The following is a 243,793-nucleotide window of genomic DNA, read 5'->3' on the forward strand; positions in this document are numbered from 1 at the left end:
GAGTGTTAGTAGTTGTACCTTCTGTGACTAAAGGCTATCTGCGTGCAGATTTTATTCAAATGTCTGCCACTTAGTATTACGTAAAGGTTGAATTGTTTAGGGGGGAAATGATTGCGCAATACTGTTGACTGCTGAAACCAGAGCCTGCTGCAAATACCCAGAGGTTACTATGCGTCTGATTTTCATATCATCTGTTTTTTAGAGAAGAGATTTGCACCCCCCCCCCTAAAAACAAAAACAACAAAAAAAAAAACAGCAATAATAAGTGTTGCCCCAATAAATTGGCTTCATATTATTGCAATATTCTTAAGAAACAAATTAAAGCTGGTTCGAGTGAACCAGTTTGAAGTCCTAATATTGTATTACCAGCGTGCTTTTACCAGAACTGGAAATAATATTCAGACCCAGTACTTAACTGAAAGTAACAGTGCAACAATGTAACAAAATAGTCCTGCACGAAAAAGTATACATAAGTGAAAGTATTAGCAGCAAAATTTATTCAAAGTAATAAAGTAAAAGTTGTAGTTTTGTCACTTTGACTGACATAGTGTACACTTTATAGTTGATGCAGAGTCTTTAAAGAAATTGCTAGCCAGATATTTGTAACTGATACACATTTGCTTTAGAAATGAAATTCTTTGTGTCAAAATTGAAAATACTACAAACTGCAACACTTAACTTTCACATATTTTGAAATCAATTTATGTGGGAATAGACTAAAGAAACGGATGGAGTAAAATATTTTCTGAGGAATCTTTCAGTGTTGTGGTTGTTTGATGATGCTTTCCAATTGGATGATTGTGACCACTAATTATTGTCATCCTTTCCTTTTTTTAGAGACTATGTGATTATGTGTGTGATTTGCTGCTGGAAGAATCAAACGTTCAGCCAGTTGCTACTCCAGTTACTGTATGTGGAGATATTCATGGTCAGGTAAGTCTGACTGAATTCATACTGTAATGCCACCAAACATGATAAATAGACCTCAGTGTTTATCAAATGTTAGAGTGTCCTGTTAAAAATAAATAAAGCTTATTGTTGCTTAAATTAATTGGTTAATTATTTGGTTCAAACAATGTCTGTATGTCATTGCATTTATAAATAACTTGAACAACAGTCATTAATTTAATACTGCAAAGCTAAATATTAGGAATTGAGCACACAAGCTCATCTACAAGTCTGCTGAAATAATAAAGACTGTAAAACTAGTCTTGTCTACACCATGGCAAGTTGTAATGTTGGAATGGCTCAGCCATACATGGGGGAACTGGAAACTGATTCTGAAGAAATCTAATGATGCAGAAAGCCCCACCCTGCAAGTTAACAGAATTGTTTTGTTATGTATGAAAACCTTGAAGTCTGAATCTGTGTTCTTGAGACAGTCAAAGGTGAGCCATATTGCTGACTACTTATTTCTCTCCAGCATATAAAAAACACAGTTTGAACGGGCTAGCAAGTTTAAAAAACAACTACTTGATTTTGACTTTAGTGGGTGTTCTTAAAATCACGATATATTTATTATTTATAAAGTTATAAGTGTTCTTTGTCCTACTGTTACTCTGGCTTGGCTTAATTTCTTATTAGTAATTTCAGGCTACATTCTCACAGATAACAATTTATAAATGTATAGTGTTTCTCTCTGTGCAATATAACTGTGCAATACTGATGCTATTTTTGCACTGTGCAATAAATGTGTGCGGATGTGTATGCATGCAAGTGTGTGTATACATAGTCTTACATGTATATATTGAAAATATTTTTTTGCACACTTTTGTTTTTTTTGTTTTTTTACCGGTCTGATAGCAGGTTTTTGCAACGAAATTTCGTTCAAATGTGCACCAGACAGCTAGTATATATTCTATATTCTGCTTGACAATAAAAGTGGCTATTCTATTCTATTCTATTCTATTCTATTCTATTCTATTCTATTCTATTCTATTCATCACATTGCTAACACTGAGCTACCTTTGACCCATTATTGTTTATGTTCTTAAAATAAGTAATAATCAAGAATAATGAGCCATTTTCAATGTTCCTGTCTAGTTTTATGATCTGTGTGAGCTCTTCAGAACTGGAGGCCAGGTTCCAGACACTAATTACATTTTCATGGTAAGCGAAAGCTTTTCTTCTTTATGTACCTCGCAGTTGAGTTAAATGTACAGGAATAGTGCAAAGGCTGCTGCTAACATTGCCAAAACACCCACCAACCAAGTGTTTATGGATTAAGGTCCACTGATTTGTTCATTGCAAATAAATATCAATCTAGTCAGTCCTCTTACGTTGATATTCCACAGCTGATTGTTTATCAGACAAACATTGCTTCTTACACTTGAAAGAAACTGAAGTATTTGTACCCAGGTTGTTCATGTATGAAGATGGACTGTTTTCAGAAGACTGTCTAATCTTTAAGTCTTTCGATATGTCATCTTTTCTTTCCTGTAGGGAGATTTTGTAGACAGAGGATATTATAGTTTGGAGACATTTACACACCTGCTAGCTTTAAAAGCAAAGTGGCCAGATCGCATCACACTTCTACGAGGAAATCACGAAAGCAGACAGATAACACAAGTGTACGGCTTTTATGGTATGTACTTTACCATCACTATTAATGTCTGTAAATGTTTTTTCTCTTTAGCAAGCTCATACCACATCGCCATGTATGTTTTGCTTATTTTCAGATGAGTGTCAGACTAAGTATGGAAACGCAAATGCCTGGCGGTATTGCACAAAAGTGTTTGACATGCTGACTGTGGCAGCTGTAAGTTCATTCATGATTCTTTTACAATGGTTTCATAACATTTTGCCTATTGTGCCTGTCAAAAAGTGACCCTTTGATTGTAGGTATGGGTTCGAATGGATGCATTTTATTTCTTCACAGGCAACTGTTTAGAAATTGTAGAGGTCCAGAGCAGTGTACAGCCATATGCGAAGTCAGCCCAGGAAATGTTACTTCCTTACAGTTTTGACTACTGGAAATCATTCATGCCCATGATAATTATTCGGCAAACACTAATATCTGACTTCTGAATGGATGACAGGTTAAGCTGCACACGAGCACTTTAGCACACTGTTTTAAGTAAACTCAGATTTGCACCATCATTGGATATTGGTCAGTAAACCAGCAGTAACTAGCAAAGACATAGTTCTGCAAAGTAGTGACACTTTTGTTGGATCACAAATATGATGATGACAGTTAGACTTCTTTATTATATATGATTTTATTAATTCCACGAACAGTTGTTTCATCCATTTTACTGTGTACACTTTGAAGGAGATAGTGCCGGGAAAAGGCAAAACTCTTGTTGTCAACTAAAGTACCATTCCTCTGTTACTGACTCAGTATGAGAACCCTTTGATGAATGTTTCACTTGAACAATTAATTTACAACAATGTAAGCCATAAAATAAATTAATAAAATATGCCTGCCTGCTTTCGGAAATGATTGGTTCCAGTAGAAAGAATAGTAGTAGGAAATATTAGTTCTTCAGCTTAAATATTCAAAATCATAGGTATGATCCTTAAACTGTGTCCTGAAGACAGATCCTATGACACTTAAATGGGAACTTTGTTTTTTTTCAACCTGGGGTCTGTTTTCATATGTCATTTCATACATGTGAGTGATGGAGAAATGAATTTTTGACATAGCTCCAGTATTTAGCCAGGCAGGCAGCTTAGCAGCTCAGCTAGCGAAAAGTATGGGGCAACTTGCCCCCCCCCCCCCCCGTCAAAGTCTGCCCCAACGTGCTTTTTTTCCCCACACTGACCGGCTCGGATAGTCTCAACGAGTGTCCCACAACATACTAGAGATGAGAAGTGAACGAAAACCTCCACATTACTTGGCGATCGCTATTTGTTGTGGTCTGTATCCAAATCTCGTTCTGAAATCGCGCGAGGTATCGCGGGGAGGCAAGTTGCCCCATACTTTTCGCTAGCTGAGCTGCGAAGCTGCCTGCCTGACTAAATACTGGAGCTATGTTGAAAATTCATTTCTCCATTACTCACATGCATGAAATGACATATGAAAACAGACCCCAGGTTGAAAAAAAACGAAGTTCCCCTTTAAGTGGAGATATTTGATGAAGTAGTTACAGTAATTTGATAATCTGCAACTGGAGAAACTTTAAGATAGTGCTGTGGAGTTAAGCTTGTACTATCTCACGTACACTAGTTGTTGTGTTGTATCACTTCGTATGGTAGCAGTATTGTAGATTTTCTCTGTGTGTGACAAAGAACAAAGCATACACACGCGGACAAAATTGTTGGTACCCCTCACTTAAAGAAGGAAAAACCCACAATTCTCACTGAAATCACTTGAAACTCACAAAAATAACAATAAATAAAAATTTATTGAAAATTAAATAATCAAAATCAGCCATCACTTTTGAATTGTTGATTAACATAATTATTTAAAAAAACAAACTAATGAAATAGGGCTGGACAAAAATGATGGTACCCATAACTTAATATTTTGTTGCACAACCTTTTGAGGCAATCACTGCAATTAAACGATTTCTGTATTTGTCAATGAGCGTTCTGCAGCTGTCAACAGGTATTTTGGCCCACTCCTCATGAGCAAACAGCTCCAGTTGTCTCAGGTTTGATGGGTGTCTTCTCCAAATGGCATGTTTCAGCTCCTTCCACATATGTTCAATGGGATTCAGATCTGGGCTCATAGAAGGCCACTTTAGAATAGTCCAACGCTTTTCTCTCAGCCATTCTTGGGTGTTTTTGGCTGTGTGTTTTGGATCGTTGTCCTGTTGGAAGACCCATGACCTGCGACTGAGACCAAGCTTTCTGACACTTGGCAGCACATTTCTCTCCAGAATGCCTTGATAGTCTTCAGATTTCATCGTACCTTGCACACTTTCAAGACACCCTGTGCCAGATGCAGCAAAGCAGCCCCAAAACATTACTGAGCCTCCTCCATGTTTCACCGTAGGGACAGTGTTCTTTTCTTCGTATGCTTGGTTTTTGAGTCTATGAACATAGAGTTGATGTGCCTTACCAAAAAGCTCCAGTTTGGTCTCATCTGTCCAAAGGACATTCTCCCAGAAGCTTTGTGGCTTGTCAACATGCATTTTTGCAAATTCCAGTCTCGCTTTTTTATGAGTTTTTTTCAGCAGTGGTGTCCTCCTTGGTCGTCTCCCATGAAGTCCACTTTGGCTCAAACGACGACGAATGGTGCGATCTGACACTGATGTACCTTGGCCTTGGAGTTCACCTTTAATTTCTTTGGAGGTTGCTCTGGGCTCTTTGGATACAATTCCAACGATCCGTCTCTTCAATTTGTCATCAATTTTCCTCTTGCGGCCACGTCCAGGGAGGTTGGCTACTGTCCCGTGGGTCTTGAACTTCTGAATAATATGAGCCACTGTTGTCACAGGAACTTCAAGCTGTTTAGAGATGGTCTTATAGCCTTTACCTTTAAGATGTTTGTCTATAATTTTTTTTCGGATGTCCTGGGACAATTCTCTCCTTCGCTTTCTGTTGTCCATGTTCAGTGTGGTACACACCTTTTCACCAAACAGCAGGGTGACTACTTGTCTCCCTTTAAATAGGCAGACTGACTGATTATGAGTTTGGAAACACCTGTGATGTCAATTAAATGACACACCTGAGTTAATCATGTCACTCTGGTCAAATAGTTTTCAATCTTTTATAGAGGTACCATCATTTTTGTCCAGGCCTGTTTCATTAGTTTGTTTTTTTAAATAATTATGTTAATCAACAATTCAAAAGTAATGGCTGTTTTTGATTATTTAATTTTCAATAAATTTTTATTTATTGTTACTTTTGTGAGTTTCAAGTGATTTCAGTGAGAATTGTGGGTTTTTCCTTCTTTAACTGAGGGGTACCAACAATTTTGTCCACGTGTGTATAAACAAAGCACATCTTGTCAGTGTAGCAGCATTAGTAGCAGAACTGTTTACAATTTCAAGTGATTAAGCCTTGCTTGTCTATAGCATGGCTATATTCCCACAGTAATTCAGTTGCTGGTAATTTGAGAATTTGTTATTTACAAGGGCAGTCTCTGCTATGCTGCAGTTCCTACGGTAATGTACAGTATGCAGTTATACAGTCTGGACCTTTATGTGAGTGGAGATCTGAGCAGAGCAGTTTAAAAATTTTGTAATCTGATGTACTGTAGTAGTTGAATCATTTATATGATAATTGAGACCACATGACATTGAGATAATTTGTCAGATCAAGTAATCATAGAGTCCCCTTTAAACGATTGTCTTTGGTTGTCAGTTCATATGATGGGACAGTAAAAGAGTGAGCCAGGCAGATGTGAAAACAGCTCCACTGTAAAAATATTTTCGGCAAAATGATCAAAACCTGTAGAAACAAGAATGGCATCAACAGAAGTGCCTCTAATACGATTCATGTTCATTCATAAAATTAAAAATACTGTGAATGATGAAAAAATCATGTAAAGCGTTATATGCAGTTTTTTTCTTCAAACAAAAAAATCCTGTGACACTATGTTGAAGGTCAATTTCCTCATCTGCTCCCCAGTGGCCTAAATCAATAAATGCTGCTTTAGGTAGGCAGTAGCATTAAGAACAGTTATACACAATTGTACACTGACAGTCATTAAAAACTTTGAGACCGTATTTTTCAAAATAATTTTTATTTTGAAGCCCGAAACTGGATTTTCTTCATATGAATCATTTGTTTAGCATATTGGCATACACAAACAAAAATCTAAAGTTTCAAGAATGATTTCAAAATAAAGAATTTCACAAAAGAAAACTGCACTTGCCAAACACAAAGTCACAACAGTCAATACCGAGTATGGCCTCCATTTGCTTCAATGCAGGCAGCAATCCGTCGGCACATGCTTTGGACCAGGCTTCTGATTGTGGGTTGGGAACAGCCCATACGCCTGGCTACATCACTGTAGCTCAAACCGGCCTCCACCATACCCAGTGCCCGGAGACGTTGTTCATGTGATAGACGCGGCATGATGCTGTTCACTGGACTAACACTGGTGGCCTTTTTGGGCCTTTATATAGGCCTTCAAAACCCATTCTCAAATTGTGCAGATACTCACTGAGTATTGCTTGGTGTGTATTTGGTTCACTTTTGCAAAGTGACCAACCCATGTGCAATGAATCATGACAAAATGACAACTCATCATTATCTCAACTACCAGGGCACTAGATCATCAGTAAATCTACAATGAATAATTACAACCCCCCTACAAGTAGAATTCTGCGTACATTTCTACCTCAAAGTTTCTATTGACTGTCAGTATACATGTTCCAGGGTTTAGATAGGTGGCATGTATGCAGATAGATGACAGCAACAGATTGGCCAGTCCATTATTGCTACCTCATCTTATGAGCAAATTGAAACAAAATTTAGTAGACTTTTTCATTTTTTTTAAAAGGTTGTTTTAACAGTCACGTTTTTTGTGGTTATGAAATCAACAGACTGCAGTCTGTTCATTGTTTGACTGCAACTATGTTGTTCCTCTTCAAAGTCAGCTGGTATAGTGAAACAGTTGACAGGAGGTGTACAAGCTTCCACTTGAAGTGGTATCAGTGTAACATGACTTGTCCAGTTCAGTTTTCTGAATTAGATGTTTTTCTAATGATGTCTCTCAAACTGTATTCCCAGTTGATAGATGAGCAGGTGCTATGTGTCCATGGTGGTCTTTCACCTGATATCAAGACTTTGGACCAGATCCGAACCATTGAACGCAACCAGGAGATTCCCCACAAGGGGGCCTTCTGTGACCTTGTGTGGTCAGACCCAGAGGATGTGGACACCTGGGCTATCAGTCCACGTGGTGCCGGCTGGCTGTTTGGCTCCAAGGTCACCAATGAGGTACACTGAGTCACTAACATTTGCAATCTAATTAGTAGAAAATGGGGGGAGAACCTAAACATTACTTGCAGATATGAAAGTATATGTCATATTTCTTGTTTTAGTTTGTTCACATCAACAACTTGAAGCTCATCTGCCGTGCACACCAGCTGGTTCACGAAGGCTACAAGTTCATGTTTGACGAGAAGCTGGTAACTGTGTGGTCAGCACCCAACTATTGCTACCGCTGTGGGAACATCGCCTCAATCATGGTCTTCAAGGATGTCAACAGAAGGGAGCCTAAGCTGTTCCGCGCTGTCCCCGACTCGGAGCGTGTGATACCTCCCCGAACAACCACACCATACTTCCTCTAATGACAGGAGACAGTTTTCTCTCTGCTCCAACTTTTGGAGATCTCGACTTTCAAAACTTATTTATATGCAACATATTTTAAGAAATTTACTGTAGTAAGAGCTCTTTCAGGTTCTGAAGCAAGGCTGCAGTTTGTTTTCACCACTCTCACTTCGTTCTGTCATGAAGGAGAAAAACTTCTTTTCTCCAATAAGAAAATCATACTTTTAATCTTCTTTACATTTTAAATGGGATGATGCCTGATTTTGATGTTATGTATCCCAGTGAAGCAAATAAACATTTAAAATGAATAGTAAATACTAATCATGCATATTAAGTTGTATCTATGTACTGTCAAGTCAAATCACTTTTAGTTATATTTAGACAAAACTGCATGTTTTCCAGGTAAGAATGGGACTAAGAAAAACAAGGGAATACAAACATGATAACCAAGGTAAAACTGAGATAATGATTAACAAAAGGAATAATACTTGCCAATGTTTTAATAGAAGCTACATGAAGTAAAAAGGTGAAAATGTAATTTGAGACAGCAGATAAAAATAAAAGATAAGAGGACTGTAAAATGTAAAGACGACTTAGCAAAGATTAAGGATCAAACGGAATGAACTAAAAGCACAAGCAAAGAGGTGGGTCTTAGAAGTGATTTAAAATTGTCAGTGATGAGGCAGGACTTTGTGGGATGGAAAACTTTCAGAATCTGGGGGCAGCAACAGAAAAGGCCCAGTGTCCTATGGAGTGGGTTGAGTGTCCTGTGGGCTGAATCTGGAATTCACACATCAGCGAGGGACTGTGTTACCAATCTACCAAGAGCTTTAAAAACATACGGTAGTAAAATTTTTATATCCATTGTATATTCCCCTGGTAACCAATGTGAGTTGGAACAGGAGAGATGTGATATATGAGCTTGTCATTGCCTTTTCAGAGACTACATGTTGGCCTCTTACCATGAATATTTCTTAAATTAAAAAGTAATAATAAGCTCAGATCCACTGTATACACAGCCATTGAGCCCATTCTGCCTTAAGTGGCTGGTTTCACTTTTCAGCCTCATTTTTAGATTTTCTTTTCTATTTTTTTCATTTTAAAATAACTTGTGACACTGCACACACTATTGTAATTGTTATTTTTAAGTTAAACATCCACAACTGTCTGTCTTAAACTGGCTTTTAATTCAGCATATTCTCATCACTGAAGTGTCAAGTTTTACTGCAGTAGTGACATTTATTAGAAATATCATTTGTTTATAAAATGAACTTTGCTAGTGCAGGTGCATTTTCGATAGAAACACAGTGCCATAGTTGTATTTGTAGCAGAGAGCAGTTCTATTCGTTTCCTGTTTTGTAATTGAATAAAACATGATTCATTAAGTCATGTGAATAGTAGTCACTTGAACTGCAAACAGATTATGTTAGTAAATGAATGTAGTCATAACCACAGACCATACAGTGAGATTGCTCCAACATAGCTACAATGGGTGTGCAGTGTGTTAGGATGATTGTGGGGGCCATAGTAATTCTTCTTTTCCAACCTGTGCACCTGATGGTTTTACCTGGATCTGGTGAAGATGAGCTGATGGAGATGCATGACATATTGGAAAAAAAACATCTAACGTGAAACACACGCTACACTTATTAAATACAAATACTCCCATAGCTAAAAATTATACTGATTCTTTGAATATTTGAGAATGAGGTAAAATTGCTCAATCCTTGATTACAAATTCAAGTAAAACAGAAGTATAATTTAAAATTAATCTACTGACCCCTTGAAGACTTCACTGAACTAAACAGGGTAGGTGTCTAATAGTCTTAGACCTGAAGATACTTCTGTTTTGAATATGATACCAAACAAAAAAAGAGCAGTTGAACAACTTAAAAAATGTCCATTAAGTTCAGAAAATTTATGTTTACTTACTCCCCTTTCCTTCAGTGTCAGCAGCGGTTGAGCTGCATGGACTCCAGCTGATAAAGCATTCTATTCAAGCACGATGCAACAATGTTCTTTTCATGTCAGGAGTGTTTGTCTTTCTCTGTAAGCATCCTGTAAATGCTCTGTGGGGTTGAGGTCTGGTGACTGTGGAGTAAAGTCCATGGCACGTAGCACTGCTTGGTCTCCTGATCTTCTGTTTTTTCAGCCAAGAAAAGATAAGTTGTAGCAGCTGCTCTACCTCACTGATGTCTGAGTGGGGGGAATCTGCCTTGCGTAGTTGCATCCGCGGGGAAGGCGTGGCTTGAACCAAGTCAGACTGTACATTAAGACAGTTTGCTGTTTCAGATATATTCTCTCAAGGCTTGGCACAACCCTGTCTGATTTATTGTGGGTGGGCCTCTGGGTGGTTGGGTTCTGCCAGATAGTGATTTGTTCTGCCTTGCCCGGTGCCCTGTTGTTTATGGCTGGCCTGCAGTGGATCTTTTGTGGGGTGTAGAACTGGACACACTCTGTTGACTATTGTTCATCTTCAGAAAACGTCCAGACATGGAGCTGGTCCAGGTAGATATGGTCATACAGGTGTTCATATATCAGAGTGGGGTGTTGGAGATGATCATCCTGTTTATATTGTAGATCTAGTCCATTGGAAGTGTGGCAGCCCTTGGAAACTCCCTGTGTGCTGTCTGAGGCCCTTGGATGGGAACCTCTGCCACATTCTCTGCCTTTGTGGTGCAACATATTTGTGTCGTCGTGGATGATAATGATGTCAGGATCACCCAGGTGGGCATGACAGAGAAGCTGTTAGCATGATGACCAGTGAGACTCTCCTTTTAATGGTATCGTTCTGTGGCTTCTATCCTCAGCAACTTCCCCTTTAGATTGATAAGCAGTTTGTCTCTCAGCTCTGTCTCTTTCTTCATTTAGCATTCATTCTGAGAGTTTCACTTGTTCTATAAATTTTTTTCTTTCAACTGTCCAACAGCAGTATTGTTTGTGTGTGTGTGTGTGTGTGTGTGTGTGTGTGTTTTTTTTTACATGGTTAGAGTTTATCCTTTAGTGGTTGGATTGTGTCCGACTCCAAATGTTGTTATTGCAGGATTAGTAATGCTTTAATCTAAAACATGGACAAACAGATCCATTGTTTCCATATAAAAACTGTTGTAAAAATGCATCTATGATGAAACAACTGTAGAGAAATGGTTCTGTAAAGACATTTTGCCAGAATAGTCTCAGTTACTTTATTTGTGTAGCACCTTTAAAAATTGTACAAAGTGCTTTGCAGTGAAACAAATGTCGTATTAGAAAGCAAATTCAGCAAATGAATAAGATTGCAAACATGCAACTAAACCAAGATACAATAGGTAAGTCAATTCAAGACACCATTTTTTATAGCATATCCAAGACAAAATCTGCTGTTCGAGTGTCTTTCAGTAAAAGGGATTTTGAATGGCATTACAAAAGTAACCAAGCAGGACTAAACATTACAGTTAAGTCATTTCATGTGTGATACCAGAAGACTTTACATATTAGACTAAATCCTACAAAAATTACAGAAAATATGACTGTGACTAATAATAATGATGATAATTGTTGCTGTCATTATTATTACTATTATTACAACAACAAAAATAATAACAGTATCAGGTAATAACTATATGTTATTTCACAATTATTAAAAAATACTTCAATAATTCAATAATACAATAATAACGATTATTTATCATATTACATATGGTATAATACTCATTATGATAACATGCTATGACATGTAAACATAGGATAATTACTATTATCATAATACCTTTAGTTATATATTCAAGCAATATAATTTGTATACATGATTGTATATTTATGGTAAATTATCATTAGTATAAATAATAATAATGGCAGTCTTTATTTATTCTCTTGTGCTGTTTATGTCATTCAGTGTATGTTATAGAAAAATGTATACAGATATGTAAATAAATAAAAATAAATCAATAAATAATAATACCTGTCTTTGTTTTATAGTATTGTACTGATTATGTTATTTACAATGTTAAAAAAACAAGCTTTGGTGGCTTTTATTCTGAAAAGGTTGACCCGGCAGCAGCTAGCCTGTAGTAGTGGAGCCACTGATAGACCAGTGAGTGGATCAAAGCCAGCGGCTGTGTGTTCTCTCAGAGACGGTCGTCCCCACACTGTTCTCTCCTGGCTCCCAAAAGCTCCCTGCTGTCTGCTCTCGGTCTGTCACTGGACAACAGCCTTCCACTCGGAGCATCCATCCAGGTTCTGACAGACGACAGTCCCGTCCACGCAGGTTTCGTTAGACGGCGGTCCGGCGGCACTTCCACATACTGAGATGCCAAAAAAGTCGCACTTGACCGACAGAGCTCGTCGTGGCTTTTGCACTCATTTTTGAGAAGCATCTCTGTGGTCCTGTTCATCACCGTTAGCCGGCTGCCGAGGTAAGAACGAGCGAGACGCAATGAAAGTCGCTGCAGCCTCGGTGAGCCTCCACTAGCTGATACACTGGATGCCGGTGGTTATCTTTGTTATCCACATATTAGCATTCACCAGTTTGTTTTGTTCACGGGCTGCTGTCTTCACTTTAATGGGGACGATAGAAGGCTGAGGGTGATACACTGAAATTAGCATTGTTGCAGCTTACGGCCGATTTAAGCTTGGTTACATAAATTCATATTAGTTTACATTACAGTTGACTTAGCTAACCACCGATATTAATAATAGCTCATAACTGAGAAACACCAGCGACTTTTCACTATGTCGTCGCATTTTTATGTGTATTTGTATTGACATGCTTCTCATAAAGCCTCCTTCATTCAGCGGTCTTGGATTTTTTCTGTCTTGTCACTCACGATAGGTGTTTTCCTCCTATCATTGCGTCCACAAGTGTATGGTCATGTTAAAAGAAATCTTTGTCTACAACGGAATGACAGATACTCCATTCTATAGAAATCAGGTCTGCATATTTTGTTAGTTTAGACACTGACATGAACACACGCCGGAGTCTTTGTTGATAATTACCTGGTAGGTGAGCTAGAGTCTGACAGGCTGTGCATGGACTACAGCAGACTGGCAACACGAAATCGTCTCTCTGTCCTACAGAACTGTGTAAATGTTTTAAGCATTAAAAATAAAACGAGGAAGTTGTGTCACAAATATCGATCCATCCATTATCTATACGCCGCTTAATCCTCATTAGGGTCGTGGGGGTCTGGATTCTATCCCAGCTGACTTAGGGTGAAGGCAGGGGACACCCTGGAGAGGTCACCAGTCTATCACAGGGCCACACAGAGACAATCACACTCACATTCACACTTTCGGACAACACACAACCACCAATTAACCTCAGCGTGTTTTTGGCCTGTGGGAAGAACCCAGAATACCTGGCGAAAACCTACGCATGGAGTTTGCATGACAAGCCTGTCAAGACAGGGATTCGAACCAAGGATCTTCTAGCTGTAAGGTGAAAATGTAAACCACCAAGTCATTGTACTACCCCTGTGTCACAAATACCTTTTCCTAAACTTCATGCAAAAAGCATAGCATATAATATATGGTACCAGTTCTCACTGGTACAGTTGGAACAGTTTTTAATGGACTTACTAGGTAGGTTGTCCAAGGCTTCCTGGAGAACTTGCCACAGTTCTTCTGAGGATTTAGACTGTCTCAGTGTCCTATCCCTCTTCATTTATTCCCAGATAAGCTCCTTGATGTTGAGATCAGGCTCTATGGGGGACACACCATCTGTTGCAGGACTCCTTGGCCTTCTTGTGACTGCAGAGAAGGGCTGCAACTAATCAGTTCATCTTCCAGTTGTTTTCTCAGTCATTTGTTAGATATCTCACACAAAAACGTTAAACACAGTTCTCTACAGTCCAAATTGGAACTTTCAAAAGTCCTATTTTCTCCAACAGTGCAAAACCTTAAGATATCCAGCTAAGAGTACTACAAAAATAAAAAATAGCAAATTCACACAGGAGGTTGGAACCATGGAAAGTTTAGGTATTTCTGCTTTTAGAAATGTATTTATCAAAATAGATGCAGATTAATCAATGAACTGACTAATAATGACAGCTCTACTGATAATTCCTCCTGATGACTTGCCTCTCTGATGGGTTTATTTGATGCATAAGAATCAAAATGTCTAAAACATCTTAAACCGTTGCACACTTCCTGTATATAGGTGCACACACTTTCACCCTGTCTCATAGGGCTAGTAGCTACGGCGCTTTAGTCAGACATTTCCATAGCAGAAGACATTTATTATTGAATGTAAATGATTTTAACAAGCCACAGCATTAGCTGAACACTGTGACCTGACTGTGTGCTGCCTTGACCTGATTGCACATCCGTCTTAGCAAACTGGAAGTTGCAGCCACAGTGAGAATGAAATCTGGGACAGCCCAGGTCAACCTAAAAAAGGTGACCATGTGACGCACTTCCTCCATAGTCTATTATTTCTGTTCATAATGAAGTAGGGCACCTGTGAGACACTTGGATATCTTCAACCAGCAATCTGTATAGTAAAAAGAATATGAATGTGAACATATTGAATATTAGATGATTGCAACTGCATGTCTCTTGTTAGACATATTAGCACATCACAGGTTTACATTGGTACAAGTGGCACTTTGGTTTGATTGCCACAGTTTCCAGTATTTAGTTGCAGAGCTTTCCTGTATTTTTAATACAGTACATCTCAACAGTCTTTTACTTTTTATTTCTAATCAGGTGTGAAAAGTCAGTGTCATGACTGGAGCTGAGACCGAAGATGATATTCCATTAGGCGAAAGGAAGACTGTCACTGATTTCTGCTATCTCCTGGATAAATCCAAACAACTCTTCAATGGGCTACGGTAAATTTTAACTCACTCTGTTGTCTTCCATCTGGTACACACGTGGACAAAATTGTTGGTACCCCTCAGTTAAAGAAGGAAAAACCCACAATTCTCACTGAAATCACTTGAAACTCACAAAAGTAACAATAAATAAAAATTTATTGAAAATTAAATAATCAAAATCAGCCATCACTTTTGAATTGTTGATTAACATAATTATTTAAAAAAACAAACTAATGAAATAGGGCTGGACAAAAATGATGGTACCCATAACTTAATATTTTGTTGCACAACCTTTTGAGGCAATCACTGCAATTAAACGATTTCTGTATTTGTCAATGAGCGTTCTGCAGCTGTCAACAGGTATTTTGGCCCACTCCTCATGAGCAAACAGCTCCAGTTGTCTCAGGTTTGATGGGTGTCTTCTCCAAATGGCATGTTTCAGCTCCTTCCACATATGTTCAATGGGATTCAGATCTGGGCTCATAGAAGGTCACTTTAGAATAGTCCAACGCTTTTCTCTCAGCCATTCTTGGGTGTTTTTGGCTGTGTGTTTTGGATCGTTGTCCTGTTGGAAGACCCATGACCTGCGACTGAGACCAAGCTTTCTGACACTTGGCAGCACATTTCTCTCCAGAATGCCTTGATAGTCTTCAGATTTCATCGTACCTTGCACACTTTCAAGACACCCTGTGCCAGATGCAGCAAAGCAGCCCCAAAACATTACTGAGCCTCCTCCATGTTTCACCGTAGGGACAGTGTTCTTTTCTTCGTATGCTTGGTTTTTGAGTCTATGAACATAGAGTTGATGTGCCTTACCAAAAAGCTCCAGTTTGGTCTCATCTGTCCAAAGGACATTCTCCCAGAAGCTTTGTGGCTTGTCAACATGCATTTTTGCAAATTCCAGTCTCGCTTTTTTATGAGTTTTTTTCAGCAGTGGTGTCCTCCTTGGTCGTCTCCCATGAAGTCCACTTTGGCTCAAACAACGACGAATGGTGCGATCTGACACTGATGTACCTTGGCCTTGGAGTTCACCTTTAATTTCTTTGGAGGTTGCTCTGGGCTCTTTGGATACAATTCCAACGATCCGTCTCTTCAATTTGTCATCAATTTTCCTCTTGCGGCCACTTCCAGGGAGGTTGGCTACTGTCCCGTGGGTCTTGAACTTCTGAATAATATGAGCCACTGTTGTCTCAAGCTGTTTAGAGATGGTCTTATAGCCTTTACCTTTAAGATGTTTGTCTATAATTTTTTTTCGGATGTCCTGGGACAATTCTCTCCTTCGCTTTCTGTTGTCCATGTTCAGTGTGGTACACACCTTTTCACCAAACAGCAGGGTGACTACTTGTCTCCCTTTAAATAGGCAGACTGACTGATTATGAGTTTGGAAACACCTGTGATGTCAATTAAATGACACACCTGAGTTAATCATGTCACTCTGGTCAAATAGTTTTCAATCTTTTATAGAGGTACCATCATTTTTGTCCAGGCCTGTTTCATTAGTTTGTTTTTTTAAATAATTATGTTAATCAACAATTCAAAAGTAATGGCTGTTTTTGATTATTTAATTTTCAATAAATTTTTATTTATTGTTACTTTTGTGAGTTTCAAGTGATTTCAGTGAGAATTGTGGGTTTTTCCTTCTTTAACTGAGGGGTACCAACAATTTTGTCCACGTGTGTACATTTTGTGACGCATTTGGTTTATTGGTTGTGTGTGGGGAAACATACTATGAAAAGGAGTGGAACAAGCCTGAGGTGTGTTTGCATTGGACATTTCTGCAACATTCAGTACCAGTGCAGGAACAGTGGAGTTCAGGGTGGTAGGTGGGTATGTAGTGCATCTTGACATGCATTACTGGAGATCGTGTCCTGTACTGGAGTCTGACCAAATGACCAATAATCTGCTTTTAGCAAAAAAAAAAAAAAAATACAGTTAAGTTTTTTGATGGCATCCCTTACATGTTTTTAGTAAAAAAAAAAAAAAACTTTGTTAAAAATGAATATTTGAGACAAACTACTAGTACAATATTGTCAGTGAACAACGTGGGTTTCCAGTGCTCCAGCTGTAACTGACTAGCAAGTAGCACAAATAGCTTTATGTCTAACTAATTAATCTTCAGATACAGACAAAGGAGAAATTAGTATAGCTTTTGTTTATTTACTGGCTATAACTCCCTTAGGGACTGCTTCACAAACACAGTCAAGCTTGTCAGCATGCTGTAGCCAAGACTATTCAACTTGCTGTTAAGTGCATGTGTGAACTAGCCTAGCCATGCTACACCCATGTTTCTGACGGCACAAGGGTCTAGGGAAGCTCGACAGGGAGGGAGGCGGGCTAAAAGGTTGTCTATCAAATCCCTCTGCAGCAATTGGGTAGGTATATAACCAATCAACGCAACGAATAGGCTGACGTATTCCGAGAGCACCGGCGGATTGTGGCTAAGTCCCATTAGCTTCCCAACCAGCGGAGCCAACTGGTATATTAAGGATTTGCCATATCCCGTCGGCATAAGTCCAAATACGTCTTTCTTCTCAATGAAACACTTAAGTGCCGTCCTTTGTTTATCTTTCAAGTTGAATTTTAGCTTCAAATCTTTAAGGGCTGTGGCCAAAGCCGAGTTGAAAGATAACCGTTTATTGTACGCCGGTTGTTTCTGTCAGAATCGTCACGCCTCTGTCGTCACTTCGTTACGCCCGCCTTCTGACTCTACACTTCACGGTGATTGGTCCGGCCAGTTTTAGGAGAATCCAGCCTCGAGCCTTATGGAGGCTAACTAGACCCTCCCTGGCAGAGAATTAAATTCGTTGCCGTGGGTTGTCTAGCGCGGCTAGGCTATGTGTGAACTGCTTTCATACAGTTATGTTATTCAAGTTATACAAACTTAGAAATGAGGTGACATGGTTCATTATCATTAATGCATTACATGTGAAAATGAGACAGATCCACAAACCTTAACTGTGACCTCAACCCTGGCAAAAATATGAGGATGTTCATTCAGTTGTTTAATTATGTAGAAAAAGCAAATCACAGACATGCCATAAAACTATTTTTGATCAAAAAGTCAACACTTTGGCCTTAACAAACATTGAAAAAATGAAAGAAAGAAAATTGTTGTAGTCAGTCACAATTTTTTTTAAGCTCACACAGAGGAAAAAATATGGATTCACTCAATTCCAAGGAAAATATTATGGGATCACGCTGTAATTTGCAGTTCTAAAACAAACACCTGCAACAGATTAAATCTGCTAATCCGTCCGTAATTAAAAAAGAAAGCTCACACCTTGGGGAGCTGTTGCACCAAGCGGATTGACATAAACCATGGCTCCAACACCAGAGATGCCCGTTGAAACAAAGGGGAAGATTATAAAACTTGTTCAAGAAGGTAAATCATCATGGAATGTTGCAAAAGGTATTGATTGTTCATAGTCAGCTGTGTCTAAAAACTGGACTAATTACAAACACCAGTATGCTACTGGTAGACCAAGGAACACATCAAAGTGTCAAGATAGAAAACTTTAAGCCTTATGTCTTGAAAGCAGAAAATGAACAACAAAACAAATGAGGAACAAATGGACGGAAACTGGCGTCAATGTCTGTGACTGAACTGTAAGAAATTGCTTTAAGGAAAAGGGATTTACATACAGAAAAGCCAAACAAAAGCCATCGTTAACACCTAAACAGAACAAACAAAATTACAGTGGGCTAAAGAAAAGCTGTCATGGACTGTGGATGACTTTATGAAATGATATTCAACGATGAATCGTAAATCTGCATTGGGCAAGGTGATGATACTGGAACTTTTGTTTGGTGCCATTCCAGTGAAATTTCTAAAGACAACTGCCTGCAGAAAGCGTCCAAATTTCCACAGTCATTGATGATATTGGGGCTTCATGTCGGGTAAAGGCACGGGGCAGATGGCAGTCATTATGTCTTCAATAAATGCACAAGTTTACATTGACATTTTGGACATTTCTCCTATTCTATATCAGTTGAAAGATGTTTGGTGATGATGACACAATTTTTGAAGATGATAATGCTTCTTGTAATTGGGCAAAAGACATGAAAATTTTCCTTCAAAATATGTGGGATTTCAATTCAGCTGAAAATCTATGGTGGAAATTGAAGAAAATGGTCCATAACAAGGCTCCAACTTGCAAAGCTGATCTGGTAACAGCAATAAGAGAAAGTTGGAGCTGATGAAGAATTCTTTTTTTAAATAGCTAAGTCCATGCCTCAGAGAATTCAAGCTGTTATGGTGATGTAACAAAGCACTAATAGTGTTGTGTTTTGATCATGATTCCATAATATTTTCTTCAGAATTGAGTGAGTCCATATTTTTTTCTTCTGCTTGATCTAACAAAAGCAATTGTGACTGACTACAACAATTTTCTTTCTTTTTCAAATGTTACTTAAAGCCAAAATGTTGGACTTGTGTTGAACTTAAAAAGCACTCAGAGAACGCAGTCCTCCACCAACGCTGTTCATTCCCCATATGACATTGTCAGAAATGGAGCATTTTATTTATTTATTTTTTTAGAAATCCAGCATTTGTGATTAGTTATTGATGATCAAAATTCACAGCAACATAGAATGTGGCCATTTATTGGCTATGTGTGAGAAAACATGTTATGAAAAGGAGTGGAATGAGTCTGAAGTGTGTTTGCGTTGGACAGTTCTTCAACATTCAGTACCAGTGCAGGAACAATGGAGTTCAGGGTGGTAGGTGGGTATGTAGTGCATCTTGACATGCATTACTGGAGGTTGTGTCCTGTCCTGGTCTGTGCTGTACTGAAATCTGACCAAATGGCTAACAAAATGCTTTTAGCCAAAAAATTACAGTTAAGATTTTTCCATCTATTTATCCATTTTTGAGTAATATTGCTAACAGACAAACAGACAGACAAACCAGCGCCAATCATCACTAAACTCCATCGCGTTTTTTGGTGGAGTAATAACAGTAGTTTTGTGGCATGTCTGTTATTTGCTTTTTTCTACGAAATCAAACAACTGAATGAACATCCTCACAGAGTAGCAATTCCATAACTGTTGCCAGGGGTTGTACTCTGCAGTGGTCAGAGCTGTATTGCTTTCTGTGTTTGCATCTTGTTAGCAGTTGAGATGCTTTGTTCTCTGGTGGACATGCTACAAAGTAGCAATCCTGGTAGTAACCTTTATTTTATTTTAATTTCTTTGTTTGCCATAGATAGAATTTTTTTGCAATTACTTTCAACTGGTGAATAAAAACAACACGTTGATGGTCAGTCTGTCTGATAGGCCTGATCAGTCGGTCACTGACGATACTGAGTAGATTCAGTATTCACTATGGAGTGACACACAATTTTCGAATTACTATAGTTTCTTTATCATAGTCATAGTAAAATTAATTAATTCATTCATGGTGTGCTTTTCGTACTTGGTGAGGTTTACAGATTTTAAATTTCTGGGAAAAAAATAGCCCTGGGATTGCATATATATATGTTACAGGTGAAATTAGAATGCAGGCAGATTTTAAATCCACCTATGCAGAATTAGAATTTTGATTTCACCTAGGCTAGATTGAAATTTGAAGGGTTTTGAATATGATATGCTCTGTTAATGTAATTATTTGTTTTCCCTAAAATTATGTACCTTGAAATTTGGTTTTAGATACAAGGTAAATAATTACTTTAGAAGTAATGTCAACTTTTGTCCTCAACACTTGGCAAAACAAACAAGGAAAAAATGATGTTGTCAAAGTAGTTTCTGTTTTTTTTTTTTCATATACTGTATACCAAAATCCTGTTAGGGTTAGGGTTATTCTTTCTAATATGCAGGCAATTAATATATCAAGATGGAAATCTGTACAACAACCATGGTAGGATTTTGATTTCACCTAGGCAAAATCAAAATTCTAATTCTGCCTAGGCGGATTCTAAATCTGCCTGGAGATATATATATATATATATATATATATATATATATATATATATACACACACACGTGGACAAAATTGTTGGTACCCCTCAGTTAAAGAAGGAAAAACCCACAATTCTCACTGAAATCACTTGAAACTCACAAAAGTAACAATAAATAAAAATTTATTGAAAATTAAATAATCAAAAACAGCCATTACTTTTGAATTGTTGATTAACATAATTATTTAAAAAAACAAACTAATGAAACAGGCCTGGACAAAAATGATGGTACCTCTATAAAAGATTGAAAACTATTTGACCAGAGTGACATGATTAACTCAGGTGTGTCATTTAATTGACATCACAGGTGTTTCCAAACTCATAATCAGTCAGTCTGCCTATTTAAAGGGAGACAAGTAGTCACCCTGCTGTTTGGTGAAAAGGTGTGTACCACACTGAACATGGACAACAGAAAGCGAAGGAGAGAATTGTCCCAGGACATCCGAAAAAAAATTATAGACAAACATCTTAAAGGTAAAGGCTATAAGACCATCTCTAAACAGCTTGAAGTTCCTGTGACAACAGTGGCTCATATTATTCAGAAGTTCAAGACCCACGTGACAGTAGCCAACCTCCCTGGACGTGGCCGCAAGAGGAAAATTGATGACAAATTGAAGAGACGGATCGTTGGAATTGTATCCAAAGAGCCCAGAGCAACCTCCAAAGAAATTAAAGGTGAACTCCAAGGCCAAGGTACATCAGTGTCAGATCGCACCATTCGTCATTGTTTGAGCCAAAGTGGACTTCATGGGAGACGACCAAGGAGGACACCACTGCTGAAAAAAACTCATAAAAAAGCGAGACTGGAATTTGCAAAAATGCATGTTGACAAGCCACAAAGCTTCTGGGAGAATGTCCTTTGGACAGATGAGACCAAACTGGAGCTTTTTGGTAAGGCACATCAACTCTATGTTCATAGACTCAAAAACCAAGCATACGAAGAAAAGAACACTGTCCCTACGGTGAAACATGGAGGAGGCTCAGTAATGTTTTGGGGCTGCTTTGCTGCATCTGGCACAGGGTGTCTTGAAAGTGTGCAAGGTACGATGAAATCTGAAGACTATCAAGGCATTCTGGAGAGAAATGTGCTGCCAAGTGTCAGAAAGCTTGGTCTCAGTCGCAGGTCATGGGTCTTCCAACAGGACAACGATCCAAAACACACAGCCAAAAACACCCAAGAATGGCTGAGAGAAAAGCGTTGGACTATTCTAAAGTGGCCTTCTATGAGCCCAGATCTGAATCCCATTGAACATATGTGGAAGGAGCTGAAACATACCATTTGGAGAAGACACCCATCAAACCTGAGACAACTGGAGCTGTTTGCTCATGAGGAGTGGGCCAAAATACCTGTTGACAGCTGCAGAACGCTCATTGACAAATACAGAAATCGTTTAATTGCAGTGATTGCCTCAAAAGGTTGTGCAACAAAATATTAAGTTATGGGTACCATCATTTTTGTCCAGCCCTATTTCATTAGTTTGTTTTTTTAAATAATTATGTTAATCAACAATTCAAAAGTGATGGCTGATTTTGATTATTTAATTTTCAATAAATTTTTATTTATTGTTACTTTTGTGAGTTTCAAGTGATTTCAGTGAGAATTGTGGGTTTTTCCTTCTTTAACTGAGGGGTACCAACAATTTTGTCCACATGTGTATATGTGTGTGTGTGTGTGTGTGTGTGTGTGTGTGTATGGACACACACATATACGTTCACATATCTGTTTATTTGCCTCAGCAGCCAGGCTAGAGCATGACAATCTGATTGATGGATCTGGCAGCTGCGGTATAAAAGGTTGACTGCAGGCCCAACTCAGGGTTTGAGAACATCTGAAAACTTTTCAACATGTTTTCTTCCACACATTTTTAAAAATGTATGTTTGTATGTAAACACTCACAAAGATGCTAGAAAAGACAATTGACCAAACAGAGGGCAGGAAAGGACAATTTTAGTAAAGATTAAAAAAAGTCTTAGGTCTCCATGAAGAAACACTAAATGTAGAAAAGATGATTTTTAAGTGGTGTCACTGTAACTTTTATTGAATTATCAATAATTTAAGAAACCTAGTAATAGATTTTAAAAAAACATATTTACCCCAACTCATTTTATTTAAAAACAATTCCTGAAGACAAATATCAACAAAACCATCTTCAGTGGATTTAGTGGACATTCAACAACATTCTTGGTTACAATAGCAGCAGTTATGTAAGATGGGCAACTTGTCTGCATCAATGACATGAAATTGACTCATATGGCTATTTTTTCTGCTTTCTTGATTTGGAAATTGAAACCTTTTTTCATGCGATTATATAATAGAAGCAATTATCAGCTGAGCATCACTGACCTATTTACACTATATATAGGCTAATTGTGATTAGCTGTATTCTGATTGGTGCTCCAGTAGCACAGTTATGCACTGCCATCTCAAACTTTATTGGCATGACATTTTGAACATTGAATAATAACAGTCTGTCTGTTGGTGGATTCATTCTTTGCTGCATTTCTTGGTTTCCCATTGTGTCCATTATTTTCCTCTTTATTTTAGTATTTTCTATTCTGTCCCCTATTTATATATATTTTCTAAATTATTGATTGCTCTTTCAGGGCTCCAGAGGCAACCATTTCGTTCTCACATACAACCAATAATCTGTCCATTGTAACTACAGGTAAAAGCCAGAAAATTAGAATATTTTCATAAACTTGATTTATTTCCGTAATTGCGAACAAAAGGTATAACTTTTACATTATATGTAATCATTGCACGCAGACTGATGCACTTCAAATGTTTATTTATTTAATTTTGATGATCATAGGTGGCAACAAATGAAAATCCGACATTCCGTGGGTCAGAAAATTAGAATATTACCTGAGGCCAATACAAAAACAGGATTTGTAGAAATGTTGGCCAACTGAAAAGTATGAACGTGAAAAATATGAGCATGTACAGTACTCAATACTTGGTTGGAGCTCCTTTTGCCTCAATGACTGCATTAATGCGGCGTGGCATGGAGTCGATCAGTTTCTGGCACTGCTCAGGTGTTATGAGAGCCCAGGTTGCTTTGATAGTGGCCTTCAGCTCTTCTGCATTTTTGGGTCTGGCATTCTGCATCTTCCTCTTAACAATACCCCACAGATTTTCGATGGGGCTAAGGTCGGGCGAGTTGGCTGGCCAATTGAGTACAGAAATATCATGGTCCTTAAACCAGGCACTGGTAGATTTGGCACTGTGTGCAGGCGCCAAGTCCTGTTGGAACATAAAATCCCCACCTCCATAAAGCAGGTCAGCAGCAGGAAGCATGAAGTGCTCTAAAACTTGCTGGTAGACGGCTGCGTTGACCTTGGATCTCAGGAAACAGAGTGGACCGACACCAGCAGATGACATGGCACCCCAAACCATCACTGATGGTGGAAACTTCACACTAGACTTCAGGCAACGTGGATCCTGTGCCTCTCCTGTCCTCCTCCAGACTCTGGGACCTCGATTTCCAAAGGCAATGCAAAATTTGCTTTCATCAGAAAACATAACTTTGGACCACTCAGCTGCAGTCCAGCTCTTTTTTTCCTTAGCCCAGGTGAGACGCTTTGCGCGCTGTTTCTTGTTCAAAAGAGGCTTGACACGAGGTATGCGGCAGTTGAAACCCATGTCTTTCATGCGTCTCTTGGTGGTGGATTTTGAAGCACTGACTCCTGCAGCAGTCCAGTCCTTGTGAATCTCCCCCACATTTTTGAATGGGTTTTTTTTCACAATCTTCACCAGGGCGTGGTGATCCCTGTCGCTTGTACACTTTTTCCTACCACAGTTTTTCCTACCCTTTGCCTCTCCATTAATGTGTTTGGACACAGAGCTTTGAGAACAGCCAACCTTTTCAGCAATAACCTTTTGAGTCTTGCCCTCCTTGTGCAATGTGTCAATGGTTGCCTTTTGGACAGCTGTCAAATCTGAAGTCTTCCCCATGTTTGTGTAAGCTTCAGAACTGGACTGAGAGACCATTTAAAGCCCTTTGCAGGTGTTTTGAGTTAATCAGCTGGTTAGTGGGTGGCACCAGGTGTCTTCAAACTTGACCCATTTCACAATATTCTAATTTTCTGACCCACGGAATGTCGGATTTTCATTTGTTGCCACCTATGATCATCAAAATTAAATAAATAAACATTTGAAGTGCATCAGTCTGCGTGCAATGATTACATATAATGTAAAAGTTATACCTTTTGTTCGCAATTACGGAAATAAATCAAGTTTATGAAAATATTCTAATTTTCTGGCTTTTACCTGTATACATTTTCATGAGTCACATTCGCCTCCCTGAAAGTTAGCAGGTCAGTCTGCATGTGGAAGTTCCTGGTAGGCAGGTGAATTAAATCTGATCTTTTTAAACAAATTTTTGGTCAAACCATTCTCAGAGTGTGCAGTAAGTGAGTAGAGACCAGAGGTTTCTCTATGCACAGCTACCTAGTAGTAGTGTTGACACATGTGAGATGTTCAGGGAGCTTTGGTAAATTTTAGCATCTTTGAAAGCATATGAAGCGTTTAGGGAACATTGGCAAATTGTAGCGGGTCCTGAGAGTCTGTATGTAATGCATCAAGAGGGCATTTGTAAATTTCAGCTTCATAAAACAACCTGGCTTATGAACATTGGCTACGTTGTGCCCTTCAGACTTTGAAAGCACATCTGACTTCCTTTTACCACCTGTTGTCAAGATCTTTGGTCATTTTGAGCTGATCTCAAGGTATTGTTCAAAACTAGCATTATCATCTCTTTTAGTATCTTACCCGCTATACTCACTTGAACACACCAAGGCAGTTATCTAGACAGAGATGTGTAAAGAGCACAAACCTAGAAAGTGCTTTTTTTTGTTCATGGTATTTACAACCAAACCAATACTGATGTTAAACAACCCTTTGGCATTGATATTTGGAAGTTTCTAAATAATCCAACAATTATGTATCACCTTAACATAACATGCCAGATAAACAAACAATCCCGACACCAATCATACAGATATGTTTTTGTTTTATAGAATATTCAAGTAATTACACTGCTCAAAAAAAATAAAGGAACACTTTGAAAACACATCATATTTCAATGTGGGGAAAAAACAAACTGGATATTTTCATTGATATGGACTGGATAGTGTGTTTGGAATGAAAAGATGCCACATTGTTTGATGGGAATGAAAATTATCAAACCCCCAGGAGGGCTAAATTCAAGACACCCCAAAATCAAAGTGAAAAACTGATGTGGCAGGCTAGGCCATCTTTCTGAAATTCCTTGGCAGCAACTCAAAATGGTATTCAGTAGTTTGTATGGCCTCCATGTGCTTGTATGCATGACTGACGATGTCGGGACAAGCTCTGAATGAGACGACGGATGGTGTCCTGGGGTATCTCCTGCCAGAGCTGGACCAGGGCATCACTGAGCTCCTGTACAGTCTGAGGAGCAACCTGATGGTGTCAGATGGAACAAACCATAATGTTCCAAAGGTGTTCTATTGGATTCAGGTCAGGCGAGCGTGGGGGCCAGCTAATGGTATCAGTTCCTTCCTCCTCCAGAAACTGCATGAGTTCTCTTACCACATAAGGCCGGGCATTGTCGAATCCAGGACCACTGCACCAATGTCGGGTCTGACAATGGGTCAAAGGATTTCATCCCGATACCTAATGGCAATCAGAGTGCCATTGTCCAGCCTGTAGAGGTCACATGGATATGCCTCCCCACACCATCACTGACCCACCACCAAACCCGTCATGCTGAACAGTGTTACAGGCAGCGTAACATTCTCCACGGCTTCTCCAGACCCTTTCATGCCTGTCACATGCGCTCAGGGTGAACCTGCTCTCATCTGTGAAAAGCACAGGGCACCAGTGGTGGACTTTCAAATTCCTGTGTTCTATGGCAAATGCCAGCCGAGCTCCATGGTGCCAGTCAGCGAGCACAGCGGGCACTAGAGGACGCTGGGCCCTCAGACCACTCTCATTACATCTCTTTCTGATTGTTTGGTCATAGACATTCACACCAGCGGTCTGCTGGAGGTCATTTTGTTGAGATATTGCAGTGCTCATCCTGTTCCTCCTTCCACAAAGGAGCAGATACCTGTCCTGCTGATGGGTTGAGGACCTTCTATGGTCCTGTCCAGCTCTCTTAGACTAACTGCCTGTCTCCTGGAATCTCCTCCATGCTGTTGAGACTGTGCTGGGAGACACAGCAAACCTTCTGGCAATGGCACACACTGATGTGCCATCCTGGAGGAGTTGGACTGCCTGTGGAACCTCTGTAGGGTCCAAGTATCGCCTCATGCTACCAGTAGTGACTCTGACCCTACCCAAATGCAAAGCTATTGGAAAAACAGTCTGAAAACATTAGGAAGGAAAAAAATGTCAGTGGCCTTCACCTGTAAACTCATTCCTGTTTTGGGGGTTGTCTCATTGTTACCCCTCTTGTGCACCTTTTGTTAATTTCATGAACACCAAAGCAGCTGAAACTGACTAAAAACCTCCTCTGTTACTTACTTGACCAGATCAGTATCCCACATGTTTGACTAACGTGATGCAATACTTAGATTAAAAAGTGTTCCTTTAATTTTTTTGAGCAGTGTATAACGTATTCTGGCATACAATACAGGTTTGACAGCTACTCATTCAGGGGGTTTGTTTAGTTTTACTATTTGCTACGTTACAGAATAAAACTGAAAACATCAAAACACTGAAATATCAACATATACAGAATTCTGTAGTAAAAATGTTAAATGAAAATTTGATTTCTCTGGGTCTCTCTTAGCTACACAGTGGCATAGTCGTTAGCACTTTCACTTTGCAGCAAAAAGATTCCCGGTTCAAATCCCAGCCTGGGATCTTTCTGCATGGAGTTTGCATGTTCTCCCTGTGCATGTGTGGGTTTTTTCCGGGCACTCCGGCTTCCTCCCACAGTCCAAAAATATGCTGAGGTTAATTGATTATTCTAAATTGCCCGTAGGTGTGCATGTGAGTGTGATTATCTGTCTGTATATGTAGCCCTGTGACAGACTGGCGACCTGTCCAGGGTGTCACTTGCCTTCGCCCGAGTCAGCTGAGATAGGCTCCAGCACCCCCCGCGACCCTAATGAGGATAAAGCGGTGTATAGAGAATGGATGGATGGATGGATGGGTCTCTCTTAGTGGTGGTTTCTTTACAGCACTTCCGCCATTAAAGTCTGATTCACAGTTTCCTCCCAACAACTGATATTGGGATGTGTCTTCTACTTGAACTCTGCATTGACATGGCCTATAACCTGAGCTGCTCTTAATTAGTGATTTCTTAGACTGCTAACTCTAATGAAGTTCTGCTCTGCAGCAGAGGGAACTCCTGCTCTTTCTTTCCCTGAGCAGTCCTCATGAGAGCCAGTTTCATCACAGAGTTTGATGGTTTTGACACTTGAAGAAACTTTCAGAAAATGTTTTAACCTAACTGAACTTCATGTCTTAAAGTATTAATGGGATGTTTCTTCTCTATACTTAGCTGAGCTATTCTTACCATAACATGAGTCACTACTGTGATTGAATACGTATTTTACATATAACAAAACAGATGGTCTCAGATTAAGCAGGCAAGAAATTCCAACAGTTAACTATTGATCAGGCTGACTTGTTAATTCCAGATCATTCCAGGCATGGATCTGATTAAGAAACTGACAACATTGTGCAGATGTGTCATCAAGGCAGCAAAGTGGCTACTAGGAGGAATTTATAATAGATTTCCATGTCTGCAATTTTGTTATACAGTTAAAAAAAAATAAAAATTAAAGAAAAACTCTTAAGTGAGAAAGTGTGTCCACATTTTTGTCTGGCATGTTTTTAAGCTTGGCTGTTGTGGAATGGTTGGTGTATGGACTAAAGCACTGTGCACTGAAAAAAAAAAAAGATTTGTGACTATATCATGACATAAATGCTTCATGATAGTTTGTTTGAGCTTTGACTGAAGCTCTTTTAGTGATGCCATCTCGTTGTGGCTTCATCTTGAGGTGGACAGTTGCCACCAACTGTTTATCTTGCTGAACAAACTTTTCATGGTTGTGGAACCTTAGTGTATACAAACACACTTTTTTGTGCTTTCTGTACTGTAATGTTTTGGAAATTCAGTTAAATATGCTACTTACATTGGTAGCCGGTCAGTTTCTAAAAAGCTCGTCAGACAATTTTACCAGATGATCCGCGACCCTACTGAGGATAAAGGGGTGTATAGAGAATGGAATGGATCTGCAATAATTTAACATCAGCTGACATATTGGCCTAGCCAGTTTATCAGAGAGCCGCAGCTGAACGCTGACTTCAACAAACTGGGTATCTCACTGACACATCTATGAAAACACTTCTTTGAATAGTGCTGCCAGTTATAAACATATTTTTTGGCTGTAAATCTCTTTAGGTTTGGTGACCCCCTTTAATATTAGCAAGTAATGAATAATGAAAGTTCTAATCTGGGTTGTGTTTACTTCACACCTGTAAATTTCACTTATTTGTGAAATTTTATAGTAGTTTTATTTTTCTGTGTTCAAAAGTAAAGCGAAAGTTTTTTAGTTTGAATAAAGAAATTTCCATGACTTTATTCTGCCTAGTAAAGAATTCATTACAACATGTAGCACATTTTGATCCATTAAAAATGCACAGAATTTAAGCATAATTTAGATACATATAAGTACAAAGTAAAATAATACACACACCTGTTTTTGCCTCTGTTTCGGGCAGTGGTTCTCAATTTCTCCCTCCACGTCTAAAATGAACATTTATTTTATAGTGTCTGCTTTGTTAGAGGTATATTCAGTATAAAATTTGATAACTGAAATGCCAGTTAATCAACCATGTTTTTGCACATTACTGTGATCTACTGGAATTTCAGGTGGAGCCATCTGACGTGCCAAGGTAGCAGCAGGCAGTCAAGGTGGGACTAGAGCACGGAAGAGAGACTTTCCCTCGTATCGTATAACAGCTCTGTGTTCTTTTGTAGAAATAGGGAAAAATAATATCCTTATTTGTTTTTTAAATTACTCATTACTCACTTTCCAGCTTAGGAAATGATTGTAGCCTGGGATTTTTTGAATGCACCTTTAAAAATTGGCCTCTGGAGCACATTTGGATTTAGATTTTGGAAGGCTGTTGTTTTTTTGTTGTTGTTTTTTTTTTACTTTTAAGCCTGAGTCAACTCCTCAGATTGATTCTTGATTACCATTTTAAATGATTCAGCATTTTGGATGTTTTTCTTTTGATATTGTTACAGCGGATACCACAATAAGCTCAGAAAGACTGTAGGATGCAAACAGACAGACTGGCCATCTGGCGTAACAGGAGTTTCCTGCTGAGTTGGTGAACCTGTCATCTGCTAGCGTGCCAAGCCGAATAGTACTGACAGAAAAACACAGGGCTTTGAGCTAGACTGATAGATGGATGCACAAAATGTTTCACAGATTCGATTAGATTGATTAGATTAGACTGGCGATATGTGAATAATGGTGGTCAAAATATCTGCAGAAAAATGAGACAGTTAATTGATTGTTATCATTTTAATAAAAACATTTTTCCAGTACTTGCAGTACCATTGCGGGATTTGCTAGTTCTGATAGTGTAAGTTTTGCTGGTTGAACACACTTATAATTTCGGCAGCATTTGATCATGACAAAGTCTGATACCAACAGGACCACAGTAATCTGCAAATTCTTTAGAATAGTTGGTTCAAACCAAACATGTTACACCTGGTAAGGCTAAAGTAGCAGTAGAGAAGTCATCATCTCTTCATGTTTAAATGTTCCCACCATAATTCCAAACCACAGGACAAAAAGCAACTAATCCTCACAGCCTCACTTTCCAGTGTCACCCAGGAGGACAAGACAGAGCACCTGTGAAAATTACAGAAGCATTACCATTTGTCACAAAAGACATGGCATCCATTCACACAGTGGGAAAGCTTACCTTTTCCAGGATACTAAAAATAATCAACTCCAAACATGAGTAATCCTCCTGCAAATGATTTACACAACAGGCATTTTCCTGTTTTACGTATTGGGTGTTTAGCTGCTTCTCGTGTTTTTCTTCACAATGTCTGCAGTACATAAAAGGCTATTCTTGTGAATGTAGATTTTTGTCATTGCTGTTGTTGTTGGTCGTGCACATATACACTGAGTTACTAGAAAAAAATGTGTATATTTTGAGTTTTTCAAATGATAGTTGTGAATCATGTTATGTCTGAGGGGTTTTAAAGAGGAAATATCTATTGAATCTGTAGATCTTCCATTAGTATAAAAAAACCTAAGGTTAAATTTTTGGGGGGGCTTTATTGCCGAGCTTCATGCACAACACTTGTATGCGGTATCCGCCACAACAAACAGATAATTGTCAGTTATCATTGGCCATGGAATGTCATATCAATGCATCTCTTGATGAGATAGATCCACCCACTCATCCACTGCCCTCATGTTATGTACACCGTCACCTTGATTTGGGTACATTCTGCTTGTAGTGATCTGAGCTGAAAGTGACACACTGAGTATGTGGTGCATTAGTCAGAACTGACGCTGCATTCTCGTCATATTTGCATCACTTGCAGAATGACTTGGTCATAGGCTCAAAGCATCTCTTTTAAAGGACACAAATCAGACTAATGTAAAACTGGGAAACAACACTTGTTGCCTTTTTGTTTGATTCACAATGAGTTCTAGTAATCACAGCTTTTACACCTTTTGCTGAGCATGCATTTGAACTCAGATATTGCTGCAAACTGAACATTGCAATAATAGCCTTAAATGAAGAGTCTTCTCCTGACCATAAAATGTGACTCATACATACATCAAAAGATTTTTTCCATTGGTAGTGTCTACAGATACTGACCCGTACCCGTAGCCTGTGGGCTACGGATACGGCACTTCCCATTTGCCAGACAGATACGGACCCGTACGCGAGTCTCGCGAGTCAAGAAGCTGCTAACCACTGCAAACTGTTGAAAGGTAAGCAAAGGTTAAGGTTAGGGTTAGTGTTAGGGTCAGGTTTAGGGTCCGAACCTGTAGTACCGATGCTACGGTCCATACCGCTAGCGTCTACCGGGAGTCACGTGACCAGATCTCGCATATCTGATTGGCAAATGGCAAGTGCCGTATCCGTAGTCCACAGGCTAATACGTCTGATCACAGACGTATTAAAAATGACTCTCGAGACACAAACATGTTTTGCACACACTGTTGCTCAGTGAAATCTGGCTGGTACAACCGTGTCCGACCAGTAGCGCGAACGCGGAAATGCCCGGCAGCAGCCGACCACGAGAGTTTCGTGTTGCGGTGATGGACTGGCTTGGCTCCGTGCCAGTGGAAACACAAACTGGTTTTTAGCTCCTGGAGCCAGCGGGTGGAAACACAGTATATGGGTGCGATCAATTCTTCATTTTTAATAATCTCAAACATTGAAAAAGTAAATCAAATTTTCAAAATCATCTGGCGGGCCAGATATTATTCCTGACGGGCAAGTTTTGGCCCGCGGGCCGCCAATTGCCAACCACTGGTAGCGCTTTCAGCCACAGCCGTATGTGCTCCTCATCTTTGGGCGGACGATGTAGATTATATGGTGCTAGGCTTGTCACGATACTAGAATTTCAACTTCGATACCGATACCCAGTTCAGTATCGATACTCGATACCATTTCGATACCACACGGAACAAATTAAAGCACAGGCTTTGTACTTTGCTGTAAAAACATTTTTTTTTATTGGGAAAAACTTCTGTATCATTAATACAATATTTTTTAAAGATGTATGAGGTAGTGCAAAACAAAATAGTACGTCAGCATTTAACCTCAATGACACTGACAACCCTGAGTGATCTGTTTGCAGCCCTACACAACCCAAACACCAGCTCTGTAAGTCCCAGGACTCGGTTATAAACTGTAAGGTTACTGCCATGTATGAAGTTGCTGCTCTGCTGGTTCAAAGGTCTGTTGTGCATGAAAAGTGTGGTTTTTCTGAAAGCTGATCCATGATGAGTTGTTTTGTTGCATCGTATAATGTAGGCATTTCAGTGCTCATGAAATGATTACGTGAGGGAAGGTCATACCTAGGATTTAGCTGTTTAAGAAGTTGTTTGAACCCAGATTTCTCTACTGTGTAAATGGGGACCATATCCATGCACAAATACTCTGTCACAGCCCTGTTTATTTTTCTTTGCTTTTCGTGACTTTGGATCATAATGTCTTTGCTGGTCAAACACTGCTGTTAGCGAAGACTGTTGGTGTTTTACTGTCGCTGCAGCCGGTCGACTCTCTCCACTCTCAGCGCCACTCTGGAGCTATAAGAGAAACATCACACTTAGCAGACGCAAATACGTTTGTATCTCGTTAAATTAAAGCAGTCAATTAGGATTACTCGGGCTGCGGGCATGCCTGCTAACATTGGCAAAAAGCCCCATGTAACGTTATGTTTTGGACTAGCGCTAGCTAGCTAGCTTAGTCGGCTAATGCCCTAGCAACGTTACGTTGCCGTTTAGGATGTAAATACAACTCAGTTCAATCATGATCAAACGGGAGCTTACCTCACGAAATTCCTTAAATAGACTGGGATGTCGGTCTTTAAGGTGCTTGGACAAGTTTGACGTGCTGCTACTCTTGGTCGGCACAACTCGGTAGCAGTGTTTGCAGGTTTGTCTACATCCTTTGCCTTTCTGCGTTCATCTGCTTCGTAGGCAAAATACCTCCAAACAGCACTTCTACTCTTTTCCCTGTCGACCAGGACTGGCTGCGGAGGCTCTGCTGCGACACTTGCCATGGTTATATTTCTTCATTCCATCGTGTTTTGCCGGTAGTAGCCAGACATTAACAAGCCTGGACATGCGGTGAGTTCGGAGGGGGGAGGAGGGCGCGTGGACTGTAGCGAGAGGAGCAGACCATAGGAGCAGAGTATCGATAGTATCGATACTACGGCAAGCTAGTATCGTATCTGTTTACAGTGTTTAGGATTGAGTAAGTACTGAAGTATCGATATTTTTGACAAACCTGATGTTCAAAACAGGTTTGTTTCAAAAACTCTCTCCTCTTGGCCCAGTTATTATGGCAGCCTCGACATCTTGATGAAATAAAATCGCTATCTGGTTAGCTTACACCGCTCATTCCTTTTGTTGACAACTGCACTTCCGGTCTGAAGCGGAAATCACAGGACAAAATGCTGTAATATGGCGCCACCCTGGCGAAGCTGCAAAATAAGGTCAATTGCGACAATAAAAAAGAATGAAATTTGAAGGAGCTACGGCTAGGATTTAGGTATGGTGGCCCGCCGCTGCTGAATGAATGTAGAGCAAACACTGGGATCCGAAGATCAACAGGACTCCAAATGAATACACGCAGGCCGGTGAGTGTCGGAGATAGACGGCTGGGACGCATATTTTGACAGACAAAAATTAAGATGTTTTATTTTGATGTTACAAGATCACCATAATCTTCAAATTTAGAATTAAATTTTAAAAACTAAAACTAAAATAAAAGAAATTTTAATTAAATAGCCTTCTGAATATTTATTTTTCAAAGCTACAGGGAGCCACAAGAGAGGGATGAGAGGGATGAGAGGGATGAAAGTGCCGCATGCGGCTCCGGAGCCGCAGGTTGCCGACCCCTGGTCTAGACTGTAAATGTGCTTAATGTACAAAAATGTTGATGCTTTTCCTTGTACATCCCAAATGACCACTGTGAAAAGCCTCCAGACCCAGAGGAACTAAACTGCCATCAACTGTATATCTCCAAATATTTGGCTGTTCTTTAATTTGCGAGGCAGTTTTTAAAAATGTTTTGCTCTTGTCACACTGTGGAAACAACATACTTCAGAATTCAAAAAATTGCCCTGGATCTCGGGCTGCGGCGGGGGCGCCGGCCCATGCCGGGTGGCCGTCTGGGGTGGCTGGTTCCCCTGGCGATGTTGACCCTCTGCCTGGGGGGGCCTCCGGCCCCTGGCGGGGTCGGCGGCCACCGGTCTTGGTCGCCTGGGGCCCGGCCCCGCTGGACGCTGGGGGTCCTGGCCGGGTTCTCCCTCTGCCCCCTTCCGGGCCGATCCGTGGTCGTCCTTGTGGTTTGGTGGCTCGGATCTCAACTCTGGGATTGCTGCTGGCTCGCCTGGGTCTTGTGGGCTCTTGGGCCGCTTCTGGCCTTCACAGAGGTCAGAGGTCATAGTTGCATGATCACAGTCACAATTGCACCGTACTCTGCATGTGGACATAGCAACCGTGTTGTCTTGTGGGGTGTTAAGTTTGTCCTGGTGCCAAAATATCAAAAGACATGTTTCCTCAGTTTGTTTGTTTCACATAGATGATCTGAATAATTACTAGCTGTGTTTCCTAACAAAACCCCTAGGATGCGTTCGGTGTGTCTTTGTTAAGGTGTACTAGCTTGTTGTCTGTTGTGTTGGTTTCAGTTGAAAGATAATTGTATTCTTGCACTCTTCCTTTTCTCTTCACTATCCCCCCTTGTTGTTCCCCCCCCCCCCCCCCCTCTTCTCGTTTCTCTCTTCCTGCCTTTCCCCTGTCAGGTCCAGCAAACTTATGTATATTTAACTAATCAACAAGTATTCAAACTAAATAAATTACTGTACAGTATCAAGGGGAGTCTTATACTTATAAACTCCCCTTGGAAAAGCAAACTTGTATGGCACAATGCAGCAGCCAGATCCCCATTCTGCCTGCTCTGTTGCCAGACAGGACAAAAAAAAAAAAAAGAAAAAAAAGAAAGAGTTCACCTGGACCTGGGACTTCGAAAACGCCAGTAAGTCTGTTTCTCTTTGTACGTATTAGTATATAATATTTTTCCACACAGAACCTTGTGACGTTAAAATGACTTTAGGCTTCATATTATGCTAATTTATCAAACGTGCTAACGTTCTCTAAGCTAGCTAATGCATAATCAAGGATTTAGCCCGCAAAATCAAGGTTTTTTACTCGCAGAATCAAGGATTTTTGCCTGCGTTTTTTCTGGAGGGGCTAAGTTGTGGCGAAATAATATTTAAGTTATTTAATAAATATATTGAATAATAATATTAATATTTAAGTTGATGAAGAATCTCTCCTGTAAGTGGAAATGTGTCTGTAGAAACGAGTCAAAGCCCTTTTACATTAGCTAGCTTAGAGAATGTTAGCACGTTTGCTAAATTAGCATAATATGAAGCCTAAAGTGGTTTTAACGCCACAAGGTTCTGTGTAGAAAAATATTATATACTAATACGTACAAAGAGAAACAGAGTTACTGGCGTTTTCGAAGTCCCAGGGCCGGTGTTCAAGATTAACTGGTGTTCCGATCAACTGGTGATAGCAGGGTTTCTGAGACAGATGCTTCGTAGGCGTGGCTTTTCAGGACCCCTTACCTACTGACCAGGAAATAAACAATGGGACAACTTCGTCTATAAAATGAGATTTCTGCTGTTCTATGCATTTCGGTCTTGACAAAATAACTGGAAATAAGAGGCGTTCTCATTTTAAAAGTCATGCGCTGTCAGGCTACATGAAAGAAAAACTACGTCACCGCGGTTGGAACATAGACTGTGGAACCAGTGGAGCTGCGATCTCTGTTTACTGTTAAAACAGCAGACAGGAGACCAGCACACGGTGTACACATTATTTAACAAGAAGTTCACCAAGCCGTGTGATAACAGAATGCCAAAGTATTGCAGTATAACATTAATATATTGATACAGTATTGGCAGGTTTAGATCACATTGTAGCTACACTGTCTTATTTAAATAACACAAACGTAAAAATGAACCAAAACAGCTCAGCAGTATTTAAGGTATTGGATTTGAAATGCAGCAATTTAGCAACATTCACAGGACATTCATGTTCAAACCAGCAGCAGAACTTTGTCATACTACTCTAAACTGACGTCATTGAGAAAAGACACCAATTTCTTTCAGTATATCACATACAGTGCCTTGTGAAAGTATTCGGCCCCCTTGAACTTTTCAACCTTTCGCCACATTTCAGGCTTCAAACATAAAGATATCAAATTTTAATTTTTTGTCAAGAATCAACAACAAGTGGGACACAATCGTGAAGTGGAACGAAATTTATTGGATATTTTAAACTTTTTTAACAAATTAAAAACCTGAAAAGTGGGGCGTGCAATATTATTCGGCCCCCTTGCATTCATACTTTGTAGCGCCACCTTTTGCTGCATTTACAGCTGCAAGTCGCTTGGGGTATGTCTCTATCAGTTTTGCACATTGAGAGACTGAAATTCTTGCCCATTCTTCCTTGGAAAACAGCTCGAGCTCAGTGAGGTTGGATGGAGAGCGTTTGTGAACGGCAGTCTTCAGCTCTGCCCACAGATTCTCCATTGGATTCAGGTCTGGACTTTGACTTGGCCATTCTAACACCTGGATACATTTATTTGTGAACCATTCCATTGTAGATTTGGCTTTATGTTTTGGATCATTGTCCTGTTGGAAGATAAATCTCCGTCCCAGTCTCAGGTCTTTTGCAGACTCCAACAGGTTTTCTTCCAGAATGCTCCTGTATTTGGCTCCATTCATCTTCCCATCAGTTTTAAACATCTTCCCTGTCCCTGCTGAAGAAAAGCAGGCCCAAACCATGAGGCTGCCACCACCATGTTTGACAGTGGGGATGGTGTGTTCAGGGTGATGAGCTGTGTTGCTTTTACGCCAAACATATCGTTTTGCATTGTGGCCAAAAAGTTTGATTTTGGTTTCATCTGACCAGAGCACCTTCTTCCACATGTTTGGTGTGTCTCCCAGGTGGCCTGTGGCAAACTTCAAACGAGACTTTTTATGGATATCTTTGAGAAATGGCTTTCTTCTTGCCACTCTTCCATAAAGGCCAGATTTGTACAGTGTACGACTGATTGTTGTCCTATGGACAGACTCTCCCACCTCAGCTGTAGATCTCTGCAGTTCATCCAGAGTGATCATGGGCCTCTTGGCTGCATCTCTGATCAGTCTTCTCCTTGTTGGAGGTGAAAGTTTAGAGGGACGGCCGGGTCTTGGTAGATTTGCAGTGGTCTGATACTCCTTCCATTTCAATATGATTGCTTGCACAGTGCTCCTTGAGATGTTTAAAGCTTGGGAAATCTTTTTGTATCCAAATCTGGCTTTAAACTTCTCCACAACAGTATCTCGGACCTGCCTGGTGTGTTCCTTGGTCTTCAGGATGCTCTCTGCACTTTAAACAGAACCCTGAGACTATCACAGAGCAGGTGCATTTATACGGAGACTTGATTACACACAGGTGGATTCTGTTTATCATCATCAGTCATTTAGGACAACATTGGATCATTCAGAGATCCTCACTGAACTTCTGCAGTGAGTTTGCTGCACTGAAAGTAAAGGGGCCGAATAATATTGCACGCCCCACTTTTCAGTTTTTTATTTGTTAAAAAAGTATAAAATATCCAATAAATTTCATTCCACTTCACGATTGTGTCCCAATTGTTGTTGATTCTTGACAAAAAATTTAAATTTGATATCTTTATGTTTGAAGCCTGAAATGTGGCGAAGGGTTGAAAAGTTCAAGGGGGCCGAATACTTTCACAAGGCACTGTATACTGGGGCATTAGCTCAGGTGACTGAAGAGGAGCTCTATAAACAGGAAGATAAACCCGACACAGTGGCCCAGGTTCAACTCCAGCTCACGGCTTTTTGCTGTAGGTTTTCTCCCTACATTTCCGTCCGTCTCTCTACTTACCTGTCAAATAAAGCTAATAAAAAGGGGAAAAAAACATCTATTCACAGCTATTGGTAGTCATAAGTATATATAAGTGTAAAGGTGTTCAGTGAAGAGGCAGTTTTTAGTCTGAGAGGGAATCTGCAGATGGAACTTATGGTAGAACAATTCAGCAAGATGATCTTATTTGGTCTGTTTTTATTCATTCTTATTTTATTGTTTCACGTCTTGAGTTGTGAGATCTTGTTTGTACAGCAGCTAGCTATATAGTTCAAGGGTGGGCTCGTTAAGGTTTTGTAGAATAAATATCCTCGTCTCCATTATTGTTCCAGGTCTTTAGAAATAAAAAAAATACCTTTAATTTTGTGTTCTATAAAGTCAATGCATTTAATTTACAATGCATTGATTCTATGGAATACAATGTTGATTAACTTGCAATGCCCCAGTAAAATAAATAAATCCTGAATAACGGGGAAAAATAGATGAAGCATATCGACGTTCTGAAGGCTGGAATGTGAAATCTCAGGTTAGAATGTGGTCAGATGGTTTATATGATGTCATTGTTTTACTTACAATCTGTTTAAAAGTAGAACAACTCAGGTCAAACTGGTTTATCACAGTAAGCTTTGAAAACGGTATTAGAACTTCTCTTGCTGTTTCTGTCTGACTGAGGCCACAGACTGTCACCAGTTAATCTGATGTAGATCGTCACACTCTGCAGCAGCGAAGCGACATTTCCGCTCCGTGTCATTATTGCTCTGTTTTGACTCCGCCGTGAGTCAAAACAGAGCAATAACGACAACGTTAAAGCTGACAACAAGAACATTTTGGAACAGTTTTTTGACGTCTGTGTGTTTTGAACAGGCATCGGTACAATCACCTATGCTATGTGTTGCCGTTGTAACAGCTGCCTCGCTCACTGAATATCACCAGTTGATCGGAACACCAGTTAATCTTGAACACCGGGTTGGGAGTCAAATTCGGCCGGGACTTTTTGGACCAGACCAGCCCACCTGTGCAATCGCCCCCCCCCGACCATAAAAAAATCATTTTTCAAACATTTTACCTGTGAAACACACATTAGGATCATCGGGGAAAAAAATATAATATGCAGATGGAAGAATATAAATCATATTTGAATATTTTGGCAGCTTAACAAATAAAAAATAATAAAATTATTATTTTTTTTTGCCTTTTTTTGTGATAGTCGCAGTGAAGAGTGACAGGAGATGGGGCGAAAAGTTGGGGGATGACATGCAGCAAAGGGCCGCAGGTCGGAATCGAACCTGGGCCGCTGCGTCGGATTCCAGCCCCTATACAAGATCACCTGCTTAACCCGATGCGATACGGGCGTCGGGTGCCCAATAATCAAAATTATTTAATAAATACCAGCGTACCGGCCCACATGCGGACCGGCCCTTAGGTCAAACGACCGAATGCATGGGTGGGGGATTGCCGTAATTTTACGGAATTTCCATAAAACCAAATGTCCTTTTTGTTTTTTTTTTTTGTTTTTTTTTTACACTCCACTTCAAAACGTAGTATATGATGTGCGACTCTGTTGAGGGGCGTAGAATAACCAGGACTCTCGCAGGTGCTCTTTAGTCTCTTCTCTGGACATATTTATTTTTGGAGAGCAAAGTAACTCCGTGGCAGGACTGTGAACAACAACATTGGCTCTACGCGCCAGGAACAAGTTTTTGTCAGTGAACCTACATCATTTCCTGTATAGTGTGACTTCAAAATAAAAGCCTCTCTGAATACAATGAGTAAGAGCGTCATAAAACAAATACTTTAACACCCCCACTCGCTGTTAGCTCACTGGGTAACACATTACATAATAGCAATCTCGTTGCATAAACATTTTCTAATTGCCAAACAATTTTTCTCTGAAATCTCTCAACTTTTGTCTAGTAGCTGGCTTTGTCAACACATCAGCAATCATTTTATCAGTTGGACAATATTCCAAAATGACCCGTCCAGTAGTCACAACACCTCTGATGAAATGGTACTTCACATCAATGTGTTTACATCTCTGTCTGTTAACAGGATTCTTTGTTAGTGCGATTGTACCTTGATTGTCTTCGTACACTTTGGTTTTTGTATATTCGTAGCTGTCAAGTCCTTGAAGTAGCTGCTCTAAATAAAGACACTCCTGCATAGCTGAAGCTAAAGCAATATATTCTGCTTCACAGGTAGAAAGCGCTACTGTCTGTTGTTTCCTTGTTTTCCATGAAATAAGTGAACTTTCATTACTTAGACTGGCACAATATCCTGATGTACTTCGTCTGTCCATCTCATTTGATGCCCAACTTGCATCACAGTAAATTTTTAGACCAAGTTTTTCTGCTGTGTTCTTTTTGAAATACAGTCCTTGTTCAGCTGTACCTTTAAGATATCGAAATACATGCTTTACTGTATTCCAATGTTCCATAGTAGGTTCACTGAAGTTTTGAGATAGTTTACTGACAATAAAATTAATGTCAGGTCTAGTGCATGTGGACAAGTAAATTAAACTTCCCACCGCTTCTCTGTACTGTCTTGGTTGTTTCAACTTTTCTGCACTTTCTGTGTAATCAAGTTTTGGTTCACAAGGAGTTCCTCTCGGTTTGCAGTTTTGCATTTCAAACCTTTCTAATATCTTTTTAACATATCTCTCTTGTGACATTTTGACCTGTCCATTTGTTTGTTCAAAATCGATTCCTAAGAAATGTTTAAGTATTTCTAAGTCTTTCATTTTGAATCGCATTCTCTTTACATTAAACATTGCTTTTTCATTATTAGCAGCTAGAATAAGGTCATCTACCCATACAATGAGGATTACCTTTTCACCATGTTGTTCCTTAGTATACACACAATGATCTGCACTATTTTGCACAAAACCATTTTCACATAAGTATGAGTGTAATACTGCATTCCAGTTTCTCCCTGACTGCTTGAGTCCATACAAAGACTTCTTCAATCTACATACCAGTTTTTCACCTGTTTTTGACCTTTTCTCATAACCTTGAGGTTGCTCTATGTAGATCTCACAGTCAATGGGTGCGTGAAGATACGCTGTCTTGACGTCCATCTGATGCAGGATCAGATCCTCCTGCACTGCTTTCTGCATGACAACTCTGACACTTGTCATGTCAGCTGTGGGTGAGAATGTCTCATCATAGTCTGTTCCGGACTTCTGGTTGTATCCTTTGGCTACAAATCTTGCCTTGTACTTGTTCGAACCATCTATGTCCACTTTAACTGCATAGACCCATCGTCCTCCCAGTACTTGTTTACTTGGTGGTAATTGGGTTAGCTGAAAAGTCTCATTCTCCTCCAGTGAATGCATCTCCTCGTCCATGGCGCTTTTCCACTGTCTTGACTTGGATGATGTCACTGCTTCATCATAAGTCTTTGGTATGTCACACACTGCTCGGTAACAAAAATCCACACAAGTTTGTAATTTGTCTATTGAGTCCTCTGTCTCAAAATCTTGTAAATATACTGGTTTTTGTTTTGTTCTGGGTGGATTTCTCCTCTTTACAGTTTCAGCATTAGCTTCTACTGACTCAGCTCCTACTTGTTCATTTAAAGTCTGAGAACTGTTTTCTGCAAAGTTTTCGGCTTGAGCTCTCTCATCTTTGTCTTTTGTATCACGAAACTCACTGTCTCTGATTGTATTGTCAAATCCTTCAAATGACTCTGCCGTTTGTGTCTCTTTTTCTTTACTTGCTTTAGCTGTGAATTTCACCAACCTATGCTTTTGGACCTTCTCTATTTTAGGATAGTAAACCAGAAAGGCTGGGCTGTTTTTATCGTAGCCTACAAAAATGCCTTGTTCGCATCTAGAGTCTAGTTTACCTTTTTCATGTTTGTAGCTAAAACATGTTGATCCAAACTTTTGCATTTGGGATACATTTGGTAGTTTTCCTGTCAGTGACTCATATGCTGTTTTCTTTGTTCGCCTGTTGTAACATCTGTTCCTAATATGTGCAGCTGTTTGAATAGCATAGTTCCACACTGAGTCTGGTAACTTGCTCTCTAACAGTAAACATCTTGCCATATCATAAAGTGTTCGCCAACCTCGCTCTGCGGTGCCATTTTGGTGTGGCGAATAAGGTGCAGATGTTTCATGTCTGATTTTATTCTTTGTTAACAACATCTGAAAATCTTTACTTGTGAACTCAGTGCCGTTGTCTGAACGTACACATTTTACTTCCCCATAGGGTGCTACATCAGCTAAAAACTTTTCTGTAGCGAGAACTGCATCGCTTTTTGACTTAAGAAAATATACTAGTATAGCCCCTGAGTAATCATCAGTAAATGACTGGGCATACTTGTATCCTTCTATACTTGTAGTTTTCATTGGGCCTGCTAGATCAGTATGAATAAGCTCTAATGGTTTCTTTGCTTTTACGTCTGGTTCCCTATTCCTCGTTTGAGTAAACTTTCCTTGTGTACAAATTTCACACATTTCATCTGGCTTCACTGCATTTCCCTTAAAGTTCATACCTTTTACCACACTTTGTAGTTTGATCACTTCATCAAAATTACAATGCCCAAGAATCTCATGCCAGGTTTGTACATCATGGTACACTTTACACTGGTCAGCATAATCAACAGTAGGTAGGTAATACAGCTTTTCATATTCATGAATGTCGAATCTTTTACCATCTTTGGTGACTATGTGACTGTCTCCTCGCTTGAAGGTTACTGTTGCTCCTCCACCAGTAGCTCTTGACACTGAAAAGATGTCGTGGGGATAAGATGGCATGTACAAAGCCTCCCTCAGTTGTGCTCTCTGTTCACGTCCGTCGCTGTCCAGTAGGCGTATCATCACTGTTCCTCTGCCTTGTGCCATTCCACTGCAACGCGTCCCATCAGCAAGCTCCACTGAATGAGTCTCTGGTTGGAAAGTGTCATCAAAGCTCGTAAACATCTTTGTCATTTACGATGTGGGATGTCGCTCCAGCATCAACCATAATGCCCTTCATTTTCACTTTGGGGGTTGGACCATTTCCTTTTGTTTGTGCGGCTTTGAAAAGGAAGTCATTTGCATCTTCATCTGTGACTTTCCTTGCATTGTCCTGTTTATCTTTCTTCTTGCACAGGGATTCATGATGTGTGTTGCTCTTACAGTTGTTGCACCACACTTTTCGGAGACATTTTCTTGCTCTATGTCCTTTTAATCCGCATTTAAAACATGTAATGTTAGTATCATCATTTTTTCCAGGGTTGCTGGTGTACTTTCTGTGAACACCTCTCTCCTGCTTTGCATCAGTTTTCATCACATTATCAGTGGTCTCACGTGTGCTCATTTTCTCAGATTCTTCATAAATTCTCAATCTTCTTTTAAAGTCAGCAAATGTAACATTATCCTCATTTTGTGTTACATGTACTGCTAGTGGTTTGTAGGCATCTGGTAGACCACCAAGAAGCATGGCTATGATCAAACCATCACTGAGCGTTTCACCGGCATCACGAAGAGCTATAATCACGTTTTCTGCTCTTATGATGTAGTCCGTAGTTGACTCGTTGTTTGCTTTTCTAAGCTTTGTCAGAGACGTGTACAGGTTTATGATACGAGGTTTACTTTTCCCTGAGTAATGCTCTCTCAATATTTTCAATGCCTTTCTGCCGTCGTATTGAGCCTCATGTCTGATCAATGACAAGCTCTTATCATCGATTAGCCTTATTAACTCAGCATAGCAATCTGGGTTCTTTTTCCTGTCTGCTACTATTTGTTCTTCACCAGCTGGTGCATTCAAAATAGTCTCTTTCAGGTTTAATATGTGTAAATGTCCCAAAAACCTTGTTTCCCAAAGGTCATACTTCTCCTCTGATCCATCAAAGAACAGTTGCGGGGACAGAGTTCCTGCAGCACGAGCCGCCATTTTTATTTTCTCTGGCGCCCAAACTTCATTTTAGCTTTGCTTGATTAGCTTAGTAGCCTGCGTAATACATCGCGCTTCTTTCTTCAAATATGCTGTCACATAACTTGCTCAAAGTCCATGCCAAGCTCCGTGTAATGCTTCACGTTTGCTTTACCTCTGCGTCTGGTTATTTTATTCGGCTCAAATCCGCCCTTGCACACCTTCTGCAGCAGCCTCGGTCCGTCGGTTCAACTTTGCCTGTCTGACTCGGTGCCGTGGTGTCTGGATACCTTGCCGAGTGTGGGTACCTTGCTGGGTGCCTGGGCCCATAACCTGTTGAGGGGCGTAGAATAACCAGGACTCTCGCAGGTGCTCTTTAGTCTCTTCTCTGGACATATTTATTTTTGGAGAGCAAAGTAACTCCGTGGCAGGACTGTGAACAACAACATTGGCTCTACGCGCCAGGAACAAGTTTTTGTCAGTGAACCTACATCATTTCCTGTATAGTGTGACTTCAAAATAAAAGCCTCTCTGAATACAGTGAGTAAGAGCGTCATAAAACAAATACTTTAACAGACTCGATAACTTTCGTTTTGCGACATACGTAAATCATACCTGCCAACTACTCCAGTTTTGCCATAATGATTACGGTTTTCATGATCCCACTCCGGGTTACGGTTTTATTAATCAAAATACGGATTTTTTCGCAGTGGACCATTGACACTGTTCGAATTAAACCAAACACACACTAAATTCTTCAGATCAATCATTCTGCGCTTCATGCACACACCCTCATCATGGAAAACACGTAAAAAATGCGTATGATGCAGCTGTTGCAGGCCGAGCCTGCTGTCCTTTAACCGAGGCAGGTTACGGTGTGTGTGGGTGAGAGAGAGAGAGTATGTGTGTGTGTGACGTGAGGAGGAGCGCTGCAGCTGTGTGTGTGTGTTGCAGACACGAGCGTGAAAACGGAGGCAGAGCGAAATGCACCACGATGATAACAATACAATAAAAAACTTAAAGATAAGTTTTAGCGCTAGCGCGCTAGCGCTACCCGAGGCTGCCCAACCACAGTTCGGCGGCCAGCAGAATCGGGTCGGTAACACAGATTTTAAGTTAAAGGAAATTAATTAATTGAGCAGCTTCAGGTAACAAGTGCCACAGTGTGTCCCATTCAAAAGAACAACTGAAGAAAGCCAAGAGAGAGTTGAGACTGGACTCATCTGATAAGAAGAGACAACTACAACAAGAGAAATGCCATCAAAATATTGAAAAATGTGATCTGGATGCCTGTGATATTTTGAGTTTAGTACCTGTCAAATTAAAGGAACATTCTGAAAGGCTATATATTATGAAGTTTGTCCTTGATCTTTTCCATCAGCATTTATGAATTGACAGTTTAAGTAACATGGAAACATGATTCTTAGCCACATTCTAAGTTGATTTAATGCTAAAAATCATTTGGTGTCGGGGGGCTTCGCCCCCCTGAACCACCCACCAGGACTTTGTCCTGGACTTACCGGGGCCTGCGGCCCCTGGACCCCGGCTGGCTACTAGGCTTTTCAGGTTTCAAAAGTTGGCAGGTATGCATAAATGCATGTACCGCTTTCCAGCATTTTACAGCACTTCCGGTCAGTCTACAATTGCGATGAGCCGCCATCTTTTGCTTTGCACACGTGTGTATACGATACAAACATGTTTCTTCAGCTTACTGAGACAACTAGAGCTTGTGAAATCGATGCGGAGTTGAAGAAGAATAAGTGGAGAAATGAATGACTTGATGAGACAGACAAGAAGGATCGCCCGTTCCATATGTGGCTTCGAAAATGTGTAGAACCGAGTGCAGCATGGTGTAATCTGTGTTCAAAGAAGATTGCCTGCAGGAACAATGGGAAGAAGTCGATTGCGAGCCACAGTATTGAAACTGTCCATGTGGAGAGGCTCGACGCCCTGAAACACACATCAACCCTTCCAGCTGCATCTCCAGTGCATTGTCCTCTGTCAAAAGTGGACTCCTTGGTTGATGCCAAGATCCAGACTTGTGCATTTTTGGCCGAACATTGCCCAAAGAGGTGTGGGAGCCAAACCATTTTGTAGTTTGCCTTCCTGAACAGGAAGCACACAAGGAGCAAAGTGAAACAGACAGACACCAGCAGCTGAAAAGAAAGGCTGGCCAGCAAAGCATCTTTCAGTTCTTCAGCAAGAGGCAAAGACACTGAAGAGAGTTCAGTGAATGTTGTACATTTTTTTATACTCATTCTAACAACTCACCACTGGAAACAACTTTAGTAACTGTAAGTATATCCCAGAAAATACAAGGAAAAGGCATTTCATAGCTTTAGTATATGATTTTTTCGTCAGCGGCCCCTGGACCCCGGCCGCAAACTTCAGTAAAAACCAAATTTTTCACTCCCACCCATGCGAATGACATAACGTTCAATCCGCCCCTGATCCGCCTCTGATCCATGCTTAGTCAAACGAAAATGGCGTTAGCCAGCACAGGACAATCTCCTCCTGTCCCCTTTCCTCAAAACCAAGAAGCTCGTTCTCGTGCCATAAGCCCCCGCCCCTCACGCGAAAACACTGTCAGTAAGATTGAAACTTCAATGTTTGTATTTTTGCTTTCAATTCAACATTTTTCAATGTCAAAATTTACTGTCAGCATTATGGCTCCATAGTGGACAAACAAAATGGGCATGAACATATATTTTCCACTTGGGCCTTTTCAGGTTTTTTGGTTTACAGAGAGAATGAGTGCTCCATTCCGTATTGTCCACGAGTCCACTCCGCTTTGACAGTCTCTTCGTCTCCTGCATGTACTTTCAAGAATTCCAACCCATTTTGTTATAGCCTCTGTAGAAGACTTTTAGTCCACAAATTAATTATTTCCTTTAAAACTATATACAATAAAAGAGAATTCCTGAACACATAAAACAGGGGGGCTTGTCATTATAAATCACAACATAACCAAGGTAAGAAGGAGCATTCGTGAGTTTGTGAGTCATACAAAATCTTCATGGAGAGGCTTTATAAACTTAATCCGCTTGTTCCAAACAATGTAAAATATTACCCTTTGTGTCCTCAAGGAGTATGTTAACTTCTCCATTCTGAAAATTTCTAATATTAATCCATACCATTCATCTAATACAGGAGGCTCTGGTTTTAACCATTTCTTCGTAACAGACTTCTTACTTGCTGCTAATAGAGCCTGCAACAGTTTTGTATCACTCCTCCTTGTTAAGCCAGTAATGTGACCCAGATACAGATTTTCAAAACTTAAAGGAATGGATTTTAAATATCTCAAGTAATGTTTTATGAATGCCTTTCCAGTACAAGCCTAGTTTAGGACAATCCCAAAAAACATGAAATGATTTGCTGTTCTTGAGCCACACTGTCTCCAACATGACTGGTTGTTATCCCTGTATTGTTCTTGATATGATGTTTTAAAGTATCTCATAATGTTTTTCCAACAGTGCTCCCTCCAGTCCACTGAACTTGTTGAGGACCACTGAAATGAGCAAACTTCTTCCCGTGTCTCCTTTGTCAATCTCATTCCTGCTTCTTTTTCCCACTTTGCTTTAATATTAAGTGTGTCCTCATCTTTTGCATTTAGAAGGGCATTGCAGAGCTTAGAAATTGATGGGGTTTTTTTAGGTGGTGCTTTGTAAGCTGAGATCATTGTCCTTTAATAGATCATTAAATGTACACTCTTGATTAAAGTAATGGCGCAATTGAAGATATCTAAAAAAATCATTCTGCTCCAGTCCATGTTTTTCCTGAAGAAAATTAAAACTCCGCAATGCCCCCCACTAGTGAATGAAAGATATGTTGTTAATCCTTTATCCATGACTCAAATCTCTTATCATCTTTGTTGGGCATGAAATCTGTATCGTAGGCGCACCATCTGAAAAGTTTTAACATTTCCTGAATTCCACACAAGTTGACTACCTTCTGCATATTTTAAAAGTCTGATTTATCCATAGGTTTCCTACCTCTACAGTTATAACTACCAGTCCTTTATCCGCTATCATGGCTTGTAAGGGATAGTTAATTGCAAAACTACGTTCAAGTTCTTTCCATCTTGCCTTGTACTCCGTATTAAACCAATGAATCAATGGAATTAACTGAGAAGCATAATAATAGTACTTTAAACATGGAAGAGATATCCCTCCCTTTTCTTTCCTTAACTGCAAAACACTAAATTTTATCCTGGGTCTCTTTCCTTGCCAGATAAAGCGAGAGATCCACTTGTCCCACTCCTTAAATTGATCCTCTTTTACCTCTACTGGTAGAGTGCGAAATAAGTACAGTAACCTGGGGAGAGAATTCATTTTAATGGCACTTATTCTTGAACTCAGGCCCAGGTAAGGGATAAGGCTCCACCTTTGAATATCCGACTTGATCTTTAAAGATATAGGCCCATAATTAGCTTTTAATAAATTTGAAATATCTCTCTAACGTGATTCCTAAATATTTCAATTCATTGACTCCCCATTTAAGGCTATATTTGTCCTGCAGATTTTTTTGAAACAGAGCCATTTAACATCATAACCTGTGTTTTTAATACATTAAGAACACTGACAGGACGGTAGTTACCACACTCTAGTTTATCTTTGTCCTCTTTGGGAATAGTTGAGATAATCGCCTCCCTCCAAGAAGGTGGTATTTCTCCGCTTTGTAAGACCCAGTTAAAAGTATTCAGTAATAATGGAGACAATTGTGCCTTAAATATTTGTACCACTCAGTGGTAAAGCCATCTGAGCCTGGGGACTTTCTGGCCTTTAATTTAGTAATAGCTATGTTTAACTCTTGAGCTGATATTGGTCGTATTAAGTGTTCATTCTGCATGTGGGTAAGTGCTGGTAGTTTCAAAGTTTTTAAGAAAGTGTCTATTGCGGATTCATCAGAAGCTAGAGGTTGTGAGTACAACTCTCTGTAATAGGTTTCAAAACTTTCTTGTATTCTGTTGATTTCACATTCAATCACTTTTGTTTTGGGATTCTTTATTTTATAGATTGTACTTGCCACTTGCTGTTTACGCAACTTATGTCTTTTGCCTAAGGAAAATTAATCTTTGCTGTGTTTCTTGTGTGTAAATGTCGTTAATTTCACCTTGTACTTTTTTGATCTTCTGTCTTAATTCAGGGTCTATTTTTTTTTTTTACTCTCAGCAAACTAGAACTGTTTTAAATGCCCCTGTAAATCCGCTAATTTCTGCCTTTTTAATTTCTTTAGATGAGTAATTAGGGAAATTATCTTTCCTCTTAATACTGCCTTGAAAGTATCCCACAGCATTATTGGCGATATTTCCCCTGTATCGTTAAAGTCAAAGTATTCATTAATTTCTCCGTTTAGTTTCTCCACTATTTTGGGGTCATTTAAAATATTTGAATTAAGTTTCCAATTTGATCTTTTACTTTTCCTGTTTAAAAACGGGTTCAGGGATATTAGACTGTGATCAGACAAGTCAATTGCAGTTATATTGCTATCCTTAATTTTAAACTTGTCTGTATTAAAAATAAAAAAATAGTCTAGCCTGGAGTAAACTGACTGTGGAAACGAAAAGTGAGTATAATCCTTACTATCTGGGTGTCGGTCCCTCCAAACATCCATGATACCCAATTCCTTCATCATTGCATTCACTTTTCTAATTAAGGGTTTATCTTGAACAACTGTTCTTGATGAATCCAGTGCGGGGTTTAACCTAATATTAAAGTCTCCCCCACATATGACGACCCCCTTGGAGTTAACCATTAAGTCAAATATACGTCTATAAAACAACCAATCACTTCCTGGTGGTACGTAAACATTCAACAAAGTTACTTCGGCGCCTGCCTTCTATTCACCCGGTAATATTAACAAATCTTCTGTTATTATCCTTTGTCTCTGATATATGTTCATAGTTCAGTGTGTTTAGTATAAGGGTAGCCACCCCTCTCCTATGGCCTGATTTATGTGAGGAAAAAAAACACGTTTAAAACCCATTCTTTTCAGTTTTACATGCTCAGCGTCACTCATGTGAGCCACATGTGCCTTCTCTTTTTTCAGTTTCGACAGGATCTTGCTTCTTTTAATTGGGTTCAAGACTCCATTCACATTAAGTGATATAATCTTCACTGGCTCACCTTGCACATTATTCCCTCTCATCTGATGTAAAGCACCTTTAAGCTTCCTCTCTTGGTCCACAATATTTGCTCCCCCATAAACCAACAATATATAAACAGTTTAACCCAACACTCTTAACCTTCTGAACATAAGAAGAATAAACAACTTCAAAGGCTTCAAACCGTAATGCCCGATCACTTACTCCCCTAAACACTAAGGAATAGCCTCCGTTAACCCGTTGGGCAGGAGGGCCCTCTGCTGTGATGACAGTCATATGGAACGGAAAAAAGACATTCTCTGTCTCGGCTCTCACATTATTACTCGTTATGTCGTCAAATTCAAGATAACATTTTTCAAACCAAAAGTTGTTTACCTAGCCCATAGCATTTTAATGTCATTTATCCCGTGTTTTCAATCTGTTCCCGTCGGAATACTTGCAGCTTTTCTTTGTAGCCCGGTCCACCGCCACTCTCCCTGGGTGTACGCTGCGTCCTCGTCGGCTGCCACATCCACCGCTGCACTCTTTCTCGGAGCGAACCCGGTTGAGTGACCACCTTTACCGGTATGCCTCATTTTGCCAGGTCCGCTATAGCCTCCTCTGCTGTTTCATATACTCTGGTTCCCTCTGCGTGAAAGACTCTCATCCGAGCTGGATACCAAGTCTGGAATGTGATGTTATTTTCCTTTAGGACTTTCCGTGTTTCCGCGTAGGCCCGCCGTCTCACCATAATATCAGGCGCGTAGTCATCATCGAGGTAGATTAGAGTTATTCCAGGTGAAGCCCTTTCTCTGCCACCCCAATTTAATCACCTCTTCCTTCCTCTTAAGCAGAGAAACTTGACGAGGATCGATCTAGGTTGTGCTCCTACCGGTGGCCGTGGTGCCAACGCGTGGTGGGCCCTCTCAATCTGTAGCTCCATCGTAGCCGGGATATCGAAGTTTTCTGTAAGTAGTTTCTCCACTAAAGGAGTAATCTCTCTGGCTTCACCCTCTGTGCCCTCAGGCACCCCGTATATCCGTACATTCTCCCTCCTCAAGCGCCCTTCCTTATCTGTTAGCTTAGCGTGTAGCTGTTCTTGTAGCTTTATCATTTCTGCCATCACCTCCTCTGCGTTTTGTAGCCTTTCTTCGGTCTCTAAAATTCTCGTTTTAGTAATCTCAGTCTTATATCTTCCATTGGCTGCTTGTTCTCTTGCCTGAAATCACGTGTTTCTCTGAGGATAAGAGTCAGATTCACGGGTCCTTCCCTTCTGTCCATTTCAGCATCATTCAGGCTAGCGCAGTGGCGGCTGGTGAAGAAAAATCTTGATGGGGCTGGTGTGCCAACAGATTTCCCTGCCTAATCTAGCATAAGCATTCAAATGAACAGTCGGAAAATGACTACAGGTCCACAATAATAATTTAATTTCAGTTTCCAGTTTCACAGAAGAAGTAACAATTTACAGACATATTAGACGTTATGCTATCAATGTGGGTTGAGTTATTTTTGAAGAGAGAATGAAAGAGAACATTTCCTATAAAAATGTAACAAAGAACTGAGAACCAACCAACCAACCCACAACTATATTATTATTACATACTGCCCATTAAATGTAAAATAAACTTAAAAGACACTCTGTCTCTGCTCCCGTGTGTCTGCTCCTGTGTGTCTCTGTTCCTCTGTGAGTCTCTGTTCCTGTGTGTCTATTTTTCTGTGTGCATGTGTTTGTCTTTCTCTAGGTTTTATTTATACAAGAATCTTCTCCCTCCTCTTTTCCTCCCGATGTAGGACGGAGTCTGGGAGTCGCACTACGGAAAAAAACTATCGCTGGCTCCTCAAGTAGCTCTAGTGATCATAAACATTCACGCTTTTTACGTAGCAGTTGGGGCGACATTTCCAGCGCCCCATCGGCGTTAAATTTGGTGACGCCGATAGGCCAATTATCAGTAATTTTCCCCTAGCAACCATAACCTGATTGGCTATTTAGCTGCAGGTCAGGGGCACTTTGCCGAGCGCCCCGTGGGAGAATGACATACTGTAGTTCGGCGGAAATTCGGTTGTCGGTTGGTGTTAATGTTGTTTAAATGATTTAAAATACATGTAGGCACACACATACTATTAAGTAAAACTGAAGCTGATTAATAATAATAATAATAATAATAATTAAAAAAAAATCCCCTCCACAGCTGGTGGGGCGGAGCCCCAGCGTCCCCTATGGGCCAGCCGCCACTGGGCGAGCGGCAGATATGTTAACTTTGGCACCCTCGTGTTGCTGCATTTCGTTGTTGTTCTCTGTATTTTGGCCCAGTTTTCTGCTTTTCTGCTTAGAAGACATCTCCGCCCCCTGTTTATTCTCTTATTGTCCTGTATTATTTCTTCATATATTCTTATGGGGCAAAATAACACTCTGATGCCGAGAGACCTCGCTCTATGCTGCCATCTCCCTCTCGACCCGGAAGTGACCTCGTGATGCAACATTCCCATGCAGTGAGATGAGGACTGTGATTAGAAAGGATAATTCACTACAAAAACAAGCAGAACAGCCTGACTGCAGTTTCATTTTCAGTGTGGTATTCTGCTGCCCGAAGGTTGCTGTTATTTTTTCTCTACATCCGGTGAGTCGGACTAAGGTTTGGTTAATTTTCTGAACAGATCTGCATGTCTCACATGATTAAGTTAAAGGACCGTGTGGGAAAGTTGAAAGCCCAATGATTATGTTTTTACATTTTTTTAAAATGGTCATGCTTTTCAAACCTACCAGAAGGTTTTGGGGTCAATTGTAGTTGATATTTGGAATACTGAAAGCACTCAATTGAGTTTTTTGTGTGTTGTCTTTCTTTATTTCTCATGTCTTTATTAATGCTGCAGAGACCTTCCTCAGTATGGACACAAGCAGTGGCAGTCCTACTTTGGGAGGACCTTCGATGTCTACACGAAGCTGTGGAAATTCCAGCAACAGCACAGGTTATTTCCATCCCTTCCTGTTAATTCACAGTGTTTACTAAGTGTCAATCGATAAATCAAGAGTGCTATGTTTAAAGTATGGTGGTTCAATAAAATGTAGGTTTGCAATTTGTTTCAGCAGTTTGGTGATTCAATAATGAATTTTATGGGATTCCTGTCTGTTGTAGTTCAGACTACAGCTCTGTTTCTTTGTAAACAAAAATATTGCTACATTCGCATGAAATATGAGGCATGTGAATCTAAATCAAGCCAAATTATATTATAGTGTATGTTTCGTAGTTTATTCACGCAAAGATAGGTTGACATTGAAACAGTAATGACTTTTACAGTGTAGTTTGTCAGATGCTGTTGTCACTCACAGTGGTTTGATTTGATTATTGTCTAGTGCTCAGTATTGCATTTCAATATTTATTGACAGGCAGGTTCTGGACAGTCGGTATGGCTTGAAGAGATGGCAGATTGGTGAAGTTGCATCCAAAATTGGGCAGCTTTACTACCACTACTAGTAAGTCACACTTTGTCTGAACCACACTCCAGCTGATATCACTGTCTCACCACTGTCAAATAGTCAGTGGGAGCGAGAAGGATGATAGATATGGCACATGCTAACCAGCTTAATGTGATAATGAGCTAATTATCAACAACATTTCTCCATAATCCTTTAATTTCATTAATGTTATTTAATAAAGGTAATGTTAATGTGGTTACTGTTTTTCCTGTTTTGTCTCCTTGTTTTTTGTAAGTATCTGTCTATAGTTGTGCTCATAAGTTTACCCTGGCAGAATTTATGATTTCTTGGCCATTTTTCAGAGAATATGAATGATCACACAAAAACCTTTCTTTCACTCATGGTTAGTGTTGTGCTATAGTTATTTATTATCCAACAACTGTGTTTATTCTTTTAAATTATAATCATAACACAAAGTGCCCAAATGGCCCTGATCAAAAGTTTACATACCCTGGAGGTTTGGCCTGATAACAGGCACACAAGTTGACACAAACTGGTTTGAATGGCTACTAAAGGTAACCATCCTCACCTGTGATCTATTTTCTTGTAATCAGTGTGTGTGTATCAAAGGTCAGTGAGTTTCTGGGCTCTTGACAGACCCTTCATCTTTCGTCCAGTGCTGCACTGACATTTCTGGCTTCTAAATCATGGGGAAAGCAAAAGAATTGTCAAAGGATCTGTGGGAAAAGGTAATTGAATTTTATAAAACAGGAAAGTGTTATGTCTTGCCTTTACTTGTGCTAATGAAATAAACTCCAGTCAGCCGAACTCATGCTTTATTTCTGCACCAACATCCTAGTACAGCTTCACGAGGCTATTCGGCCACAACAACCAACTCGTGTGTGCACCCGTAATGCCCCTCGTCTCTTCTTCTACGGTAGCTGACACAGTTCAATACACAATAGAAAGGGATATAAAAAGATATCCAAGGATCTGAAAATGCCTATCAGCAGTGTTCAGGCATTAATTAAGAAGTGGAAACTGAGGGGTTCTGTTGAAACCAAACCACTGTCAGGTAGACCAACAAAAATTTCAGCCACAGCTGCCAGAAAAATTGCTCAGGATGCAAAGAAAAACCCACAAATAACTTCAGCTGAAATACAGGAGTCTCTGAAAAAAACTGAGGTGGCTGTTTCAAGATGCACAATAAGGAGGCACTTGAACAAAAATGGGCTCCATGGTCAAGTCGCCAGAAGAAAGCCATTACTACGCAAATGCCACAAAGCATCCCGCTTACAATATGCCAAACAGCACAGAGACAAGCCTCAAAACTTCTGGAACAAAGTCATTTGGAGTGACGAGACCAAAATTGAACTTTTTGGCCACAATCATAAACACTACATTTGGAGAGGAGTAAACAAGGCCTATAATGAGAAGTACACAATCCCTACTGTGAATCACAGAGGTGGATCGCTGATGTTTTGGGGATGTGTGAGCTACAGAGGCACAGGGAACTTGGTAAAAATTGATGGCAAGATGAATGCTGCATGTTATCAGAAAATACTGGAGGAAAACTTGCACTCATCAGCCCGGAAGCTGCGCATGAGACATACTTGGACGTTCCAACATGACAACGATCCAAAGCACAAGGCCAAGTCTACCTGTCAGTGGCTACAACAGAATAAAGTAAAAGTTCTGGAGTGGCCATCTCAGTCTCCTGACCTCAATATCATTGAGCCACTCTGGCGAGATCTCAAACATGTAGTTCATGCTAGACAGCCCAAGAATTTACAGGAGCTGGAGACTTTTTGCCAAGAAGAATAGGCAGCTTTGCCACCTGACAAAATAAAGACCCTCATCTACAACTACCACAAAAGACTTCAAGCTGTCATCGATGTTAAAGGGGGGAATACACGGTATTAAGAACTGGGGTATGTAAACTTTTGATCAGGGTCATTTGAGTAGTTTCTGTTGTCAATATGATTTAAAAAAGAGTAAATACAGTTGTTTGATAACAAATGGCTTCACCCAACCACTTACCATGCGTGAAAGAAAAGTTTTTGTGTTATCATTCATATTCTCTAAAAAATGACCAAGAAATCATAAATTCTGCCAGAGTATGTAAATTATGAGCACAACTGTATCTAATAAATCTATCCATGACAGCCTTCGTACCTCAGAAACAAGTTACCTGAATGAGGCCTTTTCGTTCTACTCAGCCATCCGCCAGCGGTCCTACTACTTTCAGGTCAACAAAGAGGACAGGTAAATTTGAAAACAGACCATGGTGTCAAAATGTAGATGAGTACAAGCTCTTACATCAAACTTTGTTTCTGTTTTACATATATTTATATATGTTTTTTAAAGAAAACTTGTAAAGATATATTCTTCACTGTTTACAGGCTATTTGTCATAACATGTAACCAGTGGTATAACTACGACCAGGCTGATAATCAGTCAATCCCTATGTAGTATTTAATAAAAAAGTTTGGACACTTAGTTATTTAAGGATTTCTTGAGTTCTAAAAATGAGGTAAATGCCATTTCCCTCAGTCGACAGAGTACACATGTATTCATCTAATGTACGTAAAAATGACAAGCATGCTAATTGGGATCTTCAGATGAAAAAATGAACCATCACATGTTACCAGCTGACTTACTGAATCATGGTTTAATTGTGACGATGCTTTGTGAGAATTTCTTTGACTTTCATGCTGTCTTTTTTCTTTTATCAGGCCTGAATTAGTAGTGAAGAAGCTTCGATATTATGCTCGCTACATAGTTGTCTGTTTACTGCTGAACAAGATGGACCTAGTCAAAGTTTTGGTGAAGGTATGGAAGCAACCTTTTTGATTTATCATACTGCAGCATTGGTAGTATTGATTTCAGTGAGGATGTGGATGCATCTGTACACCAGTCAAAGTAATCTGACAGACTTTGCCCAACTCGCACTGTACTTAATGCAAAAAAGATATGTCATTTAGTTCATCTTTCCTCAAGCCATCTTTACTTAAACCTTTTTAAGACATTGAGTATGTAACATAGCTATGGCATTCTGATATTCAGATATTCAGTCAGTTTTTCCATTCATGTTCCTTGTGACAGAATTGGACAGTGAGGATGGCTGCTATATTACAAATGATTTACCTGCAGCTGATAAACTGTCTGTCTGTGTGTGACAGCTCACTTGTCTGAAGTGACAAAAAGCACACAGTGTAACTTTTAGGATCCTGATAGACCCCGTCTTAATGCCATGGATTATTTATTACTTTAAGTAGTTAATGAAGTTAAAAATTGTTGCTCCATGTGCGAAAATGATTCTAACACTCTTTGGAGATGGCCTGCTGTTTGATGCTGCAGGTATTTAATAAACTCAAAGCAAAGACTTATGCAAACACCTGGAAGCAGCAAACTGAACTTGAGCTTCGGTTAATACCACAATTATACTTGTTAATTAAAGCTGCAAGCAGCGTTGGACGGGTCCTCTCGTACGAGCGGCTCGGCTGGCCCGACTGGCCAACGCGGTTCCACCAGGTGCTGCTAAAACTGAGAGTGTAAAATTTCAGCAAGATTGGACCACATACAGGTTAATTAGACAGCAGTTCCTGTTTCATGGTGAGAAATCCAAAATGGCCACCAGGTGTCACATGGATGTGATTAGGGCCGGACTCTGATAACACTTGTAAAATTTGATGCAGCTTGGACCACATACAGGCTAGTAGACAGCACTTCCTGTTTCGTGGCGAGGCATTCAAAATGGCCGCCAGGTGGCACTATTACTGTCAGTGTATATCGGCCTATGTATGTGACTGTGAACGGACTCTGATGACACTTGTAAAATTTGAGACAGATTGGAGCATGTACAGGCTAGTTAGACAGCACTTCCTGTTTCGTGGTGAGGCATTCAAAATGGCCGCCAGGTGGCGCTATGACTCGGAGTGTGTATCGATCTATGGATATGATTGGGGCTGGACTCTGATCACACATGTAAAGTTTCAAGCAGTTTGGAGAATGTACAGGCTAGTTAGACAGCACTTCCTGTTTCGTGGCGAGACATTCAAAATGGCCGCATTCCATGGTTCGCAGTTTCCACGCCCTCAGGTTTTTGTGGAGCGTTTTGATAACGTTTGATCACCCATGACTGAAGTACATCCAGGCCAAATTTCAGCTCTCTCTCTTTAACGGTGCGAAGACCCTATTGAAACCCTAGGGTTTTTTATTTTTTATTTTATCGTCCGGGAAATCTGCCTTTTTGACGCCCTTATCATACATGAAAATGCATCAAAATCACCACACACATCAGGACCTGCGAAAATTTATTTGTGGGGAATGGCACACGTGCATGCCAAAATGGCTCAACAGCGCCCCCTAGAAAATTAAGAAAATTCAGCCCCCAGACAGCCTTTCACTTAGAGCCACGAAATTCGGTATGCATATCTAACTCATCAAGACACACAAAAAAGCCTCCTGGACCATTACCCATAATCCCACAGGCAGTCGGCCATTTTGAATTATGAATCATATTTTGGACAATTTTGTGCAATTTTTGGACACTTTTCAAAATCTATAAACTCAAACAGCGTAACCCCGAGAGAGCTGAAATTTGGCCTGGATGTACTCCAGTCATGGGTGATCAAAAGTTATCAAAACGTTCCACAAAAGTCTGAGGGCGTAGAAATGGCGACCCACGGAATGCGGCCATTTTGAAATATGATTCATATTTTGTCATTCTTGGACATCTTCAAAAATTATTAACTCAAACAGTGTAACCCCTACAGAGCTGAAATTTGGTCCGGCTGTACACCAGTCATGAGTGATCAAAAGTTATCAAAACTCTTCGCAAAAGTCTGAGGGCGTGGCTATGGCATCCCACGGAATATGGCCATTTTGACAGATGATGCATACTTCGGACATTTTTGTCATTTTTGGACATTTTCAAAAGCTATAAACTCAAATCCACCAACACCGAGAGAGCTCGAATTTGGCCAGGATGTACTCTAGTCATGGGTGATCGAAAGTTATCAAAACGCTCCGCAAAAACCTGAGGGCGTGGAAATGGCGACCCATGGAATGTGGGCATTTTGAATGTCTCGCCACGAAACAGGAAGTGCTGTCTAACTAGCCTGTACATTCTCCAATCTGTCTCAAATTTTACAAGTGTCATCAGAGTCCGTTCACAGTCACATACATAGGCCGATATACACTGACAGTAATAGTGCCACCTGGCGGCCATTTTGAATGCCTCGCCACGAAACAGGAAGTGCTGTCTAACTAGCCTGTATGTGGTCCAAGCTGCATCAAATTTTACAAGTGTTAGAGTCCGGCCCTAATCACATCCATGTGACACCTGGTGGCCATTTTGGATTTCTCACCATGAAACAGGAACTGCTGTCTAATTAACTTGTATGTGGTCCAATCTTGCTGAAAAGTTACACTCTCAGTTTTAGCAGCACCTGGTGGAACCGCGTTGGCCAGTCAGGCCAGTCGGGCCAGTCGAGGACCCGACCAACGCTGCTTGCAGCTTTAATTTAATATTTAGTGCATGTGTGTGACCATCACCAGCCCTCCCTGAGAGCTAAGCTGATATTCTTTATTAGAATTCCCTAATAAAAGCCAGGGAGCGCAGTGCTACACCTCAATGATGTGAAGGGGAAACAAAGGGTGGACAGGGTGAAACAGGACAAACAGGGATAGGAGCTAGTCAAATATCCTTGATCCTTGTTAGTGATGCTCCATTTTAGTGTGCTAACTTTTTATTTGCACCGTGTATTAACAAGTATAAAGTAAATAAAATATCAAAGGTCAATCCTTTTGAAAGTCTGGTTATCAAGAGCTCATGCTGCTCTCTCTCTGGAATATGAGTTCTCATTTTATGATTCGGAAACTTCTCCAAGGCTAAGGGAAAAACAGAAGTTGTGTAGCATTTGCTTATATTTTGGTGTTTTCTTTTTGTATAGAACTGGGCTTAAACTGCTGTCTTACCCCTTTCAGCAATCTAAGGAGAAATCTGCCATGGCATCTTAGTCTGACCTAATGTTCTGCTCAGATTATTTTGGAATCAAATAGTTTACAGATCCAGTCTGAAACCTGTGGAATTACTCACAGACTCATTAGAACCACCCTTTTATGAGTAAATGTGAATATTTACGAGTATCTCGAAAGTGCTAAGAGCAGTGGTTGCTGTTGCCCAGCAATGCTAAATATTCCAGAACTTGCAGTGAAAGTGAGCTGATAGTTTCTCTCTCGTTCAGTTTTTGCTGATAGAGAAACGTCTTGCTGACCTCATCTTCTCAACTATTTTCTTAGTCAGACTTGTTTAGCGTTTTGTTTTTATTTATTTACAACGATAATCTTATTAACCTTACAGCAAGTTGTTGCAGTACAGTCTTCATTTTTTATACATCTACGTCCCCATGACAACATTTATAGTGGTGCACTGCTCCATGATTACTTCCTATGGCACCATAATTTTGAAAATATCTCATCCTGTGATGAGCCATTATTTTATATCTTGTGATGTGCCTGAGATTAAAGAGAATGACATCTGAGAAGTTTTCCTTATGTGTGTGTTACAACCCAATTTCAAAATCTGCTAAGATTTTCAAAGTCTTGTACTATGAGCCTGGACAAATGGAACTATTAGCCTTAAACTAATGCACCAGCATAACAAACATCAAAACTTAAGCCCAGCTTCTAGTTTCTCTGTTAAGAACAAGAGCCCTAATTAGCCTCCTTTATGCAATTTTGACGACCTAATTCGAACAAAATCTTTTCATTTCTCTGACATAAGTGTTTGTGTTTTTAAATGTCTCATACTAGTGCTTCCTTCCTGTCTGTCGCTGTAGGAGTTATCTGAGGAAATCGAAGACTACACACAGCGATTCAACACAGAGGATCAATTGGAATGGAACCTGGTTCTACAAGAAGTGGCAGCTTTCATTGAGGTAACCAACTCTCCAAATGTAATACTGCTAAGTGCTTTTGGCTACTTTATTATTCAGAATGCAAATTATAAATTGTCATCTTTTTGGACATACAGCAAGCTGAATGCAGAAGTCTCCTTCTTTAGAGTTGTGAGCTGGCAGACACTCTGGGCTAGCCCTGGCTCACAGCTCCTCCTGTCCATTTGTTTGTGTGAAACAGGCAGATCCAGTGGTCGTTCTGAACGACAACAATTCTGTTGTTGTCACCAGCAATCGGCTGCAGGAGGGAACTGTGCCTCCGCTGGAACAAGGCATGGTGGTTGGGCAGCTCGTCCTTGCTGACGCACTAATCATCGGCAACTGTAACAACCAGGTTCTAACCCACTAATTCTAATTCACTGTTCCCTGCATACAAATCATCAGCATAGTTGTTGACCAGTTTTATTGGAGAAAACTTGAGTTACTGCATCTCAAATTTCTGTCTTAGAGCAATACCTGCAACTCAGTTATCCATAATGTATTGTCTCAAATTGTACTTGAACATAATAGCTTGAATATTGATAATAATTACCTTGATTTGCACCTCAGTAAGTATACCAGATGTGTCACCTGGGTGAACCAGTTTTGATAATTATACATGGGTCATTCCGTGTGGTTTCACCAGATGGTGGTTGCCACACCATTTTCAAATTAGTCCTAAATTTTCATGTCACTAGATGGTTACAAAAGTACTTTCTACACAAAGTTGTAGGCCTGTAGCTCAAATAGTTTGAGTTGTGGGGGTCTGAAATTTTCAGAATTTGGGCTATAAAAAGCCTCACCAGGGTTTTTTTTGCATCTTTAAGTGGTTAATTTTCAGTCTCTAGACATACCAGAGAGCTGTGAGTTTGTAAACAAGGCCTCTGCATGTAGATAGTGCCCCACAAACATCCTCAGGTGTTTCCCTACACTCTGCAGCTCATGGGGGCTTGCTAGAAATGCTAAAAATTAAGAAAAACCTACTCGCGAGTGGGGTTTGGGACCTTAAAAGTACTAGAAATACTGCACAGAAGTGTTCCAACACCCCTGGGTTCCATTCTACACAAGCATGTGTGATAACTTAGCAAACTGGAGCTTTCTAGGTACCTCAGTTTGGAAAATATGAGCTCCCAAAGTTGGACGAGATTTTTAATTGACTATTTTTGGTGGCAAAAACCCATTGGCACCCATTTGCAATGCATACATGTAATTCTAACATACACATACAAATTACATGTACTAACTTGAATTCAGGGAGCTCTGTAGTAGTTCATGGTTGATTAATTTAAAAATACAACAATAATGCTGAATTTTACAGTATCAGTGCAGCGGGATTAAACATGTTAAATTTAACTGTACAATGTCATGTTACAAGCAAAAGAACCTATACCTAAGTTATAACTTAGGTATACCTAAGTTATACCATTACACTTTTTGAAGGTAGTCACCTTTAACAACTAACATTTCAAAAAGAACAAAACATACGTAATACTACCATTGGAATGACTACTAATACTTGTATTCCAATTTAAAGTACTGAAAAGCAAAAAACGATTTTGACATTACCCATGCCATTTTGAGTAAGAATATCTCAGTAACTACAAATATAACCCTGCTGCTTTTTTGTACAGTGATAGAAAACAGATGGAACTGTCTTGTAGAAAAATTTGGGGTCTCTGGTGCCTGTCCCACACTGAGATTTTTGCCACCAAAAATAGTCAATTAAAAATCTCGTCCAACCTCATGAAGACCATGGAGAGGCTCCTCCTCCACTACCTCCGCTCAGTGGTGAGCTCCGACCTGGACCCGCTGCAGTTGGCCTACAGGCCCAACATGGGGGTAGAAGACGCTGTCATCTACCTGCTGCAGCGAGCGCTCACTCACCTGGAGAGCGCCGGCAGCGCTGTGAGAGTCATGTTCTTTGACTTCTCCAGCACCTTCAACACCATCAGGCCGGCGCTGCTGCGGGGGAAGCTGGTGGACGCGGGAGTGGATGGACATCTCGCTGCCTGGACCACTGACTACCTCACTGACCGTCCACAGTACGTGCGGCTGCGCGGCTGTGAGTCAGAGGTGGTAGTCTGCAGCACGGGGGCGCCCCAGGGCACCGTCCTCTCGCCCTTCCTCTTCACCATCTACACCTCGGACTTCACCTACAACACGGACAGCTGCCATCTCCAGAAGTTCTCTGATGACGCCGCCATTGTGGGCCGTGTGTCCGAGGGGAACGAGCTGGAGTATCGGTCGGTCATCATGGACTTTGTGGACTGGTGTGAGCGCAACCATCTGTGCCTCAACACCAGTAAGACGAAGGAGATGGTGGTCGACTTCAGGAGAAGGACACTCCCACATCCACCAGTGAACATCCAGGGGCAGGACATTGAAACAGTGGACAGTTTCAAGTACCTGGGTGTTCACCTCAACAATAAACTGGACTGGTCCCATAACACTGATGTTCTGTACAAGAAGGGCCAGAGTCGCCTCCACCTTCTGAGGAGGCTGAGGTCCTTCGGAGTGTGCAGACCTCTACTAAGGACTTTCTACGACACTGTGGTAGCCTCTGCTTTCCTCTACGCTGTCGTCTGCTGGGCCCCGGGCAGCACAGAGCGGGACATGAAGAGACTGAACAAGCTGACCAAGAGGGCCAGCTCTGTCCTGGGCTGCCCACTGGACTCTGTGATGGATGTGGGTGAGAGGAGGATGTTGACCAAGCTCTCATCCATCATGGACAACAGCTCCCACTCACTGCACCGGACTGTAGTGGAGCTGAGCAGCTCCTTTAGCACAAGACTCAGACACCCTCAGTGCAAGAAGGAGCGCTACCGCAGGTCCTTCATCCCCACTGCCATCAGACTGTATAACACTACTGTGTAGTTGTTATTATGTGCAATATTTATTATCTTGTTCTTGCACTTTCGTGACTTTTGCACTCCTCTGTTTTTTGTTTCTAAGAGCCCTGTAATGTTAAATTTCTCCTTTGTGAGATTAATAAAGTCTATCTTATCTTATCTTATTTTCCACACTGAGGTACCTAGAAAGCTCCAGTTTGCTAAGTTATCACACAAGTTTGTGTAGAATGGAACCCAGGGGTGTTGGAACACTTCTGTGCAGTATTTCTAGTACTTTTAAGTTCCCAAACCCCACTCGCGAGTAGGTTTTTCTTAATTTTTAGCATTTTTAGCAAGCCCCCATGGCCCCAATTTACTTAAAAAGGATAAATACACAGGGTTTGATACAAGAACCAATTATACAAATGGAGCTGTTCTTCAGTTACTTCTTGGGGACAGATGAATTCAGAGAACTTGATGCATTTAGCACTTTTCTTAATAGAGGATTTTCTTACAAACAGAATTCACCAAATCACATATAGATTTCTGCATTTTTTTTCACAGGGTTAAAGAATTTTGAGTGAAGGATTAGTCTGTCATTTAACCAGTTAGAACATTAAATCTGTTTCATACACCAGATAAGATACAAATAGTACAGAGGTCTATGTTAACTTGTAAAGAAAACAACAATTAAGTTTTGTTTATATGATGTTCACTTGAACATGTTCAGATTAAGTAAAGCATCGCTGATTTTACTGGCATGTCATACAGTGCCAGTCCAAAAGTATGTTAATAACAGAGTGACATTTCAATACAATGTCTATTTGCTTTTAAAAATATACTCCTTCTTTTCCTTTCAGCTTTTCCCTTCAGGGGTCGCCACAGCGAATCAATCCTCCATCTAACCCTGTCTGCTGCATCCTCTTCTCTCACACCAACTACCTTCATGTCCTCTTTAACCACATCCATAAACCCCCTTTTTGGTCTTCCTCTAGGCCTCCTGCCTGGCAGTGGGAAACTCAGCATCCTTCTATCAATATATTCACTCTCTCTCCTCTGAACATGTCCGAACCATCTCAGTCTGGCCTCTCTGACTTGATCTCCAAAGCCTCTATCATGTGCTGTCCCTCTGATGTACTCATTCTTGATCCTATCCATCCTAGTCACTCCCAAAGAGAACCTCAGCATCTTCAGTTCTGCTACCTCCAGCTCTGCCTCTTGTCTTTTTCTCAGGGACACTGTCTCCAGACCAAACAACATGGCTGGTCTCACCTTGGGCTGAGTACCGAACTTCGGTTCTTTAATGGCACCGACCGAAATGTTTCGGTACTAAGGAGTATCGAAATAAGCCTCGTCTTTCGGTTCCATGTTCCGGTACTTATCACGTGATTATGATAAAGCAAACCTGTGATTGGCTGTAACATTACACGTGATTGCGGCAAGCCGGAAAAAAGCATGCTGCCCGTTCACAGACAGGTTTCACGTTAGGTACATTGAATTTACTGCAGTTGTTTAGCATGTCGTCGAAGTGGGAAAAGATGCCTCTGAGGTCTAAAACGTGGCTCTACTTTTGTAAAATGGACGCTGTAACAGGAGAACCTGTCTGCGGCTCTGCTCAGCACAATAACCACGGCAGTTCGGCCAATGCAGACAAAGTCTTTTATTCACCACACCGTCTCAATGTAAATAAAACAGTCTCTCTTCCTTGCCCGGCGCTACACCGGACCTCGTCCGGTAAACAGTCTCAACGTCCGCCGGCTCTCCGCCGGTTCTCCTCCGGTAAACAGTCTCAGCGTCAGCCGGATCTCCACAGGATCTCGTTCGATAAGCTGCCCGCTCCACCGGACCTCGTCCTGTCCGCTGTCCTCCGCTCGTCCGTTCCCCCGTCCTCTCTGTCCGTCTGTCTTTTGTCCTCTGCTTCAGTCTGTTACTGCCGAGAGAATCAGGTGAGTCTAATTGGTGCCAGCTGCGCTAATTAACCTGACGCTGGTTCCACACACTCTCCTCCACACCTCTCCCCTCTGCAGCTGAGCTCTCCCACGCCCATCGCCACAGACGCCAATAGTGCGCGGTGCAGTATATGCCAAAGCGGGTGGTAAACTCCATCTAAGGCTAAATACCGGCACGAGACCGATAGTCGACAAGTACCTTAAGGGAAAGTTGACAAGAACTTTGAAGAGAGAGTTCAAGAGGGTGTGAAACCGTTAAGAGGTAAACGGGTGGGGTCCGCGCAGTCCGCCCGGGAGATTCAACTCGGCGGGCCAGGGGCGGCCGCTCGGTGCGGGAGGATCCCCTCGCGGGACCTCTCACCGGGTGCGGGCCGTCCCCCGCCTGGCGCATTTCCTCCGCGGCGGTGCGCCGCGACCGGCTCCGGGTCGGCCAGGAAGGGTCCGGGGCGAAGGTGGCTCAGAATGTACTGAACTGTACATTGCTTGCAAATGTTCTTTTGCACTGGAAATCACTGGAAAATTAAACTCAAGATGTGAAAAGTAATGTGTAATGCAATTTTCATTCTGTTAGAGTATATATTGTAAAACTGGTATCGAAAAAAGTATCGTTTAGGAACCGGTATCGAAGTGAAGGTATCGGAATTGGTACCGGTATCGAAACTTTTAGATTGATACCCAGCCCTACCACAGTTTTGTAAACCTTTCCTTTCATTTTAGCTGAAACTCTTCTATCACACATCACACCTGACACTTTTCTCCAGCCATTCCAGCCTGCCTGTACACGCTTCTTCACCTCTTTTCCACACTCTCTCCATTGCTCTGGACTGTTGACCCTAAGTGCTTAAAATCCTCCACCTTCTTGATCTCTTCTCCCTGTAACCTCACTCTTCCACTTGGGTCCCTCTCATTCACACACAGATACTCCGTCTTGCTGCGGCTAACCTTCATTCCTCTCCTTTCCAGGGCAAACCTCCACGCCTCTAGCTTCTCCTCCACCTGTTCCCTGCTCTCACTACATATCACAATTTCATCTGCAAACATCATAGTCCATGGAGACTCCTGTCTAACCTCATCTGTCATCCTGTCCATCACCATAGCAAACAAGAAGGGGCTCAGAGCTGATCCCTGATGTAGTCCCACCTCCACCTTGAACTCCTCTATCACACCTACAGCACACCTCACCACTGTCTTACAGTCCTCATACATGTCCTGCACCACTCTAACATACTTCTCTGCCACTCCAGACTTCCTCATACAAAACCACAGTTCCTCTCTGGGCACCCTGACATAAGCTTTCTCCAGATCTACAAAGACACAATGCAGCTCCTTCTGACCTTCTCTGTACTTCTCTATCAACATCCTCAAAGCAAATATTGCATCTGTTGTACTCTTTCTTGCCATGAAACCATACTGCTGCTCACAGATGTTCACCTCTGCCCTTAGTCTAGCTTCAACTACTCTTTCCCATAGCTTCATTGTGTGGCTCATCAGCTTTATTCCTCATACAACACTCTTCCTTTTTCAGCTTCCACTATTTGGTCCTCTGCTCTGCCTTTGCCCTCTTCATCTTCTTCACCACCAGGGTCATCCTACACACCTCCTATGCTGTTTGGCTACACTCTCATCTACCACTACTTTGCAGTCACTGATCTCCTTCAGATTACACCGTCTACACAAGATGTAGTCTACCTGTGTGCTCCTACTTCCACTCTTATAGGTCACCCTATGTTCCTGCCTCTTCTGGAAGAAAGTATTCACTACAGCCATTTCCATCCTTTTTGCAAAGTCAACCACCATCTGTCCTTCTGCGTTCCTCTCCTGGATACCAAACCTGCCCATGACCTCCTCATCATCTCTGTTTCCTGCACCAACATGTCCATTGAAGTCTGCACCAATGACAACTCTCTCACTTCTAGGGATGCTGTGCATCAGTTTATCAAGGTCCAACCACAATTTCTGCTTCTCCTCCCGCTCACGTCTTACCTGTGGAGCATACCCACTAACAACATTGAACATCACACCTTCGATTTCTAGCTTCAGGCTCATCACTCGATCTGACACTCTTTTTACCTCCAGGACATTCCTAACAAACTCCTCCTTCAAGATAACTCCTACTCCATTTCTCTTCCTATCCACACCATGATAGAACAACTTGAACCCTGCTCCTGAACTTCTAGCTTTACTACCTTTCCACCTGGTCTCCTGGACACACAGTATGTCCACCTTCCTCCTCTGCATCATGTCAACCAGCTCGCTATCTTTTCCTGTCATAGTTCCAACATTCAAAGTCCCTACACAAAAACTGTTATATTTTTAAGTATAAGGAGCGTGAAAGAAAAGCTACAGCCAATCTCTACTTTTGTCCTGTTTTGATCTCAAATTCAAATGTATCACTAGGCAAAAACATTGGTTTCAGTCTACTGGCAACATATTTTTTGATATACCATATGGGATCTGTACATTAGTGGATTATTGTGAAACCACAGACAGCAGTGTTTATCACAGCACCTACATGTGGGAATCCATTTGAGCATGCACAGAGTAGACAAATCAGGGACTCAATTGCAAAAACATTGTAGAATCCTAGTTAAATTTAATGGAATGGAAATGTAAAGATCATTTTTTCACCATATAAAAACATTTTTGGGAAGTACCACCTTTTTGCTCTTACTAGCTTTGAGTTCTCTGTTATTTATGTCACTGGAACACAAGCAGATGTCATTTCACTGGTCCAACATGTGTGACAAACCCTTCCTCACCCTCTGTGTCTCTGCTCTGACTTATTTCTGTTCTCAGTGCAGGCTACACTAACATATGTTCATATGTGTAACATATGTTCTTCATCTTGATGTTTCAGAGATGAGTTTTTGCAGTGTCCTCTTCTGGCTGTAATAACTCACTCACCCAGAAACTTAAGATTCATATATCAAAGTAGTTTGGAGAGGATTAAAATAGTCCATTTTCTCACTATTATGTCAACTCTAATCTGTCTTTGAAGACTCTCATTTTGTCAACCTGCAAACAAATTTCTGTGTAGGAAGCTGACTTTTGTGTCATCTACAAAACAACTATGGCCAGAGTACTGATTCTCCATGAATCCTGCAACAGTAAGCTGACACCAGTGTTTGTCTTCCTTTTTTAGGTGAAGTTCAGTGAATTAACCATAGATATGTTTCGCATGCTTCAAGCTTTGGAGAGGGAACCGGTGAATCTGGCCACACAGACCTCCAAACAGGGAACACTGGTAAGTGTCTTGTCCATCGTGCCAGATGATGGTGTACCCTTTATCATCGGTCATAGTGATGGAAATAAGTGACCAAGGCCCCAACATAGGGCAGGCCCTTACAAAAGCCTGCAATTGACCCATTATTATCTGTCATCTAGAATTTGAAATTCACAAAATGAACAAACTGTTTCTGTTAGCTGCATAAATAATTGGATGGCTTATTTCTGGTGTCTAAAAAACATTAGCTTCTTTATTGAGATTGTCTTGGCAGCACTTTTTGGAAATTACGGTAATACAGCTGAATTCTGCAAATAGGACAGAATTCCAGAGCATTCCTATTTGATTTTTAGTAGCATAATAGTGTGATCTTTTCTCCATTTGTGTAAAATGGCCTTTCACTTTTTGTTGTCTGATGTAGACCTAACACACCTGTGATGGAAACAATATCTTAAAATCTAACACTAAAACCTGACAGGGTGTGTCATGATAACAAGGTGAAACAAGATGAGGTTTCAGTTTGCGCTTTGCATCAAATTCATATCCCTTTTTCAAGGGATATGAATTTTCCAAGTATTTATTGTAGCGACGTGTAGTACATATCAAATGCAACTGCATGACTTGACTTTTCCAGCAATGCCAGTTGCCTCTTGTTGACCAGAAATATAATTATCCCCCGCCTCCACGAAGTGGAAAAGGGGGATATAGGTTTGGCCTCCGTCCGTGCTTCGGTGCGTCCGTCCGTTCTCGGAAACTATTACAGCTAGGATTACGAAATTTAGTGTGTAGCTTCACACCATGGACACCTTGATCAAGTTCGAAAATGAGACCTGTGCGATAATATTTAGCAGAGTTATGGCCCTTGATCACTATTTTGGATATAGACTCATATGAAGGGGACAGCTTTTCTCAGAAACTATTACAGCTAGGATTACGAAATTTAGTGTGTAGCTGCACACCATGGACACCTTGATCAAGTTCGAAAATGAGACCTGTGCGATAATATTTAACAGAGTTATGGCCCTTGATCACTATTTTGGATACAGACTCATAGACATCACATGTGGCGGGGGATATTGATGACCATGTCGTCTTGTTTGAATTTATATCTAATTTGATCGTAGTTACAACATGCATACAGCTCTCTGTACGTCTCTACGTGATTCTTCTGGTTTGAATTGCTCCTGAACTCATCATTACACAAACATATTAATATCTAGATGTGTTAATTTGTCTGTTAATATCATATTACCATAACGAGAAGTAGAGCAAGCATCAAATGATGTAACATCTCAGTAGGGCAGACTGTCCTTAAAAAAAAAAAACAATATGTACAACAAGACAGCATGAATTGCTCTTATAAAGGCAGTGAAATGTTTATAGTCTGTCACTGAATGTCTGAGTTTAAGGGGTGTAGGAGTTCCAGCTCTAGGCTGTGCTTGTGTGGGAGGGGAAGGAGGGTGGGATGATGGAGGCTAAAGCTCCAAAAAAGCTGTTCCTCAGCCTATTAGTCTGTCTTTATTTACGGCAGTGGAACACACAGGGAATGTCCCAGGTGGCTGTTGTCCATACAGATGGCCCATGCTCTTCTCAGCATACACGCAACATACACAGAGTGCAAGTCCAGGAGGTCAGCTCCTACAATATTCTGTGTCGTCTTCACAACCTGCTGCAGATCTTTTCTGCCCTCTGTTGTGCAGCTGCTGTACGACACTGTGCAGCCTTGGCAGAGGATGCTCTTTGTGGTACTTCTGTTGAAGTTTCTGAGCCGTTATAGAGCCAAACCAGCCTGCTTCAGCTTCCTCGAAAGAACATCCTCTGCTGGGCTTTATTCACCAGGGTGTAGGTGTTTAATGTCCATGTCAGATCATTGGTAATGTGGGTGCCAGGTAGTAAGACCCTCAGTCCTCCCTCTCTCTTCTCCACTGAAGTGGAGTGGGAGCTGTGTAACTCTCCTGGTCCTCCTGAAGTCTATGATTACCTCCTTGACTTTGGTGGTGTGCAGGGATGAGAATTTTCCGCGGATCCGCGGAATTCCGCGGATTTTATCATTGCCAGGGTCATTCTTGTGAATCGTCTAAATTCGAGGAGAAAATGTTTTTGGGGGGTGAGGTATGTTTATGATCGGCGAGTCGTAATATCGAACGGCTGCTAACATCCACCGCGCTGAATGCTAGCCACCACTCATTGAGAGCAGTCATGTACAGTACTGTAATCGAATCACCGTGAAGTGTAGAGTCCAGGGATGGGAATTTTCCGCGGATCCGCCGATTTCATTTCAAGTTTGAACACTTTATTGTCGCTGATACTCCCGCGAGATGGTAACGACGTTAACGACGATTGTAAACGGCTCAGCGATTTGAAGTCACTCCGCCGCCGCCCACATATCTCTTCCCTCCATAGGTCACAAAATCTGGTTTATTGGATGGACTATATATTGACTATGTATGTACAGTGCCTTGTGAAAGTATTCGGCCCCCTTGAACTTTTCAAGCTTTTGCCACATTTCAGGCTTCAAACATAAAGATATAAAATTTTAATTTTTTGTCAAGAATCAACAACAATTGGGACACAATCGTGAAGTGGAATGAAATTTATTGGATATTTTATACTTTTTTTAACAAATAAAAAACTGTAAAGTGGGGCGTGCAATATTATTCGGCCCCTTTACTTTCAGTGCAGCAAACTCACTCCAGAAGTTCAGTGAGGATCTCTGTGTGATCCAATGTTGTCCTAAATGACTGATGATGATAAATAGAATCCACCTGTGTGTAATCAAGTCTCCGTATAAATGTACCTGCTCTGTGATAGTCTCAGGGTTCTGTTTAAAGTGCAGAGAGCATCATGAAGACCAAGGAACACACCAGGCAGGTCCGAGATACTGTTGTGGAGAAGTTTAAAGCCGGATTTGGATACAAAAAGATTTCCCAAGCTTTAAACATCTCAAGGAGCACTGTGCAAGCAATCATATTGAAATGGAAGGCGTATCAGACCACTGCAAATCTACCAAGACCCGGCCGTCCCTCTAAACTTTCACCTCCAACAAGGAGAAGACTGATCAGAGATGCAGCCAAGAGGCCCATGATCACTCTGGATGAACTGCAGAGATCTACAGCTGAGGTGGGAGAGTCTGTCCATAGGACAACAATCAGTCGTACACTGCACAAATCTGGCCTTTATGGAAGAGTGGCAAGAAGAAAGCCATTTCTCAAAGATATCCATAAAAAGTCTCGTTTAAAGTTTGCCACAAGCCACCTGGGAGACACACCAAACATGTGGAAGAAGGTGCTCTGGTCAGATGAAACCAAAATTGAACTTTTTGGCCACAATGCAAAACAATATGTTTGGCGTAAAAGCAACACAGCTCATCACCCTGAACACACCATCCCCACTGTCAAACATGGTGGTGGCAGCCTCATGGTTTGGGCCTGCTTTTCTTCAGCAGGGACAGGGAAGATGGTTAAAATTGATGGGAAGATGAATGGAGCCAAATACAGGACCATTCTGGAAGAAAATCTGTTGGAGTCTGCAAAAGACCTGAGACTGGGACGGAGATTTATCTTCCAACAGGAAAATGATCCAAAACATAAAGCCAAATCTACAATGGTTCACAAATAAACGTATCCAGGTGTTAGAATGGCCAAGTCAAAGTCCAGACCTGAATCCAATGGAGAATCTGTGGGCAGAGCTGAAGACTGCTGTTCACAAACGCTCTCCATCCAACCTCACTGAGCTCGAGCTGTTTTGCAAGGAAGAATGGGCAAGAATTTCAGTCTCTCAATGTGCAAAACTGATAGAGACATACCCCAAGCAACTTGCAGCTGTAATTGCAGCAAAAGGTGGCACTACAAAGTATTAATGCAAGGGGGCCGAATAATATTGCACGCCCCCCACTTTTCAGGTTTTTATTTGTTAAAAAAGTTTAAAATATCTAATAAATTTCGTTCCACTTCACGATTGTGTCCCACTTGTTCTTGATTCTTGTTATATCTGTTAAGAAATTTAAATCGATTTTTCTTGTACAAGTTTGAGGCAGACATCTCCTTCCATCAGCGTAGGCAGGAAGCAAAGAGCCCTAGTCATGTGACCATTCACACTAGTTACATGACATTGATGCAATTTACAGGAGACAACCTATTCTTTGATTTTAAAACTTGCATTAGCTGTCAAAAGCCAAACCAACACTTTGAGAGAGTAAAAATTAAAAGAAAAACGAGTGGCAACAATTGTTGCCAGTGGGATTAAACGGGTTAAGTCCTAAGTGAGATGCACTCTCCCCTCTGTGTGCATTATTCTCCATAAGTGTTGAACTGATTTTGTCTGATGAACATAATGATTTACATAAATTTAAACTTACAAATATGTGGTACTTATGTACAATGTTTCTCCACAGGAACCGAATGAGAAGCCAGCTAAAAGAGAGAACCCTCACAAGTATTTGCTGTACAAACCAACGTTCAGCCAGCTTTTTACTTTCTTGTCTGCCTCTTTTAAGGTCAGTATTCACTTTAATCTTAAACTCTCTGGGTTGAAGATGCAGTGATGTGGAAAAATATTTCCCTCCTACAGTGTCTTCTGTTTTTGTGTAATTATCACACTTAAAAATTTTACATCATCAAACCAATTTTGATATAAGTTCCACCAATCTATCAAATGACCAAATTCATTTCACAGTTGGTTTCAATTTTACCAGCCACACCCACATATGATTTCTGACAGGCTTGTTCAATCTAAACATTACTAAATAGAACCTGTCTGGTATTATCATGTAGCTAAAGGGTCTCGAAAAGCAAAACGGTATGCCATGTTCGAAAGAGATTCCAGAACAAATGTGGAACAAAGTCATTGGCATTTATCAGTTTTGAGGGTTACAGAGACATTGCTAAGGCTCTGGGACTCCAGAGAACCACAATGAGAGACATTATTCACAAATGGAGAAAACATAAACCAGTAGTGAACCTTCCCAGGAGTGGCCCAACTACCAACATTTCTACAAGAGCACGTTGATATCTAATCCAGAAGGTCACAAAAGAACCCAGACGAACATCAAAAGATCTGCAGACCTCACTGACCTTAGTTAAGGTCCATCTACATGATTCCACAATGAGGAAAACACTGGGCCAAAATGGCATCATGGGAGAGCTGCAAGACACAAACCACTACTGACCATAAAGAGCATAAAGGCTCATCGGGTATTTGCAAAAAAAAATTCTGTTTGAGACACTTTTGGATAACATCCTGTGGACTGATGAGTCAAATGTGGAACTTTTTGGAAGACATGGATCCTGTTACATCTGGTGTAAAGCTAATACTGCATTCCACAAGAAGAACATCATACCAGCAGTGGTATGGTGGTAGTGGTTTGATGGTGCTCTGCTTCCATAGGACCTGGATGATCATAATTTATGGAGGCTTCAATTCTGCTCTATATCAGAAAATCTTCCTGGAAAATAGCCACCATCAGTTTATGAGCTAAAGCTCAACACGAATGGGTTATAGACAGTCCACATCTGAGTGGCTCCAAAAGAGCAACATTAATTTTTTGGAGTGACCGAGTCAAAGTCTGGATTTCAATCCAATCCATGCTATAGAAAGACCTTAAAGTGCAGTTCATGCTCAAAAAGCATATAATGTGACCAAATTAACACTTCTGCGGAGAAGAGTGGACCAAAATTCCTCCTCAGTGATGCAAAAAACTGATCACAAGCTATCACAAAAGTAGAACTGCAGTTGTTGCTGCCAAGAGAGGTCCAACCAGATACTAGGTACAATTACTTTTTTTCACAGAAGTGATGCAAGATTTCATTAAATCTTTAAGAAATGACCATTTAAAAACTGCATTTTGTGTTTTGTCGGTTATCGATGTGTAATATTAAATACATATAAATATTAGTTTGATGATCTGGAACATTTAAGTGTGAAAAACGTGCAAAAACAGAAGAAAAAATACTTTTCACAGCGCTGTTAATGAAATGTATAGTATCTGTCATGTCTGGCTTGATACACTGACATTATTTAAATTCTCAGTCCTTTAAATTAAGATTCTGATTTCTGTAAGGGTATTGAGGCTTATAAAAAAACATTCTGTGGTGAAAATGGTTTAAGTTTAGTGAGTGGCAATTGTTTGGGTCGGTTATCTTTTATCTCAATCCATAACCAGTTTTACATTGTCATTTCAGCATTAATAATTCATGTATCACTGCAGTATTAATCTTTGCCGCTGTATATTATCTTTTTTATTTTGTTTTCCTTGCTCTTATTTTCAGGAATTGCCAGCCAATAGTGTTTTGCTTGTGTACCTGTCAGCTACTGGAGTCTTTCCTACTGGGCATTCAGATTATGAGGGTAAAATGCTAAATATTTTTTGGAATTTTTGTGGATATAATTGTAATAACATAACTCCAATTTAGAGAAGAATTGATATAGTGTCTTTCTCTACAGATAAAAAAATTAGTCCAAAATCATTCACTAAAGACTATATTAGAAACTTCATACTAATACTGGATATTCTTTTTAGCTCTCAGACAACCTCAGTTCTTGTTGGAAACCATCTCTGAGATTTTCCTTAATGTTTACATGCCAGCAGAGTATCCAGTAAAAAACAAACTGCCAAATCCTGTGAAAAATAAGCCATGGGTGAGGCTTTAAAGATGATTTAAAAGAACTGCTGAGGTTATAAAATTTAACACAGAAGGACTGTTTTCAAAAATTCAAAACTTAAAAAGCATTTGGAGTAAAACTGTAAGATTGTGCAAGGTTCCATGGTTTAGGTAGAAGTTTGTGGGGGGAAAAATACATGGCATGAATGGGAAAAGGTTCTGAAATCTTTGTGAATGGTTTTCATCTTAGCACAGCACCTACATCCATGCCAAAAGGACTACACCTGAAAACACTGTCTACCTTCCAGAAGCTTGTCTTTTGCATTGTTGTCCTTTATAGTAGGCAGCATAAATTTCTATCTTATAATGAAATTGATGAGAAAGTGTGCCCCCTGTGAGAAGCAGGAGTCAACATCTCATTCATTTGTAATAACCATTATCTATGACTTCAACAACATTGTGTTTTACAATCCACCAGTAATATCTTAACTTTTCAAGCATAGCAATAACAACAATTGTTATATTATTAACACAGGTTTTCACAGCAGTGTAAACAAAATAAACTTAATGGTTCTGTTTTATGGTTGAAGGATATTCAAGTTTAACTCCAGGTATTGATCACTGGTTTAAAAAAAAAAAAAAAAAAAAAGTCATTGCATCAAGTTTATTTGCTACTTAAGCAAAACTCTGGTCTTTTGAAAGTATTAATTTGTGGTAACCAAGAGCTGCAGTGGAATGAAGGTTTTGTGCTTCTGTCTGCTCTACATTTTCAACTTGAATTAGTGATTCATTTGCATTCAAACATTTTCTGCAGGACCATATGATTTTGGAGGAGTTCTTACAAATACAAATAGAGATGTGGTGAATGGTGAAACGGTGCAGAAGAGGAATCAGGCCCAGAAAGAAATGCACTGGTGAGTTGTTTTTTTTAATCTGTCTAATATATTATCATTTTTCAATTTGTTCATATTTTTTTTTAAAAATGCCAAATTCAAATATTATAAAATTAGTAACAGAAGAGGTTTCATATGTTATTGGTTGGACAGTGTACCTCGTATTGTGTCTTCCTTCTTGTGTTCGCAGTTACTTAAGACGAGGGAACGCCCTCTGTTTTCCTTTTGTTTGCTGTGACTAATGGTAACATAATTAACATCAGTCCGTATTCCATATCATTGTCAATATAATTATATTGACAATGACATGGAATATGATCATTCCATGTGTTATATCCATTATACAAATAGAAAAGAAAACAATATTTAGTCCAGACTCGTGCCATAACAGAATGTGCAATGCAATACATATACACACGTGGACAAAATTGTTGGTACCCCTCAGTTAAAGAAGGAAAAACCCACAATTCTCACTGAAATCACTTGAAACTCACAAAAGTAACAATAAATAAAAATTTATTGAAAATTAAATAATCAAAAACAGCCATTACTTTTGAATTGTTGATTAATATAATTATTTAAAAAAACAAACTAATGAAACAGGCCTGGACAAAAATGATGGTACCTCTATAAAAGATTGAAAACTATTTGACCAGAGTGACATGATTAACTCAGGTGTGTCATTTAATTGACATCACAGGTGTTTCCAAACTCATAATCAGTCAGTCTGCCTATTTAAAGGGAGACAAGTAGTCACCCTGCTGTTTGGTGAAAAGGTGTGTACCACACTGAACATGGACAACAGAAAGCGAAGGAGAGAATTGTCCCAGGACATCCGAAAAAAAATTATAGACAAACATCTTAAAGGTAAAGGCTAAAAGACCATCTCTAAACAGCTTGAAGTTCCTGTGACAACAGTGGCTCATATTATTCAGAAGTTCAAGACCCACGGGACAGTAGCCAACCTCCCTGGACGTGGCCGCAAGAGGAAAATTGATGACAAATTGAAGAGACGGATCGTTGGAATTGTATCCAAAGAGCCCAGAGCAACCTCCAAAGAAATTAAAGGTGAACTCCAAGGCCAAGGTACATCAGTGTCAGATCACACCATTCGTCGTTGTTTGAGCCAAAGTGGACTTCATGGGAGACGACCAAGGAGGACACCACTGCTGAAAAAAACTCATAAAAAAGCGAGACTGGAATTTGCAAAAATGCATGTTGACAAGCCACAAAGCTTCTGAGAGAATGTCCTTTGGACAGATGAGACCAAACTGGAGCTTTTTGGTAAGGCACATCAACTCTATGTTCATAGACTCAAAAACCAAGCATACGAAGAAAAGAACACTGTCCCTACGGTGAAACATGGAGGAGGCTCAGTAATGTTTTGGGGCTGCTTTGCTGCATCTGGCACAGGGTGTCTTGAAAGTGTGCAAGGTACGATGAAATCTGAAGACTATCAAGGCATTCTGGAGAGAAATGTGCTGCCAAGTGTCAGAAAGCTTGGTCTCAGTCGCAGGTCATGGGTCTTCCAACAGGACAACGATCCAAAACACACAGCCAAAAACACCCAAGAATGGCTGAGAGAAAAGCGTTGGACTATTCTAAAGTGGCCTTCTATGAGCCCAGATCTGAATTTCATTGAACATATGTGGAAGGAGCTGAAACGTGCCATTTGGAGAAGACACCCATCAAACCTGAGACAACTGGAGCTGTTTGCTCATGAGGAGTGGGCCAAAATACCTGTTGACAGCTGCAGAACGCTCATTGACAAATACAGAAATCGTTTAATTGCAGTGATTGCCTCAAAAGGTTGTGCAACAAAATATTAAGTTATGGGTACCATCATTTTTGTCCAGCCCTATTTCATTAGTTTGTTTTTTTAAATAATTATGTTAATCAACAATTCAAAAGTGATGGCTGATTTTGATTATTTAATTTTCAATAAATTTTTATTTATTGTTACTTTTGTGAGTTTCAAGTGATTTCAGTGAGAATTGTGGGTTTTTCCTTCTTTAACTGAGGGGTACCAACAATTTTGTCCCCGTGTGTAAATACATGAAATATGAAAAACAAAGCCCCAAAGTGGAAACTCAGTTCAGTAAAGGGCAATACACCTGTGATTACTGACAGACAAGTTAGAATACCTATGATCATTGAAACAAAATTGAGTATACCTGTGATTTTCAATTACTCTAGCTGCATGGACATGGTTCTAAAATGAGCTGTGAACAGTAGAACTTTTGTAGGTTCTGAACTTCTGGGTTGTTTCTATCTGCATGTCTGTATCATGGCCCCATATTGCCATGACAGAAGAAATTAAAAATCTGATCATGAGACAAAATTCAAACAGCATACAGGGAAGGTCAGTGATCAAGTGAAAATCAGTGGAAACCCAGTTGCAGTAATCAGGACATATAGAATGAGCCACACTACCAATAATCAGAGCTTCAGTGACTGTTCAGATGAGCAGGTGCTTGGCACAGGGATTATCAATAGAGATCAGTTTCTGTGATAGCTCAAACAGCAGTCAGGGCATTGCATACTTTGCTAAAGAACGTAAACATTTGGTCAGATGAGATCAACTTGTTTTACTCAGATGAGTTCTGTCTGTTTGACATGAACTTGGGGGTGGCAGTATGATGATATGGGTCAAGTGTTAAAAGTGTTGGTGAGATGGCAGAAGGAATGCCTGTGGATATACCAAATAACTGGCTGCTGACAAGATACTATGTTGTTCTCTTGACTCAACTGATCCAGGGTGCTTATTTCAGCCCTGTGTTGCATCACTGTTGTTTGTAATTAAGCCAATTAACAATTATGTAATTAACTACCAGACTGGAGCTTTGTGTGGCCACACAATTGTAATATGTGTATTAATACCAAGCTACAAACTCTAAATATGTGTACACAACCGGCAATCTGACAAACAACTGACTGGAAAGCCACCTGTCCATTTTCAATACTGCAGAGGCTCATTTTGAGTTTACTAGGGTAGATATGCATCAAGGTTCCTGATATCTGCATGTTTGCAATGTTGCAGCCTTCATCCAGGGGATTTATTCCCTTTCACCCGGAAGCCACTTTTTGTCATTGTGGATTCTTCAAACAGCACAGCCTACAAGGTATGTAAATAGGCTAATACGTAGTTCAGCATGCTTTTAATGGTGCCAGTTTGCTATTGCAGAACAGAATGCCAGATTCCACAACTAATACACTGACCCCATGTTTACATTATAGATGCAATTTCAGACTGTATGAATGATTTTGATGAGACTACGCCCAGTATGGGTGTTTTTATTATTAACATGGTGATTTGTGTCTTTTGCTTTGTCCTAATAGAATTTCACAAATCTGTTTGGCCAGCCTCTTGTGTGCCTACTATCACCTACAGTATATCCCAAGAGTGTACAAGGTGTGTGCAACTCTAAATCCACAGTTCATTAAAGGATATAGCTGATCATATTCTGTCTTTTTTTGGCCATAAGCAAATTCCATGCTAACACTAAAACCAGCATAGTTCGGCCATCTCTGTAAACCATCTCACTTCTGTACTCTTGTCTGTGGCTCACTTGTTCAAGCCTACTGAACAAGTGAGCACAGAAAAAACAGGGTGTCTGCCAAAACCCACATTACCACACTGTATAGTACGTCAAATTCAGTATATGAGAAGTACTGGGATGTCCTCCTACATCCAGTTGCCAACAAGCATTCTTTTATGGCCATTCTGACCTGCATCCTATGACCAGCAAAAGATACGGTCTCTTGAATGAGTATCAACAAGCTGAAACGCACAGAAAGATGACAGCTCATTTCACACTGCAGACTGATGGATATGTGAGCATGTTAGCCAAAGCCTAAGGTGCAATATTATGATTGACTAGTATGTCTCAATTTTATGCATACTATACTTAGTAAAGACAGCTGCAATATTTTTATATATGTATGTATTTATTTATTTATTTTAATGTACTCATTGAACACGCAAGGGGAAATTCTCTTTTCACATATCTCTGGAAGCTGTGGTGAGAGCACAGTGCGGACTAAACGTATTTTAAAAAGTTTGTAATTTGGAACACAGCCATCTTTAAAGACTCAAGAGTTAAGTGAAACAGCTGCTCATTGTGCTTTTTTTGCAAATATTAAATTCCAATAAACTGCATTTTATAGGGACTGATTTTTAGCAGAGTAGTGATGCACATTTGGTTCTCTAGGGAGTATTGCTGACAGCAACATGGTGGATGTAGGATTAAGTCAAATTAAACATAGTAATAAATTCATAGTAATGAAGGAAAATGTCAGATAGTGTTACTGTGTGGAGCACTGGTGTTTTTAGTTATTTGTGGGCAACAACGGACCTCTGTGGCACAGAGAAATAAGATATGTAAAGCTTTGATTCACACATAGTATTTGCTCATTGATAAGATTTATGGTTGCTTTAGGCCTTCTCAAACAGTTTGTAGAAAACAAAAAGTACAATATTAGGAGACTAATGTTTTTAGTTAGTAAAAAGTTGCAATCAGGTACCATTTTGCTTGCTTGTGTAATAATTAGTCCTGTTCGTGCATGCTATTAAAGATCATTTCCCTACGCACCTCCAATAAGCAAAATATACTGCCTTCTGCACAAAAATGTATTTTAAATTAGAGTAAAGCTAAGAGTTTCAAGACATATGAACATGAAAAACTGCATGTCTCTCCTTTTAATAATTATGTACACTTAATATTAAAATTGAATAACTTTGATCTCTAAAGATGCTGTTATTTAATCTCTGGTGATGTTCTGATGTGTTCATGTTCATTTGGCGGACTTTTCATGTAGGTAATTGTTGAATGTAATGAGAATGCTACTTTGAGAAAGTACTGAGGTGCCATGTTTACATGATTATGAAGTATAAATGTGTCTCATTTGTCTGGTCTCAACTTGCCTTTTTAGATCAGTCTCAGCGTGGGAGCCTCTTCACTCTGTTCCTCTACAGCCCACTCTTGGCTTTCTCCTCTGTTTGTGGTTTAAGTAATGTGCGACGAGGACTGTGGGAAAGGGCTCAAGAATTTCTTTGCAAAGTCTACCGTGACATTGGACAGATGATTACTCGATCACGGACCATAGGTAGCAATTTTCCAAATTCTTACATGGTGGCTAGTGGGTTAAACAGGGCCTATTAGTCACCAATGCAGTGGCCTGGGTTCAATTCCAGCTCATGGCCCTTTTCTATAAGTATTCTCCCCTACTTTCCCGTCTGCCTCTCAACTTAACCTGTCAAAATAAAAGCAAAAAAAAAAAAAAAAAAGATTAAGATGGACCTTGATAAATATATATTTTTTCATATATTAAGTTGTTTTGTTTTTTTAATTTTGGTCAAGCAGTATTAATCATAGTACAAGTAATGTGGATTGGTTAGTTTTCTTTTATTGTTAATATACTTAAACAGCATTAAATGCCAGTATTTGCCCAACCTGAATATATTCAATCAAATGTTCACATTTATAAAGATGCAATGAGAGAATTTTACTTTTTTTTCTTTTAAAAAATGACTCAAAAGTAGTTGGAAATGAATTTAATAATTGACAATTAATTGATAATTGACTAAGTGATAGATACAGCTATTAATAACTATTTGATAAAAGTAATGATAGCTCTAAAAAAGCAATGAGAGCGTGAGATACAGCATTTTATAGTGAGTCAGTTACACGGTTACTGAACCTGTTCCTAAATTGCTGAAACGCTACCTAATTTGATACAATAGAAGTAAAGTGCAACAGTGCAGCATTCCTTCTCTCCATAGCAATATTAGATGGGTTAACAACGCCAACCATAAATTACAGATTTCCTGTCTTTTCTACTGTCAACTCTTAAATACTTTCAACCAATAGAAAATTACTTGCTGATCAGGGATTGTAATGTTGAAATGATTTAGTAATCCCTTAGTTACTATTATGTAATTACCTAATCCTTTAGACTAAAACTTGCCAGAAAGTGAAGAAAATTACTCAACACACATTCCTAAACCTAACCCAAGGTTTCATTTTTTTAATTGCTTGTTTTCTCCATCCAGCAAACTATCCCAAATATTTATTTATTACTGTTTGTGGAAGTGAGTCATCTGAAAGCAGTCAATCATAACAATGGGATCCAGAGTATTTTTTGTTTAACACTACACTGGCAAAAGTCCCCTGAATTTCTTACCAGGTGATGATAGAAAGGAGGTATCTCCTCGTCTCCATCAGTCTCAGTTGTCTGGACCCATTGCTTTCCCCTTGTTTATTTATACCTTTTCTGCATACTCTGCATATCTGTCCACTGATATCTGCAGGGATGTCCATTGTTGTTGTGTTCCCCATGCCAGCCGATGTAAACTATGCACACATGAGGTTGCTGAGCCACATCAGCACCAATAAATAAAGAAAAAAAGGTATTCACATGACATGGGTGTCAGCTCCATAAGCAGTGAGTCCCTGTTGGAATCTGGTCAAGACTTATCTTATGTCATTCCCCTGCTCTTTTTCCCGACATTTTTTGTCATTGTCTCATCTAATAAATCAGAAAAATATCATGCCCAAAGATGGCACAACTCAAATATGTCTCCAGCAATAAGCCAAACTAGAACTAAGATAGTTAAGAACAAATCATGGTATTGTTGCAGATTAGTTTCTGTTGGTCAACTAAATGTTAATCAACTGCTTGTTCTAGCACTAATATTGATTTGCAACACTGTTTCCACAGATCAAGCCTTTTTGCAATTCTTTGGTGATGAGTTCTTGCGCTGCTGCTGATCCGCTTTGTGTTCTGCTCAGCAGCACTGAGACTACATAAACTCTTTAGGGTAAGTCACTGGAGTTACAATGTTTACTTGCAAGCCAAAAATTCAGTTATACTTAACCCTTTATGCTTCAGTGCGTCGTAGGTGTACCGCCGGCGTACACCTACTAATTTGCATAGGAATTTCAAGAATGTCCGACGGCTGCAAACACAATTATACAAACACTATACGCCGATGGAAAGCTTAGATTCTCATGAATCCGCCGGTATAAACCACTTTCAGATGCGATTACTACAGCAGGTGAGAAAAACACATTTGTCCGACAAAACGAATATTCATCCATCCGTTCTCTATACACGGCTTCAACGCACACAGCGCGACTCACATTTCCGGGTTCATTACTACACACAAAAAAAAGATTCCACAAAAAACGGCCATAATGCAACCTTTTACATCCAGACGACACAAGCCAGTAAACTATTTTGTCCAAAACATGTCCTGAAGTCGTATAAAATCCCCGAATCGGTCATTTTCAAGGAAATGCACCTCGTGATGCCCGTCCAATATTCCCCCTATTTTCGTAATTTTTTTAATTTAAAAATAGAATATTAGCGATTTTTTTGTACTGAAACGGCTGGAATTGACTGAAAGCTTAAAAGGGTTAATACAGTTAAGAGCAGGATCTGTTCTGAAAACGTGTGCCACCAGACATGTCCTGTAGGGAAGAGTGTCCCTACTTCTGGAAAATTCCAACACAAAATACACTTGAATCATATCGCTTCAGAGCTCAATGCATTACAAATTTCATTACAGTCTGCCACACTACACTATCTCTGTTATTGCTAAGAGTGTACAAAGCAGTAATCAAAACGGTGGCTATTTTGAAGAATCCAAAATACAAAACACATTTTGATTTATTTCATACGTTTTTGTTTACTACACAATTCCACATGTGTTCATTTATAGTTTTTGATGCTTCAGTGAGAGTCTGCAACGTAAACAGTCATGAATATAATAGTTGTTTTAAATTGAATGAATTCATGGGTGTGTTTTGTGCTTGCAGGAGTCCAGGAGCTTTCCAGAGTCGTACCCTGAGCTCCCGAAACAAGACACAGTGGAGAGGCGGCCTTCTACAGAAGCATATTTTGGAGCTGGCGACCATGCTGGACGTGCAGAGCTTTATTTGGGATGATTCACCTCGAAGCCTACTAACAGCGTCACATGGGGCAACTATGGCATATATGTAATACATGACTCCACTGCCACCAGCCCTCACAGGTTTTCATTTTTTAAGGGTAATCAATTAACTGATTCAATACACACCAGGTTCATGTCCTGCATTTAACTGTTACTTGTAAAAGCAAATGTAGATGCAACATTAAACAGCATTCATATAGATAAAGCCAGAGAATTAATATAGTGTAATATTCCGCCCATTCTGAGTCTCAGTGACTTGCCTCGTAAATAACAAGCATCATGTTAGAAATAGAGAGAACAAAGCCAATGAGAAGCTGCAGCAACTTTTTAACTCCAATTCATGCAGAAATTTTAGCTGGCAAGCCTCCAACTTTATTCATCATGGCAGGTAATTGTAAAATGTTGGCAGTTGTGAGTTTATATGCATTTTCTAACATAATTTATCATTGTTGATTTGTATAACAGATTAAAGAAGTCTAATGGAAGAAAGCCTCCAGGTGTGTCTTTATCTGCTTAAATGTAGGCAAACACGAAGGCGCCATTATTTCGCAACAAGGTTGGAATTTGAAAGATTTCACCATAAATGTTTTTACTTGTCTAGAGTTTCTCTCTTTTGTGTCATTAGCCAGCAGTTCATTCTAAATCCTTTAATAATCCATTTTTTCAGACTTGTATGTTTTAGTGGTACTTATTCCTTTCCCATATCAACGTGCTGTGTTGCATGCTAAAAAGGCAAAGAAATTCCTCTATTTAGTTCTTTTATCCACAGAGAATGCACCACAAGTGTTGATTTAAACATACACTATGGTCAGGAAGCAATGGAACCAGTGCATGTGTTGCTGGGCTTGTACAGTTTTAGTTGAGTCAAACAATGAAGACAATTCTTAGTCAGAGATAACAGAGGAGATTCATGAGTAGAAAGTTAGGAAAGTAAACAACATGTTTTTAATGATAAACATATCTCACTCTGTTTATTAGTGAAACATTTAGCAAAACACCATTGTAACCAGGGCTGCATAGTGTGCTCAGTGGTTAGGCATTTTGCCTTGCAGCAAGAAGATCCCGGTTCAAATCCCGGTCTGGGCCTGGGATCTTTCTGCATGGAGTTTGCATGTTCTCCCTGTGCATACGTGGGTTTCTCCACGAGTACTTCCGGCTTCCTCTCACAGTCCAAAATATGCTGAGGTTAATTGATGATCTCTAAATGTCCATAGGTGTGAATGTGAGTGTGATTGTTTGTCTGTATATGTAGCCCTGTGACAGACTGATGACCTGTCCAGGGTGTCACCTGCCTTCGCCCGAGTCAGCTGGGATAGGCTCCAGCCACCCCGCGACCCTAGTGACGATAAAGCGGTGTATAGAGAATGGATGGATGGATGGACCATTGTGACCTTGACAATGATGACAGGACTATCACTTGATCTGCCTTTTTTTGTTTACTTGAAAGAGATGTTATTTGCTTGCTTCTTTATAAACCACAGGCAACAGCATTTATCTTCCTCCTGCTGTGAGCTGAAATCACTCTAAAATCCTTGCAGTATGCCCAAAGGGTTTTACCACTTCAAATTTTTAGACTCTCTCATATTTGTCACTTCCTGAAAGCTCTAAAAATCCAAACGTGTAGTAAAGAGAAGAAGCCTGGCTGGAGCTGAGGGAGGGACAAGGTCCAAAGGTCTAAGTGACATGCTAGATAGTAAGTCCTATCCTGCACCTACTGGCGTGTATGAACCTGAGTCCTCCAAATGGACAAAGAAGTAGCATAAGGCCAATGTTATATTTTACCTATCTGTGAGCAGGCAAGGGTCTAAGTGATGTCAATTTTGTCATCTCCCCAAGTCTGCAGGAGTTCATAGGACATCCACATGCAGCCCAGAATTTTTGACTGTGCCATTTACTTTCTATAAACAATGGACATAGCCACCGTGACATTGTCTAAACTGATCCTACCAGTGACTCTAAACCAGGGCAAGCTGCTAGCTAAGGTTCTGGTAAGAGGCACTTTCGGTGGTACACTTGGACCTGTTAGTCCTACAGTTTCATTCCTGCCTTTCCCTCACAACAAAATCCGTCTCCACTTGGAATTCTTATGAAAGGGAAATCTCGTCAGGGAATTAAAGACGTGTCAAGATATTTCAACTTTCAATAAGTTCAACTTTTTAAAAGGTATTCAAGCTAGACCCTTGCCTACTTCCACACGCATAGACAAAGCACATTTCACTTTATATATCGTTTCTCTTAGAGTTTTGTTTTGCACTTTGAAGTAGCATTCCAGTAGAACCCAGGAGTCTGTTGTCAGACAGGTGCCAAAATTAAATCCCCATGCAGTCTCCAAGGATGGATCTAGAGAAATACTCTGGGATTGGTTTAAGGGTGACAGAAATGTATGTGCGAATTTAGCCACATACAATCACAAATATTAATATTTGCTTGGATAAGCCCTCAAATGTAGATATTTTACCTGGAAAAACATTGTGCTCTTGTAGCACACAAAGAAAGCAATTGAATAGAAATATCTCAAAGGCAGTAGAAACCAAATCAGGCATTTTCACAAAAGCATGTATGTGGCATTGCTGTTGTTTCTTCTTTTATTGTGAAAAAATCTGTTTTTGACTTTCCCCCACCCACACATCTTCCTGCCATCCTTCACTTTCCCTGCCTAGATGACGTTAATTTGCTTTCTCCTTGCACAAAATGAACACAAAAATCTGCCTTTGCCTTAGCTTCACAATATTTGCATCCGTTTGTTGATCCACTATTCACTCACCATGCTCATTGACTATATGAGATCTTTGAGCTTGCATGACAACATTTTACCAACAATACCAGTAATCCTTCAGTCACTTCTGCTAGCTAACAAACCCAGCACATTGACTATACTAGCTCTGCATTTGTCTTGTAATATGTTTTATAAAGGTTAAAACACAGAAATTCCCAGATCTGAAAACTCAGATTCTCAAAATTTAGCCAAGAATGTTTTTCATGACTGAGTTTTCAGTCTGAAATAACAAGTAAACTATGAACAAAATCTGAGAAATCTGAGATGGAACAACACTGTCATCTGAAATGACAGACTGACCTAACAGGTTTTAATCCTCACACTTGTTTGCAAATTCATTTGTTGTTGTGTTTGTCTGTTTATTTGATTATGTGGGATTAGTTACAGAAATGCAGGCTTGTGCTTTTTGTGTAGTAACCATTTTGGCTCAACTTCTTGGAGGGAACAGTGTCATATATTTGCCTCATATTATAACATATCCAAAGCAGAAACAAGCTGAGGGTAGATGTAGAACGTCAGAACGTTTATCAGGTGTGACTGTTGGAGATTTATTTCTGGCACCAGCATGGGCAAGCAACCTCACAGGCCATTGTAGTGGCGATAGTGGAACCAGCTGATTGGTTTCACAGCCTGCGACACAATGTTGAAATTAATACAGTGATGCTGGAAGTGACCAAGCAGCTGGTTGGAATTACGAGATTTGAATTGATAAACACTATTTTTTAGCGTTTCTTATATTTATTGACATTGTTAGAGTATGTGTACACATGATGTATAGTAATGTTTTGGCAAAGATGTGTTTGTTCAGTATTTAGTAAGTCTATAAAATGTGTAATGAAATATGAAATTGAAATTAAGGAGGAGCAAGAGGTAAAAGAGGCCAGTTTGTTCTTTGGCCATTTTTCTATTGTTACATTCCAACTTCCCAATGACTTGAAGAGAGGCAGAGGAAAAGTACCACTGTTTTCTCCATTTTACATTCGTCTGGGGAAGTGAGCTGTTTTTATATTTTCTTCAATTTTCAGTGTAATATCCACCTTCCCTGGTATTGACAGTTATGCCATTTAACATATTGTAGGCTTGCACTTTATAAAGTTCAATATTATGATCTTGTTTGTTGTGCTTTAGGAAAAAAAAAGAAAAACCCTTTCATGTTATTGTTCTTCATGCAGCCCTTCACATGGTGACCTTTTAAAGCAGTGTGGGTCAGTGATTTCAAATCTTTTCCTATAGGAACTTTTCATCTGCAGTGCTTTTTTAACTGCTTCTACCTGGAATGTGTCAAGCATGTTGGTTGTTTTCTGAGAAGTGTTGAGTAAGCAGCAATGACATGTTTTTGACGTGTGAAAGAAGACAGCGGTGCTCTAGAATGCCACTGTCAGCAGGGTTTGTGACACCTTTCATGATGTGTTTTACACCATTTCAGCAACAACAACAAAAACCCTGTTTGGATATCAACTAGGGCAGAAGAAAAAGATGAAGAAATTTTAATCATCAGACACTGCATGTTAATAAGTTTACCTCCAAAAAGAATCATGTTTCTATGTTTATAACATGTTATTGTATGGTGTGTTCCCAGACTTCACAATACATAAAAAATATGAAAATCAATGGCCTCACTGCACAAAATGGCCATTGTCTATTGAGAAAAAACTCTGAACAGTGAGGAGCCACTGTTCTCTGATCATGTTTGTAAAAAAAAAAAAAAAAAAAAAAGCTTCTGTTAAGACTATTTGCTGTAGTGATGTGTCTGTGCTTCACATGGAAAACACCACCACAAACACAACCAGTTCATTTATTATGTAGCACCAGTGGGATCATTAGTGCCAGCAACTATTTGAAGTTGTACTTTGTCACAGCCTTCTTAAATGCTTCTCGAAACGAGATTGTGCATCATATGCATGATTATTTGTTTCTTTGTTTGTGTTTTTAGTTTTAAATAAGCTACCCAGCAGTATATGGAGCATGGTGCAATAGCATGAATTTATTCTGTATGATGTACATGGCCTGTCCTGCATCACATCATTTGATGGGTGTATTAGAGTAGATTGTTAGAGAGACCCCAAAGTCCTGGAAGCTGAAAGTTCTTATTATTGCACAGGTCTTAGTAATGAATCTTGTGTGCACATTTTTAAACAGTGTGTGACTTTGTAGGAACACACACTACTGTTCCAAAGTTTGGGGTCACTTAGAATGTCCTTATTTTTGAAATAAAAGCTTTTTTTTTCAATGAGGATAACATTAAATGAATCAGAAATACAGTGTAGACATGTGGTAAATGACTATTCTAGCTAGAGACGGGGCTGCACAGTGACGTAGTGGTTAGCACTTCCACCTTGCAGCAAGAAGATCCCCAGTTCAAATCCCGGTCTGGGATCTTTTTGCATGGAGTTTGCATGTTCTCCCTGTGCATACGTGGGTTTTCTCCGGGTACTCCGGCTTCCTCTCACAGTCCAAAAATATGCTGAGGTTAATTGATGACTCTAAATTGTCCATAGGTGTGAATGTGAGTGTGATTGTTTGTCTGTATATGTAGCCCTGTGACAGACTGACGACCTGTCCAGGGTGTCACCTGCCTTCGCCCGAGTCAGCTGGGATAGGCTCCAGCCACCCCGCGACCCTAGTGACGATAAAGCGGTGTATAGAGAATGGATGGATGGATGGACCATTGTGACCTTGACAATGATGACAGGACTATCACTTGATCTGCCTTTTTTTATTTACTTGAAAGAGATGTTATTTGCTTGCTTCTTTATAAACCACAGGCAACAGCATTTATCTTCCTCCTGCTGTGAGCTGAAATCACTCTAAAATCCTTGCAGTATGCCCAAAGGGTTTTCCACTTCAAATTTTTAGACTCTCTCATATTTGTCACTTCCTGAAAGCTCTAAAAATCCAAACGTGTAGTAAAGAGAAGAAGCCTGGCTGAAGCTGAGGGAGGGACAAGGTCCAAAGGTCTAAGTGACATGCTAGATAGTAAGTCCTATCCTGCACCTACTGGCGTGTATGAACCTGAGTCCTCCAAATGGACAAAGAAGTAGCATAAGGCCAATGTTATATTTTACCTATCTGTGAGCAGGCAAGGGTCTAAGTGATGTCAATTTTGTCATCTCCCCAAGTCTGCAGGAGTTCATAGGACATCCACATGCAGCCCAGAATTTTTGACTGTGCCATTTACTTTCTATAAACAATGGACATAGCCACCGTGACATTGTCTAAACTGATCCTACCAGTGACTCTAAACAGGGCAAGCATGCTAGCTAAGGTTCTGGTAAGAGGCACTTTCGGTGGTACACTTGGACCTGTTAGTCCTACAGTTTCATTCCTCCCTTTCCCTCACAACAAAATCCGTCTCCACTTGGAATTCTTATGAAAGGGAAATCTCGTCAGGGAATTAAAGACGTGTCAAGATATTTCAACTTTCAATAAGTTCAACTTTTTAAAAGGTATTCAAGCTAGACCCTTGCCTACTTCCACACGCATAGGCAAGCACATTTCACTTATATATACCCCCCCCCCCAGAGGCCCGTTTCCAGCAACCATCAGTCCTGTGTTCTAATGCTTACATTGTGTTAGATAATGGTGTTTAAAGGCTATTTGATGATTGCCAAATCCTTGTGAATTATGTCAGGCCACATGAATAAAGCGTAAGTTTTCATGGGAAAACATGAAATTGTCTGGGTGACCCCAGACTTTCGAATGGTAGTGTACGTTCAGTTGAGCACACTGATATCAGATTGTGTCAAGAACATTTACCTAACTTGTATAAGTAAAATAGCTTGTGCAAACAAGATTTTAGACAAAGTAACTCGCATGAGCAGGATACCAATCTGTGTGAACATGATAGTTGTGAGATTAAGACGTATCAGAATATTAACTTGTGTGAACAGGATAGAAATGTGCATGTAAGAACAAGATGATAATTAAGTTGTGCAACAAATGTGCGGAAAAAGATTATAACTTGGGGGAGCCAAAATATCAGTTTGTTTAAACAAAAGAATAACTTTTGCAAACCAGATCACTTCTGTGAGATGGTCTCTGCAACAGAATAGATGTCTGGGGAAAAGAACAACACAGTATCTGCTACAATCAAACTATTAACTTGTGCATTTAGATCAGTGCAGATAAGATATGCCATGACAATAATTTGTGAACAAGTTGTTAACTTGTGCAAAGAAGATGAACTGTGTAAACAATGTGTGGTATACACCAGACGTGTGGACACCCCTGTCCAATATCAATTAAATGTCAAATGATTTGAGAATCCTAATGATTGGCATTATTATTCCAATCAACTGTGTGTATGAACATGGCTATGCAATGAGCTGTGAACAGCACAACTTTGTAAGTTCTGGACCAATGAAATGTGTCTTTGTGCATGTCTGTCATGGCTCCATATTGAAACAGTCAGAACTAAAAAATTGGATAGTGAAACTTGCAGGAAGATGCAAGAAGATCACTGCCCAACTTAGAGAAAAGAACTTAGTCAACTTAGTCAAAGAAAAACCACAGCTGCACAGAAATCAGAAATTGTAATTTGTGCTATACACTGGCGTCCTCTATGCTGAGAAGACTGAGTCTGAGAAGGACATATGAAGTGTTGAAGTAAAATATTTGATCTCCGTAATGAAAGGTGGTCTGACTTTAAGTGCACTTCCTTCCTGTGAGGCCTGTGTTTTTAATATAGTAAATATAAATGGTCAATTTTAAATAAGCGCAAATAGCTCCTGTTCAGCTGAAGTACAAAATGTCTGTAATGTGACACATGCTGGAATTTAAGACATTTAAGTGATATTGCACAGGGGTGTGCTCACTTCTGTTGTATACAACAAATTGTGTGACGTTGTACACACAAATTGAGCTAATGTTTTGAACAGTCTATCTGAAGTGATTATTATAGCTGTTATAGTTGTAAGTGATCTATAGGATTATGCAGAGTTGATGCTGTTACAACACATGGACAAATTGTTGGTACCCCTCAGTTAAAGAAGGAAAAACCCACAATTCTCACTGAAAATCACTTGAAACTCACAAAAAGTAACAATAAATAAAAATTTATTGAAAATTAAATAATCAAAATCAGCCATCACTTTTGAATTGTTGATTAACATAATTATTTAAAAAAACAAACTAATGAAATAGGGCTGGACAAAAATGATGGTACCCATAACTTAATATTTTGTTGCACAACCTTTTGAGGCAATCACTGCTATTAAACGATTTCTGTATTTGTCAATGAGCGTTCTGCAGCTGTCAACAGGTATTTTGGCCCACTCCTCATGAGCAAACAGCTCCAGTTGTCTCAGGTTTGATGGTGTCTTCTCCAAATGGCACGTTTCAGCTCCTTCCACATATGTTCAATGGGATCAGATCTGGGCTCATAGAAGGCCACTTTAGAATAGTCCAACGCTTTTCTCTCAGCCATTCTTGGGTGTTTTGGCTGTGTGTTTTGGATCGTTGTCCTGTTGGAAGACCCATGACCTGCGACTGAGACCAAGCTTTCTGACACTAGGCAGCACATTTCTCTCCAGAATGCCTTGATAGTCTTCAGATTTCATCGTACCTTGCACACTTTCAAGACACCCTGTGCCAGATGCAGCAAAGCAGCCCAAAACATTACTGAGCCTCCTCCATGTTTCACCGTAGGGACAGTGTTCTTTCTTCGTATGCTTGGTTTTTGAGTCTATGAACATAGAGTTGATGTGCCTTACCAAAAAGCTCCAGTTTGGTCTCATCTGTCCAAAGGACATTCTCCCAGAAGCTTTGTGGCTTGTCAACATGCATTTTTGCAAATTCCAGTCTCGCTTTTTTATGAGTTTTTTTCAGCAGTGGTGTCCTCCTTGGTCGTCTCCCATGAAGTCCACTTTGGCTCAAACAACGACGAATGGTGTGATCTGACACTGATGTACCTTGGCCTTGGAGTTCACCTTTAATTTCTTGGAGGTTGCTCTGGGCTCTTTGGATACAATTCCAACGATCCGTCTCTTCAATTTGTCATCAATTTTCCTCTTGCGGCCACGTCCAGGGAGGTTGGCTACTGTCCCGTGGTTCTTGAACTTCTGAATAATATGAGCCACTGTTGTCACAGGAACTTCAAGCTGTTTAGAGATGGTCTTATAGCCTTTACCTTTAAGATGTTCGTCTATAATTTTTTTTCGGATGTCCTGGGACAATTCTCTCCTTCGCTTTCTGTTGTCCATGTTCAGTGTGGTACACACCTTTTCACCAAACAGCAGGGTGACTACTTGTCTCCCTTTAAATAGGCAGACTGACTGATTATGAGTTTGGAAACACCTGTGATGTCAATTAAATGACACACCTGAGTTAATCATGTCACTCTGGTCAAATAGTTTTCAATCTTTTATAGAGGCACCATCATTTTTGTCCAGGCCTGTTTCATTAGTTTGTTTTTTTAATAATTATGTTAATCAACAATTCAAAAGTAATGGCTGTTTTTGATTATTTAATTTTCAATAATTTTTTATTTATTGTTACTTTTGTGAGTTTCAAGTGATTTCAGTGAGAATTGTGGGTTTTTCCTTCTTTAACTGAGGGGTACCAACAATTTTGTCCACGTGTGTATGTATTCATGCAGGATTATAAAGCCTTATGCAGGGTGGACACTGAACCACACACTAAAAAACAAAAACCCCACTGGTGGCTCTCCTCTCTGCTTTGCTGCCATTGCCTTTGCTATCCCTATAGTAAAACGTTTACAGGCTGTCCAGTGTTCAAGGATATGTCAAGCTTAAAATGTGTAGTAGTTCGATTTTGCCCTATTAAAGAAAGTTTAGCTAAATTTGAGGCATGAAAATATAATGTTTCAACTACATTAAACATAACCAGCAAACTTTGTTTTTTTGTTGCAGTGTTACACAATCTTTTTTTTGTTTGTTTTGTTTTTTACTAAAGCTGCCATTTTGTACTTCCAACATTCATACAGTGAAATGCATATAAGAAGCAGAGGACCCAACACTGATTTTTCAAGGCCAACCTTGGGGTAAATCAGTGCTCGCCCTGCATAACCACTATTAGAATCCATCAGAGCACAAAATTACCTTGTTTTTGACATGGATGCACAAGCACAAAGGCTGCTGCGTCATGTAAAGCACCCACTACCACAGAGAATGCACACCATGCCTCTTGGGAACACATCACAAATAACTGCCGACTGATCAATCCTGTTTTCTTCCCCCGATATGCAGGGTTTGTTTTTACATTTTTATACTTGTAAAAATGTCCAAAAGATGGGTGCAGCCCTCCTTTATAGCAACATGTGTGATTTGCTTGTTGTGATTTATCATTCAGTGTCAAACTGTCAAATGTATTTTCAGTATTTCAGTTTAAAAAAAACAACAGATGATTATCTCTGTAAGCAGCATGTTTGTTTAGAATAGGAAGTGCCAAAGACTTGTGTATTATCACTTTACCATCTTAACAATGATTGAAATCAATTATTGTATCAGATGTTTTGTTTATTTTCTTCGGTGTGTTGCCAGATGAAGCCAATAAAACAAGAACATTTGGCTTCATAAAAGGACTGATCTGTGTCTTTCCTGGGGCTGGGAAGGATGTCCAAGTGCACGACTCTGTTGCCATTAGTTTTAAACAAAACACAAAGATGAAGAAAAAGATTGGTAGTACAATACTGTAGCATGTTTAACTTTGTAAATCTCCAAAACATGAAAGTATGGAGGGTGGACCTATGTACTTTTAGAACAATAATCCTGTTGAAGAGGAGGTATTTGAGCAACGTCTTTAATGGTTTGAACTCACACTAATTAATTAGTTAACTAGTGTACTCGGATTTCTTCATTTTATTTTCTACAGAAAATATTTATTCAGTAGTTAGAATCAATACTAGTTTTTAACCCTGAGATGCACAAGGGATTGGACCCTACATTGTTCTGTAAGTGGGTCAAAAAATAAGCAGATTGAGGTCACAATGTGTTTTTATGTCATTTTTGTCATTTTGGTTGAGAATAACCATTTGTATTATTGCTTGTCTTATGTTTTTGCAGACACAAGAATGATTTCACGTTTGAAATATGTTTATTTTTCACTTTATAATAGATTTTGAACATTTTGATAATTGAAAAAGAAATATTACACATTTTTTTGCAATTCAAATTTATTTCATCAAGGATGTGTAGCACAGAACTACACATTTTATGATCATCAGATGACCAGTCATACACACGTTATGCCATACACACCCCTGCTCGAAAAGGAGCAGGCTGAAGAGAATCTTATATTTCCTGCCCCTTATCAACTAAAGATAGCCTTGCTGGATGGCTCACATGACATATTCAAGCAGTCCACACAAAATACATTCAAAGATAATTAAAAAAGAAGAAAACACAAATAAACAGAATTACCCTTCCACGAAATACAAAACAAACAACACAACTGTCAGCTTACAAAACTGTACGGGACATCTTTTCTTTTCTAAATCATAGGTACCTGCCCTGAATGAATAGTCCAAATTTAGGCACAAAATAAAAATCAAAACAAATCAAACATAACACCTATGCTCTTGCATATAATGTCATTGTTCTGTCTTTAAAGACTTTCTTTAGATAAAATATATTTTTACACCTTTGCTTACCTTTCAACAGTTTGCAGTGGTTAGCAGCTTCTTGACTCGCGAGACTCGCGTACGGGTCCGTATCTGTCTGGCAAATGGAAAGTGCCGTATCCGTAGCCCACAGGCTACGGGTACGGTCCGTATCTGTAGACACTACCTTCATCAATAAATGCTTATGTAAGTATGGTATTTCACCATTTTATGGTGCTAGGCCATGCACCTTTCTGGCCTTTACACCAGAAAATCCGACTGTATGGATCCTGATTATTTGCCCAGACAAACTGAAGAGACTGGAGACTCTTCTTTTGATTCTATGGATAAGGAGGAAATTGCTTCAATAAGCACATCTAACAAACCAACTCCCCATGAAAAGAGGAGAAGAGGGAAAAATGTCCTCAAGCTATTTCCTGAGCAGATCTGGAGGACAGTCCTGACTCTGGTTCACCCCTAAACCAAAACAAAGGTAGAAGAATCTGGAAGGTTGAGGATATTGACACATTCCAGGTTCCTGATCCAAGCTTTGAGCCCCTGATGCTGTAAAGGCAACATTTCAGAACTTCAAAACACTTGTCACTGACAACATGATGATGATTGAACGTATTGCTCACCATACCAGTCTGTACTCTACCCAGGAATTGGGGGATCCAGTCAAGACTATTTCTGAGGAGATTGAAGATTTCCTTGCTATACTACTGTCTAATGGTAGTTTTCACCCTCCCAGCCATAGAGGACTACTGGTGCCAGAAGTCGTGCTTCATTGTGATAGCTGATATTATGACAAGTAGGTTTTGACTAGTAGTCACACACAGTTTGAGCAATTCAACAAACCAGCATCCAAAGTTGGCCAACCATCAACCTCCAAACCAATACATGAGTCATCACAGAAGAAACGATATGCCCCAAGACCCTCACAACCACAGCCAGATGTGTGGGACAACAACTCTGGGCATTTGCCCCTTTATTGTGACAAGCAGGGGCGGTGCAACCTCTGGAAAGGGTGTGTCCAGATGGAAGTGCCAGAAATGCATCGCTCTCCTGCACTTTTCAAACCAGCAATACTTCATACCATAACATCAGAAATTAAGTGAATCTAATGGCCAGAAACATTTGTGCAGCTTCACTACCAAGCAATCGATCAACTTCAATTTATTTCTGTTGTAGTCTACAGTTTATTTGAGTTGTTTCACATTTTTTGTATTTGTAAATTTATTATGATACATTGACTATTGTAATTTATTCAAATTTGAAAGTAGAAAGAGTTGTATATGCAGAGAAATGTCATTTATTTCAGTTAAATACATAAAAATGTATGCAGATTCTTGAAATCGTACTTTTACTATGAAATTACTTCTCAACTGTTTGGTAGAGGTCAATATTTTAAAAACCACTTGGTCTATTCATAAAGAAAACATTGATTGTTGTTATTAGTGCCCCAAACAGGTAAGAAATATAAAGAAATATTTTTTTCATTGCCTTTTTCTTGGTGAGGACGTTAAAGGGATAAAGAGAGTTCCAGAGTTTAACACCCACTACTGACACACACATCCGTTTTAATGTGGTCCGTGCATATGACTGTTTAAAGTGACCTTTCCTTCTATGCTCAATCTCCTCTGAAGTGCAGACAAAAAAAGTATTGCTATTGGTAAAGCTTTGCTTTTGACTTTGACCCGTAGCATCTGTACTAGAGATACGGACGTGTTAAGCTCACTGAAGAGCTGGCGCCGGTTAACTACTATTTGCTGCACATTACAGGCAGTTTATATGAATGACTTTGACGGCGAACATTGTATAATTTAACTAAAAATACACCGTCTCCTCTCACACTTTACGTAGACAAAGTAGTTTTTACGCTTTTAGACGCCGTGTATAAATTGTTTGAAGTCCAGTTCCTATTAATTAGTTTACCGCGTTCAGTGGTGGAAGTATGGAGTAAGATTACTGTCAAAAGTATTCATCCACAATTCTAACCATTCGTATTCGTAATGTTAAACGTTTGTATGTTAATAAAAAATGTGTACACAAAATTCTGCTGTCATATGCATGAGTTTGATAAATTAAGGGTTAGGATTGTTTTTACGAGTATGAACCTAAAAGTTGTGAGTGCAACTCTAATTTCTACGACTACGAAGTCTTCCCTGTGAGGACGAATTCAAGTTTATGGGTACGAGTAGAAAAATACTGGAATGACGTCACATAGGTCACAGGGGAAGGTAATCGAACACAGATTGCTCCAAACGCGCATGCGCCATTTATAAAGAGTAGACGCCGGGTGGACCCGGTGGACCTACCGGGGCAGGTGACGCCTCACAGGTCAAGTAAATAACACATCCAACTTCTTGTAATTTATTTATTTCATGAAACTGTACTGTTTTAATTGATATACAGTTTATGGACGAAAGACGGTACTGCTTAGCTTGCACGCTAACGAGCCGGGCCGGTGACACATTAGCCTTCTAATGCAAGGAGGCTAATGAGGAGGCTAAGGAGGCTTAATAACAAAACAAACATAATTTGAGATTATGAATCGTGGCAATTGGCGTATGAATCAGCCCATTGTACAGCCTAAATTGCTGTAAATTAAGTCCAGTTTTAGTTCTTTGCAAACTCAGGCACGTGCATTAGTTTAGTTTAGAATGAATCTGGCGGAGTTCGGTAAAGTTGGAAAGATATTCACAGATTCGGACTTCCGGCATCAATAACTCATGAGATATATGTTGTCAAAACATGAACGATGCCTCTTTCAAATCGTTGTAAGGTAGACAATGTGCTACAAGGCCAATTTTATCAAAAGTCGCTGTATTTCAAGCTACAGAAATAACATTGGCGTCTATGAGCAGCCGGCGGTGCAACGAGTGAACAGGGACCGTCTGCAAATAGCAAAACCGCTGCAACAGCGAAAAGAGACACTGCACATTTATTCAATAACTTTACTCTTGTACCCTGTAGAGCCACTAAAATCACTGGAGCCATGAATCGGCTGTGGCTGGTCAAACTACAACTCTTTGTTTGGTGCTAAATGAAAAATTGAATTTTAAGGATTTTTTATGTTTTGTATGATTATTTTATGAGTATTAAAATGGCACTTTTCTTCACGTATGTGGTATATTTTATATAACACACAGGAAAAATGGCATAAGGGCATAGTGTACTTGTTTGTCCAAACACATAATTCTGTATAGTAATGGAATTTACAATCCTTACCAAAGAGAGTATCAGATAACGCCAATATACCAAACAAACTGTTTAGACTGTCACCTCAAGTACTGATGATTGAGAAGAAAGACGATAAGACACTTTATTGCAAAGTTTCAGTGTCAATTGATTCATTTATACCATAATGTTAAATTGAGAGTAATATTTTTCTAGTTAAGGACTGTACAGACAATACTTGGAGGTAATAAACCTGACGGTCTGACCAGCACAGGTCACAGCAAGTACACTATGCCCTTATGCCATTTTTCCTGTGTGTTATATAAAATATACCACATACATGAAGAAAAGTGCCATTTTAATACTCATAAAATAATCATACAAAACATAAAAAATCCTTAAAATTCAGATTTTTAATTTAGCGCCAAAGCAAGAGTTGTAGTATGACCAGCAAGAGCCCATTCATGGCTCCAGTGATTTTGGTGGCTCTACAGTGAAGTTAATGAATATATGTGTAGTGTCTCTTTTCGCTGTTGCAGCGGTTTTGCTATTTGCAGACGGTCCCTGTTCACTCGTTGCACCGCCGGCTGCTCATAGACGCCAATGTTATTTCTGTAGCTTGAAATACAGCGACTTTTGATAAAATTGGCCTTGTAGCACATTGTCTACCTTACAACGATTTGAAAGAGGCATCGTTCATGTTTTGACAACATATATCTCATGAGTTATTGATGCCGGAAGTCCGAATCTGTGAATATCTTTCCAACTTTACCGAACTCCGCCAGATTCATTCTAAACTAAACTAATGCACGTGTCTGAGTTTGCAAAGAACTAAAACTGGACTTAATTTACAGCAATTTAGGCTGTACAATGGGCTGATTCATACGCCAATTGCCACGATTCATAATCTCAAATTATGTTTGTTTTGTTATTAAGCCTCCTTAGCCTCCTCATTAGCCTCCTTGCATTAGAAGGCTAATGTGTCACCGGCCCGGCTCGTTAGCGTGCAAGCTAAGCAGTACCGTCTTTCGTCCATAAACTGTATATCAATTAAAACAGTACAGTTTCATGAAATAAATAAATTACAAGAAGTTGGATGTGTTATTTACTTGACCTGTGAGGCGTCACCTGCCCCGGTAGGTCCACCGGGTCCACCCGGCGTCTACTCTTTATAAATGGCGCATGCGCGTTTGGAGCAATCTGTGTTCGATTACCTTCCCCTGTGACCTATGTGACGTCATTCCAGTATTTTTCTACTCGTACCCATAAACTTGAATTCGTCCTCACAGGGAAGACTTCGTAGTCGTAGAAATTAGAGTTGCACTCACAACTTTTAGGTTCATACTCGTAAAAACAATCCTAACCCTTAATTTATCAAACTCATGCATATGACAGCAGAATTTTGTGTACACATTTTTTATTAACATACAAATGTTTAACATTACGAATACGAATGGTTAGAATTGTGGATGAATACTTTTGACAGTAATCTTATTCCATATGGAAGCGGCTGACGAACTCCATTGCAAATGTTCCCATTACCAGCCAATCACGAAGCGCGTTCATCAGCCGGCTCATTAATATTTATGTACGGCTCATTAATATTTATGTTAACGGAAAGTGCCGTATCCGTAGGCCACAGGCTACGGGTACGGGTCCGTATCTGTAGACACTACCTATATTTATTACTGCTGAAGCAGTTGACCTGTTACAACGAAAGCCATACTGACTCTCACTCAGTAGCATATTCTTCTCAATAAATTTGTCTAATTTTTCAACAAATATTTTTTTCAAAAATTTTTGAGAATTGAGACAATAGAGATACAGGTCTGTAATTTGTAAGATTATGTTTATCTTCACCTTTAAATAATGGTATTACCTTTGCTACCTTCATTTTATTGGGAAAAATTCCTGTTTGAAAGAAAAGATTAAGAACATTACACAAAGGTTTACTGACACAGTCTATGGTCCTTTTCACAATTACCATGTCAAGCACATCACTGTCTGGAGACGTCTTATTTTTCAATTTCATTACTAATGATATAATTTCATTTTCACTAACATTGTTAACAAATGGATTGTAACACTTTGTTCTCCCCTCTCCATTCCGTTTGTGCATCTCCTTTTTTGTTCTCTTTTATAGTTTTTGCCAGATTGGGTCCCACAGTTACAAAAAAGTAGTTAAATTCATTTGCCACTTCAGTCTTCTCTTTTACAATCATATTGTTTTCATTTATAATATGACTTGGTGGTTTTATCGGTCCTGATGTTCTTCCAACTACCTTATTCAAAATCTTCCAGGATTCTTTAATATTGCTTTTATTTTTTCTAATAAATTATTGTATTAGTCCTTCTTTGCTTGTCTAAGTATTGTTCCCAATTTGTTTTTGTAAGTCTTGTATCTTGTTTCAGCAGCCTTTGCTCTTGATTTTATAAAGTCTCAATAAAGTTTGTTTTTCTTTTTACAAGCATTTTCTTGTCCCTTTGTAATCCAAGGCTTTCTCTTGTTGCTATCCTTTTCTTTCCATAGAATCTTCGGGCAATGTATATCATACAATGCTAAATATTTATCAAGAAAAACCTCATATGCAGCATTTACCTCTCCCACATACACCTCGTTCCAGTCGACTTCAGTTACAGTGCCTTGTGAAAGTATTCGGCCCCCTTGAACTTTTCAACCTTTCGCCACATTTCAGGCTTCAAACATAAAGATATAAAATTTTAATTTTTTGTCAAGAATCAACAAGTGGGACACAATCGTGAAGTGGAACGAAATTTATTGGATATTTTATACTTCTTTAACAAATAAAAAACTGAAAAGTGGGGTGTGCAATATTATTCGGTCCCTTTACTTTCAGAAAGTGCAGCAAACTCACTCCAGAAGTTCAGTGAGGATCTCTGAATGATCCAATGTTGTCCTAAATGACTGATGATGATAAACAGAATCCACCTGTGTGTAATCAAGTCTCCGTATAAATGCACCTGCTCTGTGATAGTCTCAGGGTTCTGTTTAAAGTGCAGAGAGCATCATGAAGACCAAGGAACACACCAGGCAGGTCCGAGATACTGTTGTGGAGAAGTTTAAAGCCGGATTTGGATACAAAAAGATTTCCCAAGCTTTAAACATCTCAAGGAGCACTGTGCAAGCAATCATATTGAAATGGAAGGAGTATCAGACCACTGCAAATCTACCAAGACCTGGCCGTCCCTCTAAACTTTCACCTGGAACAAGAAGACTGATCAGAGATGCAGCCAAGAGGCCCATGATCACTCTGGATGAAACTGCAGAGATCTACAGCTGAGGTGGGAGAGTCTGTCCATAGGACAACAATCAGTCATACACTGCACAAATCTGGCCTTTACGGAAGAGTGGCAAGAAGAAAGCCATTTCTCAAAGATATCCATAAAAAGTCTCGTTTGAAGTTTGCCACAAGCCACCTGGGAGACACACCAAACGTGGAAGAAGGTGCTCTGGTCAGATGAAACCAAAATGGAACTTTTTGGCCACAATGCAAAACGACATGTTTGCCGTAAAAGCAACACAGCTCATCACCCTGAACACACCATCCCCACTGTCAAACATGGTGATGGCAGCCTCATGGTTTGGGCCTGCTTTTCTTCAGCAGGGACAGGGAAGATGGTTAAAATTGATGGGAAGATGAATGGAGCCAAATACAGGACCATTCTGGAAGAAAACCTGTTGGAGTCTGCAAAAGATCTGAGACTGGGACGGAGATTTATCTTCCAACAGGACAATGATCCAAAACATAAAGCCAAATCTACAATGGAATGGTTCACAAATAAATGTATCCAGGTGTTAGAATGACCAAGTCAAAGTCCAGACCTGAATCCAATCGAGAATCTGTGGGCAGAGCTGAAGACTGCTGTTCAAACACTCTCCATCCAACCTCACTGAGCTCGAGCTGTTTTGCAAGGAAGAATGGGCACGAATTTCAGTCTCTCGATGTGGAAAACTGATAGAGACATACCCCAAGCGACTTGCAGCTGTAATTGCAGCAAAAGGTGGCGCTACAAAGTATTAATGCAAGGGGGCCAAATAATATTGCACACCCCACTTTTCAGGTTTTTATTTGTTAAAAAAGTTTAAAATATCCAATAAATTTCGTTCCACTTCACGATTGTGTCCCACTTGTTGTTGATTCTTGACAAAAAATTAAAATTTTATATCTTTATGGTTGAAGCCTGAAATGTGGCGAAAGGTTGAAAAGTTCAAGGGGGCCGAATACTTTCACAAGGCACTGTAAATCAATCCTAAACTTCTCTATTGCTTCCTCCGTTCTCTTCCTTACATATTTATATATTATCTTCTGCTTTTCTCTACTCATGTGACATTCATAAGTGAGAAACACAGGTAAATGATCACTTATATCATTAATTATCAATCCACTTTTCATGTTATTTTCAACTGTATTAATGTAAATGTCATCAATTAAAGTTGCAGTATTAGTAGTAAATCTACTGGGTTTAGAGATTCCTGGGTACAGCCCCGTACTATCAGAACACAGAACAGCAATAGAAGAATATCAGCATCAGCATGTCTTGTATGATATTATCAGTAATAAAGAGCTTGGGGTAGTAATACAAATATTACAATTTATTTAAAAGTATGAAAGGTAACTTTAAATTTTTAAATGGAATATCAAAAACTTTTTTTGAGAAATAGCTGGAATAAGAAATTTATTACAACCTTTCAAAGATATTGCAAGAAGATGACCTCGCTGGGTCATTTTTGACCACTTGTGCATCTAAGGGTTAAGAGCAATCTATGAAACACATTGTTCTAAAAGTTTTTTATGCCCTGTAAAGACAAAAAACTTCATTGATGTATGACCATGATCCATGCAGACAACCCAGATGAAACCACACCTGTTCTCTATACTGCTTCCTTTTTATCGATTAGACCACAGTGAGATCACAACTTTCAAGCAGCTACAACCAAATATACCAAATTAGTAATAGTTATGCACATATTAATGATGCATTTATTTTGTTGGGATGCTGTTATTCAGTATTATTGCTGATGTTTCTATCAAAGGAACTTATTTCATTGAATACACCTGAACAGCCCTGTACCAAAAAAATGTCTCACTGAAATGTTTGTCTCAGTTTAGATTATTTTAAGACTTATATAAGTTACACATTTTTCATTATTTTTATAACTTCCAATATTTTTATCACTCCAAAAATCTGTCAGAAAGAAGAAAAAAGCATTTTCTCCGTATTTTATTAATTAAATCTTCAAAAAAAAGTGGATTGTGAATAATATATAAACAAACCTCTCTGTAAAGCCTTGACAAATATGAAATTCTGAAAAAGATTTTGTAAATGCATTTTGGAACCTTTTAAGCAGACAGATAACATTTTACTTATCAATATAGCGGTGGAACCTCCACAATTTATTACTTACACTTTTCTATTGTGCAGTGTGTATGACGCTAACTACAGTGGACAGTTACGTTTTCACTCATGAAAAAGACAGAAACTGCATGAATTATACTTTGATCAAAGTGTACAATACACTGTAGTGACTACAGTGTATTATAAAACATTTCTCTACCTGTGTGCTGCTTGGGAATGATCGGTTTTAACAGACGACAGACACCACCTTCAGCACCATTTTGGATTTCTGATGCAGTATTTCAGGGAAACATATTCAAAAACTAAGTGATCATACAAAATGCAGAGAAGGCTTGAGACATCAGTAATTATTGTGAACAAAGCGGAGCTTACTTAGTTTGAGTAACAGTCCATCGTAACAGTGACATTAGGGTTTACTAGAGACCCTATATTAAGAGAGGAGCGACATGACGGGTCCAAAAAATTTTGGTCACGTGCTATATGGGCGCCATTTTGTTTCCTATTCATGAACGCCGGGTTTTCCTGTTAACGTTGTTTACACCGCAGAGAGTAATTCCAGGCCTTCCAAAGCTTCCTAAATTCCCTGAAAAATGACAGGCTGTTGTGCCTTTGGGTGCACAAATCGGTCAAAGAAGGGATTCCACATGTTTAGGTTTCCCTGTGATCCTGAAAGAAGGAAACTGTGGGAAAATAAAGTCCGGAGTGTGGGATGGAAACCGACTTCATCATCGTTGTTTTTGTGCCAGGTTAGTCCCATGTATGTACTTAAATGTTATGACGTATGGGTGAACGACAGATAGAAAAGTTTGATGTGATTTTAAGCAGTTGTGGTTATTTTGACTTTGACCATTTTCATGCATGGAATGTGTTACTGGTGACTGTTGGTTACCCCGTTAAACTACTGTGGTCACGTCAGCCGTCTTTCGTTTTCGCGTGGTCAAGCCAGCCGCTCCAAGATCTTATGTGCGCTCCTCGTACAGACTTTATGGTAAACGCATAGAAACAAGTGGGAAAGTCAGTGTAACTTACAAAAGCGCCGGAAAACTTCCGGTTTTCAAAATAAAACGACTGAGTAAAAGAGGTGTGTGTCATAGAGCAGGCTTAGATCTACTATCCTGTGTTGGATTTGAGCCAATAGATCACATGACCTGGGAGCTATTAAGCTGAAATGGCAAAATTTACAGTTAAATATTAATAAAAATATACAAAGTAACCAAAAGGAATAAAAAATGGTTGTTTTGATCACCCTTTACATTCCTGTCAATCAACATTGGTTTGGAGCCTGTGGGTCACATGACCTGCAAGCTATTGAGCTAAAATGCTAAAACTTACTGTTAAAAAATAATAATAAATTAATTAAGTATCCAAATGGAATAAAAAGTGGTGTGTCTTCATCAGTCTGTGTCATATTATAATTCTGAATACATTTGGAGTTTCTAGGTCACATGACCTGGGAGCTATTGAGCTAAAATGCTAATATTTATAGTAAAAAAATATTATTAAATTCATTAAGTATCCAAATGGAATAAAAAGTGGTGTGTCTTCATCAGTCTGTGTCATACTATAATCCTGAATACATTTGGAGTTTCTAGGTCACATGACCTGTGAGCTATTGAGCTAAAATGCTAATATTTACTGTAAAAAATAATATTAAATTTATTAGGTATCCAAATGGAATAAAAACTGATGTGTCTTGATCACCCTTTACCATCCTGTCAATCATCATTGATTTGGAGTCTCTAGGTCACATGACCTGGGAGCTATTGAGCCAAAATGCTAATATTTACAGTTAAATATCAATATAAAATATGCAAAGTATCCAGATGGAATAAAAAGTGCTGTTTCTTGATCACTCTATGAGATACTATAATCATGCATAGATTTGGAGTCTCTAGGTCACATGACTTGGGAGCTATTGAGCTAAAATAGTCATATTTACATTTTGAAAGGAATTAAAAACTCACAAAAAAATATTAATAGTGTCCAAAAGCAATAAAAAATTCTGTGTAATAAACCAGGTCTAAATCTATTTAGCCAAAAGATCACATGACCTGGGAGTTATAGAGCTGTAATGCTCATAATTACGGAATAAAATACATGAAAAATTCATAAAACATATTGCGTCCAAATATTCATTCAGTGTTTCCAAGTGTGACAAAGAATCTATGAACTACAAATCCCTATATTTGAGTGCCATAACGTATCATAACATAATGTAACACTTGACGAATATCCACAGTGATTGCTACCACTTCTCCGCTGTGGTACTGTATTTTGGATTAATTTATTCAAAACAGTTTCTCAACCTCCAGCTTACTGCCACAGGTCTTTGCTCTTCTTTTTTCTGCCTTTTTCAAACGACCCATCGCAAAACTCTGACTCCGAACGGTGTTCTGAATATTGAGCAGCACATGTGTTATGGGCTCAGTCGATTGGATACTTATTTCGTTGATAATTAAAGGTTAACTTACATGACGTTATGTTAAATATAGGGATTTGTAGTTCATAGATTCTTTGTCACACTTAGAAACATTGAACATTTGGAAACAATATGTTTTAGGAATTTTTCATGTATTTTATACCATGATTATGAGCATTACAGCTCTATAACTCCCAGGTCATGTGATCTTTTGGCTAAATAGATTTAGACCTGGTTTATTACACAGAGTTTTTTATTGCTTTTGGACACTATTAATATTTTTGTGAGTTTTTAATTCATTTCAAAATGTAAATATGACTATTTTAGCTCAATAGCTCCCAAGTCATGTGACCTAGAGGCTCCAAATCTATGCAGGATTATAGTATCTCATGGAGTGATCAAGACACAGCACTTTTTATTCCATCTGGATACTTTGTATATTTTATATTGATATTTAACTGTAAATATTAGTATTTTAGCTCAATAGGTCCCAGGTCATGTGACCGAGAGACTCCAAATCAATGATGATTGACAGGATGGTAAAGGGTGATCAAGACACATCAGTTTTTATTCCATTTGGATACCTAATAAATTTAATATTATTTTTACAGTAAATATTAGCATTTTAGCCCAATAGCTTCCAGGTCATGTGACCTAGAGACTCCAAATGTACTCAAGATTATAATATGACACAGACTGATGAAGACACACCACTTTTTATTCCATTTGGATACTTAATCAATTTAATAATAATTTTTTACAATAAATACTAGCATTTTAGCTCAATAGCTCCCAGGTCATGTGACCTACAAAATCCAAATGTATTCAGAATTATAATATGACACAGACTGATGAAGACACACCACTTTTTATTCCATTTGGATACTTAATTAATTTAATAATAATTTTTTTACAATAAATATTAGCATTTTAGCTCAATAGCTTGCAGGTCATGTGACCCACAGGCTCCAAACCAATGTTGATTGACAGGAATGTAAAGGGTGATCAAAACAACCATTTTTTATTCCTTTTGGTTACTTTGTATATTTTTTTATTAATATTTAACTGTAAATTTTGCCATTTCAGCTCAATAGCTCCCAGGTCATGTGATCTATTGGCTCAAATCCAACACAGGATAGTAGATCTAAGCCTGCTCTATGACACACACCTCTTTTACTCAGTCGTTTTATTTTGAAAACCGGAAGTTTTCCGGCGCTTTTGTAAGTTACACTGACTTTCCCACTTGTTTCTATGCGTTTACCATAAAGTCTGTACGAGGAGCGCACATAAGATCTTGGAGCGGCTGGCTTGACCACGCGAAAACGAAAGACGGCTGACGTGACCACAGTAGTTTAACGGGGTAACCAACAGTCACCAGTAACACATTCCATGCATTCCAAATCTATGCAGGATTATAGTATGACACAGACTGATCAAGACACACCACTTTTTATTCAATTTGGATACCTAATAAATATTATTATTATTATTATTATTTTTATAATAAATGTTAGCATTTTAGCTCAATAGCTCCCAGGTCATGCAACCAAGAGACTTCAAATCATGATGATTGACAGGATGGTAAAGGGTGATCAAGACACACCACTTTTTATTACATTTGAATGCTTAATGGATTTAATATTAATTTTTTACAATAAATATTAGCATTTTCGCTCAATAGCTCACAGGTCATGTGACCTAGAGACTCCAAATGTATTCAGGATTATAGTATGACACAGACTGATCAAGACACACCACTTTTTATTCCATTTGTATACTTAATGAATTTAATTTTTTTTTTTTACTATAAATATTAGCTCTTTAGCTCAATAGCTCCCAGGTCATGTGAACTAGAGACTCCAAATCAATGATGATTGACAGGACTTTAAAAGGTGATCAAGACACACCAGTTTTTATTACATTTTAATGCTTAATGAATTTATTATTATTTGTTAACAGTAAGTATTAGCATTTTAGCTCAATAGCGTCCAGGTCATGTGACCCACAGGCACCAAACCAATGTTGATTGACAGGAATGTAAAGGGTGATCAAGACACACCATTTTTTATTCCTTTCGGTTAATTTGTATATTTTATATTAATATTTAACTGTAAATTTTGCCATTTCAGCTCAATAGCTCCCAGGTCATGTGATCTATTGGCTCAAATCCAACACAGGATAGTAGATCTAAGCCTGCTCTGACACATACTTCTTTTACTCACTCGTTTTATTTTGAAAACCGGAAGTTTTCCGGCGATTTTGTAAGTTACGCTGAGTTTTCCAATTGCTTCTGTGCGTTTGCCATAAAGTCTGTACGAGGAGCGCACATAAGATCTTGGAGCGGCTGGCTTGAGCACGCGAAAACGAAAGACGGCTGACGTGACCCCAGTGTTCAACTTCAGCGCCCGTCCTGTGATGTGCAAACATATTTTGCTAAATTGACCGAAGCTGCAAACTCGATGATAGAAACATTATACACCTATGGAAAGCTTAGATTCTCATGAATCCACCGGTATCAACCACTTTCAGATGTGATTACCACAGCGGGTAATATATACACATTTGTCTAACAAACAACAAATAACGTAAACAGCACAACTCACCTTTGAAGGCTCATAACCAGTCACAGATGAAAATATTCCACAAAAAACGGCCATAATCCAACCTTGGACATCCAGACAAAACAAGCCAGTAAAATATTTTGTCCAAAACATGTCTTGAAATCAGTAAACAATCCATAGTTTTCGTGAATGTGCACCTCTTCTTCTTCTTTTTGTTTAATGGCAGTTGGCACGCAACTTTTAAGTGCATTACCGCCACCTTCTGGAATGGAGTGTGGGGCAGGAAGGCCCCAGCAGTCCTTAAACCCTCTCTCTTAAACCTGTTCTTTCCATAAATAAAAGCAATGCTCTGGCAACATGTTTCAAAGATAAATTACTCAATATTTCCCTGACCTCGAATTTGATTTTACTATCACAGATTTTCCTCTTGAATACTCTTCTCTGCTGCTGAAACTTGGGGCAATAGATCAATACATGCTCAACATTCTCCTCCACTCTACAGCATTCACATTCCCCTGTATTATGTTTTCCAATAATTCTCAGAGTGCTATTCAGCCCTGTGTGCCTGAGTCTTAATCGTGACAAGACATCCTCCTCTTTCCGGCCTAAACAGCCCTGTTCTCCTAAATTCCCCTCTACACTTTTTTGAATTGAATAATAAAAGCGACCTTTCGAGCAAGTATCCCATTGTCTCTGCCATTTCTTCTTCATTCGTTCTTTAACTATTGTTCTAACTTCAGATCTACTATACTTCACAGGAAAGTCAACTACATCTTTAGCAGCCCCTCTTTTTGCATACTTGTCTGCTAACTCATTTCCATCCACTCCTATGTGTGCCGGAACCCACAAAATAATAACTTGCTTGCCTTGTCTCCATAGCCTATGACTAACTTGACCAATTTCACATATAATATCTTGTCTTGCCTCAGATTTCAAATTTTCAACACTTATCGCTGCACTGCTTGAGTCAGTTGCAATCACAGTTCTCTCTTTTCCATTATCCTCTGTCCAGTTTAATGCCAGCAATATTGCTGCCAATTCCCCGGTGTACACTGATAAATTGTCGCTTGTTCTTTTATTAATAGCAATGCCTAATTCAGGAATAACAAAAGACACTCCAACCTGACCTGTACACACGTGGACAAAATTGTTGGTACCCCTCAGTTAAAGAAGGAAAAACCCACAATTCTCACTGAAATCACTTGAAACTCACAAAAGTAACAATAAATAAAAAAATATTGAAAATTAAATAATCAAAAACAGCCATTACTTTTGAATTGTTGATTAACATAATTATTTAAAAAAACAAACTAATGAAACAGGCCTGGACAAAAATGATGGTACCTCTATAAAAGATTGCAAACTATTTGACCAGAGTGACATGATTAACTCAGGTGTGTCATTTAATTGACATCACAGGTGTTTCCAAACTCATAATCAGTCAGTCTGCCTATTTAAAGGGAGACAAGTAGTCACCCTGCTGTTTGGTGAAAAGGTGTGTACCACACTGAACATGGACAACAGAAAGCGAAGGAGAGAATTGTCCCAGGACATCCGAAAAAAAATTGTAGACAAACATCTTAAAGGTAAAGGCTATAAGACCATCTCTAAACAGCTTGAAGTTCCTGTGACAACAGTGGCTCATATTATTCAGAAGTTCAAGACCCACAGGACAGTAGCCAACCTCCCTGGACGTGGCCGCAAGAGGAAAATTGATGACAAATTGAAGAGACGGATCGTTGGAATTGTATCCAAAGAGCCCAGAGCAACCTCCAAAGAAATTAAAGGTGAACTCCAAGGCCAAGGTACATCAGTGTCAGATCACACCATTCGTCGTTGTTTGAGCCAAAGTGGACTTCATGGGAGACGACCAAGGAGGACAGCACTGCTGAAAAAAACTCATAAAAAAGCGAGACTGGAATTTGCAAAAATGCATGTTGACAAGCCACAAAGCTTCTGGGAGAATGTCCTTTGGACAGATGAGACCAAACTGGAGCTTTTTGGTAAGGCACATCAACTCTATGTTCATAGACTCAAAAACCAAGCATACGAAGAAAAGAACACTGTCCCTACGGTGAAACATGGAGGAGGCTCAGTAATGTTTTGGGGCTGCTTTGCTGCATCTGGCACAGGGTGTCTTGAAAGTGTGCAAGGTACGATGAAATCTGAAGACTATCAAGGCATTCTGGAGAGAAATGTGCTGCCTAGTGTCAGAAAGCTTGGTCTCAGTCGCAGGTCATGGGTCTTCCAACAGGACAACGATCCAAAACACACAGCCAAAAACACCCAAGAATGGCTGAGAGAAAAGCGTTGGACTATTCTAAAGTGACCTTCTATGAGCCCAGATCTGAATCCCATTGAACATATGTGGAAGGAGCTGAAACGTGCCATTTGGAGAAGACACCCATCAAAGCTGAGACAACTGGAGCTGTTTGCTCATGAGGAGTGGGCCAAAATGCCTGTTGACAGCTGCAGAACGCTCATTGACAAATACAGAAATCGTTTAATTGCAGTGATTGCCTCAAAAGGTTGTGCAACAAAATATTAAGTTATGGGTACCATCATTTTTGTCCAGCCCTATTTCATTAGTTTTTTTTTAAAAATAATTATGTTAATCAACAATTCAAAAGTGATGGCTGATTTTGATTATTTAATTTTCAATAAATTTTTATTTATTGTTACTTTTGTGAGTTTCAAGTGATTTCAGTGAGAATTGTGGGTTTTTCCTTCTTTAACTGAGGGGTACCAACAATTTTGTCCACGTGTGTAAGTGACCTTGACGCATCAGTATAAATAACCAAATCATTTGAATAAACATAAGAAATATACCCATACAGAACCACTATTACACTTCTTTTCCAATAAGCTTAGATCCACCTTTATTTCTGTCAGTAACCATGGAGGAGTAAGAGAAATTGAAACCGTTGGACTTATTTCAAGTTGATCTATTCCGGACTCTTGTGTCATGCTTTCTATTACCCATCCAAAGCTATTAATCTGCACCGTTTCTTTTTCCTGACTTGGCTGTAACACGCTCAACACCGGATGACTTTGTCTATGAATGTGCACCTCGCGCTGCGCGTCCCATATTGAGTGAATGGAAACAAAATGGCGTCAAATCCCCAGTTGTCACCACTCTCATTATATAGGCACTCTAGGGTTTACAGTCCTTCTGCGCCACCTAGTATTCACATTGGTATACTACACAGCTACATTTAATTCCGTTCCTCTGAGGTCTCTTTATATAATTATTTATTCCTAGGGACAAATGTGTTAGCATTGGATATTTAAATCAAACAACTATGTAGTTAATAGAAGTTTATAAAAGCCGGCGTTGCTAAGTGTTGACTGTTCCTATACAACGATGTGCATATAACAGCGGGTAGTTTATCTCTACGCAGCCAGTATCTTTGGCACACTTAAGCTAGTTGAGTCGAGCGTGTTGCTAAGGAACGTTCGAATGTCTACTCTGGTCCAATCATTGTTGGACAACGATGTCACGTGGTTTGAACGCACCAGTCAGAGAGAGAGCGTTAGCTTCACTACCTGTTAAAGTTTCTTTAAGCTTCCACTCAAGCAGACTTTTATGCTAACCTGTTTATGTTGCTCGTTAAACCACAATCGCTGTCCCGCTAATGATCTATATTTTTAGACGTTGGCGAGTTTTTTTATTGGTCTCTTTTATGGTAAGATGGAGAATTTGTTCATTAATTGCACAGAGACTGAAATGCTGCTGTTAGGGTTTGCTAATAAGCTAAGGCTAATGATAGGAGAATATAAAGTATACTTCCTGTTTTGCTAAGTTGCTTTTTGATTCCAGTTCCTATGTCCATATTAAACATATTCCAGTTTCTATAGAAAACATAGCCAGTGCATGTGTTTAGGTGGGAATTCCCGTTTGTGATAATTTGTGTAGATTTCAGCAACCTAATTTCATTATATTTTAATGCATAAACTGATTCTGTTAGTGTATTCCTTGTTGGTTTTTGTTAGTGTTTTTTCATGAATATATTATAGAATATTAAGATTAGCAAGATTAAATAAATTTAAATTTAAAACGTACAAAGTGCAATTAAATCTATTTTTCTTCTACGATTCTTCCTGGTTTTCCCTGTAAGATTCTAAGCATAAAGTTTAACCCTGTTAAACTACACAGGAACTGCACGATTATCTGAGCAAATGCAACCCCCACTAGTTGTAAATATAATGAAATATAATAATTCTAACCACCTGATAGGAAAATGGTAAAATATAGTGTAATCAAATGATACTCAAGTTTTCTGAATTATATCTGGAATTCTTTTCTTGTGTTCCCCCACATATCCTGAACATTTTTTTCTTCTGCACTCATTTCTTCAGCTGAAAAACTATTTATTGTTATAAATTCTGATGTGAATGCTTGCACTGATTTGTTGTAATCGTTCACTATTTAACAGAGGAAAGTAATGAGAACCCGATCAGGTTCACCTCCAATTCATGTGCACATCAATGATGCCACACCTGTACATGTACATGTGAAGAGCCAGGGAGCAAGTCCTGCCAGGACATTTAAGGTTAGAGACCAGCTTTGCATATATTGTGACTGTTTGTCAGTAATGTGTTTCGTTTTTAGTGTTTTCAATCAGTCATTTTTATTGTAAATGTAATGTACTTTTAAAGATTGATTTTATCTTTTTTCTTAGTTCATGCTTATGAGTTTTGAAGTTTCATTTGTTTATTTGTTTTATTTATAGTGGAGATACAACAATTCATCAGTTAGTGGGTAATTATTAAATTAACCACCAGCTATAACAAAAGTCTGAATTCACATAAATGTGAATATATTGTGGTCATAATATAACTGATTTGTTGCTTGGCCTATAAAATTATAGGCCAAGCAGCAAATCAGTTAATCAAGAAAATATTGGACCTATCAACCAGTTTATAGTGTAGTTATTGTGCAACTTCAAAAGGCCCGACACACATCAGTAACATGCTGCTGCACACACAATGTGTTTTGAAGGAGAAGACTAAAGTCGACAGAGGACATCTTCGTCCAACAGCTAAGGTCAAAACTCGTGCACCGTGGATACCACCAGGAAAGATCTCCATACGGGACGCTTCATACAAGTGGGAGGTAACATGTCTTCAAGGAAAATTACACCCCATTTCTGTCTACTGCATAATTGTAAAATACAGTTTCTGTTTCAGATATGTAAAAGAGTTCATTCAGTTAAAGATGTATTGGTACTGAGAGTGTGTTTTGCATCAAGGGACCGACACACTGTCTTGAGATAACCCCACCGCTGGCTGAAATGGAACCTGAGCAGTCCCAGTCTGTGCTGCGATTGGCTGACCTTACATCAGAGGAAGAGGAAGGCTTACACGGACGAATTAGCCAGTATGAAAGAAAGATCGACACTTTACTGACTGAAGTCAGCTCTTTGAAAAATGAGGTTAGTTTCTTCCTTGTTTTCACTTTGGACTGAGCCTGTGTCCATCGTACAAATCCCACCCGTATCAGGCCACTTTTAGACCTAAAGCCACAGGCAGGTTTGACATGTATTATTATTTATAAGACTTATATTGACTTATTGGCTTATATTTTTATTATTAATCAGATTTGTATTATCCCAACGCCTCACAGCTCGATGATTCCTGGTTCGCTTCCCAGCCTTCCCAGGATCCTTCTGTGTGGAGTTTGCATGTTCTCCCTATCCCTGTGTGGGTTCTAACCATTGGTGTGTTTTCACCAGGTGCTCCAGCTACCTCCCACTGTTTAGTTGAACTGATAATTCTAAATTGTCTGAAGTGTGAATGTGAGTGTGTTTGGTTGTCAGGCTCTCTAGTTGGCCCTTTTATAGACTGGTGACCTGACCAGAGGGTCTCCTGCCTTAACCCTATTTTATTTATTTATTTATTTATTTTTAAACAGTACTGATGTGCACATATCTATGTGATGGCAGATTTGGGTTGCTGTTCGCACAGCCCTTACTTCGCGCTGAGCCTCATATAAAGCTTTAGGAATCCCACTATTCTAAATCCAGTTGGTGTTTTCAGATTTACAGTTTATTTAGTGCTAGTTTTTGTCTTCTTGTTTCCCTAGTAAGAAGTTAAGAGCTGCAGCGGCAGAAGGGGGTATATTCAAGTAGTTGTGTAGATTTTGTAGTCATATCCAGGTTATTACTCAGGTATTGTAATCACATTGTAAATATGAAACACATTGCAAACTAATAGTTTTGTTAACTTTTGAATGCAGTATAATGTTTCATGCCCCTACCACACTTAAGCTGATGTAATTTTTTAACTGGACAATCTAGAGCAGGTTACCACGGTGATATTCCTTGGTTAACCATAACAGTGTCATTTATTGTAAGTTATTTTTTAGCCTTTATTATAGTGCACAATGGAGAGAGAGAGACAGGAAACATGGGCAAAAGAGTAGAGGAGGGACATGCAGTAAATGAGGACCTATAGTCCTGTTTATGGGTCACCTTCTAAACCTGTTGAGCTACAGGAGTGCCCAAAATATAAATAAAATAAATAGTGTTTATTAAATTACTATTAGCAACATGATGTCATATGACTGAGCTATGAAATGCAAATGTCAAAACTTCCACACACTTGCAGACAAGCTTAACTTAACGGACCACACAGACCCCATAATGTGTGAGCCCAAAAATATGCAGAGGTTAATTAATTATCCTAAATTTGCCCGTAGGTGTGAGTGTGAATGTGATCGTTTGTCCTGTTTTAAGTTACTGTATTGTTTTTAAGTTATTTCATTGTTTTGTTTTTTTACTTTGAAGCACTTTGGTCACCCTTTGGGTTGCTGTATAGGCCTATACAAATATACTTTGATTGACTGATAATGTGCAGTTTGTTTGTGCATCTGTTTACATGCACATTTGCACATGTGTACTGTGTCTTTACAGGTGGAACTGCGGAAGAAGGAGCAGCTGCTAGAGCGCCAGTCAGAGCAGCTGAGTGTCTCCCAGCAGGTGATTGCTGAACAGGAGGAGGAACTGGCTGAGGTGACCAAGGAGCTGGAGGAGACAGAGCGGGAGAACGCACGATTACGCCAGTCCATGGAAAAGATGCTGGAAGAGACAGATTATAACAGGCAAATATGATGCCAGACAATTTTACAGTGTTATACATGGGAAACACCCTCTCTAGGTGAAAAAAAAAAAAACTTCAGTGTAGTTAGCTGTATAATGTGCAATTTAAATGAATAAACTGACTAACTGCTGTTGACGTGTCACGGGAATAGGTGGGAAAAGTTAACATAATTTGACAGATTACAAGAACATACTATTAGATTTTGTCTCATTCTTTTAAGTGGAGCACCAGCAATTAGCTTGTGAAAAGGGTGAGATTTATAACTGGTGAAATTGTTGCTGTTGCTGTTGCAGCAGAGTGCACAAACAGCAGCTAGATTTTTGTGTATTTGTAGTAGATATCAGCTCATTGTCATTGAGTCAAGCATTCTTGCTACATATTTGGGTATCGTTTCAGGTATAGTAAAGCGCTATATAAATACAGACCATTTACCATATTTCTTAATATGTTTGTTACTGTTGAAATGCTTGACTAGTTGGATGTGATTTCCTAGTCTGAGACATCAAGTGAATATAGACTGATCTCTAAGTCTGACTCAGTGGCAAGTATAGATTAAAGAATTTAAATTTAGAATGAGCTGCCACCTCACAGCTAGAAGATCCCTAGTTTACTTTCTGGTGTGAGGTCTTTCTGTGTGGAGTTCACAGGTTCTCCCTGTGTATGCTTGGATTTTCACCAGTCCTCCAACTTCCTCCCACTGTCCAAAACATGCTGAGGTTAACTGGTGATTCTAAATTGTCTGTTGGTGTGAATGTGAGTGTGTTCGGTTGTCAGGCTGTCCAGGTGAACCCTGCCTTCATCTTAAGTCAGACCCTGCAGAAGATAAAGCAGTATATAGATAATGGATGGATGGTTGGACATTTAGAATGCCCATTTGATTTTCACTTCTGTGACTGTGTCTCAGAGGCACCCTGGCTTTATTTAGCCTTTTTTATTATATAAATTTACACATGAAGTGCCAAAAAGAGCAAATCATTTGTTAAAATAATCAGGGAAAAGCCCAGCCACACAAGAAACAAGAAGAGCATTCAGAGAGCGCAGAACTCTGCCAAGGTTGATCAGTTGTTGTATCATTTCCAGCGGATGAAATCTTGAAAAATTTTGTGGCAAAAATCACGGCAATATAAAATGTGACCATTTAACATGGATGTATCCACAAACAAAATGACCTTGCACTGAGCACAGGCGTGTGTTATGCATGTGTGCGTTATGTACGGATAGGGAATTGTGTGACCTAAATATGTAGCAGGTGGCGGGACTTTATGGGACTTGGAAACACCCCCACAATTTCATCCATTGTTCCTTGTATCATTTCCGACAGATAAATCTGCAGTGGTGGATTTGTAGTAGGATCACAATCATGTGATCATCAGCAGGCAACTGACATAGCATTCACTTGTCACAGTGACACTGTGTCGCTATCTCGCAATGATGCAGAAATCTTTAACACATCCATGGATCCAGACTATAAACTGCATCACTGCCAAAATCTAAAGTCTAAAATCACTTGGACCTTGTGTCATTTCTGACCTTCCCGGAAAATTTCATCCATACCCATTTAATTCAAATTTAAAATAATTCAATTTAAAATAATTGTTTCAATCTACCATCAGCAATTAGACTATTTAATTCAAAAGTAATCAGATGAGACCCCAAACAATTGAATTTCCCTTTGGGGATTAATAAAGTTATTATTGTATTGTATTGTATTGTATTGTTTATCCGTTTTTGAGTATAGTTGCCTACAGACAGACAGACAGACAGACAGACAAACCTACGCTGGTCATCACTGAGGCTAGTTATTTGATGCGTCTCCATGGCTAGAAGACAGAATACAACAGCAGCTTATCATCATCATCATTGCTGTCCTCCATTATGATGCTGTTTTCTTCGACACTTTTCTTCTCTCATAAACTGTTCACAATTTGAAAAAAAACTCCTGAAAACAATGTTGTGTTTTTTCAGGTAATATTTCTATAGAATCTCAGTAACAACAGCAAGACTGCATATGAACTACCACATCTAATACTATTAGTATAATAATAGTAAGACAACATTTCTTTTAAAAGCTTTTTGTTTGTGCCTTGTTTCGACAGACTACACAGGGACAGCATGCAACAGGACGAAGATGCTCTCCTCAGGAAACTGATGGAGGCTGAGGTGGATGGAGCAGCAGCTGCCAAGCAGGTGTCAGCCCTGCGAGAGTCTGTTTCCAAACTGTGTGGTGTTGACAGTACTGTGAGTATTAACTCAGTTTTAGTTCCATTTATGTCACCTATAAGATTCAGTGCACTGCTTCAGAAAGCAACATGCTGCTTTTTAGTTTATGCTGGTGTTTTATGACACATTTCAGTGATTTGTCTGAACTCATACCTTTGTTCTTCTATCTCCTACTCTATACTGGTGAAGAAGCTGTCTGGAGCCGAGTCTTCAGTCTTGGCCCGTCAGAAGGAGCTGTTGTTTCAAAAATTGGAGGCATTTGAGTCCACAAACCGAACACTGAGACACCTTCTCAGAGAGCAGCATGGATCCCAGGTACAGTGTGTTATACATGATCAAAACACATCTTCACCACTAGGGTAAACACCAGGGAATTAAATGTTGAGCTGTATGTATCAGTCATTGTGGCCTTCAGATATGCAGTGCTACCTCCTGAATTTGCTTTGCGTGTTTTTTTAATTGGCCCACTTTGTCTCATATTTGAATGTCACTGCGTCAGTAGAGGAAGACATTTTCTCAACCTTACAATTAAATTATTTGTATAGTCCTCCCTTAAAGATGTATGCAATAAGGAGAGAGGGATCTTTCAATTAACAAAAGCGACACATAAACTGCCGCTCCAGCCTGATTTAGGGCAAACTGTGTGGAATTTGCATAAAAGACTTCATGGATATGGCCCCTAATGTTTAGCTTTAAACATTAGGTCAAGATCAGTTCCACTGTAGGAAAAGATGATGTGGACACAGTGTTTTATCCTGCATTGAATTTAATCTAATTTAACTTAAGAAATCCAGTTGAAAAGTTGATTGTATATGAAATAAATTCACAAAGCAGCTTAATTATCTGACAAATCAGTATGAATCAAGATACTTCACTCCATTGCAAATACTCACAGATTTGTTAAACTGGATTCCATCCAGTATTGCAAAGCATATTGATTACCTGCATTGTCTACAATAAACCAGAGATGTTGGGAGGATAGTAGACATATACACACGTGGACAAAATTGTTGGTACCCCTCAGTTAAAGAAGGAAAAACCCACAATTCTCACTGAAATCACTTGAAACTCACAAAAGTAACAATAAATAAAAAATATTGAAAATTAAATAATCAAAAACAGCCATTACTTTTGAATTGTTGATTAACATAATTATTTAAAAAAACAAACTAATGAAACAGGCCTGGACAAAAATGATGGTACCTCTATAAAAGATTGCAAACTATTTGACCAGAGTGACATGATTAACTCAGGTGTGTCATTTAATTGACATCACAGGTGTTTCCAAACTCATAATCAGTCAGTCTGCCTATTTAAAGGGAGACAAGTAGTCACCCTGCTGTTTGGTGAAAAGGTGTGTACCACACTGAACATGGACAACAGAAAGCGAAGGAGAGAATTGTCCCAGGACATCCGAAAAAAAATTATAGACAAACATCTTAAAGGTAAAGGCTATAAGACCATCTCTAAACAGCTTGAAGTTCCTGTGACAACAGTGGCTCATATTATTCAGAAGTTCAAGACCCACGGGACAGTAGCCAACCTCCCTGGACGTGGCCGCAAGAGGAAAATTGATGACAAATTGAAGAGACGGATCGTTCAAATTGTATCCAAAGAGCCCAGAGCAACCTCCAAAGAAATTAAAGGTGAACTCCAAGGCCAAGGTACATCAGTGTCAGATCACACCATTCGTCGTTGTTTGAGCCAAAGTGGACTTCATGGGAGACGACCAAGGAGGACACCACTGCTGAAAAAAACTCATAAAAAAGCGAGACTGGAATTTGCAAAAATGCATGTTGACAAGCCACAAAGCTTCTGGGAGAATGTCCTTTGGACAGATGAGACCAAACTGGAGCTTTTTGGTAAGGCACATCAACTCTATGTTCATAGACTCAAAAACCAAGCATACGAAGAAAAGAACACTGTCCCTACGGTGAAACATGGAGGAGGCTCAGTAATGTTTTGGGGCTGCTTTGCTGCATCTGGCACAGGGTGTCTTGAAAGTGTGCAAGGTACGATGAAATCTGAAGACTATCAAGGCATTCTGGAGAGAAATGTGCTGCCTAGTGTCAGAAAGCTTGGTCTCAGTCGCAGGTCATGGGCCTTCCAACAGGACAACGATCCAAAACACACAGCCAAAAACACCCAAGAATGGCTGAGAGAAAAGCGTTGGACTATTCTAAAGTGGCCTTCTATGAGCCCAGATCTGAATCCCATTGAACATATGTGGAAGGAGCTGAAACATGCCATTTGGAGAAGACACCCATCAAACCTGAGACAACTGGAGCTGTTTGCTCATGAGGAGTGGGCCAAAATACCTGTTGACAGCTGCAGAACGCTCATTGACAAATACAGAAATCGTTTAATTGCAGTGATTGCCTCAAAAGGTTGTGCAACAAAATATTAAGTTATGGGTACCATCATTTTTGTCCAGCCCTATTTCATTAGTTTGTTTTTTTAAATAATTATGTTAATCAACAATTCAAAAGTGATGGCTGATTTTGATTATTTAATTTTCAATAAATTTTTATTTATTGTTACTTTTGTGAGTTTCAAGTGATTTCAGTGAGAATTGTGGGTTTTTCCTTCTTTAACTGAGGGGTACCAACAATTTTGTCCACGTGTGTAACAGCATCAACTCTGCATAATCCTATAGATCACTTACAACTATAACAGCTATAATAATCTCTTCAGATAGACTGTTCAAAACATTAGCTCAATTTGTGTGTACAACGTCACACAATATGTTGTATACAACAGAAGTGAGCACACCCCTGTGCAATATCACTTAAATGTCTTAAATTCCAGCATGTGTCACATTACAAACATTTTGTTACTTCAGCTGAACAGGAGCTATTTGCGCTTATTTAAAATTGACCATTTATATTTACTATATTAAAAACACAGGCCTCACAGGAAGGAAGTGCACTTAAAGTCAGACCACCTTTCATTACGGAGATCAAATATTTTACTTCAACACTTCATATGTCCTTCTCAGACTCAGTCTTCCTCAGCATAGAGGACGCCAGTGTATAGCACAAATTACAATTTCTGATTTCTGTTGCAGGGGTACCAACAATTTTGTCCACGTGTGTACCTATGATAAATGTACTTTGTGTCATAGCATGGCATGGCCCAGACCATAAGTAACTAGACAGTTCCACATTTACTGTTCTTCAGGTACTGTGCTTCAGCATATTCAATTTGAAATAAAACACTAGATTAAAGTACCAGGTCTTAGGCCTAATTTGAGGAGGTTTATTTTAATATAGAATTAACTGTGAGGGGAAACTGTCCCTTTTAACAACAAAATAAATAGTCATATTTCATATTTTGTGGAAAGTACTTTGCATTCAATGAGATAATCCCCAAAAACATACAAAAAGAGAGCTTTTCCTGCTTCTGAATCTGGGCTGCCAGAAATATTTTTTCATCACAATGAAAATGATTTTCTGCTTGTTTACAACCCTTGTCCCACTTGGTCTACAGTCTCATTTGTCATTTCAAAGGTTTCCTGTGACCACCTACTTTTTTAGAATGAATCACTTGCATGTTTACCTCTTTACCCTTATTGAGAGACCTCTCCACTTCATTCTAAAGTAACCACTGTGTCTGATTACTTTGGAAGCTTTGTAATTTGGGCACCATGTTTGAAAAAAGCTATTTCTCCATCATAGGTCTTTCAAGAGTAATGTACACCTGCTCAAGTTAATTCATTCAAACTGAACACCTTTAACCACACCTTCCATTATTTTATTTCAAATATAATGGCTTAAGAACAGAAACAGCCTGGACTCTATCATATTGCCTGCCCTTTGTGTCTTAATAGTTTTTCAGTAGCAGTAAATAGTAAATGTTTGCTAAGAAAAGGGACTAACTTTCATGTGTGTTGGTGGACTGGATTGAAGCAGATGGAGTCAATCCGACTGTCTGAGCAGAAGAACACTTTGCTGAAGAGGCTGGCAAACACAGAGGCAGAAAATGCTGTGAGTTTTAACAGAAGCTTATAAAATCTGCTTCATTTCATTTTATTTGCTTAAATGTCTGTTGTTTTTCCTCACAGAGTAGCTGATGCTGATAACGGCTTGTGTTTTTTAAATCTTCATGTTAGTTATACTGTGTTTATGAAATATAATGTTTCCTGTAAAGCTTACCTCATCTTTCCTTTGACAGCATCTTGTGGTGAAACTTCAAGAGAAGGACAGAGAGGTTAATCAACTCTCCAAACTTTTAGATAATGAGAAGGTATTATCAGCAAAGCTGTTGCTATTTGTGATGCCTTGTATTGTAAAAATGTTTCTGTCAAAGTGTGGCATCTGAAATACAACAATATCTCATTGAAAAATTAAATGTTTTAGTCATGTAGCTAAAAGCACAATGCATAGTTGTTACTGATGTAAATACTGTTGGGTTTTGGAATACAGGACAGTGCCAAGGGCACAGCTGATTTATCTAAGAGTCTGGAGTCAGCAAGAGCTCATTTACAACGACAGCTACGCAGCAAAGAAGCTGACAACAACCGACTTACTGTACAGATAAAGGTTTGTCATGGGATCTGTCTGTCCTAACATATGCCACCAGGAGTAATTATCAATATACATACTATGTTATGTGTTATATATTCTATAACATATATGATTGTAGCTTGTGTATTTTAGTTATGTGGTTGTTAAAGAAGATCTGAGTGGTTTTGCAGTTAAGGCTACTGCTCTTAGATGGTTGTTGGCAGTATGTCTGCAGATAGAGAGCACAAACAGTGAACCCAGCTATAATCCTTGTTTTTGTCCTTTCTACTGGTTCAGAACCTGGAACGGGCAGCCAACCAACAGAAAGCGGAGATGAAGCATCTGAAAGAGCAGCTGATGAGACTGAAGCATCAGGCCACCGCAGACCGAGAGGCACTGAAACGAGCCACGCGAGCCCAGAAACAGCGAGCTGAACGTAGTGAGGACACAGCAGGCCAGCTGAGCATCCAGCTGCTGGACATGGTATGCATAAATCAAGCACATCATTCCACCAAAACCTGAGTCTTATCAGTCAGACATGTACCCACTTTTAACATCCACACAAGGTATTTTTTTTCAGTTAATAACATCATGTCTATGCCAGTGTCTTAAACCATGATTCTAAAAAAATAACTGTTTGGGTTTGTTTTTTGTTTTTTTTTACTTTCCTGAACAGGAGAAGCAGGTGGCAAATGCCCTGTCAGCAGCTGAGACTTGGCAAAGTTGCTATGCACAAGAAGTTAAAGACAAGGGTAAACTGGAAATCAAACTGACACTGTTAAACAGGTAATTGCAACTGCATTATGTATTCAGCTGCAGACAAATAGAAGTATCTGTGGTGATGATAATGAGACACTAGAGATAATGGCACACAGTGGAGACCAAGCTCTGGTGACAGATTGGAAAATAGTGAAATCATCATGCAAGCATTTTCATTTGCTTTTTGGAGATTTTCAAATGTGAAATTGGCAATAGACCAGAAAAAAAGTGCATCCTATTAAAAAGTGCACTGTCACCATTATTGGCGCAATCATGTATTATGGAATTTGGACCCATACCTTGTAGCTACAGTGGGTACGGAAAGTATTCAGACTCCTTGAAATTTTACACTCTCTGCGTCATTGCAGCCATTTGCCAAAATCAAAAAAGTTCATTTTATTTCTCATTAATGTACACTCAGCACCCCATCTTGACAGAAAAAAACAGAAATGTAGAAATTTTGGCAAATTTATTAAAAAAGAAAAACTGAAATATCACATGGTCATAAGTATTCAGACCCTTTGCAGTGACATTCATATTTAACTCACATGCTGTCCATTTCTTCTGATCCTCCTCGAGATGGTTCTGCTTCTTTATTGGAGTCCAGCTGTGTTTAATTAAACTGATTGGACTTGATGAGGAAAGGCACACACCTGTCTATATAAGACCTTACAGCTCACAGTGCATGTCAGAGCAAATGAGAATCATGAGGTGGAAGGAACTGCCCAAGGAGCTCAGAGACAGAATTGTGGCAAGGCACAGATCTGGCCAAGGTTACAAAAGAATTTCTGCAGCACTCAAGGTTCCTAAGAGCACAGTGGCCTCCATAATCCTCAAATGGAAGAAGTTTGGGACAATCACAACTCTTCCTAGACCTGGTCGTCCAGCCAAAAACTGAGCAATGGTGGAAGAAGAGCCTTGGTGAGAGAGGTAAAGAAGAACCCAAAGATCACTGTGGCTGAGCTCCAGAGATGCAGTCGGGAGATAGGAGAAAGTTCCACAAAGTCAACTATCACTGCAGCCCTCCACCAGTCGGGGCTTTATGGCAGAGTGGCCCGACGGAAGCCTCTCAGTGCAAGACACATGAAAGCCCGCATAGAGTTTGCCAAAAAACACATGAAGGACTCCCAGAGTATGAGAAATAAGATTCTCTGGTCTGATGAGACCAAGATTGAACTTTTTGGTGTTAATTCTAAGCGGTATGTGTGGAGAAAACCAGGCACTGTTCATCACCTGCCCAATACAATCCCTACAGTGAAACATGGTGGTGGGAGCATCATGTTGTGGGGGTGTTTTTCAGCTGCAGGGACAGGACGACTGGTTGCAATTGAAGGAAGGATGAATGCGGCCAAGTACAGAGATATCCTGGAGGAAAACCTCTTCCAGAGTGCTCAGGACCTCAGACTGGGCCGAAGGTTCACCTTTCAACAGGACAATGACCCTAAGCACACAGCTAAAATAACAAAGGAGTGGCTTCAGAACAACTCTGTGACCGTTCTTGACTGGCCCAGCCAGAGCCCTGACCTAAACCCAATTGAGCATCTCTGGAGAGACCTCAAAATGACTGTCCACCAACGTTCACCATCCAACCTGACAGAACTAGAGAGGATCTGCAAGGAAGAATGGCAGAGGATCCCCAAATCCAGGTGTGAAAAACTTGTTGCGTCATTCCCAAGAAGACTCATGGCTGTACTACCTGAAAAGGGTCCTTCTACTCAATACTGAACACAGGGTCTGAATACTTATGACCATGTGAAATTTCAGTTTTTCTTTTTTAATAAATTTGCCAAAATTTCTACATTTCTGTTTTTTTCTGTCAAGATGGGGTGCTGAGTGTACATTAATGAGAAATAAAATGAACTTTTTTGATTTTGGCAAATGGCTGCAATGACACAGAGAGTGTAAAATTTCAAGGGGTCTGAATACTTTCCGTACCCACTGTATCATCTATCTCCCTTTCTTACATTCATTAGATATGTGTTAGTGCGAGTGAGAGGGAATACGGGGCTTGATTCAAAAAACCAAAAATGTTTTCTTCGTCTGCCTGGAAAGCTTTAACCTTGATGATATCCTTGTCAAATCTTGCATAAAGACCCTAAATCAGCTGTAAGAGTGGCAAGATATTCCTTGTACAAATTGAACTGGCTCTTGTGTCAAAACGTGCCATAAAAATCTAAAAATTATTATTGAAATTGTGCAGATGCAAGCTTGGCCAATATCATTGATGTGGCACTGTATCACAAAAAACAGCTTTTCCTCTAGGTGCTTTACGAAATGCCAAGCATTCAACATCTAATGTCCTTAGACTTGATCTGGATAGGGAATAACTCCCGAAAGATAACTCAATGAGGAAAAAAAATTAAACCAGAGGAGGGATCCTTCTTCCAGGACTCACAGACATGTTGCCACACAGATACAAGCACTACTTTATACAACAACAAACAAACAGAGAAGCAGAGAATGGAATATTCATTTTGAATTCTCTTTTTTTTGTGTGTGTTTTGTCTGTTGCAGTATTGAATTTAAACCTGTTGTCCTTTGAGGGTCCTATAAATCTGTGAAGTTCCCAATGTCCCTAAATCAGTAAACTGGCTGTCGCCAAAGAGAAAGTTAAGACATTTTTTAGAGGTGTTTTAGAGGTGTTGGTGTTAACATGATAGCTGTAAAATTATGTTTTTCAACAGCCGTATAACAGAGCTGGCCGAGCAGCTACAGAGTACTGAGGATAAAGGCAGAGCAGAGAGAGAAGCACTGCTGGATCACCTGCATGGATTGACCACAGAGAGCACAGCTGCCAAACTGGAGAATCAGTCCCTCAAGGTGATGCAGCTCGCAGTCTATAGAAAGCTTGAATATTACCCTGGCCTTGCTTTAATCAGAATATCTACATATCTGTTATGATTTTTTGTCATAGTCATAGTTTTTCCTATTGTCATTTGTATTCTGACAGACTAACAGTGGCTTTTTATTACATTAGGAGGGTGGACTGTCTTGTTAATTTAATAGGTACTGACGCATTAGCTATTGTTGTGTGGTCCTCTCAGGCTACAGCATCTGCAGTGGAGGAGAAACTGACCTTGTCTCAGTCAGAGCTCCAGCAGGTCAAAGCCTCCATCAAACAATATGAAAGTCTGCTGGACAGCTATAAGTTGCAGGTGTGTGACACTACTGTAGATCTCTCTTTCAGTTCTGACATCAAGGATACAACATTATCAGACTGTAATAGTACAGTGTATACAGTTAATGGTCATAAAAAGTCTGATCCCAGTCTTCTGTGAACCAAATCTGCACAGGTTGGAAAAACCCGGGCAGAGGCAGATGAGTACTGTGCTCAGCTGGCTCAAGCAGAGCGGGAGGCCCAGGTGGTGAGGGAGGAGCTGGAGCAGGAGATAGAGGAGGTGCGCAGGGAACTTCTAGGACGACTGGCAGAGCTGGAGCCTCTTCCTGAAGCCTTACAACGTTCCCAACTCCTGCTGCAGGAGGCTCAGGACAGGGAGCGCAGCCAGGAGAGGCGTAGCATGGAGCTCAGCACAACTCTGACTGATGTCCGCATGAAGGTCAGCACCACACAATAATGACTGAGGATAGGCTGGACAGACAAAAGCAGAAGCCCATTAAAACTCTGACTTCCATATTGGATTTTACATTATGATATGAAACCCAAGTCAGACAATGTGCAGGGTACTAATGTTACAAGAGAAAATGCATGAGCATGAGTAGCACATAGTGAGAGTCAGAGCAAAGTACCTTCAAACAAGTTAATCCATCACACCAGGAAAACTGAGATCGCATATTATTATGGATGATAGATGGAAAAATAGATGTGGTGTCACAATATTACAGTAATCAACAGCTACTGAAAAAGCAAGACTGCTCGCTAGTGAACATGAATGTAAATATTGTAGAATTAAATACTTTAAGAAAAACAAATTTTGCAAGTGCTTTATGAAAAAAGAAGCACATTTAGTACATTTGGTCAACCACAAGGATTTGCACAATGCTTTTTTTGAGCAGTATTGAATGTAAATATAACTTTTGCAAAAATTCTGCAGACTACCTAAAATAAAATACTGCAGTAGGATTTATAAGTAACTTGGGTTTATTTCAAATTGCCCTAAAACCATATTGAAATGTGAAACCATTATACATCCTTAGTGCTTTTATTGTTGATAATGTTTGCTGTTCAGTTTAAACATTTAAAAAATATCTCAGTAATCTTGCTAGACCACATTTATGTGTTTTTATATATTAGTAATAACTGTAAGAATGACACCATGTACTTTAAAACAGGTTGACAGTCTGAATCATCTGACAAAGGATGTGTCTTCTGTTGTATTAGGTGGAAACCCAGGGCGGCCAAATGGACCTTCTTAGGCAGAAAAACAAGGTGCTGCTGGAGGAGAACAGGCAGCTGCAGCAGCGAGTGGAGAGTTTGGAAAGGTCAGCCAAACTTTCTGCAGCTTGACTGACTTTGACACTGTCCAGACTAAACAGCAAATCTTTCATATAATGACCAACCTGAGCTCACATTTTTCATTCCAGACGTTTGCTGTTACACTTTCTCATTTCATTGTAAAACCCTTTATCATGTATGTTGTATAAGTACACTACCGTTCAAAAGTTTGGGGTCACCCAGACAATTGCATGTTTTCCATGAAAACTCACACTTTTATTCATGTGCTAACATAATTGCACAAGGGTTTTCTAATCATCAATTAGCCTTTCAACATCATCAGTTAACACAATGTAGCATTAGAACATGGGTGTGATGGTTGCTGAAAATGTTCCTCTGTACCGCTATGTAGATATTCCATTAAAAATCAGCAATTTCCTGCTAGAATAGTCATTTACCACATTAACAATGTCTAGACTGGATTTCTGATTCATTTAATGTTATCTTCATTGAAAAACTGCTTTTCTTTCAAAAATAAGGACATTTCTAAGTGACCCCAAATTTTTGAACAGTAGTGTACATATTTATCAGACTTCACACAGCTCTCGCTGGAGACACAAAAGGCTTCATACAAGATTTTCACATATGCAGTAATTCTCTTCAACACCTGGAAACACAATTTGTTGTGTAAAAGCAGTAGTCTTTAATTTTCACTGCTCCCTGTTGTCACTGTCTGTTCCTAGAAAATTGGAGGAGGCTGGCTCTCAGAACATTGACCTGCTAGCAGTCATTGCCAAACGGGAAGAAACAATCCATAGCAATCAACTCCATCTGGAAGAAAAAACAAGGGAATGCTCCTTACTGAGCCAAAAGCTGGAGGAGGCTTTAGATGATGCTCGCCAACAGGTCTGAGGGAGTCAACTTATTACCTCCACCAAGGAGGTTATGTGACACCCGGCATTTGTCTGTCTGTCTGTCTGTCTTTTTTTTTAGCAAGATAACTCAAAAATGCCTGGGCAGATTCACATGAAATTTTGAGAAGATGTAGACTATGGTAAGAGGAAGAGCTGATTTAATTTTGGTGGCAATCCGGAAAGGATCCTGGATCACTTTGAATTTTTTAGTATGTGGTCCAAAATATGACAAAAAACATCATAGGTTAGTATGTCGTCCAATAAATTGGAGCAAGGTGTCCAGATAGCTCAACTGGTTAAGAAGGTGATTTTTAAACAGAACTGTGTCAGAGATGCAGGTTCAATTCCAGCTCATGATCCTTTACTGCATGGGTTTCCTGTTTTCCTCTCTATCCTTGGTGGAGGTCTGCACTCTGAGGGCTTTTCTAGTCTTTATTTATATTGCACTTTGTACCTGACACAGGTAATTCCAAGTACAACAACAGCATCGGATGGTCACACACTGCACATACAGACAACACAGACTAATTGGTAGTACAAAGTGTGGTTAAAGAATACATTGAAAGACAGACACGGCGGTAGTCAAAAGTGTTGCTCTCTCACTCATTTTAGTAAAATCTTTTGCAGTGATAGTCAGCTAATGCAGAGGTCCCATTTGCAAAAAAATGCTGAGCTGTCTGGTGAAAAGGTGGAACTATGACCATTGGGTTTTTGTAAATTCTGTGCTTTAGCTCTGTGAGACAGGCAAGACAGACAGGGCAGAGGAGCGGATGGGAGACAACCAGACAGACAGGGCAGAGGAGCGGACGGGAAACAACCAGACAGACAGAACAGAGGAGCGGAACTGTGACAGTACCCCCCCTCAACAGGCGCCTCCCGGCGCCCCATGGGCCCAGCCAAACCTACTGGGGCAACCAAGGAGCAGACAGACACGCATACCGACACAGGGACCAGACGGAACAGAAGGGACCAAAAGGACAGGAAGGGCAGAAAACAAGGGGAACAGACGGGAGGGAGGGAAGGACGGAAATGGGAGAGGGACTGAACTGAACGGAGCGGAGCTGAGGGCAGGGCAGGACTAGACCGGACTGAAGGGCCGGGCTGGACTAGACCGGACTGGACTGAGCGGAGCTAGGGACAGGACTGGGCCGGGCCGGACTGGACTGGACAGAGAGCAGGGCTGGACTGGACTGGGACTGGAGTGGCCAGGCAGTAGCTCCGGGGTCGGCCCGAAGGCAGAACTGGCTGGGGATGAGTGGGCCAGAGGGGCCGCTCCGGCGGACGGCCCGGTGGCCGGACAGGACAGAGGGGCCGCTCCGGCGGACGGCCCGGTGGCCGGACAGGACAGAGGGGCCGCTCCGGCGGACGGCCCGGTGGCCGGACAGGACAGAGGGGCCGCTCCGGCGGACGGCCCGGTGGCCGGACAGGACAGAGGGGCCGCTCCGGCGGGGGGGGCGGAGCCGGGTCCGGTGGGTCCTCCGGGGGCGGAGCCGGGTCCGGTGGGTCCTCCGGGGGCGGATCTGGAGGGAAGGCACAGAGCCTCTCGAAGGCCGAGATCCTGGGGGCAGGAGGTGGAGCGTCGACCATCGCAGGGACTGGAGGCGGAGCGTCGACCACCGCAGGGACTGGAGGCGGAGCGTCGACCACCGCAGGGACTGGAGGCGGAGCGTCGACCACCGCAGGGACTGGAGGCGGAGCGTCGACCACCGCAGGGACTGGAGGCGGAGCGTCGACCACCGCAGGGACTGGAGGCGGAGCGTCGACCACCGCAGGGACTGGAGGTGGAGCCGGGAACTCCTCCGGGGCCAGAAAGGGAGCCGGGGGGCCATAGCGCCTCCTGACCTTGCGTCTTTGACGGCCAAGCCGCTTGACAGGCGGCTCCATTGGCGGCGGGCAGCCAGCAGGCGGGTCAGACAGAGGAGCATTCAAGAATGTAATCGGGAAGAAGGTCGGCTAACCCGGGTCGCTGTCCTGCTAGCTTGCGACCCAGGGTTATGCTCGAGTCCTTTGGGTCTTCCCTCCATTCCTCCCACAAATCGTACAGCGCGTTGAAATAAACGCTGTACTCATCGCAGGAGGAGAAGACCCAGGGCGTGTCTTGGACGTGGGTCGGGGTGTGGACTGGGTCCGGGGCTGGTGACACTGATGGGAGGGAAGAGGGTGCTAGCTGGGCTGGCGGCGAGGAAACTTGGGTGAGCAGGGCGATGAAGTGGTCCAATTGTGCCTTTGTGGCGGCAACATCCTGTAATGCTTGGTTGTATTGAGCAGTCAGGGACGGGACGGAAACTTCCTGTGATTTCAGGCTGGTTAAAACGGTGAGTTGACTGTGCATCCTTTGGTAATTGGCTGAAAGCTGACAGAAGGTTTGATGGACTTGCCTGATGTTGGGTGGAATGGGCAGATCCGGCCTTGGCGGCGAGTTCTCCGGGTCCATGCTTGGCCAGAGTGTTCTGTCACGAAACGGAGCTGGTTGGACCCGAGCAGAGAGCCACGCTTCCTCGACCAGAGGATGATTTAGAATGATTTATTGTATGGGGTGGATTATGGCCAGGATGGAGAAACCAGAGTGCATGAGCAGGGGGTTCCAGGCAGGAGTGGGGGTTCCAGGCAAGGAAGAACCGGTGATAACTGGCTGGGGGAGAGCCGGAGGGGAAGGATGACAGCGGGGATCCCGGACAGCTGGCTGTGTGGAGGCAGGAAAAAACAATGTCAAAACAAGGCAGGAACTCAAAACAGAAAATGCAAAAGGCTAGAGAGCGAACTAACTGCGTGGTTTTGGTTCAACACTCTGGCAGGGAGTGGAAGGCTGAGCCAGTACTTATTGTAGAGGTGAGTCGTTAGTGAGATGATAGTCAGCTGTCCGGGAGCCGTGGAGGTAATTGATTGCCTGAGTGGAGTCAGCTGAGAAGCTAGACTCCACTCAGGCACCGAGCTGTGGGAGGAGAGACAGGGTAGAGAAGCGGATGGGAGACAACTAGACAGACAGACAGGGCAGAGGAACGGAACTGTGAGACAGGCAAGACAGACAGGGCAGAGGAGCGGATGGGAAACAACCAGACAGACAGACAGAACAGAGGAGCGGAACTGTGACATATACCATGATCTAGATGACTGAGAATGTATGCAGACCTTCAAAGGCAAAGCTAGTAACTAATCACCTGGCAGTCAAATTAACTCTATTTCATTCACTGAAGACAGAACTGAGGGCAGAACATAAACCCAATACTAGCTGAAGGTGACAACAGTAAATACAAAGCACAGAATTTGATGATGTTCTTAGGTTCCAGACCTCAGCTAATCATTGACTGCAAAGGATCTGTATCAAAATGTTACTTGCTTTTTCAGTTTTGTTAATTTCAGTCATTACTTTAGAGTGATTGAAAAAGGAACAGTGTAAAAAATGGCGGTAATTCCTAAGCAGTTCTACAATAAAAAAATATTTGTTACGCCCATGGAATTAAAGCTGAAAGTCTACACTTACACCTACATGTTCTGATTGCTGTTATCACATCCACTGTGTTGGTGTACTGAAGTAACATTATGAAAAATCGTGTCACTGTTCAGATACTTTTGGACCTGATTGTATGTTTGGTCTTGTTCATCAGATGTAACCCTTGTTGGTATTACCTGGTGGATAAGACTCAAATCATCTAAAGTGCTTCATAATTGCAGTAGTATTTTTTACTCGCAAGCACCCATTAATCATCTAAAGTGCTTCATAATTGCAGTAGTATTTTTTACTCGCAAGCACCCATTAAATCCAATGTGACAAATTTATCTACAGATGTTAGAGACCAGAGAACGTGCAGCACCCAAAGAGCGCTCCATTCAGTCTAAGATATTGGACCTAGAGACCCAACTTAGCAGGACTACCTCAGAAATCAACCAACTGAGACACAGCAAAGAGGAGGTAAAGGCTTCCATTAATGGTTGACTCAAATTTGTACGTAGAAATTGTCAGTAGGTCTGTATGACATGTATTTGTAATACTCAGGTGGAGAGGCGACACCAGAGCCGACTTCAGGACTTGAAGGATCGCCTGGAGCAGTCAGACAGCACCAACCGAAGCCTGCAGAATTACGTCCAGTTCCTCAAAGCCTCTTACGCCAACGCATTTGGAGATGTAGCTCTCAGTAGCTCACTGCGAACCCCTTCACCCATCTGATAGCAAATAATGGACTGGAAAGAAAAAATGAAATTTTAATCCTTTTTGAAATAATAACAACCTTAAATATAGAATTCTAACAACATCCTGTTTACCCTGCCTCCCACCACTCTCACTGAGCATTAGAGCTGTCCAATAGACAGTAAGCATCTAATTTATTAACCTCCTGAACTTAAAGCAGTTTTTGGCTGTTCTGCTGCTGTTACATTTTTACTCACTGTGGGCTCATTTTCACTTCATTATAAGGTCCTCCACCTCACTGAAAACTGCACAACTATGGCTAGACATAGAGCGAACTCAAACATAGTCATGTGTGCAGAAAAACATACGTATAAAGCCATAAATAATTAAACAGAAATCAACATATTCACAATTTTCCAACTGCCTATAGGTGTTAGCAGTACTGGAAAAATAGTTTTCAGCCTCTGCAAAACTTTTTCACAGCACTTTGCACATCAAGTCCACAAAGATAAGTCACCATGCTGAATGTGTCTTCCAGCAACCCACTGACAACTTGCTCTTCAGTGTACTGTTTTTCAGCCATACTGTAATTATTTTATTAATAAAATATGTTTTATGTTTCTTTCACTATCTTAATTTGTGAGAGAGGAGACATGCTTGTCTACTCTACTGAGTAATCACAGCCTGCTGGCAGACTTTGGGGCTCAGATGCTTATAAGATGCTATAATTACACGAATACTGTACTTGCAGTACATTTGTTCTGGTTTATTGGGAATTCATTGTTTGAACTTTGAAGTGAAAAATCCTTGTGTGCATTTCTAATTTTTATAAGAGCTATTGTTTCTCTTAGAATCTTTGCAGATGTAATGTTGTCTTCAGCAATATATTGTTTGATATGGAAGGCTGTTTGTATTTTTCATGCCAAAACTATAAAGAACAGCTATTTTTGATCTCGGCTTCATGACAAACCTGATGTTTATCAGCAAAATAAACAGAATTGCGCTGTATTTTTATGGCTATATACTAAAATGATTCACTTCTTTTCCAAAATTATAGAAATTTAGAGTCAAGCCATCCACGAAGAACTTAAATGTAACTATATTTGTTTGTATGGACCTGAAAACTTTGGTGCTATCACTGTCCTTTAGCTGGTTCAAGGCAGTGTGTGTCAAAATTATTATTTTAGGTTTACAGTTACACATACTACTTTGGTAGAATCTGTATAGTTGTGTTATAGAATATTTAATAATGGAATGATTTCTATGTACTATTCTACTTTAAAGCAGAAATAAATGTAATGTTTTTTTCACCAAATTCAAACTGACTGAACATGAATATCACACATCAATGTCTTCTTTTGTTTGTGTCATATAGTATTAAACTGTCACACCACATTTGTGGACTTATGTTGGTCAATTGATAAATAAATGATTCAGTCTGTGGGCCTGATATTTCTCATCCTAAATAGTTATAACTAGAATGCAGCACTTCCAGCTGTCAGAAAAATATTACATTCTCACATAGAAGCTGCATAATTTCTATCAAACAGTATGGAGCAGCTCATGAACAGATGATATTCTGTAGTGTTGGCTAAGTCCTTGTGGTAGTCAGCTGATGATGAGATGCTGCTCATATTGCCATAGACAACAGAAATGGTAATAGTGAGATTATATAAAGCCTGTAATGCTTTTTATTCATGCTTGAACGCAGGCTTAATGGGTCAGCGTCTGTGAGTGGTTAATGCATGATTCTACATCAACCGTATGGGTTGGGATATGTGCACAGTGTCTTAGTTTAACCGGATTAAGACATTTACCTTTGTCTTGCACTGAAGGAATATCATTGGATTTGATTGATTATGTGCATAAGCAGCAAACAGCATTTTCTCTGTCCTGGTTTACTTACTTTTTTGCCTTAAAATGTGTATTCAGCACTGCAGGGAAGAAGGTAGAAGTCTGAAAATGTTTCAACATTTGAAAAGGTAGTCTCAAGTCAATCCACAAGCTTTCAGCTCTGCCACAACCACAACTACAGCTATGAATTTGAGGACTTGTTGAATATGATCATCTGAACTGGAGTAACGTCGTGTTGCGCTTCGGCTCCTTTCGGTACCCATCGGGTCTTTCCGTACAGCTGCAGAAAATTACGTCACATTTGGTTAAAAAACAGCCACCCCAGAAGCAGTCCCCATCTTCCGTCGTCGACTCGCCTGGATAACCACCTCTTCTTAAGCTCTTTCATAAACACTCCAGGTAGGGAAAAAATGACAATACTTTTGATTTGATCTTTTGAAAAGAAACTGAGGGCATCGTGCAGACCGGGTTTTCCTAGCTGTCCTGTTCAGTCATTCAGATTAGCATTCCTCGGCGTCTACGCATTCGCTAGCTAGGTGGCTAATGTTAACCAGCTACAATTATTGCCATTGTTGAACGATTTTTACAACCTTGTGATTGAAATAAAGTAAACGACTTTAGTCGAGGTTTTCCAGTTTGCCTCTAAACCGGTCTGAAGAATAGATGTTATCTAAATGTTAGCATTAACCACCCTACCAATTCATATTAGCTTGCATTCAGACACAATGATTGATTTGAACATGCACGAGTCCATTTGTTTTATGTTCGATACGTGTCATGTTTTCTAACTGTAAACTGATTATTTTGTTCATATATTCCCATTAGCAAATGGAGACCAGGGCTTTGCAATGAGTTGATGTCAGCTAGCTAGTCCAGTAGTTTCTATCGTAATATTGGAGAAGCTGAAGCTAATCTGTTTCCTAAATATTCCCCGAATTAGGTCTCCATACTCAGTCAATCCACTGTGTGTTACGAATGAATGACTCAAATACCACTGGATTAAAAATGACAAGGTTATGTAGGTGGCTATGGGTGGCTACATTAGCTTGTCGGCCATGACTAAAAGAGAGCCGCCGCCCAGCCCAGTGAAGCGCCTTTGAACATGTCACTCATATCTCCCTGCATGTATTTAAATACGGAGAGTGTCAGTTAGTCATTTACATGTGTGATCTGGATGATATTCTCACATGCAGTTTATAAGATAATATGTTAGTATTGGCTACCGTTCCGTGATTTTAGAGCAGGGGTGTCAAACGTGTGGCTGGCGGGCCAAAACCGGCAGAGGGTCCAATCCGGCTCATTGGATGACTTTGCAAGGTCTAAAAATTACAGAGAAGACAGTAACTGCTAATTGTAAATTTGTAAAACTGTACATTTTTAATATTTTCTAGACCTTTCCAAGTTGCTTTAATCATTAAATATAATACTATATTGTTCTGTTCAAATAACTGTGACTAAACGTTTTGTTCCTTTGTGGACACACTGATATGTAGATTGTAATGTGTAAATGATAAACTTAGGCATAATGTTGTTGGAACTGAACTTATTTTTCTTAAGAAATTTCAGAATGTTCATAATGTTTTGTAAAAGGGTAATTCCTGAAAATGTGAGCATTTTTGCACTAAAACAAAGAAAAACATTTGGAGTCATCACTATTTATAGATTATTATGCTCTGATTTTACTGGTCTTGCTGACTTGAGACCAAATTGGGCTATATGTGGCTCCTTAACTAAAATGAGTTTGACACCCCTGTTTTAGAGAGTGAGCTATGAAAATCTGTTTACTTACAACAGGGTATGTATTTACATAAATGTGCAGTGTAGTTTGTATTGAGACGGTTTGGGACAGTAAAAATGACCGTAAAGTCAAAGCACTTTCTCACATTTCTGCTAATGATTGTCCAGTCAGCTGCCTTCATCAGGATGGTGCCAAGTTCCTCACATACCAACTGTCTCTACAAAGCAGTTTGCAGTATCCAACCTAAAAGACAGTGAGAGGATGAAGGGAGTACTGTAGTAACTGTTTAGAGGTTCCACACATAGACTTGAATCTGCTGTTTCATATCTATGGTTCACAGGATGTGGATGGTTTAAATGTTGTTGGCCAGAAATATTCCATAGTAATTTGTACAGTTAGTCCTACAGTGGTTGGAAAGTTGTGCTTCAGATAAAATGAATGGATTTCAACTGCAATTAATTGCATTTATATAATATACAGTGTAGATTTGGACACTGTGGTCTCGCTACGTGGAATGCCAGTGTTGCATATTTTGTAGGTCTCGGCCTCAGCAGATGCTCTTCAAAGAGTTTTGCCATTTGATAGTACGTGAAGAGAGTACATTTAACATATGAATACAGATGTGCATATCTATATATCTGATCACCTGTGGTGATGAATATAATAACTGCTGCACAAGACTCACTTTTTTTTAATTTTATTTCATATTAGTATTATTGACCCAGAAATAAATTACTGGGTCCTTTTTGTAGATATAGAAAAAATACTGTTTCACTTTCACAGTTTTCATTAGAAGAATTTGATAAATGTAGTCAAGATTATTTTAATCAAACAAAGGTGTACATTCTGCAGTATGCAGTTTATGTAAACGTCTGGATGATGAAGGATGTGTGTCCATCTGTCAAACACACAAGCAGGATAATTTCAGCTAGTGAGTGCACAGGCAGCACCAGGGCTAGTAATGCAGGCACAACAGAGTACTGGCATCTGACCTAATACTGCTGTGATAAAGAAGCATGAAGACGAACTAGGGCATTTCTGTTAGCAGTGCCACCAAAAATACTCCCAGATATTCCCAGGGCAAATTATATGCGCCTTTACGCTGGCTCTTTTTATTTTCATTCCTTTGTGGACAGCCTTGAACACATCGTTCCCTGTGCCACAAGTAATACAAGCAACATGATTGTTCATGGCTGCGGTGGACACTAGCTAACTGGCCTCTAGTTCGCACACAGTTAATGAAGTGCACAAAACTTAGGCAAATGTGACAAAGACTCACAAAGACTATATTTTTTTGTACATGCGCTGTTCTGTTTGAGTGCAATTTGAGTTGACCAGAACATGTACACACTAATATCTCAGTCAGTCATGTTCATTCAGTTGTGGGAAGTCAAAATCGTGAATAACATTTGATTCATTTTGGAGCCATACATTCCATTGTTTGACTTTATATCTGGCAACAGGCAATGAACTTCACTTAGCTGAGGTTCCAGCTAGTGTTTGTACTGCAAACTCGATTGCAATAGTTAGTGCAGTGCATTACATTTGTGATATTGGCCGTTTGAGGAGGGTGAGGTCAGTTGTTTTTGTGTAGTCAACATCATTTATAATTGATCGCTTTATTTTGCTGTTTGATAACTAGTATTAATGGCTTCCATAATTTGAAAACGGCTACAGAGACCTTGCTATATGCCAAAGCCTGTTCTCCCAGGATTTAAAGCTTACATATTTTTCTTCTCCAAACAGTAACTTCAAGCCTACGGAGTGTCGTTTTTCATTGTAACTGTAGGGTGACCATGACCCAAATTAAAAGTAGGCCCCTCTGTCTCCAGGGCTGTCAGCTTTGCTACAAGCCTACAGATAGCTCTGCTGCATTAACTATTTTCCAGTCATTTTCAGACTGTATTTATTCTTTCTCGTAAGTACAGGGATTCTTCATAGCATTGCCAGTGTTTTCCGAGAGCGACCGCGGAATCGCGGATTACCGCTCATCTGTCTGCAGGTTGCTGCCGAAGTCTAATCGCTTGCCCTTGTGTCATTTCTGACCGACCCTGATAACTTAATTCAAATCCCTGAGTCCGTTTTGAGTGATGTGGGTAACAAGGAAATGATTCACACACGCTGACCGTCACATAACTCCGCCGTGGCTCTCAGCGGCGAGACCGACACGCCCCGTCTGTCCCAGTTGTCCAACCACAGAGCGCGTTGCCCGGGGTCGCGTCCCGCTCAGGCGGTGGTCGACCCTCCGGACAACACGGACATTTCTCTCCACTCTTTGGTGGAATAATTAATGTAATTTACCTCATTCTTTCAGTGCTCTAACGGGTGTGGATGCAACAGTTTCCATCATGGTGATTTGTCTGGTCTGTTGTCCGCTCATTTCAGCCGTCGTGTTTCGTGATTCTTTTTTTTTTTTTAATTGTGTATCAATCGATGATTTTCTTTTTTGTATTCCACCACAATATTGCTCGGTTGTAAAGCAGTTTAGCTCCGCTTTGGTGAAGAACATCAGTGAATTAATTGTTTATCATGGTCTTCAGCAGTAATTTTTATTGGTAAATGAGAGACATTAGTATCGCACGTCTGCATTTTCAAACCATAAACAGGAAGTGAATTCGGTGACGTACATGCATTACGTTTTCGCTGGGAGCTGCTATGATTGGTGGAACTCACGGGAGGCGGGCCAAAATTGCGGAAAAGTTGCGGTGATTGGACAAAATTGCAAGGCCGCGCAAAATTCGCGGAGATTGGTTGATTTCGCACGATCGCAACATTTCTGGAGGGAATTGTTTGGGGATTGTTTGATTCATGAATGAGAATGTCCTCAGAGGAAGCAGGAGATTGGCAATCGCCAGCAGACTATGTTGGGCTTCCTAAAAAAACAGAACAGGTGTTTACCACTTTTTTTGCTTGCAAACTATGATTTGACGTTACTAAAATTTACTGAAACAAATCCCATGAATGTAAACATTTCATAGATTTGTTCAATTACCTTTTATGAATGAATGAAATGACAGAATACAGGAGAAATGCTACCCAATTTTTTTTTTGCATGTCTGAACTTGGAAAATATTCTGGGTGCTACCCATATAGATCTAATTTAGCCTTTTTCATTAATGCTCTAAATGATTGTAAATATTTTGTAAGATGAGTGAAATGATAATATACAGGGGAAGTCCTGGCCATTTTTTTTTTCACATCTGGACTTAGAAAAATATTCTGGGCATTTTGACTTTTTAATTTATGTTCTGATCTGCTGTATAATAATCAATGACTTTTTGTTTTCAGAGCTAGCAGTCACTCAGCTACCAGCAGTCTGAGTGAATAAACAAAACACGATTTACTTACCATATATTGATGTTAGTTTGTTTCATTCCCAGAGCTGCCTGGAGTGCCTAGGTTCCCATAAGTCTATGATCCCGTAGTTAAGGTCTCACACATAGTCATTAAATTAGGTTAATTAATATTTTCCCAAAACCAAACATACAGAAAGATGCACAACATCTATGCTAAACATGCAGTTATGTTACAAGCCAGACAGCATACTACAGAGGTTTACTAAGAGACCAGACACACATACTACTGGTGAAAGTGCAGTTTGCATGGAAATTGTGTACTTAAAACTAACATTTTGATGAAATGTACTTAAATACACAAATCGCATGACAAAACCAAGTGCTAGAAAAATGTTAAATTATACAAATAAAATGCACCAGAGGTCACCAAATAGCACTAAAAAAATCAAAATTTTCTTGGGGGGGCATGCCCCCAAACCCCCCTAGATTGTGCACGCCTCCATTACGCAACAGTGGTGCAGGCTACTTTATTTCTAGTGCAGGCTACTAATACTTCTTGGGAAAACTCTGAGCATTGACTGCTGCTCACCCATTTTAATGATGGACTCTTTGTAAAAGCATCCTCATATTCTGACTACTTACTGCTAATGGCTTCCTGATGATTGTTCGATCAATGCTATCTCCTATAGCCAGGCTGCACAAATACACAGCATGTCGACATTTACTAAACCCAAACTCAAGGTAACAACTGCGTTTGTATCGCTTCTGTGTGCCTCTGTGTTTGTGTGTGTCAGCATGTCTTCTAGTTTGTGTTGGAAAGAAGATTCGAGAGAGGTGCAGGGCAGTGATGATGTTGTTTTGCTGAGTAAAGGGATGGAGAGGGCTGGAGGGAGGGGTAGGAGGTACAGAGCAGGGAGAGACGCATGGGCTGGGCTACATCCTGGCCTGATCTTTTATACAGCATAGTCACTGCAGGTGCAATGCGTCTGTTTGTGGCGGAGTAGATAGGTTTTTGCTTCTTCAATCATTGTCAGACTGGTACGGAGTGTACTACATTCTACAGCCCTGCTGCAAACTACCATTTTGCCACAGATGTAGCCTTCTGATTCATCAAGATAAGGACAAATCTGAGGATCCAGACTGGCCACATCTGATGTCTGTATTGTTTTGGTTTTTTCTTTTTACCCAGTCAAACTATCAAGTCAGAGCTGCGTTCTGAAAGTATGAAATTGTAATGTTTGATTTCATTTGAATGTCTCAAGAATAAGGCAAGTGAGTGGGAATCTGAATTGTTCATGCTTTTCTCTGGGTGTCTGTGTGTGGCTTTACACTGATCCATGTCTATCCTGGCTTGTAAGTGAGTTACTCTTGTCTCATACACTTAATATTGATTGACTCAATAGTTGATTTTTACTGCATGAGTTTTTTGGTGTTAAATTTTTTTGCATGAAAATGAAGTGTGCTATTACCTTCGGAAGTATCTCATTGAACTTAATTTGTGGATTTCAAAGTCTTCAGAACATGCTTAGATTATTTAAATTCTTCCTTGATTTTGGCTTTTTATCAGTGTAGTAGGAGTGGTGAAAGGTTAGATGGAGACTCAGGAACTATTGATGTGTATAGACTGTTTACAAATGTGTAGTTACAGTCATGGATTTATTAAGATTTGATGATGGTTAACAAAATGTTTCAAACTTGGCTAAAGACTGTTAAGTAACTGCAGTTCAAATTTTGCTATTGACAATTATCGTGAAAAGCAAAAGTTTGATAAAGCTTCCTCTTCCATCCAAGCTACAAAGCAGTAAGAATGACAGTCAACTGTGTGTTGTCCAAAGTTCAGTTTGATGAAAAGGACAAGTTACATCATCGCAGTCATTCTCTCTCCACTGTTCTTCAGCAGGGAAATAGACACTCCCATTTCCTGCAAATTCCTTTATTTTCCACTGTCCAAGTTTTCCGTCAGTATGACGCCCATATGTAAGATATGGCTCTCCAGTTGCTAAGTGACTGACCTCATCTACTCTTCTGTGAACCTCTGATGATAACAGAGAGTTTAAGGAATGTTAGCTTAATCTATTAATGTACTGGAAAAATTACGTGTTCTCAGAGATGGGACGGCCGCTAAGATTACGCCCAAGCTTACTCTTCCACATTCTGTAACTGTAAATATTCTTTTGGTTGTTAAGTGCATATAGTTAGTCAGAACAGAGCTCTGTTTCACACTGAATTACACAAATTTCAATCTCCTTAACGGCTTTTTATTTAATCGACACCCGACTCAATCAAGGCCTTACAGCATTTATCCTTTACTCAAAATTCACTTCCTTGGCTTTGTCAAATGTTTTAGCCAAAGTACCTTAGCAAATGTTTAAATCCTTTGGAACAATGTAGCAATTTGTTGCTCTTAGTTTTAATGATTTCAGTTCTACAAAAAGAAAAGCATAGATCTTGATAGAGGCTGTCCACTGAAAATGTAGATGAATCCCATAGTATGGTGACCATCATTTTAATTGAATAATGAATAGCCATTGGCATCCATTTATCCACCCACACACTTATGCGTTTTATCTCCTGGCAGAGCAAGTTTGCTCTCAGTGCTTAGAGGCAGCATGAAATCTCAAAAGTGTTTAGGGTCAGTATGATTTTGAGCTTGAAAAGTGATGTACAGAGAAGAACATGTTTTCCTTAATGTCCTAAGCCTGAGATTTTTTTCCCCCATTCCCAAACAGACAAATATGTTAAGAGTCACATTCACTTTGCATTTGCTGTCTCTGTGCTTGTAAAAGTGTATCTTTGGCCTTTGCAGGGCTGAAGACTTAGTCACATGCATCTGACATTGTTTCCCACCCAGCATTAAATTTTAAATATACCTGGAAGAAAAAGAACAAGTTTTACATGACCACAACCATCCAGTGTCTGTGGGTGTTTGCTGAAGAGAGCAGAAAAAAATAACTCATCAGAGGCAGCAGTGAGGTGAAAAGAGGGGAAGCTGTTATCTACTGATTACAAGATGGGGGGGGAGTGCTATCAGCAGTTGCAGTGGTATATTTAGGGCGTCACAGACCTGTTAGCAGTCTGCTATGACGCTAATTTTGGCTCGTTTTTCAGATGCATTAAATTGAAGTTGTTAAATTCCATTCAAATTCTATTTGTAAACACAACAAAATACATATTATCCCATGTACCCCACAGCTAATCAGAAAACTTGTCATTTTGAAAAACTAGTCATCTTTATGATGTCACATAGTTGTAAAATTTGCAGTATTATTGTATTTTTAAAATAGCACAGAATGGCACTAGACAAATTTTGTAATGTGTTACTAATCATTGTTTTTTTTAGTAATTACCCAATGAAAGTTTGTCATTTTATGTGTGAAGGTTCTTGTTTTAACGTTAAAGATGCTGTCAACCACAGCAGCAGTGTGGTGTCATCCAAACTGAGACTAAATGACTCTGCTCTAATAGTCAGTGTCTATGCAGATGATGCAAGCTTTTCACTTCAGCTCAATTCTAACCAAAGAAATATAAAGTTTCAGCTCCAGAGAAAATTTCAAATAAAAACAACTGACCTGGAACATTTAGTATGGTGAGAAGCAGTAGAAACTGCCTACTGTCCAAATAATCTCTAAGTAATTCCACAAGAAATTTACATGCAACATATTTCATTGCATGTTTTCTCTTTTTAGGACCACGTATTAAATGTCATAAATGTAATTCTGCGATGTTGAGTCCTTGTCCAAAATCATATAGTAGGTTTGCCTCTCTGATGTTGACTTTAGAGGTCTGTTTCTGTTTTAGCTACATTTTTTTTGCCACCTTTTGCGGACATCATTGTGCAGAATGAGGCTGCCGTTTAAATCCCTGAAATGATTTAAGCTCTCTGTGAACTGGGACAAGTTAGGAGATGGGGGAGGGATGCATTCTGGATGTTGTTTTTTTCTGACAGTGGTTTGATGTTGCTAATAGGCTTACCGTATACACCATCATGCTACGGGTGTTGAGTACTTGTATAAATGTGGGTTACCTGTGATGACTTCTTTTCGAGAAAACTAATGGAGCCTTTTGGGACTGTGGGTCTGAATAATATGCTCAATGCAAGTGCACTGCTGACTCCACTAATCCCCCCCCATTCAGAGTAGACACTGACCAGGATACTGTCTCTCATCCAGCCAGTGCTTTTTGTCTTGCTGTCTGCAGCATCAACAAAACCCATGTTCATCTGCATGTAGTTCCAACAGACAAGGCCACCACTTCTCCACTCAGCTTAAGAAAAATAATAAAATCTTCTGTGTAGATATTGTTCTCTCCATTTTTGCACTGTGTGTTTCTAATTTATTCTATACTGCCTTATACTATTTTTTTCTTCTTGGAGCTGCTGTAATGATGAACTTTTCCCACTGTGGGATCAACAAAGTTTATCTTAGCTAGGAGGTCACCTGTTGTGCTTGGGGCTCGGTTAGACAGATCAATAACTCTTTCTCTCTTCTTTGTGTCTGTCTGTTAATGGGTAGGGTCAATAAAAACAACAATTGCATTCTTATTTACATGCTCATTCAGAGTTTTTTTTTTTGGTTCCGTATTAGTGCAAGCCACTAGATAGTGACAAACAGAATGTTTCCTTCTGATATGGCAATTTTCCACATCATTATTAGCTTCTAAGGATTGTTATTTTAAATTACAGATTTAGAATTTTGATGGTTTCTCTCAGGTTTGTAGATTGTGCTGCTTGCACATGCCTGATTAGGATCTTGATTGAAAAAGGTTGCTAAGTCAACATCACCCATAGTTAAGGCTACACTGGCCAAAGGCACAGTGGAAAGAGGAGCTGACTGCAGCGATCTCATTGTGAAGTGAAGCCTGGTGACTGTTCACATGCATGTGGAATTTCCGTCCCAACCCCCATTTGGCATTTTCAGTATTTCAGCTGCTGGCCCCTTGGCTGCTCAGCTTGAAGCAGGATGGGGTGGAGGTGGAGTGTTAACACAAACAGCCTCGTTCTTTAGCCTTATACATTAAAGCCAAGTTACTGTCAAAAGAGAAGCAGTAGTGGCTCAATGAAAATTAAAGCTGCAAGCAGCGATGGACGGGTCCTCGCATCCACGCTGGTCGGCGAATCCATGCACGTACACCAGGTGGCGCTGTGACTGAGAGTGTGTGTCGGCCTCTGAATCACATCTGGACCAGAGTTTAATCACACATAAAATTTCAGCCAGATTGGACCATGTTCAGACTAGTTATACAGCATTTCCTGCCCATCCACCACCAGGTGGCGCTGTAACTCAGTGTATTTCAAACAATGGATGTGATGAGGGTTGGGCTCTGATCACTCATGAAAAGTTTCAAGCTGATTTGACCATGCAGAGGCCAGTTATACAGCATTTACTGTCCATCCAACAGGTGGCACTGCGACTGAGAATGTCTGTTGGCCTGTAGATGTGATCAGGATTGGATTGTGATCACACATGGAAAGTTTGAGGCAGATTGGAGCATGCAGAGGAGAGTTATACAGCAGTTGATGTTTCTTGGCGAAGCATCAAAACTCTAATGGTCGCCATGGCCACGCCATTTGGCTTCTGGTTAAACTTTTGATAACTTTTCATCACCAAGTCCTGCTGTGTGGACTGACAAAATTTCAGGTCTCCAGGAATTATCCCCTAGGAGGTATTAACTCTCAAAAAAGGGAAAAATCATCAAAAATCTCACAATTAATCCAAGATGGCCAACTTCCTGTTGGGTTTAGGACATGGCTCTAAGAGGCTTTTTTGTGCGTCCTGATGTGCTCTATAAGCCTCCCAAATTTCATGGATGTAGGTGAAACGTGCTGGGGGGGCTGTTTGTTAAAAATACTGTAGGGGGCGCTATAGCATGTGCAGTGCCGAGATGCATACAGTGTTGTTCCTTGGGTCAATGGTGATGTGTGTGGTAATTTTAGTGAGCATTGGAGTATTCCTAACCTGTCAGAAAGGGCTTTGTTTTTCATGGCGATATTTGGTTGCTACGGCAACAGCGTTGCATGAAATGTCACACCCTTCACAGTGTGTGATTGTCAAGAGGTGAAGACTCGACTGACCAATTTCCAGCATGATATCACCAAGTTTGGGGCCATTGTACCTGAAAATATAAGACCTTAAACTTACTATTACCAACAGGTGGCGCTATGACTTTTTCAAAATTTATGAGTGTGGATGTGTTCAGACTGGACCTGGTATCCAGCATGTGAAGTCTGAGGCAGATAGGATGTTGTTCAGCTGAGATATGAATCGTTAAATTTTCATGGCGAAACATCGAAATTGGTTTGGCCGCCACAGACACACCCTTTGATGACAAGTCACCATTTTCACTGGGATGCATCATCAATGTGTTCAGCCTGTTGTCACCGCATTTGAAGTGAATATGATCAACCGGGTAACAATAGGGCATGAAAGTGTAAAAGATGTCTATTTCCTGAAACCACAAGGTGGCGCTATGACTGTCAATGAATATCCCTATGTGGATGACATCAGGACAGGACTGTCATCATACATGTAAAGTTTCAGGCAGATTGGAGCATGTTGAGAAGAATTAGACACCACTTCCTGTTTCATGGCAAAGGATCAGTTTTTTGAGGCTCCGCCATGGCCACACCTTTTGGCTTCTGGTTGAGTTTTTGATAACTTTTCATCAGAAAGGTCTGGTGCATGTACTGGCCAAATTTCAGTTCTCTCAGACGTATCCACTAGGAGCTATTAATTTTGACAAATGTACAGCAAATTCAAGATGGCCGACTTCCTGTTGGGTTTAGGGTGTGGCTGTGATTGACTTTTTGGTGTGTCCTGATGTGGTGCATATGCCCACCAAATATTGTAGCTGTAAATGAAACATTGTGGAAGTTGGCCTAATGACCACTTTTTCAATTTTGTAGGTGGCGCTATAGAGCCATTTTGGCACACACATGTGCAACTCCCATAAAATATCAAATTTTTCGCCAGTCCTGATGTGCACGCCAAATTTCACGCCTTTTGGTTTATGATAAGGCCCCCAAAAAGGCAATTCATTTGCCGGGAGAAATTAATTTTGACAAATTTACAGCAAATTCAAGATGGCCGACTTCCTGTTGAGTTTAGGGCGTGGCTGTAATTGACTTTTTGGTGTGTCCTGATGTTCTGCATATGCCCACCAAATATTGTAGCTGTACATGAAACATTGTGGAAGTTGGCCTAATGACCACTTTTCAATTTTGCAGGTGGCGCTATGGAGCCATTTTGCCACACACATGCGCAACTCCCATAAAATATCAAATTTTTCGCCAGTCCTGATGTGCACGCCAAATTTCACGCGTTTTGGAGTATGATAAGGCCGCCAAAAAGCCAATTTACTTTACGGGAGGAAAAAAATAAATAAAAAAATAATAATTAAAGCTGCAAGCAGCGATGGACGGGTCCTCGCATCCACGCTGGTCGGTGAATCCACGCACGTCCACCAGGTGGCGCTGTGACTGAGAGTGTACGTCGGCCTCTGAATCGCATCTGGACCAGAGTCCAATCATACATGTAAAATTTCAGCCAGACTGTAGCATGTTCAGAGCAGTTATAGAGCATTTCCTGTCTATCCACCAGGTGGCGCTGTAACTCAGAGTGTATTTCACACAGTGGATGTGATGAGGGTTGGACTCCGATCACTCATGAAAAGTTTCAGGCTGATTTGATCATGTAGAGGCCAGTTATACAGCATTTACTGTCCCTCCAACAGGTGGCGCTGCGACTGAGAGTGTCTGTTGGCCTGTAGATGTGATCAGGATTGGATTGTGATCACACATGGAAAGTTTGAGGCAGATTGGAGCATGCAGAGGAGAGTTATACAGCAGTTGATGTTTCATGGCGAAGCATCAAAACGCTGATGGTCGCCATGGCCACGCCATTTGGCTTCTGGTTAAACTTTTGATAACTTTTCATCACCAAGTCCTGCTGTGTGGACTGACAAAATTTCAGGTCTCCTGGAATTATCCCCTAGGAGGTATTAACTCTCAAAAATGAGAAAAATCATCAAAAATCTCACAATTAATCCAAGATGGCCGACTTCCTGTTGGGTTTAGGACATGGCTCCAAGAGGCTTTTTTGTGCGTCCTGATGTGCTCTATAAGCCTCCCAAATTTCATGGATGTAGGTGAAACGTGCTGGGGGGGCTGTTTGTTAAAAATACTGTAGGGGGCGCTATAGCATGTGCAGTGCCGAGATGCATACAGTGTTGTTCCTTGGGTCAATGGTGATGTGTGTGGTAATTTTTGTGAGCATTGGAGTATTCCTAACCTGTCAGAAAGGGCTTTGTTTTTCATGGCGATATTTGGTTGCTACGGCAACAGCGTTGCATGAAATGTCACACCCTTCACAGTGTGTGATTGTCAAGAGGTGAAGACTCGACTGACCAATTTCCAGCATGATATCACCAAGTTTGGGGCCATTGTACCTGAAAATATAAGGCCTTAAACTTACTATTACCAACAGGTGGCGCTATGACTTTTCCAAAATTTATGAGTGTGGATGTGTTCAGACTGGACCTGGTATCCAGCATGTGAAGTCTGAGGCAGATAGGATGTTGTTCAGCTGAGATATGAATCGTTAAATTTTCATGGCGAAACATCGAAATTGGTTTGGCCGCCACAGACACGCCCTTTGATGACAAGTCACCATTTTCACTGGGATGCATCATCAATGTGTTTAGGCTGTTGTCACTGCATTTGAAGTGAATATGATCAACCGGGTAACAATAGGGCATGAAAGTGTAAAAGATGTCTATTTCCTGAAACCACAAGGTGGCGCTATGACTGTCAATGAATATCCCTATGTGGATGACATCAGGACAGGACTGTCATCATACATGTAAAGTTTCAGGCAGATTGGAGCATGTTGAGAAGAATTAGACACCACTTCCTGTTTCATGGCGAAGGATCAGTTGTTTGAGGCTCCGCCATGGCCACACCTTTTGGCTTCTGGTTGAGTTTTTGATAACTTTTCATCAGAAAGGTCTGGTGCATGTACTGGCCAAATTTCAGTTCTCTCAGACTTATCCACTAGGAGCTATAAATTTTGACAAATGTACAGCAAATTCAAGATGGCCGACTTCCTGTTGGGTTTAGGGTGTGGCTGTGATTGACTTTTTGGTGTGTCCTGATGTGGTGCATATGCCCACCAAATATTGTAGCTGTAAATAAAACATTGTGGAAGTTGGCCTAATGACCACTTTTTCAATTTTGTAGGTGGCGCTATAGAGCCATTTTTTCACACATATGCGCAACTCCCATAAAATATCAAATTTTTCGCCAGTCCTGATGTGCACGCCAAATTTCACGCGTTTTGGTTCATGATAAGGCCGCCAAAAAGGCAAGTCATTTCCCGAGGAGCGATTAAGTTTGAAAAATTTACAGCAAATTGAAGATGGCCGACTTCCTGTTGGGTTTAGGGCGTGGCTGTAATTGACTTTTTGGTGTGTCCAGATGTTCTGCATATGCCCACCAAATATTGTAGCTGTACATGAAACATTGTGGCAGTTGGCCTAATGACTACTTTTTCAAGTTTGCAGGTGGCGCTATAGAGCCATTTTGCCACGCACATGCGCAACTCCCATAAAATATCAAATTTTTCGCCAGTCCTGATGTGCATGCCAAATTTCACGCGTTTTGGAGTATGATAAGGCCGCCAAAAAGCCAATTTACTTTACGGGAGAAAAAAAAAAAAAAAAAAAAAAAAAAAAATAATAATAATAATTAAAGCTGCAAGCAGCGATGGACGGGTCCTCGCATCCACGCTGGTCGGCGAATCCATGCACGTACACCAGGTGGCACTGTGACTGAGAGTGTGTGCTGGCCTCTGAATCACATCTGGACCAGAGTTTAATGACACGTAAAATTTCAGCCAGATTGGAGCATGTTCAGACTAGTTATACAGCATTTCCTGCCCATCCACCACCAGGTGGCGCTGTAACTCAGAGTGTATTTCAAACAGTGGATGTGATGAGGGCTGGACTCTGATCACTCATGAAAAGTTTCAGGCTGATTTGATCATGTAGAGGCCAGTTATACAGCATTTATTGTCCCTCCAACAGGTGGCGCTGCAACTGAGAGTGTCTGTTGGCCTGTAGATGTGATCAGGATTGGATTGTGATCACACATGGAAAGTTTGAGGCAGATTGGAGCATGCAGAGGAGAGTTATACAGCAGTTGTTGTTTCATGGCGAAGCATCAAAACTCTAATGGTCGCCATGGCCACACCATTTGGCTTCTGGTTAAACTTTTGATAACTTTTCCAAACCAAGTCCTGCTGTGTGGACTGACAAAATTTCAGGTCTCCTGGAATTATCCCCTAGGAGGTATTAACTCTCAAAAATGAGAAAAATCATCAAAAATCTCACAATTAATCCAAGATGGCCAACTTCCTGTTGGGTTTAGGACATGGCTCCAAGAGGCTTTTTTGTGCGTCCTGATGTGCTCTATAAGCCTCCCAAATTTCATGGATGTAGGTGAAACGTGCTGGGGGGGCTGTTTGTTAAAAATACTGTAGGGGGCACTATAGCATGTGCAGTGCCGAGATGCATACAGTGTTGTTCCTTGGGTCAATGGTGATGTGTGTGGTAATTTTTGTGAGCATTGGAGTATTCCTAACCTGTCAGAAAGGGCTTTGTTTTTCATGGCGATATTTGGTTGCTACGGCAACAGCGTTGCATGAAATGTCACACCCTTCACAGTGTGTGATTGTCAAGAGGTGAAGACTCGACTGACCAATTTCCAGCATGATATCACCAAGTTTGGGGCCATTGTACCTGAAAATATAAGGCCTTAAACTTACTATTACCAACAGGTGGCGCTATGACTTTTTCAGAATTTATGAGTGTGGATGTGTTCAGACTGGACCTGGTGTCCATCATGTGAAGTTTGGGGCAGATAGGATCTTGTTCAGCTGAGATATGAATCGTTAAATTTTCATGGCGAAACATCGAAATTGGTTTGGCCGCCACAGACACGCCCTTTGATGACAAGTCACCATTTTCACTGGGATGCATCATCAATGTGTTTAGGCTGTTGTCACTGCATTTGAAGTGAATATGATCAACCGGGTAACAATAGGGCATGAAAGTGTAAAAGATGTCTATTTCCTGAAACCACAAGGTGGCGCTATGACTGTCAATGAATATCCCTATGTGGATGACATCAGGACAGGACTGTCATCATACATGTAAAGTTTCAGGCAGATTGGAGCATGTTGAGAAGAATTAGACACCACTTCCTGTTTCATGGCGAAGGATCAGTTGTTTGAGGCTCCGCCATGGCCACACCTTTTGGCTTCTGGTTGAGTTTTTGATAACTTTTCATCAGAAAGGTCTGGTGCATGTACTGGCCAAATTTCAGTTCTCTCAGACTTATCCACTAGGAGCTATAAATTTTGACCGACTTCCTGTTGGGTTTAGGGTGTGGCTGTGATTGACTTTTTGGTGTGTCCTGATGTGGTGCATATGCCCACCAAATATTGTAGCTGTAAATAAAACATTGTGGAAGTTGGCCTAATGACCACTTTTTCAATTTTGCAGGTGGCGCTATAGAGCCATTTTTCCACACATATGCGCAACTCCCATAAAATATCAAATTTTTCACCAGTCCTGATGTGCACGCCAAATTTCACGCGTTTTGGTTCATGATAAGGCCGCCAAAAAGGCAAGTCATTTCCCGAGGAGCGATTAAGTTTGAAAAATTTACAGCAAATTGAAGATGGCCGACTTCCTGTTGGGTTTAGGGCGTGGCTGTAATTGACTTTTTGGTGTGTCCAGATGTTCTGCATATGCCCACCAAATATTGTAGCTGTACATGAAACATTGTGGCAGTTGGCCTAATGACTACTTTTTCAAGTTTGCAGGTGGCGCTATAGAGCCATTTTGCCACGCACATGCGCAACTCCCATAAAATATCAAATTTTTCGCCAGTCCTGATGTGCATGCCAAATTTCACGCGTTTTGGAGTATGATAAGGCCGCCAAAAAGCCAATTTACTTTACGGGAGAAAAAATAAAAAAAAAATAAAAAAAAAAAAATAATAATAATAAACCCTAGGGTTTCAATAGGGTCCTTGGCACCGCTGGTGCCTTAGACAGTCGGTGCCCTTGCACCGCCTGTCCTTCGCACCCTCGGTGCTCGGACCCTAAGTGATTTGAGAGTGATTGTGGAAGTAATAGGTGGTCTTATTGGGCGCCTGTCGAACTTTTCCTCACGAGAGGACAATTTTCCCTGCAATATTAAGTCTTGAATACTCTTGAATACCCCAAAGTAGTAATTGATTTTCTTTGTTTATTTTACAAAACTATTTAAAGCCTGAAATAAACGTGAAATATTTTCTGAGTGTTCAAAGATGTCGCCAATACTTGACAAAATTTCTATCATGTGACTGTTGGTCCCAGCTAAGTCCCTCGTTTAGTTGTGCTGAGGAACGCAGAATTTTTTTATTTATTTTTTTACTAAATCAGGTTAGAAGTGTTTATTTTTGGCAATTTTTAAAAATTATTTAAGATCAACTTTTCTGTTTTTTGGCTCTGATGAATGGTGTGTTTTGGTGTTTGTTTGCATTCTACATTTTTAAAAAATTTTATCACAACATGCCTTTCAAACCCACTGATAGTTTTGGGTTCAGAATGCGCAACAAAGCTAATATTGCTATTGGAGTTGTTGGATATTATGAATAATACACAGCTCTGTTTTAACAAATAGGATAAAAAGGAGCTAACTTACTGTATAGGATGGTCTCTCTGAATTTTCCCCCTTTCCCCTTCAGTGTTGTTTGATAGTGTTTGGGAGGAATGTGCTAAATCTGTCATGAATGTATTTTAAATCCGACAACAGGGACATGCTCTGATACATGTTCAGAACTTTTATTTCTGTTTTTTTTTTCCAGAAAATGGACACTGCAGGAGCCAAAGTGCTGGAGACAGCTGAAGACATCCAGGAGCGCCGGCAGCAGGTGCTGGACCGCTACCGGCGTTTCAAAGAGCTGTCGATTATGCGCCGGCAGAAGCTGGAGGACTCTTACCGCTTTCAGTTCTTCCGCCGTGACGCTGATGAGTTGGAGAAGTGGATCCAGGAAAAACTGCAGATAGCCTCTGATGAAAACTACAAGGACCCATCCAACCTTCAGGTCTGTCAGTCTCGCTATGTATTTGATCTCAGTTAAGCCATAAATTTACCAGGAATATTTCCGTAGGATTTATGTTCACAGCGTAGATGAGCTTTAGCTCATCATATAAATCATATGCCTTCTCTGCACAGGGTAAGCTTCAGAAACATCAGGCCTTTGAGGCTGAAGTTCAGGCCAATGCTGGGGCCATTATCAAACTGGATGACACTGGAAACACGATGATCACCGAGGGCCACTTTGCCTCTGAGACCATTCGAGTAAGGCACATAGTAATGATCACTCTAATACCCGGTGTCAGTGTATCATAACATGTGTACCCCCAGTGTGGGCTTTAGAGTTAAATTATATTTTTAAACAGCAAACTCAAGGAAACACAGAAACGCACCTTGTTGAGTTCTGTTTCCTGGAGTCCCATTCACGTTTAACCCCCTCCATCTGATTCAGTCCTACACGCCTTACCGGACACAACAGAGACCAATAGTTACAAGTGTCAATATGGCTGAGTATATACAAGTAGGTGTTGATTTGCGGTCCGACTCCTGAGTGCTGTGAAAATTCTTGTAGATTCTGCCTTTTCACTCTGCTATGAAATGAACTGAGTTTTTCATTGCCTGGTACTACGGTTGATGTGGCTCAGCTCACCATTTTGTCTGTGGGAAACCTTTTCTCCACAAGATGTTTTTTAAATAGATACCTTGATGTTATGAATGTGTCTAACTGTTAGATTTTTCTATTTTATATACAGATTCAAAGTATAATAAAATAGATTTTCCCATTTTACATTTCACTATTCCTTTACTTTCCCTCTCTTCTTTTCACGAACTTTAAACAAATCTTTCCTTCTCTCTCTTATGCACTAGACACGTCTAGAGGAGCTGCATCGTTTATGGGATCTCCTGCTGCAGAGGACCAAGGAGAAGGGCATGCGTCTGTTGCAAGCCCAGAAACTTGTTCAGTACCTGCGTGAATGTGAAGATGCCTTGGACTGGATCAGTGACAAGGTCAGATTCACATCTGCAGGATTTTTACAAAAAAGTTATACGTGTAGTGAACAAATATTGTGATTGTTAAATATATAATTAATATATACAAATGATTGTTATATATGCTGCCTGTCCAAAAAAAATGACACACTCTGATATTTTGTTGGACTGCTCTTAGCTTGAGAACAACACACATTTGCTGCGGAATTGTTTCGATAAGCTTCTACAATGTCACAGCATTTATTTCTGTCCAGAAATGCAATAATTTCTGTCAAGATCTTGTATTGATGATTGGAAAGTCGGACCATTGCACAGTCTTCTCCAGCACATCCCAAAAACTCACCATGGTCCTGAGGTCTGGACTCTGTGGAAGTCAATCCATGTGTGAAACTGTCTTATGCTCCCTGAACCACTCATTGAGTGATTCAGAGAGCAATGTGAGTCCCATGAATCCTGGCATTGTCATCTTGGAAGATACCCATGCTATCAGGGAAGAAAAACTCCATTAATAGATAGACCTGATATTTTTTTAGTATACTGAGGTAGTCAGCTGACCTCATTCTTTGGGAACATAACATTGCTGAACCTGAGCAACCCCAGATCATAACCCTAACCCCCACAGACTTGTAGGCACTAGCCATGATGAGTGCATCACTTTGTCTGCCTTCCTTCTTCCCTTGATGGAACATTTTGGAACAGGGTAAATCTGAACCCATCAGACCACATGACCGACTACATTTGGTCCTTGAAGATGATGGTTCACCACTATCCTTCCAGGTTTTGATAATGCATTGGGTGGTTTTAGCTTGATTTTAGTAGTTTCAGAAATCTCCTTAGTTGTTTTCTTTGCTTGATGCAGGCCAATAATTTGACCATTCTGAAACAGAATAACATAATTTCCATGACCACAGGATATGTCTGAACTATTTGCTTAGTTAAATCCAAGTGGCGACTTTTTGTTTTTTGGACAGGCATTCGTGTTCCATTTTTATTTTTCTTCCAGCCATGTCACATAATGAATAAATACTGCTACTGTATTTATTACACTTGAACTTTTACAATAGTTTAGTGTCTTAATATGGCAGTCCTCATTTAAAGGAACTTGTAATTGAAGTTCACGAGTTGAAACTTGCCTTATGGTAATAGTTCCACTTTGTGCGACGAATGAAAACCAGGCTTATTTTGTCTGGTGCCAAATGTGAAGAGAAATACTTTTGGTTTACGATTAAAATTGTGATTAGATGTGATTTATTTTCATTGATGTTTTACCAAATTAAGGCATAGAAAAATGTCTGTTATTAACCTCCAAACTGTTGATTCACTTGTAGGAGGCCATGGCCACGTCAGAGGAGCTGGGTCAGGACTTGGAGCATGTGGAGCTCCTACAGAAGAAATTTGAGGAGTTCCAGACAGACCTGGCAGCCCACGAGGAACGTGTGAATGAAGTGAACCAACTGGCAGCCAAGCTCATCCAGGAGTCCCACCCTGAGGCTGAGCTTATAGTTCGCAAGCAGGATGAGGTTAACACAGCCTGGCAACGCCTGAAGGGTCTGGCCCAACAGAGGCAGGGCAAGCTGTTTGGGGCAGCAGAGGTGCAGCGCTTCAACAGGTGAATGGTGTTTGAGATATAAAAATGAAAGGAGAAATCATAGACAGTTTTGATACAATGTGTTTGTTAATTGTAAATATATACATCTGTAAAATACGGATAGGTCCTCGCTTTGTCTTGTTGGTGATACAATTTGTGTGTTTCATTCCAACAACAGGGATGTGGATGAGACCATCAGCTGGATCAAGGAGAAGGAGCAGCTAATGGCCTCTGATGACTTTGGTCGTGACCTGGCCAGTGTGCAGGCTCTGCTGCGCAAACATGAGGGTCTGGAGAGAGACCTTGCTGCTCTGGAAGATAAGGTGGGCCATATGCTTGTAGCGGAATGCGTAGAAATGGTAGAAACTACACTTAATGATTAAAATTGCACTTGTTAATTTAGGAACACCATCCTTAACTTATCTGAGGAAAATTTCAATTGAAGCTAAGTCTCAAAGAGACTTTGATTAAAATGAAGTTGATCAGTCTTATTCTGAAAGTCATAAACTCTGATTTCATTGACCTCCAGTTACCAAAACAAGGAAATGCATAGTAGAACCGATAATTATACACAAACATTTATTAACTAATACTGCAAACAATAAACAACAATGACAACAGACAGTGAATAAATACAGATAAATAAGGTAATGAACTGTGATTGTCACTGGAAGCATTTGGTAGAAAAGGTGATGAATTTAGAATGTGGAATTGGAAAACAAATTGTAATTTGTAAATTCACCCGTTTAACAGACGGAAAGTGATACTTCCGTAGCCTTTGTAGCAGTGAGAGGGAGGCTGCTGCAGGATGTGGAGCTGTGATGATCTGCTGGATTGAGTTGGTTCAGACAAGAAGGTTCTTTGACAAGTTTGCATTTCAAAAGTGTGCTAAAGCAAAAACCCTAAGAGTCAAAGCTCATAGTTATCAAGAAAATATTTGCTGTTGTAGTTCTTAAGTAATTAAGTACAGTTGCATTCTTCTAAGAATTCCATTTTTCTAAGATCCTTTGTTACAAGAGCCCATTCTTACAAACCCACGTTGATTTTTTCTGAAAGTCCAAGTTACATTCTTCAACAAGCCAAAACAAAACTAAAAAACCTCAAACTCAAAACTGAGTTGCATTCCAGTTACTTTCCATTAAATAGAAAGCTTTGGAGCCAAATTCAAATCTGAATCTAACCAATCATATACACACGTGGACAAAATTGTTGGTACCCCTCAGTTAAAGAAGGAAAAACCCACAATTCTCACTGAAATCACTTGAAACTCACAAAAGTAACAATCAATAAAAATTTATTGAAAATTAAATAATCAAAAACAGCCATTACTTTTGAATTGTTGATTAACATAATTATTTAAAAAAACAAACTAATGAAACAGGCCTGGACAAAAATGATGGTACCTCTATAAAAGCTTGAAAACTATTTGACCAGAGTGACATGATTAACTCAGGTGTGTCATTTAATTGACATCACAGGTGTTTCCAAACTCATAATCAGTCAGTCTGCCTATTTAAAGGGAGACAAGTAGTCACCCTGCTGTTTGGTGAAAAGGTGTGTACCACACTGAACATGGACAACAGAAAGCGAAGGAGAGAATTGTCCCAGGACATCCGAAAAAAAATTATAGACAAACATCTTAAAGGTAAAGGCTATAAGACCATCTCTAAACAGCTTGAAGTTCCTGTGACAACAGTGGCTCATATTATTCAGAAGTTCAAGACCCACGGGAAAGTAGCCAACCTCCCTGGACGTGGTCGCAAGAGGAAAATTGATGACAAATTGAAGAGACGGATCGTTGGAATTGTATCCAAAGAGCCCAGAGCAACCTCCAAAGAAATTAAAGGTGAACTCCAAGGCCAAGGTACATCAGTGTCAGATCGCACCATTCGTCGTTGTTTGAGCCAAAGTGGACTTCATGGGAGACGACCAAGGAGGACACCACTGCTGAAAAAAACTCATAAAAAAGCCAGACTGGAATTTGCAAAAATGCATGTTGACAAGCCACAAAGCTTCTGGGAGAATGTCCTTCGGACAGATGAGACCAAACTGGAGCTTTTTGGTAAGGCACATCAACTCTATGTTCATAGACTCAAAAACCAAGCATACGAAGAAAAGAACACTGTTCCTACGGTGAAACATGGAGGAGGCTCAGTAATGTTTTGGGGCTGCTTTGCTGCATCTGGCACAGGGTGTCTTGAAAGTGTGCAAGGTACGATGAAATCTGAAGACTATCAAGGCATTCTGGAGAGAAATGTGCTGCCTAGTGTCAGAAAGCTTGGTCTCAGTCGCAGGTCATGGGTCTTCCAACAGGACAACGATCCAAAACACACAGCCAAAAACACCCAAGAATGGCTGAGAGAAAAGCGTTGGACTATTCTAAAGTGGCCTTCTATGAGCCCAGATCTGAATCCCATTGAACATATGTGGAAGGAGCTGAAACATGCCATTTGGAGAAGACACCCATCAAACCTGAGACAACTGGAGCTGTTTGCTCATGAGGAGTGGGCCAAAATACCTGTTGACAGCTGCAGAACGCTCATTGACAAATACAGAAATCGTTTAATTGCAGTGATTGCCTCAAAAGGTTGTGCAACAAAATATTAAGTTATGGGTACCATCATTTTTGTCCAGCCCTATTTCATTAGTTTGTTTTTTTAAATAATTATGTTAATCAACAATTCAAAAGTGATGGCTGATTTTGATTATTTAATTTTCAATAAATTTTTATTTATTGTTACTTTTGTGAGTTTCAAGTGATTTCAGTGAGAATTGTGGGTTTTTCCTTCTTTAACTGAGGGGTACCAACAATTTTGTCCACGTGTGTATGTGTTCCTCCCAAGTGGTGGTCCTGAGCTTCACTGTCCAGGAGAGGTCAGAGGCCAAATACCTTTATAACTTACTCTTAGTTAATTTGTTAGATGTAGAATTCCAATTGTTCAATATTTATGGTGATCACAGATCTGAAATAACATTGAATAAATATTAAATGGACGATAAACATAATATGTTTATTTCATATGGTTCCTGAGATAATAATAAAATATGTTAACATAAGAATAAACTTACTTGTAGCCTTAAGGGTACATGAATGTAAACTTATAACATGGTTAAACATAGAAGCATATACATTCACTAATAATAAGAAAAAGAAGGCATAGGGAGAATATATTCTTAGAGTAAAAAGTCTGTCTTTTATGGCTGTGGTCTGCAGCAGAGAGAGAGAGGGGGTGTTTGTGCATCTCCCACAAACTCTTCAGATTCGATGTGTTCTTCATCCATACTGGTCCTGATCAACCTGATATGAGGAACTGAGTCCAGATCGTCATTCCGATGATGGTGCATTTCTTTAATGTTCTATTTAAACTGTTGAATCCATTCCTGCATACCAAGTTCTGGGTGTTAGTTAATGAGATCAGAAGGTCAGAATGCCAATCCTGCAGAGGGGTGGTTTTCCTCCCAGTTGACACTTTATGACTCTTTTTTTTTTTTTTTAATTCAAGTTTTTATTGAATTTTGTATTTTATGAACACATACAACGAGAAAACAAAACCAAAAAAAAAAAAACAGTCAGTGGGGTTAATAAGTCAAATCAAATCAAGCTGTAGACAGATACTTAGAAAAATTGTCCCATTGTTCCAGTGCAGCTTCATTCTTGCATTGTAATCTTCCCAGCATCTTCTCACAAGCAACATTTTCAGTCATATTTTCTTTCCACATTTTAAGTGTTGGGGCATGGGGGTCCTTCCACAATTTCAAAATGAGGCGAGCACACGTCACCAAAGCTGTACATAACACTCGGAAAACATATTTGTTTAGCTGTGGTACCTCACTTCTGTCTCCCAGTCAACACAGTCTAGATGATTTGGGCAGTTTGCCATGTATCCATCCCTGCATATAACTTAAGACATTGTCCCAAATTGGAGAAACAACAGGACATTCCCACAGGGCATGAATCAAAGTACCTTGAGCTCTTTGGCATTTCCAACATAGATCATTTCCGCTAATACCCATCTTATAGAGTCTGGATGGAGTATAATAGTATCTATTAAGAATTTTGTATTGAATGAATTTACCCCTGGCTTCTCGGATGTACTGCCCATGATCTGAAAGAATTAAGTTCCAAACATCATTATCTATTGTACAATTTAAATCTCTTTCCCATGCTGCTTTAAAGCTTTTACTTGTGTTGTTTTTCACCCATGGGCAAATATTGTACCATTTTTAAGCTTTGCACAACAGTGACAGTAAAAGCAGAAATGTCTCTATCGGATTTTTCTCCCGTACTAGCTCAATTTTTCCTTTTAAACAGTCTCTTATTTGTAAATACTTCCAAAAGTGGCCAGGCCCCTCTAAATTAAATTTATGTTTTAGATCATTAAATGTCATGAATGCATTCCCATCCAATATATCACCAACAGTTTTAATACCCTTTCGTAGCCATTGAGCCCAATAAATGGTCTGTTTACCAATTTTAATTTTAGGGTTATGCCACAAGGGGGCATATTTCAAGAGCTATGGATCAAGCTTATGTTTTCTGTGCACCTCCAGCCACACCATCCTAGAAAACTTTAAGATAGCAGTGTTTCCCCTGGGTTGAAATGGCTGTGAGGTGGTGGGGTGTAGGCAAAGGCCGAAGCAAGTAGGGGGGTCCGGGGGCATGCAATTTTGCACTGTGATATGTGTCAAGCAGCTGAATTAAAGACTTTAAGTAAACATTCTTGAAAACACAAACACCAAATTTGAACACATGCTCTCTTTATTACATGAGGCAAATCAAATATAAGTGGGGATTAATGTTGATCAATCTAAGCTTTCCATGGGTGTATAGTGTTTCTATAATCGCGTTGGCAGTGCCTTTCTATTTTGAAAAATGCTTATGCAGATATCAAAATGGCCCGCCTGCGGGCCGCTGAACTGTTGAAATTACAGAATTTGTTTTGCCATTGAATGATATAATTTCGGGCACTCTATAAATCATTATATCAAAAGAAACTAGGAACTTTATATTCCGTTGAAATCATTTGTTTCGTTCATGAGAACGGGTTTTGTCGTGCCTAAATGTTTTAACGGGAGCCATTTTTTCAGTCACTGTCAATTCGTATCGCCACGGACAACAAAACAGTAAGCAAACTCTGTAAAGGAAGCGATGTCGATGCCTACACTGCGTTGCTCACTTTATTTTTATGACATGCGATAGTTTTGATACTTAATTTGACATATGTCTGTGATACACACCTGCTTTTAGCCCCGAAAAACAAAACCATGGAGCGCTGCCGCTTCTTGTCCGCAATGGGGATGTGCCTTGCTGTCTTCAGCCACGGCGAGAAAAGGCTGCCATTCTGGCTTGTTGATTTCAGCGGCGAATATACCGGACTTATGTGTCAATGCTTTCTCATAGTTAGCATTGCTTTTTTTTTTTCTTTGGCACGGACCAGTGAGGCGGCAATGTTGGCAAAATTGTAATGAGGCGGTGGCCTATACCAGCAAGGCGGCCCACCTCGTCGGTCATATAGGAGGGCAAACACTGAGATGGGATTTTCTACTTTTTTTCCTTTATTTAACCCTTTACGCTTCAGTGCGTCGTAGGTGTACCGCTGGCGGTACACCTACTAATTTGCATAGGAATTTCAAGAATGTCCGACGGCTGCAAACGCGATTATACAAACACTATACGCCGATGGAAAGCTTAGATTCTCATGAATCCGCCGGTATAAACCACTTTCAGATGTGATTACCACAGCGGGTGAGAAAAACACATTTGTCCGACAAAAACGAATATTCATCCATCCGTTCTCTATACACGGCTTCAACGCACATAGCGCGACTCACATTTCCGGGTTCATTATTACCGGTACACACAGAAAAAAAGATTCCACAAAAAACGGCCATAATCCAACCTTTTACATCCAGACAACACAAGCCAGTAAACTATTTTGTCCAAAACATGTCCTGAAGTCAGTATAAAATCCACGAATCGGTCGTTTTCAAGGAAATGCACCTTGCCATGCGCGTCCAATATTCCCCGTATTTTTCGTAATTTTTTTTATTTAAAAATAGAATATTAGCGATTTTTTTTTTTTGGTACTGAAAACGGCTGGAATTGACTGCAGCTTAAAGGGTTAACTTTTGAGATAGAGCTCGATTGGTGTGAATGGAGAGGCGAGTTCTTGTTCTATTAAGATCCAATCGAGGTCGGCTCTCCCAGCCCAATGTTTGGCCAGTCTAGACATTTCAGAAGAAATACTATAGTGTTCTACATTGGGCAGGGCCAGCCCCCCTTCTTTTTTTGGTTGGCAAAGCCGGCTCAGGTTAATGCGTGGTTTTCCACCGTTCTAAAGATATTTTTTTATCATCTTATTGTAGTTCAGTAACATCGGTTGTGGAATACACAAAGGTAACATTCCAGTGTAATAATTAATAAGAGGGGCTATGACCATTTTTACTGTATTTACTTTACCCCATAATGTTAAATTTAGTTTACTCCATTTGTCTAAATTAACCTTAATTTTACCAAGCAATTTGCCCATAGTGTCAGCCATCATATCATTAATATTTGGGTTCAATTCAATTCCAAGATACTTCATTCCTTTATCCACCCACTTAAAATTGAAACCAGACAAAAGATTATTACTGCAAGATTGGGAAACCGGCATAGCCTCAGATTTATACCAATTAATTTTGTACCCAGACAATGTTGCATATTCATCAATAACCTCTAGTAGAGTTGTAATAGAATTAGTAGGCTCTTTACTCAAAACCAAGATGTCATCTGCATACAAAAACAATTTATATTCTCTTCCTCCCCCATACACACCTTTAATTCTCATATTTTCCCTTATCTGAATGGCCAGGGGCTCCAAAAAGATAGGGAATAAAAGTGGGCTCAAACTACACCCTTGATGGGTTGATCTAGAAATATTGAAAAATGGAGATAGGACACTATTAGTAAAAACAGCCGCCTTTGGCCCAGAATATAATGTTCTTATCCAACGGCAGAAGTTGTCACCTATGCCGAATTTCGTCAGGACAGTGATCAGAAAACACCATTCGACCCTGTCGAAAGCTTTCTGGGCGTCTAGAGATATGGCCAGCACGGGATCTGGATTGTTTCTATTCAACCATAAAAGATGCAATTATCTTCTCATGTTATCTGAGGCTGATCTGCCCTTGATAAACCCAACTTGATCTTTATGAATAATTTGTGGCAGTACGGCTTCTAATCTTGTCGCTAATAATTTTGACAGTATTTTACAATCAATATTTATTAAACTTATTGGTCTATAATTGGCTGGATCAGTTAAATCTTTGTCACCCTTTGGGATTAGCATTATTATCGCCTGATTAAAACTTTCAGGGAGAGATCCCTGTTCAAAAGCCTCATGGAATACTTCAGTTAAAATGGACTGAGTGTATCTGAGAATTTTTGATAAAATTCACCTGGGAAGCCATCTATCCCAGGGGACTTTCCAGTTTTCATTGAACCAATGACTTTTTTTTTTTACTTCCGCCACAGTTAGAGGAGCTTCCAATTTGTCCTTTTGTTGTTCTAAAATTTTAGGTATTGTCAATTTGTCAAAAAATGCATCCAGTTGGTCCGTGCTAACCTTACACTCAACCTTACACCGCAAGACAGAAGCAGTCGCGTTGATCTCTCAAACTTCCACCGACAACGGCTAATATTCCAACTTTTAAGTACGTTAAAGCATCAGCTCGCTGAGCTATCCTCACACACTTAGCTTGGAAGCTAACTGTTTGTTTTGCTAACAAGCCACTTGGTAAATATATAAATCATATGCAATATTAAGTCCAGGCCCAGTCCTGAAGAACTACCGAGGGGCGGTGGAGAGCATCCTCAGCACTGGCATCACTGTGTGCCATGGCAGCTGCATGGCCGCAGAAAGGAAGGCTCTGCAGAGGGTGGTGAAAGCGGCTCAGAGGACTGTAGGAGGCAGTCTACCCACCACTACTGACATCTACACAAACAGATGCAGGAGATCTCAGATCTCAGGACGCGTTGTACTTTCTCCAAAGAACAACGCATCCTCAGAGCCAGGATACTTGAATGGAGAGTGGCGAGGATGAGGGGGGAAAAAACCAAACTCAAACTTATTGCTTATTGTTCATTGCTTATTTATGAGCAATGAACACACCGAGACCCAAAGAGGAACGATTCGCTCATATGGGGTGCCTGAAGTTCATAGGTCCTGGTAAAATGATTTAAAAACTGTATTAATATCCAAGGTAGATGTAACTAGTTTATCATCCTCTTTAATTGCAGTAATAACGTTTTGGTTATCCGAAGTTCCGAAATCGCGCGAGCTTCGGAACGAGATTTGCGTTCTAGCATCCTGAGATTTGGATACAGACCACAACAAAGAGCAATCGCCAGGTAATGTAGAGGTTTTCGTTCGCTTCTCATCTCAAGCATGTGGGACACTCATTGAGACTATCTGAGCCGGTCAGTGTAGGACAAAAGCACGTTAGGGCGGACTTTGACGCGGGGGGGCCAGCAGCCCCATACTTTTCGCTAGCCGAGCTGCTAGCTGAGCTGCTAAGCTGCCTGCCTGGCTAAATACTGGAGCTATGTCGAAAATTCATTTCTCCATCACTCACATGTATGAAATTACATATGGAAACAGACCCCAGGTTGAAAAAAACCGAAGTTCCACTTTAAGTTGACAAATGTCTTCAAATTTATTATCATCAAATTTTCCAGCGAATTATCTTTCTAGTGTACCTATGCATTCCTCCAAAGTTTGGATCCTGTTCTTATTTTCTTTAACCATCCTAGAACTATAGCCTAAACATTTTCCACGTACAAATGCTTTCAGAGCGTCCCACACAGTGGCGAGTCTATCAGTTGAACCAACATTCTCTTGCAGGAAATTTTTGATATTAACTTGTAGTGCTGAGACAAATTGTCCATCCTGCAATATGCTTGAGTTAAGTCACCATCTACCAAAAGGTTCTTTATTGTCATATCATTCCACATTTGCCCATGAAACAATACGAAATTGGACCCTGGTCCTGGTTTCAGCCATCAAAACAATATAAAAACACTTTCATAAAGACAATATAAGTATAAAGAGACACACTAATATATACAAACCTGCAACATAATTATATGTGCAGTGAACCAACAGTTTGTGCAATATTTAGTCGGTAAATAAATAAAGAGCCTAGTGCAGTGGTGCGGTGTGTGTATGAATGTGTGTGCCTGTTTGCGTGTGAGCATGTATGTGTGTGTCTGTGGGGATGTGTGCATACATGTGTATTTACAGGGAGAGGTGGTGATGATATGAAAACATACTGTAGTCTACAGAGACCTGTTCAACAGCCTGACGGCTTCGGGGAAGAAGCTGTTTCTCAGTCTTGTGGTTGTGGTCTGGATGCTGCGCAACCTTCTCCCTGAAGGGAGAAGGTTGAAGTATTTGTGTGCAGGGTGGGTGAGGTCCTTCAGTATGGAGGTGGCCCTCCTCCTGGATCTGTTTGTGTAGATGTCAGTGGTGGTGGGTAGACTGCCTCCTACAGTCCTCTGAGCTGCTTTCACCACCCTCTGCAGAGCCTTCCTTTCTGCGGCCGTGCAGCTGCCATGCCACACAGTGATGCCAGTGCTGAGGATGCTCTCCACCGCCTCTTGGTAGAAGCTCTTCAGGACTGGGCCTCCCAGACTGGGAGGCCGCAGCTTTCTGAGGAAGTAGAGGCGCTGGTGGGCCTTCTTAATCAGCTGGGAGGTGTTGTGGCTCCAGGTGAGGTCCTCAGACAAGTGTACTCCCAGGTATCTGTAGGTGAAGACCACCTCTACGTCAGCGCTGTCGATGTGCAGGGGACGGGGGGGGATGTCTGGCTCTGCGGAAATCCTCCACCATTTCCTTGGTCTTCTTAACGTTGATGCAGAGGTTGTTGTCTCTGCACCAGCCAACCAACAATTCTACCTCCTCTCTGTAGTGGGACTCATCGTTGTTTGTGATGCATCCCACCACTGCTGTGTCGTCTCCGAACTTCACTATATGGCAGCTCGGATGTTTTGCAGAGCAGTCATACGTGAGCAGGGTGAACAGGAGGGGGCTCACAGTACAGCCCTGGGGCGAGCCAGTGTTGATGGTGATTGGGGAGGAGGCCAGAAACCACTATTCGGGCCAGCCCTACTGCAAGCGAGTCTGTACATTCTTTCACTTCGAAGTTGAGGCCATACTGTACAAAATCATTGAAGAGAGTGCCTTAAAAAGTCCAGTAAGCTGTCTTTAGGAGAGTTTACGTAGGTAAAAAATGAAGATTACATTGACAGGGTTCGGAGCTCTCCTACGGTGCAGCCATTCCCTGGTACCTCACCATGTGACTCTCCTAGACAGTGATTGTTGACTGAAGTATGGCCAGCACTTTGTTTTCACTTTATGACTCTTATCAGATTCTAGTGGAGATAGGAGGCATCCCGTTGTCTCCAAAAGTGCCGTGAGTGGTCCTTTAGTACTAAACATCCGATTAGTAGATGTTCCATTTGGAGGTGAATTTTGGGTTGGTTGTCCCCTGAAATGGTGTTGTACCAAATTTACAGCTTTGGGAGACGGTCTTTGGATCTTTGTGTGTTGTTCTGGGATGTTCTGCTCCTTAGTACACTTCATGCTGCTCTATAGAATACCAACACTATTCTAGGTAAACTATGATTATAGAAATGTCATATTCTAACTTCTTGTTGTCTTCCTCCTCTTTTTCAACCAGGTCAACACACTGGGTGGTGATGCAGAACGCTTGCAACAGACGCATCCCCAAAATGCCTCTCAGATCCATCTGAAGAAGGATGAACTCATCACCAACTGGGAGCAGATTCGCACTCTTGCTGCTGAGCGCCATGCACGCCTGAACGACTCCTACCTGTAAAATACAACTAGAGTACATGTCCGATTGTAGCCCAGTGTACTAGATGAATAATTTCACCTTGTACCTGCTTGTCATTTGTGAGAATTGGCTGATTTCTCTTTGTCATATAGAAAAATCTTTTTGATGTTTTTGGATTTTGTACAAGAAGGTAACGGAGAGATAATCAGCAGAATAAACAGTAATGAAAAATAACAATTAGTAGCTGGTGCTCAATTTTCCATATATAGACAGTGCATCCTAATGTAACTGTTGAAATGAAATGTATTCCCGGGTATAAAGGCAAACAATTTCGCTTTCTACTATATTATTTCCTAACGTTTTTGTGCCCTACTAGTGTCTTAGGATTAGACCAGCATATGAAGTAACACTCAGTGGTTGTATAGTTTCCAGCTTGTTAATTCTTTAAGGTGGCACTAGTGCATTATACTCAGTCCTACTCTGCTGAAAAATATGAAATCTGCATGAATATAGACAGATATTGGGATCAGAGCTACTTTGTTTAACATTTCACCACTTCACTTCTGAACTATTGTGACAATTTCTTTTAGACTGCAGCGTTTCACTGCTGACTTCAGAGATCTGACCAGCTGGGTAACAGAAATGAAGGCTCTGATCAATGCTGATGAATTAGCCAATGATGTGGCTGGAGCTGAGGCTCTGCTAGACCGCCACCAGGAGCATAAGGTAAGATCTTCTATCCTTCAAGTGTCTCAGCCTGCATCATTTATGCACAATAGTTAAATATAACATACAGTTAAACAATATATTTTATTTCACACTTAAGTGTTTTTCTTCCAGGGGGAGATTGATGCTCATGAGGACAGTTTCAGAGCTACTGATGAAGCTGGCCAGGCTTTGCTTAATACAGGACACTATGCCTCTGAGGAGGTCAAAGAAAAGGTAGGGGTATGACCACGTCTAGGCTGCATTTTCACATTCTTTTGTATAATGCTATTGTGTCTCATCCATACCAGCAACCTAACTTGTGCCATGTTTGACATTTAACATAATTATATTGTTGTGTTGTCTGTAGCTTGGCATCCTTGCCGAGGAAAAGGAGTCTTTGCTGGAGTTGTGGGAGGTTCGCAGGCAGCAGTATGAGCAGTGCATGGACCTGCAGCTCTTTTACAGGGATACTGAGCAAGTTGACAACTGGATGAGCAAGCAAGAGGTAACCTGACATACCGACAAACTTTTCAGAACCTTTTTCAGGAACGAATCTACCAATTGTCAATGTTTGCATTTGATTGTGTAGGCTTTCCTCCTCAATGAAGACCTTGGCGACTCCCTGGACAGTGTAGAGGCACTGCTGAAAAAACATGAGGACTTTGAGAAGTCACTAAGCGCCCAAGAAGAGAAGATCACTGTATGTTACTCCTTTTGACCACTTACGTGATTCACATTTTGACCTAGTAAAAACATCATTGCTACATGAAAGTTACAATCACAGCTAGGTGTTACAAATGATATTTGATTGTCTCTATAGTACTGTTGTGTACTCTAGAGTATGAAATAAAATAAATTCTTGACCTGTTTGTCTTGTACGCTTCCAGGCCCTGGATGAATTTGCTACCAAACTGATTCAGAACAACCATTATGCCAAAGAGGATGTGGCTACCCGCAGGGATGCTGTAAGTACCAATGTCTGCTTCTTCCACTGCCCTTGAATCAAATGTTGAAACTACCTTGAATATGAGCACTGAATGCTAAAACAGCTAGCTGAAGTTTTAAGTTTTTCTCAAAACAACCCAGAAAAGCAACATATTTACTCTTCCTTTGCCCATTTTCTAGCTTCTCAGCCGCCGCAACGCCCTGCATGAGCGTGCTCAATCCCGCCGTGCTGCCTTGGAGGACTCTTTCCATCTCCAACAGTTCTTCAGAGACTCTGATGAGCTGAAGAGCTGGATCAATGAGAAGATGAAGACTGCCACTGATGAGGCTTACAAAGTAGGTTGTCAAAGAGTTTGATATCTTCCTCTCCTCAGTCTTGAAATGTTTCTACATTCCAGTATTTCCTTTTGTTTTCCAACATTCAAATTCTATGTCTCTGCTCTGTTGACAACAGGACCCCTCCAACCTGCAGGGCAAAGTTCAGAAACATCAGGCCTTCGAAGCTGAGCTCTCAGCTAACCAGAGCCGCATTGATGCCCTGCAGAAGTCTGGCCAGGAACTGCTGGATGGAAAGCATTATGCCTCAGCTGAGGTGGCTGGCCGCATGGAGGAGGTCAGCTCCCAGTGGAAGAAACTGCTGGAGGCCACTGAGCTCAAAGGTACTGTGTGGAGGTTTTTCAAAATGACAACGTTTTATGCACTATGTGTAGGTTTGATTTCATCCAGTTGTTATACATGTTCATGAAACCATTTCTGCAAGGGTAAATGTCGACAGACGTACAAAGATTAGGATCAGTAATGCCAAATATGTATAAATAGCAGTGGGCCAGTAATAGACCCTGTGGCATCCTCTTTACAATGGTTTGATACAGGAAAATGGTTTTAAATTGCTTTGATTCAGATTTTTTTCCCCTAGGCATTAAGCTCCGTGAGGCAAACCAGCAGCAGCAATTCAACAGGAATGTGGAGGACATTGAGCTGTGGCTGTATGAAGTTGAGGGCCACCTGGCTTCTGATGACTATGGAAAAGACCTCACAAGTGTCCAGAATTTGCAGAAGAAACATGCACTGCTGGAGGCCGATGTGGCTGCTCACCAGGTAGCCAATACTCCATATAACTCACATGAGCATGACAGATACTCTTTCTATGTACAGACCAGAGGAAATAGCAGATGTTCTGTAATGTCCTTGTCAGGATCGGATTGATGGCATAACGATTCAGGCTCGGCAGTTCCAAGAGGCTGGTCACTTTGATGCTGACAACATCCGCAAGAAGCAGGAGGCTTTGGTGGTCCGTTATGAAGCTCTGCGTGACCCCATGGCTGCACGGAAGCAGAAACTATCCGACTCTCTCAGGCTCCAGCAGCTGTTCAGAGATGTTGAGGATGAGGAGACTTGGATCCGTGAGAAAGAGCCCATTGCTGCCTCTACTAACAGAGGTAAGACATGGCTCAATTAGAACACAAACTACTGTTTTAATTAAGTACAGAACTGGATGTCTTAGCCTTACATTTTCAAATATTTCAGACGATGACATTTTACCAAAAGTTTCTGTTCGTGTTTTCCTTAGGCAAAGATCTGATAGGTGTCCAGAACTTGCTGAAGAAGCATCAGGCTCTGCAGGCTGAGATCACAGGTCATGAGCCTCGCATTAAGTCTGTCACCCAGAAAGGAGAGGCAATGGTGGAAGAAGGTATTTTATTATTATTTCAAGGTTTGCCTGGTAACTTCCGTGAGATGATTGTGACCTTTTCAAAGCAAGTGAAGTGTTGTTGCAACATAGAAACTACTGATAATTCATGTATGGGTTATCCAGGTCACTTTGCTGGTGAAGATGTGAAAGCTAAGCTGGCTGAACTACATGGACGCTGGGACACGCTGAAGGCAAAGGCCTCCCAGAGGAGACAGGATCTTGAAGACTCTCTGCAGGCCCAGCAGTATTTTGCTGATGCCAACGAGGCTGAGTCTTGGATGAGGGAGAAGGAGCCCATTGTGGGGAGCACTGACTATGGCAAAGACGAGGACTCTGCTGAGGTACATCAACATATATATTAGAACATATATATTAGAACAGAAAAACTGATATCCTAAGAAACAGTCAATTCATTATGTATTTGCGGTTTTATTAAGTACAGAATTTGTTGATCTAGCAGTATTTCAGGTTCAGTCTTTCATAATGTTGTATTTATTGACTATATTAATAGTTAAGACCCATTAAAGTATCCATTCATATCTGTTTGTGACAAATGCAGTTGTGCGGAATTGTTTTTCTTCCATAGGCTCTGCTGAAGAAGCACGAGGCCCTGATGTCTGACCTGAGTGCTTATGGCAGTAGCATCCAGTCTCTAAAGGAGCAGGCCCAGTCCTGCAGGGTAAGCTAAGAAGTTTGAGCTTGAACCTTCTTAATATCCACCAGTGCAAAATGCACTGTCTTGCGATTTTTTTTGTTAAGATTTTTGATCGGTAGTGTATATATGTGTGTGTGTGTGTATAACACTCTTCACTTTGAGGAGAGAGGACAAATCAGTGAAACAGATTGTTTGTTTAACTGAACAGCAACAAGTGGCACCTACTGATGATGAGACGGGAAAGGAGCTGGTTCTAGCTCTGTATGACTATCAGGAGAAGAGCCCTCGTGAAGTTACCATGAAGAAGGGGGACATCCTCACATTGCTCAACAGCACTAACAAGGTATAGGTATAAACAGCTGAATCTATTAAGCACTGTTAGCCTTATTGCACCATAAATGGGACTTGGGAGTGAAACCAGCCTCAATAACTACTGAGTCAGAGATAACCTACAATTCTGCAAATACCATGCAGGTTAAGTTGTTTTGTACTTTGTTTTATTAGTAGTAGTAGTAGTATTAGGGAGGATGAAGCTATATAGTACAGAGGACAAGATGCACAAAACAAACATTCGGGCAAACTGATGCTTTCATCAAAAATATCTCATCAACATTGCCATATTCATATTACTTCCTCTATGCTGCTGCAGGACTGGTGGAAGGTGGAGGTGAATGATCGTCAGGGCTTTGTTCCTGCTGCCTATGTGAAGAAGCTGGACCCTACCCAGTCATCTTCCAGGGAAAACTTGCTGGATGAGCATGGCAGCATTACACTCCGCCAAGACCAGATTGAGAATCAGTGAGAAACTCCCAGCCTAAACTCTTCATATTTGTGCCAGAATGGATTTTACTAACGTATTTGTCCTTTTTCCATCTAAATTTAGCTCTGAACTTTCCTTGCTCTTTAAATGTTCTTACCTTTTTATGGAATCATACTCTCTGCTCAGTTGTGGCCTCTTTTCCCTGCTGTCCTCACTGTTTAACAACTTAATCTTGTTTTGCTGTGCATTCGCCTTACGTTGCCACTGTGCAGGCTTGTCACCAAGGAGGCCTGCAGCGTGTCTTTGCGCATGAAGCAGGTGGAAGAGCTGTGAGTAGGAACCAGCGCCCCTCTCCCCCTCCACGTGCTCTTGTGATTGTGATATCATTGAATACCATTAACAGTTTTACATCACTCCCTACCCTAAAACCCTCCCAAAAATCCTCATGTTGCATACAACATGAGGGGTGTCTCCTTCACCCCATCTTCTATTCAGTAATGCAGGAATAGAAGTACCTTTGATGGGCATCTCTTGCATCCTTCTCAACCAGGCTTGCCTAAGGATGATTTTCTCAGATTTTTCCCCATGCCATGAGCTTTTTTAATTCCGTTTTTGTACAAGTCACCACTTTGTCCAAGATTTGAGATTCGTTGTAGGAAAAAAGCTGGGAGTATGAATATAGATAAAGACAGTATGCGGAAGTAGGATCCCCAGTCCACTTAAAAAAGAAGACAAAACTCTCATGTCAGATTAAATTTACTAAACTTAGATGCAGAAACTATTGAGTTAAACACATCTGATTTTCAGTGCAACAGTAACATTTTTCTGTCACGGAAACATCTAAATGTGTCTGTGTATAATTGGGATGTTTGTCTCTACCAGAAGTGTTAATGATTGCTTATTTCCAGTAATAAATACATTGATTAAAAAAATATTTTAACTCATCAGGCCAAAGAAGGTACTTCAACTTTGGCCTTTTCTGTTCACTTGAGGTCCAGATATTGTTCATGCTGAAGTTTAAACCTGCAGTGCAGACTGTTTGTCTCCCTCTTCTGGCAGAGCGAGTAACTACACAAACACTCTGTGTGCTCATGAGGTATGCCCCACTGTTGATCGCTTACTGTTAGACTTTAATCTTGTACAACTTTACCGAGGTACTTGCTCGGGTCTCCTACCATTCTCCTAGCTATTGTTGCCTAAAAGTGTCTGTCTTCAACTCTGAGAAACAATTCATCGCTAGGTAATGCAAAAATACATCACAACTGGTGCACCAGTGCAGGAATGTCGTCATAAACTGAAGATTTTAAACTCTGATCGACTGCAAAATATAGAGACATTCACCAGGCGGTAATGGCTTGATGAGCACTGTGTGAACTCGCTCGGTAAGGGATTGAATGTAACAAACATTCATTTGTATGTTAGTCCCACACTCTTAAGAAGCATTATTAACCCGACTTGTGTTTTCAATAACATGGAAAAGTGCCATTTTGAAATGCTGTGAAGAAACGCTCCCTCTACTCCTGAATTGTTACAATTCCAGAATTTTATTGGGCGCATGTTGCACAGCATATTTAGTCTTTTCTAAGAAACTGATGAATATAGTGACAGATTACTATCATGTTTCTCATTTAGTGGTGTTTGATATTTAGAACACTTGTAGCTATCAGGATGACGTCTCCAACCATTTTTAAAAATTTTTAGATGAATCATTTTGTGTATAAAGCGTCCGTGTTTTGTGCACTTGTTCAAGGAAGATATCAAATATAAAATTATGTCAAACTTGCATAAACCTGCAGCTGTTCAGTAATAAATGGCTAATCCATTATGAAAATAATTTTCTTTCAACTGATCAGAATTCCATGTCAGTCACACCATTCAAGGCTTCCTTCTCATGTGCTCCCAAAACACCGCATGTTGGTGTCCCATTACTGATTATCTAGTGGTTTTCTTTTGTAATTTTTCTTTTTGTCCCTTTTTTCAAGGTATGGCACTCTGATAGAGCTGGGAGAGAAACGTAAAGACATGCTGGAGAAGAGCTGCAAGAAGTTCATGTTGTTCCGTGAGGCCAATGAACTCCAACAGTGGATCAATGAGAAGGAGAACGCTCTTACCAATGAGGAGGTCGGCTCTGACCTGGAGCAAGTGGAAGTACTGCAGAAGAAGTTTGACGACTTCCAGAAGGTAATGTCTACTTGTTTTTTTTTCCTTTAAAGTAAACAAAAAGGATTGAGTATGTTCATGGCTTTGACATCTTGATTGTCTGACCTACTTGCAGTACATTGCAGTCTATGAAATGTAAATGTTGAACTGTCACACAAAAACGAATGAGTACTATCAAGTTCATGCTGAAGTCATATTTCAGGATAAGATAGTTTCACTCTATACTAGCAATTTATTTTATACATGTAACAAGATTGTTAGATTTCAGCTTGGGATTTGCTGCCTTTTCCTGGTGGATCCTGCTGGTCTTTTCCAAAAGCTGTTCTTGCTTTTGCTTTGACAAAGTGCTGAAATAGTTTCTCTTGCCTGCTGTTGAAATTAACTGTTGTATGTAACAGTCGGGGGATGATACACACTAAACTAAAAGTAATTTTTCGTTGATTGTTTCATCTAAGATGGCATTTAACTTTATTCTGAGGCTCCTCTGGTTTGTCTTCAAAAAAAGTTGGAATTTTTTTTTTACATTTTTTAATCAAGCCATAATTTTTTCAGTATTTCCACTCTTTGTCGAGATTGTTCTTGCATGTTATTTGATCATGGTCAGGACTGACAGAAAGCATCTGTCGTTGTTCTTTTGCACTGTCCAGGACCTGAAGGCCAATGAATCTCGTTTGAGGGACATCAACAAAGTGGCCTCTGAGCTGGAGTCTGAAGGACTCATGGCAGAGGAGGCCCCCATGGTTCAGGCTCAGGTAAGCTTCCCTCACTGGATCAATTGTTAGATCACTTACTCTACCATTCAAACGTTTGGGGTCACTTAGAAATGTCCTTATTTTTGAAAGAAAAGCATTTCTTTTCAATGAAGAGAACATTAAATGAATCAGAAATCCAGTCTAGACATTTTTAATGTGGTAATTGACTATTCTAACTGGAAACAGCTGATTCTAATTGTGTTGAAAGGCTAATTGACCCTTCGCTAAGCCCCTCCCACAAATGGCTACTGTCCAATCCTACCTTAGCAACTGTAACTAGGCACGAGAGGTCTGTCAAGCTTTCAGCAGAAGACAATATGCCGAAGTGGTGTGTGTAAAGTACTTGCAAGTCCGACACTCGTTATCTGCAAAGCTTGGAGGGTGGTATTGATTTTTTTTGCATTCCCCAAGCCAAGACACAAGAAGAAAGGTGCAGTGTGGGAGACCGCATAATCAGCTGAATCCCTCCAAAATTAATAAGAACACCTACATCTGTTCTAAGGTAAGTTGCTAGCTAACATTACCTAACCGTAGCTCTGTGTGTTAGGTCAGATAACATTAGCAAAGAAAGACGTCTCAGTGGAAGGACAGAAACCTCCCATGGAGCAGAAGGGCAAAAGTATGCAACATAGAGCTCTTTGTACAGTACCTCATCTTCCTAAATATGATCCTACCTGCTTCCTTTGTAGCAGCAATCTACGGGTCTCCGCCTACGCTCATGTCTGGCTTTGGCGACAACAGATGAGATCGGTACTGCTTTAATGTTGTAACCCCTTGGTTTGTGCCACTGTTGTGGCAAACTTGTGCAAGATATTGCTGGGCTTTGCTGTGCCTTAATGAGATCAAGTGTATAGATTAGCCCCACTATATGTGAGCAATATCCTGGCACGCTGTAAACAAACACAAATTTAGCTTAGCAAGAAATGGGCAGACACATAATGACAGTTGACATAACATTAATTTAAATGTATATAATACATATCTGCTTACCCTGCTGTACAAGAACATTGTTGTTCTTGTATATGATTATTTTTGACGTGAAGTGACAATACATGGGGTGTTTGGCGCTTACACTGAGATCTGTGCGCTTTTCCCTCTATTTTAACGTCCTGTTCATTTGCACTCCGCCAACATTTAATTTGGTGAATGTGGGTTCCGGTTCCGGTCTCGAGCCTGATGGCAGCTTAAGAATCGCGCTCCTCCTGTTAGATTTTATAAATACCCTATAAGGTATAGAAATATCTAGGAACGACTTGACTACACATCACGAACGGGGTAAGATGATGGAAACACGAGAGAGAAGTAAAAGAATTGCCGCTGATGTGCTCGACACCGAAGACGAGCCACAAGCCACTGGCAGCTATGCTAACGCTAAAGATGGTGCGGGAAAATCAAAAGGCACTGACAAATCCAATGTTAATTTGGAAATGATTCTCCAAGAAATACAGGAATTCAGACACGAAAACAAAGAGCATCTGGATGTCATCAGAGAGGTATTAACAATGCAAACCGAAGACTTGGAGAAGCGGAAGATCGCATAGGGGCAGCGGAAGCTAAGCTAGAGAAGATGGAGCTAGTCATGAGAAATATGCTAAAAGCTCAGACTGAAAACGAACAAAAGCTTATCGACCAAGAAGCAAGAGGGCGGAGGAAAAATTTGCGGATCTTTAATGTACCGGAAAATGAAGAACAAGGCGCATCAATGATTATTTTCATAGAAAAGCTCCTCAAAGAAAAACTAAAAATCCCTGACTCCCTTGAACTCAACATTGAGAGAGCGCATCGTGCGTTAGCGCCGAAGCCGGCAAGCGGACAAAAGCCCAGGTCCATTGTGGTAGCCTAGCCGCGCTAGACCCAGCTCTTAAGACACAAGGGTCTAGGAACGCTCGACAGGGAGGGAGGCAGGCTAAAAGGTTGTCTTTCAAATCACTCTGCAGAAATTGGGTAGGTATACAACCAATCAGCGCAACGAATAGGCTGACGTAGTTCCTAGAGTGCTGGATTGTGGCTAAGTCCCATTAGCTTCCCAACCAGTGGATCCAACTGGTATATTAAGGATTTGCCGTATCCTCTCGGCATAAGTCCAAATACGTCTTTCTTCTCAATGAAACACTTCAGTGCCATCCTTTGTTTATCTTTCAAGTTGAATTTTAGCTTCAAATCTTTAAGGGCTGTGGCCAAAGCCGAATCGAAAGATAACGGTTTATTGTGCGCCGGTTGTTTCTGTCAGAATCGTCGCGCCTCTGTCGTCACTTAGTTACGCCCGCCTTCTGACTCTACACTTCATGGTGATTCATCCGGTCAATTTTAGGAGCATCCAACCTCGAGCCTTATGGAGGGTAACTAGACCCACCCTGGCAGAGAATTAAATTTGTTGCCGTGGGTTGTGTAGCGTGGCTAGGCTACCATTGTGGCTCAGTTTCTAAAATACCAAACCAAGGAAGAAATTTTGAGAACGGCATGGGAAAAGAAGGAAATCTACGTGAATAACCAGAGGATCTACTTCGATCACGACAACCCGACTGCTATTCTGACCTGCCACAAGGAATACAACAAGGCGAAAAGGTTGTTAAAAGAGAAAAAGATCCGTTTTCAGACCCCATACCCGTCCAAGCTTCGGGTTTTTTACGAGGACAACGCACGTCTGTACCAGACAGCGCATGATGCCACCAAGGACATGCGTGATCGAGGCTTCCCGGTATGCCTGGTGCCTGCCCGACAAGATCTGGATACCGACCCGTGGCACGTCGTAGAAAAGAGTCGATCCGCTCCCCCAGAGACATCCGCAGGACCAACTGACAGCATCTCCAAGCTTCAGGTTTTCAGAAGGCAGCCTCCACAATGAAGATAGTTACATTGTGTGTTTCTTCTCTCTCTGCTTTCCTGTGATAACATATCTGTGCGGAGGGCAAAAGACAACTTTTATATGGACATTCATCGCGCTAGGCTGTCTTGGAGGGCCCTTTTTTTTGACACAAACTAAACAGGACATCCCTCCTAATTTTGGCCACATCATTGGTCAGGTAAAGGAATATTCACATACCTTTTACAGTGGAACCCAAAGGTTTACAGTAAAGGTTCTCAATCTATGTTGTTATTGTTCTAATGTTGTATTTTGTTTGACCAGAGAGTTGATTTTGCAGTTGCGTGCAAGTAAATGTTATCTGAAAAGTTAAAGGTAGCATCGTTTAATGTGAACGGCATACTAAGTCCAATAAAACGAACAAAGATACTAACAAAAATGAGAAGGGGAAAAAGTAGACATTATTTTGAACAGAGGTATGACCACAAAGATAAAGGATGTTTTATACTGGTTAAAGGCACTATTAATGGAAATATGTACACGTTTCTCAGTGTGTACGCCCCACCAGGAAGCGACACTTCGCTTCTTATTAATATTGTGAATTTGATTGTAAACCACTCTAAGGGAACCCTCATCTGTGGCAGGGATTTCAATCTCCACCTGCACCCCAATCTTGATACCTCAAACCAGAAAAGTCATAATAAATCAATAAATATTAAATTTCGCAAACTAATAAACAATATAGGTTTAATAGACATTTGGAGGGAAATGTATCCAAATACCAGGCAATATACCTACTTCTCTAAAGCCCATTTGGTATATACTAGGATAATTATTTTTTTATCTTTAATAAGGACAGGTCAAAAGTTGCCAAGGTGGATATAGGTACAATGGACCTCAGTGATCATGCTCCTGTATATATGGAAATAGAATTGGGTGAAAAACAAAGAAATGCATTATGGAGATTTAATGCAACCCTCCTTAATGACCCGCAATTTAAAAAGAGAATATCGGATGATGTTTTGAGCTATATTAAAGAAAACGATAACAGAGAAACATCTCCACCGATCCTTTGGGATGCAGCTGAGGCAGTTCTAAGGGGAAAAATAATTGCCGTAGCTTCTGCAAAAAAGAAACAAAGACAAAAAAAATTCAAGAATTGCAAGATAATTTAAAACTATTAGAAAACCAACATTCTCAGAATAAAAATGCACAGACTTTACAAGAAATCAAGAGAATAAGAAAATAGATTAATGACTTGACCTCACAAGAAGTAATGAAAAAAATGCTCTATACAAAACAAAGATGTTATGAGAATGGTTCCAAATTTACTAAATTATTAGCTTGGAAGCTTAAAAAGCAACAAGCAGAGTAATTCTCAAAATTCAAGACAATCAAAATAATACAGTTGTTACTAAACAAGACAAAATACATTCAGTTTTTTGAATCTTTCTATAGAAAATTATTCTCTAAAACAACAGAAGATAAAGAAGATGAAATTAACTCTTTTCTAGATACATTAAAACTTCCAGTAATAATTAAGGAGCAAAATAACAAATTAGGAGCTGAAATAACCATAACAGAAATAAAAAATGCAATCAAGAGGCTAAAAAACAACAAATCACCGGGAAGCGACGGGTTTACTTCGGAGTGGTACAAGGCCTTTAGAGAGGTACTTTCCCCTATACTCTTAACAACTTGTAACTGGGCACTGAAAAAAACTCAAACTCCCCCAAGCTGGAGAGAAGCGATCATATCTTTAATACCTAAAGAAAGAAAAGATAGACTTGAATGTGGATCATATAGGCCCATCTCAATACTCAATGTAGACTACCGTATTTATACTTCAATTATGTCTAAAAGAACAGAAAATATCCTCCCCAATCTGATAAATAATGACCAAACAGGATTTATTAGTAAAAGACAAACTCAAGATAACATTAGATGTACTTTGCATATAATGAGTCATATTCAAAAATATAAAGAAAAGGCAATGATTATTAGTTTAGATGCTGAAAAGGCATTTGATTCGGTCAACTGGTTTTACTTGTTTAAAGTGTTAAAAAAAATTTCAACTAAGTGACTTAATAATAAACAATATTAAGGCCCTTTATGACAATCCCATATCAAGAATAAGAATAAATGGGTATCTGACAGACCCACTAACATTAGAAAGAGGGGTAAGGCAGGGGTAAAGCAGGGCTGTGCCTGGTCTCCCCTCCTCTTCAGTTTGTATTTAGAACCCTTAGCTCAACATATTAGACAAACAAAAACAATAAGTGGTATAACAATTAACAAAGAGGAACATAAAATAGCCTGCCATGCAGATGATATAATATTGTTTTCAAACAAACCTGAAACCTCTGTACCGGAACTGATGCACTTTTTACAAGATGTCGGCACAATGTCTGGTTATAAACTAAATATTGAAAAAACAGAAATTCTCTCTTATTGGAATCCTCCTGAAAAATTCAAAAAGAACTATCCCTTCAAATGGCAATCAGATTCTCTCAAATATTTAGGTGTAATCCTCCATAAAGACCTATCAAAGATTTTTGAAGAAAATTACAGCCCCCTTTATTCAAATGTGAAGAAAGATCTTGAAAAGTGGAATCTCATCCCTTACCTTAGCATGACAGCAAGAATTGAAACCATAAAGATGAATGTTCTCCCAAGGTATCTCTGCTTATTCCAAACCTTGCCAATTTCCATACCAAATTATCTATTTGTAGAATGGGATAAGACTCTTTCTAGGTATATATGGCAAGGTAGGAGACCTCGCATTCGTTTTAAGACCTTACAACTGCCAAAAGAGAAAGGAGTTTGGGGTCTCCCCTGTCTAAAAAACTACTTTATTTCAGCTCAAGTTCGAACATTGCTTTACTGGTGTGATCCAAAATATGAAGCTAAATTGAAGGATATAGAATATAAAGGGACTACTGACATCCCCCTACAAGCAATGATAGCAGACTATAAACAACTTGAATCCTCTGATAATTTGGGGAATCCATGGATAAAATCTGCATTTACAATTTGGAAAGAATTAATTAAAACGTGTAAACTAGACAAGGAGTTAAAAATGCTCAGTTGGCTCGCATATGATCAAAATTTTATCCCAAACAGTTATGACTCCAGATTTAAGACCTGGATCACAAAAGGCATTAAAGTCTTCTTTCAGATTGTAAAGGACAATCAATTAGAAAGTTTTTATATACTACAGAATAAATTCCACTTAGAGAAAGAAGATTTTTATAGGTACTTACAAATTAGGAACTATTACGTTTACCCTTTAAGCTGCAGTCAATTCCAGCCGTTTTCAGTACAAAAAATCGCTAATATTCTATTTTTAAATAAAAAAAATTACGAAAAATACGGGGAATATTGGACGCGCATCGCGAGGTGCATTTCCTTGAAAACGACCGATTCGTGGATTTTATACTGACTTCAGGACATGTTTTGGACAAAATAGTTTACTGGCTTGTGTTGTCTGGATGTAAAAGGTTGGATTATGGCCGTTTTTTGTGGAATCTTTTTTTCTGTGTGTAATAATGAACCCGGAAATGTGAGTCGCGCTGTGTGCGTTGAAGCCGTGTATAGAGAACGGATGGATGAATATTCGTTTTTGTCGGACAAATGTGTTTTTCTCACCCGCTGTGGTAATCGCATCTGAAAGTGGTTTATACCGGCGGATTCATGAGAATCTAAGCTTTCCATCGGCGTATAGTGTTTGTATAATCGCGTTTGCAGCCGTCGGACATTCTTGAAATTCCTATGCAAATTAGTAAGTGTACCGCCGGCGGTACACTGAAGCGCAAAGGGTTAAAGAAATCAAGGAAAACATTAAATATAATCCACTAATTGACCTTTTTATAAAAGCATGTAAATCAGAACTTACAAGAGCAATACTTTCCCAACTGTACAAAGCTATTAATAATCTCAACAGCCCCTGAACCAATTATATTAAGGGAAGATGGGAAAAGGAAGCCAACCTAGTTATAACAGAAGATGAGTGGGAAAATATATGTGTAATGCAATGGAAAAGCTCAAGTTCTCACATTTGGAAAGAATTCTGTTGGAAAAGTGTAACTCGCCACTTTATAACACCATGTCAAAGTGCACATTTCTCACAAGAAAACAGTCAGTGTTGGAGAAAATGTGGTTACCGGAGAGCGCATCATTACCATGTGTTTTAGGACTGTCAGATTCTACAAAAATATTGATTGGAAATTAACAGTGCTTTAAAACATATTTTTCAAATGACTATACCTTTCAACTTTAAAACTATGTTTTTAGGTTGTAAAACTAAAACAATACAAAGGATTGATGGATATCTTTGGAATATATCACTAGCAGCAGGAAAAAAGGCCATAACAAAGAAATGGACGGAACAGAGACTCCCAACGATCCAGGACTGGGCCCGAATAATGACTGACATTTACAAAATGGAACAGACCACCTCTGCAGTCAATTTAAAGATGGACTTCGTTCATGCACATTGGGAAAAATGGGAGAAATATGCAAAACAGTACATGCCTGAGATTATATAGAGAAGGTTCCTTCAACTTGAGACAATATAATGTAACTCTCTGGAATTTCATTTGTTCTCTGGTTCATGATCAAAATATATATACATAAAAATAAGGGGGTAGAGACAGAAGAAGTTGTATAATCACACCTGCTTCTTTTTTCTGTTTTTTTATTGCTTATATTGTAACAACTCTGTAACTGTAAGAATATCAAATAAGCTTTGTTAATGTCTCATATCCTCCAATAAAAACCTAAATGGAAAAACATATAATCTGGTGAATGTAGTTCTCAAAAGCATATTGGAGACCCTTCTGTCTGCTTCTCTCTGATATCGCTGTAGAATATGTCCAGAAATTTGCACATATCTCCTGAGAAATATCACTCACCGGTACCGCTAAAAACTCCATATTTCATGCTAGGAGAGAAAGCTTGACAGGCATAGCAACCAGGTGTGAACTAACCGTGACGTCACCCGTTGGTTTCAACGCCGAGAAAATGAAGCCTGGATTTTGCTACTTCCTGGTCGCCATTTTGGATTTTTTGGAGCCAGTGACGTAAAAAGCATCATCAAACAGGCTGGACCGGAGAGCAACTAGGGGCAGGACCAGTCTATGGGCGGGCCAGACTGAGAGCTGAAGACTCTCTTATCCCGCCCACATTTTACCGCAGAGGCTTCTGTTGCTGTCTATCAAGTACAGCCACGCCCCCTGGGTCCGCCAACTTTAACGATTTATTTAAAATTCAGTATTGATTTATTTTAAGATCGGCCACCTGATCTCTCATTTTGACCATGAAAACTAACAGGAAAAAAATCCTGAGCTGTAGAAAATCAGTCTATCAAATTGTATTTTTTCCGGTGATGAATTGAGGTCTATGGAGCAAAAGCTTTTTGGAGCCAACCCTAGCAGACGGCGTGATATTGCAAGTTTTTGACGTTTCCGGGTGGGCTTCATTTTTGGAGCCAGATGCTACGTCCATCTTTCTATACAGTCTATGGTAGCAACAGTAACCAAGGGGGCGGGGCTTAGTGAAGGATCAATTGATTATTACAAAGCCCTGTGCAATTATGTTAGCACTTCAATAAAAGTGTGAATTTTCATGGAAAACAAATTGCCTGAATGACACCTATCTTTTGAATGGTATTGTAAATGAGCCATCCTCTATGTATTCGCTATCATTAAGCAGATTTTTTTTATATCCCATTTGCAGCAACAAGAGATGCTTGGTGCTGCTCCTGGCAAGGTTCAAATTATTTAAGTAATTTACATGAGCTAATACTTCACAACCATTTTGACATCCCAACAATAAAATGTGTGTTTATACTTTTTTTTTTTTAAACAGGATGAAGCTGATTCCAAGACTGCATCTCCATGGAAGGTAAGCTTCATCTAACGTGTCTCTTGAAAATAAACTCTAACATTCACTTGTTTATGTATTTTTAGAGAAAATGCATCAACTGCAAAGATTTGACAGCCTGTCAATCTTGATCTGATACTGTAACTGTGCATGACTGTTTGGCTTGGAGTTGATGTTTGGTACTGGTGTGCCACTTCACTGCAATCATGCCCAACAATACATTTTACTGGCATGGGACGTAATGTCCCATGTCCTGGTGGAATATGATTAGACATTAATGAGGCAACCAGCAAACCTGGGAAATCTTAAGTCTTCTTAAGATCCCTTGAGTTTTTAATTTCCTGTCTCAAGATGTCTCAATCGTTTGCAAAAACTTTGTTTCATTCATGATAATTAGTGTTTGGGGCTCACTGGCTGGTTTTATCATGGTTGCGGGGCTTACAATGTCCTGACTGTTGTACAGTCTTGAGACAAGTTCAAGACGGAGTTTCCATAACACTCTTGACTGGTGTGGTGTTTTTTCTGTTTTTGTCCTCCTTTCTGCCATGTTTCGTTCACCTTTGTCTATAGAATGTACGCTTGGCTGTTCAAACAACGGCTAACTTTAATACTATCAAGGTAAGATTAATTAGTCTACCCCAGCCTCATTTTGAGTCATTCCGTCCTTGTGTCCTGCATCGTGATCAGATAACTAACTACATCATAATGGTGTCACGTGTTCTGTGTTCCTGTCCTCTGAAACCCGACTTTTAGTGTTCGCAGTGTTCACTTCTGTTTGTCTCCACCCTGTTTCCCATAGCATATGTTTATCATGTCATGATCCATCCTGTTTGCTGTAGTATGAGTAATTGCTCATACTACATGTCTTCAGCATCCTTATGTAGATTATGACTTTTTCATTGTCATTTTTTGTCCTCTTTTTATGTAATATTACCATGCATCCAGTTTTGTGCATCTCACTTCAACTATCCACATGCTTTTGTTTGTCTCACTGTGTATGTATCTGTCAAATACATTATTCAAATGTGTACACATCTTGCAAATATTGTATTTGCATGGTTTTGCTTGAGTGAAATGTTTAATTTAGCATTCCTCAACTCACCATAACAGAAACTACAAGTTTATTTGGCAGTGTTGTATGATTATAGTAAATATGTGATCAGTCCCTCTTTCACAGAGGGTGTGTTTAGTTCACATGCTATACTGTAAGTCCACTAAAGTGAAAACAATCTCCAGAATAACTGAGTAGACTGTAAGTAGAGTGCCTAGTGTTTAATGTTGATTGTCTTCTGTCCAGGAGCTAAACAATCGCTGGCGTTCCCTGCAGCAGTTAGCTGAAGACAGGAGCAACATGCTGGGCAGCGCCCATGAGGTTCAGCGGTTCCACAGGTAAGAATCAAAGACTGTAGGAAGTGAAATCTGTGACATCACCCACTGGATTTTGGATGCTCCAATTTGCGCTAAACCTTCTGAACCCCAAAACCTGTTGGCAGGTTTGAAAGACATATTATTTTCAAAAAAATGGTGAAAATTACTTCATTTATCTGATTCAGAAACTATAAAAACGAGGGATGGCTCGATACCACTTTTTCACATCCGATATCGATACTGCAGCCTTCAGGATTGGCCGATACCGATCCGATACCAATATGATTCTTTTTGTCATTCTAAAAGTTATTAAGAATACATGGATGTAATTTGCTTGACACTGACATCTAAAAACACCACATTCATTGTACAACAACTGTTCTGCTCCCCTAGAGAAAGAAGGAAAACATGTGACAACAAGTTATGTGTAACTGCTGTGGCTTTATTAAAACTTAAAGCTCACATCGCTTTTAACCCGTTGCGCTTCAGTGTCCCGCCCGCGGTACACTTTGAGATCTGCGTAAGCAATTTGCTAAATGTCTGAAACTGCAAACGCGATAATACAAACACTATACGCCGATGGAAAGCTTAGATTCTCATGAATCCGCCGGTATAAACCACTTTCACATGTGATTACCATGGCTGGTAATATAAACACATTTGTTCGACAAACAACGAATATCCGTTCTCTATACAGGGCTTCAACGCACACAGCGCGACTCACATTTCCGGGTTCATTATTACACACAGATGAAAATATTCCCCAAAAAACGGCCATAATCCAACCTTGGACATCCAGACGAAACAAGCCAGTAAAATATTTTGTCCAGAACATGTCTTGAAGTTGGTATATAATCCATGAATCGGTCGTTTTCGAGGAAATGCACCTCGCGATGCGTGTCCAATATTCCCTGTATTTCTCGTCATATTTTTATTTACAAATAGAATATTAGTGATTTTTTTTTTTTTTTGTACTGAAAATGGCTGGAATTGACTGCAGCTTAAAGGGTTAACAGCGTTTGCAAACACAACAGACCCAGCTGCACCATTCAAATGTTTGAAATAAAACTGCAACTTGATGCACATATTTAAATTAAACTAAATAATCCCAGTGTATAAACAGAAAAGTCACATTACACCTCAATGGCATTGCAAGGCTGCAATAAATAATTTATGAATTAACATAAAATAATAGCATCTCCACTAGAACAATGTAGGTAGTACTCAGTAAGTTGCACATGGCCTCTCAAGACACACAATCAAAACAATAAAAATCTAGGCTATACACCTGATTTGCTGCACCAAAACAAAAACAGAAAAACAAGGGTAAACAGTGACAGTGCCATCTAGTGTCTTTCTTCTTTTGCATGCAGCCGCTGATGTTGTACTGTATGTAAAACACAGTGAACAATTATTTTATTGACGCGTGTACAATACTGATGGAATATAAATAATATCTGGCGATTAAACCTTGGCTTGTCCTAACGTTCTCATGCGCGTGAAGCTGAGAGCAGCGTAGGATCTCCCCTGATGCCATTTAGACACCGGTGGGTGGACGTGCGGATGAGAAGAGACCTGTCACCCAATCATATTTAACATGAAAGCATGTCCACAGTTCGCTACTTAATCACATTTACCCCAAAAAACAGTAGAAAAGAACAACAAAAAAACAGTAAACGTACAACAGAAAAGCCGTCAAGTGGCCACAGAGTGAAACGTAATGCGCAAATACAACAACAATCTACATTTTCCACCACACAAGGTGGTTGGTCATCCAGAAAAATGAACTCGACAATTTTCTCTGTTATATTTTGGCATTGGAGCGAGTTTTGTACTCTTCTGTAGTGCTTCCTGCAACGATAGTTGCCGCGGGTCACTTTTTGTTTTGCACTCGCCTGTAAAAAGTCTCCGTACTGCTTTCCATGATGCTTCTGCAGATGTGTATTAAGTTCGTTGTGTTAAAATGTCCGGTTTTGCTGCCACCCCTTGAGACACTCATTTTTTTCAAACGTTGCACTGAGCTATTTTACTTTTCTCCTCCGTTCGCATATAATGATTCCACACGGAAGAGATGACCACAGCTCTCCAGGCATGCAGAGCTTCTGTTCACTCTCTGCGCACGTGACGAAAACACGAGAACATGGCAACAGCTCGTCTGTGTTACGGCATGTCGTAAAAAGTGAAAATGAGGATATATGAGACAGATTGGGCTTATGGATCGGATCGAACGAGTTCTAATATAAAACTCTGATGCTCGATCCAGTCATTTTGGCCTGGATCGAACTCGATATCGATCCAGCGGATAAAAACCAAAGCAATTGTTGGACTCTTAACCTTCCGATTGTCCACGAACTGCTTATCTATTCTTCAGTCAGTGCTTATCAGCTCTCTCCCTCAGTCATGTTCCAACAATTCCAGATCTTCTGGGCTGAACTGCAGGCTGTGTTTCCACAAAGCATATAGGAGACAATAAGGGAAACAAATCAAGACTGTATCTAGTAAATTATCTATAATTCATAGAGCCACCATTTTTTTTTCAGTGTGGATAACTCTTATTGACACGCGCACAAATGTTGTACATGTTGATTACAGATTTTATGCTAATTTTGTGTCCATACTTATCTTCTTTCTGCTCTATTGAAACATAGCCTACAGTTCACCCGAAAAGCCTGTTGCAGCTGAGTCAGTCATGTTGTCTAAGTTATCTGAGGAGCAGACAATTTTTAGATTTTTACAGAATCTAATGCAAGTGGGGGTTTTGGCAGATTTTGAAATGAGATGTGTAGAATAAAGTGATTTTAATGAAAGATCAGCTTTTCCATACTTGAAGGTACATAAACCAGTGAGTCGTTCACAGACGTTGGAAAGTTAAAAATCTGCAGATTCTTTCTCTTTTTATAGTTTTGGCTCTGATTGATGATCCATTTTGGGGATTTTTACTTATTTTAAAGCCAGCTGATGGTTTTTGGGTTTATAGAGTTGACAGAGGCCCTTGTTGCTGTTGCAGTTGTTGGATATCATGAATGATACAACCCTGTTCTATGAAGCTACCTTACTATAGTATCCAATAGGGCTGCAACTAACGATTATTTTAATAATCGATTAATCGGCCGATTATTTTTTCGATTAATCGATGAATCGGATAAAAAAAACATTTTTAATTTCTGCCTCTTTATTTAGAAATGGAAGATTTGGAATGACAGAACAGATATGGTTGAAGCCTTCGTCTTCAACCATCAGAGGCCTCATGTCAGTGACGGTCATGTTGAGGATGCTTTCAGTCAGACAGCTGCTTGCTGTGGTGGACATGTCGTCTTTCTCATCATAAAGCCTGTTAATGTAATTCATCCTGCCTCACTCCAGCACAGACCAGTGTCTTCACTCAGATGTTGTCAGAAAATTAAAACTTGAGGCTTAATCTTCAAATTATTACCACTATAGTGTGAAAGTTACGTTTATTTGTAATGCATATTCAAGCCATGCTTTAGCTGATAAAAGTGAAATAAAACTTATCTCTCACAGTCACACACGCCCCATCTCAGTCATTAATCAGTTAATAAGCCAACCCTAGCATCAGACAAGCTACCAGAGAGACTGATATTACGTTTCCTCACTTTAAAACGGAACAAATGTAGGCTAATGCAGTGACTTAAGGTGCATGTCCACTAGATGCGACACATCGCATGTGGCCGGTTGGTGCGTTTCCAGCTGTGATCCGGTGTGTTTACCTGCAGCTCATTTTTATAAAGTAGACTCGACTTCTACTGTCCTTAAACATCTAAACTAGCCGTCGGTGAACTAAAACCAGGACAGGTTCAGCTGCTGCACAGATTATTTCTCGCCTCAAATGCTTTAGAAATGCTTTTCCCTGAAGTTTTTTCGAAATAATAGAGAAAGTTTGTGGCCCAGCCGCTGTGTTTATCAGACTCGTCTACTGGACTGTCAAGCTGAAAGCGCGGTCACGTGACCACGTAGTGGCCCGCTCGTGACCGTCCGGCATCAGTGCGATTTTCAGATGCATGCATTCGCATGTAGTGGACACACAGCATGTCTTTGTTTTGTGAAGCGTGAAAAGCTCCCATACTTTTAAGCACTTTGGTCAAACTGTTTTCTCCGTGCTGGTCATGTTTCATTTGTTACCACCCGGCAAAACATCGTTTTCCGGAAGGTATTGTTTTCAGCTGCATGGTCTTGCTTGCTTGTTTGTCTGTAACAATTTGGTTTCCGCGCGATAACTCGATAAAATATTGATGTAGCCTCACCATATTTGGTACACAGGTGTACCATAACAAGACACAGGTCAAGTTCGCATTTGGTGACCTTGACCTCATTTTCAAGGTCACAGGGGTCATCTTTGTCGCCGGGCGGTCCAAGTTTGGTAAAACTTCTTGTTGAATTTACTTCCCTTTGAAAATACCTCCTCTGCTCTGCCTCCACCTCGCTCTGTTCAACTCGCTCTGCAGGTGAAGTAGATGGCTCCGCAACATTACGAGCATGAATCGCGCGACACAATGAATCGATAATGCAATTTGTTGCCAACGCTTTTAATAATCGATTATTATCAATTTTATCGATTCGTTGTTGCAGCCCGATGGCTAAATTTGTCCCTTGTTAAGCCAGTGTTACCTATCTGGCACTATGTTGGTGGGATGTGCATGAAAATGTTAGTGTCATGAGGAATAATGTGATTTGGATGAATAATCCAAATTTTAAGTTGAATTAGATTTTTGTAAATCTAAAATCTAAAACAGTAAAATTTCAGGTTATAAAAATAGGAGACATTCCCACAGTGAGTGTCTCACTGTGGGAACGTCTTCTGTGTGACCTCATCAGATCCTCAAATACCACAGTCCTCCTACATTATAATGTAACTTGGCATTAGCTGTCATTCAAAACAAGCTCAACTCTGTCTTAGTTTTGAAGCAAGCAAGGTGGTCTGGTGAGACACTTACTCATGCTAATCAGAGAACCGGGTTTGTGTTCATAACCTAAAGTTCTGCATGTCTGCAATGAATCCAACTGTCCCTTGAGACTTTAGTGACACCATCGTCATTAGTGCCAGCCAGCTGGGGCTCCCATAATGTTGTCTGAGCCTCTGATGAAGTCACACAGGAGGAATGTCCCATAGCAAGACACGGAACGAGTGCTGAGAAAGAAAACTAAAAGTACATACAATATGTTTAAGGGTAAAATGCAACAGCAATACAACTCTTTACTGGCAGGCCTGCCTGCATGCCTGGTGGTCAAACCTCTGCAGATGATCCAGAATGCAGCAGCATGTCTGGTTCTGAAGCAGCCAAAACCAGCATGTCACCCCGCTGTTCAGATGGTTTCACTGGCTTCCAGTTGCTGCCTACAAAAAATTCAAAACTTTGACACTTGTTTTCAAAACTAGAATGAAAACGGCTCCCTTCAACCTGTACTTTCTCCTTCAGGTCTACGCTCCCTCCCACTTATTACGCTCGACCAACAAAAGGCTCTGATAAAACTACCACAATTAATAAAGGTTTAATCCATCTATCCATCTATCCATACATACATACATGCATACATACATACATGCATACATACATGCATACATACATACATGTAAAACCCTAAAGTGTGCAGAAACGTGCTGTAACCAGATGTCACATCACAAGCTGTTTCCCTGTACAATATTTGATTAAAGTTATGTTTTGTTCCTTCAGGGATGCAGATGAAACTAAAGAATGGATTGAGGAAAAGAATCAGGCCCTAAACACGGACAACTATGGTCATGACTTGGCCAGCGTCCAGGCTCTGCAGCGCAAACATGAAGGCTTTGAGAGGGACCTGGCAGCCCTGGGTGACAAGGTCAGATTATCTCTTAGTAATTTATGAGATTGTAAGTCATCAGCCACCAAATTTTGTATTCCTCTTGAAGCTTTAATGTATTTTTCCTACCCCCACTACCTAGGTAAATTCTCTTGGGGAGACAGCGGAGCGTCTGATCCAGTCCCACCCTGAGGCGGTGGATGACATCCAGGAGAAATGCACTGAGCTGAACACTGCCTGGAGTAGCCTGGTGGGACGTGCTGACCAACGCAAAGACAAGCTGGGCAATTCCCATGACCTGCAGCGTTTCCTCTCTGACTTCAGGTGAGGAGAGAACAGTTGCTGTATCTCACTAATTTGTTGATGAGAACAACTATATTGAAAATGAGGTGTAGTGTTTGCTGTCGTTGGTGTTTTTTCATTTGTTTTTTGTGTGTGTGATGGTAACTGGCTACCTCTTCACCTTAACAGAGATCTAATGTCCTGGATTAATGGCATTCGAGGACTCGTGTCCTCAGAGGAGCTGGCCAAAGATGTGACTGGAGCCGAAGCCCTTTTAGAAAGGCACCAGGTATCAAATTTCTCTTCTTCCGTTTCTGGACACAACTGCAGACATAAGTGCAGGTTATTGCCCATCTTACACTTCACATCCATCTGTCCAGGAACACCGCACAGAGATCGATGCTCGTGCTGGTACATTCCAGGCCTTTGAACAGTTTGGTCAGCAGCTGCTGGCTCGAGGCCACTATGCTAGTCCTGAGATTCAACAGAAACTGGAGGCTTTAGACCGTGAGCGTGCTGACCTAGAGAAGGCCTGGGTGCAGCGTCGTATGATGTTGGACCAGTGCCTTGAACTCCAGGTAATGGCATATTCAGCCAAGAGGTGATCAATTAGAAACCATTACCACATAGTCACTGACAGCTGTTTTGTCCATCCACAGCTTTTCAACAGGGATTGTGAGCAGGCTGAGAACTGGATGGCAGCTCGCGAAGCCTTCCTTGCCAGCGACGACAAGGGTGACTCCCTGGACAGTGTGGAGGCCCTCATCAAAAAACATGAAGATTTTGACAAGGCCATTAATGTGCAGGTCAGAAAGCTGTTTTTCTCCTCAGTGAAATTCTTTGCAATTGTCAGTAATTGCATTTTATAGGTGACTAAATGTTGGTGTGCTGAACAGGAGGAGAAGATTGCAGCTCTGCAGTCCTTTGCTGACCAGCTGATTGGAGCTGACCATTATGCCAAACCTGAGATATTTAACCGCCGCAAAGAAGTGCTTGACAGGTGGGAAACATTGGGGAATTTATTTTAACCCCTTGACGCCTATTGTTGCGAATTTGCAACATACGTCTTTCATTCACCCTGCAGCCAAGATAGCATATCTGTATTATGTATCTGTTGTTATTATTATATCTATGTATCTGTGTTCTATGTGTAATAGATAAATTAACAGTCTCCATTTATTTTAGCATCAGCTGGAAAGCAAACAAAAACACAACAAAAAGTTTTTTATTTAATTGTAAATAAATGTAGACATCGAAGGGTTAAGGGATTACATGTAAAGGTGACAGCAGAAATATCAATATGCAATGAAGAAACATTTACGAAATACCAAATAATTATACGAAGCATAATTTGATCGATCTTTTTCTTCTTTCTTTTTTTTTTTTTTTTAAATAGAAAAGTCAAAATGCCCTGTTCTGCAAAACCAGAACTTATGTTTCCTGGCACTGTTTGCTAAAATAATAGCACTTTTAGTCTGAAGTGTTTCTAGCCTCCCTGAGATCTTTCCCAGATCCAGTAATGCAGGAGCATCAACATACAGCAAACAAATATGCATTTATACCTATGAACTGTATGTAAGGAATGACTGAGGTGTTGTTTTGAAGCCTTGTGGAACCTGACATGCCGCGTCCTTGGGTTCTGACGTGAACTCAACACTCTGTGATGATATCTTCCTTGGTGTGTAAAAACATTCTTAAAATTCAGTGAAACCATCACAATAGAATTTTTTTCTGGGAAGCTTAAGACAAAAAAAGACGTGTGCTGTTCTAAAGCCAGATTGAAACTCAAACAGTACATTGTGTATGAATTATTGAAAACCCCTTAGACCAAGGCACAAGTGTGAGACACTACACCTGGTTTGCTATTCTTTTTAATTAGGAATACCTTAAAGCTGCTGTCCGGAGTTTCCGTTTGTTTTCAATTTATGTATCATTTTTTAACAAAGCTTAAATGTGTTAGTCTAGTTCGATACTATAATATAAAGTTAGAATAACGCGATATGAAAATTTATTCCTGAGCTCCGCCTTCCTCTCATAGACCCCCATGTTATTCCAAAAAGCGCCGGTTGCTGCCGACCAATCAAGTTCGAGCTTCAGCTTTGTCATGCTGTCAATCAACGGTTACGCGCACAGCAAGCAAGCCCATGCAGAGGTGGGCGAGCTATGCACTACGCAACCGCGTGCACATTTGTTTTGCTTGTGGAGGAGAGAGCATCAGGGCTCAGCAACTTCCAGAAAAGTTACCAATCCCACGGCTTGTCAGGCCAAGAGACTGCAGGACGTTTTTTGGCTCGGGGTGCTCGCGTCGCTCCCCGACCACGGCCTCCATAGCCCGCCTGACTGCTTCGTTTAGATGCCGTGGTCGGGGTGCTCGCCTCGCTCCCCGACCATGGCCTCCATAGCCCGCCTGACGGCTTCGTTTAGATGCCCGACCTCTGGAGGAAGATGTTGGGGCGTCTGGGACACACTCTTCGTCAGAGGAGTCATGCAATTCTGAACTCTAGATAGAAATAAATAAACAATGTAACACATATACACGCGTAAATGCACTAAGTTTGATAAACAACGTAATCGAGAGGGATACACGAGTGTAATCACATATTGAAACTTAACTCGTTCGTCCTAGCAGATTCATGTTATTTTGGTATTAGGACAAGTTAGACTCAATACAGCATTCTAACGTAATTCCTTTATTATTTACTAAATGTACTAAATGTAGAAGAGGGGAAAACAGCAAAACAGGCGAGATGCTGCAGCACTCCGGGCACTTCTCTCATGTACTGCGCGCGTGCACAAATAAAGGGGCGAAATCACAGGGAGGGAGGGTGGGACCAACAGCGTTTTGGGAGACGCTGCGATTCAAACTCCGGACAGCAGCTTTAACTTATGGACAGATTGACAACTGTCCTTCAAAAATTTGACTGGACTAAAATCTAGACCGTTTGCTTTGTTCTGACGCAGACACAATATTTCTGCCTTTTATGATGCTTGATAGGTGGCGCCGTCTGAAGGCCCAGATGATTGAAAAACGTTCTAAGCTAGGTGAATCCCAGACCTTGCAGCAGTTTAGCCGGGATGTGGACGAGATTGAGGCTTGGATCAGTGAGAAACTGCAGACTGCAACTGATGAGTCGTACAAGGATCCCACCAACATCCAGGTACACACTTAGCCTCAATTGGTACAGACTTGACTCACAAAAGCTCCAACAGCAGGGCTAGCCTGAAAAGCATCCTCTCAAATGGTTCAAGTCAGAGTGTAAATGTCCGACGTGGTAATGGTAACTAATTCTAAGCAAGCTGGTTGAGCCAAAATATGTCAGTCATGTGTCCTTGGTTAAATTAAAATTGCTAATCTGTTCGGTCTTGTCTTATTGACGATACTCTTTAACTGTGTCAAATCCCTCACTGTGCCCTGTCTGAAGTGAGACTGAATTTTTCTCTCACTGTCCCATTTTTTTTTTTTATAGCTATCCAAGCTGCTGGTAAGTTTGTAGCGTGTCAGCTGACTAACATCAGATTATTCTCCATGTGTCCATGTCCTTGCTATATGTGTAGACACGATGTAGAAACAAGCATTCCGTCCATCTTGAGTTTGTTCCTCATCAGTACTATTAATTGCCAGCTTCTTTCACTTGGGTTTTAATTTAGTTAAAATGTTTGGTTTAATTCTGTGTTCATTTTTTGTATTTTATTCTAGGTTTGTTTGGCACATTGAAGGTCTCTGGTTGTGGCTTCCATTTTTATTTTTTAATGCTTGGAGGGGAGTTATCTTTAAATTTGCTTCAAGTGTTTGAATCCACAGACAAGCTGATTGAAATAGTCTGAATAATAGAACAGCTGTAGTATGTCTGTTTTAAACTTTGACAAAAGCTTGTGAACTCATCGGACACTAGGCGGTGCTTTCATATGCGATAATCTATTTCAAACTCAGCTTGCTCCAGAGCAAGTAAGATGTTTAACGTAGTTCACCACAACAGTGTACTTTGGTAGGAAGTGAATGATTGTCATAGTTGTGAAAACCTAAATGTTAAAACTGAAGATACTTCATTAGCCCCAAATCCTGCTTCATTTGTTTCTGGATGCAAACGGGAAGCAACTTTGCAGTGACTCTTCCTCCAGTATTTTTTCTCAAAGTCAACTCTTTTGCACAATTGTTGTCATTTTGTGTTCTTCATTCGTCCTTTGTGTCTTGACACATTGTCTGTCATAGTTCGTTTCCTGCTGAAGTCAATGAAGTAATTTTTGTTTGCTACCTTCTAATTTTTTTAGTTAAAACACAATTTTATAAGCTACATCACATTGGGTCAATTAAAACAGTTCATCATAACTCTGTCAAAATGACTTTCATTTCAGATGTTATTCTGAATGTAAGTATGAAAGCATTGCTTTATGTTAAGCATCCAATGGCCCATGTTAGTTTAAGGAGAGTTTTGAATATTTCGAGATACACACGTGGACAAAATTGTTGGTACCCCTCAGTTAAAGAAGGAAAAACCCACAATTCTCACTGAAATCACTTGAAACTCACAAAAGTAACAATAAATAAAAATGTATTGAAAATTAAATAATCAAAATCAGCCATCACTTTTGAATTGTTGATTAACATAATTATTAAAAAAAAACAAACTAATGAAATAGGGCTGGACAAAAATGATGGTACCCATAACTTAATATTTTGTTGCACAACCTTTTGAGGCAATCAATTCAATTCAATTCAATTTTATTTATATAGCGTCAATTACAGTCAACTCGTCTCAAGACGCTTTACAGAACCCAAATGCCTGACCCCCAGAGCAAGCCCAAAGGCGACAGTGGCAAGGAAAAACACCCTTTTAACAGGGAAGAAACCTCGAGCAGAACCCGGCTCTATATAGGGGGGACCCATCTGCCTGCTGGCCGGGCGGGTTGAGAAGGACAGAAGAGGGCAAGGGGGAGGGATGGGAGAAGAGGGAGGGGTGGGAAAGCAAGGAAAACACAACACACATTTGGATACATGCATGACAGGATATGTGACACAGACAAAGTATAAGCTAACATTGAAAACTGACTCATAATTTACTCTTATGATGTACGGCTCTGACATTAAACATACTCCATATATAGCTAGCAGTAAAATTCAAACAGTATGTAAGTTAGCATAACAGTATAGTGAAGGCAATGCAGAGTTGACTGGTGGAAAAAGGGAGTTGGAAGCAGAGGGCCGGAGGAAGGCCAGCAGCAGCATCCCACAGTGGACATGGTGGAGACTGGACCAGCTGGTGGAACATCAACCGCAGATCTGAAGCATCCAGCTCTGGGACCAGGGACACTCGGAGAAATAGCACAGGGGGAAACAGAGTGAATGTACTGCAATAACGGTATACATATTAAATGTAAAGGTAGATAGAGAAGGGCTCAGTGCGTCAAGAAAAGTCCCCCAGCAGCCTAGGCCTATAGCAGCATGACTAGAGGCAGAACGAAGGGACGTCCAAGAAGGAGTCAGCTGTGCAAATGAAGACACAAGCCGAACCCCTGTGGGTCACCCAGTCAGCCCCAACTATAAGATTTGTCAAAAAGGAACGTTTTAAGCCTGGTCTTAAAAATAGAGAGGGTGTCTGCCTCCCGAACCCAAACTGGGAGCAGGTTCCACAGGAGAGGCGCCTGATAACTGAAGGCTCTGCCTCCCATTCTACTTTTAGAAATTCTAGGAACAACAAGTAAGCCTGCAGCTTGAGAGCGAAGAGTTCTACTAGGATAATAAGGTACTATCAGATCTTTAAGGTATGATGGAGATTGGTTATTAAGAGCTTTATATGTCAGAAGAAGGATTTTAAATTCTATTCTGGATTTAACAGGAAGCCAGTGAAGAGAAGCAAGTATAGGGGAAATATGATCTCTTTTGCTAACTCCTGTCAGTACTCTCGCAGCAGCGTTTTGGATCAACTGTAGATGTTTGAGAGAACTATTTGGACAACCCGATAATAAGGAATTGCAATAGTCAAGCCTGGAAGTAACAAAAGCATGAACTAATTTTTCTGCATCACTCTGAGACAGAATGTTCCTGATTTTTACAATATTACGCAGGTGAAAAAAGGAAGTCCTACAGACTTGCTTTATGTGTGAGTTAAAGGACATGTCCTGGTCAAAAATAACTCCAAGATTCCTCACAGTAGTACTGGAGGCCAATGTGATGCCATCCAGAGTAACTATTTGCTTTGAAAGCGAGTTTCTAAGATGTTTGGGGCCAAATACAATGACTTCAGTTTTGTCTGAATTTAGCAGTAGGAAGTTAAAAGTCATCCAGGTTTTAATGTCCTTAAGACAATCTTGCAGTCTAGCTAACTGATCAGTTTCATCTGGCTTCATAGATAAATACAATTGTGTGTCATCTGCATAACAATGGAAGTTAATACAATGCTTCCTAATAATATTGCCTAAAGGAAGCATGTATAATGTGAAAAGTATCGGTCCTAAGACAGAACCCTGAGGAACTCCATGATTAACTTTAGTATGCTCAGAAGAGTTATTGTTGACATGCACAAGCTGGAACCTATCTGATAAGTAGGATTTAAACCAGTCCAGTGCTGTCCCTTTAATGCCAATTGAATGTTCTAGACGCTGTAATAAAATGTTGTGGTCGATTGTGTCAAACGCTGCACTAAGATCTAACAAAACAAGTATAGAGACTAGTCCATTATCTGATGCTATGAGAAGGTCATTAGTAACTTTCACTAGAGCTGTTTCTGTGCTATGATGCACTCTGAAGCCTGACTGAAACATTTCAAACAAATTATTCCTTTGTAAGTGTTCACATAATTGATTTGCAACTGTTCTTTCCAGAATTTTAGAGAGAAATGGTAGGTTGGATATCGGTCTATAGTTAGCTAACACATCTGGATCTAAATCACTGCAATTAAACGATTTCTGTATTTGTCAATGAGCGTTCTGCAGCTGTCAACAGGTATTTTGGCCCACTCCTCATGAGCAAACAGCTCCAGTTGTCTCAGGTTTGATGGGTGTCTTCTCCAAATGGCATGTTTCAGCTCCTTCCACATATGTTCAATGGGATTCAGATCTGGGCTCATAGAAGGCCACTTTAGAATAGTCCAACGCTTTTCTCTCAGCCATTCTTGGGTGTTTTTGGCTGTGTGTTTTGGATCGTTGTCCTGTTGGAAGGCCCATGACCTGCGACTGAGACCAAGCTTTCTGACACTAGGCAGCACATTTCTCTCCAGAATGCCTTGATAGTCTTCAGATTTCATCGTACCTTGCACACTTTCAAGACACCCTGTGCCAGATGCAGCAAAGCAGCCCCAAAACATTACTGAGCCTCCTCCATGTTTCACCGTAGGGACAGTGTTCTTTTCTTCGTATGCTTGGTTTTTGAGTCTATGAACATAGAGTTGATGTGCCTTACCAAAAAGCTCCAGTTTGGTCTCATCTGTCCAAAGGACATTCTCCCAGAAGCTTTGTGGCTTGTCAACATGCATTTTTGCAAATTCCAGTCTGGCTTTTTTATGAGTTTTTTTCAGCAGTGGTGTCCTCCTTGGTCGTCTCCCATGAAGTCCACTTTGGCTCAAACAACGACGAATGGTGCGATCCGACACTGATGTACCTTGGCCTTGGAGTTCACCTTTAATTTCTTTGGAGGTTACTCTGGGCTCTTTGGATACAATTCGAACGATCCGTCTCTTCGATTTGTCATCAATTTTCCTCTTGCGGCCACGTCCAGGGAGGTTGACTACTGTCCCGTGGGTCTTGAACTTCTGAATAATATGAGCCACTGTTGTCACAGGAACTTCAAGCTGTTTAGAGATGGTCTTATAGCCTTTACCTTTAAGATGTTTGTCTATAATTTTTTTTTTCGGATGTCCTGGGACAATTCTCTCCTTCGCTTTCTGTTGTCCATGTTCAGTGTGGTACACACCTTTTCACCAAACAGCAGGGTGACTACTTGTCTCCCTTTAAATAGGTAGACTGACTGATTATGAGTTTGGAAACACCTGTGATGTCAATTAAATGACACACCTGAGTTAATCATGTCACTCTGGTCAAATAGTTTTCAATCTTTTATAGAGGTACCATCATTTTTGTCCAGGCCTGTTTCATTAGTTTGTTTTTTAAATAATTATGTTAATCAACAATTCAAAAGTAATGGCTGTTTTTGATTATTTAATTTTCAATAAATTTTTATTTATTGTTACTTTTGTGAGTTTCAAGTGATTTCAGTGAGAATTGTGGGTTTTTCCTTCTTTAACTGAGGGGTACCAACAATTTTGTCCACGTGTGTAAGCCAGGAGCTTGTGGTTCTCATGCTGTGTCTCTTCTGCCTCTGTGTGTGCTATCAGAGTAAGCATCAGAAACATCAGGCATTTGAGGCCGAGCTGCATGCAAACGCAGACAGAATCCGTGGAGTTATTGACACTGGCAACGCCCTGATCCAGAGAGGAGCCTGTGCCGGTAGCGAGGATGCAGTTAAGGTATATGCATATTGTTAATGTTGTACAACAGAATCATATCAAGAGGCGGTTCAGTGCATTACATACATCACATTAATTTCTAATAAATGGTATAATTATAAATTATCATGTGAAATACTGTTGCTAGGAAGTACTGGAAAAGCACTATATAATTATAAGGCTATCTGTACATATTCACCCTCTGAACCCAGAAATCCACTGGCAGGTTTGGAAGACATTTTATCTTTTTTCAAAAAGTCTTCAAATTGACAATCAGAAACCAAAAAGAAGACATTCCCATGAACTACTCATTAGTGAAATGCTGTTCTGTGCTTATAATCTAATATGTAATGGCTCGTTTAAAATCTCACACGTATGGAAAGTAATGGAAAATGTAACTAGTAAATTATCTGTAGAATGTAAAGTTGCAGTGTTTTAACACCTCGGGGCAAAAACTGGAGAAAGTTGGGAAAAAATTGGACAAGCTAATTCAGTTTTCTTTAACTTTTGTGAAATAATTGATCACAGAAGTTCCGCTTTGTTTTTGTGTTATTGGGGGTCTTTTTCTTTAGGATTTCTGGCATTATATCTATCATACTGCATAAAAGACAATTTCAGAGATCTCTACTTCTAGCAAGACTTTATATTGCAATGAAAAATAAGATCACAGTGGGTGAAAATGTGAACTGTACTCTGTGGTATTAAAAATGTCTTCAAAAATCTTACAATTAAGTTTGTGAAATCTGCAGTAACCCAGTTTTTTGTTATGATTGTGAAAGGTCAGTGATATCTGACTCAAGAAGATTTAAGATAAATTCGTAGATAATGAAAATAAGGGTCATTTAAATCACATTATTGGTCTGATATTTTTCTTAGATTGTTTAACTTTTTAAAACTTGTCTGGTTTCCAGGCTCGCCTCGGTGCTCTAGATGAGCAGTGGCAGTTCCTTGTTAACAAATCTGCAGAAAAGAGCCAGAAACTCAAAGAGGCTAACAAACAGCAGAACTTCAACACAGGAATCAAGGACTTTGACTTCTGGCTTTCTGAGGTGAGATTCTTCATGGCACACACAAACACTGATAGACTAATGCTCAGGAGATGATCTCAAAAGGCTCATGCATGGTGTCGTCTCTCAGGTGGAAGCTCTTCTTGCCTCTGAGGATTATGGCAAAGATCTGGCCTCAGTCAACAACCTGCTAAAGAAACACCAGCTGCTGGAGGCTGATATTTCTGCCCATGAGGTATGCAGCTCATTGTCACAGATGTCTCTGCATTTGGGTCAGCTGTTCCTCAGAGAACACCCAAGACCTTATTAAAGAACACTGTTGTATTTTAGACTCATGACACAAATTATAGAATCTCCTAATCGAAAGTTGGTAGTGACAAAATATTTGAAAAGGCCTAGTTGGAAACAGAAATTGTTAATAGTGTATAATAGAGGTGAAACAGCAAAGATTATACCTGTTGTGGAATTTCAACGAGGTCAAGAGAGGATGAGGAGGCAGACATAGAGATGCACTGGAGACTCAGATGTCTTAGGTTGAGAATAAGGTTTACTGACGTCAGGAGAAGTGATACAACATAGCAGCACATTCATGGACCATTGCCAACATCAGTTCTGAGGATTCTCTTTGATCTTGGGTATATATTGGGTTGGGAGGAATGCCATATTTAGGTTACAACCTCACATGGTGACAACTTTCCTGCTCAGGCACATCAGACTAAATGATATCTAATCTTGACCAGGTAAGGGAGTCCTGACCTATCATCTTCCTACAGCAGTTGTCTTTCTCATGTACATATTAGCAGGAGAGAAGGCCTGAACGTGCTCACACCCTTAGTTTAGGAGAAGTAAATAGGAACAGGGTTATAAGGTAGAATAATTTGAGGTGACTCATAGGATCTATGAGATGATTTAGGGTTACTGCAGTTTACAGTTGCAACCTGTATGATGTCTTCACCTAACAGCTGCAAGCAAATTCCTTAGAAGGAAAGAGAGTGTTTTTTCCTTCACAACACTGTGCAGTGGCAAATTAAATACAATAAGAGGCACTGACCACCACTCTCTCTGCTGCAGGATCGTCTGAAGGATCTGAACGGCCAGGCCGACAGCCTTATGGCCAGCAACGCTTTTGACACCTCACAGGTGAAGGACAAGCGCGATGCTGTAAATGGCCGCTTTGCCAAGATAAAGAGCATGGCAGCTGGTCGTCGTGCTAAACTCAACGAGTCCCACCGTCTGCATCAGTTCTTCAGGGACCTTGATGATGAAGAGTCTTGGATCAAGTAAGAAGATCCACTCTAACGTTGTCTTGAGGAGAATCTCAATTTTAACTTACATGTTGTTGCCCCGACTCCACACAGAGAGAAGAAGTTGCTTGTGAGTTCGGAGGACTACGGACGTGATTTGACAGGAGTACAGAATCTGAGGAAGAAACACAAGAGGCTGGAGGCTGAACTTGGAGCCCATGAGCCAGCCATTCAGGTAGCGTTTTCTGTTCAATGTATTTCTTCACAGAGATCTTTAGTTTAAATGTGCAAAAAGGTGACCAGAGATAGTAGACTCGGTGAGACCTCCTGTTTCTCTACACTTGTAAAGACCATGTATATCTTGTCAGTCTTGAATTTACAGTGACTCCTCCAACTCTTTATTTGCTATGATACAATATGTAGGATAACTACTAAAGCGATTATTTTTGCACTCGTTAAGTCAAAGGGGCACCACCCCGGGTATCCAGGGAAATTATTAATTTAGGCAGAATCTCAAGGAGATTCCTGTTGAAATACAGTTGATCAGTCTGATATCTGAAAGTCTAGAATTCTCAGTTGAAATTGATCTCAGTTCTCACACACAGAAAACTCACAAGAAGGTGGATTGTTCTAAGTGAAAACATTAACTATTCTACCAAAACAATACAATTATGTGAATTATTGTGAATTATGTACAGTGAGAAATGTGACGTATATGTACGTGCGTGGATATGTGTGTCTGTGTGTGTGCGTATGTGGGATTGTGTGTGTGTGTGTGGATCAGGTTCAAATCAGCATATTAGAAGATGAGGATCAACATCCGTTTGGCCAAGTAATAGCCAAACGGATGTTGACTGGAGAGCCGCAAAAATTACGAAAAATGGAAAACTGGTTCTATCAGTTCTTGTCAAAAATCACAGCTCAAGGAAAAGAAATAAGTTCAGGCTTGCATTGAAAGTGAGCAAAAATGTCTATCTTCAATTACAAAAACGTCCAGAACGAATTGGTGAAAGAGACCAAACTCTGGAATAAAGGAACTTCAGAAGCTAAAGAAAAGTACACGTCTTAGAGAAGGAAATTTTTAGATGCTCCACAGTGTGCTTGGAGCAAGTCAGAGAGAGGACAAAAGAGGAAGAGGGCGAGAACAGGGCGCTGTCCGTTTTTATCAGTTTGTCCGGCCTGGAGGCGTGGATAGGATGCTTTGGCGCGATTCTTTCTAGTAACCTGATCACTCTCCTTTGTCTTCAGAGGAGAGGGGAATTGATGTTGGCTAAGAATGAACTAAAATACATGATATTAAACACGCGGACGCGATCTGTTTATTCTTCACCATAATCCCGTCAACCAAAAATGAACAAATGCCGGATTATACAGGTTAACAAATGCGTGAGTTATTTAATTCAATAAAACTATATGTGAATGTGCTCTAGATACGAAAACTATATGTCACAGTGAAGATATGATTACATGTTATACATATGGTAATGAATATCACAAATTCACCCTTTTCAACCTGAATAACACAAGAATTCACAATTAATATTAGGAATTCATTCTGACATTATTGTGTTCTCGCCATCGGTAGGGGGCACTGTGGGACTGTGGAAGAAATTGGATTAAACACCAAAATTTAATGTTTGGTTCTACTCTATACAAAAGCACAATTTTTGAATATGTTATAGATGAAGTCCTTTCTGTAACTTTAGTAAACCTGAAAACACAAAATACATCTCAGAAATATGAATTTTGAGTATGTTTTGTTTCAGTTTAAAAGTTGGTACCAGTTCTCCAGGGGGGTTATAAAATTTTACGGCTCTCCTTATCTGATCCTGCTGAGAGGAAGAAAGCATTCCTGAGGGGGAAGAACGGGGTTTTGGCTTGAGAGTTGATTAAAAGAAAACATTCACAGCATGACTCTCACAGTGAGAGTCATTGTCTTTCAAATGGTTCTTCCAAGGTGTTAATGCTCTGCAGGGAACTCCATCCCTCTGCAGGAGGTCTGAGAGTCCTTTACTGTAAATGAAAGCACACAAAGAAATACATGTGTCCCAATTTTCTTCCAGAAACTGGGGGTTGTTCTGTAGGGAGAGGAGAGAGTTCTGGATCTGTCTAATGTCCAAAATAACAGTTTGATGCGGGTCCTAGACCCCCATCCTAAGAGAGTGTGTTCTTATCTGAGTTGTCATCTCCTCTGGAATTCCAAAGACCACGATGTTCCCTACAAATATAACATATTTATATTTGTCACAAAAAACAATCTTGAATTTTGATTCTTTGGTACATTTATTAAAGGTCCTCTGGAAATATGACAAAATCTGCTGAGTCAAAAATATAGTGTATCAAATGAGACTTATTTAAATTCTCTGAGAAGTCAGCAGCTGTAGTCAGTTATCATCACTCATAACAAGGTGAGAGATCATGGCATTAAGAAAATTAGATTACCACAACTTTATGCCTCACCAAACTGATCTTTCAAATTGTTGTATTTATATTTTTGACAAAATTATGAGTCATTGGAAAATCAGTACTGTCATGATATTAATGGTGTTTACAAATATTGTTCAAAACTTTGTGTTTCTGATCATAAATGTCCTGTATAATGTGCATAGACGCATTTGTCAGGCTGTTGAATTACCTGTACAGGTTGGATATAGTCCACATTCTGTTCTGGGAAATACTGTGGCTTTTGCATGCAGTAATTGGATATGTGTTTTGTGTGCTCCCAGTCGGTGCTGGACACTGGGAAAAAGCTGTCTGATGACAACACCATCGGCCAGGAGGAGATCCAGCAGAGGCTCGCTCAGTTTGTGGACCACTGGAAGGAACTGAAAGACTTATCGGGAGCAAGGTAGACCTGTCGTGCTATACAGATACACAGGACAAGTGCAGCCTATGATGCAAACACACAGATAGAAAAAGATGTGCAAATATGTATGTCTACTTCCAGGGGACAGAGGCTGGAAGAGTCGCTGGAGTACCAGCAGTTTGTGGCGAATGTGGAAGAGGAAGAAGCTTGGATTAATGAGAAGTTGAATCTTGTGGGGAGTGAAGACTATGGAGATACACTGGCTGCTGTGCAGGTGCTTCTCTCTTTCAAACTTCTGCATTATAAATCCACATATACTTGTTTTTCACGATCATTAGGGATGATGCGATTCGCTAACTGTCAAGGAAAAACATTGTTTTAACAGGGCTTACTGAAAAAGCATGAAGCATTTGAGACGGACTTCACCGTACACAGGGACAGAGTCAATGATGTGTGTGCTAATGGAGAAGAGCTTATCAAGAAGGTACTGACTGTAATATGCAGACAAAAAAGGCCACTTTTCACAAGGAGTGGCGTAACTATCTATGTGGATGAGTGCAGAAGTAAAGGTTTTTAATGCAATTTCTTTACATTTACAACAGAACAATCACCATGTGGACAACATCAGTGCCAAGATGTCGGCTCTGCGAGGCAAAGTCTCTGAGCTGGAGAGGGCAGCAGCTCAGAGGAAGGCCAAGCTGGATGAAAACTCTGCCTTCCTACAGTTTAACTGGAAGGCTGATGTGGTGGAATCCTGGATTGGTGTGAAAATAGAACTTCTGTCTTCAATTCAGTTTTAGTTATACTGCTTCAATTTACAACATATACCATCTGGGGACACTTTAAGGTCAAGACCTTACAATTTCATAGAGTGGTTTCATTTCGAAAAACTAAGATGTACTGAAAAACCCACCATTACAATATATTTTCTCCAGAGATGCAATGGCTTAGTACCTTTGTGTGTACAGAGACCATTAACTGTGAACCTATTCTGCAGACAGAAGCTGAGCAGGGCAGAGACTGTTCTTGCCCTTCAGGGTATCATTGGCTACAGATATTCAAACTCTCCCCTCCTTTAAATCATATGTTCTAGAGATGACTCAGAGTAAATGTTAAAAAGGTCAGATTTTAGTCTCCGTCAGGTTGGGCCGGTTAAAAATTGTGAAAATGTCAGGGTGTTCACAGATAGTCTGTTCTTCCTGGTGCCAAAGATAAATAGGAAGGCTAGTCCAGGAAGGCTGTTCATGCAGCACTTTTCTCATGACAGTCGCACCAAGAATAGTCCAACCAATGAGAGTTTAGTTAGATAAGTGCATATTAACAAATCAATCAGCAGATGAGAGGACAACGGCTCTATTTGTTTCAGTTTTGGGGTAACCAAAACAGCTATTTTGTTGTGCCCTGCTTCCAGCTTTTTTTTCTACACTATGCTAATCATGTGCCCAAATATGAAACTCCATCTTCAAAATATCATTTGAAAAGAGTGAGCTACAGTCAGTCTGTATGATAGATGGACAGTATCCGGGATTTGGTATTATCTCTCAACTACTGATGTGGTTTCTGTTTAGGTGAGAAAGAAAACAGCCTGAAGACAGATGACTATGGCAGAGACCTGTCCTCTGTGCAGACTCTGCTCACCAAACAGGTATGCCCTCCTCTGAATAAGTGTTCTGCTTGTTCTCCATACTATGTTATTCTTTGCTTTCTCATTGTCACCATCACTCGTGTCTTTTTCTCTCTGTCTACAGGAAACATTTGATGCTGGTCTCCAGGCCTTCCAGCAGGAGGGAATTACTAACATTACAGCTCTGAAAGACCAGCTGCTCGCTGCAAAGCATGTCCAGTCAAAAGCCATCGAAGCCCGTCATGCTGCCTTGATGAAACGTTGGAACCAGCTGCTGTCCAACTCTGCTGCTCGCAAGAAGAAGCTTCTGGAAGCTCAGGAGCACTTCAGAAAGGTAAAGAGATCTGAGATGGTTTTGTAATGAAGCAGGGTGGTCAATGCTTCTCAGAAAGCGCTTCAGAAATTTAATGAATCAAAACAATAGAAGCAGAGGTCTTTGAACAAACCTTAATCAAGCGTAAAGGAATCTCATCTGTATACGGAGCTTGCTTTAACGATCACATCTTCTCCACTCCCACCCAAGGTTGAAGACCTGTTCCTGACATTTGCTAAGAAGGCATCAGCCTTCAACAGCTGGTTTGAGAATGCAGAGGAAGATCTGACAGACCCAGTGAGGTGCAACTCTCTGGAGGAGATCCGGGCGTTGCGTGAGGCCCACGAGGCTTTCCGCTCCTCACTGAGCTCAGCTCAGGCTGACTTCAACCAGCTGGCAGAGCTGGACCAGCAGATCAAGAGCTATCAGGTGATGTCCAACCCCTACACCTGGTTCACCATGGAGGCCCTGGAGGAGACCTGGAGGAACCTGCAGAAGATCATCAAGGTCTATACATGAAAAATTCAGCACATAATCACAAATACAGCCCGCCAATGTTTTCAGTCACATTCTCCTCTGACCCTCTGTACAAATGATCACATTTAATTAGAAACAAGGATCAAAGACCATAAAGTGAAAATGAAGTAAATCTCATAAGCCCCTTTATTTCTAGCACTTCATTCTGTTAATCTGACGGCAACTTAATGTATCAGCTTTATGTCTAAATGAACACCCTGGTCACATTTCCGTAAAAGTCACGCCAGCAATCTTGCAAGGTCTGATCTAGTAGTACTTTCACATCCCTTTCAACACGGCACAAGTCTGAACTCGGCCACCACTTTAACCCTTAACAGTACACCTGGGGTCCATGCGGACCCTAGTGGTATATAACTTGTCATAATTTTTAATCTGTAAGTTGGATTTTTCTGTCCCTTTAGGTAGCTGTCACCCACATAGTTGCCATCACATACACCAAACCTTATTTCATTTCATCAGGTTTGTGATGTATGGATAGAAAAATCATTTGGTGTACATACAGACCCCAGCCAGATCCCCAGAAAGACTGTGCATCTTTTATTTGTTTATGTTTGTGTTGTGTCGCTCTTGTGATGACTGCTTCAGTTGCATTGTGTTTCATTTCAATTCAGGAGTTCCTACACTAATATAGTAAGCAATACACGTTTGTAATCATCAATAGTAATTTCATTGTTTCTTTCATATTTGTATCTATAGATGACATATGTTTTAGGAAAATATACATTGAGAGGATATGGACAGGTACAGAAATGTGAAACAGATGAAATACTACTGAGGTCCAGCTGGACGCCAAGTGTACGGATGACGTAGGTTTTGCCACGTGTACTGATGAGGGTTAATAGATAGACACCCATAAGCAGTGACGCTTGGAGTTGTGTGAAGTGATTTAGGAAAGACCTTTTCCTCATTTCAGCACCAATATTTGTCCAAAAACATCACAAAGAGGCTTAATGCATAGTTTGTGTGCCAAAATCACAACATACTGTTCTCCTTCACTTTGTTGTATAATTTCACATCAATTAGGCTACAAATTAAATGTTAATAATAATAAAACTTTTTTTGCAAAGAAAACAGACTGTACCAGCTTAGAATACTGATACTCATGGAAAATTAATTTGATCCAAGTCTTGTTTTGTTTTTCTTCCTCCAGTAAACATTAACAGAAGCTGAAGTTTGTTCATTCTACCTGTTCAGGACTATTTCCTTTTGAGTTTATTTCTGACCTGCAGCACCAGACAGCAGCAGGCTCTATGTGTGTAAAGAGAGAAAGAGGTGCACATTTGAACACAGAACAACAGAACTGGTGATTTCATAAAATTAACTATGAATGATATCAGAGACAGCATGGAGAGCGGATCTGTCCAGGTCAGGAGCCAACCACAGATCGCCCTGTGTAAGTTTATCAGCTGCAGCTAAATATTTAGTTACATCGTTGCCATCTTCAGGTTGAGTCCTGAGTATCATTCTTTAAGAAATCAGAAATAAACCAGGCAGTTCCTAAGCTGTTATGAGTTTGGATTTTGTTTCCGCAATTGCATTGCTTTGCATGTTCCATCAACTGTATATTTTCTAATTTTGTGTGAATTACAAATACCACGTGCGCACTGTCACTCTCTCCAGCTCTGTGGGGACTATTTCGGCAAGAGGCTGTGAGTAACATTAATGGCAATGTGTCCTATGTCTGAAGAATCACCCTCACTTTTAACAAGAGTAATGAAGCCAGCAATGTTATGTATTCCATGCCTGAAAGGGACTATACAAATCCTTTTCTGTGATTTGAAGACAATCTAAGTTTGAGTTTACAGTGTAACAATTTATGATCAGAATTAAAGTTTTTATGTTTTCAGTGCAGTTCATCTTTCTATTGTTGTCCTGTGTGTGTAAATGTGTGTAGGAGCGAGAACTGGAGTTGCAGAAGGAGCAAAGGAGGCAAGAAGAAAATGACAAGTTGCGTCAGGAGTTTGCTCAGCATGCCAACGCTTTCCACCAGTGGCTACAAGAGACCAGGTAGAGGGCGAGTTCTTTCAACTCAATCTTGACATTTTTATAGTCTGCCTCGTGGCAGCTAGCTCTTTTTTAATTGGTAACCCTCTAAACCTTGAGCTGTTTCTGGGCCTTTTTGCTCTTGATGCCTTTTCACTCACTGTGGGCTCATTTTTAGTGTAATGGGAAGTCCTGCGCCTCTTTGTAAATGAGGCAACCATAGATAGAAGTAGAGAGGACTAAAGCTCATTGTTTGTATAGTATGACATAATTAGAATGCCAGAAATCATAAAAAAGAAAAAAACAAATTTAATTTCTTTGATTATTTTTTTTTAAAGAGAAAAAACCTAGAATCAACATAGACAAGTGTTCACAGATCCATCCTTGCCTTTTCTCTCCTGTCTGTCCTGTGGAAAACTGTTTTTGGCAAATTTTTAAATGACACCTGTAGAAGAAATAGATTTTCATGAAATAGTATGGTTTTAAGCTCAGATTTGGTCATTTTTACTGCCAGAAATGCACATCATACAGTGGGTATGGAAAGTATTCAGACCCCTTGAAATGTTTCACTCTCTGTGTCATCGCAGCCATTTGCCAAAATCAAAAAAGTTCATTTTATTTCTCATTAATGTACACTCAGCACCCCATCTTGACAGAAAAAAACTGAAATGTAGACATTTTTGCAAATTTATTAAAAAGAAAAACGGAAATATCACATGGTCATAAGTATTCAGACCCTGTGTTCAGTATTGAGTAGAAGGACCCTTTTCAGGTAGTACAGCCATGAGTCTTCTTGGGAATGACGCAACAAGTTTTCACACCTGGATTTTGGGGATCCTCTGCCATTCTTCCTTGCAGATCCTCTCCAGTTCTGTCAGGTTGGATGGTGAACGTTGGTGGACAGTCATTTTGAGGTCTCTCCAGAGATGCTCAATTGGGTTTAGGTCAGGGCTCTGGCTGGGCCAGTCAAGAACGGTCACAGAGTTGTTCTGAAGCCACTCCTTTGTTATTTTAGCTGTGTGCTTAGGGTCATTGTCCTGGTGAAAGATGAACCTTCGGCCCAGTCTGAGGTCCTGAGCATTCTGGAAGAGGTTTTCCTCCAGGATATCTCTGTACTTGGCCGCATTCATCCTTCCTTCAATTGCAACCAGTCGTCCTGTCCCTGCAGCTGAAAAACACCCCCACAACATGATGCTCCCACCACCATGTTTCATTGTAGGGATTGTATTGGGCAGGTGATGAGCAGTGCCTGGTTTTCTCCACACATACTGCTTAGAATTAACACCAAAAAGTTCAATCTTGGTCTCATCAGACCAGAGAATCTTATTTCTCATACTCTGGGAGTCCTTCATGTGTTTTTTTGGCAAACTCTATGCGGGCTTTCATGTGTCTTGCACTGAGGAGAGGCTTCCGTCGGGCCACTCTGCCATAAAGTCCCGACTGGTGGAGGACTGCAGTGATAGTTGACTTTGTGGAACTTTCTCCTATCTCCCGACTGCATCTCTGGAGCTCAGCCACAGTGATCTTTGGGTTCTTCTTTACCTCTCTCACCAAGGCTCTTCTCCCACCATTGCTCGGTTTTTGGCTGGACGACCAGGTCTAGGAAGAGTTGCGGTCGTCCCAAACTTCTTCCATTTGAGGATTATGGAGGCCACTGTGCTCTTAGGAACCTTGAGTGCTGCAGAAATTCTTTTGTAACCTTGGCCAGATCTGTGCCTTGCCACAGTTCTGTCTCTGAGCTCCTTGGGCAGTTCCTTCCACCTCATGATTCTCATTTGCTCTGACATGCACTGTGAGCTGTAAGGTCTTATATAGACAGGTGTGTGCCTTTCCTCATCAAGTCCAATCAGTTTAATTAAACACAGCTGGACTCCAATAAAGAAGCAGAACCATCTCGAGGAGGATCAGAAGAAATGGAAAGCATGTGAGTTAAATATGAATGTCACTGCAAAGGGTCTGAGTACTTATGACCATGTGATATTTCAGTTTTTCTTATTTAATAAATTTGCAAAAATGTCTACATTTCAGTTTTTTTTCTGTCAAGATGGGGTGCTGAGTGTACATTAATGAGAAATAAAATAAACTTGTTAGATTTTGGCAAATGGCTGCAATGACACAGAGAGTGAAAAATTTCAAGGGGTCTGAATACTTTCCGTACCCACTGTACATGATTAGTTAAAGAACCTTTGGAAAATTGAAACTCTGACCAAAAACCAAAAGCTGATTTTTACGGTTCCTTACTATTATTTACATTTTTAAAAATAATTGGTTTTTAAAAGACATATTCCCTTCAAACTCACTGGTAATTTTTGAGTTTCAGACGGTTAAACAAAAATAGGTGCTCAGCAGGAAGTGTCCTTTTTTTATAGATTGTGAAGAAAATGTCTGTTGCATGGTGATGTTGCTCTCTGCCTTGTTGGTATCTGTGAAAAATCTCAGCATACTTCGAGTTCACTGGTGATGTGTTTGCTCTCTTGCTAAACTGACAGATTAAATAGGTCTGTTGGCAAAACCAAGACACAAAACACATCAGCACTGTCCACACTAGTGTTGGGTTGTCTGCAGTCAGTTGTCGCCTCATGTTGTTAACATGTATTTCTCTCTCTCTCTCTCTTTCTCTCTCTCTCTCTCTCGCTCTCTCTCCTTCTCCCCTCCTTTCTCGTGGCTGCTTCCTCGCTGGTGCTTGGGATTACTGTGCTAATCAGGACATATCTTCTGGATGGGTTAATATCACTTTATTTTTATATATTTGATTAAATGTGTGTGAAAACAATGATGAAACTAAATCTTGATGTCAAAGGTGGTTGTTGTTTTGAAATGATCACCATCTTTTCTTCCTGGTGTAGATGTTTCCCTCCATTTCTTTGTCTGATGTTTAATCTCTCGTCCTTCTTTCCCCCATCCTCTCTCTGAATAGCATAGCATATCGACGGGTTATCTGTGTCTATCAGTACCAAGTTGCTGATGATCTTTCTGGAAGGTCAAACTCTTTCAAGCCTTGCTCAGTTTTCTTTTGCTTTTCTGACTCATGCAGTGCCCTCAGAGCTGTGTGACCTCATGCACACAAGTCTAAAAACACCATGTTGGGCCCCTGTGTACTTAGCACCTTCCTGCTGTACTAACATGTATCACCAAGTCGTCCCACTCAAAACACCAGGCTGCAGTCAGCACTGCTTTTAGACATTTAGTAGTGCTGCAACTAATGACGCGTCGACTAATCGTCTGAGCACGATACGTCATCAAAAGCGGAAGTGAGTGTGCAATGCAACAGAAATCACTGTCCGACCGGAGCGCGGAACAAGGATGGACATCGGCGCTGCACCGTGCATACATAATATATGCACGGTGCAGCGCCGATGTCCGTCCTTGTTCCGCGCTCCGGTCGGACGGTGATTTCTGTTGCATTGCACACTCACTTCCGCTTTTGATGACGTATTGTGCTCAGACGATTAGTCGAATCGTCGTTAGTTGCAGCACTAACAGTGAGCTGAGTAGTTGTCACAGTTTACTGTCTGTACTTCAGGAATGAAAACTGCAATTCACTAATTTCCATTTCGTGTGTGGGTGTGTGTCATTCAGGCATAACATTCTGACCACTGACGGGTAGCATGAATAACACCAATTATCTCTTCATCATGGCACCTGTTAGTGGGTTGGATAAATTAGTCAGCAAGTGAACATTTTGTTATCAAAGTTGATGTGTTAGAAACAGGAAAAATAGGCAAGCTTATAGATTTGAGCGTGTTTGACAAGCACCAAATTATGATGCTCGACGACTAGTTCAGAGCATCTCCAAAACTGCAGCTCTTGTGGGGTGTTTCTGGTCTGGAGTGGTCAATATCTATCAAAAGTGGTCCAAGGAAGGAACAGTGGTGAACCGGTGACAGGATTATGGACGGCCAAGGCTTTTTGATGTATGTTGCGAAGAAGGCAGTCCCGTGTGGTCCAATCCAACACACAAGCTGCTGTTGCTGAAGAAGTTAATGCTGGTTCTGATACAAAGGTGTCAGTGCATCAATTTGTTGTGTAGGGGGCTCCACAGCTGCAGACCAGTCAGGGTGCCCATGCTGACCCCTGTGCACCGCTGAAAGCGCCAACAATGGGCATGTGAGATTCAGAACTGGACTATAGAGCAATGGAAGAAGGTGGCCTGGTCTGATGAATCACATTTTCTTGAACATCACGTAGATGGCCAGGTGCCGGTACGTCGCTTACCAGGGGAACACATGGCACCAGGATGCACTATGGAAGAAGACAAGCGGGCGGTATGATGCTTTGGACAATGCTCTGCTGGGAAACCTTGGGTCCTGTCATCCATGTGGATATTTCTTTTGACACATACCACCTATTGCATTGTTACAGACCATGTACATCCTTTCATGGAAATATTCCCTGATGGCTGTGGCCTTTTTCAGCAGGGTAATGTGCTGTGCCACAAAGCAAAAATGGTTCAGGAATGGTTTGAGAGCTCAACGAGTTTGAGGTGTTGACTTGGCCTCCAATTTCCCCAGATCTCATTCCAGCATCTGTAGGATGTGCTGGACAAACAAGTTGGATCTATGGAGGCCCCACCTCATAACGTCCATGACTTGAAGGATCTGCTGCTAACATTTTAGTGTCAGATACCACAACAAACCTTCAGGGGTCTAGTGGAGTCCTTACCTTGATGGGTCAGGGTTGTTTTGGCAGCAAAAGGGGGACCAACACAATATTAGGAAGGTGGTCATAGTGTTACGCCTGATCAGTATGTATGTATGTGTGTATACATATGTAAATACACCCACATATTGTAATAAGTTACGTTCCACAGGGCCATTGTGATTTTATAAATATTCAGTGACTTCTGGGTGCACATCATCTTCTGTAACAGAATACCAGCTCTCGTATTTATGATCTACTAATGATAGGCTGCAGTTCCCACTTCTGTGTGCTGTAGCCCTAACCCTGCATGGTCTGGGTTATCAGTAGACTTTCAGCATGAAAGCAGCTCTGCTCTGAAGACAGCGTTTTAGCTCCACCTCCAATGGCATTCCAAGTCATTTTATCACGGTATGACAGATCAAATTACATACTATAGAACCAGTAAACTGCAAAAACTATTTAACTCATAGTTGAGAAAGGTTTCTCTGGAACACTGGATGTAGTAAGAATGTGTGTCTTCCTAACAGCAGTGTGTGTGCAGTAGTTCTCCAGACTGTGCTGCTTCGTCTCTAATTGAATTGTGTTGGTGTCAGGTCATGTATGGTGGAAGAGTCTGGTACCCTGGAGTCCCAGCTGGAGGCAACCAAGGTAAGTATTACTGTATATAGGTGTGGGAGTCTTCAAGGCTGTTTTTATATTGACCCAGAGGATTTTCCTCCAGAATACCACAACACTGCAAGAGACTTGTTACCTGCACAAAAAAGCAGCGATAGCTTGATGTTTTAATGGTAAAATATTTAAAGAGTGCTGTATTTTATTTATTTTTGCTCTCATCACATGAGTAAAAACTCATTTGTCACTGCAATATTAAGTCTTGCACCTCTTTGGAAACAACACAACCATGACCCAGAACTGTCTTATTTGCAGTATACCAAAGTTATATCATAAAAAAGAACTTGACATCTGTGTAACATCTAAAATATACAGTATATATTATTGCCAGTATAATCTGAAATTGTGATGATGTTCCCCAGTAAGCCCCTGTCATGGAACACTCTTGAGTCTCCACTGTGACTGCATTGGCACGGTCAATGACCACGTTCACCTGATTGACAGAAACGCTCATTATCGTCACTACTTCCAACACACTGAGTAGTAAGACACCATGGGTCATGTTTTGTTGATGTGCATTTGTGTGTGTAGCGTAAGCACCAGGAGATCCGTGCCATGCGCAGCCAGCTGAAGAAAATTGAAGACTTGGGTGCAGCTATGGAGGAAGCACTGATCTTGGACAACAAGTACACAGAGCACAGCACAGTGGGCCTGGCCCAGCAGTGGGATCAACTGGACCAACTGGGAATGAGGATGCAACACAATCTGGAGCAACAAATACAGGCCAGGTACACTATGGCATTCAAATCCACTGTTCAGGGAGTGCTACTAGTCATATGAAAGCTGTGTAAATTTTACATTCATGTTCCTCCTCCCTCTTTCAGAAACACCACTGGAGTGACAGAGGAGGCTCTGAAAGAGTTCAGCATGATGTTCAAGTAAGTAGATTTCTTCTGATCTTATGACTTCTTTGTGTTTGGTCCAAGTCAAATCCTTATCTTTACCTGTTACTATGCAGGCATTTCGACAAGGAGAAGTCAGGCCGTCTGAACCATCAGGAGTTCAAGTCATGCCTGCGCTCACTGGGCTATGACCTGCCCATGGTGGAAGAGGGAGAACCTGATCCTGAGTTCGAGTCCATACTGGACACTGTGGATCCTAATAGGTCTGACACGTTTGACATTGCTTTATCAAGTCTGAATTCATATTATTTATTATTACTTCAGTTTTTGTTTTGCACAGTGTGCACTTATAACAAGTTAACCTTAAATGCAACAGGTCAAAGAATCTGACAGGCCCCAAAACAGTGACTAACAATGCAAAAGTTCTTACTTTAGCATGGTACATAAATATTTTAAAAAGGACAAATATTGTATCTTACAGTTATTTCATTGGGTTATGAATGTTTAAGCCGTTCTACCATGTTTGTCCATCGATGGTTCTGTAATTAAGGAAATTACATCGATGCATTTACAAGGCTGTAATGCTTGTCGGTTTTTGGTGAACAGTTGTATCTGCTGCTAACTCCAAGGAATCTGTTTGCAGGGATGGAAACGTGTCGTTGCAGGAATACATGGCGTTCATGATCAGCCGTGAGACAGAGAACGTTAAGTCCAGTGAGGAGATCGAGAGCGCCTTCCGAGCCCTCAGCACTGAGAACAAACCCTATGTCACTAAAGAAGAGCTCTACCAGGTCAGATGTGCTCACTGCTCTGCATGTACATTCAGTTTCTGGTCTGCACAGAGGTCTTACTGTCCTCTTCTTTCTTTCAGAACTTGACCAAGGAGCAGGCCGACTACTGCCTCTCTCACATGAAGCCCTACCTCGACAGCAAGGGCCGCGAACTACCGTCAGCTTTCGACTTTGTGGAATTCACTCGCTCGCTCTTTGTCAACTGATCCCTCGCCCACCAGTTACCGATCGGAATGCGTTTTCCCACACACACATCAACACGAACACACGGCTGAAACTGCATGATTGTGCCACTCGGAATATTCACTAATAACTATCTGTACTATCTATTTATCTTGCTCTTTGTGCTTCTCATGATAGCATAGTGGATCTGTCTACATTTGAATGTGATTGTTTTTAGCTGTTTTAGCTTGAGCTTTCGATGAATTTAAGAATCTAATAGTAACAACACCTTAACAGCTGCAGTGTGCTTTAATAAACGCTACTGGTTAGAACTGGAAACCTCTGCTCTGTATTTATTTCACTTTCACATTTGCAATCACTATAAACACACTTGTCTGACAAGGCTCAGTCAGTCCTTTGCAGCAGTTTCATCTGTCCCAAGTAATGTCTCATTCTGCCACTTGATTGGCAATCTGCTCCAGCTGGCTGTTCTCTCTGGAGCTCTGCTCTGTCAAATCAGTGCTCAGCTGCCAAATACCGACTGTCCCATCTGTTTTCCCCACTGCTACGAGGTGAGGATTCTGACAGTTGAAGTCAAAACAAGTTGCAGCTTGACCTGCATCTCCCTGACCAATGGTGGCTGCTGCTCTCGGAGACCTGCGGCCCAGGTCAAAAATCTGCACCTCACCTGGGAAAGAAATGTGGCAGACGAGTCAGGGATCCATCTATTTTATACCCAAGTACTGTTTTTTCTCTCCAAACTTCTTGATATAGCAAGAGTGTTACAAAGCAAGCTAGATCTGATATGTGACTGTAGAGGTATTGTGTAATACACAGATGACTGCCGTTTTAGATCAAGTAGAATCTGGTGCAAATGTAAATTCAACCATAACCACGTTTAACAAATCACTTACACCATCATAACACAGTTGTAATGCTTTACCTTGTCCGTTGGCTGCAGCAAAAACCAGTGGTCTAGTCGGAGACCACTGCACCTGAAACACGTAGGAGTTCGAAATCCTGAGAGAGACCAGTGGGTTGGGCTGCAGCAAAGAGTGGAGGTGGACCTGACCATCAGTCCCTGCACTCACAAACAGATTCCTGTAAATGTCACATGACAAAGATCACTCAGGACAGAGTAACCTGTAAAAGCAACACAGAATATTTCTAAGTTGATCCTGTGTCATCCTGTGAGAAAGGGGTCACCTGTGGAATGGGGAGCAGTGTATGGAGTGGATGGGGCCACTGTGAGGCCTGAATGAGAAGACTGCTGGGGCTCTCAGCATCACACTCTGGCCCTCTGAGGGCACTGCAGCTGGTGTCTGGGAGGAGAAGGAGCATCTAAGCAGCAGGCCGCCCTCAGAACCCACTAAGAAGGTGTCGGCGTCCCAAGGAGACAGAGCCAGGGAGGTAACACCCACAGTGCTCCTGCCGCAGGCCTGTACACAGCACAACACTAAATGTTTTCACTGTTCTGTCAAAGTTAAACTGTTTTTGGTTTAGAGTTTGCGAGAAATTTGTTTTACACAGTCTTGTTTATAGGATCCATTCATCAAAGAAATTATTTTGTAAAGTAAATGCCATGCCTCCCAGATGTGAACCTTTTGGAATGACCTGTTTTTCTGCAGTAACTGGTCATGAAATCTGATCTGATCTTCATTGGTCCTAAGTATAAACACAGTGTGGTTCTGCTAAAGGCATTTATAACTAGTCGGATTCTTTTGGCAGCAGCAGCCTCAAACAGGAGTGTCCAGCAGCTGCAGATCAGACATGCATCAGCTCAGCCAGATTCTGTAAAGCAAAGAAGCCCCAAATCAAGACACTGCCTTGACCATGCTAAACCACTGGGATATATTTATTTGGGTATACAGTGCCCTTTTTGTTTTAGGCACCATGCTTAACATACAGCATCCAGGATTGCTGTCAATGATCTGTATGTTATTCATTCCTGTCATTTGCTATCTAAACTTGTGTGTGTGTGAAACCTGTGTGTACATAAAGCAGTATCTGGTCCTAAAGGCTCCCGGCAGATTTCCATAGGCATGATCAAATAATTTCTGATAACTCTGTTGAATTTATTAAATACGGACTAAATTCAGCTGTCATAAGATATGATAAATCCCTCACTATCAGGTCTTGCTGAAAGCTCTGTTTAGGACCTCTGAAAGGGTTAATGTCTGATTTATTCTGTATTCTGATGCTGTAGAGCATCATTCAAGTTTAGTTTCTATTTCCTCCTCAGTCTCACCTTTAAGCTGGCACTGCTGCTGTGGGGAACTTGCTGGCGCACTATGGCATATGCAGCATTCAGGACAAATCTGCCCTGATCTGAGTCCACCATCCACAGCAGCACCCTTCCTCCTGAGCTAGCACTCAACACTCCAAACTCTCCTTTCTTCTGCAGGGGCACCCAAGCAACCTGCACACACAAAGGATGTGTTTGAACCCTCTTATCAGATGAATAACTGAAAGACAATTTTACTGTGCAGGTTTTTTCAGTTCATTCAGTCGTGTTCTTTGTTTCTGCAAAACAGATTTCACTGTCAAAGAAAATGCCCTGTATGATCACACACTAGTCTTCCTATACTGATTATTTCTAACAGAGAGCCAAACAGATTGTGTGCACGCACCTTATAAACAGGCTCTCTGTGACTGTCTGCAGACATTCCAGTTTGAGCCAGGATAGGGTCGTGAGTCCGACTGGTGTCCCAAACTACCACCTCTCCACTGTACAGACCCCCTGCAGTCACAGTGTTACACACACACAGTCAAGTTAGAAGTGACCTTCAATAAGGCTATATATTCATTCTTAATCCTGTCAGGACCCTACAGTTATGACTATACAGTGCCTTGCGAAAGTATTCAGCCCCCTTGAACTTTTCAACCTTTCGCCACATTTCAGGCTTCAAACATAAAGATATAAAATTTTAATTTTTTGTCAAGAATCAACAACAATTGGGACACAATCGTGAAGTGGAATGAAATTTATTGGATATTTTATACTTTTTTAACAAATAAAAAACTGAAAAGTGGGGTGTGCAATATTATTCGGCCCCTTTACTTTCAGTGCAGCAAACTCACTCCAGAAGTTCAGTGAGGATCTCTGAATGATCCAATGTTGTCCTAAATGACTGATGATAAATAGAATCCACCTGTGTGTAATCAAGTCTCCGTATAAATGCACCTGCTCTGTGATAGTCTCAGGGTTCTGTTTAAAGTGCAGAGAGCATCATGAAGACCAAGGAACACACCAGGCAGGTCCGAGATACTGTTGTGGAGAAGTTTAAAGCCGGATTTGGATACAAAAAGATTTCCCAAGCTTTAAACATCTCAAGGAGCACTGTGCAAGCAATCATATTGAAATGGAAGGAGTATCAGACCACTGCAAATCTACCAAGACCCGGCCGTCCCTCTATAAACTTTCAACTCCAACAAGGAGAAGACTGATCAGAGATGCAGCCAAGAGGCCCATGATCACTCTGGATGAACTGCAGAGATCTACAGCTGAGGTGGGAGAGTCTGTCCATAGGACAACAATCAGTCGTACACTGCACAAATCTGGCCTTTATGGAAGAGTGGCAAGAAGAAAGCCATTTCTCAAAGATATCCATAAAAAGTCTCGTTTGAAGTTTGCCACAAGCCACCTGGGAGACACACCAAACATGTGGAAGAAGGTGCTCTGGTCAGATGAAACCAAAATCAAACTTTTTGGCCACAATGCAAAACGATATGTTTGGCGTAAAAGCAACACAGCTCATCACCCTGAACACACCATCCCCACTGTCAAACATGGTGGGGGCAGCCTCATGGTTTGGGCCTGCTTTTCTTCAGCAGGGACAGGGAAGATGGTTAAAATTGATGGGAAGATGAATGGAGCCAAATACAGGAGCATTCTGGAAGAAAACCTGTTGGAGTCTGCAAAAGATCTGAGAGTGGGACGGAGATTTATCTTCCAACAGGACAATGATCCAAAACATAAAGCCAAATCTACAATGGAATGGTTCACAAATAAATGTATCCAGGTGTTAGAATGGCCAAGTCAAAGTCCAGACCTGAATCCAATCGAGAATCTGTGGGCAGAGCTGAAGACTGCTGTTCACAAACGCTCTCCATCCAACCTCACTGAGCTCGAGCTGTTTTGCAAGGAAGAATGGGCAAGAATTTCAGTCTCTCAATGTGCAAAACTGATAGAGACATACCCCAAGCGACTTGCAGCTGTAATTGCAGCAAAAGGTGGCGCTACAAAGTATTAATGCAAGGGGGCCGAATAATATTGCACGCCCCACTTTTCAGGTTTTTATTTGTTAAAAAAGTTTAAAATATCCAATAAATTTCGTTCCACTTCACGATTGTGTCCCACTTGTTGTTGATTCTTGACAAAAAATTAAAATTTTATATCTTTATGTTTGAAGCCTGAAATGTGGCGAAAGGTTGAAAAGTTCAAGGGGGCCGAATACTTTCACAAGGCACTGTAAATTCAATAATTAATTTGGTACGTCTAGCTGAAAATCAGTACAATCTAAGAGTCCTGTTATAAGTCCTATGTTTAACCTGCTCCAGTGAAGGTTACTCCTGCAGCATACGTTAATGTAGTGATGTACCCTGGTTAAAAGTGGGCCGGTTTCATGATACAGGACTGACCCAAAGAGAGCTTAATCACCCACAGATCTGGCTCTGGGGAGAAAGTCTACCAGAAACTTGGGTTTTCTGTTCGATGATCAAGGCTCCTGTGTCCTCTGTTGCTCATTTGTGTTGATTCACCCTGTCCATCATCAGGAAGATGAGACCATTTCCGTCTGAACATGCAGCACAACTCCTGGTACAGGCTCTCACAATATCATGCATCGGCCACTGCAACTCCTTACTGACAGGTCTCCCCACAAGCACGGTCAAACCTCTGCAGATGATGCAGAATGCTCTATGATCTAGTATTGTAAGCTGCCGAAAAACAATGTCAGTTTCCAGCTGAAAACATGTCTTAATACTTTTGAAAAGTTTGTTTCTAAGTATCAGAGGATTTTAGACTGTGAGCATGCATACAGTCTGTTATCAGCTTCACTGATGTCAAAGAGAAATGAGAAGAGGGGAGTGTACCTGCAATGAGGGCTGGCTGTTTGGGGTGACAGCACAGGGCTGTGACTGCAGCAGAAACATCTATGACCAGGTCAGCTTGTTTGCTGTGCAGACCTCGACGGTTCAAGTTCCATGTGCAAACATATGACCTCTCAGTGCTCCAGTCACCATCGTCAATCCTGTCCACCAAAAACACACACGTGAACCACACAGACATCATGGTGACCACAGGGAAGCTTGTCCACTTTCTTGTTACCAGTTTTTGAGGAGTGGAGTATAAAATACTTAAATGAGGTGAAAATCAACATCATTGTGTACACAGTTGAAACACTAACATACCGACCATAGGCACAGGCAATAACTGAACCTGTACAACTCCAGGACACACTGGTAACATGAAATCCTTTTTCTTGGGCCCTTGGATGTTGAAGACAATGCAGGCAGGAAACCTGCAATCATAGAACAGTATCATACAAAGAACTCCTCATGAAGATACCATAATAAGGCTTAAGGCAATTAAATGATGTTTCACATTCATAACAATTCATCACTCATAACCATCATGAGGGAGTCTGATGGTTCACTCTGCAGCAGGATGAGTTCAAACATTCAGCCAGAGTCACAAAGAACTATCTTTAGCCACAAGAAGAACAAGGAATCCTGCAACAGATGGTCTGAACCCCACAGAGCCCTGATCTGAACATCACAATGTTAGTTCCAGATTACAAAGAAAACATTGAGGCAGACTGAATCCACAGATGCACTGTGACAAGTACCTGTGTGGAAATGTACTGATGGCATATTTTTGAAAATATTCTCTAAAGTATTGTCTATCCCTAAGTATTTTACTTTTAATTCCTCAAACCTTTGTACAGTACTGTGGATCAGTTGCAGTCTGCTTCCAGAAATTTGGTTCAAAACATTTTAACATGAAGATCATGAAGGAACAAGTACATATGGGGTGACATGCTCATGCTCACAAAGCTGACAGCTTAAATCAGGAATCACTGAAAAAAAAACATTTTAGTTTAGTTTATTGGGCCTGCTTACCTGCTGACTGTAGTTTTCCCAGTTCACCAGCAACCCATCAAAAGCATGACTTTTGGCATTATTCACCAACTCTCTGATAACCATATCCTCAACGCGCTGCAGGAAGCCCCTCGGGCCGGGTGGCTCTGGCTCATCACGGTTCTGTAGGAGAAGCAGAAGCTGCTCTGTCTCCTGGTCCTGTGGCTCAGTCTGAGTAGAACTAATGGTTTTGCACACAGTCTGCACCACTGCCTCAGCACTGTGCACTGCTCTGGTCTGACAGCCTTTCTGAAACACCAGCAAATAAATGCCTTTTTACTAAGGAATCAGTCATGCATAAGTGTGCACACAATTAGATAGAGCTCAGCAGGGGCATTATTAAAGCTCTTTTTACAGTGGCATATCTCATTATATAAAATGGTAAACTGTGCTCTTTAGCTGCTTTGAAATTTATGTAAAGAAAAAAAAAACTTCATAAACAATCCTTAATTTGTCAGAGATATTTTGGGGATTTATTTTAATTTAATATCTGTTCACAGACAGCATTTAATTATGTTGACTGCTTGATTGTTTGTACAAAAAAAAACACATTTTTGATTAACTTAAACAAAACTTTCTTCTGTACTGAGTATTAATACAGGTCAAATTAATATTCAAGTAGTCCAAACACAGACAGCTTTTTCAGGGAAATCTCTGCTCTGTTGTTTCATGCAGTTAGTTGCTTGTTCGTGTGATTTCTGGGCACATCTCCAGACAAAGGCCCCAAAGTAGAAATGCAATGCAACCAAAGTGAATACACCTATGATCACTGGCACACAAGTTAGAAAAATTCTAATCAAAGAAAAAAATTCAATACATCTGTGATTTCCGGTGAACTGCATGAATATGGCTGTACAAGCAGACATAACTAGATAATTTTTTTCTGTTTGGAATGGGCCATAGCATCACTTATCAGAGCTGCAGTGCCATCCTCTCACAATGACACCATTGTAGTGAGGAACTGCACAATATAGCTCTGAAAAACAGAAAAGTAGCAGAGATGGGCTGAGATGCAGACAAGCACGACTAGGCAAAAGCCTGATCCTATCCGTCAAAGCAACCCTTATCAGGATTAAAAAGGCCAAGGTGATCTGGCCAGAGTAAAAACTAAACTTAAATGTTAAACAGTGTTTTTGCAGGATGTGGGTGTTGTGTTGTTTTGTTTGTTTGTTTTTGTACTGTCCTGTCAATGTAAATCAAGAGGAATGGTGCTGTGAAAAATAATTTCCCCAATAAAGTCTAAGGCTAAGTCGAGATCGAAAGATCTAATCTTATTTATGAAATGTGGACAGACATTTGAGTTTCTTCTGTGGGGCCTGCATTTTTAATACAGTACATCCAAACTGTATTTAATGAAGAACGAATACCTATTGCTAACTTAGAAGTAATACAATTAATACAAATAAGGTGGTACAATGTAAACAATTTAGCTGAAGTGACTATATGGCTCAACCGTTGTTTACTGTACACCCTCAACTCGTCCCATTGCGTTTATTTTTGTATTATCATATCAGAGACTTTGGTAATCTTTTCGAGGAAGACGTGGCATGCTGTGTGTTAGCTAACATTAGTTCCTGTCAGCTGTTGTACGTTAGATATTCTGGAAAACATATAGTCCTGCTAACAAAGGACTGTGGAGGTAAACCTGGTCAAACATACCGACTCCTGCGCCGCCTGCTGAGACTTCCTCCACAGTGACTGGACGCTCACTGAGTCCAAGACTTCGTCAGTAAACATGATAGTTAACCTGCTATAAAGGAAACGCGTTCATATTCAGAAACACTGACCACGTTTTTAAAAGGCGCTCTGACTTAACGCTATCTGTTTTCTGTCGTTTTCCTACATCTCAGCGTTGGACGCTCCCGGAGCCATTTTACGCTCAGTGGTGTTTCCGTGGTTACGAAGAGGCTGTCGCGAGACAAGAGACAAATCCCGCGATCACTTCAGCTTCTTACTCCAGTAAGCTTTTCTGTTATTGGGGTTTGGGCGTGTTGTCCATAGACATAAAGAGTAGACGCCGCATCGACCGCAACTGCTTGTTGGGGGTTGTCACCATAGACATATATAAAGAGTAGACGCCGCATCGACCGCTAATGCCTGTTGGGGCCGCCATCTTGGTCCGGTCACCCGCTCCACTCAGCACTGTTTGACAGCGCATTTAATCCATCTTCACTATTAAACTGATTTTCACGCGTTTTATATTTGTATTTTTTTTTTTGCTGCAAACGTCATACATGTAGCTATGAGACAGGACAAATGGTTCGGCGTATTTTAATATCCATAGCGGGAATAATAGATAATAATAATAATGGGAGACGCCAGTGTTTACAAATAGTGACGTCACGAAGTCACGTGATTAGGGCGCTGGTTGGCAAGAGGAACCAGAGGAACAATGGCTGATGATAGCAATGCGAACTATCCTTTCGTGAAATTGTCCGATTATGCTCAATCCTTATCACCTGAGGCCCGACAAATATACGTGAGTAAGCTGAGACATCAGGGAAACAGTAAAACCTTGCCAGATCCCTACAATTTGAAGACTGGGCGGGTTGACGATCCTTCATTCTGGCCGGACATTTCCTTCACCGACATTTATTTTTAATTGATTGACACCGCTGGGCAGTTCACCCACCCAAAAATATATAATTATGAATAAAAAATAATATATCTTCTGTTAATCTTCAACAAGATGTCAAAGAAACATCAAGAAGTTGCTGTATTTTTTGTCTGCAGTATGGGTTCTATGTAACAGTAACAGACCCACAGCATTGGTGATCGAAAATAGGACAATTCTAAAAAACGATCGCTAGACGCATACAGAAACAAATATGGTTACAAATAGGAGGCTGCTGGCTTAAGGAGATGTTATTGAATATGCTTCATTCGACTTTAGTATACTTTCATCGCCTAAAAAGCGATCGGTAACACATGACAACACTGAACCAAACCGAAAGTGTAGAGATCGCTTCACGCGAAGAATGCGACACTAAATCAGTATCTTTTGGTAAATAAGCTCAAAGTTGGACATACTAAACATGCTAAACTGTTGAATAGTTTACCTGAAGAAAAGTGGGAGCCACAAACACGATCTCTGCTGCTTACTGGGGTACAATTTTTCCTGTTGATGGCTGAAGCCACCGCCATCTTCTCTCTCCTGACATCGGTATTCGGTGAAATTTCAAGCCTGATCCCTTCTCAAAACGCTTCGTACAACCAACAACTACACACGCTATTACCACTGTGGTAAATACATGAGCAATTTCATTCATGAAAAGCGATAACTTTACGTATTTGTTTCTAACCCGATACCGTTCTCGTAGCAAGCCGTTATGTTACTGCCGGTTCTTGCCAACCAGTAGCAGTCTTGTACCACGTGACCATAGCAAATGACGACACGCTGGCGTCTCCCATAGACCTTTTCGCAGTGACGTCAGAGTCTGGGACACGTGACCATACCTTCCTTAGCAACGCACGCCGCCATTTTAAGAGGGGGCAACAAAGTCATTAGCAACCGTGATTTGACCGCTGAAACCACGCGGTTTTGACCCAGAGACAAACGTCTGGTGATTATTTCGGAAATCTTGAGCCAAAAGCCAAGCTACGGTATAAAGAAAAAATAGAACTGGTTGGTTTGCAGTCATGTCCGTACCAAATTGCACTGGGATCATGGGAAAACGACCCTACTACATGTCCAGATCTTCATTAGCACTCCATATACGAGTACCTTATCAACAGCCCAGGTATCCACACAATGGAGAAGATGAAGACTTATAAAAGCCTGGACTCACGTTTTCTTTGAGGTATGCTTATATTTATACGTTTTTGTGCATACAGGTCAATGTCAGAATGATAAATGCCGTGTAAGATACGGCTACACCAGCTCCGCTATGCTAAGCTAATGTTAAGCTAACGGGGTGAGCCATTACACCTTTTAATTTCAAGTGTAAGTAGTGTATGTATATTAGTTAGATGTGCATTATCAAAACTAAGAGTCAGATACCTGTAAATGAGCTCTACCCACCCTAGGCCCAAGGGTATGAGGTGCTAACAATAATGAGGACAATGCTGCTGATTACAGCATAGTAGTTAGCAGAACGAAAGGGAGGAGAGAAGGTTTAAAAATAGCAGTGTGAGTAGAAAGACCCCTGACTTTTTGTGGGAAGCACAGCTAGCACTAGCCTAAGCTAAGTAGCTAGCCCTCAACATTTCAGATAATTATAGACATCATAAGCTGCAGTCAATTCCAGCCACTTTCAGTACAAAAAAATCGCTAATATTCTATTTGTAAATAAAAATATGATGAGAAATACAGGGAATATTGGACGTGCATCGCGAGGTGCATTTCCTTGAAAACGACCTATTCGTTGATTATATACCGACTTCAAGATATGTTTTGGACAAAATATGTTACTGGCTTGTTTTGTCTGGATGTCCAAGGTTGGATTATGGCCGTTTTTGGTGGAATATTTTCATCTGTGTGTAATAATGAACCCGGAAATGTGAGTCGCGCTGTGTGCGTTGAAGCCGTGTATAGAGAACGGATATTCGTTGTTTGTCGGACAAATGTGGTTATATTACCCGCTGTGGTAATCACATCTGAAAGTGGTTTATATCGGCGGATTCATGAGAATCTAAGCTTTCCATCGGCGTATAGTGTTTGCATAATCGCGTTTGCAGTTTCAGACATTTAGCAAATTGCTTACGCAGATTTCAAAGTGTACCACGGGCGGGACACTGAAGCGCAACTGGTTAAGCTTATTAATTAATAATTTCAGAAAATCAGTTAAGGGGTAATAATTTCATGAAACAATATACCATTGACGAAACGCTGACTGCAAACATAGGACCATTTTGACTGTGGGCTCCATGTGGTACCATTATTGTTAATCCGCCTCAATGCTGTGAGCCATAAAGTCCTTTTCTGGCCCTTTTCAGTCGGAATCCTGTAAAAGGAAATGTTCTTGTTGCTCCATGACTGAGAACTACAGCCAAAAACAGCGCAGGTTTTGGGCATATCAGCTTTTGGTCGTTCAAATCGGGAGGGAAACGTGGGAAAGTAATGGTCGTCAAGGCAAAGCATACCCCTCTTAAAATGGCGGAATCGCGTTGCTTGGGCCGGTGACCGGCGGTGACGTTCGATGATGACGTTTCGGAAAAAGGTCTATAGGTAATAGAATATTCTGATATTAAGCTCGACTGTAGACAGGTATTTTGCAAACACTGTAAACACACACACACAAATATATGTTAGAGAAGCAGATAATGCCAGTAAAGTCAATTATTTTAATAATTTGAAGAGACAATATATGATTCAGAGCCTACGTCATCAACAAGCTGCGTGCACATCAAGGCAACGGAAGTACCGCTTCATATAATTTACCTGGCATTGTTCGCACCACACGGAGTAGCAAAACTAAAAGCTAACGCTGAACTGTCGGCATCATAATGTCAGGCTGTTGTGTTTTTGGTTGTCCGAACCGAAATACTCAAGAGGGACATAAGTTCTACTGCATGCCAATGGGCTCTCAGCCGTTTCAGAGCAACCGAAGGCGGCTGTGGCTCCAGGCTATCAAGCCAGCGGATTGGACGGAGGATACCATCAACAATGCACGCGTGTGCTCTGTTGTGGCAAATAAAGTGAAATCAGTGCAAAATATACTGACGAGCTGTCGGTCCCCACACGATTAGAGCCACTAATAAAAACCCTGTTGACTGTTGTGAGGGGGACATAAAAAATAAAGCGGCTGGAATCGCTGCCATAAAGGTGCAGTTTGCTGTGTGTATGTAGTTCTCCACTTTGTTGATGATCACCCATGCCTCATACATCGTAGTCTTCTACCCTTGCCTTTGGCTGGGTAGGATTTCAGACATCAAAACACAAAACTCTTTGTCAGTGTCCTTGTATCTCACCTGTACCTGTCCACAAATTGCATAATCATAGGCCTCTATAGATTTGTATGCTCGCAGCTTCTCTCTAGTGTACACTCTAGGTTTTTCAACTAAATGCAAAAAAATATCAGGCCACTGAATATTGGGCACTTACTAACGTCATAGTTCCGTTCAGTAAGTGTACAGGGATCTGGGAGCCTCTTGCCATTTGTTAAAGTGATCTTTTTAAAGTATTTTTCGCGATCTTTTACTGATAATGCACCCACATGGCTTGACAAGCCACTGCCAGCCGCCATACTTCCGTTGCCAGGGTGCGCGCACAGCCCTCTTTATTTACCTACAGTAAATGGGTCTATAAACATATATAAACAAAATACTGACTAATGAACACATATTTCTTATAAAACAATAGATAGAAGTTATATATCAGAGAAAATGAATAGATATAAATCATAGATGGAGTATCAACATCATTCACATATATATAAAAGTTATATATCAGAGAAAATCATACTACATATATAGGCTAAATCATGTATGGAGTATCAATATAATCAATATATCAGAAGACATAATATATATAAATCATATGTGGAGTATTAATACAATCAATATCTCGGAGCAATCTGGAGCCCCAGAGGTATAGTGTGCAGGCCCATCGGTGTATGGACACACCCTGGCACTTACCAATCCAGATCCCAACTATGGGGAAATAGTGGTATAGTGGGACCTAAACCCACTTGCTGACCCGGCAGCACGAGTTGGCAGTTGTACGGTTGTGGCAGTCACATCACAATGTTCCCCTGGCACCCTACCACACTTTTGACAAGCGAAGGAACTCATAAGTCACCGGTTGACAAATACCAGATCCAGTTAGGAGATCACTGCGGGGCAACCTTCCTTTGCCCTGGCTGTCATGCAACTTGCATTCTGCCAGAACTAGGTACTGGCTAGGTCCAGAGATGAGTCTTTGTCATGGGCAAGCATTTACTCATTACCTTGTTGCCCTGGCGTTCAACATCATCTTGTACATGGACAGCTCTTCACAAATTCAGCGACCAGCAAATCGAGAGTCTATAACCAATAAGACTGTCGTTGCTCGGCAGGGTTCGCGTGCAAAGCAGGCCAGGCCAGACCAGACCAGGTCGTCATCCCGCTACTGCTACATTAATTCTAGCAACCTGGAATGTCAGATCTATGGGCATTAATTTGGACCTCATAAACCCAAAGCCTCATAAATCTGCCATTATCAACACAGAACTCAGCCGTCTCAGTGTCGATATCGCAGCTCTCAGCGAGACTTGGCTTAACGGAGATGGTCAGATCCGGGAATCTGAATACACCATATTCTGGACTGGCTATCCAGATGGAGAGAGACCAATGCACGGTGTGGGTTTTGCAGTTCGGAATAGATTACTGGACTGTATCACACAGCCTATCCCCATATCTCCCCACCTGTCCACCCTCCATATGGGCTCTGAAGCAGGCTGCACCACGTTTCTGTGTGCCTATGCTCCCCCATTATGCTCTACTGCGGACGCCAAGGATGATTTCTATAATCTTCTGGAGGACACCTTATGTAATACTCCAAACGGAGACAACGTTGTTATTCTTGGCGATTTTAACACAAGAATCGGGTCTGACAACAAAGCGTGGCAAAATGTGATCGGCTCCCACGGCACAGAGAATCTAAATGAGAATGGACAGCGCCTCCTGGAGTTCTGTGCCAGAAACAATCTCTGTATTCCATCTTCTTTCTTCTCTGGTAAACCTCGCTCCAAGGTTACATGGAAATACCCTCGCTCTGGACGTTGGCATCAACTTGACCATATCATCACCAGAAGGAGGCAACTGAGTGACGTCATGAACTGCCGCAGTATGCGTTCAGCAGATTGCGATACAGATCATGCCCTTGTACGCTGTAAAATCAAGCCGCAGCCAAAGAAATTCCACACAGTTCAGCCCAAACCAACAGCTCGGGTCGACATTTCCTGTGCCTCTGACACAACCCGTGTCTCTACCTATCAGCAGCTTTTGATGGATAAATTCAATTCTAATCCACCAGCAACAGACCCACGGCAAGCCTGGTCTAACATCAAGTCCATAGTCACCGAGTCAGCTCTAAGCTCCTTCGGCAAAAGGCAGCGTACTCAACTCGATTGGTTTCTTGACTCTGCTCACATCCTCACTCCAGCCATTGAAACCAAGCGCACAGCCAAGATCCTTGTCGCTCAGCACTGCACCAGAACGTCAGTTATAAAACTCAAACGTGCCAAAAGTGACGTTCAACGTCTAACCTGCACTGCTTTACAGACGTCCTGGCTAAACCTTAGCATCCGCATTGAGAAATGTGCTGCAACTGGCAATATAGGAGGTGTGTATAGTGGCATTAAAGAAGCCTTGGGACCAACCGCCAAGAAAACTGCACCGCTGCTTGCTGTAGACGGGTCTCTGATCAACGATCTACCTTCACAACTGGACCGCTGGGTGGAACATTACAGTTAACTTTATGCCAACCCGGTCGATGTCAACATCAGTGCTATCAACGAGACCATACCACAGCTCTCTGTCATGGTTGAGCTTGACAATCCAATAACCTTGAAAGAAGTCCAGTTGGCTATCAAAGCTCTCAAGAACAACAAGGCTCCTGGACCTGACGGCATCACATCAGAACTACTAAAACATGGTGGAGGAGCTCTGGAATCTGAACTCCTGTCCCTCTTTCTACTATGCTGGGAAAAACAGCTCCTTCCTCAAGATCTGAAAGATGCCAACTTTATCAGTTTGTATAAAAACAAAGGAGCTCGCCGAAACTGCAACAACTATAGAGGCATCTCACTGTTGAGCATCGTTGGGAAGACGCTGGCACGGGCTATCCTGCCGAGACTCCAACTAGTAGCCGACCGTGTCCGTCCTGAGAGTCAGTGTGGTTTCAGATCTGACCGCTGCACATCAGACATGGTATTCTGTATTCGCCAACTCCAGGAGAAATGCATTGAGCAACAAAAGCCACTCTACATGGTTTTCATTGACCTAACAAAAGCCTTTGACTATGTCAGCCGACAGGGACTGTTCACCATTCTTCAACGCATTGGTTGCCCTCAGACTCTACTCGCTATCATTATGGCTTTTCATGACGATATGCGAGCCACAATCCAGTTTGAAAACACCAGATCAAAGGAGTTCAACATTCGCTGCGGAGTCAAACAAGGATGCATCCTAGCCCCCACTCTGTTTGGCATCTTCTTTCTCAGTCCTGATTAGACGTGCCTTCCAAGTACCCTCTGATGTATTGCTCCACACACGCAGAGATGGGAAGCTTTTCAACTTGTCACGCCTTAGAGCCAAAACCAAGATCTCCAAGGTGCTGATACGCGAATTCCTGTACGCAGATGATGCGGCCTTTGTCTCGCACTCCCAATACGAAATCCAGAGTATGTGTGACTCCTTTTCTGCAGCCTGCAAAGAGTTTGGTATGATAATCAGCCTCGGCAAGACAGTAGTGCTCGGTCAAAACACCCTGTCAGCTCCTCATATCCAAATAGATGAGACCCCCCTCTCAGTAGTAGAAAATTTCTGTTATCTGGGCTCCACCATCTCCAACAAATTCTGTTTGGACACTGAGCTGAACACCCGAATTGGAAAAGCTGCAACTACTTTTGGTCGACTCAGTCCTCGTATATGGAACAACAACAGCTTGTCCGTAAAAGTCAAAGTCAAGGTATACGAAGCCTGTGTCCTCAGCGTTCTCCTTTATGGTAGTGAAACTTGGACTACCTACCGCAAGCAAGAACACCACCTGAACGCCTTCTATTTCAGATGCCTCCGCTCCATCCATGGCATATCATGGAAGGACCGGGTACCAAACACAGATGTACTCACGATGACTGGCAGTCTGGATATGTACACCATCATCCGTGTCCGTCGACTACGCTGGGCAGGCCATGTACACCGCATGGATAAAGACCGTCTACCCAACCAGATCATGTATGGGGAATTGGCACATGCTCCTCGCCCACGAGGAAGACCAAAGCTGCGATACAGGGATGTTCTCAAACGTGACCTTGTTGCCTTCAACATCCCAACACACTCCTGGGAAGCTGCTGCCTCAGACCAAGACACCTAAAGGCAAATTATCAAACATGGGACCCTCACAGCATCAAACTGCTATATCTCCTTTTGCAAAGAGTGCCGTGCGAAGAAGTCGTCGACTCCATCGTCGTCTACGACGGGATAGGCCAATGATGATTTACTTCATGTAGGTTTCCCAAAGACTTTCGGCTGAGGAGGAAGTAGGAAGCAGCTCTGGAGAGGGTGGGGTTTGCTGCAAGTGATGAGTCGGTGCTCTGCAGCAAACATTTCAAACCTGATGAGTTTGACAGGGTGGGGTGTGAAGTGTTACTTACTCAGGGAAACACACAACAATGTACCTGTGTATTGTATATGTAAATAAACTGTTCTAATCTGCTTCTATCTTGTTCTAGTCTATTTCCTTCTTAGATGTATATAACAGCCTAGAGAGAGAGAGAAATAAATAATTAAATAATAATTAATTAACATTAATACTTAAGTTGTTTATCGTAAAAGTTAAACTATCCTGTTCCAGTCTCTCATTGTTATATGCATATATCATCCTAAAGAGAGGTATAAAAAAATAGTTAATATTAATAATAATTGTGTTTATTGTAAATGTAAATAAACTATCCTGTTCTAGTGTAGCTCCTTGTTATACATATATATGTATATATATGTGTATATATATATGTATATATATATATATATATATATATATATATATATATATATATATATATGTGTGTGTGTGTGTGTGTGTGTGTGTGTGTGTGTGTGTGTGTGTCAGGGTAGAGACTGCGATTTGGTAGAATTGGAGTTTCTACCAGTAGAGATTGCGATTGGAGTCTCTCTACCAGTAGAGTTTGCAATTGTAATCTCTACCAGTAGAGATGGAACTATAAATCTGACCCCTGCTCTGACCCCTGACCCTAACCTTAACTAACCCTGACCTTTAAATCTGACCCCTGCCCTGACCCCTGATCCTAACCTTAAAAGTCTAACCTTAGCCCTGACACATCTCTACTGGTAGGATTGGAGTTTCTACTGGTAGAGATTGCGATCACAATCTCTACTGGTAGAGACTCCAATCACAATCTCTACTGGTAGAAACTCCAATTCTACCAAATCGCAGTCTCTACCATGATATATATAAATAATCTAAAAAAAGAGATTCTCTGTAACCAGACGGGAAATGGAGGGTTGGAAGTTTTAAGTTTTGAAATTATGAATAATATTTTCAAATTAATTGGTTATGTCGCCTCATCAGAGAAAATGTTAATATGTGGAATGCAATACCAAATAATGCATTCAAAAAATTAGGAGGAATTCATTTTTTACTTAAATGTAATTAAGTAAAATGCTGCTTATGCACTGATGCATTAATATTTCTAATGGAATTTATTATACCAGTGAAAGGTGTTGATGTTGTGCTGAACAAGAACTTTTGACAAAATACCAATTCAGTTATCAAACTTCCATAAACAGGCGTTGCTCTCCTGGGGGCTGATCTACAAACGCGGCTTCTCGCCAACCAGCTGCTACATATGGAACAACCAACATATACAGCACAGAAACAAAACCATATTTTACAAATCTTGGTTTGATCAGGGAGTATTATGGGTCAATCAGTTAATCGATGAACAAGGACAAATCTTACTGTACAACCAATTTATTAACAAATACCATCTCACAATCTCACAAACAGAATACATTACAATTTCCAATGCAATACCAATAGAAATTCTGCAGCTCCTGAAAGGTTCCCAATTCCACCCTCTTACTCAGAAAAATGATGCCAAATTATTCATCCATAACATAGACATAACAACCAAAGTCTGCTCAAATAAATTTATCAGGAATCTCATTCAACCCTCAAATCGACCGGCAGCCAACTCTTACTGGAGTTCATTGTATGGGGAGATAAACTGGAGAGCAGCGTGGCTGGTTGGAGAGAAGCTGCTCATTTACAATAAGGTCAAAGAAACATCATACAAAATCTGTCACAATGTATATCCGGCAAAAAACAAAAACAAAAACCTGGAGAGGTTTAAATTAAATATAGACTACAACTGCGACTTTTGCCAAACAGAACCAGAAACCATCATTCACCTCTTTCATCAATGCTCATACAGTAAAAACCACATCCTCTTTCAGTTTGAAAATCCCTCTATACCTTACAGTCTTTCCCTTTTGTTGCAGACTATCATCATGCTGGGCAAATTTCATATTCACAAAACGAAATGGAAAATACTTTGAAAATGAACTCAAACAGTACTTTAATACAATAATATCATCATCAAACAACAAAGCCATAAAAATTTCAGACTTGTTTATTAAATACTTAAAATTCCCTGATTTAATATAAATTTGTTTATGTTACTAATTATTAGTTAAATTCATCCTCTTCTGCTCACATATGGTTGTAATACTCTCTTTATAAGACTCTTTGTGTTTACACTGTAATATGAATAAGGTTGATGCTACAGGTACGGACCCGTACCTGTAGCATCTGTACTAGAGGTACGGACCCGTACCCGTAGCATCTGTACTAGAGGTACGGACCCGTTAAGGTCACTGAAGAGCTGGCGCCGGCTAACTACTATTTGCTGCACATTACAGGCAGTTTATATGAATGACTTTGACGGCGAACATTGTATAATTTAACCAAAAATACACCGTCTCCTCTCACACTTTAGACATTGCAGTTTTTACGCTTTTAGACGCCGTGTATAAATTGTTTGAAGTCCAGTTCCTATTAAGTAGTTTACCGCGTTCAGTGGTGGAAGCGGCTGACGAACTCCATTGCAAATGTTCCCATTTAATTTCAGACGCTAATTTACAAGATAAAGTTAAGGATGTCGAATATGAAACAAACACTCGTGAATGGTGAGGAGCAGCTCTTTAATTCGGCATGAATTAAAAAAAACCACAAACTCGATTTACTGTGATATTGTGAGATTTGTTTGTGGTTATGTAACTTAGCCATTCAACAGAGTCCGCTAACATTAAAGTGACTGACGTGCAGTGTCTGTGTTGCCAGACGTAGAAAATACGTCAGGGTTTTGTTTAGGTTGTTAATATGTAATAGTCTGTCGCTACTTTTGAAGGTAAAAAAATACTTGTAGTTTGCTGGTTGTTAGTTCCGCCATTTGTTTTGTTTGCTGTTTGTGCTTTATTAGAACAGGGTCACGTGAATAAAAATTTTTGCTATTTTTAATAGTAGTGCTGATTTCAACCCCCAAATCGCTGTCCGTGAAAAAGTCAGATAATGATATTTCTAAGACATTATGCATGATAGAAAAGAGAACAGCAGATGACTGACATGACAGCCTCGGCACGCAGATTCACCTCGAATCACGGAAGCGCCTTCATCACTCGGATTACCAAGCCGGCTCATTAATATTTATGTACGTTGGATTACCAGCGAATCATAAAGCGCGTTCATCAGCCGGCTCATTAATATTCATGTCCGTCTCATTAATATTTATGGTAAGGGAAAGTGCCGTATCCGTAGACCACAGGCTACGGGTACGGTCCGTATCTGTAGACACTACCTATGAATAAGTTGTCACCATTTTGTGTTATTTTCTATGATCATTCTAAGTTAACACCCTGTATAACCTCTTTGTGTTCAATTTTTTTTTTTTAAAGAAAAAGAAAAGAGTCGAAGCTGTCACAAATCGCTAGGGGCTGAGGCAAAGAATTGCTGAGTTGTCGCAAAGATGGCTAGTAGCGGAAGTGATACTTTCTGCACATGCGCAGTACAAATCAGGTTTCCGGGACGGATCGGGGCGTAATCCAGTGTTTCTCAAATAGTGGGGCAAGCCCCCCTGGAGGGGCGCAGAGGCATGGGGAAGGGGGCTCGAGCATATATATATATATATATATATATATATATATATATAAGAGATTCATATCTATGGTCTCGAGCGACTAGGATTAAAAGGTCCGTCAACACGGAGCTAATTAGCTGAACTGTTGTTTTAACATCGGCCTGTTTTTCGCAGCGTACAACAATACTGAATTTGCGCTTATAGACATGTATAGAAGCTTCATATCTATGATTGCACTGGCCAATGGCCCATATATATGCCCCGGCCGTTCAGACTCGGAAGTACAGACTCCTGAGAACGGGAGAATGCATCGTTAATGTGCAGTCAGAATACCGGCTTGATCACATCACGTACTCGGCTCATCTACTCCGATTATTTTTACCAGCGATGTCAAAACCGGCCCGTCAAACGGTCCATTTCGGCCCACAGGACCATAGATATACATAGAAAGGCCAGATAGCTTACAGACGCTGTGAGCCAAAGAGGGCTGACGTCGCTACGCGGCGGCCATCTTACCTAGGGGCTGCTGGCTCACTGATAACATTAATGCCTATGGAGCATGTACTATTTAATTAACCATAGCTTGCTCAATTTTCAACCAATTTTTAAACGGTTTGATTTGTTATAAACGCCAGAGATGTCGTTATGTTATTGCATATTTACGGATAATTATAACCATGGACTTTCATATTAAATTAAAAAAGTAGATAGTAGAGCATTACCTGCCATAGCTGCACACATACACACAGTGAAATTAAATCGTCACTGTTTATGTTAAACATTTAATAGTTTGATATTTTATATTTCTAATTACGGTAATACATATATTAAATATAAAGGAGTAAGTTGACCCACATGATATTTTAAACTTAAACTGAACAAATAATGTATGTACAATATATGAATTGTTATTCATATTGGTTCAATTTACCCCAAGGCTTTTGGTTCATCTTGCCCCATGGCCATCGTTTTGATAAAACCTAACTAATTTAATGATTCAGAATGATTTTTTGCTAAATAATTCACATAGTTCTATACACTGAATATCACTAACACGCGTAATGTATAAGTTTAGACCTGGGTCCATTTGCTTTAGCATAAAAATAATTATACCACAAAAGTCAAAGAATTCCACAGCCAGTTGGAAATGATATTTGTGTTCTTATTTTAGGGTTTCGTGACAACTCGTGTATAGTTTTAAAGATCAAGGGGGATGGTTCGTGTAGCAAACCCATTTTGTTTTATGCGTGCTATGTCTCATTTTGTCCACCAGATGGCAGCTTGTTGTGTGTGAGTTATCTTTAGAAAATTAAAGTTTCATTCAAAATGCATTTTTTGGAACATAATCTTCACATATGCTGAGTTTTATTATATGGGTTTTGTTAAGAAATGCAATTTTACCTGCTTTATGTGTACATTTCTGGTGTTTTTGGAGTTAATGGTTCACTTTTATATTGCTATGATTTTATTTTGAAAACTATCGTTTGCTTCCTGTCTGCATTGTTTTGCCGGGAATCACAGTCGTTTCTCTACGAATGAATGAGCTAACGTAAAGAAATAAAAGTTCAAGCTAAACTACGGTATAAGGCATCAAACTTTGAGTGCATATGTTTTGCAACCCCCCGAAGAGGCACAAGGTTAGTGTGTGTATGCGTTATGTTTATGATTGTAATGTTGTAGATGATAGATATGTAGGAAAACTGTGCTAGCCGCCTGCTCACTTGTTAGCAAACTTATAGCATTGCTAAGTTTAAGAGCGCACTGTGATTCAACATAGAAGAGTTGTGAGACTGAAATGTGATTGCTTTGTTTCTCTTTATTTTGTCAGTTCTCACGTTGGTTCACGGTATTGCTTGTGAAAAAGCAATAAATTTAAAAACCATCAGTCGAGTCTCTCACCATCTTTCGGAGGGTATGCTACAGTGAGAACTTCACCCAGCAAGAGACCAGTGACTTTACAACATACATCACGCCGCCTGCGAGCGTCACTATATAACGGCAAGGCACGGATCAGCGCAGCAGCATAGCATGGTGAAGTGATGGTTGGTAAGGAATACAACTATTATCAAATGGATGCCTTAAAGAAACGGATAAATAAACTACAAGCAGAAATTGAAGAAAATAGAGGATTACTGAATCAAGGAGATGAGGAAGGCTCCTCAAGACAGGAATTAAAGGAGCAAATTGAAATCAAAAGAAAACAACTAGTTGATCTTCAAAATGAAATGGATGGTGCAGAGGAAGTAAAGACATTACGTCATTCAGAACGCAAAAGTGTACCCACAGAGAAATTTCTTCCTTATCAAAACGAAGAACAAAGTAAAAGGAGAAAGAGGCTGCTTAGTCTTTATGAACAATGGAAACTGCAAATAAGATCAACCAGAGAAAATTTAAAGAAAAATGCATCAGATATGGAACTGGCTAAAATGGCAGACATAACTGAAAGTGGAAAAGATGACATCATGAAAGTGTACAATGAAATAAGACAAGGTGCCACACCATCCACAGATCTAAGACGCAAAATAGATGCTTGTGAAGCAGTCACCAAAGACATTATGAAAATAATCAATGAACGCTTATCCGGAATAGATGAAGACTTCGATGCAGAGCGTGAAAGGTGCACACTTCGTAAGCTGCATTCTCATGACTACGCCCACTCCATATATGGGACAGCTTCTCAGTCTGCTGACAGTCAAGTCTCTGAATCAGTCATAGCCGCAAAGAGGGCTGAAGCAGTCGCAGATCTTGCTGCAAAGGAGGCTCAATGCAAACTAATGGAGGAAGAAAGAAAACAGAAAGAAAAAATAAGGATGATGGAATCTGAATTGGAGCGTTTGCAAGCAGAAAGGGACATGGAAGTAGCACGCGTCAGACTAGAAAGTTATGACAGAGAAATCAGACAGGAAATTGACAGTCAGCCTTCACAGCAACCAGACAGAAGATGCAAGCAGGACTCTGCCATTCCTTCAGTGCATCACCAAGCCCCTTCCATTGTCCCACCAAGTCCCTCCCCTGACATCTCCTCACTAGCCCAAGCTATCCAAGACAGTATAACAATTAACAGACTACCCATGCCGACGCCAACAGTGTTTAGCGGAGACCCCATCCACTACATTGAATGGAAAGCTTCATTCATATCATTGATAGACAGAAAAGGCATCTCATCAGCTGACAAACTTTATTATTTAAAGAAATATGTCTGTGGCCCTGCTCACAAATGCATTGAAGGCACCTTTTATCGAAACGATGATGAAGCATACAGAGATGCATGGATTAAGCTTAACCAACGTTACGGACAGCCATTTGTCATCCAGAGGGCCTTCAGGGACAAGCTGTCAAAGTGGCCAAAGGTGCAGACAAAGGACGCTGAAGGGTTGAGGGCCTTTTCTGATTTCCTAAATGCCTGTCTCCAAGCCATGCCTCATGTGAAAGGTTTAGAAATATTGAATGACTGTGAAGAAAACCAAAAGCTCACACAGCAAGTTCCAGATTGGCTAGCAGCACGTTGGAACCGTCAGGTCTCAGTGGCACTCATGGAAGGCGAAGACTTTCCCACCTTCGAAAATTTTGCCACTTTTGTGTCTGTAGAAGCAGAAATAGCATGTAATCCAATCACTTCCTTGCATGCTTTACACTCATCAAGCTCATCCTATGTCAAAAGGAGCACAAATGAAACAAAAGGAAGCAAAGCAGCGTCTTCAACACTCAAACAAACACAAACATTGAAAGTTTAAGACCAAACAGTGGAAAGGAAAAGCCTCCATGCATGTGGTGCAAAGATGACAGGCATCAACTCTCCAAGTGCACAAATTTCAAAGAAGCTTCCCTTGAGGAACGACGAACATTCATTAAAGACAACAAACTGTGCTATGGATGTGTGAAACCAGGTCACAGTGCTAAAGAATGTCGTCATCGTCACACGTGAGCTGTGTAAAGGGAGGCATCCCACCTGTTTACATGACGAGAATTACAGAAGACATGAAGACAAAGACAGACCTGCAATCATGGAGAGAAAGAAACCAGCTGCTAATGTGAACACAACTTTAAACTGTGAAAACGAGATTGTGACAGCTAGCCCACTCTGTGTCACTAAAGAAGATGAGTCATGCAGCACGTCCATGATTGTCCCTGTGTGGATCTCCTCTGCTACAGAGCCATCCAAAGAGCAACTCATTTATGCACTGCTGGACACCCAGAGCGACAGCACCTTCATCGAGAAAGAAGTAAGTGATCAATTACAACCAAACACTTTTCCTGTACAACTGAAACTCATTACTATGTTGGGAGAGAGCATGATAATGAAAAGTGAAAGAGTAGAAGGACTCCGTGTCAGAGGCTATAACTCAGGTGTTTACATCAACCTTCCACCCTCTTACACAAAAGCCTGCATTCCCCTGAATCGCGATCACATACCTACCCATCAAACAGCAAAACAATGGCCTCACCTAGCAGCAATCGCAGATCAGATGCCACCTCTCCTGAGCTGCGATGTGGGTCTTCTCATCGGCTATAACTGTCCCAGAGCCATAAAACCCAGACAAATGATTGATGGAATGGACAATGAGCCCTACGCCGTCCTTACTGATTTGGGGTGGAGCATTGTTGGCTGCTCTACACCTGGCCTTAGTGAAAGACCATCTAGTCTGTGTCACAGAGTTACATTAAAAGAACTTCCCTCAGTAACACCAGTGGATGTGATAAGTGTACTGGAGTCAGACTTTAAAGACACAAAAGGAGATGACAAAGCTGTCTCACAAGAGGATCTCATGTTCCTGAGCAGACTCAAAGATGGCATAAGGAAAAACGCCCAGGGACACTATGAGATGCCTCTTCCTTTTAGACAACGGCCAGCTCTACCTGACAACAAAAGGCTCGCTGAAATCAGACTTAGTCATCTACGGCGAAAGTTCAGCAGAGATGAGAAATACAAAAAGGATTACATAACGTTCATGAAAGAAATCATACAGAGGGGTGACGTGGAAGAGGTGTCTACAGATGGAGCTAAAGGTGAACAGTGGTATATTCCACATCATGGCATATATCACCCCCAGAAGCCTGACAAACTGCGTGTTGTATTTGACTGCTCTGCTAAATACTGTGACACAAGCCTAAATGAACATCTGCTCCCAGGGCCAGACATGATCAATAACCTGACAGGCATCCTCATACGGTTCAGACAGCACCCTATTGCCCTTCTATGTGACATAGAGAAAATGTACCACCAATTTCATGTTCAGGAGGAAGACCGCAACTACCTCCGGTTCCTCTGGTGGAAGGATGGTGATACTACCACACAACCTCTGGAGTATCGTATGAAAGTGCACCTTTTCGGAGCAGTGTCATCTCCTGGGTGTGCGAATTATGGACTTAAATATTTAGCTAAAGAACACAACCACTCTTATCCAGCAGGAGCACAATTTGTTGCAAAAGACTTCTATGTGGACGACGGGGTGACAAGTACTGACAGCGTGGAAAAGGCTGTTCAGTTGGCACAAGAAGCAAGAGAGATATGCAGCAAAGGTGGTCTCCGTCTCCACAAATTTGCATCAAATAACCATGCTGTGTTGCAGAGTCTTCCCCCCTCAGAGTGCGCAGCAGAGACAAAGACAAAAGATTTAACCTTCAATGACTCAGTGGAGCGAGCTTTAGGAATCCAGTGGAGCATAAAGGAGGACAGCTTCAGATTCAACAGCACCTTAAAGGACCAACCAGCCACACGTAGAGGTATATTATCAACTGTTGCTTCCATTTATGATCCCCTCGGCTTTCTCGCACCATACGTCCTCAATGGGAAGAGAATTCTTCAAGAAATGTGCAACCAAGGCATCGGCTGGGATGAACCTCTGCCAGAAAGGCTCAAACCACGGTGGGAGAGTTGGCAATGTGACTTCATGAATCTGCAAAAAGTAAAGATACCTCGCTGTTACTTACCTGCTAACTTTGGACAGGTCATTGAAGCTGAGTTGCATCACTTCTCAGACGCGAGCACCAGTGGATATGGACAATGCTCTTATCTTAGAGTCAAAAACGAGAAGGGACAGATTCACTGCTCACTGGTGATGGGAAAGGCCCGTGTTTCCCCTACCAAAGTGACTACAATACCACGGCTCGAATTAACCGCAGCAGTGGTTTCAGTCTCCATCAGCAACATGCTCAGAGAAGAATTGAGAATTGATGATGTGAAAGAACACTTTTGGACAGATTCAAAGGTGGTGTTAGGCTACATAAATAACGATGCTCGGAGATTTCACACCTTTGTTGCCAACCGGGTCCAAAAGATTCGCCACTGCACAAACCCACAGCAATGGCACCATGTCCCTACGGATGAGAATCCAGCAGATGGAGCATCTCGAGGCAAAACTGTCAATGAACTACTTACCTCCAACTGGTTCACCGGCCCAAGATTTCTGTGGGAAAAGGAGATATCCACAGTAAGTGATGCAGTACCAGATGTATCTATCGGGGACCCAGAAGTCAAAAAGGCGCAAGTCCTGCAGACTAAAACCACAGAAATAAAAAGTCTTGTTGATCGACTGTCCAAGTTCTCATCATGGTCGCGAGCTATCAGGGCTGTAGCTCGTCTGCTTCGGCGAGCTAAAAAGGTCACATCACACACTCCTTCTACAGTGAGTGAAAGAGAAAATGCTGAGCTTGTCATAATTCGGGATCTGCAAAGACAAACTTATGAAGAGGAAATCAAGCTGTTAAGCAAAGGTAATCAACTACAGCGTCACAACAAATTACACCACCTTGATGTTTTTCTCGACACAGACGGGCTTCTCAAGGTGGGAGGACGACTCCGCCATTCATCACTCTCTGACTTGTTCAAGCATCCAACTGTCATCCCTAAAGAGCATCATGTGACAAAGTTAATAGTAGCTCACTGCCATGAAAAGACAAAACATCAAGGAAAGGGATTCACAATCAATGAAATCAGAGCCAGTGGATACTGGATTCCTGGAATGAGCAGAGTAGTAGGGTCATACATCCATCAGTGTGTAATGTGTCGTAAACTCAGGAGAGCCACAGAGGTTCAAAGAATGAGTGACTTACCTGTAGAACGCGTCGAGCCCTCCCCTCCTTTCACATATTGTGGAATGGATTGCTTCGGCCCATTCATAACCACACAAGGAAGGAAACAGCATAAGCGATACGGCCTGCTTTTCACTTGCTTTTGCTCACGAGCCATTCACATTGAGATGTTAGAGGACCTGTCCACTGACACCTTCATCAATGCCCTGCGATGCTTCATTTCTCTTCGAGGTGCAGTGCGTCAGATTCAGTGCGATCAAGGCACTAATTTTGTTGGTGCGAAGAATGAGTTCAAAACAGCTTTACAAGAGCTTGACACACAGAGACTGAACACATTCCTGTCACAAAAACAGTGTGACTTTGTCATGAATGCGCCTCACTCCAGCCACGCAGGAGGCGTGTGGGAGCGCCAGATAAAGACTGTTAAAGGTGTTCTGAGCTCCACCCTGTCTCTTTCTCAAGGCAGGCTCAACGATGCTTCACTACGGACTGTGCTGTATGAAGCTATGGCAATAGTTAACAGTCGACCCCTCACTGTGGATAACCTCAACTGCCCTGACAGCCTTGAACCACTCACCCCCAATCATCTGATCAACATGAAGTCCAGTACAGCACTCCCTCCACCAGGCAAGTTCCCTAGGGAGGACTTATATGGAGCAAAAAGATGGCGACGTGTGCAGTTTCTAGCAGAGCAATTCTGGAGCAGGTGGAAACGAGAATATCTGCACAGCATTACCACAAGGCAACGGTGGCACACGCCAAGGAGAAATCTGATGGTTAGTGACATAGTGATGGACAAAGATGAACTGTTACCCAGAAGTGAATGGAGACTCGCAAGAGTCATAGAAACTGTCAGTGGTAAGGATGGACTTGTAAGGAGGGTGAAAATCTCAGTAGGAGATAAAGGTCTGAGTAAGAAAGGTGAGTGCCCTTCTAGACCTTCTATATTAGAACGCCCAGTGCAGAAGTTAGTTCTGTTGTTTGAAGCTTCTTAAGCTATGGTTACACAAAAACAACGACACTGTTATTGAGAAAATTATTCTTAGTTCACATCATTTAATGTTGAACATTCATAATTTTGGTGGGAGTGTAGCAAACCCATTTTGTTTTATGCGTGCTATGTCTCATTTTGTCCACCAGATGGCAGCTTGTTGTGTGTGAGTTATCTTTAGAAAATTAAAGTTTCATTCAAAATGCATTTTTTGGAACATAATCTTCACATATGCTGAGTTTTATTATATGGGTTTTGTTAAGAAATGCAATTTTACCTGCTGTATGTGTACATTTCTGGTGTTTTTGGAGTTAATGGTTCA

The 243,793-nt window shown here is 40.5% G+C and overlaps 5 protein-coding genes across 16 annotated transcripts in view; 4 read left to right on the top strand and 1 right to left on the bottom strand.

Annotated features, from left to right (window-relative positions):
* Nucleotides 1-8,490, top strand: part of LOC110969910 (serine/threonine-protein phosphatase 6 catalytic subunit-like) — a 9,134-nt gene extending 644 nt beyond the window's left edge. The window contains exons 2-7 of the mRNA XM_022220094.2: nucleotides 838-933; nucleotides 2,044-2,109; nucleotides 2,443-2,584; nucleotides 2,679-2,758; nucleotides 7,627-7,836; nucleotides 7,941-8,490. Of these exons, the coding sequence (XP_022075786.1) occupies nucleotides 838-933; nucleotides 2,044-2,109; nucleotides 2,443-2,584; nucleotides 2,679-2,758; nucleotides 7,627-7,836; nucleotides 7,941-8,189 (843 nt within the window). The 3' untranslated portion in view covers nucleotides 8,190-8,490. The remainder of the gene's footprint in view (nucleotides 1-837; nucleotides 934-2,043; nucleotides 2,110-2,442; nucleotides 2,585-2,678; nucleotides 2,759-7,626; nucleotides 7,837-7,940) is intronic.
* A 3,714-nt stretch (nucleotides 8,491-12,204) lies between these two features.
* scai (suppressor of cancer cell invasion) lies at nucleotides 12,205-84,361 on the top strand. Its single transcript, XM_051938957.1, is given in 19 exon segments — nucleotides 12,205-12,563; nucleotides 14,854-14,978; nucleotides 53,381-53,476; nucleotides 53,895-53,981; nucleotides 56,091-56,189; nucleotides 56,660-56,756; nucleotides 60,770-60,868; nucleotides 61,068-61,220; nucleotides 68,785-68,886; nucleotides 73,259-73,360; nucleotides 75,132-75,210; nucleotides 76,279-76,378; nucleotides 79,398-79,479; nucleotides 79,697-79,769; nucleotides 81,290-81,463; nucleotides 83,078-83,116; nucleotides 83,119-83,177; nucleotides 84,178-84,234; nucleotides 84,236-84,361. Coding segments are annotated over 18 exon segments (1,731 nt in total). The 5' UTR covers nucleotides 12,205-12,563; nucleotides 14,854-14,871.
* A 20,334-nt stretch (nucleotides 84,362-104,695) lies between these two features.
* odf2a (outer dense fiber of sperm tails 2a) lies at nucleotides 104,696-134,651 on the top strand. Of its 4 annotated transcripts, none has more exons than XM_022217969.2 (19): nucleotides 104,696-104,949; nucleotides 113,620-113,736; nucleotides 114,186-114,299; nucleotides 114,436-114,618; nucleotides 116,098-116,285; nucleotides 118,381-118,522; nucleotides 118,694-118,819; nucleotides 122,413-122,490; nucleotides 122,678-122,749; nucleotides 122,929-123,045; nucleotides 123,307-123,492; nucleotides 123,686-123,795; nucleotides 126,453-126,588; nucleotides 126,813-126,923; nucleotides 127,062-127,325; nucleotides 128,108-128,208; nucleotides 128,905-129,067; nucleotides 132,860-132,985; nucleotides 133,070-134,651. In XM_022217969.2, exons 1-19 carry the CDS (start codon nucleotides 104,794-104,796, stop codon nucleotides 133,238-133,240), a joined length of 2,661 nt encoding a protein of 886 aa, XP_022073661.1. In that variant the 5' UTR covers nucleotides 104,696-104,793; the 3' UTR covers nucleotides 133,241-134,651. The 4 variants fall into 4 exon arrangements, with proteins under 4 accessions (XP_022073661.1, XP_022073662.1, XP_022073663.1 ...); XM_022217970.2 differs by having other exon boundaries at nucleotides 122,416-122,490; XM_022217971.2 differs by having other exon boundaries at nucleotides 118,697-118,819.
* A 665-nt stretch (nucleotides 134,652-135,316) lies between these two features.
* Nucleotides 135,317-215,850, top strand: sptan1 (spectrin alpha, non-erythrocytic 1). Of its 8 annotated transcripts, none has more exons than XM_022217959.2 (56): nucleotides 135,317-135,454; nucleotides 152,997-153,236; nucleotides 153,368-153,493; nucleotides 154,097-154,237; nucleotides 155,548-155,828; nucleotides 155,986-156,130; nucleotides 166,530-166,684; nucleotides 167,237-167,372; nucleotides 167,487-167,588; nucleotides 167,722-167,859; nucleotides 167,944-168,054; nucleotides 168,242-168,319; nucleotides 168,480-168,635; nucleotides 168,754-168,958; nucleotides 169,216-169,397; nucleotides 169,495-169,738; nucleotides 169,870-169,992; nucleotides 170,116-170,333; nucleotides 170,579-170,671; nucleotides 170,856-170,990; nucleotides 171,297-171,445; nucleotides 171,680-171,736; nucleotides 173,390-173,588; nucleotides 174,215-174,319; nucleotides 182,859-182,891; nucleotides 182,991-183,026; nucleotides 183,576-183,623; nucleotides 184,303-184,394; nucleotides 190,064-190,208; nucleotides 190,312-190,493; nucleotides 190,641-190,740; nucleotides 190,832-191,029; nucleotides 191,111-191,257; nucleotides 191,348-191,451; nucleotides 193,447-193,609; nucleotides 193,919-193,933; nucleotides 198,779-198,910; nucleotides 199,801-199,938; nucleotides 200,027-200,131; nucleotides 200,968-201,176; nucleotides 201,255-201,375; nucleotides 203,867-203,988; nucleotides 204,088-204,220; nucleotides 204,332-204,430; nucleotides 204,549-204,708; nucleotides 205,515-205,591; nucleotides 205,695-205,904; nucleotides 206,094-206,390; nucleotides 208,315-208,427; nucleotides 211,109-211,126; nucleotides 213,638-213,692; nucleotides 214,248-214,444; nucleotides 214,541-214,594; nucleotides 214,675-214,821; nucleotides 215,202-215,349; nucleotides 215,430-215,850. In XM_022217959.2, exons 2-56 carry the CDS (start codon nucleotides 153,000-153,002, stop codon nucleotides 215,553-215,555), a joined length of 7,440 nt encoding a protein of 2,479 aa, XP_022073651.1. In that variant the 5' UTR covers nucleotides 135,317-135,454; nucleotides 152,997-152,999; the 3' UTR covers nucleotides 215,556-215,850. The 8 variants fall into 8 exon arrangements, with proteins under 8 accessions (XP_022073651.1, XP_022073652.1, XP_022073655.1 ...); XM_051938236.1 differs by lacking the exon at nucleotides 135,317-135,454 and adding an exon at nucleotides 211,321-211,383; XM_022217960.2 differs by lacking the exon at nucleotides 211,109-211,126.
* dync2i2 (dynein 2 intermediate chain 2) lies at nucleotides 215,838-223,758 on the bottom strand. 2 transcript variants are annotated; one of them, XM_022217967.2, is made up of 9 exons: nucleotides 223,312-223,758; nucleotides 221,635-221,775; nucleotides 220,924-221,033; nucleotides 220,606-220,763; nucleotides 218,142-218,251; nucleotides 217,760-217,930; nucleotides 216,718-216,950; nucleotides 216,455-216,612; nucleotides 215,838-216,199 (listed from the first exon to the last, which is right to left on the bottom strand). In XM_022217967.2, the coding sequence occupies exons 1-9, from the start codon at nucleotides 223,387-223,389 to the stop codon at nucleotides 215,961-215,963; spliced, it is 1,398 nt and encodes a 465-aa protein (XP_022073659.2). In that variant the 5' UTR covers nucleotides 223,390-223,758; the 3' UTR covers nucleotides 215,838-215,960. The 2 variants fall into 2 exon arrangements, with proteins under 2 accessions (XP_022073659.2, XP_022073658.2); XM_022217966.2 differs by having other exon boundaries at nucleotides 221,635-221,901.
* Between the last annotated feature and the right edge of the window lie 20,035 nt (nucleotides 223,759-243,793).

Source organism: Acanthochromis polyacanthus, chromosome 18 (genome assembly GCF_021347895.1).
Source record: "Acanthochromis polyacanthus isolate Apoly-LR-REF ecotype Palm Island chromosome 18, KAUST_Apoly_ChrSc, whole genome shotgun sequence".
NCBI classification, from domain to species: Eukaryota; Metazoa; Chordata; class Actinopteri; family Pomacentridae; genus Acanthochromis; species Acanthochromis polyacanthus.

What these genes read in the sequence shown, in the direction of transcription:
- odf2a (XM_022217969.2), top strand. Translation starts at nt 104,794, where the DNA reads ATGACAGGCTGTTGTGCCTTTGGGTGCACAAATCGGTCAAAGAAGGGA. An exon ending in ACACAGAGGCAGAAAATGCT is followed by an intron (nt 122,491 to 122,677) that starts GTGAGTTTTAAC and finishes TTCCTTTGACAG; the next exon opens with CATCTTGTGGTGAAACTTCA. An exon ending in TAGATGATGCTCGCCAACAG is followed by an intron (nt 129,068 to 132,859) that starts GTCTGAGGGAGT and finishes ATTTATCTACAG; the next exon opens with ATGTTAGAGACCAGAGAACG.
- sptan1 (XM_051938236.1), top strand. Translation starts at nt 153,000, where the DNA reads ATGGACACTGCAGGAGCCAAAGTGCTGGAGACAGCTGAAGACATCCAG. An exon ending in ACTGGATGAGCAAGCAAGAG is followed by an intron (nt 167,860 to 167,943) that starts GTAACCTGACAT and finishes TTGATTGTGTAG; the next exon opens with GCTTTCCTCCTCAATGAAGA. An exon ending in GACACTGTGGATCCTAATAG is followed by an intron (nt 214,822 to 215,201) that starts GTCTGACACGTT and finishes ATCTGTTTGCAG; the next exon opens with GGATGGAAACGTGTCGTTGC.
- dync2i2 (XM_022217966.2), bottom strand. Translation starts at nt 223,389, where the DNA reads ATGTTTACTGACGAAGTCTTGGACTCAGTGAGCGTCCAGTCACTGTGG. An exon ending in GCAGCAGTGCCAGCTTAAAG is followed by an intron (nt 216,951 to 217,759) that starts GTGAGACTGAGG and finishes TGCTGTGTACAG; the next exon opens with GCCTGCGGCAGGAGCACTGT. An exon ending in TGCTGCAGCCAACGGACAAG is followed by an intron (nt 216,200 to 216,454) that starts GTAAAGCATTAC and finishes TTTCTTTCCCAG; the next exon opens with GTGAGGTGCAGATTTTTGAC.